The sequence below is a fragment of the Capricornis sumatraensis genome, chromosome 1 (genome assembly GCF_032405125.1).
Source record: "Capricornis sumatraensis isolate serow.1 chromosome 1, serow.2, whole genome shotgun sequence".
NCBI classification, from domain to species: domain Eukaryota; kingdom Metazoa; phylum Chordata; class Mammalia; order Artiodactyla; family Bovidae; genus Capricornis; species Capricornis sumatraensis.
The window spans coordinates 258,585,988-258,874,345 of record NC_091069.1 but is presented as its reverse complement, the minus strand read 5'-3'; the positions used below and the strand labels follow the sequence as shown (position 1 = coordinate 258,874,345).

Below are 288,358 nucleotides of genomic sequence, written 5' to 3'. Positions count from 1 at the left end.
TGTATATGGTAAAGGAATGAAAATATGAATCAAAGAGAGGGAAGAATGAGGCAACATTTAGAAGAGCTCATTCAAATATTTCTAAACAGATAATGATATCAAATCACTATGGTACATAGATTCCATTGGAAACTTTTTTAAAATTATATAACAGTCTTGCTTAGTGGCTCATTTGGTAAAGAATCTGCTTGCAATGCAAGAGACCCAAGTTCGATCCCTGAGTTGGGAAGATCCCCTGGAGAAGGGAATGGCAACCCACTACAGTATTCTTGCCTGGAAAATCCCATGGACAAAGGAGCCAGGCAGGCTACAGTCTGTGGGATCGCAAAGAGTTAGACATGACTGTGCGACTAACTTTCACTTGCTTTAAATGTCAATATTTTAAGAAAAGCTTGTTTCTGTATATTTTTAATGGATGATTACACATGGGTTTCACTGGAAACATTTTTTTATAGAGCAGTTTTTAAGTATTTGTATTTATTTATTTGGCTGCTCTGGGTCTTGGTTGCAGCATGCCGGATCTTCAATCTTCTTTGTGGAATGTGGGCTCTAGTTCCCTGACCAGGGATCGAACCTGGGACCCCTGCTTTGGGAGTATGGAGTCTTAGCCACTGGACCACAGGGGAAGTCCTGGAAACATGTTTTAAATTATATAAAGTTTATTGCAAAATATCAGTATTTATAATAGGGAACTGCCTTCTTTTTAAACTTAGGTTTTAGATGTAAACATAAAAATTATGCATTGCACATAGTTTTTTCAATTCTTTTTAAGTTTACAGAATAAACCAATGTTTGAAGGCCAAATGTCATGGCAGAACATCCTTCAGACTTTAGGAGAATATCTTTGGTATCTTCACTTTACCAACCAGTTTTTTATTTGGCTTGCTTTTTTAAATAATCGATTCCACTTAAATTATGGGCTATTCATTCATCTCTTTGGTTTTTGTTTTCTGTATTGGCAGGAGGAGGTAAGAGGGATGGGGAAGGTTGATGGAAAAGATAAAAGAGAATATTGGGTTGGTATCTCCACTGATAGTATTTCTTTGGGTTATTATACATATATAGTAGTATATATATCGCAGAAGGCAATGGCATCGCACTCCAGTACTTTTGCCTGGAAAATCCCATGGGCAGAGGAGCCTGGTGGGCTGCAGTCCATGGGATCACTAGAGTCCGACACGACTGAGCAACTTCACTTTCACTTTTCACTTTCATGCATTGGAGAAGGAAACGGCAACTCACTCCAGTGTTCTTGCCTGGAGAATCCCAGGGACGGGGGAGCCTGGTGGGCTGCCATCTATGGGGTCACACAGAGTTGAACACGACTGAAGCGACTTAGCAGCAGTAGCAGCAGTATATATATAACATATATATTATATATAGCCAACAATTCCAACCATCTTCTCATCTTTTATCTCTATTTACTTTATTGCATACTTTCAAAACAGTATAATGAAACAAATGTGTAAGGTAGTGCTACTACTAATAATATGAACCCTTATGGATTTACCACTCTGCTCATGAAAGAGAATGTTACTGTTCTGTTGGAGTCCTCTTCGCACCCCACCTTCATGCCGTTCTCCTGATCTTCCTTCTCCCAAAGTAAGCACAACTCTAAAGTCTGTGTATAGGATTCCATCATTCAGAAAAGAAAAATAGATTTCCACACATGCCTTAGAAACCTACAGTTCCATTTTGCCTGTTTCTGGACTTTCCATAAATGTTATCATATTGCATATATTCTTCTGCAATGTGAGTTTTTTCACTTGGCAATTTTTTTTGAAAGACGCATTTCTGTTGATACATATAGCTAAAGTTCATTCCTTTTCATTATGGTAAGGTATTATGTTAAGTATGGCAGAAATGGTCCATTCTTCTCTTGGTAAATTGTTTCTTATTGTTTTGTGACTACAAAGAAGATGCTATCATGAACATTTTTGTACATGTCTCATGTCTCACACATTAGAGTTATCTGGGGCTAAGTGTGTATGTGGTGTGTTTACACATCTCTGGGATTGCTAGGTAACAGAACATTTTATGTGTGTGTTCAACTTTACTAGATAATGCCAAATTATTTTCAAAATGTTTGGAATAATTTATATTCCCATCAACAGTATATAAGGATATAATTTGTGTGTATATATATCACAGTTGCCTCACCAACATGTTCTAAAATGCTTTATCAATTTGGGGGCTGTAAAATGGTATCTCTTCCAGGCTTAATTTCCACATTCCTAATTATAAATGAGATTGAGAGTGTTTTGGACTTCCGTGGTGGCTTAGACGGTAAAGCGTCTGTCTACAGTGCAGGAGACCTGGGTTCAATCCCTGGGTCGGGAAGATCCCCTGGAGAAGGAAATGGCAATCCACTCCAGTACTATTGCCTGGAAAATCCCATGGACAGAGGAGTCTGGTAGGCTACAGTCCATGGGGTCGCAACGAGTTGGACACGACTGAGCAACTTCACTTACTTTACATGCTTTCTCTTCTGTCAAATGCCTTTCCGTGCCTTTTGTTTATTTTTTCAGCTAGCTTTTGTCTTTCTGAAAATTAATTTCTAAGATATGTGTGTTATACATATGTTTGCTATCAAGTGCATATCGGAGAAGGCGATGGCACCCCACTCCAGCACTCTTGCCTGGAAAATCCTATGGACAGAGGAGCTTGGTGGGCCACAGTCCATGGGGTCGCTAAGAGTCGGACATGACTGAGTGACTTCACTTTCACTTTTCACTTTTCACTTTCAGGCATTGGAGAAGGAAATGGCAACCCACTCCAGTGTTCTTGCCTGGAGAATCCCAGGGACCGGGGAGCCTGGTGGGCTGCCGTCTATGGGGTCGCACAGAGTAGGACACAACTGAAGCGACTTAGCAGCAGCAAGTGCATATATGTGTTTTATACATACAATAAGTATATTATAAAACACATTTTTTCCTGGATAAATTCATTTGTTGGTTATATGTTCGGCATGTTTCTTTTCCCAGACCATAGCTTTCTTTCACATTCATTTTGCCCCTTTTGATAAACAGAATTTTTAAATTTTAATGGCACTGAGTTTGACAATACTTTCCTTCATGACTTGCAGTTTTTGTTCTTGTTTAGAAAATTCTTTCCTACATCGATTGATATTCTCCCATGTTTTCTGCTATAAGTTTTGAAGCTTTCCTTTGCATACCTAACTGGTTGCTCTGTGTGGTGTGAGGTACGGATCCCGTTATTTTCCTTACACCAACTACTGAATGGTCTACACTTTCTCCAACAATATGCAGTGCCAGCTCTGTTGTAGATAAAGTTTCCACTCATGCATGGGGCATCTTCTGGGCTCAGTTGTTTTCCATGGGTTTCATTTCTCAAAATCCCTCTCTTCTATAGCTTCCTTCCAACTGTGCCTCGATCAGTGTAGGGAAGTCGTGCCTTTATCTTTACCTTGTCTAACGATTCTTGGAGATATTTGCTTACTCTGTACCTGCATCACAGCATCGGTGCAAAGCAATCAAATAGGCGTACAGTTGGGATGGAGGCGTGAAAGTCATGTGCTCTTCTCCTCCCGTGAGAACACCAAAATCAACAGAATGGGAAAGACTGGAGATCTCCTCAGGAAACTCAGAGATACCAAGGGAATGTTTCATGCAAAGATGGGCACAATACATGACAGAAATGGTACCTAACAGAAGCAGAAGAGATTAAAAAGAGATGGCGAGAATACACAGAAAAATTGTACAAAAAAGGTTTTAATGACCTGGATAACCACGATGGTGTGTTCACTCACCTAGAGCCAGATATCCTGGAGGGTAAAGTCAAGTGGGCCTTAGGAAGCATTACCATGAACAAAGCTAGTGGAGGTGATGGAATTCCGGTTGAGCTGTTTCAAATCCTAAAAGATGATGCTGTGAAAGTGCTGCACCCAATATGCCAGCAAATTTGGAAAACTCAGCAGTGGCCACAGGACTGGAAAAGGTCAGTTTTTATTCCAATCTTAAACAAGGTCAATGCCAAAGAATGTTCAAACTACTGTGCAATTGTGCTCATTTCACATGCTAGCAAGGTAATGCTCAAAACCCTTCAAGCTGGGCTTCAACAGTACATGAACCAAGAACTTCCAGATGTTCAAGCTGGATTTAGAAAAGGCAGAGGAACCAGAGATCAAATTGCCAACATCCACTGGATCATAAAAAAGCAAGAGAATTCCAGAAAAACATCTGCTTCATTGACTATGCTAACGCCTTTGACTGTATGAATCACAATAAATTGTGGAAAATTCTTAAAGAGAATTTTCCAGACCACCTTATCTGCCTCCTGAGAAACCTGTATGCAGGTCAAGAAGCAACAGTTAGAGCTGGACATGGAACAACAGACTGGTTCCAAATTGGGAAAGGAGTACATAAACATTTGTATACTGTCACCCAGCTTACTTAACTTACATGCAGAGTACATCATGCAGAATGCCAGGCTGGATGAATCACAAGCTGGAATCAAGAGTTCTGGGAGAAATATCAACAACCTCAGGTATGCAGATGATACCACTTTAATGGCAGGAAGTGAAGAGGAACTAAAGACCCTTTCTATGAAGGTGAAAGAGGAAAGTGAAAATGCTGGCTAAAATGCAACATTAAAAAACTAAGATCATGATATCCAGTTCCATCACTTCATGGCAAATAGATGTGGAAAAAGTGGAAACAGTGAGAGACTCTATTTTCTTGGTCTCCAAAATCACAGAAGACAGTGACTGCAGCCATGAAATTAAAAGATGCTTGCTCCTTGGAAGAAAAGCTATGACAAACCTAGACAGTGTATTAAAAAGCAAAGATATCACTTTGCTGACAAAGATCCATCTAGTCAACCTATGATTTTTCCAGTAGTCATGTACGGATATGAGACTGTACCTTAAAGAAGGCTGAGCACCAAAGAATTAATTGATGCTTTTGAACTGTAGTGCTGGAAAGACTCTTGAGAGTCCCTTGGATGGCAAGGAGATCAAACCAGTCAATCCTAAAGGAAATCGAACCTGAATACTCATAGGAAAGACTGATGCTGAAGCTGAAGTTTCATACTTTGGCCACCTGATGGGGAGGACCAACTCATTGGAAAAAGACCCTGAGGCTCGGAGAAATTGAAGGCAGGTGGACAGGGGACAGCAAAGGATGAGATTGTTGAACGACATGACCGACTCAGCGCACATGAGTCTGAGCAAACTCCAGAAGATGGTCAGCGACAGGGAAGCCTAATGTGCTGCAGTTCACTGGGTCACACAGAGTAGGACACAAGTTGGTGACTGAACAACAACAATAATCAAATAGGATATTACACATAATGTGCTTAGTCAGATACCTGCCACAGAGGTAGCCCTTCAGTTCCGTTCAGTTCAGTTGCTCCGTTGTGTCCAACTCTTTGTGACCCCATGAATTGCAGCATGCCAGTAAACTGTAATTATCATCATCATGGTAGCTTGTAATCCTTAATTTATTTCTTTAGCATCACTGTAGCTAGATTGTCAAAAATTACTTGAACATCTTCTAAGAGGGGCCAGGCCATGTAGCATAAACTGCCTGCCTTATGCCACTCAAACAAATTAATGGAAAAGAAAAATTAAGTTATGAAAAACTATGTGCATATAGCATCAAGACCCTGATGCTGAGAAAGATTGAAGATGCGAAGAGAAGGGAATGACATAGGATTAGATGGGGTTGGATGGCATCACCAACTCAATGGGCATGATTTTGAGCAAGCACCAGGAGATGGTGAACCACAGGGAAGCCTGGTGTGTTGCAGTCCAAAGAGTTGCAAAGAGTCGGACACAACTGGGTAACTGAACAACAACATCATGACCACAGTGCCAGGCACAAAGTGTTCATTCAGTAAAAGTTTATTGTAGCTGGAAGATAGATTCTTAGCGTAGTAACACGTGGACTTTGGAGCCAAACTAACCTGAACTTGAATCTGGTCTCTCCGATTTACTAGGTATGGTACCTTGAGTAAGTTACCTCATATCTCCACACCTCAATTTCTTCATAGGTTTGCTGTAAGAGTTCAGCGCATTCCAAATGCTTAGCACAAGTTCCTGACACATGGTAAGCAACTGATAATCATTTTTCTTGTGTTGACTGTTGAAATGTCCAAGTTTAACTCTCCTTGGAGCAGCTGCCTGCTGTGCGACTTGCTGTTGGCACCTCTGCATTTCAGGGAGTCACCCAAGCACCACTGAGGTTGCCACTTATTTGGCCATGGGGCTGACCTTGTCTCCTTTCAGAATGTCTCCTGACAATACGAATTACTTATTTCTCCCAGAATTCTTAACTTGTGATAATTATTGTTTACCAAATGAAGGGAAAAAAATGATTTCCAGCTAGCATGACAGAAAACTTTTAATTGCAGAAAGGGGGAACATTGATAAATGTAATAATGTGATATTTCTAGTGAAGAAGAATGCTGAAGCAGGAGAAACCTGACCTCTAGTATCAGCCCTAGCGTGTGTGCTTGGGTATGTTAGCTAACTTCTCTGACTGTCTGCGTCTTCATTGGTAAAGTGCAAAGTTTTGCTAGATTATGAGGACGGTTTGAATGTATGTAAGTCACCTGGAACGGTTTCTTATGCATAGTAGGTCCTCAATCCATGGCAAATGAACACATTTGCTGATTCAAAGAGACTCAGACTCTAAGTTGGATAACAGAACAACCGCAAAAGGAACTTCTCCTTCTTCGGCATCATGGCTTCTGGAGCGTGGATTGCAAACTAGCAGTTTCATTTGGATCATGCAGGGCATTGAAACACTTTGAATCTGTGGTCGATATTTCTAAAACTGGCAGACATATTGACACTGTTGGGTATTTTCCACCCTCTTCAAGGTAAGTTTTCACAAGATGTCTCGGAAGAGGCAGTAGATATTGTCTTCTAGAAGTTAAACATCATTGTAATAATTCTCTAATTTATGATGAAAAACACTGACAGCTTCAGGAATCAGGACTCAAGTCTTTCATCAGCACTTTCTCTTCTAGGAGGAAATGCACATGGATGGCCAGATTGTAAACAGAGAATCTCTTGGTGAAGAGGGAATCAGAACAAGCGGGATGTTAAACAATCCCAGTGGCCAGTGACATCAGTCTAAGTGAACTCAACCACCCATACCCTCCACTCGGCAAGAGGCCATAGAGACAGGTATCTGCGTCTGTTCCTCTCTCGAGCAGACAGCCTTGGAGAATGCCATCAACTTTTATGCTCCTTGACTCTTCTTTATTTAGGCTCCATGCAGATATAGTTCAGTACAAGCCCTCTTATCTAACCAAACTGAGAAATGCTGTTGGGAAAATGTGTATTAAAAGTTCATTGAAAAAAAATGAGAAAATCATAAAAAAGAATGCACTTAGCATTTATTCTAAAACATTTAAAAGTCCCTTTCTTTGTGTGCCAGTTTTTTGATATAGGACAAATACCTTTTCTTAAAAACTGACCTCCTTTCCTTTGTGTAAAGCCTACTCCTAAGGCGTCACCTATAATCTCTAGTTTAAGTTTCTTTAAAGTAGAGCGACAACGTAAAGACAGCTACAAAGTAATTCGAGATTTTTACAGTTTTCATCAGTTTTCCCTTTATGAGTTATTCAATAGCAACTTTATATTTTTTAATTGGAGGATAGTTGCTTTACAACATTGTGTTGGTTTCTGCCATACATCAACATGTCCATCAATAGACGAATGGATACAGAAATTGTGATACATATACACAATGGAATATTACTCAGCTATAAAAAAAAAAGCTGCATTTGAATCAGTTCTAATGAGGTGGGTGAACCTAGAGCCTATTATACACAGTGCAGTAAGTCAGAAAGAGAAAGACAAATATTGTACATTAACACATATACATGGAATCTAGAAGGATGGTACTGATGAACCTACCTGCAGGGCAGAAATGGAGACACAACTTTATTTTAATAAAAACTTTCGTTAAATTCTTCCATAGCACCCAAATTAATTTTCATGACAATAACCCATTATTTTTTGTACTCATTATTTCATGGGTTAACATATATTTTAATTGAACTGCATAATTACAAAATAGCACAACTGGCACAAACAGGTTTGGAAACAAGCTCAACTAACTGACTCTAGGAAAGACTACAATATAACCAGTAGGCATATAAGAGACCAGACCACCAGCCAGAAGTACTCTTTGAGATCAGTATGTCTCACAGAGAAAACAATACATATTAAGTGAGGGTCAGTTAAAAAAACATATTTTATAAACATTTTTTTCATATTATGTCTTATGTACCTGGTTGGAGTTAAGCTCTTCTAAATATGGTCATAATCCTCTCTTGCCTGCCTCAGATAACACCCATTCTCTCTTGGCATCCAATGAATGATTATAAGTCAGGGAGATGTGGTATATATACAATGGAATAGTATTTAGCCATAAAAAAGAATGAAGTATCGCCATTTGCAGCAACATGGACGAACCTAGAGATTATCATATCAAACGAAGTCAGTCAGACAGAGGAGAAACATTATATGACATTTCTTATATGTGGAATCTATAAAAGTGATACAAATGACCTTATCTGTGAAACAGAAACAGACCCACAGACATAGAAAACATGCTTCTGGTCATCAACGGGGAGAGTGGGGAGACGCGGTAAATAAAGGGCTTGGGATTAACAGGTACCACTTCTTTCCAGGTGGCACAGTGGTAAAGAATCCACCTGCCGATGAAGGAGTTGCAAGAGATGCTGGTTCGATCCCTGAGTTAGGAAAATCCCCTGGAGAAGGAAATGGAAACTCCAGTATTCTTGCCTGAAAAATTCCGTAGACAGAGGAGCTGTAGACAGAGACAGTCTTTAGGGTGGTAAAGAGTCAGACAAGATAGCACACACACACACGTGTGTGTGTATGTATATATCTGAATCATTTTTGTGTTGAAGAAGACTCTTGAGAGTCCCTTGGACTGCAAGATCCAACCAGTCCATCCTAAAGGAGATCAGTCCTGGGTGTTCATTGGAAGGACTGAGGTTGAAGCTGAAACTCCAGTACTTTGGCCACCTGATGCGAAGACCTGACTCATTTGAAAAGACCCTGATGCTGGGAAAGATTGAAGGTGGGAGGAGAAGGGGACGACAGAGGATGAGATGGTTAGATGGCATCACCGACTCAATGGACATGGGTTTGGGTGGAATCCAGGAGTTGGTGATGGACAGGGAGGCCTGGCATGCTGCAGTTCATGGGGTCGCAAAGAGTCGGACACGACTGAGTGACTGAACTGAACTCAATCACTTTGCTGTCCACCAGAAATTAATACAGCATTATAAATCAACTATACTTCAAAAAAAAGTCAAGGAGATTTCCTTCTAGTTCATCACAAACTCACTTTGTAGCTCCAAGTTTGGAATTTGTTTGGCTATAGTCACTCCGTGCTGCTTCCAGGATCTGTTATAAGGATCAAATGAAACCGTATCTGTGAAAACACTTGGTAAGCTCAAAAGCCCTAATCTACTGGCTAAGTCATTAATTCTGTGTGTATTCATCACACCATCCTACTAGATTGTGGGTTCCTTGAGGATAGGAATAAAATCACAACTGCTCCGCATACAAAGCCAGCACAGTGTGAAGCTCACAGTGAGAACCATTGTGGGGACTGATTTGCACACATGCAGATCTTCCTTGCTGTTTTTATCTGCCAGGTACAAGCACACACTGGACACAACATCCCACCGACTCGGCCTGTCCCGTAAGTCCTGGGACCCTGGTGGCAGCTGAGAACGTAACAAATATTGCTGCATCTTGCTGGAGGAATCCGCTGGTGGCAGCTCCTGGAAGTGACTGGGACGACAATGGAGACTGACAAGGGAGTCTCCCTCATGGATGGTTTTGTCTGAAAGGAGTGGCAGTTTCACATAAAACCACAGCCCGGTTTTGGGGCCATTTTTTCTTTCCTCTCTTCCTAGTCTATAAAAATTCTCTTTTTGAAATCATTAAACACTTTTTTTTACAGGAAAAATTCCTGTTTTTTGAGGAAGGATACAACCTGCCATGACTAATTTTTTTCCCTGGTCGCTGGTAATGCCTGGTGACCAGCACTGGTGAAACAGCGCTGGTAATTCTGTTTTCTCTTCTCTTTCTTTCTTTCTTGATTGCTTGCTTGCAAAGGGGGAGGGTGAAGACAGAGAGGTATAAAGATGTGTTGATTATAGATTTAAAAGTATCTGAGTTCTTGACAATTTCAAACATACATACAAAATAGAGAAAACAGTATAATGCAACTATACAAATCCATAAGCAACTTTAACAATTAATGACTTATAGCTGGTCTTGTTTCATTTATTTTATCACCTATGTGCTCAGTCACTTCAGTTATGTCAGACTCTTTGCGACCATATGGACTGTGGCCCTCCAGGCTCCTCTGTCTGTGGAATTCTCCAGGCAAGAATACTGGAGTGGGTTGCCATGCCCTCCTCCAGGGGATCTTCCTGACCCAAGTATCAAACGGACATCTCCTTCGTCTCCTGCATTACAGGTGGATTCTTTACCACTGAGCCACCGGAGAAGCCCCATTTTACCACCTGCTACCCCGCATATTATTTTGAAATAAATCCTAGATATCAATTCATTTCATCTGTAAATATTTCAGCATGTATCTGGATATATACTGCTTTTTTAACAAAAAGCCCAAACCTGAATAATTTCATCATACTTCAAGCAATAAAAATTCCTCAATATCATAAAATATCCAATGTTCAAATTTTCAGTTGTCCCATAAATGTCATAAATAATATAATTATCTCTTTTTCCTCCTCTCCTCCTTCTTCCCTTTTTTTTTCTTTTTTTGCTAGCAACTAAAATATACGGAGTGCTTCCTAGACTCTTGATACTATTCTAAGCACTTGACATGTTTATTTTCTACAATGATCTTCGGCAAAATTGCTTAGCTTCAACAAGTGCCTGTATTATCATTTACAAAATGATGTTAATACCTCATACACAGGGAGATGATGAAATCTAAGAGATAACGGAGCTTAATTTATCTCTTTTTCTTCTTTTCCAATTTGTTTGAAAACTGTATCCAAAGAAGCCCCAGGCAAATGACTGGTGTCTTTTTTTTTGGTGGGGGTGGGGGTAGGGTTGCAGCAGGTTTTAGTTGTGACATGAGAACTCTTAGCTGTGGCACGTGGGATCTAGTTCCCTGACCAGGAATAGAACCTGGCACCCCTGCATTGGGAGCACGCAGTCTTGGCCATTGGCCCATCAGGGAAGTCCTGATTGGTGTCTTTTAAACCGTTTGAGTTTGAGAATCCAGCTCCATGTAGCACGTGCCCTTTCTCTCTCTCTCTCTTTCCCCCTCTCTCTCCTTGTTGAAATCATTCATTGAAGAAACCAGGTTGCTTGTCCCGTAGAGTTTTCTACCATATTAACCTGCGTGGGCTGCCATAACAAAGTATTCCAGACTGGGTGGCTTAAACAACAGAGATTTATTTTTCCGGTCCTGGGGACCAGAAGTCTCAGATCATGTTGCCAGCAGGGTTGGCTTCTGGCGAGAACTCTTCCAGACTTGTGGACAGCTTCCTTATTGTGGGTCACCATATGGCCTTTCCTCTGTGTGTGCACGCCGAAAGGAAGGGAGACATCACCGGTGTCTTTTCCTCTTATGAGGACACCAGTCCCAGTGGAGTAGGGCCCCACTCTTATGATCTCATTTAGCCTGAATTACCTCCTTATGGTTCTGCCTTCAAATGCAGCCACACTGGGGTTTAGGGCTTCAGTGTATGGTAACAGAGGGAGAAGGGAAGGAGGGGACTCAATTCACTCCGTTACACACACGGTCTGGACTTTGTTCACTGCATCCCCATGATGTCATTGAACATATTCTTCTGTCCTCTGTATTTTTGGTAGCTTTGTAACTAGGTCTAGATGCTTGACCAGATAAAGATTTAGTTTTTGATAAAATATAGTTTCAAAATAGAACTTTGTATCTCCATCTATAATACTACTTTATATACGTGAATCTCACATTTATTGGAAGTCTTATAGTTTAATTATCCAAACACAGAACTCAATTCCTCAAAGTAGCCAAAATACGGAGAAGGCGATGGCATCCCACTCCAGTACTCTTGCCTGGAAAATCCCATGGATGGAAAAGCCTGGTAGGCTACAGTCCATGGGGTCTCGAAGAGTCAGACACGACTGAGTGCCTTCACTTTCAATGTTCACTTTCATGCATTGGAGAAGGAAATGGCGACCCACTCCAGTGTTCTTGCCTGGAGAATCCCAGGGAAGGGAGCCTGGTGGGCTGCCGTCTATGGGGTCGCACAGAGTCGGACACGACTGAAGCGACTTAGCAGCAGCAGCCAAACTACAGAGTATATTTTCTTGTATAACCCTGTCACATTTTTCAATGGTAAAATCACAAAATACGATACTGAGCGCTCGTGTTTAATGAGCGCCATGCACCAGCAGGCCCTTTTGTTCTTCAGAACAAGCCTGTTGCGCAGGACTGTTATTTCCTAATTTTGTCAATGGAGAAAATAAGATGGTAGGAAATCTTATTAAACTGACTTTTAAAAACATCTCCTCAAATATTTCGTCAAAGGCTAAGTGAAGTCAATTCTCTTTGGGAAGAGCTTTCGATGGGAATTGGGTGGAGCGTTAAATTAGGAGACAATCTTCCTAGGAGGGAGAGAGCAGGTCATCAATAAGTATTCACCCAACTTAGTGGCATGAAGTCTCACCACAGCAGTTTGATTCCTGGTGAGACTGAAATACAAAATACGTGCAGAGAGACACATCCCCCAAACCCTTTTCTATGTTTGAGTTCCTACTGCCTGCTCATGTCTCCTTTTACTTTTAAGTATTTTCACCAATTTTTGGTAAAAATCCTTATCTGATTGGCCAGTAGCCCTTCGTGGTTATTAAGTTTAGTTTTTAGACGGTGATTACTGTATATGGGATTCTAAAATCCATTTTGTGGATTAACTCCATTAATTCTCACAACAACCCTCACAGGTGGGTACTATTATTCTCCCCATTTTGTAGATGAGAAAAATGAGGTCAGAGAAGAGGATGAACTTGCCCAAGGCCAGCCAGCCAGTGAGTGCCGGCGTCTAGATTTGGATTCAAGCCGGCTGGCTCCAGAGTGTGCTCTCCCACCCTCAGGGGCTTCACGTGCCCTTCGCACCCAGGGGCGCCCACTGCTCCTCAGGAGGCCCTGCAGCCACGAGGCCGCATCTGGCTCCCACGGCCCCCTCAGTCTGTAACCTCATGCTCCGTCACCCAGCATGGCTCCCGGCGGCCCCACACGAGAGCCACGCACATTCGGGAGGGCCTCTCAGGCATACCGGGGCCCTGCCATTCGCCAGTCTTCGTACTCCTCATAGCAGGGAAGCCTCTTTGGAAAAAGTCCTCTGGGTCGGAAAACTCAGAGCCAAGGACATGAATGACGTGGGATCGGAGAACGCAGCCCGGCTGGTGGACTGGAGGGCGGGGAGGGCGGGGCGGGAGGCCCAGCTAGTGATCCGCGCCGGTCCTTCCGTGTCCGGCCCGCCTCTCCTGCACACGCTCCCCGCCTTCCTCTGCCCGGCTCTGCGCTCAGGAGGCTGATCCCAGGGCACCGCATCAGCCTGCTCCCTGGCCAGCTGGCTTCGTAGCGGACCCAGCCATGAGGGCGCTGACGGGAGAATGAAGGGCGGGAGGAGAGCGGGAACAGCTGCTCTTCCCCTCTCTCTTCCTCCCCGCTCAGTCACACCGCAGTCCCTCCAGGCCTGTGGCTCATCAGCCCCTGCTCAGCCTCCCTTCCCCTGCCCCTTCCGAGCCTGGAAGGATGGGGACAGCTTCCCGCCGCTGCTGGTCTCTGGGTGCCTAAAGCCCTCACCTGTTCCCTTGACCCCTTTCATCCCTCGACAAGCAGTTCCTTCATTAAAGTCTTTTCGTTGTACCTTCTGGGTGAACTTGGTTTCATGCTGGAACTCTGATTTGGATACTAAAGTGATGCATGTGGGCTGAGCAAAGGGGGAGTCAAAAGACCTAGCGAGGGGCCGACTGTGGTGAGTTGGCTCGGCCGCTGGCCCTGAATCGAAGTGTCAGCTTCAGATACCCTCCAGACGTGGTGCTGGCTGGGCCCCACAGATGACTTTAACAGGCTTTATTTACCATCTACCCATTTTGGTAGCCTGGTAAATCCCTCCTCCTATTTGAGAGTGATGTTTCCAAGCCTCTAAAGGTCCTCCCGGTGGCTGCCCAGGCTGCTGTTTATTCTAGGACAGGGGTGGAGAACGCCTCAAAACTGCGTTTTGCTTCTGCTATGGCCCGAAACATTGCAATAGGTCCTTTCTCGTGTAGGAGTTAGATGCCCCAATGCCTCAGCTCTGACCCTGGTTCTTCCTCTTGCTAGCCATGTAGCCTTGAATAAATAGGTAATACCTCGAGGCCTCAGTTGTTCTCATCTGTAAAATGGGGGTAATAATGGAGTTAGAGCAAGAACTGAGTGACCTACTACATATAAGGCTTAGACCAGTGCCTGACAGCAGCGAATACTCAAAACATGTTAGTATCTCTACCCTTCTGTGGCCACAGGACCTTAACAGCTTGCTTCACCTTTCTGTGCTTCCCTCATTTCTCCATATACTGGGAAAACAATAGTGACCTCCTGGGTCAGTGATCTCCTGTGTGGAGATAAGGAAGAAAACGCCAATGAAAGTGTTCTGGAAACTGTAGCACATCATACGAATGCAAGGTCTTTTAAAAAATACATAATGATAATTATCACAACTTAAAAACTAGCAGAAGGCCCTAAGTAATGTTTCAAAAAGCTTTTGTACCAATATTCACAATGATAACAGAGGAGGAAAATTACTAATAAGGCCCATGAGAAAGTCTTAGATAAAAAACAAACCATTTTTTCAAAAAAGATCAAGAGAAGTTCTGAGAAGTGGATTCGGTTTCCTTCTGAGGCTAGCAACTTGAAAGTTGCTGCTGAAAAGTAATTTCTATCATTTTGTCTTATCCAAATTAACTGACCATTAAACCAGCCACGAGCAGTGACTAAAGGACACCGAATCGGGTGCATTGAAATGAGTAAGTCACCTCTGAAAACTGTCAGGCTCCCCTCCTCCAAGCATCCAGAGAAGGCCAGTGCCCTCTTCAGGGCAGCACACCTCCCTGCCCACTCCTGCCCACACCTGCCCACACCCAGGAGGGCGGACAGCCATAGTCCAGAGTCCACGGCCATGACTCTGGAAGACTAGACTCAAACTAGAATGCTTTTGTTTTCCTGCCATTCATTCCTTCCCTTCCCTTCATAATAATAAAGGCATGGACTTTGTGGTGAGGGTGTTAACCTCATGAAACTCAAAGGATGGGCTGTGGGCCAGCAGGATCAGCGTTACCTGCAGCCGGTTAGAAATGCAGAAACTTGGGTCCACCCCAGACACACTGAAGCAGAATCTGTATTTTAGCATACTACTAGTTGATTAATATGCCCGTTAAAATTTGAGAAACACTGTTTTCATCTTTCTGAACCTCACATTGGGTTGGCCAAAAAGTTCGTTTGGGTTTTTCCAGTAACGTCTTATGGAAAATCCAAATGAACTTTTTGGCCAATCCTTGCCTATCCCGCAAGGTTATTGTGAGGATTAAAAATGAAAAAGTGAAGTCACTCAGTCGCATCTGATTCTTTGCGACCCCATGGACTATAGCCTACCACGCTCTTCCATCCGTGGGATTTTCCAGGCAAGAGTACTGGATTGCCATTTCCTTCTCCAGGGGATCTTCCCGACCCAGGGATCGAACCCAGGTCTCCCACATTGTAGAGAGACGCTTTACCGTCTGAGCCAATGTATTCAAAGTGCTTGGCAAGTAGTAGGTGCTAACTATGTTATCATCATATTCCTTCACCTAGCGCCTGGCCCTGCCGTGCCTCTGTGCCTACTCCCTCTCCTTGGCCCAGGCTTCTGAACACTGACCTTAACTTGCTTCCTTAGACACTGGCACTTGGCTGGTGCCCCAAACTGACTTCAGCTCTTTCCTCAGAGTCCCTGGCAGGCTCACTGGGGGCTATTGCTATACTTCTCTTACTCCCCACTGACCCAGACTCTCCGCAAGTCCCACCTCTCTTGGCCTGTCCTTGCTTGTGGACACCAAACACTCTACAGCAGCATTTATTTTTAGTCATGTTGCCATTTGCTCAAAATGGCCTTGGAACTGCTCCTTGGTATTTGCCTTCACGGTGCTGGGCCCAGCATAAGCACTTAACTAAATCTGTATTAGGAGAGTGAAGGAAGAACAGGGCTTTGCTTCACACTAAGCCACAGTATTGGTTTGTATCTTTGGGTGGATTGGGTCTCTCTGCTTTTCCTTTTTCTCACTTTTCTTAATCATCCAAAAGTGTGATGCACAAGGCTGAGATTGCATGTCGACCCAGGAAGAAAGGGCCAACGAGAATGCCCGAACTATTAGGATTCTAGACCCTGAGCCTCTTTGCATGGGAGCCCCACCCTGTGGCTTCTCAGGGTCCAGCCCTGCTCACTGGGATTCCACACTGATGCTTGAGGCCAAAATACCAGATGGCGATAAAGTGCTCTGGTCCTGGCCTGGGCTTCTCTACCTAGGCCTTCACAGGCTGATGGTGTCCTGTCCAACCGTCTCCACCAGGCAGTGCTTCCTGCCTACTTCAAGTCCTATGGATAAAAGCGCCTGCCTGCGGCCTTCTCTGGATGCCCTCTTTGGACAACCGCTGTTGCATGAGGGGTCCCACCCAGACAATTTTGAGATGCATCACCCCCCATTCTCGCCCCAAGCAGCCAATGACTGATGGATGCAGGGGCGTACGGCCCCCTAGTTTCAAGGCAGAACAACTCTGCGGCGCACCTTACATGGTGGAGTGCCCATGGGTCAGGCCAAGGCTCGAAGTTTCCTGAGATCACGTCCTGCTTCCCTTACTCCCTTACGGGCTTCTTTCCAGGGAATCCCTCAATAAGCTATATGCATCTAAGACTGTTTCAGGTTCTGCTTCCAGGAAACTTGGCCGAAGACAGTGTTCTTGGGAAGCCCAATATATATAACAAATAGAAGAACTGTTTCATTTGTATCTGGGTGGAGGGCAAGGAATGGTTACCGGCTGGTTCTCCTGAATTTATGGTGACCTGCGATGAAACTCTCCAGAGAACAGTCTAAAAATCATACAACAAATTGAAAGTGAAAGTTGTTCAGTCATGTCCAGCTTTTTGTGACCCCCCATGAACTATACCGTCCATGGAATTCTCCAGGCCAGAATACTGGAATGGGTAGCCTTTTCCTTCTCCAGGGGATCTTCCCAACCGAGGGATCGAACCCAGGTCTCCTGCATTGCAGGCAGATTCTCTACCATCTGAGCCACCAGGGAAGCCCAATAATACTGGAGTGGGTAGCCTATCCCTTCTCCAGGGGATCTTCCCAACCCAGGAATCAAACAGGGGTCTCCTGCATTGCAGGCAGATTCTTTACCAACTGAGCTATCAGGGAAGCCCACAACAAATTGAGGGGAGAACACAAGATTACTGGTCCAGATACACTCCTCAGGGAAGATTTATGTCATATTTTAGATTCCACATATAAGTGATATTTTACGGTATTTGTCTTTGTCTGACTTGTCTCATTCAGTATGATAATCTCTAGGCCCATACACGTTCTTGCGAATGGCATTACTTCATTTTTTATGGCTAAATGATATATATATATATATATACACACACACACCACATCTTATTTACTCATTCATCTGTCAGTGAACATTCAGCTTGTTTCCATGTTATGGCTGTTGCAAATCGTGCCCCTATTGGCAGATCGGGTGGCATGAAACCTTTTAAATTATAGTTTTCTGAAAATATATGCCCAGAAATGAGACTGGTGGATCATACGGCAACTCCATTTTTAGTGTTTTGAGGAACCTTCAAACTGTTTTTCATAATGGCTGCACCAATTTACATTCCCATCAACAGTGTAGGAAGGTTCCATTTTCTCTATACTTTCACCAGCATTTGTTATTTGTAGACTTGTTAATGATGGCCATACTGACCAGTGTGAGGTAGGAGCTCATTGTAGTTTTGATTTGCATTTCTCTCATAATTAGCAATGTTGAATATCTTTTCATGTGCCTATTGGCCATCTGTATGCCTTCTTTGGAAAAATATCTATTTAGGTATTCTGCCCATTTTTTGACTGGCTTGTTTTTTTGTTATTGGTTGTATGAGCTGTTTGAATACTTTGTAAATTCAGCCCTTGTCAGTTGCATCATTTGCAAATATCTTCTCCCATTCTGTAAGCTGTGCTTTTTCTTTGTTACGGTTTCCTTTGCTGTAGAAAAGCATGTAACTGTGATTAGGTCCCATTTGTTCATTTTTGCTTTTATTTCTATCGCCTTGGGAGACTGGCCTAAGAAGACATTCTTGTTGCTATTCAGTTGCTAAGTCATGTCTGACTCTGCAACTCTATGGACTACAGCACACCAGGCTTCTCTGCTCTTCACTATCTCCCTGGGCTTGTTCAAACTCATGCCTATTGAGTCAGTGATGCCATCCAACCATTGCATCTTCTGTCGTCCCCTTCTCTTGTCCTCAGTCTTTCCCAGCATCAGGGTCTTTTCCAATGAATCAGCTCTTCTCATCAGGTGGCCAAAGTATTGGAGCTTCAGCTTCAGCATCAGTCCTTTCAATGAATGTTCAGGGTTGATTTCCTGTAGGATCAACTGGTTTGATCTCCTTGCAGTCAAGGAACTCTCAAGAGTCTTCTCCAACACAGCAGTTTGAAAGCATCAATTCTTTGGCACTCAGACTTCATTACGGTCCAACTCTCACATCCATGCATGACTACTGGACAAGCCATAGCTTTGACTATACTGGCCTTTGTTGGCAAACTGATGTCTCTGCTTTTTAATATGCTGTCCAGATTTGCCATAGCTTTTCTTCCAAGGAGCAAGCATCTTTTAATTTTGTGGCTACAGTCACCATCCCCATTGATTTTGGAGCCTAAGAATATGAAATCTGACAGTTTCCACTTTCCCCCATCTATTTGCTGTGAAGTGATAGGACCAGAGGCCATGATCTTTTTTTGAATGTTGAGTTTTAAGCCAGCTTTTTTTCACTCTCCTCTTTTACCTTCATTAAGAGGCTCTTTATCTCTTCTTCACATTAAAGTGGTGTCATCTGTATATCTGAGGTTGTTGATATTTCTCCTGGCAATCTGATCACAGCTTGTGAGTCATCCAACCCAGCATTTCATATGATGTACTCTGCATATAAGTTAAGTAAGCAGAATGACAATATATAGCCTTGATGTACTCCCTTCCCAAGTCTGAACCAGTCTGTTGTTCCATGTCTGGCTCTAACTGTGGCCTCTTGTCCTGCATACAAGTTTCTTAGGAGACAGGTAATGTGGTCTGGTATTCCCATCTCTTTAAGAACAGTCTACAGTTTGTTGTGAACTCCTGGGTGGCGGATCAGCTCCAGGGTGGCCAGCAGCAGCAGTGAGGCCAGGGTGCCCTCCACTCCTGGGCACCTCCAATATTGGCTTCAGCCTTCCTCGGACCCCGTTCCCAGCCACTCAGGCAGGGCCTTTGCCTCGACCCCCAGCCACAGGTCAGCCAACATCTGATGGCCAGTGATGGCTTACAGGCTCAAAGAGGATCGGCAGTGGGACAACCAGGGCTCCAGGCATGTTATCCAGCTACACTGAGTGGCTGGAGGGCATGTCTCTGCTAGTTAGGGCCTGATGAAACATGTCCCCCTGGACAAAGAATGGCAAATCCCTTCAGTATTCTTGCTTTGAAAGCCCCATGAGCAGTAAGAAAGGCAAAAAATATGACACTGAAAGATGAACCCCCCTAGACAGGTAGGTGTCCAGTATACAACTGGGGAAGAGTGGAGAAATAGCTATAGGAAGAAGGGAGAAGATGAGCCATAGTGGAAATGATGCCCAGTTTTGGTTGTATCTAGTGCTGAAAGTAAAGTTCAAGGTTATAAAGAACAATATTGTATAGGAACCTGGAATGCTAGGTCCATGAATCAAGGTAAATTGGATGCAGTCAAACAGGAAATGGCAAGAGTGAACATCTACATTTTAGGAATCAGTGAACTAAAATGGACAGGAATGGGCAAATTTAATTCAAATGACCGTTATAGCTACTACTGTGAGCAAGAATCCCTTAGAAGGAATAGAGTAGCCTTCACAGTCAACAAAAGAAAACATTGGTATGATCTGTATCAGAGAATGTTTTGCCTATGTTCTCTTCTAGGAGCTTTATGTTGTCATGTCTTATATTTAAGTCTTTAAGCCGTTCTGAGTTTCTTTTTGCGTATGGTGTGAGGGTGTGTTCTAACTTCATTGGTTTACATGTTGCTGTCCAGCTTTCCCAATACCACTTGCTGAAGAGATTGTCTTTCCTCCATTGTCTATTCTTGCCTCCTTTGTTGAAGATTAATTGCTCATAGTTGTGTGGGTTTATTTCTGGGCTTGCTGTTTTGTTCCATTGATCTATATGTCTGTGTTTGTGCCAAGACCATACTGTTTCGATTATTGTAGCTTTGCAGTATTGTCTAAAGTCTGAGAGGGTTATGCCTTCTGCTTTGTTCTTTTTTCTAAAAGATTGATTTGGCAGTTCTGGTCTTTTTAAATTGTTTTATCATATATAAACTTTAGGATTATTTATCCTAATTCTATGAAAAATGTCATGGGTAATTTGATAGGGATCACATTAAATCTATTGACTGCTTTGGGTAGTATGGTCATTTTAATGATATTAATTATTCCAATCCAAGAGCATGGGATATCTTTCCATTTCTTTGAATCATCTTCAACTTGGTTTACTAATGTTTTGTAGTTCTCAGCATGTAAATCTTTCACCTCCTTGGTGAGGTTTATTCCTAAGTATTTTATTTATTTATTTATTGCTGCAATTTTAAAAGGGATTGTTTGTTTACATTCTCTTTCTGATATTTCATTGTTAGTGTAAAGAAATGCAACTCATTTCTGTGTGTTAATCTTATATCCTGCTACCTTGATGAATTTGCTTACCAGTTCTAGTAGTTTTTGTGTGGCATCTTTAAAGTTTTATATTTACAGCGTAACGCCATCTGCATCTAATGACAATTTTACCTGTTTTTTTTTCCAATTTGGATACCTTTTATTTCCTTTTCTTGTGTGATTGCTGCCGCTAGGTCTTCCAATACTATGTTGAATAGAAGTGGTGAGAGTGAGTATCCTTAGCTTGTTCCAGATTTTAGCATGAAGGCTTTCAGCTTTTCACCATTGAATATTATATTGGCTGTGGGTTTGTCCCATATTATGCTGAGATATGGCCCCTCTATACTCACTTTGGTAAGAGACTTTTATCATGGAAGGATGCTGGATTTTACCAGATGCTCTCTCTGCGTCTATTGAGATGATCTTGTGGTTTCTGTCTTTTGTTAATGTGGTGTATCATATTGATTAATTTACATATGTTGAACCATCCTTACGATCCTGGAATGAATCCTACTTGATTGTGGTGTGTGATCTTTTTTACATGTTGTTAGATTCCGTTTGCTAATACTTTGTTGAGAACTTTCAGATCTATATTCATCAAAGACATGGGCCTGTAATTTCCTTTTTGGTAGTGTCTTTGGTTTTGGTATCAGAGTGATGGTGGCTACATAGTGTGACTTAAAAAAGCAACAACCATAAGATACAAGTTTTAGGGAATTTGACTGGCTTGCTAAAAATTCAGTCAGCTCAGGCACTCAGTTGTGTCTGACTCTTTGCAACCCCATGGACAGCAGCATGCCCACTTCCCTGTCCCTCACTCTCTCCTGGAGCTTGCTCAAACTCATGTCTATTGAGTTGGTGATGCCATCCAACCACCTCATCCTCTGTTGTCCCCTTCTCCTCCTGCCTTCAATCTTTCCCAGCATCAGGGTCTTTTCCAATGTGTTGGCTCTTCTCGTCAGGTGGCCAAAGTGTTGGAGCTTCAGCTTCAGCATCAGTATTTCCAATGAATAATCAGCATTTATTTCCTCTAGGATCTATTGGTTTGATCTCTTTGAGGGACTGTCAAAAGTCTCCTCCAACAACACAGTTTGAAAGCATCAATTCTTCAGTGCTCAGCCTTCTTTATAGTCCAATTATCACATCCATACATGACTACTAGAAAAGCCATAGCTTTCACTATACAGACCTTTGTTGGCAAAATAATGTCTCTGCTTTTTAATACACAAACCTTTTTAAAGCTCTGTAATAGCTTCTTATTTGTCTAGGTTTGCCTTAGCTTTTCTTCCAAGGAGCCAGTGTCTTTTAATTTCATGGCTGCAGTCACCATCTGCTGTGATTTTGGATCCCCCCCCCAAATAAAGTCTCTCACTGTTTCCATTGTTTCCCCATCTATTTGCCATGAAGTGATGGGACCAGATGCCATGATCTTAGTTTTTTGAATGTTGAGTTTTAAACCAACTTTTTTACTCTTTCACTTTCATCAAGAGGCTCTTTAGTTGTTCTTTGCTTTCTGTCATAAGGATGGTGTCATCTGTATACCTGAGGTTATTGGTATTTCTCCTAGAAATCTTGATTCCTGCTAGTGTTTCATCCAGCCCAGCATTTTGCACGATGTATTCACATAAGTTAAATAAGCAGGGTGACAATACACAGCCTTGACGTACTCCTTTCCCAATTTTGAACCAGTCTGTTGTTCCAAGTCTGGTTCTAACTGTTGCTTGTTGACCTGAATATAGGTTTCTCAGGAGGCAGATAAGGTGGTCTGGTATTCCCATCTCTTTAAGAATGTTCCACAATTTGTTGTGATCCACACAGTCTAAGGCTTTAGTATAGTCAATGAAGCAGAAGTAGATGTTTTTCTAAATCCAATAAAAGTTTGCTAAAATTTTATTGGATTTAGAGCTCACATTTTATGTAAAGCTTGGAGACTTTGATGCTTAATAGCTCCAATTTATTATTTCTCTAAGGTTGTAAAGTGTCATTAAACTTTATTTCACCAATGGAAACAGTTAATAGAAAACATTAGGGTATGAAGCAAAAGTATGCTGTTCATCCAGCGTTATCAGAAGAAAAATCCATAAGTATTCATCAGAGAAACAAAAAGAATTTGAGAGCTGAAGAGCTTTCCAGAAATTAGCTAATCAGAGTTGGCAAATATTTAGCACAGATACTTCCGCTTCCCCAATCTGTACCCATGGCAGACATCGTCAATCAATCACTACCTTCTTCTGCTGTGTCTGAATAGATCTTTAGAGTTCTTCTCAATTCTCAGAAACAACTCTTGATTTAGATAGTAGATTCTTCAGTTACAGGTAATGGAAACCAACTTGAGCCACCCTGGAGCCAAATAGGGAGAAATTTCGTACAAACATACAAAGATATCTCCCCAAACTCAACTGCAAGAATGCAGCTAGGCCTGAGCGACCAGGAACTTGAAAGTCCTCGATCTCTGGGTTTTTGCGTGCTTCCCTCACTATTTTCTGTCTGCAGTCAGGCTTTCTCTGCATTTCTAGCTGCTTGAGATCATGTGGTCACTCAGACTCAAGGTATTCATGTTTAGAGACTATATCTGAATCTTAGCACCAAATTCCCAATAGAGGGGGTCCGAGGGACCGTACCTGGATCAGGGGGACCACTGCCGGCCCGGTCAGCCATAGTCTAAAAGAAGTGACAGCTTTCCAAGCATCTATGCTGTGCCCAGTCGTGTGGACCAGGAAGCAGTTCTCAGAGAGAGCAAGGATGGCTCACAACCTGAGCAGATAGCCTGGGACATTTTCCATCATCATTATCCACCAACATGCAGGGGCACAAGATATGAAACATATTTTACCTTCAGGATCTAAAGCAGGGCAGACCCGTAGAATTTGCAGTGACGGTGGAAATGTTCTATATCTGCACTCTCCAATATCATGGCCGTCCAACTCATGTAATAGGATAGAAAATTAGAAAGAGAGGAGTCCTAACTTTTCTTTCCAGTTGTGCTATTAACTAGCTATGCGGTCTGGGAGCTCGGTTTTCATACCTTTAAACTAAAAGTCCCTTGGACTGCAAGGAAATCAAACCAGTCCATCCTAAAGGAAATCAGTTCTGAATATTCATTGGAAGGACTGATGCTGAAGCTGAAACTCCAATGCTTTGGCCACCTGATGCAAAAAAAAACGGACTCATTTAAAAAGACCCTGATGCTGGGAAAGATTGAAGGCAGGAGGAGAAGGGGACGACAGAGGATGAGATGGTTGGATGGCATCACCGACTTAATGGACATGAGTTTGAGCAAGCTCCAGGAGATAGTAAGGGATAGGGAAGCCTGGCGTGCTGCAGTGCATTGGGTTGCAAAGAGTCAGACACGACTGAGCTACTGAACTGAACTGAACTGAAACTGGTAAGGCCTAGATTTACACTGCCTAGTATGGTGCACTTTAATATGTCCGGGGTACTCAATTTTTCTTTAATGTTTTATTTATTTGGTTGCACTGGGTCTTAGTTGTAACCTGTGGAATCTTTAGTTGTGGCACGTGGGATCTTTCAGTTCCAGCATGCAAACTCTTAATTGTGGCATACGAACTCAGTTGTGGCATGCGGGATCTAGCTTCTTGACTAGGGATCGCACCTGGGCCCCCTGCATTGGGAGCAAAGAGTCTTCACCACTGGACCACCAGGGAAGTCCCAAGGGGAGCTGAATTTTAAATCTTATTTATTTTTAATTAACTTTAATTTAAATAATTGTATGTAGCACTATACTAGACAGTGTAAATCTAGGCCTTTCCTGTTTAAAAATATGAAAACCGGGCTCCCAGGCCACATAGCTAGTTAATAACACAACTGGAAATAAATGCTGGGACTCTTCTTTTTAATTTTCTATCCTATTAGTTGGAATTGGGAAACCTAGATTAGTGGTCTTACCAGGTAATTCAAATTTGTCATTTTAAACGTCTAGCCCTAACCATTCTTTGATGTAAGGCTTTCTGAAATGTATTAAGCACTTTCCTGCCTCGGGAGGAAAAAAAAGCCATGTGGCCATAATTGTGGACTTTTCTGAATGACACAAAGCTGTAATTGTGACACGCATGTGTCACGCTGGGTAATATAATGGGGCCCTGAGAACAGGGCCCAGTGAGGCTGCCAGGGCTGGCGTCTTCGCCACACGGCACACCTCTGCCACCGGGAGTGAGTGGCAGCTTCTTCCCTCCTTGTCACATCCTGATGTGACAGCTTCTGACAGCATCCCACCTCCCTTCACTAACTCGGCAATGAACCAAGTGTAGGCACTTAATCCGTCAGTGGGTTTAATTTCACCCACAATTCTAAACCATGAGGCCTGGGGGAGCTTCACAACTGAGTCAGGTACACAGAGTTTTGTACAAAATTTTCCACAAACACCCTTTTTTTTTTCTTAAGAGTCTATGACAGTGCAAGTCTCATAAAAGCTGATTGTGGGATAAATGGTATGATGTTTTATTTTACTTTAATTGTGCATCAGTAACGTCAAATGTTGTCATGGCTAGGGTCCCAAGGCAGAATAAGACTGTGCACAAAATAGTTTGAGAAATGAGCCTGAAATTTGGTATGGATTATTTTAGACCCCTTTCCTGAGCTGTTTCTCCATTGTGTATGCTTAAGTCGTGGGATAGGAACAGCTTCCTGAGTCTTTTGAAGATGTTCAAAAAGCCAAAGTAAATGTTAAGGACGCTAAAAGAAATAACAGTACATTCATCTCAGTATTTTGTATTTATACAAAGGCCAGATTGGCAGTCACTGTATCTATTCAAAACATACCTGAGTGTTTGGAAGCCAGAAAGGGCTCAAAACAAGGAGAATAATTGTCATAAAGCCTGTGCACTAGAGTCCCTGGCCGGCACCCAGAGGAAACGAGCCGCTCTGACGGCCTTCAGCCTGGGGTCCATGCTCCACTCCTGGGCCCCAGCATGAGACCACGTGAAAAGGGTGATTGTAGGGAAATCTGGGTTCTGCTTCCCGGACCCCCAAAAGTCAGTGAATGACTAGGCACTCTGTTGATCTCTTCTCGGGAGAGGATAATCCCTTTGAGAAAAAGTCCCCTTCCACAATTAAAAGTTCAGGTTTCTTGGCATCAAATGAGGGTAGCTTTCAGTTGTCTGGAAAAATTGTTCATAAAGGCACCACCAGCAGTTAGGAATTCTGGATTTTTCCTTGGCCTTCTGGAACAGTTTGAGGTTTTGCTCATGAGAAGCGCTTATTTTGCCTATGCACTGCTTTAGAAAATAACTTCACCAACATGTTCATCGTTCCATTATTATTTATAGGCAAGTTTTGATTATCCACCAGGCAGGCTCCTGGCACGGTTTTCAGCTCTCTGTTTGTCATTCTCACCTCCCACTGACACACGCTTGCTGCAGCTTGTAGGAACTTAGAATTTCCCCTGAGTCACGGCTCAGCCAACCCCCACTCCGAAGAGGGCTACAAACCAAAACAACCCTGGTCTACCTTTCCCCAGCAAGAGAGTGAGGAGGTCCCCAGAGAGACCTGGGGTGGGGGGAGCTGTGATTAGGGACTGTAGCCTCCAGGCAGCAGGCAGAGCCCCAAGTGCACAAGTGCCGGCGACCTGGAGGCTGGAGAGTGGGGCACTAACTTGGGCATCGTTTTGTTGTTTCAAGTATTCCGAATTCCTGAGACACGGGACACGCCCTCCCCACCTCAGATCCTAGAGATGCGCAAATTGCTAAGTCCCATCCGTCCTTCCTTCCTGTCTGCACCATCAGCCCCCAGGGAATGCAGCACTACAAGCGTATCACATTAAAGGACCTCTCGAGGATATCTGACTGCAAGTGCAAAGGATAAAACACCGGAAGCTGAGCTAAACTTAGAAAGGTTTTGGCTGAGGGGGTGTCTTCTGGGTACCCCAGCCCCTGAGCCAGAGCAGCCTCCACGCCCTCCTGGACCCATGGTTCTCACTGGCCGGGTTCCGATGCCTTGGTCTCGGCTCTGGAGATTTCTGATTTCGGCTGGTCTGAGGTTCGAGTGTGAGCACTGGGATTTCCAAACATCTCCAAGTGAGGCTCATGTGCAGCTAGTTGGAGAGTCGCTGGCTTAGAGCCTCCTCGCTTGGCTGACTGTGTTTGCGAGCGAGGCTCTTCAATGGCACAGCTGTGGCTCCGCTGATTTAGAATAAACGTTTGGCTAGGAAGGGGAGGAGTACACACACAGAGAGGACAATTCAGGAGCCACGGCTCATCCGTAGGTCAACACTTCATTCACTCATTCCCTCAGCAAACATTTACGGAAGGCTGCTGCGTATCTACGAGCTCAGTCTTGTCAACTCTCTGTGACCCTGTGGACGGTAGCCCACCAAGCTGCCCAGGCCGTGGAATTTTCCAGACCAGGCAAGAATACTGGAGCAGGCTGCTACTAGGATGCAAAAATTCATGATGACTTCACTGACCTCGAGGCCAAGCCAGCTCTCTGGAAGATGCATTTGGACACATTCTGCAAGCCCCCCAGGGCCTCCATAGGAGCCATGCTTCCCCTTCCTTGTTTGTGCCCAGTTAGTGACTCATAAGGCGCCTATACTTGCACACAGTTTGACAGAACATACATTATCCTGCTGCCTAGAGTCTCCGGTTGCTATACAGAGTGCAGTTGCTTGAATTATGACAGTTATCTCTGCTAATAAAGTTCACTTTTTTCACTGCAGAGTTATAAATACATATGCAGCTTGCATACCCAAGGAGGCCCGTGGGAGGAAACGCTGAGGCCCTTCTAGAACAGAAACCACTCCCTAGCACCTGCACATATATAACTTTCCTGATTCCTCTACCAAAAAGGTTCGTTTTCCGGGCTTACTGATGGCAAGGATTTACTGTAAAGAGCCCTGGAAAGAAAATCAGCAGTCAGCATCATTGACATGTGCGTTTTTTCCCCTCGGGCCTCTAAAGTGACTCACAGACATCCACTTTCCTTCTCTCAGAGGAAAACTGGTCCCACAGTCTCTGAGGAAACTGGGATGGCATCAACTGGGATGTTAGATAAACAGCCAAATGTTGATCAGGAAGAGGCGCACAGGAAGGGGCCTGGCCGATCTTGTAAATTTGAGCCGCACAAATAAGTTCATTAAATCAAGGATGTGCTCAGGGTGCTGGCAAGGCATATAGAGCAGCAGCAGACAAATAAATCTGGCTGGTGATCTGGAGAAGAAAAGCTAGTGGAGAAATTTTCTAAGAGGAGCTTTAACTTTTTACTGAATGCAGTAATGCTATAAATTATCAATCAGCTGGCTATAATTTTACCATTTAGCACAGGATTTGAGCAGCTTGCAAGAGAGTGTACCGCATGGGTAATAACAGCTAAGGTGGTGAATGTTACAGAGCACATTTCTTTAAAATATATAGCTAGCTACTTTGGTAATAAACATGCTTATTTGCAAAGAAAATTACGATTATGGTGCGAACAGCATGTAGCAGGCACGGCTGGTTGTCTCACCAACAGCTTTTTCCTCCCGGTTTCCTTTTTAGTCGAGCACTGGTTCGGGAGCGGGGATGGGTGTCTAGCCTCCCCCATGTGACACAGTGGAGAGTGACTTTTCCCTATTCCCGGGATGAAAGGGAAATCCTGCCTTCCTAAGCCAATCTCAGGGACGGTTCCCTCGTGCTGGGGCTGGTGCAGGGATGGGTGTGTTGGATGGTCCGCGGCCAGTGGCCGTCGTATTCCCTTCTAAGTCTAGGAAACAAGCTTCCCTGGGGTCACTGTCTCTGCCTGCTCCAGAGGATTGCTACAAAAGGAATTCGGGTCAAAAGGATGGTGTCATTCCTCTAGGGCTGGCTGGAGCTATACATGTGAGCAGGTGAGAGATTGTCAGCAGCTTCCTGGCACAGACTTGAGGAATCACACACTCAGGAGGTGTTTCAGGCTAAGATCGGTCAGGCTCAAACTCCCTGATCATCAAGGATAGTTCCTGAACTCTGCTTCCCAGGTCTCCCAGCAGTCATGTGTGCCCCTAACTCTGTATTAAGTCTTTTATATCCAGAATGCATAGAATGGCCTTAGTTGTCCACCTGAACCCTGACTGATACAACGGCCGTGTGGTCCAGTTCTGGCCAATAGGCTGGACGGCTTCTCCTTACTCCTGAGAAGGAGACACTGGAAGAGACATCCTCTCTCTGCCTCTGTGATGATGTGGCATTTGGATATGATGCCTGGGACAGCTGTCCTGACTTGCCACCAGCCTGAAACAGAGCCAACGTGCAAGTAGAAGGCAGAAATGCCCAGCAAGAGGAGCTGGAGCCCCGAGAACTTGCAGCCACTGGCCTTGTAATTAACTGGTGCAGACTCATTCCTTAGGAAGCAAATGTAAAGATGGCTTGACATGGACTGCCATGTTTTCTGGGGATGAGACATTACACAGTGATTCACGCTTGCTCTCCATCTTTTCCTTTTCGTATCCCCACCCTTTTGGCAAGGAATATCCAGATCACCTGCGTCTCAGATGCATCACACACCTTTGAAACAGCTATCTGAGGTGTAGGTTTGCACTGGCAGACGTGTCTACAATATTACTGCTTCTTTATCTTTTTTCTAACCCCCATTAGACTTTAAAACACACTTACACTGCCATAGCATTAGTACAGTTCTATGATTTTGAATTTCTTCTTGTTTTATCAACATACAGGCAGTCCTCACATTGCATGGTAGTTCAGGAGCATAAAAATAACCATGCAAGCTGAAACAGAGCAAAGTAATCTTAGTAATCAATAGGACAAATGACAATTGTTTCATTAAAATTTTTGCTAAAATATTAAACCTTCTTACTTTCCTTTGTAAATGTACAGGGATAGTTTAAAAACAGCAACACTGTGAATCAATGACGTTAGAACATACCCTCACCCCATTCATGAAAATAAACTCAAGATGGCTTAAAGACTTAAATATAAGACATGACAACATAAAACTTCTAGAAGAGAACATAGGCAAAACAGTCTCTGACATAAATCATACCAATGTTTTCCTAGGTCAGTCTCCCAAGGCAATAGGGGGGAAAAAGGCAAAAATGAATAAATGGGACCTAATTAAACTTAAAAGCTTTTGCATAGCCAAAGGAACTGTAAACAAATTAAAGACAACTTATGGACTGGGAAAATATATTGCAAATGATGCAACTGACAAGGGCTGAATTTATAAAACGTACAAACAGCTCATAAAACCAACAACAAAACAACAAACACCACCATCAAAAAATGAGCAGAATACCTAAATAGACATTTCTCCAGAGAAGACAGATGGCCAACAGGCACATGAAAAGACGCTCAACATTGCTAGTTATTAGAGAAATGCAGATCAGAGCTACTATGAGGTAACACCGCACCTCGGTCAGACGTTAAAATGTCCACAAATAACAAGCACTGGAGAGGGTGTGGAGAAAAGGAAACCCTCTTATACTTTTGATGGGAATGGTGCAGCCATTATGCAAAACAGTATGGAGCTTCCTCAAAAAACTAAAAATCGAGTTGCCATATGATCCAGCAATCCCCCATGGAGGGCAGTGGGGGAAGAGAGGTGTGGACTGGGAGTGGGCCTATATCCAAACAAAACTACAATTCAAAAACACACACACTAAAATAATAAAAAAATGTAAGAATAGGATAAAATAAAAACTTTAAATTTAATTTTTAAAATTTAAAAATAAATAAGACAAGACACATCACCTCTATGTTCATAGTAGCACTATTTACAACAGCCAAGACATTTCCTAAATGTCCATCTAGGTACAACACCTAAATGTCCATCAACAAATGAGTAGACACAATAGAATGTTACTCAATCATAAAGCAGAGTGAAATAATGCCATTTGCAGCAACATGGATGGACCTGGAGATGATCATACTAAGTGAAGTAAGTCAGAAAGAGAAGGACAAACGCCATATGATATCACTTATATGGAGAGTCTAAAATACCAAACAAACGAATATATCTTACAAAACAGATATGACTCACAGATATCGAGGGGAAGAGGGCTCGGGGAGGGATGGATTGGGAGTTTGGGATTATCAGATGCAACCTTATTGAGCTGGCCGAAACATTCATCTTATGTAACATCTCACGGAAAAACTCGAATGAACGTTTAGGCCAACCCAATATTTTATATAGAATGGACAAATAACAAGGTCCTACTGTATAATGCAAGGAAGTATTGAATATCCTGTAATAAACCATGATGGAAAAGAACATAAGAAAGAGTCTATATAAAACTGAATCACTTTGCTGTACAGCAGAAATTAACACAACATTGTAAATCAATTATACTTCAATACAATAATTGTTTTTAAATGGCAAAACTAATACTTATTTAAAAGATTGTTATTTAAAACATAAAAGTTAAAGTTAGTTAGAAAGTTAAGTTGCTCAGTCGTGTCCGACTCTTTTCGACCCCGTGGACTGTAGCCCACCAGGCTCCCCCGTCCATGGGATTTTCCAGGCAAGAATACTGGAGTGGGTTGCCATTTCCTTATTTAAAACAGAAACACTGATAAAATGTTTTATCTCTTTGTAAAAACTGTATCAGATAGTTTGAATAGTGCCCCCCTTTAGGGAATCTTTTCTATGCTTTAGCAAATGTCACACCCTTTCTAACTTTAGATCAGCTTTCAATATTTCATCCTTTGCACTTTCAGTCAAATATCCTTGAGAGTTCCTTTAATATGAAATTTTTACAGTGTACTTCTTCTGGGACACCACCTTTTGGCCACACCCTTTATTTATACTTATAAATTTGCCTTTTATCTGTGGACACTTTCTTTCTTTTTTTGGCTGCACCACATGGAATGTGGGATTTTAGTTCCCCATCCAGGGATAGAATCCATGCCCCCTGCAATGGAAGCTCCAAGTCTTAACCACTGGACCACCAGAGAAGTCCAGCGTACACTTTCTTGAATAGCAGCAATGTCAACATTCTGAATATAGAAATATGTTAGGTATATTTCAGATATATTAGATACTACATTAGATAATATCAGAATAATCCTAATACAGTAACATCTGTTACTATCTTTGCTGTAAATTCCATTCCAAAACTCCCTGGTGGGTTCTAGACCAGACACAGTAGGACTTCCCTGGTGGTCAGCGGTTAAGACTGAGCTTCCAGCGCAGAGGGCGTGGGTTTGGTCCCTGGTCAGGGAACTAGGATCCCAAATGCTGCAGTCCAAAACGTAAAAGCAGTGGCTTTATGCAGCCCAGCGTTGAAGAGGACTGTGAGGCTACTGTCTAGGTTTGACAGAAAAGAGTGCTTCAGTTGATGGGCAAGGTCTGTCAGACTGCAGGGAAAAGAGTATCCATGCTCTGCACAGGCCATTCCTGGGCGAGAGCCAGCTCTTAGTTGCCAGCACATCAAAAGATGTGTGATCTCTCAGGGGTGGACTTGTGCCAACCAACCAAATTTATAAGACATTGATTTATTGACTTTAACTAGAAATATAAGTGTGCCCCAGTTATGAAGTGGGACTCTGTGTGGCATAAAGAAGAAATTCAGTCTTTGGAGTCAGCTTGACCTAACTTTGTACCATGGCTGCACCTCTCACCAGCTGCATAGCTCCTCAGACCACTCAGTTGATAAGGACATTGACGCTATGTTTGAGACTGGAAGGAAAAAAAAAAAGTCCTGATTAATGACCGATGTCTGAAGCAGTCAAGGGGAGCAGCAGGGGTGGCCATTTTGCTATATATTGCGGTATGTTCTAGTTTTTACAAAGTGATGCATTCTCTTCCAATGGGCAGTCTATTTTCTAGAATTTAAAAACTGCTTTTGAGTATAATGGATATAAAAGGTGTTTGCTGCAGGATTTCTACGGCTGGTATCATCAAGCTATCTTCATGATACCAACACAAACGACACATGAATAAGAAACAATCACTTGTGGTTCTGGACACCCACTCTCCTGCTGGAGAAAAAATAGTCAAATTTTGTATCCTGCCCATCCTCCGTTTCATATACACCTTACATACCACCTGTGCTAAGAGGAATATTATACAAGCCACGAAGGAGAGCTACACAGACTATCTAACATTTCCTAGTAGTCATGTGGAAAAAGTGAAATGTTTCTACATGTTTTCACAAAAATTTTACCATACAATTTTATTACTTATTATCCTCTGCCCTACATACTCTCCCTCCCAGAGAATAATCTTATCTGGCATTTGGCCTCAGGACTGCTATCGCAGAGGAGGAGACTGGCAGTCTGGTCCCCTCGCGTCTCTGACCTCCCTGGTGTGCAGCTGCTCCTGGGTGGCTGACAGCGGCTGCCCAGCCCAGCACTCGGGGCTCTCTGTGTGGAACTCTGGGGACTCCACAAGCACTGCTCGACAGGCTCTCAGCCACGCTAGATTATTTTTCTATCTTGGATTGACTCAAGATTTCCCCTGTAATCATGTATTTTTAAAAACTTGGACAAAAGGACAGGCTTCTTTCTTAACTTCTTCAAGCTGCATTTATGGAAGTGAATCTATGGTTCTCAGATTCAGCAGGTCTGGGATGGGGCTCAAAGTTCCCAAGGGATGGCAACGCTGCTGGTCCAGGGACCACACTTTGAGGATGACTCATACATACTGGGTTGACCAAAAAGTTCATTTGGATCCTGAACAGATCTTTTGGCCAACCAACATCATTTGTTTAATTGGAGGAAGGAGAGGAGGACACTTTGGTATTTGAAAGTAAAAGAATTTTGTAAAGTGGAAAGCTTCAGGTTACATCTTGCCTCCAAAAGAAGCTAATTCCAATTCTTAGTTATTCTTCTCCAGTGAAGCGAAGTGAAAGTCACTCAGTCGTGTCCGACTCTCTGTGACCCCATGGACTATACGGTCCATGGAATTCTCCAGGCCAGAATACTGGAGTGGGTAGCCTTTCCCTTCTCCAGGGGATCTTCCCAGCCCACGGATTGAACCCAGGTGTCCTTCATTGCAGGCAGATTCTTTACCAGTGGAGCCACAAGGGAAGCCCATTCTTTTCCAGAACCATGCCCCAGACACCGCCTCTTCTGAACCTTCTTCCCACTCCTACTAGAGCACCCAGGCTCTTCCTCTGTGCTCGCGCGGACCGTCACAGCCCTCTCCTGTCCCACCGTGCAGTAAGCAGTGGGCTCACGTGCTGACAGCCTTTTGGGTGGCTGCACCCTGTCCCCAACCCCAGAACCTCTCACACAATCCCTCGACCAAGGAGTGCTGAATAACTGAGTGAATGAAAGACATGTGTTTGGAAGAGAAGAAGGGGACTATTTACATGTTATTTAAACCTTCTCCTAAGTGTAAGAAATAACACGACACAGGAAATTCTCTTTTTAATTAAATTAAAATTGTTTACTGTAGTTGATTTAAAATGTCATGCCAGTTTCAGGTGTACCGCAAAGTTATTCATACATGTGAATATGTGCATACATTTTTTTCAGATTCTTTTCCCTTATATGTTATTACAAGATATTGAATATAGTTCCCTGTCCTATATACTAGGTCCCTGTTGCACAGGAAATTCTTAAAAAAAAACGAACATACCTGGACCGCCTGAGAACTCACTCTAATTTTAAAATTACTGACATGGTGTCAATCACCCACAGTTCCAAATACCCATCATGGTTCACAGACATGATTTCCATTTGACGTAGATGCGGTGACTTGGGGATGATGGGCGTAAGCTGTGCTATTATGAGGAGAATGGATTCAGCACTCTTAAAACACTGGGGCTCAGGGGCCCTTCTTTTTTTTTTTTACTATTTTGGAAAATTTCAAATATAAGCAAAAGTAAAGATGACAACATAATGAACCTTCATGAACAAACTGTGCAGATTCAATAATTTTCAACTCATAGCCAATTTGGTTTAATCTATAATTTCACTCACTTAACCAATCCATGTAATTCTTTTGAAGTGACTCCCAGTGTCACAGGATTTCAACTATACAAAATAGAGATGTGTATCTCAAATACATGATGACTCTTTTAAGAAGATTACCACACTTTCATTATCACACTTGCCTAACAAACTCTTAATATTGTTGAATATTCAACCCATGCTTTCGTTTTCCCATTGTCTCATAAACTTTTAATTTAATTATTCAAATCAGAATACCAACAGGTTCATAAATTATAATTGTTTCACATGCTCTTAAGTCCCTCTTTTTAATCACCAGGTTCCCATTCCATCACCCTTTAAAAAAAATCTTTAATTATTGAAGAAACTGGGTCAGCTGTTTCATAATGTTTCCCACAGTCTAGAGTTTGTGGATTATATTCCTGTGATATCATTTACCCTATCTCCTCTCTCCCCTTACAGGCAATAATTTCTTTTGAAAATGTTATATTTAATCCTTCCATTAAAAAATAATTATAAACAGTAGCATAACACACCACACGCACGTTTCTGCACAGTAGTTCAGAGGCGGTTCAGTGTCCTTTTTCACATGCCTAGTACTCCATCGCATGGACGCTACATAGCTTATTCATCCAGTCCCCTACTGATAGATATTTGAAGTGTCTGAAGTCTGATGCTATTGCAAATAGTGCTGAAATTAATAGCCAATATATCTCTCTGTATTTTTGCCAGGATACCTTTGGAACTGATTCCTAGAAGGGACACAGCTGAGACAAGAGATGACTGCATCTGTAGTTTTGCTAGAAATTGAAGGCACTCTGCTTTTAAATACAGTGTGTTTCTAGAAGTTGTGCCATAAAATGAATCCTGGAACAGATTCTAGTTTAGCTATCTGTTGCTAAATAACAAATAACTCCCCAAAGCAGTGGCCTAAAACAGCCCCATTTATTATCTCTCATGATCGTGCGATTTGAGCGGGGTTTCTTTGTCTGCTGCCTTTGGCTGGCTGGCACAGCTTGGCTGGGCTCGAGAATCCAAGATGGCTTGATTCACGTTTCACACCTCAGCTGCAGAGGCTGGGATGGCTGGACGCTGGCTGGGCTTCTCTCTCTCCCTGTGGTTTCACATCATTTAGAATTACAAGCTTCTTAAACCTGGTGTCTAGATCCCAAGGCATTAAAACTGAAAGTTGCAAGGGCTCTTAAGTCCCGGGCCCAAAGTCATAGGATGTTATTTTAACTTCTATTGAGCATGTCTCAAGGCCACCAGATTCAAGGGGATGGGGAACAAACTCTGTCTGTTGTTGGGAGGGGCAACATATGCACAGAGATGAAAAAAAATGTTGTTTTAATGAACTGATTTGGCTGTTTGACCTTGGTTGCAGCGCGCAGGAACTTCCTTGTGTCACGCAGGACTTTTCATTGTGGCACACAGACTCTCTTGCTGTGGGTCGTGGGCTTCGTTGCTCCGCAGCATGTGGGATCTTAGTTCCCTGACCAGGGATAGAACCTGCTTCCTTTGCATTGCAAAGCAGTTTCTTAACTACTGGACTACAAGGGAAGTCCCAGCCATCTTTGCAGACAATTTACCACAGGTTGTAACAGGATTATACGCTTTATACAGACCACAGACACATGCCCTGTTCTGACCTACTTCAGCATCAGCTGACTCTGTGGAAAGGGTCCATTTAGGGTGGTGAAAAGTGAAATACCGTTTTATACTGCAGTTCAGTGTGTATACTGGTAAAATCCCAGCGGGCCCCAAGTGGAGATAACATCTGTCAGGCAAAAGGGAGAAAGCCCTCCTTTGAGGCAGGGCATTTGATTTAGGCCTAGACCCTAACCCTATCAACAGCTATGGTATTCATTCATTCTACCAGTGCTTAACCAAGAACACAGTTCCAGGCTCCAAGAGCACAGTGGTGGGGTCCAGTGGTTAGGACTCTGAGCGTCCAATGCAGGGGCTTTTGTCCTTCAACTCCTCTCTTTCTAACACCCCACATGCCATCAGTCAGCTTGCCCTGTTGTCCTGCCTTCAGAACAGATCTCAAATTCAACTTCTCCACACTCCTCCCCCGCACCAGGCCTCCATAACCTTTCAGCTTCTAACAGAGCTCCCGCTTCCCCTCACGCGTCCCTGGGTCTATTCCCTACACAACTGCCAGAGTAAACTTCTAAAATGAAAAGTAAAGTCACAGAATGTCCCTCCTTAAAACCCTCCAATGGCTTACCACAGTAGAGAAAAAAGAAGTCAAACTTTCACCCTCTGATCTGACTTACAAGGCCTGGATTATTCTAGGCCCCTGACTCGGGCTTCAGCCTCACCTTCTGTTACACTCTCCTGTCCTTGCAACATTCCAGCCACAGTAGCCTTCTTTATATGTCTTGAACATGCTGCCTCCTTGGAACATTGCTCTTTCCCCTCCATCTCTGCGTGACTGAAAATTCATTTTTGAGGTCTCACTTTCCAGACAACCCCAGCTAAAGGAGCCCATGGCTAAAATTCACTAACGAGGGCAAGAGGCTTTTATTCATCATTGTACCCTTTGGCTCTAGTTACCAGAACCTAGTAAGGCATGAACATATGCTTACAGGCTTCACAGTTTTGATCATTCCCTGAAAAATACCTTATTCATTTTCTTATTATGTCCCTCTCCCCCATTCAGTATACGCTGGCAAAGGGAGAAAGGCCCAGGCTCTTAGCTATTTTGCTCTCTACAATACTTCTCGCCCTTACAATGTGGCCTAGCATACAACTGGATCTCAATGAACATCCGTTAACTGTATAAGTGAATGTGCTGGCATCCAATAAAAAATGTAGGAGTCACATTGAAGTTATAAGGGAAGAATCTGTTCCAGAAGAAAAGCTGTTTCTATCCCCCTCACCTCGATTATATCCTTCTAAACCTTGACCTCCAATCCCACCTCGACATTATCCTGATGTCAAGGGTTATCGTACCTGTTTTCCATCAGGGAAATGCATGTCAGCCTAATCACCCTAAAGTGACATACAGTTCCTAGAGGGCAACATACCTCTTTGCTTCCTATAAAAATGTACCCCTTCAGGATTGTGTGAAATGTAGATGTTCCAGTGATGGGTTCTAATGGTATTTTCTTTGGTCTTTGACATAAGCAATCATGACCTAGCCAGAACCAAATAGACATAGTGGGAAGGAAAACACAGCTCCGTGTAAGTGGAGGGAAACAAGTGCGGATGAGGGTATCTTCTCTGCACCCCGTGTGTGTGTGTGTGTGTGTGTGTGTGTGTGTGCGTGTGCTTAGTCAGTCAGTCGTGTCTGACTCTTTGTAACCCCATGGACTCTAGCCCACCAGGCTCTTCGTCCATTGGACTTTCCAGGCAAGAATACTGGAGTGGGTTGCCACTGGTTCCGCCAAGTGATCTTCCTGACCCAGGAACTGAATCTGAGTCTTCTGTGTCTCCTGCACTGCAGGTGGATTCTGTACTCGCTGAGCCATCCAGGAAGCCCCCTGTGCACTCCGAATGGACTAACAAACGATGAACCTGATTTAGCCTGCTGCCTGGCAAATTCTTCATGCTTCTATTTCCTCTTCCTGTAACATCGAAACAATCACACTTATTCCTCTAACTTCCTTAGGATAGGTGTACTACTTTATATCACAGAATGTTAGAGCCTGAGGTCACTTGGGAATAATTTAATCCATATCCAAATGTAGAAACCAAGGCCAGGTGAGATCAAGTGATTGGCCCCAGCTCACAGCTAACTGGGCTTCCCTGGTGGCTCAGACGATAAAGAATCTGCCTGCAATGCAGGAGACCTGGGTTCGATCCCTGGATCAGGAAGATCCCCTGGAGAAGGGAATGGCTACCGACTCCAGTATTCTTGTCTGGAGAACTGTATGGACAGAGGAGACTGCCAGGCTACAGCTCATGAGGTCACAATGAGTCGAACATGACTGAGTGACAAATACTTTCACAGCTCATTATTGGCAGGGCTGGAACCAGAGCTCCAATCTCCAGAGCCTCGAGTCACTGTTCTTTCTGCTTCCACATACTGCAGTGCTTGCCCTGTTGTTTAGCTTCTTACAGGTGTACGCATTATCTTCGTGTTAGTTCATACAGTTCTTGAGAACAGTGATAATAATTAGTCTCTCCCACAACGTTAGTTAGTTGTACATAAAGAAATACTTATGAAATGAAGGAATAGTCTGCCACCAGTCCAGAGCAGCTGCCACCCTCCCTGTCGTAATCCTCAGTAACTTCCCGGTTACCCCTCCCCCGTCATTCCCTGAATAGGTTAGCGCCTGCCTGTCTCTCTCTCCACCTGACTCCAGCTTTTCCTGGTGACTCCGACAAGCTCATAAATGACCCATCCGACACTCTGGCCACTCACTTTCCTGAACACCTCTCTTCCAGTGATCTTTCACTCCCCCCTCAGCTACCCATGCCCATGTTTGCATAGCTCTAAGCCTCGACCTTAAGCACGTCATTACTTGACCGCCACCTCCGGTCTCCTCGTTCATGTCCTGCAGCACCTGCACTCGGACCACCGTCCACCCGCGTCGGCCGCTCTGGTCCTTCAGCCCCACTCATTTCTCACTGTCCTTCCTCTCCCCGCTCTCTTCATCCAGCCTCCACTCCCTGGGCCGCCACTGTCTTCTCTTGTCTGGGTGCATCTACTTTTTGTCTGTCAAGCTTGCCCAGAAAAACTACAATCCTGGTTAAAGCCAGTCCTCTGCCTACTTTGTCCTTACACCCAAGAAGTGGAACAAACCTGGTTCAAACTGTCGTAACTGTGACTTTAGTTAAACCTATGGTCATCAGTTGCAGGAGGGCCCTGGACAGGGCCCAGCAACTCTGCTTCCTTTGTCTGCCCTCTCAGTCTCCAGACGCCCTATGCCCAGTGTTCCCTCTTATCTGAAACTCTCATCTACTGAGACACTGCGAAGAAAACGAAGACACCGAAAAGAGAGCTGACAGCATCTTGTCCACTTATCTCATCTTCTCTCCTCTCCCAGCCTCCACACTGTAAGATGGATGAAGTATCTGTGCTCTTAATTATGGCTACAGTTTCTGGTTAGCCGATTCTCCATGTGTCTCACACGGCTTTTGTTTCAGGCTCTCTTATTAAGGATGTTTGGTAGAGTGGACAGCTTTGGGGACAGGAACGGTATCTTCCTTTGGAACCAACATCAGGGAAGCTTACTGAGCACTGTAACGAAGGTACTGTCCCTCTCTGGAGCAAAGGACAGGCATGTTTGTGCATGCATGCTCGGTCACTTCAGTCATGACCTACTCTTTCAGACCTTGTGGACTGTAGTCTGTCAGGGTCCTCTGTCCATGGGATCCTCCAGGAAGAAATACTGGAGTGAGCTGCCATGGCCTCCTCCAGGGGATCTTCTTGATCCAGAGAAAGAACCTGGGTCTCTTGCACTGCAGGCAGATTCTTTTAGACCCATCAAGAAAGCTCACAGGCATGTTTATTGTCCCATAAAAAAGATTCAGGTTCACTGAGTTTATACTTCCTTACTTGCAGCACATGTGCATGTGATTTTTGTCCTGTATTCTATTAATACAGTATATTACATTAATTGATTTTCAGATGTTAAACTAACTGCATTCCTGAAATAAGTCCAACTGACTCATGGTGTGTGTGTGTGTGTGTGTGTGTGTATGTATATATATATATATATATATATATATATATAGTATATTTTAATGTTAATGTTGAACTCTTTTTGATATTATCAAAATAATTTGATATTTTCAGATGTTAAACTATTTGGTAATTTGATATTTCCAGATGTTAAACTAACCTTGTATTCCTGAAATAAACCCAACTTGGCCACAGTATATATATCCCCTTCATGGACCACTGCCTTGTCGTGGTGAAGGGGCTTATGAATGAAGCTATGAGCCAGGCTCTGCAGGGCCACCCAAGATGGACGGGTCATAGCAGAGAGTTCTGACAAAACGTGATACATTGGAGGAGGGAATGGCAAACCACCCCAGTGTACTTGTGTGAGAACACCGTGAACTGTATAAGAGGTCAAAAAGACAAGACGCTGAGAGACAAGTCCCCCAGGCCTGAAGGTGTCCAGTGTGCTACTGGGGAAGAGCAGAAGAGAGTTCACGTAAGAATAAACACTGACATCATAGGAATCAGCAAACAGAGATGGACAGGAATGGGTAAATTTAATTCAGAGGACCGTTACATCTACTACTGCGGGCAAGAATATCTTAGAAGAAACAGAGTAGTCTTCGTGACTAACAGTCTGAAATACAGGACTTGGGTACAACCCCAAAAAGTACAGAATGATCTTGGTTCATTTCCAAGGCAAGCCAATTGACATTACAGTAATCCGAGTCTAGGATCCTGCCACTGATGCCGAAGAAACTGAACTCGATCAATTCTAGGAAGACCTAGAAGACCTCCTCGAACTAACACCAAAAAGAGATGTTCTATTCATCATCTGGGATTGGAATGCAAAAGTAGGAAATCAAGATATCTCTGGAGTAACAGGCAAGTCTGGCCTTGGATAACAAAATGAAGCAAGGCAAAGGATAACTGAATTCTGCCAAGAGAATGCACTAGTCATAGCAAATACTATTTTTCAACAACACAAGAGACAATTTTACACATGCATATCACCAAATGGTCAATACCAAAATCAAATCAATTACATTCTTTGTAGCTGAAGATGGAGAATTTGTACACGTTCACCAAAAACAAGACCTGGAGCTGACTGTGGCCCAGATCATCAGCTGCTTATAGCAAAATTCAGGCTTGAACTAGCCAGGTATGACTTCAATCAAATCCCGTATGAATTCACAGTAGAGGTAATGAGTAGGTTCAAGGGACTAGATCTAGATAACAGTGCGCCTGAAGAACTATGGACAGATGCCTGTAATACTGTACAGGCGGTGGTGAACAAAACCATACCAAAGAAAAAGAAAAGCAAGAAGGCAAAGTGGTTATCTGAGGAGGTTTTACTAATAGTGGAAGAACAAAGAGAAGCGAAAAGCAAGGGAGAGAGGGCATCCAATTAAACGCAGAGTTTCAAAGAATAGCTAGAAGAAACAAGAGGCCTTCTTCAATGAACAGTGTTTACTATTAGAAGGAAACAACAAAGGGGGAAAGACCTGAGATCTCTTCAGGAAAATTGGAAACGTCAAGGGAGCATTCTGCCCAAAGATGGGCACAATAAGGATAAATACGGTGGAGACCTAGTAGATGCTGAAGAGATCAAGAAGAGATGGAAAGAATACAAGGAAGAACTGGATAAAAAAGATTGTAATGAACTGGATTACTCCAATGGTGTGGTTAGTCACCCAGAGCCAAATATTCTGGAGTGAGAAGTCAAGTGGGCCTTAGAAAGCACTGTTGTTAATAAAGATAGTGGATGCGATGAAATTCCAGCAGAACTATTCAAATCCCCAAAGAATGATGCCATCAAGGTTTTGCATTCATTATGTCGGCAAATCTGGAAGAACCAGCAGTGGTCACAGGACTGGAAAAGGTCAATCCTCATCCCAGTTCCCAAGAAGGGTAGTACCAAAGAATGTGCTAACCATCGGACAGTTGCACTCATCTCCCATGCTAGAAAGGTCACGCTTAAAATCTTGCATGCTAGGCTTCAGCATTATGCAAACCAAGAACTTCCAGATGTCCAAGTTGGGTTCAGAAGAGTAAGAGGAACTAGAGAGCAAACTGCCAACATTTGCTGGATAATAGAGAAAGTTAAGGGAATCTCAGAAAGACAACTACTGTTTCATCAACTACAGTAAAGCCTTTGAATGAGATCATGACAAACTGTGGAAAGCTCTTAGAGAGATGGGAATACCAGACCATCTTACCTGTCTCCTGAGAAACCTGTTTGCGGGGCTAGAAGCAACAATTAGAACCCTGGTATGCAACAATTGATTGGTTCGAGATCAAGAAAGGGGTATGGCAGGGCTGTCTGCTGTCACCCTGTTTGTTTAATCTATATGCTGAGCACATCATGAGGAACGCCAGACTGGATGAGCTACAGGCTGGAATCAAGATAGGTGGGAGAAACATCAATAATCTCAGATGTGTAGATGATACCACTCTAATGGCAAAAAGCAGAAAGGATCTGAAGAGGCTATTGATGAGGGTTGAGGAGGAGAGTGAAAGAGCCAGCTTAAGACTAAATATTAAAAAACTAAGATCATGGCACCCAGCCCCATTACTACATGGCAAATAGAAGGGGAAAAGGTGGAAACAGTGACAGATTTACCCTTCTTGGGCTCTGAAATCACTGCAAACAGTGACTGCAGCCATGGCACCAGAAGATGATTGCTTCTCAGCAGGAAAGCAATGACAAACCTAGACAGTGTGTTGAAAAGCAGAGGCATTACTCTGCTGACAAAGGTCTGTATAGTCAAGGCTATGATCTTCCCAGTGGTCATGTATGGTTGTGAGAGCTGGGCAGTAAAGAAGGTAGAACGCCAAAGAATTGATGCCTTTGAACTGTAGTGCTAGAATTGGACAGCAAGGAGATCAAACCAGTCAATCTTAAGGGAGATCAACCCTGAATATTCACTGGAAGGACTGATGCTGAAGCAGAAGCTCAATATTTTGGTCATCTGATGTGAACAGATGACTCAATGGAAAAGTCCCTGATGTTGGGAAATACCTGCTTCTGTTACGTCCATAGCGTTTCTATCCTTTATTGTGTCCATCTTTGCATGAAATATTTCCTTGTATCTCTAATTTTCTTGAAGAGTCTCTAGTCTTCCCCATTCTATTGTTTTTCTCTATTTCTTTGCATTGATCACTGAGGAAGGCTTTCTTATCTCTCTTTGGAGATATTCTTTGGAACTCTGCATTCAAGTGGGTATAGCTTTCCTTTCCTCCTTTGCCTTTTGCTTCTCTTCTTTTCTCAGCTATTTGTAAGGCCTCCTCAGACAACCATTTTGCTTTTTTGCATTTATTTTTCTTGGGAATGGTCTTGATCACTGCCTCCTGTATAATGTCATGAACTGCTGTCTGTAGTTCTTCAGGCACTCTGTCTATCAGATCTAATCCCTTGAATCTGTTTGTCTCTTCCACTGAATAATCATAAGGGATTTGATTTAGGTCATACCTGAAAGGCCTTATGGTTTTCCCTACTTTCTTAAACTTAAGTCTGAATTTGGCAATAAGGGTTCATGATCTGAGCCACAGCCAGCTCCTGGTCTTGTTTTTGTTGACTGTATAGAGCTTCTCCATCTTTGGCTGCAAAGAATATAATCAATCTGATTTCGGTGTTGACCATCTGGTGATGTCCATGTGTACAGTCATCTCTTGTGTTGTTGGAAGAGGGTGTTTGCTATGACCAGTGTGTTCTCTTGGCAAAACTCTGTTGGCTTGTGCCCTGTTTCATTTTGTACTCCAAGACCAAATATGCCTGTTGCCCCTGGTATTTCTTAAGTTCCTGCTTTTGCATTCCAGTCCCCTATGATGAAAAGGACATCTTTTTTGAGTGTGTGTTCTAGAAGGTACTGTAGGTCTTCACAGAACTGTTCAACTTCAGCTTCTTCAGCATTACTGGTTGGGGTGTAGACTTAGATTGCTGTAATATTGAATGGTTTGCCTTGGAAACAAACAGATCATTCTGTCATTTTTGAGACTGCACCCAAGTACTACATTTTGGACTCTCTGTTGACTATGAGGGCTACTCTATTTCTTCTAAGGGATTCTTGCCCACAGTAGTAGATGTAATGGTCATCTGAATTAAATTCACCCATTCCTGTCCATTTTTGTTCACTGATTCCTAAAACATCAATGTTCACTCTTGCCAGCTCCTGTTTGACCACATCCAATTTGCCTTGATTCATGGACCTAACATTCTGGGTTCATATGCAGTATTGTTCTTTACAGGATTGGACTTTACTTCCATCACCAGTCACATCCACAACTGGGTAATGTTTCTGCTTTGGCTTAGGCTCTTCATTCCTTCTGGAGCTTTCTCTGCTCTTCTGCAGTAGCATATTGGGCACCTACGGGCCTAGGGAGTTTATATTTCAGTGTCATATCTTTTTGCCTTTTCATATTGTTTACGGGCTTCTCAAGGCAAGAATACTGAAGTGGTTTGCCATTCCCTTCTCCAGTGGACCACATTTTGTCAGAACTCTCCACCATGACCTGTCCGTCTTGGGTGGGTCATGGTCCACAGGGTTGCTAAGAGTTGGACACAAGTGGGTGAATGAACAACATTTATATATATATATATATATATATATATATATATACTGTGTTTAGTTGCTCAGTCATGTCTGACTGTTTGGGACCCTTTGGACTGTAGCCCACCAGGCTTCCCTGTCCATGGGATTTTCCAGGCAAGAATACTGGAGTGGGTTGCCATTTCCTCCTCCAGGGGATCTTCCTGACTCAGGGATCAAACCTGCATCTCCTGTGTCTCCTGAATTGCAGGTGGATTCTTTACCCACTGAGCCATCAGGGAAATCATATATATATATAGTTATATATACAATTTTTATGTATTATACATACATATGTATTTTAATGTTGAACTTGATATTTTGCTAAGGATTTTAAAATATTTGTCCATGAAGAATTGTTCTGTAGCTTTTTTTTTTTTCTTCTTGTGAGGTTTTTGCCTGGCTATGGTATTGGGGGTAACACTGGCCTCATAAATTGGAAAGTGTTCTCTTTTTCGTCTTCTGAAAGAGTTTATGAAAGGCTAGTACTATTCCTTCTTTAAACATTTGATAGAATTCATTGGTAAAGCCATTTGGGGGAGATTCTGTTTGTGAGATTTTAAATCACTAATTCAATATATTGTTGTTTTTGTTCAGTTGCTTAGTCTTGTCTGATTCTGTGACCCCAAGGACTGCAGCATGCCAGTCCTCCTTATCCTTCACTATCTCTCAAAGTTCGCTTAAACCCATGTCCACTGAGTTGCCGATGCCATCCAACCATCTCATCCTCTGTTGCCCGCTTCTCCTCCTGCCTCAGTCTTTCCCAGCACAGGGTCTTTTCCAGTGAGTCGGTTCTTCCCATCAGGTGGGCAAAATATTGGAGCTTCAGCATCAGCCCTTCCAAAGAATAGTCAGCACATGTAAGAATTAAAGATTTTAAAATTAAAAAAAAAAAAAAAAAACAAAGAATAGTCAGGTCTGATTTCCTTTAGGATTGACTGGTTTGATCTCCTTGCCATCCAAGGGACTTCAAAAGTCTTCTCCAGCACCACTTTCAAAAGCAATTAAAATTCTTTACTTGTAGGTTTAATCAAATATTCTATTTCTTCTTGAGTTGGTTTTGTGTACTTCTAGAAATTTGTTCACTTAATCCAAGTTTTTTAATTTGTTGGCGTCAAGTTGTCAATAATATTCCCTTGTTTAATTGCTCAGTCACGTCTGACTCTTTTTGACCCCATGGACTATAGCTCTCCAGGCTCTTCTGTCCATGGGACTTCCCAGGCAAGAATATAAGAATGAGTTGCCATTTTGTCCTCCAGATAATATGCCCTTAGAATACTTTTAATTTCTGTAGGGTTGCTAGCAATACCCTTTGTTTATTCCTGATGTTGATAATTAGTGCCTTTTCTCTTGTTTCCTTAGTCAGTCTAGCTAAGGATTTGCCAATTTTGTTGCTCTTTTCTAAGAACCAAATTAAAGTATTTTGTCTATTGTTTTTCTAACACTTATCATTTCACTCCTTCTTCTTGCTTTGGGTCTCTTTTGCTCGTTGATTTTTAGTTTTTTTAGGGGGAATCTTAGATTTTTTATTTAAGGCCTTTTTTCTTTTCTGATATAAGAATCTAAAGCTATATACTTCACTCTAAGGACTGTTATAGATCCATCCCGTAACTTTTGATATGTTGTGTTTATGTTTTCATTCAGTCCAACTTATTCAATTTCCCTTACAATTTCATCTCTAACTCACTGGTTATCTAGCAGGGTGTTGCTTCCAAATTTGTGGTATTTTCTCAGATTTATTTGTTATGGATCTCTAATTTCCTTGTGATCAAAGGATGTACTTTGTATAAATTCAATATTTTTTACTTTATTGGAACTTATTTTGGACTCCAGTGTATGGTCTATCCTAGAAAGTGTTCCATGTGAACACTTGAAAAAAAATGTGTATGTTGCAATTATTGAGTGGAGTGTTCTATAAATACTAGTTAATGCAAGTTGATTGACAGTGCTGTTAAAAGTCTTCTAAAGTTGTACTATCAACTATTTAAAGTTGTTGAAATTTGTTATTGTTTGTCTATTTCTCCTTTCATTTCTGCTGGGTTTTGTTTCATACATTTTGGGAGTTGGTTCTTAGATGTATATATATTTATAATTGTTACATCTCCTAGATATTTCAACCTTTTATCAAAATGTCTTCAGTAAGACCATATTGTTTATCCATTCCATAAATAATAGCTTACATAGATAGCTAAACTCAACCTCCCACTCCAGCCATCCTCCAAAACCCTCCTCCTAGCAACCATAAGTCTGTTTTCCATGTTTATGAGTCTGCTTTTGTTTTGTAAATAGGTTCATTTGTGTTATATATGAGCTTCCACATTAAGTGATATCACATGGTATTTGTCTTTTTCTGACTTATTTCACTTGGTATGATAATCTCTGCTACTGCTAAGTCGCTTCAGTCGTGTCCGACTCTGTGCGACCCCACAGATGGCAGCCCACCAGGCTCCCCTGTCCCTGGGATTCTCCAGGCAAGAACACTGGAGTGGGCTGCCATTTCCTTCTCCAATACATGAAAGTGAAAAGTGAAAGTGAAGTCGCTCAGTCGTGTCCAACTCCTAGCGACCCCATGGACTGCAGCCCACCAGGCTCCTCCATCCATGGGATTTTCCAGGCAAGAGTATTGGAGTGGGACGCCATTGCCTATCCATGTTACTGCAGATGGTATTACTCATTCTTTTTTTTTTTTATGGCTGAGCAGTATTCCATTGTATATATGCAACACATCTTCTTTATCCATTCACCTGTTGATGGACATTTAGATTGCTTCCATGTCTTGGCTGTTGTGAATAGTGCTTCTATGAACATAGGGGTGCATGTATCTTTTTGAATTACTATTTTGTCTGGATATACATCCAGGAGTGGGATTGCTGATCATACCGTAATTCTATCTTCAGTTTCTTAAGGAACCTCCTTATTGTTTTTTGTAGCGGTTGTACCCATTTACATTCTCCTGTGTCTGTTTTTTACACATTATATCTTTTCCATCCTTTACTTTCTATCTACTTTTATCCTTGAATTTCAGTGTGTCTCTTGCTGACCTGTGACAGAGAGTCAGATCTTGGTATTTTATTCAGCCTGATAAAATCTGCCTTTTCAGTAGGGTGTTCAGTCCAATCACATTTAATGTGCTTATCAATACAGTCACATTTTCTTTTTGCCATTTTCTACATCTCAAGCCTTTTTTATTCCAACGAAGTAATGAAATCATGAAGTGCCAATACATCTGTAAACTACTCAAACAATTCTCACCAAATAAAATATGCACAATACAGAAAAATAGAAAAAAGGATTCATATTTCTTCCACTCAAAACCTTATTTAATGTTGCAGTCTATTTTCTTGTATGGTCTTCCCTGGTGGCTCAGTGGTAAAGAAACCCCCTGACAATGCAGGAAATGCAGGCTTGATCCCTGGGTCAGGAAGATACCCTGGAGAAGAAATGGCAACACACTCCAGTATTCTTGCCTGGGGAAATCTAATGGACAGAAGAGCCTGGTGGGCTACAGTTCATGGGGTCACACAAAGTCAGATATGACTAGGTGACTAAACAACAGATATTTCCTTTCAGAGTTAAAACAATTTTTCTTTTTGGTTCAGATATTTGCTTGCTTGGTTTTTAAGAGTTTATATCAAACTCTGTATACAACTGTATATTTTTACCTCAGGCAGTCTATTATATGCATTTTCCATGTATTTCAACCACAGTGGAGCAATTACCAGCAGAGATAATTAAAGCAGTTAAGCAGAGACCCCCTCAGAAGAGCTTTTGACTCAGTGAAATGGTTCCAAGGGCCCTGTCGTTGAAATAATTGCTCTTGTCAAAGAACTGGACAGGTCCAGGGTTGGTTTGGAAGAAAGATGACTGACCAGCACTTGGTCATCACCAGTCTTGGTTTTACTTGGTTTTCAGTTTCTTTCTTTGTGAAACATAACAAACAAAAGGCCTTTTTTCCTGTACGTTGGTAAAGTCTACATGTAAAATGGCTGTCTTTAGTGTCTGGAGAAGCAGCACGAACTATTTTTTTCCTGTAGATGATGGTGTCTCACACAGTATGAAGCTTATTGATTTCATGATATTTTAATGTTTTGTCTGCTTGTCTACTAGTTTTTAAATGGTACATCTGCCAATTTCTCTATGGAGTCCCATTAAATTTTGCTTTATGTGGTTAAGTGCATGCAAGTTTATGAATATATCATAGGGGATAGTTCCTTTTATGATTCCTACAAATCATCTCTTTATCTCAATTAATCCTTCTTGCTTAAATTACATCTGGTATTAATGTTACTAGAGGAACAATTTTTTGGTTAGTATTTTCTCAGTATATAGTTTTCTTTAGTCACCTTTCCTCACACTTCTTCTATGTTCTACCCATGTATCTTGCAAACAGCATATAGTTGGGTTTCTTTAAAAATCCAGTCTGAATGATTCATTGTGTTATTGTTGCTTTTGGGGATCCAGTTGGCACAGATGGTAAAAAAAAACTGCCTGCAATGCAGAAGACCTGGGTTTGATCCCTGGGTCAGGAAGATCCCCTGCAGAAGGGAATGGCAATCCACTTCAGTATTCCTGTCTGGAAAATCCCATGGACAGAGAAGCCTGGTGAGTTATAGTCCACGGGGTTGCAAAGAGTTGGACACAACTGAGCAACTTTTTCTTTCTGGTGTTGTTACTTTTTAAAAGACAGGCCTAAACCATATATATTTTTTGTGATTAATAATATCACCGACTCGATGGACACGAGTTTGGGTGAACTCCGGGAGTTGGTGATGGACAGGGAGGCCTGGCCTGCTGCAATTCATGGGGTCGCGAAGAGTTGGACACGACTGAGTGACTGAATTGAACTGAATATACTTGGACTTCTTTCTACAATCTAATTGGAGTTTCCTATTTATCATAACTTTAGTTTGCTTTTTTTTCTTTCTTGTCTGCTAACCTGGACTTTTCTCTAGGTCATTTTATTTTTCTCTCTCTATAGGTTTAGAAGGTACACATTCTATTTCTCTTATTTTGGTGAATCTCCTTCTAGGTTTAGTAAGTATATCACTAGCGAATCCTGTCATATTCAAGGCTGCCATAACCTTTTAAAAAGCCTTTTATATTTGGGATGATTCCCTGGTTATAGATACCTATTCCCCACTATAACATTGAGAACTCCAATTCCCTGCCTCCCTTGCAGCTAGGATGTAGGCCTATACCACTGGCCCTGCTAACCAGAAGCACAAGTGGAAATGTGAGGGTGTTAGGATATAAGCTCTGCATGTGGCTCCCACTGTCCTTGTGTAGGAAGAGCCCAACATCCAGTTTGTGGAGGTGGCCGTGACTGCAAGACTAAGTTTCTGACACAGAACTGGCATTGATGCTGATGGTGGGAGCAGAAGGAGAGGTTGAGCTCCTAGCATTTGGTGCTTGTTGGGAACAGCAGCAGTATCTTTATCACACCAGCTCTATCACACAGTTTAGAGCACTTTTTCTAGAAGCTCAGCCCAAGCTTGTTTTTTTCAGCTCTCCCAGTGAGTCTGGGAGCTGCAGAAGGTCAATTTAAGAAACTCTTGCTTGGATTTTTTTGTTTGAAACAAAAAACTTTTACTAATGTAGTAGCTTGTCAAAGTCTAAAATTTAAAACTACCTCACTCCTTCTGAATAAAAAAAAGTCATGTTTAACTCAGAAGTCCTTTCTGCCATCATCTACCGCATTTTGGCTTCCCTAGTGGTTCAGTTGGGAAAGAATCTGCTTGCAACACAGGAAACCCAGGTTCGATCCCTGGGTTGGGAAGATCTCCTGGAGAAGGGAATGGCAACCCACTCCAGTGTTCTTGCTTGGAGAATTCCATGGACAAAGGAGCCAAGCTGGTTACAGTACATAGGATCACAAAGAGTCAGACAGTCGCACAGTGAGACTTTTTTTCACCACATTTTGAAGGGCTAATAGCTTAATTTCACAGGGTTTTAAAATCCCCAAATACTAGTCTTTTAAAAAAATTACTGCTGATTTGGATTAACCAAGATATCCAGTGATTTATTTGTTTATTCTTCCTTCTCCCACTCACTTACTCATTCCTTTGGGGTTCAGCTTTTTTCATGTTGGAGTGTATTCTTTTGTATTTTTTTCAGTGACCATCTGTAAGTCCTAAATTTAAAAATGTGTTTATTCTGTTCTTCCTCTTGAGAAAAATGATTTAGCTAGGAATAGAGTTCTAGCTTCTCAGTTATGGACTCTCAATACACTGCAGATATTTTCAATGTCTTCTGTAGCCAATTGTTGCTAATAAATTTGCTAATGGGACAGCTGTCATTCCTTTTAAATAAGTTCACTTTTCTCAGTGGTATCTTTGAACATTTCTTACTTGGTAAGAAACACCAAGTCTTTGGTATTCTCTAATTTCACTATTATGTATGGGTCTCAATTTAAAAAAAAATTTGCCACTTGAGCCTAAGCATCTTCCTTTGATCTGATAACTCATTTCTCATTAAGTCTGACAAATTCTCACACATTATTGCTATGGAGACTGCTTCTCCTTCATACTTTATTTCCTCATCTCCAGAAACGCTTTCATATGTATATGAGGTCTTCCAATTCTATGCTCTAGGTCCCTGAACATACCTTTGCTGCTTTGGCAATTTCTTTTATGCATTTTCCATATATTTCAGGTTCATCTTAAAAATCATTTTATAATATAAGGATTATCTGCTCAAAAGTTATCAGTAGTTGTCTATCTCCTACAACATAAACTAGGAAGCTTTTGGCTTTCCAGGTCCTTGTATATTCAGGCCCTACTAAGGGCACATCTATCTTTGGGCCCCAGTTTCCCAACCCTAAAAGGTTACTGAAAAATTTAAAGGACATAACCCATGTAAAGTGCTGGTAAATACCCACCACACTGTAGCACAGCAAGTAACTTGAGTGTGGTTGCCTAGCTCACAGTTATTACCCAGGTGGTCACATCTACATGATATCTTTCCTTCCATCATTTTAGACATGAATTCTGGATGTGATCCACTGGAGAAGGGAATGGCAAACCACTTCAGTATTCTTGCCTTGAGAAGCCCATAAACAATATGAAAACTCAAAAAGATATGACACTGAAAGATAAAATCCTTAAGCCGGTAGGTGCCCAATGTGCTACTGCAGAAGAGTGGAGAAATAGCTCCAGAAGGAATGAAGAGGCTAAGTCAAAGCAGAAACAACACCCAGTTGTGGATGTGACTGGTGATGGAAGTAAAGTCCGATGCTGCAAAGAACAATACTGCATATGAATCCAGAATATTAGGTCCATGAATCAAGGCAAATTGGAAGTGGCCAAATAGGTGACCAACAGTGAACATTGACATATTAGGAATCAGTGAATAAAAATGGACAGGAATGGGTGAATTTAACTCAGATGACCATTATATCTACTACTGTGTGGGAAAGAAATGTGGGAAAGAAATGGATAAGCCCTCACAGTCAACAAAGTCTGAAATGCAGTACTTGGATGCAGTCTCAAAAATGACAGAATGATTTGTTTGTTTCTAAGGCAAACCATTCAATATTACAGCAATCCAAGTCTATACCCTAATCAGCAATGCTGAAGAAGCTGAAGTTGAACAGTTCTATGAAGACCTACAAGACCTTCTAGAACTAACACTCAAAAAAGATGTCCTTTTCATCATAGGGGACTGGAATGCAAAAGTAGGAAGTCAAGAGATACCTGGAGTAACAGGCAAGTTTGGCCCTGGAGTACAAAATGAAGCACAGCACAGGCTAACAGAGTTTTGCCAGAAGAATGCACTGGTCATCGCAAACACCCTCCTCAAAGAACAAAAGAGACAACTCTACACATGGTCACTGGATGGTCAATACTGAAATCAGATTGATTATATTCTTTGCAGCCAAAGATGGAGAAGCTCTATACAGTCAACAAAAATAAGACTAGGAGCTGACTGTGGCACAGATCATGAACTCCTTATTGCCAAATTCAGACTTAAATTTAAGAAAGTAGGGAAAATCACAAGGCCTTTCAGGTATGACCTATCAAATCCCTTAATGATTATTCAGTGGAAGAGACAAATAGATTCAAGGGATTAGATATAATAGACAGAGCGTCTGAAGAACTATGGGTGGAGGTTTGTAGCATTGTAAAAGAGGCAGTGATCAAGAGCATCACCAAGAAAAAGAAATGCAAAAAGGCAAAATGGCTGTCTGAGGAGGCCTCACAAATAGCTGAGAAAAGAAAAGAAGCTAAAGGCAAAGGAGAAAAGGTAAGGTATACCCATATGAATGCAGAGTTCCAAAGAAGAGCAAGGAGAGATAAGAAAGCCTTCCTCAGTGATCAATGCAAAGAAATAGAGGAAAAAAACAGAATGGGAAAGACTAGAGATCTCTTCAAGAAAATATAGGTACAAGGAAATATTTCATGCAAAGATGGGCACAATAAAGGACAGAAACGGTATGGACCTAACAGAAGCAGAAGATACTACGAAAAGGTGGCAAGAATACACAAAAGAACTATACAAAGAAGATCTTAATGAGCCAGATAACCATGATGGTGTGATCACTCACCTAGAGCCAGACATCCTGGAATGTGAAGTCAAGTGGGCCTTAGGAGGCAACACTACGAACAAAGGTAGTACAGGTGATGGCATTCCAGTTGAGCTGTTTCAAATCCTAAAAGATGATGTTGTGAAAGTGCTGTACTCAATATGCCAGCAAATTTGGAAATTTCAGCAGTGGCCACAGGACTGGAAAAGGTCAGTTTTCATTCCAATCCCGAAGAAAGGCAAAGCCAAAGAATGCTCAAACTACCACTCAATTATACTCATCTTACATGGTGGCAAAGTAATGCTCAAGATTCTCCAAGCCAGGCTTCAACAGTACGTGAACTGTGAACTTCCAGATGTACTAGCTGGTTTTAGAAAAGGCAGAGGAACCAGAGATCAAATTGCCAACATCCACTGGATCATCAAAAAAGCAAGAGAGTTCCAGAAAAACAACTACCTCTACTTCATTGACTATACCAAAGCCTTTCACTGTGCGGATCACAACAAACTGTGGGAAATCCTTAAAGAGATGGGAATACCAGACTATCTTACATGCCTCCTGCAAAATCTGCATGTAGGTCAAGAAGCAACAGTTAGAACTGGACATGAACAACGGACTGGTTCCAAATTGGGAAAGGAGTCCATCAAGGCTGTATATTGTTACCTTGCTTATTTAACTTATATGGAGAGTACATCATGCAAAACGCTGGGCTGGATGAAACACAACCTGGAATCAAGATTTCCTAGAGAAATATTAATAACCTCACATATGCAGATGATACCACAGAAAGCAAAGAGGAACTAAAGAGCCTCTAGATGAAAGTGAAAGAGGAGAGTGAAAAAACTGGCTTAAAACTCAGCATTCAAAAACCTAAAATCATGGCATCGGGTCCCATCACTTCATGACAAATAGATGGGGAAACATTGGAAACAGTGACAGACTTGATTTTCTTGGGCTCCAAACCATGACTGCAGCCATGAAATTAGGAGACACTCGCTTCTTGGAAGAAAAGCTATGACAAATCTAGACAGCATATTAAAAAACAGAGAAGTTACTTTGCTAACAAAGGTCCGTACAGTCAAAGCTGTGGTTTTTCCAGTAGTCATGTATGGATGTGAAAGTTGGACCATAAACAAGGCTGAGCACCAAAGAAATGATGCTTTGAACTGTGGTGTTGGAGAAAACTCTTGAGTCCGTTGGACTGGAAGGAGATCCAACCAGTTAATCCTAAAGGAAATCAATCCTGAATATTCATTGGAAGGATTGATGCTGAAGCTGAAGCTCCAATAGTTTGGCCACCTGACAGGAAGAGCCAATTCACTGGAAAAGATCCTTATGGTGGGAAAGATTGAAGGCAGGAGGAGAAGGGGATGACAGAGGATGAAATGGTTGGGTGGCATTACTGACTCAGTGAACATGAATTTGAGCAAACTCTGGGAGATGGTGAAGGACAGGGAGGCCTGGTGTGCTGCAATCCATGGGGTTGCAAAGAGTTGGTCACAACTGAGCAACTGAACAACTGTATGGAAGCTATCATCAATTCTCAGATCCTGCTATTGTCAATTCTCAGATCCTGCTTGTTGTAGTAATTGGCTGAAGCATGGGCACAGGAGTCTAGCCTAACTTATTAGTTATTTCCTGATACTTTTAAAATTTGAGGTTTCCTTTTGAAAAGGAAACAGACTGCAGAGTACTTAAGATGTGAGTTCAGAGGCTGGGTGCAGTAAAGGAGAATGAAAGTGACAGAAAAGGATGGGGTGACAAGAGCTGGAGAGAGGTTACTAACACCATTCTAGCTCTTGGCCTCATCAGCTTTAATTACAGAAGATTTTTCAATACTATAGATTTAATATTCAAATATTTTATATATATATAGCCTGGAATAATCTTATAATAAAGATATAAAAATTATTGTCAGAATTTGAATATAACCCTTATTTAATCCTATTGCTAAATTACATAGATTTCTTATTCCTATTTTTCAGAATGACTGTTACCCTCTGTCCTGATAATGGAAATGTAGTTGCTACAATAATAACATTATACTTGAATGGTTCTGTAGAGTTCCTATAGCCTTTCATATCATTATCTTATTTGGTTGTATGAGATGTGTAGGCCAGATAATGTTATGCTTAGTTTTTACAAATGGTGAAATTAAGACATAAATTAAATGGTGGTTAGGGTGGAGGAGGGTTAGATCTGACCTGGATATTAAACATTATCTATTAGGAGAGTTTGGAGCCTTCTATTTGCAAGGTTGTCGGGGATGGTGACTTATAAAATACTTTCATCAACTATTATTAATTAGAAAACTTCAGAAGAGCCCTGAAAAGTTTCACTAGCTCAAGCCTAAAATCTATTAAAATGCATCTTTGGCCCATGATATTTGTTCACATTCTCAAAGGCATTTGTTTTCCCAAAAGTGAATCTTTGCCTTGTTCCTAATCAAGTTCCTGTTGTGCTTTTCAATTCTAGAACTTAAACTTAGAAGAGGTTATTGGGAGTGGGTTGCTGGGATAGGGTGATGTATTAATTCCTGGCTAGACATCCAGAGGGCTTAATAGGCTTGAGTATGAATGAGAGTAAATTCTTACATTCCTGGACTAGGAACTCTGCAGTGGACACAGCACATGGGTAACTGTTTATACCGGCAACTTGAGATCAGAAGTACTCCAGTAATATTACCACGGCATCTCTGTTTTGAACTCAAGTGTTTTCACAGTGTTAACTCCTTTACCTTCACTGAACTGAAAGGAGAGACTGGGTGGCAAACAGTATCCCTATTTAACGTGCAGGAGTTGATGAAGGGGCGAGAGGTACTGAGGATGCAAAGCAAGAGCTGTTTGGTTTCATCGTGAGTGTTACCTCGCAGTTGCGCAAATCTCTTCATTTTACCTAGGAAATATAATTTATGATGAGAAATGTCATTAGGCAAGAAACTGTTTGTACAGAATCGAACCTTTGGTATGTCAAAGAATACTGGAAGGATCAGGCTATCAATCAGCGGTGCTTTTCGTTTTGCACTCTGATACTTTCCTTTTTTATGGGGCTAAAAGCTTTTTTGTAATAAGCGTAGAACTACAAGACACTGACATTCTTGGCATAGGTTCCCTTTTCTCCTGCTTGCCATTAGACCAAAATCGATCCTCTAAATAAGTCTGTCCCAAGAGACACAAATGATGCAGGGAACAGAGAACTTTCTAAAACCAAGCCTGACGTCACACATTTGTGTTCTAACCATCTGTACCTTTCATTAACCGAGGGCTGGAGTCGCCCGGGCGGACAGACACAGGCGCACAGCAGTCTTCTCCCACACAAGCCTGGAATGGCAACAGAGTGCGGCTGCCGAAGAAAGAAAAGCCGTTTCAGAGCTGTGGGGTGGCGTGGGGGCGTGTGTAGCAGGGTGAGGGAGTCATTCCTCTCCTCCTCCATCCAAGGATGCATCCAGCACATCTTTTTTTTTTTTTTTTAATTGATTTCTCTCGAGTGGGAGGCAAAACCCTTCAGATGAGAAAGAAGAAAGAGGGCGGAAAAAAAAAACGCAAGCCAGGCAGGAGGCTTTGGGGGGAGAGAACCATCATCGCCTTGCTTCGGATTGGAACTGTGGGGCAGAGAGAAAGACTCGGGCGTCCACAGCCAGTTTGGCTGCAGAGATGCTGCCGTTCCGCCCAGAAGGCCGGCGTCGTCGTCCCCTCCCCCGCCCACGGGTGCTGCGCCCCCCCGGGGGAGGGCAGCCATCCCCGGACGCCCCCCTTTTCTAACCTCCTCAGGTGCGGAGGGCCGAGGGTCGGAGAGAAGAGAGCTCCTTCTCCTTCGACGTGTCAGACTCGGCCACTTGGCTCGGCCCCTTCCCTCCGGCCTCTGCCCTCCCGCGCGGCCACCCGAGGCGGGACAGCCGCCTCCCGGGGACCACGTCTCAGTCCGCTCCCTCGGGTTGTGTGCATCCCGAGGAAGCCCAGACGTGAGAGTCGGCTTGGCCCCCGTGCCCTCGCCGCTCCCGGGAAGGCGGCAGGGCCCGAGCGCCCCCCACCCCTCACGCCCTTCGCAGCCCCTCACCCGGTCCCCGCAGCCTCCTCAGGCTTTGTGAGGGGGCGGGCGTCTGCCCGGCTCCCCTCACGCGCGAGCCCGGGGGCAGTCACTGACGGAGCCGGGCCCCGCACCCCCGGCCGGACTCCGCCCCCCGCGCCCCGGGCGCGCGCCCCGGCACCTGGCCGCCCCTCCCCCGGCTCCGCGCGGCTCTCTCTCACACCCGCCCCCCGCCCGGCGCTCGCGGCTCCGCGCCCACCCTCGCCGCTTCCTGCCCGGCCCCGCCCCGTCCGGGAGGCGGGGCCCCGGGCGAGCGCGGCGGCGTGGCCAATGGGCGCCCGGCTTACTCTGGCCTCTCCCCCGCGCGGCCGCCAATCGCGGCGGGCGGTGGTGGTAATATTGTGGAGTGGAGTTTGGATGCCGCGGCGGCCGCGGGCTGGAGCGGCGGGGCCGCGGGGGCCGCTCGGCTGTGTCGGGGAAAGGGGGCGTGAGGCGGCGGCGGCTGAGGAGGCGGCGGACGGGGTAGAGGAAGAAAGGAAGCAAGAGGGCGGGGATCCTCGCCGAGGAGGCGGGACCCTCCGGTTCCTCACCTCGCGGCGGCGGCGGCTGGAGGCGGGGAGGCGGCGCCGCCCCCCTGCCCGCGGACTCCTCAGCGCACGGCCGCCGACCTGCCGGCTCCGGGCGCTGGAGAGGCTCCTGAGGCGGCAGCGCCGGCCGGGCGGCGGCGACCGCCATGGCGTTCCTCAAACTCCGCGACCAGGTAGGCGAGGGGCGGCGGGCTCCGGGCGTGTGAGGGAAAGGCTGCGGGGCGGGCCGCGGGGCGCCCGCTGGGCTGGGCGGCGCGAGGCCGGCGGGGGCGCCCCGGGGGTCGCGGGGTCCGCCTGTCAGAGCCGCCCGGCCCGGGGGAGCCCACGTGCCGCCGCCTCCGGCCGCCGCCGCCGCCGGAGGGGCGGGTCCGCGCTCGCGCCGGGCGCCCGCGTCCGGGTCCGCGCCTTCGCTCCTCCAGGTGAGTGAGGCCCGGGCCTAACAGGTGGCTTCCCGCCGCCCCGGCCGGGCGCCGCCCGCGGCCGGGACCGCGGGTCACGACCTTGTCCGCCTGTTGGCGTCGCCGGGTAAGTTGGAGGCCGCTTCTCCGGGTCAAAGGAGGTTGGTTTTTTTTTTTTTTTTTCGCTCAAGGACTAAGTTATTCACCGTGCAAGTTCCCAGACTCGTTTTCTTCTGACGTTTTGTGCACCATTTTGATTACTTTTCTTGACTCAGGAAGAGCGGGTTCACGAACACCTGAAGTGCGGGAAAGAATCGTGACCCTCTTTGATGGAGGAGATACTTTTGTGTGTAGGGACGAAATCGCCACTATGTCGGAATGATTTGTCAACTTAAAACATTGAATGATGGGTAGCAAGACTAGGCAGTGCAAACATTTGAAATCTCCTCTGAAGGAAAAAGGAAATGAACGTGTGAAATACACCGAGTCGCAGTAGGCTTATTCTTCCTGAGAATTTGTTTTTTTGCCATTTGTTTTTCTGAACAGAAGGTATTGAGCAGATTTAAAGGGAAGGTAGTTGGATGCATTGGGAAACTGTTTCAGAAGTGAAATCCCCTTTTGAAAAACGGTGGGGGAAATCTTGAGATGTATTTTTCAATGTTGTCTCTTAGCAAATATTGTACCTTAAAGTTTGAATCTAAGTAGTGTCATGTCATTAGTGACTTTTTTGTGGAGGCTGATGGTTGAACTTGTGTATGTATCATTTGACATCAGGAAGGTTTTAGTTGGTGTTAAGGTCATCAAGACTTGATACTTTGAAAAACTATAGCATTTAGTCAAGTTTATACATTGTATTTCAAATCGTTGAACCGCATTGTCCAACATGAAAGCCAGTAGCCACATGTGGCAACTTAAATTAACTTTAATTTTAAATAAAATAAATTCAGTTCTTCATTCCTGCTAGCCACATTTCAACTGTCCCATACGCTGTGCGGCTCTTGACTGTGGTATTGCACAGCACAGGTGATATCAAAAAGTTCTATGGGGCAGCACTATTAAAGAATAACAGGTAAAGCATAAACCAATTCATGCTAATTACTGTACAGTTCATTCACGTTGTGCTTTTAATGGTGTGAAACTCTGATCTAGGTACTCCACCAATCTTTACTGATCCAGTGGCGCGTTGTGTTTCCATAACTTATAGTTGAGGTAACAGTTTTTGTTTTTAGTCCTACACTTTTGAAGAAAGTTCTTTGGATCATTGTGTGCATTAGAAACTTGGTTAACTTTTAGTAAAGAGAGCATCTCGTTTTACAGAAACAGGGTTGTAGTTTCAGTTGCACATAAAACCTAGTGGCACCTTTGTGTATTTAGGAACTGCAGTGATGAAGCAATTGTGATGCTACTCCAGTTTTAGATATAATGTCCATGGTTAAGGATGATAAAGATTTTGCATTTGAATAGAGCCTGATACTGGGAAAGATTGAAGGCGGAAGGAGAAGAGGATAACAGAGGATGAGATGGTTGGATGGTATCACCGACTCAATGGACATGAGTTTGAGTAAGCTCCGGGAGTTGGTGATGGAGAGAGGCCTGGCGTGCTGCAGTCCATGGGGTCACAAAGACTTGGATATGACTGAGTGACTGAACTGAACTAAGGATGATATGTAAAATGTCACCTGTAAACTTGAAGATACTTGGGCGAGTTAATGAAGTGGCATGGCTCAGATGGGGGAAAGAGTGTTAGGGTTTACCTCTAAACTACTAACAGTTGGCTCATTTGGTCTGTCTTTTGGAAGACTTCTAAAAGTGAGTTTGTTTTTGCCTGGTTAAAAGGGAATAGCCACTTTTAGAAGTCATCTTATATGTTGATATTTAATTAGCTATTGAAAGTAATGGTAAAAATGAAATGGAATGCAAATATATTAAAAAAAATAATTTTATTCATTTTTGGTGGTGCTGGGTGTCTTCGTTGCTGCACGGGCTTTAAGTGAGCGGGTGCGTGCTTAGTCCTGTCCAACTCTTTGCAGCCCCCATGTACTGTAGCCCACCAGGTTCCTCTGTCCATGGAATTTTTCAGGCAGGAATACCTGAGTGAGTTGCCATTTCCTTCTCTGGAGGATCTTTCCCACCCAGGAGTGGAACCTCATCTCTTGAGTCCCCTGCATTGGCTTGCAAATTCTTGACCACTGAGCCCCGACAGAGAGTGCACAGGCTTTTCATTGCAGTGGTTTCTCTTGCTGTGGAGCACAGACTCTAGAGCACAGGCTTCAGTGACTGCAGCTCCCAAACTCTAGAGTACAGGCTCAATAATTGTGGCCCACGGGCCTAGTTGATCCTAGGCATTTTGGATCTTCCCGGATCAGAGATTGAACGCCTGTCTCCTGCTTTGGCAGGTAAATTCTTTACAACTGAGCCCCCAGGGAAGCCGGCAAATACCATTTTAACCTTTTCCGTCTACGAACAGGCCATTCAGCTAAATGAATTATTTTACTTGGAGGAAAGGAGGAGATCTGTTTAAATACACAGAATTGTAAGGCTGGAAGGTGCTTGACAGCATTTTACTCAGTCCTCATTTTCACTTGAGCTTTTCTCTGTTATTTCCATATTTACACTGTATTTTGCTTTTTTCCATTGTTACAGTCTGTTACATAGAAACTAAACATAGGTAGGGGTTGTTTTTCTTCGTGCACAGAAGTGTCAGGGGGGTTATAATTGGTTTAAACGTAGAATCAGTGAGTAAACACAGTAGTTTGTTTTCCTATCCAATCAGTGAATGAGACAGCTCTCCCTCATTTTGTGCCAACCCCAATATGGGGGTAAAGAGTTATTACTGTACTATTTTTTATTTGTAGGTGAAAATAACTGTAAATGAAATAAAAGGAATGTCTGCTGTTTGTAGTAGTGGAAACATGAATTTTTCCCTAGACTTTTTTCCCACTTTGATGTGTTTATACAGCATGAATCTGTAACAATTGCAGGGTTTTATTCAGCAGGTGTCACTGTCAAGATTTTTTCTCCTTGCATGGTTGCATTTAAAATTTATTTATTTTCCAACTTTTCAGTTCAGTTTAGTTGCTCTGATGAACCGCAGTATACCAGGCCTCCCTGTCCATCACCAACTCCCGGAGTCCACCCAAACCCATGTCCATTGAGTCGGTGATGCCATCCAACCATCTCGTCCTCTGTTGTCCCCTTTTCCTCCTGCCCTCAATCCCTCCCAGCATCAGGGTCTTTTCAAATGAGTTGGCTCTTTCCATCAGGTGGCCAAAGTACTGGAGTTTCAGCTTCAGCATCAGTCCAATGAACACCCTGGACTGATCTCCTTTAGGATGGACTGGTTGGATCTCCTTGCAGTCCAAGGGACTCTCAAGAGTCTTCTCCAACAACACAGTTCAAAAGCATCAATTCTTTGGCGCTCAGCTTTCTTTATAGTCCAACTCTCACATCCATACATGACTACTGGAAAAACTATAGCTTTGACTAGATGGACCTTTGTTGGCAAAGTAATACCTCTGCTTTTGAATATGCTGTCTAGACTGGTCATAACTTTCCTTTCAAGGAGTAAGCGTCTTTTAGTTTCATGGCTGCAGTCATCACTGCAGTGATTTGGGAGCCGAAGAAAATAAAGTCTCTCATTGTTTCCATTGTTTCCCCATCTATTTCCCATGAAGCGATGGGACTGGATGCCATCATCTTCGTTTTCTGAATATGGAGTTTTAAGCCAGGTTTTTCACTCTCCTTTCACTTTCATCAAGAGGGTCTTTAGTTCCTCTTTGCTTTCTGCCATAAGGGTGGTGTCATCGCCATATCTGAGGTTATTGATATTTCTCCCGGCAGCTTGTTTGCAAGCTGTGCTTGCAGCTATTGATTGCAGCTTGTGCTTCATCCAGCACAGCATATTGCATGATGTACTCTGCATATAAGTTAAATAAGCAGAGTGACAATATACAGCCTTGACAGACTCTTTTCCCACATTGGAACCATTCCATTGTTCCATGTCCAGTTCTAACTGTTGCTTCCTGACCTGCATACAGGTTTCAGGAGGCAGGTCAGGTGGTGTGCTATTCCCGTCTCTTTCAGAATTTTCCACAGTTTGTTGTGATCCACACAGTCAAAGGCTTTGGCATAAAGCAGAAATAGATGTTTTTCTGGAACATGTTTCTCTTGCTTTTTTGATGATCTAACAGATGATCTCTGTTTCCTCTGCCTTTTCCAAAACCAGCTTGAACATCTGGAAGTTCACGGTTCACATATTATTCATGGTTCATTTATTGCTGAACCCTGGCTTGGAGAATTTTGAGTATTACTTTATTAGTGTGTGAGATGAGAGCAATTATGCGCTTGTTTGAGCATTCTTTGGCATTGCCTTTCTTTGGGATTGGAATGAAAACTGACCTTTTCCAGTCCTGTGGCCACTGCTGAGTTTTCCAAATTTACTGACTTATTGAGTGCAGCACTTTCACAGCGTCATCTTTTAGAATTTGAAACAGCTCAACTGGAATTCCATCACCTCCACTAACTTTGTTCGTAATGATGCTTCCTAAGGCCCACTTGACTTCACATTCCAGGAGGTCTGACTCTAGGTGAGTGTGAGTAGTCACACCATTGTGATTATCTGAGTCGTGAAGATCTTTTTTGTACATTTTCCAACTTTGTGGAGGTATTATTCATACATAACATATGTGAGTTTGAAATGTACGATACTGCTCTGATACATGAATGTGCTGTGAAATGGGTTACTGCAGTAAGTTAGTCAACACTTCCATGTTGTTGTTCAGTTACTAAGTTGTGTCTCACTCTTTGCAACCCCATGGACTGCAGTATGACAGGCTCCTTTGTCCTTCACTATCTTCCGGAGCTTGGTCAGATTTACGTCTGCTGAGTCGGTGATGCTATCTAACCATCTCATCCTCTGCCACCCGTTTCTCTTTTTGCCTTCAATCTTTCCCAGCATCAGGGTCTTTTCCAGTGAGTCAGCTCTTTGCATCTGGTGGCCAAAGTATCGAAGCTTTACCTTTAGCATTAATCCTTTCAATGAATATTCAGGGTTGATTTCCTTAAGGACTGACTGGTTGTATCTCCTTGCAGTCCAAGGGACTCTCAAGAGTCTTTTTCAGCACCATAATTAGAAAGCATTAATTCTTCAACACGCAGCTTTCTTTATAGTCCAACTCTCACATCCATACATGACTGCTGGGAAAACCATACCTTTGCCTATCTGGACCTTTGTTGGCAAAGTGATGTCTCTGCTTTTTAATACGCTAAGTTTGTCATGGTTTTCCTCCCAAGGAGCAAGCATCTTTTAATTTTGTGTCTACAGTCACATCTGTCCCTTCATGTAATTAATTATCATTTTGTGTGTAAATGATCTATAAGATCTATGTCTTGTAACAACTTTCAGTATTTGAGGTCTATGTCTTATAGCAGCTTTCAATTATGTATATACAATAGAGCATTGTAAATTATACTCACTGCGCTATTCACTAGACCTCCAGAACTTTCTCATCTTATAGCTGGACATTTGTACCCTTAGACCAATTACAGGGTTATATTTTATTGGCAGTGATTCATAGTATACGTTAATAAGAAAGGTAGATGGTCTTTGTTTGGATAAAGGATAAAAACTCACAAACAGGGAGCTGAATAGCAGCTGATACTTGGCTTCAGTATCTAGGAGACAATTGGGAATGATGGAGATCATGGCAGATAACAGGTATGTTAGCTGCTAATCAGCTCCAGTCTGTTGTCGCTGGGAAGGTGTGCCTAGTATTCTGAGAACTCCAGTTTTTTTTGTAGGGAGCCAGAAATACAGATTCTTATGAAAAATTTCTATTTATAACTGTTGGCAAGTTGGTGGTTATCATTGAGGAAATCTTAAAGCTGTGGTTTTAAAAGGGGGTTACTAGGAAATGCAGAGTTCCAAAAAATAGCAAGGAGAGATAAGAATGCCTTCTCTGTGATCAGTGCAAAGAAACAGAGGAAAACAATAGAATGGGAAAGACTAGAGATCTCTTCAAGAAAATTAGAGATACCAAGGGAACATTTCATGCAAAAATGAGCACAATAAAGGACAGAAAAGGTATGGATCTAAAAGAAGCAGAGGATATTAAGAAAAGGTGGCAAGAATAGGCAGAAGAACTATACAAAAAAGATCTTGTCCCAGATAAGCACAATGGTATGATCACTCACCTAGAGCCAGACATCCTGCAATTCAAAGTTAAGTGGGCCTTAGGAAGCATCACCACAAACAAAGTTAGTGGAGGTGATGGAATTCCAACTGAGCTATTTCAAGTCCTAAAAGATGATGCTGTGAAAGTGCTGCACTCAATATGACAGCAAATTTGGAAAACTCAGCAGTGGCCACAGGACTGGAAAAGGTCAGTTTTCATTCCAATCCCAAAGAAAGGCAATGCCAAAGAATGTTCAAACTACTGTACAATTGTACTGATTTCACATGCTAACAAAGTAATGCTCAAAGTTCTCCAAGCTAAGCTTCAACAGTATGTGAACCCAGAACTTGCAGATGTTCAAGCTGTTCAAAGGCAGATAAACCAGAGATAAGATTGCCAACATTGGTCAGATCATCGAAAAAGCAAGAGAGTTCCAGAAAAACGTCTCCTTTATTGAGTACACCAAAGCCTTCAACTGTGTGGATCACAACAGACTGTGGAAAATTCTTAAAGAGATGGGAATACCACACAACCTGACCTGCCTCCTGAGCCATCTATGCAGGTCAGGAAGCAACATTTAGAACTGGACATGGAACAATGGAATGGTTCCAATGTGGGAAAGGAGTCTGTCAAGGCTGTATATTGTCACTCTGCTTATTTAACTTATATGCAGAGTACATCATGCAATATGCTGTGCTGGATGAAGCACAAGCTGTGAAAAAGATTGTCGGGAGAAATATCAATGACCTCAGATATGGCGATGACACCACCCTTATGGCAGAAAGCAAAGAGGAACTAAAGACCCTCTTGATGAAAGTGAAAGGAGAGTGAAAAACCTGGCTTAAAACTCAATATTCAGAAAATGAAGATGATGGCATCCAGTCCCATCGCTTCATGGGAAATAGATGGGGAAACAATGGAAACAATGAGAGACTTTATTTTCTTCGGCTCCCAAATCACTGCAGTGATGACTGCAGCCATGAAACTAAAAGATGATTGCTCCTTGGAAGAAAAGCTATGACCGATCTAGACAGCATATTCAAAGCAGAGACATTACTTTGCAACAGAGGTTCATCCAGTCAAAGCTATAGTTTTTCCAGTAGTCATGTATGGATGTGAGAGTTGGATCATAAAGAAAACTGAGCACTGAAGAAGTGCTGTTTTTGAACTGTGTTGTTGGAGAAGACTATTGAGAGTCCCTTGGACTGCAAGATCAAACCTGTCAATCCTAAAGGAAATCAGTCCTGAATACTAATTGGAAGGACTGATGCTGAAGTTTCAGTACTTTGGCCACCTGATGGAAAGAGCCAACTCATTTGAAAAGACGCTGATGCTGGGAAAGATTGAAAGCAGGAGGAGAAGGGGATGACAGAGGATGAGATGGTTAGATGGCATCACCAACTCATGGACGTGCATTTCAGCAAGCTCCTAGAGTTGGTGAAGCACAAGGAAGCCTGGTGTGCTGCAGTCCATGGGGTCGCAAAGAGTCGGACATGACTCAGTAATGAAGTGAACTAAGAGGACCAGTTTATAACCTCTAGTATAGATCAGCTTGAAGAATCAAACTATTATATGATAAGATTTGTATTAAGAAACAATTTTCTTTCAGATAAAATAGCCAAAGTGGTTATAAAAATTAAAAAATTGAGATATGATTTGCATACCGTGAAATTCACCCTTTCAAAATGTTCAGTAGTTTTTATTATATGCACAGAATTGTACAGCCATTACCTAATTCTAGAACATTTCATTACTCTAAAAATCCATTAGCAGTCACTTTTTGTTTTCCCCTCCTCCTAACCCCCAGTAGTCACTAACTACTTTCTGTCTCTATAAATTTGTCTATATTTCATATAAATTGAACCATACATAATATTTTTATGGTTCATCCATGTAGTAGCATGAATCAGTTGGTCATAAATTTTTATATCATGTTTAAGAATTTTTTAAAAAGTTTACATACTTTTATACTGGAGAAGGAAATGGCATCCCACTCCAGTGTTCTTGCTTGGAGAATCCCAGGGATGGGGGACCCTGGTGGGCTTCTGTCTATGGGGTTGCACAGAGTCGGACATGACTGAAGTGACTTAGTAGTAGCAGTAGCATGCTGTTTTACTGCCTCTTTGCATATTTATAATCTGGATGTTTTCTGTTTCCATTTTTTGAGTTTGTTTCATATTGAGTTAAATTTTGTTTGCAGTAATACTAAAGGATAATAACTTTCACTTTGGGATTTGTGTGTGTGTAGTAGCCATCTTTGTCAGCCTCCTTGGTTAAAGTTCATTAGATAAGAATTCTTGATATATTATTTAAGTTATATGCAGAGTACATCATGAGAAACACTGGGCTGGAGGAAGCACAAGCTGGAATCAAGATTGCCAGGAAAAATATCAGTAACTTCAGATATGCAGATGACACCACAATTACGGCAGAAATGAAGAACTAAAGAGCCTCTTGATGAAAGTGAAAGAGGAGAGTGAAAAAGTTGGCTTAAAGCTCAACATTCAGAAAACTAAGATCATGGCATCTGGTCCCATCACTTCATGGCAAATAGATGGGGCAACAGTGGAAACAGTGGCTGACTATTTTTTTGGGCTCCAAAATCAGTGCAGATGGTGATTGCAGCCATGAAATTAAAAGATGCTTACTCCTTGGAAGGAAAGTCATGACCAACCTAGATAGCATGTTCAAAAGCAGAGACATTACTTTGCCAACAAAGGTCCGTCTAGTCAAGGCTATGGTTTTTCCAATAGTCATGTATGGATGACTGAGCTGAGCACCGAAGACTTGATGCTTTTGAACTGTGGTGTTGGAGAAGACCCTTGAGAGTCCCTTGGACTGCAAGGAGATCCAACCAGTCCATCCTAAAGGAGATCAGTCCAGGGTGTTCATTGGAAGGACTGATGCTGAAGCTGAAACTCCAATACTTTGGCCACTTGACTCGAAGAGCTGACTCATTTGAAAAGCCCCTGATGCTGGGAAAGATTGAAGGCAGGAGGAGAAGGGGACAACAGAGGATGAGATGGTTGGATGGCATCACCGACTCAATGGACATGAGTTTGGGTAAACTCCGGGCATTGGTGATGGACAGGGAGGCCTGGCGTGCTGTGGTTCATGGGGTCGCAAAGAGTTGGACACAACTGAGCGACTGAACTGAACTGAACTTGATATATTGAAAAGTCTTTTTTTTGGAGCAGAGTTGACATATCAATGAGTACATGTTGGATGGATTTAAATCACTATTTTGGATAGTTAGTAACTTCTTACTTGTTAAGTATTTCACTTATCTTGTCAAGGGTAGAACATTATTTGACTTTTCAGTAGGAAAAAAAAATGGTTCTGAAAAACCTTGTAATTGGGGATGCAGGATGTGTGATGTGCTCAAAAGACACTGGTGCCCAGATGTTCAGGTGTTCCGTATCAAGTGTCTCCTTACTTTGTGTTGGATACTGTGGGGGACACAGAGGTGCAGTCGCTGCCGTCTCTGCACTGAAGAGTCTTACTGGCTAGAAACTGAGTGAAAGTATTAGTCACTCATTCATGTCCAACTCTTTGTGACCCCATGGACTATGCGTGGAATTCTTCAGGCAAGAATACTGGAGTGGTTGCCATTTCCTTTTCTGGGAATCATCCTGACCCAGGGGTTGAACCTGCGTCTCCTTCATTGCAGGCATTTTTAAAAAATTTTACCTTTTGAGCCACTAGCTGAAGACACACATAAATCAATGCACAGAGTTGGAGACGCTTCACGTGAAAAGCTTTAGAGAGGCTGAAGGAAAACATGGGGCATATTCTCTGAAAATGTAAATATAGTAAAATATAGTAAATATAGTTTAAAAATAAGTTTTTTAAGTCCAAATGTTTCTTAATTTTTTTTTTAATACCTTGTATGATACAGTGTGGAACATGCAGTGCTTTGTAAGAGTTGCAGATAACATGATTCCAAATTCAGAAAGAATCAGATGATTTGATTTTAGGAAGACGGAAACCCTCATGGCTAGGGAGGTGTTTGAGGTTCACAGAAAGACTTTGTTGAAAGCAGACATCGGTGCAGGAAAGCAACAAGGGAAATCCGTGAAGGCAAGCCAGAAATAAAGGATGGTGTTTGGCTCAGACAGTAAAGAATCCGCCTGCAATGTCAGAGACCTGGGTTCGATCCCTGGATCGGGAAGATCCCCTGAAGGAGGGCATGGCAACCCACTCCAGTATTCTTGTCTGGAGAATCTCATGGACAGAGGAGCCTGGTGAGCTACAGTCCATGGGTTTGCAAAGAGTCAGACATAACTGAGGATACACACACACAGTGAGGAGGTAGACCTGATTGGTGGTTGTAGTTGAATAGGACTGGAGATAGATTAGTTAAATTAACAGTGACTACATTATGAGGTACTCAGAGTACAAGGTTAAGAAGCTTTGACTGATGGGCAGGTGATGGGAAGTCTGATGTAGGCTCTGTGAAGGGCTTCAGAGGGAATGTGTATATGTGTACTTTTTTCAAGACAGTTCATAGTTTCATTAGGTCCTTTGAGAGGTACATGAAACCCTAAAGTTAAATAACTGCTAAATTGCAGGTTTTAGAAGGGTAGATTATGAAAGACAAACAGGGACACCCAAGATTCATTAGGTGGCTACTGCTGTAATTCAGAACATAGGTAAAACCTTTTCATTTAGTGTAAACTGCATATATTAATTACTAAGCTGAAGTTTGAATAGAAATGAGTACGTCTTTAAATGATCCTTGTATATATAATGATGACTTATTTATGTATAGAATTGTGTCTTACAGTCATATAACAGTTGGTAACTTTGTGTGTGCATAGTCCCACCGTGCTGTGCTTTAGTTGCTCAGTGGTGTCCGACTCTTTGTGACCCTGAGAGAGCCCACCAGGTTCCTCAGTCCATGGGGATTCTCCAGTCAAGAAGACTGGAGTGGGTTGCCATGCCCTTCTCCAGGGGAACCTCCCAACCCAGGGATGGAAGCCAAATCTCCCGCATTGCACTGTCAGAACCACCAGGGAAGCCCAGTAGTCCCACCAGGGTCAATTATACATGAATGCAAGTGAACACTGATTGTGGTAGTGGGGGAAAAAGGAGCAGATAATCCAAGTAGTTAGGTTTGGGGTGTGTTAGGTTTCTCAGCATTTTATTTCCTTTTTGTCTCTCTAGCCTAATATAAAATTCAGTGAATGCACCCTCTCTGGGCTAGAATAAGATGCACCTGAAAATGTTCTGTGCCTGGACAAAACAGGGTTAAGCCTTTTTGTTTTGGATAATGTCTCCTATGGACAAGTCACATCAAACTAATCATTGAGTAATACGTCTAATTTAAAGTAAAAGCTAATGAAATCTTCAGTTACTTAAACCAATCATGGTTTGTTTTTTTTTTAGTGTGTTACAGTATATGGTACACAGTGATTACAGTTCTCAAGTACTTTAGGTTTGATTCCCACTCATATCCATAAACCCAGTTCTTAGTTATACTGTTAATTGATTCATCCATCTACTTTCCTTGTGTGATGCTGATTTTAAGAAAAATTGCCAGGATTCTTTAAAGCAAAGTCTAGATGGAGTTACTGCTCCCACAACTAAAGTTCACTTTTACCTAGTAAATTTAAGTTCAAATTCTTAATTGGTGATGGTTTCATAATTTGTTTGTTATAAAGTTAAAGGTCTGTCTTTTCTACTGTTAAGGATTTAAGGCCACAGATAATATTGAAACATGCAGCACAGGACAGTTAAAATATTTTGAAAGGGAAATCAGGAAGCAGTTGTTTCTAACACAAAGGCTTGTTCTAAAAGCCTAGGATGAAAGTAATTACTGTCGAGCATGATATTTTTTATATCCTTTTACCTAAAAAGTACTCAAAAGTCTCCATAAACTTTGTCATATAGATTAATCTGGAGAGGCAACCTTTTCTCTTGCTTCAATTTCTGGATTAAAAGTTTGATAGCTTTTTCTTTTTTAAAAAAATATATGTTTATTTTGGTAACATTGGTTTATCACATTCTATAAGTTTCATGTGTACAACATTGTATTTCTATCTCTGTATATAGTACAGCATGTTTACCACTTCTGTCTCCTATCCCCACCCCCTCTGCTAATCATTACTTTGTTCTCTGTTTTTGTTTGGTTTATTCATTTATTTTGGTTTTTACTTTTTATATTCCATCCATGAGTGAAGGCATACAGTATTTGTCTTTCTCTGTCTGAGTTACTTTGCATAATGCCCTCAAAGTTCACCCATGTTTTCACAAGGGCAGAATTTCACCTTTTTTTTTAATGGATAAGTCAGTCAGTCAGTTCAGTCACTCAGTCGTGGCTGACTCTTTGTGACCCCATGGACTGCAGCACACCAGGCTTCTATCCCCAACATCCGAAGCTTCTTGCTCAAACTCACGTCCCCTGTCCTCTGTCATCCCCTTCTCCTCCTGCCTTCAGTCTTTCCCAGCATCAGGGTTTTTCTCCATTGAGTCAGTTCTTCTCGTCAGGTGGCCAAAGTATTGGAGTTTCAGCTTCAGCATCAGTCCTTCATGAATATTCAGAACTGATTTCCTTTAGGATGGACTGGTTGGATCTCCTTGCAGTCCAAGGGACTCTCAAGACTCTTCTCCAACACCACAGTTCAAAAGCATCAATTCTTCAGTGCTCAGCTTTCTTTATGGTTCAACTCTCACATCCATACACGACTACTGGAAAAAACATAGTTTTGATTAGACAGACCTTTGTTGGCAAAGTAATGTTTCTGCTTTTTAATATGCTCTCTATGTTGGTCATAACTTTCCTTCCAAGAAGTAAGCGTCTTTTAATTTCATGGCTGCAGTCACCATATGCAGTGATTTTGGAGCCCTCCAAAACTGAAGTCTTTAACTGTTTCCATTGTTTCCCCATCTATTTGCCATGAAGTGATGGGACTGGATGCCATGATCTTAGTTTCTTGATTGTTGAGTTTCAAGCCAACTTTTTTCACTCTCGTCTTTCACTTTAATCAGAAGGGTCTTTAGTTCCTCTTTGCTTTTTGCCATAAGGGTGGTGTCATTTGCATATCTGAGATTACTGAAATTTCTCCCAGCAATCTTGATTCCAGCTTGTGCTTCATCCAGCCCAGCATTTTGCATGAGATACTCTGCATATAAGTTAAATAGTAATGTATAAGTAGTATCCATTATATACCTCATCTTTATCCTTTCACCTATTCATGGACATTTACATTGCTTCCATATCTTGGCTATTGTAAATAATGCTGTGATAAACATAGGTGTGCATGTATCTTTTCTAATTAGTGTTTTGTATTCTTTGGATAAATACCCAGAAGGGGGATAGCTGGATTATATGGTAGTTCTGTTTTTAATTTTTTGAGGAATTTCCATATTGTTTTCCATGCTGGCTGCACCAATTTACATTACCACCAACAGTGTATGAGGGTTCCCTTTCTCCGAGTTATTGCCAACACTTGTTTTTTCTTGGTTTCTTAATAATAGCCATTCTTAACAGGTGTAAAGTGATACCTTATTTTAAAATTTTTTCTAATTTAAAAATCACTAGTAACTAGTGATGTTGAACATCTTTCATGTGCTTGTTTGGCCATCTGCATGTTTTTTGGAAAAATGTCAATTCAGTTTCTCTGCCCATTTTTTAATGAGGTGTTTTTTTGTTGTTGAATTACAGCTTTTCCTTTTTGAAACACCTTTACTGATAAGATTCACAAACCAATTTAAATTATACAGTTCAGTGGTTTTTAGTATATTCACAGAGCTGTGTATCTTCACAAGTTTAGAACATTATATCTTGCCTGAAAGATGCCTCTAACTCCTAAATCTGTTATTCCTCCAAGCTCCTGTCATCACCAACCTCGACAACTACTAATCTACTTTTTGTCTCTAAAATTTGCCTTAGTGTGTTTTCTGAGCTCATTCATGTTGTGAAAGTGAAGTTGCTCAGCCATGTCCTATTCTTTTTGATCCCATGGGTAGCCCACCAGGCTCCTCCATCCATGGGGTTTTCCAGGCAAGAATACTGGAGTGGGTTGCCATTTCCTTCTCCAGGGAATCTTCTCGACGCAGGGTATCCCGCATTGCAGGCAGACGCTTTACCCTTTGAGCCACCAGCGAAGGCATTCATGTTGTAGCTTGTATCAATATTTTTATTGCTGAGTAATAATGATTTCATTGTATCGAATGCCACATTTTCACTTTTTGGCTAAGTATGAATAATGCTGCTGTGAACATTTGTGTGAACATCAGTTTTTATTTCTCTTGGATGTATACTTAGGAGTGTAACTAGCTAGGTCATATTGTTACTCTGTATTTAGCCTTTTAAGAAACTTCCAGTCCAGTTTCCAGAGTAGCTGTGTCACTTTGCATTTCCACCAGCAGTGTATGAGGGTTCTGGTTTCCCCACATCCTCAGAAACACTTACTGTCTGTCATCCTGTGTGTGTGAAATGGCATCACTTTTGGTTCTGATCTGCATTTCCGTGATGGTTAATGATGCTGAGCATCTTTTCATCAGCTCCTTGTCCCTTTTTTAATTGGGCTATTTGTCTTTTTACTATTGAGTTGTAAGTGTTCTTTATACTACAAGTCTGTTAACAGAAATATGATTTGCAAAAAGTTTCTCCTAATCTGTAGGTCATCTCTCTATCCCTTGGTAATATTCTTTGAGGCATAAAAGCTTTTAATTATAAAGTCCAATTTATCCTTGATTCCTAGGGTTTTGACTCAAGGGCCTAGGCGAATAGGGCATGAGGAAGAGGAGCTGGTTTGAGGGCAGATGAATTCAGTTCTGGATGTACTGCTTTCCTAGTGGGACATTTAATGTAGAAGTGTTATTAGATAGGGAGAGGGTGGGCTCAGAGAAAAGCGTTATCTGTGGTAGTGAAGTGAATGAGAAGAGTCCCTGGCCGAGGAGAGTGTGAGGGGGGTATGGAAGGCGTGGAGGCAGGGAAGCCAGAGAAGCGTCCCCAGCGCGGGGCAGAGGGCCACGGGAAGGCCGCTCCAGGAGCGGGGAGAGAAGGTCCCGGTGGCTCCTCAGGCCCAGAGACTCAGTTCTCTCCTCATCTTTTAGGGCTTTTTATCCACACATTGTTTAAAACTTTTCCGTGGAAGTTTCTGTTTGCCTCAAGTTCTTCTTCCTAAGTCAGCCATTCCTAACGCGGACACAAACTAGAATCGCTCAGCCGTCTGAAGTGCAGGCTTTGGGGATCCCATTAGATCTGAGTGAGGATCAGCTGGTGCGGTGCCCCCGCCTCTGTACTTTAAAACCTCTTAGGTGAAGACTGGCTTGCTCTTCACCAGTATTGTTTCTTTTCCTCTTGGATCCCAGCTCCCTTATAATGACCAGCCCCTCTTGCACTTGATTGAGAACTGGCTGTAGAAAATTAAGCTACTAAAAAATACATAATTGAGTGTTTCTTCAACTCTGGCAAACACAAGCCTCCTTTGAACAGCCCTCTGTTTTCTTCACGTGCTGACTGGGTGTTGGCTGCCAGAGCAACTTTGGAAAAGAGGGTTCCCAGAGAGCTGGATATTTGTCATCTGGGTCATCTCCAGCTTTTTCATGCCCCAAGCTGATCATTAACGTGTCGTTTTGGATTTCATACAGGCTAAGTCCTAAGTTGCTTCAGTCATGTCTGACTCTTCACAACCGTGTTGACTGTAGCCTAGCAGACTTCTCTGTCCATGGGATTCTCCAGGCAAGAATACTGGAGTGGGCTGCCATTTCTTCCCCCAGGGGCTCTTTTCCCTCCCAGGGATCGAAACCATGTCTCTTAGGTCTCCTGCATTAGCAGGTGGGTTCTTTACCTATTAGAGGGAACCTAATAGGAGTATTTCCCAATGTAGAAACTAGTTAAGAGTTCTAAGTTAAATACTGTATAGGTGTACTATAGAAATGTTCTGGAAGATTGTGTATATGGTTAATCTACTTATTGAACATTGCCACCTGGTAAACCCTAAAGACATGAAATAAAAATTAACTATTACGTTAGGCCATCTGGATCAGACGGTAAAGAAACCATCTGCAGTGCGGGAGACCTGGGTTCAGTCCTTGGGTTGGGAAGATCCCTGGAGGAGGGCATGGCAGCCCACTCCAGTACTCTTGCCTGGAGAATTCCCATGGACAGAGGCGCCTGGCGGGCTGCAGTCCATGGGGTTTCAGAGAGTCGGACGCAACTGAACGTAAGCACATGTGTTATGCCACAGTCGGGGGGGTTTATTTATTAAAACACACTCTAACTTTAATTGATATAACTCCTTAGATTATTATCCAAATTATAATTTAGAAGCAGTTGCCCTTGGTTTGTATTATTTGTATTTTTAAAATCATGCGTTTGGTAGGTTGGGCTTTCCTGGTGGCTCAGTGGTAAAGAATCCTCCTGCCAATGCAGGAGATGCGGGCTCTTTCCCTGGGTCAGGAAGATCACCTGGAGAAAGAAATGGCAGCCCACTCCAGTATTCTTGCCTGGGAAATTCCATGGACAGAGGAGCCTGGCAGGCTGCAGTCCATGGGGTCGCAAAAGAATCAGATACAACTTAGCAATTAAAATAACAAACAGCAACAATAATTTGATAGGTTAGTCTTCAGTTGTTGACTTCCAGACCATATGTGTGTGTGTGTGTGTGTGTGTGTGCGTGTGCGTGTGTGTGTGCTGTTTTCCTTGGAATTATTTTCGTGGAAATCGTTATAATTAACATCCTGGTTATATAATTAGATAACAAACATTTGTACGCCTGCTACCTGCTGGTCCTTGAAAATGAAGCTTTATCTATGCATAAAACAGGGGCTCTGTTTCCTAGCATGGGATAATCTGCAGTTAGATAAGAACAGTTATGCTACTTGTGCTTTGAGAGCATCAAAGGGGCAAATGGCTGATTGAACCCAGTCGTGGAGTTGGGGGTCCTTAAAGTATATTTTAAAGAGATTTTATTTACCCATGTTCCTCTTGTAATATTTTTTTCTCTCATTCTTGGTGGACAAGAGCCATACATAGCCTGAGTAAAATATCCTTTTCAGTTCAGTCACTCAGTCACGTCCGACTCTTTGCGACCCCATGAACCGCAGCACGCCAGGCCTCCCTGTCTATCACCAACTCCCAGAGTCTACCCAAACCCATGTCCATTGAGTTGGTGATGCCATCCAGCCATCTCATCCTTTGTCGTCCCCTTCTCCTCCTGCCCTCAATCTTCCCAGCATCAAGGTCTTTTCAAATGAGTCACCTCTTCGCATCAGGTGGCCAAAGTACTGGACTTTCAGCTTCAACATCAGTCCTTCCAGTGAACACCCAGGACTGATCTCCTTTAGGATGGACTCATTGGACCTCCTTGCAGTCCAAGGGACTCTCAAGAGTCTTCTCCAACACCACAGTTCAAAAGCATCAATTCTTTGGTGCTCAGCTTTCTTCACAGTCCAACTCTCACTTCCATACATGACCACTGGAAAAACCATAGCCTTGACTAGACGGACCTTTGTTGGCAATGTCTCTGCTTTTTAATATGCTATCTAGGTTGGTCATAACTTTCCTTCCAAGAAGTAAGCATCTTTTAATTTCATGGCTGCAGTCACCATCTGTGGTGATTTTTGGAGCCCAGAAAAATAAAGTCAGCCACTGTTTCCACTGTTTCCCCATCTATTTGCCATGAAGTGATGGGACTGGATGCCGTGATCTTCGTTTTCTGAATGTTGAGCTTTAAGCCAACTTTTTCACTCTCCTCTTTCACTTTCATCAAGAGGCTCTTTAATTCTTCTTCACTTTCTGCCATAAGGGTGGTGTCATCTGCATATCTGAGGTTATTGATATTTCTCCTGGCAATCTTGATTCCAGCTTGTGCTTCCTCCAGCCCAGCGTTTCTCATGATGTACTCTGCATGTAAGTTAAATAAGCAGGGTGACAGTATACAGCCTTGACGTACTCCCTTTCCTATTTGGAACCAGTCTGTTGTTCCATGTCCAGTTCTAACTGTTGGTTCCTGACCTGCATACAGGTTTCTCAAGAGGCAGGTCAGGTGGTCTTTTATCCTTTTAATATGCTTTAATATTCTTTTAGAGGAGCCAAAACTACAAGTATATTTTTGGCTATTTGGTGTTATGTGGGGCTGTTTCATTTGAATATGTTTTTCGTTGCCTCCAAAATAGGATCAAATATTTTATTTAGGAGAACTGCAAATCTTAGTGTTGATGCAGATTAAATCGTGAAACTTTCCCTGCAGTCAACTAAAGGGTTTTTTGTTTGTTTGTTTGTTTTTTAAGAAATAGCTTATTGATTGCATTTCCTCTTTTCGGTTTGAGGAAACTCTCAGATTAAAAAGGATGAAAGAAAGGACCTACTTCGCTATCTTTAGTATTATGTTTCTATTAGTGTAAATTAATTAGGGTAAAATCAGATAATTCAAACAGCATTTGAAGATTTTATATATGTGTTTGGTGTGTATGTACGTAGATGGTAAACAAGAGCTTCTCTGTTGGGTAGTTCTCTAAGTGGTGGCGGTTTCCCCCATTTTTGGAAGCTTCTGTGCTAGGTGATGTGTAGTTCCAGTGTGTCAGACTGGGTCATGCCAGGAGTGAGGACTTTGAACAGCAAGGGAAGGGACAGTCACGTCCTGGAGAAATGGAGTTAGTTGGACTTCAAAGTTAGCAATAGCTGGCTTTAAAGGGATGTAAAAGCAAACTGCTGCATGAAGGGTGGGCAGTGGAGTTGAAGCCAGCTGAACAAATTGGAATAGCAACTGTAGAATTACTCATGTAGAGCCAGTAAGTAGCCTAATCCAAGGTATGGGCAGGTAAGTTAAAAACCAGCGTGTCTGTTGGTTAAATGATTCGAACAGAGATGCCTGGAATCCAGAGACCTCAGTCGAGGAGACTAGGGGACTGCAGTCTGCAGACATTCTTAGCTGATATTGTCTTGTGTCAGAGAGGGAACCTAATAGAAGTATTTCCTAACTCAGAAACTGGTTAAGAGTTCTAAATGAAACACTGTATAGGTGTACTATAGAAATGCTCTGGAAATTTGTGTATATGGTTAAACCACTTATTTAACAGTGAGTGACCTTGCTATTTTAAAGAAACTTATTTTAAATAGTCCCTTAATGAAACAAATTGTCCTTCACTTTATCTTTTATCATAAAGCTTGATTTCTGTATATCATCTTCACTTAAATGTAGATGTACTCACTGGATTGCCTGAGTGTTAGAGATGATCAGTAGTACCTGGACTGTTTTGTGTGTCCTGGTGCATCACTGGTTTAGAACCTCCTGTGTTTTGGCTGTTGAATTATTGCTTTTGAGATGCTGCTTAGTTAACTTCGGTCTATTTTCTTTGCTTACTAGTGGTGTTCCACCGACTAAGATTCCAGGTTCTATTTATAAAGTCAAAAGAACTCCCTACCCTTCACCTAGTTTCCTCAGCACCTAGAAGCCACACTTTTGAGCTTGGGATTCCTTTTCTCTGAACTTAATGTCTTTCATCATCGGTTATCCTGTTTCTTCACCCACACCTGTGCTCTGCTCTGTTAGAACCTACTTCACCTAGTTGGCTAGGTTCAGTTTGGCCATAAACAGACCTCTGGAGAAACTTGACCTGCTGCCTCTAGCAGTCCTGGCTAGGGTAGTGTTTTCTGAATCACAGGACAGCTTTTCCTATGGCCTCTTTAGGGGTCTCCCAGCTCTTCCATTGCACCCTTTTGTATTAGTCATACCTACTCAGCTTTCGTCTCTGTTTTTCCACCTGAGTCTCCTTTCTCGAGTCCTTTGGCACCTCTTGGGCCTCAACTCCTACCTTGCATCTCGGTCTCATCCCTTCCATCTTGGTCTGCCTCCTGCAATCTGTCTGTCAGGCTGTGCCCCCTTCTCAGCAGGCCTTGTCTCTCAGTGGGCACTGTATGTGCAGTTCCTCCCCTGGGTGCCATTATGTCAGTCTTAAGTTCCCACCTGCCACGTTTTCTACTCCTGTCTGTGGCCCCGATTTTACCCTCTCAGGTTACAGTGTCATTCTTTTCTGTGGCTTTCTCAGGCAAGAGGAGCAAATGACTTAAATGTTAAGTAAATAATAATAGATGTCATCCATGGATATGGAAAACAAGTATGATAGTCTTAATTGAGGAGAAGGCAATGGCACCCCACTTCAGTACTCTTGCCTGGAAAATCCCATGGACGGAGGAGCCTGGTGGGCTGCTGTCCATGGGGTCGCTAGGAGTTGGACACGACTGAGCGACTTCACTTTCACTTTTCACTTTCATGCATTGGAGAAGGAAATGGCAGCCCACTCCAGTGTTCTTGCCTGGAGAATCCCAGGGACCGGGGGAGCCTGGTGGGCTGCCATCTGTGGGGTCGCACAGATTCGGACACGACTGAAGTGACTTAGCAGCAGCAGCAGCAGCAGTCTTAATTGAATGTCTGGAATGCTGGAACATATACTTTTAATTGTAGCTCATTAATTTATCTGCTCTGTGACTTTGGGCAAGTTATTTCACTTAAGTTTGTGTTTACTCACCTAGAAGTGCAAGGTAGTTGTGTTTTGTTCCCAGAATTGTTGAATTAAATGAGAGTGTGTAAAACCCCTGGCATATAGTTGGTACTTGATAAATGGCAACTACTACTGTATTAAAAGACTTGGGTTTGGAACTTAGCTCTGCCGCTCTCTGACTGTGTGATCTTGGGCCAACAAACTAAATCTAAGCTGGAGTTTGTTTTTAATATCTTTTTGAGATATAATTCAGAAAATCTACCTATTAAATAATTTATAATTCAGTGTGTTTTGTTTGTTTGTTAGTAAATTCACAGGGTTTTGCAACTATCAGCCACAGTCTAATTTTGGAACATTTTTGTCACCCCGGAAAGAAACCTTGTGCCAATAAGCAGTTACTTTTGTTTCTCCTAACCTCCTCTCCTTTCTCTTAGCCTTTGCCTTGTGTGTGCGTGCTCAGTCATGTCTGAGTCTTTGTGACCCCCATGGACTTATTAGCCTGCTAGGCTCTTCTGTCCATGGAATTTTTCAGGCAAGAATACTGTAGTGGATTGCCATTTCCTTCTCCAGGGGATCTTTCTGACCCAGGGATCAGACTCCCGTCTCTGTCTCCTGCATTGACAGGTAGTACTTCAGCCCTGAGCCATGTGGGAAGCCCGCTCAGCCTTAGGCACTCACTATCATTTGCAAGTATGCGGCTTCCTTGGTGACTCAGTGGTGAAGAACCTGCCTGCCAGTACAGGAGATGTGGGTTCAACCCCTGGCTCAGGAAGATCCCCTGGAGAGGGAAACGGCAACCCATTACAGTATCCTTGCCTGGGAAATCCCATGGACAGAGGAGCCTGGTGGGCTACAGTCTATAGAGGGTCGCAGAAGAGTTGGACATGACCTGATGACTAAACAAAGAACAACAAAAACAAGGTATATCTTGGAGATATTGCAGGTTTGACTCCAGACCGCTGCAGTAAAGCTAGTATTTCAGTAAAACAAGTCACTCACTCAAATGGTTGGTTTCCCAGTGCATGTATGAAAGTGAAAGTGAAAGTGAAGTCACTCAGTCGTGTCTGACTCTTTGCAACCCCATGGACTGTAGCCTACCAGGCTCCTCCGTCCGTGGGATTTTCCAGGCAAGAGTACTGGAGTGGGTTGCTGTTTTCTTCTCCAGGAGATCTTCCCAACCCAGGGATCGAACCCAGGTCTCCCGCATTGCAGGCAGACGCTTTACCATCTGAGCCACCAGGGATGTTTATGCCGTGCTGCAGTGTATTAAGTGTGCAACAGCATTATGCCTGAAAAAACAATATACATACCTTAATTTAAAAATACTTCATTGCTCAAAAATGTGAACCATCATTTTACAGTGTAGGGTTGCCGCACACCTTCAGTTTGTGTGGATGTGTGTTTTAATTTCTCTTGGGAAGATTCATATGAGTCAAGTTGCTGAATTGCACGATTGTTGTTTGGTTGCTAAGTGGTGTCTGCCTCTTTACAACCCCATGGACTGCAGTACACCAGTCTCCCCTGTCCTTGACTGTCTCCCTGAATTTGCTCAGATTCACGTCTGCTGAGTCGGTGATGCCATCCAACCATCTTATCCTCTGCCTCCCTCTTCTTTTGCCTTCAGTCTTTCCCGGCATTATCAGTCCTTCAATCAATTCAGGGTTGATTTCCTTTAGGATTGGCTGGTTTTATTTCTTTGCTCTCCAAGGGACTCTCAAGAGTCTACTCGAGATCACAATTTGAAAGCATCAATTCTTCAGCGCTCAGCCTTCTTTATAGTCCAGTTCTCACATCCATACATGACTACTGGAAAATCCATAGCTATGACTATCGGAGCTTTGTCAGCAAAGTGATGGCTCTGCTTTTTAATACACTGTATTTATGATAATGTTATGTTTAATGTTTTAAGAACAGCCAGACACATATAATCCCTTTTGTGTGTTGCTGGGTTTAGCTTGCTCATGTTTTGTTTCTCTTTCTTGTGATATCTTTTTCTTTGGTATAAGGGTGATGCTGGCCTCATAGAATGAACTGTGAAGTGTTCTCTGCTCTCTTCTAGAAGAGTTGGTGAAGGATTAAGTGCTTGGTAGAATTCACCAGTAAAGCTGTACTGGCCGGACCTTCTCTTTGTGGTAGTCTTTTAAGTTGCTAATTTTGTTTCTTCACTTAGGTCTGATTAGACTTTCTGTTTCCTCTTGAGTCAGTTCTGTTGGTTTGTGTCTTTCAGGTAATTTTTTTCATTTTATCTGTAATGTCTAATTTGTTGGCTTAACATTGTAAAATTATTCCCTCATAATCCTTTTAATTTCTCTTAAGTCAGTGGTATACACCTTTCATTCCTGGTTATTTTTTCTTGGTCAGTTTAGCTAAAGATTTGTTCATTTTTCTTTTCAGAGAACAAACTTTTGATTTTATTGATTTTTTTCTACTTTTTCTCTTTTCCATGATACTGATTTTCCCTCTAACATTTATAATTTCTTTTCTTCTGCTTGCTCTGGGTTTAGTTGGTTTCCATCTTAAGCAATCAGAAAAAAAATACTTTTTTCCTTTTCTCATATTGGTGTGTACAGCTGTAAAGTTCCCTTTAAATACTTCTGTTTATTGTCCTATATGTTTTGAATTTGTTTCCAGTTAGTTCAAAATACATTCTGACTAAAGTCCCTCATGATTTTGTGTTTGACCCAACTGTTCTTTAGAAGTGTCTTGTTTAGTATCCAAACATTTGTGGATTTCCCCAATTTTTTGTTTGTTTTCTAATTTAATTGCATTGTGATTGGGGAATATTATTTATATTCTTTGTCTTATTTCAGTTCTTCTAAGTTTGAAACTTGTTTTATTGTCTGGTCTTCCCCGGTGGCTTAGACAGTAAAGAATCTGCCTGCAGTGCAGGAGACCTGGGTTCCATCCCTGGGACTGAAAGATCCCCTGGAGAAGAAAATGGCAGCTCACTCCAGTACTCTTGCCTGGGAAATTCCCACGGACAGAGGAGCCTGAGGCTGCAGTCCCTGGGGCTGCAGAGTCAGACGCAGCTGAGTACCTAACACTTTCACTTTCTTGTCTGTCATGCAGTCTGTCCTGGAGATTCGGGAGATTATTCCACAGATGCTTCAGAAGAGTGTGAATTCTGTTGCTGGGTGGAGTCTTGAATATGTGTCACCTAGATCACATTAGTTAGCAGTGTTGTTCGGGTTCTTCTTACTGATTTCCTGTTCGCTTGTTCTATACGTTTAAGAGGGTAGGGTGTTGAAGTCTGTTGCTGTTACTGATTGCCTATTTTTCCCTTCATTTCTGTCGTTTTCTTGCCTCCCCTATTTTGGGCCTGCTTTTTAGGTGCATATGCTTATATTCATTAATATCTTCTATTGAATTTGTACTTTTAATATTATAAAATGTCTTTTTATCTCAACTTTTTTTTATATAGTCATATTTTGTCAGATATTAATACAGCTGCTTCGGTTCTCTGATAGTTTTTGTTTGCATGTTATATCTTTTTTCCATCCTTCCAACCTGTTTGTAAGTTTCTCTTGTAGAAGGCATATAGGTGGACATTGGTTTTTTAAGTCTAGTCTAGCCATCTGCCTTTTTAATGGAGTGTTTTATAATCCTTTCCTATTTAATGCTATTTTTGAAATGGTTGGATTTGCGTCTCCCATTTACTTTCCATTTTCTATATATGTCATGTCAGTTTTGTTCTTCTGTTCCTCTTTTATTACCTTTTGTATTTTCTTTTTGCCATTTAAAATGTTTGATTTTTAAGAACTCTATTTTTCTTAGTGTTTACTCTAAGGATTACAGTGTGCATCTGAGTTTATCAGAGCCTACTTCCGATTTAGTGCTGGTAAGACTCCAGCATTATTATTGTAGCTCTGTTTCCTCCTGTGTTCTTTGTGCTGTCATTATCATGGTATGTAAGGGCCAATTCCTGGATTAGCTCGTGTTCTAAACTGGGGTTTGAAACTGGGGAGCAGCCATTGGAAGATTTTATAGAGTTCTTGCATCACATTAGAGTTTTGAGGAAAGAACAAAGCTTGTTCTGAATGCTTGGTTTAGAGATGGCAGGAACAAACCTCAGGCTTTTAAGAGGAAGATGAATCTGCCTTTTTCTCTGCAATTCCTTCTTTGTTTCTTTGAGTAATTAAAAGCTATTAAATGTAGCTCCTTCCTTGCAGGCATGGAATACTTACAAATTCGTGAGTTAGACACTTGTGGAATAGGATCCACGGGAGCTGTCTTGGAAGTTTGTGAAACATCCATTTTAGAATCACTCTTAGAAGATGAACAGGTTGCTGCTGTTTGTGTGTATGGAATGGAGTATATATTGAAACATTAGATAAACATTTTCTGGCATCTGACCTTTTTTCTGATTCCTAAAGGCTGGGTGTATTTAAGTGGTACCTTTAAGTAGTTTTGATATGACAGAGAAGTGTTTGATCTTTTTATTTGATACTCACAACTTTTGTTTATTTTTGACATGTAGTTGATTTACAGTGTGTTACTTTCTGGTATATAGCAAAGTGATACATATTTGTGCATGTATGTACACACACACACATATACTCTTTTGCATATTTTTTCCATTATAGTTTATTATCGGATATTGAGTGTAGCTCCCTGTGCTGTGCAGTAGGACCTTATTGTTTATTTTATCAATAATGTGTGTGCATTAATCCCAAACTCAATATATCCTTCCGCCATCTTCTTTCTCCTTTGGTAGCCATAGATTTGTTTTCTTTTTATAAAAATTTATTTTATTGAAGTAGACTTGATTTACAGTGTTAGTTTCTGCTGTACAGCAAATTGATTAAGTTATGCCTAAATGTACTTTCATTTTCATATTCTTTTCCATTGTGTTTTATTACAGGATATTTTTCCCTGTCGTTTATCCATTCTATATATATATATAAATAAAACAGCTGGCATCCATAAGTTTGTTTTCTGTGTCTCTGAATCTGTTTCTGTTTTGGTGTTGTCGTTGCTTAGCCACTAAGTTGTGTCTGACTCTTTGCGACCCCGTGGACTGTATCCCGCCAGACCCCTCTGTCCATGGGATTTCCCAGGCAAGAGTACTGGAGTGGGCTGCCATTTCTTTCTCTAGGGGATCTTCCCAACTCAGGCATAGAACTCGCATTTCCTGCTTGGCAAGCAGATTTGTTACCACCAAGCCACCTGGGAGGCCCTTCTGTTGCATAGATAAGTTCATTTGTGTTGTATTTTAGATTCTACATGTACTTGTGAGTAATATCATATGGTGTTTGTTTTTCTGACTTACTTTGCTTAGTACGATAATATCTGGATCCATCCAGGTTGCTATAGATGGCATTATTTCATTCATTTTTATGGCTGAGTAATATTTCACATCTGTATCTGTTCATCTGTTGATGAACGTTTGAGCTGCTTCCATGTCTTGGCTATTTCAGTGCTGCTGTGAACTTAGGGGTGCATGTATCTTTTTGAGTTCTAGTTTCCTCCAGATATATGCCCAGGAGAGGGATTGCTGGATCGTATGGCAGCACTCATTTTATTAGTTTTTTAAGGACCTTCCATAATGTTCTCCATAGTGGCTGTACCAATTTACATTTTCATCAACAGTGTAGGAGGGCTCCCTTTTCTCCACACTCACAACGGTTTTTTAACCATAGAAAAGATATGTAAGAGTCTTTTTATTGTTTTTTTGTTTTGGCGGGTGGGGGAGGGGTGTGTGTGATTTGTTTTGGTTCTTAGGAAAAATTGAAGAGCAGAAAACTTACTTATTTAAGGTTTTTGGTACCAGTTTTTCACAGAAGTATAAAATGAAAGAGAAAAAAGTCCTCTTCCTCAGTCTTGCCAGATTTGTTGCGAACAGTCCTTGACTGTCAGCTTGTCAGCAGATGTTATTTTCCTTTGAATAACTTCTTCAGGAGACAGCCTTGTTCCTGGACTACTCTCTCTTACAGCCTACAGTTGCCCTCAGAAGTGCAGGAACTCCCCCCTCCCCCATTTATAAAATCATTAAACTTTACCATTTTTAAGGGTTTAATGTAGTGTTTTCATTGAACTCATGGAAGTTAGAATTGGAACTGTGAGAGAATGTAACTATTTAATGTCTTGAGCTTATAATTTCCCAGAGAGTAAAGGCCACGGTTTTGCCCAGTACCAAACTCTTAACAAGAAATTCATTCAGTACTTTGATACTATCTACTGAATATTATTGGTGAGAATGCAGAAAATGGTCCTATTAAACTTTTATGTCTCCATAGTTGTATCTGAAATAATACTCTTTATCTGACTCTGTATTTATGGTCTCTCTCTCTCTATTGGAATGTGATTTCTAAGAGGGCCAGGACCATGTCTGTTATTACTGCTGTATCCCCATCACCTGCAGTGATATTTTGCATAGAGTGGACATTCAGATATTTGCTGGATGAGTATGAGTAAAGGTGTGTCTGAGACAGGACCCTGGTGTGTGTGTGTGTGTGTGTGTGTCTGTGTGTATATATATATATATATTTTTTTTTTTTTTTTTTTTTTAAAGGTTATTTTGATATGCACTCCCAAGGTTGAGAAACACTGACCTGTCATTTCCTTAGGCAGTAATGTGCTTACGATACAGAAGATACACAAACACGTGTGTGTGTACTCACAATGGACAGTTGCTTTCCACCATCAAATAATTTAGGAGTGGTGAGAAGAAAGAGCTAAAATAGAATTTATTGCCCCGTCCTCTTTCTTAAGCAACAATAACAACAAAAGGTGAAGTCAGGCTTCCTAGATGACTTTTCTCCAAAATAGCGATTCTCATTGGTGGGGGTGGGATTTCTCCAGTGACGGTTTTGTTTGTTTGTTGCCACTTTATTTTTTTAACTGAAAGAAAATTGCTTTACAGAGTTTTGTGGTTTTCTGTCAAACATCAACAAGAATCAGCCACAGGTACACCCATGTCCCCTCCCTTTTGAACCTCCTTCCTGTCTCCCTCCCATCCCACTCTTCTAGATGGTCATGGAGCCCCTGTTTGAGTTCGCTGAGTCAAATTCCCGTTGGCTATCTGTTTACATACGGTAATGGAAGTTTCCCTGTTACTCTCTCCAGGCCTCTCCCCCTCCCCCCTCCCCCCTCCCCCAGTGTCCATAGGTCTGTTCTCTACGTCTGCTTCTCCACTGCTGCCCAGAAAATGAATCCATCAGTGCCATCTTTCTAGATTCCATATATGTATGCATCAGTATAGAGTATTTATCTTTCTCTTTCTGACTTACTTCATTCTGTATAATAGGCTCTAGGTTCATCCACCTCATTAGAACTGACTCAAACGCATTCCTTTTTATGGCTGAGTAATATTCCATTGCATATATGTACCACAGCGTCTTTATCCATTCACCTGTTGATGGACATCTAGGTTGCTTCTGTGTTGTAGCTATTGTAAATAGTGCTGTGATAAACATTGGGGTACGTGTGTCTTTTTTCAGTTCTGGTTTCCTCAGGGTATATGCTTAGTAGTGGGATTGCTGAGTCGTATGGTGGTTTTATTCCTAGTGTTTTAAGGACTCTCCATATGGTCCTCCATAGTGGCTGTATCAATGTACATTCCCACCAGCAGTTCAAGAGGGTTCCTTTTTCTCCACACCTTCTCTAGCATTGTTCGTTTGATGATGGCCGTTCTGACTGGTGTGAGGTGGTATCTCTTCAATGACATTTTTGATTGTCATAACTGAGGAAGGGGAAGGATGCTACTGGCATCTGTTGGATAGAGTCCAGGAGTGAAGCTGAAACGTTCTGCAATGAACAGGACATCTACCCTCAGCAAAGAATCACCTGGTCTACAGTGTCATTACTGCAGAAGTTGAGAAACTCTGCTTTAAACAAATCACTTGGAGAAAGCATTAGTAGTTACTATGAGTTTGGCAATTATGAATCCATGGAGCATATGTGTGTGTGTGTGTGTGTGTGTGTGTGTGTGTGTGTGTGTGTGTGTGTTGGTGATCTGTCATCAGTGGTCTTTGATGTTATTATTGTAGTTGTTTTTGGGCACTATGAACTATGCCCCATATCAGGTGGCAGACTTAATCCTAATCCATAAACGTGTGTTCCGGCAGCTCTCTCTCTCCTTGGGCCCCCTTATTCCCTGAGGCACAGCACTGTCGAAATTAGGCCAGTTCATAAATAGCCCTACTCATGGTCTCTAAGTACCTGTTGAAATTGAGAGTTACACATCTCTCACTTTAAGTCAAAAGTTAAAAATGATGAAGCCTAGTGAGGAAGGCATGTTAACAGCCCACACAGGCCAAAAACTAAACCCTTTGAACCAAACAATTAGCCAAGTTATGAACGAATGCAAAGGAGAAGTTCTTAAAGGAAATTAAAGTACTGCTCCAGTGAACACACAAAAGATAAGAAGGTGAAACAGCCTTATTGCTGATAGGGAGAAAAAAGTTGTTTTAATTGTGGTGTAGCTGATAATATTATGTAAGTTTCAGGTGTACAGGTTCTCGGGCACATGGGCTTCAGTAGTGATTCACAGTTTTTCAGGGTTCTACTCCAAGCACAGCTCATAGTTGTTATAAAGTATTGGTTATAGTCTCTGTTGTACAGTATATCCTTGTAGCCTATTTACTTTTAGTAGTTTGTTCGTCTTGATACAGAGAATGTTTTAGTTATCTGGATAGATCCAACTAGCCACCACATTCCCTTAAACCTGGATAGATCCAACTAGCCACCACATTCCCTTAAACCAAAGCCTAATCAAGAGCAAGACCCTAATTCTCTCCAATTCGGTTAAGGCTGAGAGAGGTGAGGAAGCTGCAGAAGAAAAGTTTGAAGCTCGCAGAGTTCATCAGGTGTAAGGCGAGAAGCCATCTCTAAAACCTAAAACTGCAAGATGAAGCCGTGAGTGCTCATATAGAAGCTGCAACAAATTATCCAGAAGATTTAGCTAAGATCGTGAAAGTGGCTACACTGAACAGTAGATTTTTGATGTAGATGAGCAGCATTCTTTTGGAAGATGCCATCTCGGACTTTCGTAACTGGAAATGGAAAGTTGGTGCCTGGCTTCAGAGCTTCAAAGGACAGGCTGACTGTTGCTCCAGGCCAATGCAGCTGGTGACTAAGTTGAAACCAGCGCTCTGATCCTGAAAATCCTGGGACCTTAAGAATTACACTACGTCTATGCTGCCTGTCCTCCATAAATGGAGCAGCAAAGGCTGGATTTTAAAACATGGCTTACTGAATATTTTAAGCCTGCTGTTGAGACCTTTTACTCAGAAGAAAAGATTCCTTTCAAGATGACTGCTCAGTAACAGTGCACCTGGTCATCCAAGAGCTGAGGGCAGTGTACACACAGATTCACGTATGGTTGTTTCCATGCTTGTTAACACAGCTTCCATTCTATAGTTCAAGGAATAATTTTGACTTCAGGTTGCATGTTTATTTTTTTGCTGCTCTGGGTCTTCATTGCTCTGCGGGCTTTTCCTTGGTTGCGGTGAGCGGGGGCTGCTGTCTGTCTGCGGCACGGGCTCCTTGTGGTGGCTTTCCTTGAGGGGCTCGGGCTCTCGGCACATGGGCGTCAGCAGTTGTGGCTCCCCGGCTTTAGCACACGGGGTCAGCAGTCGTGGGGCACAGGCTTAGTTGCTCCATGGCGTGTAGGATCTTCCCGGATCAGGGATCGAACCTGTATCTCCTGCATTGGCAGGTGGATTCTTTATCACCGAGCTGCCAGGGAAACCCTCAAGTTTTATTTTTCAAGAAATACATTTTGTAAAGCTATAGCTGGCATAGATAAGGATTCCTCTGATGCCTTTGGGCAAAGTAAATTGAAAATCTTCTGGAAAGGATTCACTGTTCTAGATGACATTAAGAATATTCATGGTTCATGGAAAGAGGTCAAAATATTAACATGAATAATAGTTTGGAAGAAGTTAATTCCAGCCCTCCTGGAGACTTCGAGGGGGTTCAAGGTTCAGTGGAGGAAACAACTGCAGATGTGGAAACAGCAAGAGAACTGGAACTAGAAGTGGAGCCTGAAGACGTGACAGCACTGCTGCACTCCGACGGCAGAACTTTACCAGATGAGGAGTTTTTATAGGGGAGCAGAGAAAGTGGTTTTTTGAGAGGAAATCTGCTGGTGAAGAAGCCGTGAAGCTTAAAATTTTGAAATTACATAAACAGTTTTTCATTTTGAATAATTAGATATCACTATAAATAACCTCTCCCATATAAATAAAACTCTTTGGAGTCTTCAATAATTTAAGGTGTGAAGGGGTCTTGAGGCCAAAATTTTTCTGAACAGATGATATCCTGATATTGGTCCCTCAGATCCTGTTAGACCTATATTTCTGTCTCTGGTTGGGTTAGGCTTACATAGACAAGAAGATTTAAATTCCTTGAGCTTTGATGTAAAGTTTTGGCTTTTTATCTTGATTTGAGTGTGTTTTTAATGTATAAAATATATAGCGAAATTTTTGAAGATTAAATTTTTTACTTTCATAGGACTACAAAAGCATTATTTGTAGATTAGGTAAGTGGAGAATTATATCCGGAAGAATGACAATAAGAATCACAGAAAATGGTAAATTATTTTGTAACAATGTTTGTTACAATTTTATAATTTGTTACAATATTTGTAAATTTACAATAGTTTGTTACAATTTTACAATTTGTTGCAATATTTGTAAATTTACAACAAATGATTGAGGAAAAAATGTTATGAGAATCTTAGAGAAAAATTATGAATAGGTTTAGCAAACACCTTCATTATAAGAGACTGCATACCCATAAAAAAAGAAGTATGGTAGAGCATTTAAATTACTGATCAGAGCTTTATCTAATCATAAAGTATGATAGTTTGAGCATTCTTTGGCATTGCCTTTCTTTGGAATTGGAATGAAAACTGACCTTTTCCAGTCCTGAGGCCACTGCTGAGTTTTCCAAATTTGCTGGCATATTGAGTGCACCACTTTCACTGCATCATCTTTCAGGATTTGAAACAGCTCCACTGGAATTCCATCACCTCCACTAGCTTTGTTCATAGTGATGCTTTCTAAGGCCCACTTGACTTCACATTCCAAGATATCTGGCTCTAGTTTAGTGATCACATCATCATGATTATCTGGGTCTTGAAGATCTTTTTTGTACAGTTCTTCCATGTATTCTTGCCACCTCTTCTTAATATCTTCTGCTTCTGTTAGGTCCAGACCATTTCTGTCCTTTATCGAGCCCATCTTTGCATGAAATGTTCCCTTGGTATCTCTAATTTTCTTGAAGAGATCTCTAGTCTTTCCCATTCTGTTGTTTTCCTCTATTTCTTTGCATTGATCATTGAAGAAGTCTTTCTTATTTCTTCTTGCTATTCTTTGGAACTCTGCATTCAGATGCTTATATCTTTCCTTTTCTCCTTTGCTTTTCGCTTCTCTTCTTTTCACAGCTATTTGTAAGGCCTCCCCAGACAGCCATTTTGCTTCTTTGCGTTTCTTTTCCATGGGGATGGTCTTGATCCCTGTCTCCTGTACAATGTCACGAACCTCATTCCATAGTTCATCAGGCACTCTATCTATCAGATCTAGGCCCTTAAATCTATTTCTCACTTCCACTGTATAATCATAAGGGATTTGATTTAGGTCATACCTGATTTAGGTCATTCCAACATCCGCAGGATCATGGAAAAAGCAAGAGAGTTCCAGAAAAACATCTATTTCTACTTTATTGACTATGCCAAAGCCTTTGACTGTATGGATCATAATAAACTGTGGAAAATTCTGAAAGAGATGGGAATACCAGACCACCTGACCTGCCTCTTGAGAAATCTGTATGCAGGTCAGGAACCAACAGTTAGAACTGGACATGGAACAACAGACTGGTTCCAAATAGGAAAAGGAGTCTGTCAAGGCTGTATATTGTCACCCTGCTTATTTAACTTCTATGCAGAGTACATCATGATAAATGCTAGACTGGAAGAAACACAAGCTGGAATCAAGATTGCCAGGAGAAATATAAATAACCTCAGATATGCAGATGACACCACCCTTATGGCAGAAAGTGAAGAGGAGCTAAAAAGCCTCTTGATGAAAGTGAAAGAGGAGAGCGAAAAAGTTGGCTTAAAGCTCAACATTCAGAAAACGAAGATCATGGCATCTGGTCCCAGCACTTCATGGGAAATAGATGGGAAACAGTAGAAACAGTGTCAGACTTTATTTTTGGGGGCTCCAAGATCACTGCAGATGGTGACTGCAGCCATGAAATTAAAAGACACTTACTCCTTGGAAGAAAAGTCATGACCAACCTAGATAGTATATTCAAAAGCAGAGACATTACTTTGCTGACTAATGTCCGTCTAGTCAAGGCTATGGTTTTTCCTGTGGTCATGTATGGATGTGAGAGTTGGACTGTGAAGAAGCCTGAGCGATGAAGAATTGATGCTTTTGAACGGTGGTGTTGGAGAAGACTCTTGAGAGTCCCTTGGACTGCGACGAGATCCAACTAGTCCATTCTAAAGGAGATCAGCCCTGGGATTTCTTTGGAAGGAATGATAATAAAGCTGAAACTCCAGTACTTTGGCCACCTCAGGCGAGGAGTTGACTGATTGGAAAAGACTCTGATGCTGGGAGGGATTGGGGGGCAGGAGGAGAAGGGGACGACAGAGGATGAGATGGCTGGATGGCATCATGGACTTGATGGGCTTGAGTTTGAGTGAACTCCAGGAGTTGGTGATGGACATGGAGGCCTGGCGTGCTGCGATTCATGGGGTCGCAAAGAGTCGGACACGATTGAGCAAGTGAACTGAACTGAACTGAAAGTATGGTAGAGCATTTAAGTGATTGGTTAGAGCTTTATCTAATCATAGAGAAAGGATAGGCTTCCTATTTCCTCAAACAGTGAAAATAAACTCTAGGTTTGAATGAATTGTTACACGTTACTATGTTTAAGGCAGCATTTAGGAGAACCATAGTGAAAGTGATTTAGAGGTAAAGAGACTTTCCGCAGGTGTTTTCTTATCTGTATAAGATTCATTAGCATTACCATGATTGGAGCTCTGGTCTTGATCAAGCCTTTGTAAAGGTTGTTTGGTGTGTGACCTAAACACAGTGTCTGTGGGTCAATAAGTAAGTGTTGTGTGCTGTGCAAAGCTGTGGAAGAGCCAGATGAAATCAGGGAGGAAAACCTGTCAAGAGTTGACTTAAAAACTTAAAGGCATTGATTTTTCCCCCTAGATATTGTATCTTGGGTAAGCGGATTTTGTAAATGTAGTTTTTATGTGTACCATTTTAATCCCTAGGACCCTTGTAACCTTTTGAAGTAACCCACAGTCATTTCATAGTGGGGGTTAGGAACTGGATTATTAAAAAAGACCACAATTTGTTTTTTCTCAAGTTCGAATACAAATAATATTTAGCATTGATACTTGTATCCTTGGATGTTTTTCACTAGTTTAATGTGAGGAACTTGTCTTTAAAAACTTGCCTTGAAAAGATTTTTTTCCTGATCACCAACTTTTTTTTGGAAATATTTAAGTAGATACAGTTATCTTTTTAAATTTCATGTTTTTTTCTCATTATATTCTGTTTTCCTTTTTTTTTTTTTTTTTTCATTGTACAACGTGACTTGTGGGATCTTAGTTCCCTGATCAGGGATCAAACCCATGTACTCCGCAGTGGAAATGGAGAGTTCTAATAACTGGACTGCTAAGGAAGTCCCTATTTTCCTTTTTATTTAGATCAAATGATTTGAACGTATCCCTCTGTTATCTGAACAATGACAGGAGATATTTAGGGGTATTGGTCATAATAAATATTTCTTGTGTGTGTGATAGGATTCATGAGAATATTATTTTACCTCTGATGTTAAAAAAATTCTCATTCTAAAATTAAACAAAAACACAAATTATTCATTTATGTAAAAGCAAAAAATTATTTTTCTATTTGTTTTTCATTGTTGTGAAATGAACATACAAAACATTTATCACTTTAATCATCTTGATATGCAATTAAGTGACATTAAATACATTGACATTGTTGTGCAACCATCACCACCAACCATCTCCATAACTTTTTTTATCTTCACAGTGAAACTCTGTATCCATTAACCATTAACTTCCTGTACCCTTCACCCTCCAACCTCTAACAAACACCATTCTGCTTTGTTTAAGTGTATCATACAATATTTATCCTTTTGTGATTGAGTTATTTCATTTGGCATAACGTCTTCAAGGGTCATCCATGTTGAAGCATATGTCAAAATATCTTTTTTAAAGTTGACTAACATTCCATTGTATGTATCTGCCCCATTAAAAAAATTTTGTTAATCCATCCATGGACAGTTAGATTGCTTTCCAAGTGTCCTTTAGGCTCTTGTGAGTAATGATGTTATGGACGTTGGTGTATACATACCCGTTTGAGTCACTACATTCAGTCTTCTGGGTGTATCACCAGAAGTGAAATTGTTGGATCATATGGTAATTCTGTGTTTAATTTTTTGAGGAATTGGCATATTGTAATTGTGTTGTACCATTGGCTGTACTATTTTACATTCTCACCAGCAGTGCTTAAGAGTTTTAATTTCTCTGTACTGCACCTACATTTGTTATTTTCTGTTTTCTTTCTAATAGCCATTGTGATATTTGTTAAGTGGTATTTTGTGGTTTTGATTTGTATTTTCCCAGTGATTAATGATATTGAGTATCTTTTCATGTGTTTATTACCATTTGTATATCTTTGGAGAAATATTCATCTTTTAATTGGGTCGTTTTCATTTGTTACTGTTTTGTAGTCGTTTATATATTCTGGATATTAATCCCTCATCAGAAACGTGATTTGGAAGTACTTTCTCCCATTCTGTAGGTTGCCTTTTCATTGCATCCTTTCGGTGGCTCAGATGGTAAAGCCTCTGCCTGGAATGAGGGAGACCCAGGTTCGATCCCTGGGTTCGGAAGGTCTCCTGGAGAAGGAAATGGCAACCCACTCCGGTAGTCTTGCCTGAAAAATTCCATGGACAGAGGAGCCTGGTGGGCTATATGGTCCATGGAGTCACAAAGAGTCGGAAATGGCTGAGTGACTGTGCACTCAAGAGTGAAAGCACTTTCATGCACAAAAGCTTTTAATTTTGATTAAGTTCACTTTGTCTTTTTTTTGTTGTTGTCGTTGCTGGTGATTTGGTCATGTCCAAGAAATCCTTGCCCAATTCAGTGCCATGAAGCTTTCCCCATTTTCTTCTGAGAGTTTTATAAATTTCAGCTCTTGCATTTAGGTCTTTAATCCATTTTGAGCTGATTTTTGTATATGGTATATGGTAAGGGTCCAACTTCATTTTTTGTACAGGGATATCCAGTTTTTCCAACACCATTTGTTGAAAAGACTGTCCTTTCTCCCATTGAATGATCTTGGCACCCTTGTTGAAGTCTGTGAACCATATGTATGCAAGGCTTTATTTCTATGCTTTGTTCTTTTGCACTGGTCTATATGTCTGTCTTTATGCCAGTTCCACACAGTTTTGATTTCTGTAGCTTTGTAGTTTGAAATCAAGAAATGTGAAATCTCCCAAGTTTTTTTTCCCCAAAGATTATTTTGGTTATTCAGAATTCCTTAAGATTCCATATGAATTTTAGGATGAATTTTTAATCTGTAAAAAACTATTGGAATTTTGATAGGGGTTATATTGAATCTCTAGATTACCCTGTGTAGTATGAATGTTTTAATATTATTAAGTCTTCCACATCTTTCCATTTGTTTGTCTTTTTTCATTTCTTTTGGCAGTGTTTTATAGTTTTCAGTGTAGAAGTCTTTTGCCTCCTTGGTTGAGTTTATTCCCAGGTATTTGATTCTTTATGCTACTGTAAATGGAATTGTCTTCTTAAATTTCTTTTCTGTTTCTTGTTAGTATATTAAAAAAGACACACACACCTGATTTTTGTGTGTTGATTTTGTATCCTACAACCTTGAATTCATTTGTTCTAATATTCTTTTTTGTTTGTGGACTTTTTAGAGTTTTCTACATAGAAGATTATGTTGTCTGTGGATAAGGATATTTTTACTTCTTCTTTTCCAGTTTGGATGTCTTTTCTTTTTCTTGTCTATTAGTTTTAATATTAATAGATGGAGAAATGGTATTAGATGATTTAGAAATTTGTTTTTCTGAAGCTTCACTGTGGAAAGCATATTTTAAAAGTTTTTCATGGTATTCCATGAATTGGGGAATTTAAGTGATAGAGACAGTCTGCATTACACAGAAAATTTAACTCGCAGTTTCTAGATTTATAATAGGTGGGTTTTTGGTGGTGTTTTTTTTTTTCTCCCTTTCTGAGAAAGTCTAATCACAGATACAATTTTCTTCTAGTTCTTGACATTGTGCATGCTTTTTGTTTTTTTCTGCTTGCTTTTGAAGGCAATTGTTAACATTCAGTTATGCTTTAGAGTTTTTGGGGTTTTGCTGCAGATATTTGTATAAGAGATGCCTGTAACTGACATTATAGATATATTAACTGTAAAAGTTGTAAAAACAGGTGAAAGTGTTAGTCACTTAGTTGTGTCTGACTCGTTGTGACCCTATGGACTGTAGCCACCAGGCTCCTCTGTCCACGGAATTCTCTAGGCAAGAATACTGGAGTGGGTTGCCATGCCCTTTTCCAGGAGATCTTCCTGACCCAGGGATCAAACCTGGGTCTCCACATTGCAGGCAGACTCTTTACCATCTGAGCCACCAGGGAAGTTTTTACAGGGAAGTAAAAACAGGTAGTACTCTGGAAATAGACTTTGATCATATAGGTCAGATCTAATGATGAGAGAACTGAAGCCTTGTGCAAGATTATATAGTTATTATCAGAGCCAAGACTAAATGATAGTCTTGGCTGATGATAGTTATTATCAGCCAAAAGTCTTTGCTGATTTTTCTCTAATTCTTTCTGTCTAACTGCACTGTCGATTACTGCAGCAGCCTTTTAACCTGATTAAAATCCCATGGACATAGCATGGCAGGCTGCAGTCCATGGGGTTGCAGAGTCAGACATGACAGCATGGATTCACACACCTCACCTGGACTTTAGAACTACTCTTCAGCCTATTCTTGCTACTGGGTCCAAAGCATAATACTTCTAAAATATGATTATGATTAGTCATATCAGTGTGTCAGTTTTTTCAATTATTAACCATTTAGTTCAATTCAGTTGCTCAGTTGTGTCCGACTTTTTGTGACCCCATGGACTGCAGCTCGCCAGGCCTCCCCGTCCATCACCAACTCCTGGAGTTTACCCAAACTCATGTCCATCGAGTCAGTGATCCCATCCAACCATCTGATCCTCTGTCGTCCCATTCTCCTCCCACCTTCAATCTTTCCCAAAATCAGGGTCTTTTCAAATGAGTCAGCTCTTCGCATCAGGTAGCCAAAATATTGGAGTTTCAGCTTCAACATCAGTCCTTCCAATGAATATTCAGGACTGATTTCCTTTAGGATGGGCTCGTTGGATCTCCTTGCTGTTCAAGGGATCTCAAGAGTTTTCTCCAACACCACAGTTCAAAAGCATCAATTCTTCGGCTTCCAACACTCACATCCATACATGACTACTGGAAAAACCATAGCCTTGACTAGATGGACCTTTGTTGGCAAAGTAATGTCTCTGCTTTTTAATATGCCGTCTAGATTGGTCATAACTTTCTTCCAAGGAGCAAGTGTCTTTTAATTTCATGGCTGCAGTCAAAATCTGCAGTGATTTTGGAGCCCCCATAAATAAAGTCTCTCACTGTTTCCATTGTTTCCCCATGTATTTGCCATAAAGTGATGGGACTGGATGCCATGATCTTAGTTTTCTGAATGTTGAGTTTTAAGTCAGCTTTTTCACTCTTTTCTTTCACTTTCATCAAGAGGCTCTTCAGTTCCTGTTTGCTTTTTGCCATAAGGGTGGTATCATCTGCATATCTGAGGTTATTGATATTTCTCCCGGCAATCTTAATTCCAGTTTGTGTTTCATCCAGCCCGGCATTTCTCGTGATATACTCTGCATATAAGTTAAATAAGCAGGGTGACAATATACAGCCTTGACGGACTCCTTTCCTGATTGGGACACAGTCTGTTTTTTCATGTCCCGTTCTAACTATTTCTTGACCTGCATGCAGATTTCTCAGGAGGCAGGTCAGATGGTCTGGCATTCCCATCTCTTGAAGAATTTTCCAGTTTGTTGTAATCCACACAGTTAAAGACTTTGACGTAGTCAATAAAGCAGAAGTGGATGTTTTTCTAGAACTCTCTTGCTTTTTCAATGATCCAACGGATGTTGGCAATTTGATCTCTGGTTCCTCTGCCTTTTCTAAATCCAATTTGAACATCTGGAAGTTCTTGGTTCACATACTGTTGAAACCTGGCTTGGAGAATTTTGAGCATTACTTTGCTAGTGTGTAAGGTGAATGCAGTTGTGCGGTAGGTATTTTGAGCATTCTTTGGCATTGCCTTTCTTTGGGATTGGAATGGAAACTGACCTTTTCCAGTCCTGTGGCCACTGCTGAGTTTCCCAAAATGCTGGCGTATTGGGTACAGCACTTTCACAGCATCATCTTTTAGGATTTGAAATAGCTCAACTGGGAATTCCATCACCTCCACTAGCTTTGTTCATAGTGATGCTTCTTAAGGCCCACTTGACTTTGCATTCCAGGATGTCTAGCTCTAGGTGAGTGATCACACCATCGTGATTATCTGGGTCATAAGATCTTCTTTGTGCAGTTCTTCTGTGTATTCTTGCCACCTCTTCTTAATATCTTCTGCTTCTGTTAGGTCCATACCTTTCCTGTCCTTTATTGTGCCCATCTTTGCATGAGATGTTCCCTTGGTATCTCTAATTTTCTTGAAGAGATCTCTAGACTTTCTCATCCTATTGTTTTCCTCTATTTCTTTGCATTGATCCCTGAGGAAGGCTTTCTTATATCTCCTTGCTATTCTTTGGAACTCTACATTCAGATGGGTATTTCTTTCTTTTTTTCCTTAGCCTTTTGCTTCAGGGTAACATTAGCATTAAATATAGCTAAGCCCCTTTCTTGTGTTGTCTGATTTAATTCTTCAAACAGTTCTTTGCTTTAATTATCACTGTCTTACAGGTGAGGAAATTGAGACCAGGACTGTCTGCTTTCAAAGTTTATGTTCCTAGGCACTATATTACACTACCTAAGTAGGGCATTCAAGATTCCTTGTGTTGTTGCTCTTACCCACTCTTGTTGTGTTCAGTTGACATTTTTAACTATAAATTCCTTGAAGACAGTTATGTCCCAGACCAAGCTGTTGCCTAATACATAGTAGATATTTGGTAAATGTTGAATACATTTTAAGTAATGAACTTATGAATGGTACAGGATAGTGAGACTAGCCGAATGTGGGAAGACATTACACCTCAAAGAAAAGATTCCTCTGACTGGCCATGCTCAGAAAAGGTCAGTCTTTGCATTAAAGCAGAGTTCCGAGAGGTTAACGAATGAGGGAAATGAAGTCCAGAGAGATGATTAAAGATAGCGACTATTTGTTCTTGACTTAAATTAATTGTATCTTTGGATTGTAAGAACTTGAAAATGAATTTTCTAAATAACTTTTTTTGTTTTCAGGTCTGGAGGGTTCAGGAGAGAGGCACCTGATGATTTCAGACAGAAAAAGTTTGCCTACTTTTTAGAAAGGGAAAGAAGCAAGATTACAGAGTTTGATGTGGCCCTCAGGTGAGATTCTAGAGTAGATTAAAAGAATTACTTGTTTCCAGGGGAAGTGAAGTACTTAACAGTAAGAATTAGCTTTAATTCATTAAGCACAAACTAAAACAGTCTAACTTCTCTTTTTGTGGGGGCAGCCTCCTGTCTTCAGTGAGTTGCATGAGGTATACAGATCACTCATCACATTTGCAGCTGGCACAGATACAGTAGGGGTAGTGTGATAGCTGGTATGGGTTAGGTTTTGCTGTAGCAATAATTTTCAAATCTCAGTGACTGACAAGGAGTAGAGATTTATTTATTGCTTATATTGCATGTCTGTTCTCAGGTCAGCAGGGTTCTCTGCTTTGTGTTGTCCTCACAGAGGAACCTCTGGAGTTTCTGCCTTCTAGAATATTGATTTTACTTGTGGTACAAGAGACAGCACATGATGGATGGCACATCAACTTTCAGAGGCTCCATCCATCATTTCAGCTCACAGTTAACTGATCAAGCAGGTTCTGTGACCACACCTAGCTGGGGTGTTTGTGGGATAGGAAAGCATAATACTTCCATAATTTGGAAGGAGAAGACCCAGAAATGTTACTGCACATCAGTGTTGACTCTGAGATAGTGAGGACTTTGGATGACAGATTAAAGGACCCAAGAGGATTGAGCTTGATAGACTGATGTGATCTGCTGAATTTGACAAAGGGAAAATGAACAGAGAGGAGTGGAAGATCCTGTCCTTTGTTCCCAAAACTAATCCTTGATGATAAAGACTGAGGGAGGCAGCTTGCTAGCTTCGTCAGCACGTGTGACGCAAAGAAGTGTCTGGTTGGTGCACGGAGACGACACAGGGGCCTCGACCCTGGCTTACTCCAGGTCTGAGATTACCACCTTTGTGGCTATAGGTGCAGTCTCAGGTGGGAGGTGCCCTTGAAATTGTGTGATGTTGGTGACCGAGGCAAATAGGAGTGTGTAGCTGGGAAACTAACCTGGGCAGGGGGATGGGAGGCATCATGGCTGCCTCATATTTGGAGGCCTGCCATCGGGAAGCAGGAGTGGGCTTTCACCGTAATGTCACACTAGTGGCTGGTGGATGAAAGCTACAGGAAGTGACTTAAGCTCAGTGAAAGCAAGCTGCCGGTTTTAGAGGTAGTATAGTATACTCTTTCCTGGAAGTATCAAGCATTGGGTTGATTCCTGTGAAAGTCTATGACTTTGAATGACAGAAGAAGGCCTGTTACATGTTAACTTTCAGAAACAATCAAGTATGTAAACATTTATGTGATGATTTCTAACTTCACTGGTGAAAAAAGTGAGATGTAATGAATTAGTGGTTTAATAAAACATTTCTGTCTTATGCCTATTAGGTACTAGAATTATGCTAGTAACTTATGATTTTTCTTTTCTAAATCTTAATTTAATCTCATTTTATACATGAAGAGATTAATTCAGAGATGGTATATGGCTTACCCAAAGTTTATTCTGATTACCTGAAATAAGCAGGTTTTAACCAAGGTCTCTTCAAGTCCAGAAACTGCTCCTTCTGCTTTCTCACTGTAGTAGCGAGCTGTGTTGCCTGCCTGCCGTGTTTTGCCTCCTGGGGACAGCACCCTCTTATTTTGGGGTTCTGTCTGTCCATCTTGGTCCCTTACCACATGGTTCTGTTGGGACTTCCCAGAGTCCTCACTGCTTGGTCTATTGCCTGCCTTGCTTTACGTGGGACAATCAGAATTCCCTGGATGTTTTAAGGTGAAATCAGGAAGGAGACTCATCCCTCTGTGGATATGGGTGTGGTCGGATGCAGAATGTAAGAGCTGTCTGTGTTTGCCACTCCTTGAAGGAAGCGGTCTGCTTTGACAGGAGTGACGCTGATTGTAAGTGCCTGGTTCCGGTGGCTCCTGGCACTCAGCTGCACGCCTACCATTGCTGCGATTCCGTTATTCTACCCTTCTCCTATGTGAGGCTGCCGCCCCCATCCTGCTCCAGTATTTCCCTTAATTCCCTTTCTTTTGGCAGAAGCTTGAAGTGATGGGCTTTGAATGGTACCGGTCATTTTTGAGAGAGGAGATATGGGCTGGGCAAACCCCCTGACAGGGAAGAAATGAATCTCTAAAGAAGACAGTCACCTCACTGGCTGGGAAAGGCACAGTTTTTGTGTGTATGTGTTTGTACTGAGGAAAGATGGGACGTCAACTCTGGTGACTTTTCAGAATGCATTTTTTAAAAACCGTTGGATCCATTGTACTGAATTGGCCTATGGTGTGTACCAGTATCTTAGGACGAGGCAGAGTAGTGTTTGGAGCTCTGGCCCCTTCTTCCTGCCCCCTTTCTGTCTCCTTTTAGTTACTGTCTGAGGCGCCCTCATGTGATACAGACTTTTCCCCCCTCCTCTCCTATATGAGGGCTTCCCTGAGGCTCAGCTGGTGAAGAATCTGCCTGCAATGCGGGAGACGTGGGTTCGATCCCTGGGTTGGGAAGGTCCCCTGGAGAAGGGCAAGGCTACCCACTCCAGTATTCTGGCCTAGAGAATTCCATGTACAGTATAGTCTATGGGGTGGGAAAGAGCTGGACACAACAGAGTGACTTTCACTTCACATTGTCTCCTGAATGGGTCTGTAAAGACGAGAGACAGGACAGCTGCTCTGGGGGTAGTTCGAGGAGAGGACGAGGAAAATGGGCGCGTGACTTACGTTCATTGAGTCACTGCAGGGCACAGAGTACTTTTTATGAGTTTTAAGGTAAGCAGCATTAATCTTATTAAAGTTAGGGAGGTTCAGACCCAGAGAAGTTAAGTGACTTTATTCAAGGTAGCAGGTCTAACTCTAAACATCATTTCATGTAACTGCTAGAGAGTGGGCAATAGTTCATGTGTGTCAAAGATCAGAGTTAGTTGCATCTGACTTCATCTAATAAAAGAGGCAGGACAAAGGTTCAGAGAAGAAACCAAAGAAGAAAGTGATTCAATAAATGACTAAAAGGATACGAAACACAAAAACGATGATAGGTCAGTAGTGATAGCCAAGTGAACTGTATCGTAGCCCCAGTGCCCAGAAGTGCACCGGTCACACTGAATAGAGCTGCGTCAGGCAGCCCAACTTATAGCACTTCCATCTCCGCCTTTAACAATGAGTCTCAAAAGACAAGGGCATTTTGGTTACTTCGGAGTTAACAGAAACAAATTATTTTTCCTTTTTGCAAGAGAAATAAGAGTACACGTGTGGAGCACCCTAAGGGTGATATGACCTCGGCGCTATAAGCTGAGAAACAGCCGTGTGTAAGGGAAAGAGTGCGTGTCCCATCCCCTCTCTCCTAAGCAGTTCGTGCTGATAAGCAGACAGCCACGAAAGGACTAGCGTTCAGTTCTAAAAGCGCATCACCTCAGTATTTAAACAAGAAAAACAACACACAGTGGTTTCCGGGGCTTAGCATGTATTTTGGGGGAGTTGTCTGCTAACAGTACTTTTCATAAGGGTCCTAGGGTCCTGCTGCAGTGGTTTGTGATAGGAGTGGTGACCTGGGGGACCTCTGGGCCTGCATTCTTCTTCACTAGAGCTGGGCCGTTTGGATCACCGTGTCATTCTCGTGAATGTGTGAACGTGCGTACACACTTTGAGGAGGTTATCTGAAATAGTAGTGTTGATCAAAGCATGCTGTTAGCTTCAAACTGTACTTTTGAATCATCATATATATACTTGATTCAAAAGTGGGGGCTGACTCATTATCTAGGTGTTCTTACGTGTCTTCTTGGAATTTTCAGTGTCTTTGCCAATAATTCTGTTGGGATCTGATGTTAATGACTCTTGAGGCCTATGTCTGTAGAATTATTTGGAGGTGATGATTACAGATGATGAATTTTAGATTTTCTTCAGAAGCTGCCATCTTTTATGTGATATACAAATAGTGAAAGTGACAAGTTTTGGTGCAGATTGACAAGGATGTGTCTTTGACATTGTGCTAGTGATACAGATGTGATGATAATACTGTGAATCAGATTTAATAATAGCAGTGTAGAGTTTATGGCTCCTCAAGCTTTGATTTTTTTACTAAGTGGTTCTGTGGAAAGGCGGCCGAAGTTCACTGTCTAGAAGCTGATATAACTGAATTTGAATTTTATGACAGCCCCCAAATCAAGCTGACATTGAAGGACCTTTGGTTTTTTGAATTATCATATGTACAAACGCCTCATCAATACAGGAGATCCTAAAAGGGAATAGCTGACAGGCATCCAAGGCTCTCGTGAGTGTGTGGAGGGCTCTGTAGCCCGGCCAGAGAGTGGAAGCAGCAGGTCTCTTCCTGCCCGCTTGATGCTGCTCTGCCTCCTGCTGGGGTCAGTGCAGCCTCGCCCCAGTCTGCCCTCCCCAGGCTTGCCCATTGCAGTTTGTCTTCTGTGCTGAAGTGAAGCAGAATGATCTATCTTCAAAAATACTTTTAAATCAGATTGAGATTTTCAGACACACAGGATAAAACAAAATTCAGTAGAAACCTACTCACCTGTTACCAGGAATAAACAGATATTAATACTTTGCCGTATTTGTGTTGTCTCTCAAAAAGGAATAAAATAGTTACATATACAACTAGAGCCCCATTCCTGTCCTTTCCAGCCTTGAAAGTTGACTCGCATCATCCAGGTTTCTGCGCTTACCCTGTGTTTATATACCCGTCAGTAGCACTGTAAACAATATGTACCATCATTTTTGTGTTTTCTAAACTTGGAAATGATATGTCTTTTGCAACATTGTTTTTAAACTTTATTCATTGTGAGACTTTTGTTATAATTGCTCTGTATCTTATACAGGTAAATGCAGTTTATTCCCCTAACACACTGCGCTTAGGTAGTTTCTAGAGTTGAGCGATTACAAATAGTGCTGCAGTTGATATCCTGGCGTGTCTCTGTGTACATGCACACGTCTCCTGAGGTTGACATGTGGAAGCAGTCTCTCTGGGTCATTCACTTTTATGATGTGATTTTACTTTTCTCCAAAGTAGCTGTGCCAGCTGTATTTCCTCTACTCTCAAACTTGTTGGCAATTGTTTTCATTTGATTTCAGTGTTTACAATCTGATAGGTATGAAGTAGTGTCTTGTTTTAATTTGTATTTCCCAGATTATACTGAGATAGAATATATTTTCATGTGTTTTGACCAATTGGCGCTTTTCGGGTGAGTTGCCTGTTTGTTTTTCTTCTCCTTACAGTGCAGTTTTGAGACAGTGTGTGTGTGTGTGTGTGTGTGTGTGTGTATACATGCTATGTTTTTTGTTGGTGGTGGTTTTGTTGTATACATCTCAGTATGTTACAAGTCTTTTCACTTTATTTATGAACATTTTAAATTGTAGTGTAATCAGACTTCCCAATTTTTTGCGGTTTTTTTCCTTTCTTGTGTGAGAAGCAGTCAAGCTCTTAAAAATATCGTGTTCTAAAAAATTTCAGTTTCTTTACCTACTTAGTTTTTTGACCCATCTGGAATTTTATTTTTGTATATGCTGAGAAGTTCACATTTTTCTTCAAAATGGATTCTTCCTTACCCTTTGATTTCTCTTTTTTCCGTGTACATTATAAATTTCAAATTGCTGTGGAAACTCGAATTTAACGGTTATTCTGTTGAAGTTATGGGTTTAATTTAGAAAATTGACATTGTACAATATTGAGTCTGGAAAAAACCAGATGATTGTTGTGCAGTGGCCCTTTCGGATCTCATGCTTGTTGCCTGCCCATGCATTTACTCACAGTTGCCATCACACAATAACAAAATCCTCTAATCTCCCTCACTGGCAGAGAAACGCTATCTTTGAATCATTTGAGGGAAAGGGATTCTGGGAAATGTAGTTCCAGACTTCCGCCTGTGAGGCAGAGGAAACTATAGAAGTGGGTATCAGTGATGCAGATTTTACAGTGGACAAGCCACGTCAATGCATATCTGTTCTTATTTTCCTCCTCCTTTTAATGCATAAGGTGGGTTACTAGATTGTTGTGTACATTTTTCTCCCAGCTGATATAGTTTGGAAGTTTTTTCCAGTGGGATGTACATATATAATTTTGCTACGTATTGTCAGTTGCCCTCCACAGAGGATATATTAATTTATATTTCTACCTGTAGTATGTTGCTTTCTATTTTTCCACCCTGCCCTCTTTATTATAAATGACTTTTTACCTTTATTTGGTCATCTTGTTTAAAGTCCGAGTCATTCTGGCAGAAGTGATACCTGACACGTGCATGCACACACACTCGGTTCTCCTGCTTCTCAAGATTGGATGAGTCGCGCTCTCGGTATGACTGTATAATGTATTTCATTAATTTAGTACTTACGCATTTCCTGCCCCCTTTTAGGCCTGGGCTTTCTTGGTTTTCCGTGTGTATCTTTCTGTCATCAGTACATTGTGTGTGTGCTTATCTCCTTTACTAAACTGTGACTCCTTCAGAACAATACTATGCTCTTTGTTACCAGTGCTTAGCACATAGTAACAGCTCAGTAACTGTTGCAATGAGTGAGTGATGCATAATTTTAAACAGAGGGAATATGCAGCTTTATAACCTTTTCATTTAAATAAATACATTGCGCTACATGCTATATATATCATGGCAGCTCTGTTTATTTCATGAAAATGTTTTGTCAAGAATACATTAATTATGAGACTTTTATATTTAATTTGGGTTGACACTCAGCTTCATCTCATTTTAGTGTAACACTTCACCTAGTTGCTATGTAATCTTCCTAATTATGATTTTTAATGGTTGCATCATATAACATCAAGTTGATTTATCCTTCTGCCCTTTAGATATTTAAGTAATCTGAATTATTCTTCAGAGGATAGATTGCATTTCCAGTATTGAACAAAATATTGTTCTAAATAATTTTTACCATTGGTATGCATCTGATTCATCTGTGAAGCTTTTAAAATTTAATTTTATCAGGCAGTTGTATGGTTCATCATTTTAAAGGAATAGAAAGAATATAATGTAACTGGATATGGAATAACAGACTGGTTCCAAATAGAAGGAGTACGTCAAGGCTGTATATTGTCATCCTGCTTATTTAACTTCTATGCAGAGTACATCATGAGAAACGCTGGGCTGGAAGAAGCACAAGCTAGAATCAAGATTGCTGGGAGAAATATCAATAACCTCAGATATGCAGATGACACCACCCTTATGGCAGAAAGTGAAGAACTAAAAAGCCTCTTGATGAAAGTGAAAGAGGAGAGTGAAAAAGTTGGCTTAAAGCTCAACAGTCAGAAAATGAAGATCATGGCATCTGGTCCCATCACTTCATGGGAAATAGATGGGGAAACAATGGAAACAGTGTCAGACCTTATTTTTTGGGCTCCAAAATCACTGCATATGGTGACTGCAGCCATAAAATGAAAAGATGCTTACTCCTTGGAAGGAAAGTTATGACCAACCTAGATATTATATTCAAAAGCAGAGACATTACTTTGCAACAAAGGTCCGTCTAGTCAAGGCTATGGTTTTTCCTGTGGTCATGTATGGATGTGAGAGTTGGACTGTGAAGAAGGCTGAGCACCGAAGAATTGATGCTTTTGAAGTGTGGTGTTAGAGAAGACTTGAGAGTCCCTTGGACTGCAGGGAGATCCAACCAGTCCATTCTGAAGGAGATCATCCCTGGGATTTCTTTGGAGGGAATGATGCTAAAGCTGAAGCTCCAGTACTTTGGCCACCTCATGTGAAGAGTTGACTCATTGGAAAAGACTCTGATGCTGGGAGGGATTGAGGGCAGGAGGAGAAGGGGACGACAGAGGATGAGATGGGTGGATGGCATCACTGACTCGATAGACGTGAGTTTGAGTGAACTCCGGGAGATGGTGATGGACAGGGAGGCCTGGCGTGCTGCGATTCATGGGGTTGCAAAAAGTCAGACACGACTGAGCGACTGAGCTGAACTGAATGTAAAAATATTTTCTTGTTCAGTCTTCTCACCCCAGGTTGTCTAGTTCCTCTTACTATAGCCAACCAATATTACTTTCCTGTTTATTCCTAGAGACTTTATTGTATAGACAAACACCTGTGACTACTGCCTTTTCCATGGTAGATAGTGTATCACACACTGTGGTGCATCCTATCTCCTCTCTCCGCCTCCAGGATCTTGAGTTCATTCCCTATCAATACTTAAAGAGTTCTGTTGTTATTATTAATACTCATGGCTGCGTAGTGTTTTCTTGTTGCATGCATGCATGCTAACTCGCTTCAGTAGTGTCCGACTGTTTGCGGCTCTATGGACTGTAGCCTGCCAAGCTCCTCTGTTTGTGGGATTCTCCAGTCCAGAATACTGGAGTGGGTAATGATTGCCTTCTCCCAGGGATCTTCCCAACCCAGTGATCAAACTCAGGTCTCCAGCATTGCAGGTGGATTCTTTACTGTCTGGGCCACCAGGGAAGCCCAATTTTCTTATTACATATACCCAGTTCCCTGTTGATATCTAGGTTGTTCTTTTGCTAATGCAAACAAGGCTGCAGTGAATACCCGCCTGCCACAGTGCCGTTCTGAAGATGTTACTGGTTAAGAGTTTGGTCAGAGCGAGACTGCCCTCGGGCTTCCCAGGTGGTGCAGTGGTAGATAATCCACCTGCCACTGCAGGAGACAAGGAGATGTGAGTTCAGTCCCTGGGTTGTGAAGATCTCCTAGAGAAGGAAATGGCAATCACCTTCAGTATTTTTGTCTGGGGAAGGCCCATGGACAGAAGAGTCCATAGGGCTGCAAAGAGCCAGACATGACCTACAAGACCTTCTGAGCTAACACCAAAAAAGATGTCCCTTTCATCATAGGGGTGTTTGTGCTAAGTCGCTTCAGTTGTGTCCAACTCTGGAGTGGGCTGCCTTGCCCTCCAGGGGATCTTCCCGACCCAGGGATAGAACCCTCGTCTCTTACGTCTCCTGCATTGGCAGTCAGGTTTACCACTAGCGCCACTTGGGAAGCCCCATCATAGGGGACTGGAATGCAAAAGTAGGAAGTCAAGACATACCTAGAATAACAGGCAAGTTTGGCCTTGGAGTAAAAAATGAAGCAAAGCAAAGGCTAACAGAGTTTTGTCAAGAGAACACACTGATCATAGCAAACATGCTCTTCCGACAACACAAGAGATAACTCTACACGTGGACATCAGCAGATGGTCAATAGCAAAATCAGATTGATTGTATTCTTTGCAGCCAAAGATGGAAAAGCTCTATACCATCAGTAGAAACAAGACCTGCAGCTGACTGGCTCAGATCATGAGCTCCTTATTGCAAAATTCAGAATTAAATTGAATAAAGTAGGGAAAAACCACTAGGCCATTCAGGTATGACCTAAATCAAATCCCTTGTGATTGATTATACAGTGGAAGTGGCATATAGATTCAAGGGATTAGATTTGGTAGACACAGAACCTGAAGAACTATGGATGGAAGCTTATAATATTGTACAGGAAGCAGTGACCAAAATCATCCACAAGAAAAAGAAATGCAAGAAGGCAGTGTGGTTCTCTGAGGAGGCCATACAAATGGCTGAGGAAAGAAGGGAAGCGAAAGGCAAGGAAGAGAGGGAAAGATTATACCCAACTGAATGCCGAGTTCCAGAGAGTAGCGAGGAGAGATAAGACCGTCAATGAACAATGCTAAAAAATAGAAGAAAACAAAATGGGAAAGAGTAGAGATGTTTTCAAGAAAATTGGAGCTATCAAGGGAACGTTTCATGCAAGGATGGGCACAATAAAGGACAGAAGAGTCAAGATCTAACAGAAGCAGACGATACTAAGACGAGGTGGCAAGGATACACGGAAGAGCTGTACAAGAAAGACCTTCATGAGCTGAGCCACCCACGATGGATGGCCACTCACCTGAAGCCAGACAGCCCGGAGTGTGAGGTCAAGGGGGCCTTAGGAGGCATCACTACCAACAGAGCTAGTGGAGGTGATGGAATTCCAGCCGAGCCATTTCCAGTCCTAAAAGATGATGCTGTGAAAGTGATGCATTCAATATGCCAGCAAATTTGGAAAACTCAGCAGTGGCCACAGGACTGGAAAAGGTCAGTTTCCATTCCAGTCTCAAAGAAAGGCAATGCCAAAGAATGTTCAGCACAATTGTACTCATCTCACCTGCTAGCAAAGTAATGCTCAAAATCCTTGCAAGCTAGGCTTCAGCAATATGTGAATCAAGAACTTCCAGATGTTCAAGGTGGATTTAGAAAAGGCAGAGGAACCAGATATCAAATTGCCAACATTCGTTGGATCATGCAGAAAGCAAGGGAATTCCAGAAAAACATCTACTTCTGCTTCATTGATTACCCTAAAGCCTTTGGCTGTTGGATCACAGCAAACTGTGGAAAATCCTTAAAGAGACAGGAGTACCAGACCAGCTTACATGTCCCCTGGGAAACCTGTATACAGGTTAAGAAGCAACAGTTTCCAGCAGACATGGAACAGCTGACTGGTTCACAATTGGGAAAGGAGTATGACAAGACTGTATATTGTTACTCTGCTTATTTAATGTCTGTGCAGAGCACATCATGTGAAATGTCGGACTGGATGAATCACAAGATGGAATCAAGATGGCTGGGAGATATATCAACAAGCTCAGTTGCTCAGATGGTAACAAGTTTGCCTGCAATGCAGGAGACACAGGTTCAATCCCAACTCACTCCAGTATTCTTACCTGGGAAATCCCATGGACAGAGGAGCCTGGCAAGCTACAGTCCATGGGTTGCAGAGAGTCAAACATGATTGAAGCAGCTGACACTTTTCACTTTTCAGATATGCAGATGGTACCACCCTAATGGCAGAAAGTGAAGAAGAGCCTCTTGACGAGGGTGAAAAAGGAGAGTGAAAAGTCTGGCTTAAACTCAGCATTCAAAAAACTAAGATCATGGCATCTAGTCCCATCACTTCCTGGCAAAATAGAAGGGGAAAAAGTGGAAACAGTAACAGACTTTATTTTCCTGGGCTCCAAAATCACTGGGGATAGTGACTGTAGCCATGAAATTCAAAGATGCTTGCTCCTTGGAAGGAAAGCTATGACAAACCTAGACAGCTTACCAAAAAGCAGAGACATCGCTTTGCCGACCAAAGCTGTGGTTTTTCCAGTAATCATGTACAGATATGAGAGTTGGACCATGAAGAGGGCTGAGCGCCAAAAAATTGATGCTTTTGAATGGTGGTGCTGGAGAAGACTCTTTGGGAGTCCTTTGGACTGCAAAGGGGATCAAACCAGTGAATCCTAAACAGAAATCAACCTTGAGCATTCATTGGCAGGACTAATGAAGCTGAAGCCACTTGATGGGAAGATCCAACTCATTGGAAAAGAGCCTGATCCTGGAAAAGATTGAAGGTAAAAGGAGAAGCGTGCAGCAGAGGATGAGATGATTAGATAGTAACACTGATGCAATGGACGTGAATTTGAGCAAACTCTGGGAGATAGTGGAGGCCAGAGGAGTCTGGCATGCTGAGGCCCACGAGGGCACAGAGTTGGACAGGGCTTAGCGACTGAACAAAAGCAGTAGGGGCAGGTTGGTAGGTAGGGACAGAGAAGTGATGAAGGCGGCCTGCCCGCCCCATTGGTGGCGCCATGCACAGGCTTCACACATGGGGCCCTGCTTTTTTGCTCTGAATACCTCTGCAGTGGCAGTTGGATTTTTTGGTCTCTCTGTTCATAATTTGCCCCAGCTGCATGCATGCAGTTATTTTAGTCCCTTATAATTTTCTTCGTATTCTGTTGCCCGAGGAGATGTTTGTCCAAGTGTAAGCATTGCAGCAAAGGGTCCTGGGTCCCAGCCTGTCTCAGACCGATCACCCTTCTAGCATATTGGTAGCTCAGCGTCAAGATTACTCAGTTTATAGGGATGATGGGCTGAGTCATTGGCCACATGATTGAATTCAGTCTCTAGCCTCATCCTCTTCGTGGAGTTCGGGAGGTCAAACTAATATCGTGTGACTCACAGCCTCAGTGCTTTTATCACACAGTGGTTCCTTCAGCTTGATCAACCCCAGTCTGGAACAATCTAGGGACCTGCCTAGAATCACTTCATCAGCATAAACTAGTGCATGGGCCTTGGAGCTTCCTATGAATAACGAAGACACTCACATCACTTGGGAAATTCCAAGGGTACCCATGGTCTCAGGTGCCCAGGATAAAGAAAGACCAAATTATTTTTTATTTTCAGTGTAACACCTACGTGTATCACTTTGCTCATGTGCAAATATGTCAACTGTGGAGTAAATTCCTCTTTCTCCTCTTTTTTCCTACCTTCATGTGATATAATAATCAAAATCAGGTAAAGCTGTACTTGAGGTGTCTCTCCCATTTTGTCTCATGTGTTAAACTTGTACACCTCATTTTAAATGAATAGCCATGTTTGCTTCTTGTGTATCTTTAGTGTTTCTGTATGCAGAGAAAAGCAAATACAGATACATCTTTTTCTCATCGAGTTAAAAACTCACAGTGCAGAAACTGTGAGTCAGGTTTATTCAGACTGGGAAACTCCTTCCCAGAGAGCTCTGAGAAACTGTTCCAAGGAGGTGAGGGGAGAGGTCAGCGTATTTGTGACTTTGGCCAAGTGGGTGTGTGCAGCCAGGCATGCATCTTGGTAGGAGGCACCGCTGGTCGTGAGGAGTGGGTGTCTTAGTTAATGGATTTAGTGCTTTTCTGTGTATGGAAAGATGCAAGAGCTTGGGGTTCAGGGAGTTTTCTCTTAAAAAGACCTAACCATCTGAAGGCCTGTTCTGCCAGTTTTTCCCAGAGCACAGTGTCTGTCTCCCCAACCCCACCGATCTCTGCCCTGAGCTCCTTGCTGACTGTGTTAAAGGTCGACGACTGCCGTGACTCGGTCCTTAAAAACGGTCTTCAGTTGGCACTCTCTTTCTTACACACCAGGTATCACACTTTATAGACCCAGTGTAACTTGTTCTTTTCACTTAAAAACGTCCTAGAAATGTATTTCCATATCAGCTTAGAATGTGTTCAAAGTTTTGCTAGCTATTAATAAATCACTTTCCCACTGAGATTATATTAATACTTCATTCACTATAGGACCTCAGTAGTTTTAGTCTTCTTGATCTTTGCCAGTTTGAGATATAAACAATGATACATCCATATAATTTAATTTGATTTTCTTTTATGAGGTCGAGCATCTCTTTGTATGTTTGAGACATTTATGTTTCCTTTCCTATGAATTGTTCCTATTCTTTGCCTATTTTAATAGTGGTTCCCCTACCCCACCCCCCGCCAATGTTTGTCATTTATCTTACCTCTTGGTTACATTTTAAAATGAAGAAATGTAATAATTTTAACTGTTTAAATTTATGAATTATGTCTTCTAAATTTTTGTGTCTTCTATTACGAGATTATTTTTTTAAACTGTTCTGTGGCTTCTAGTATTTTTATAGTTTTTTCTATTTTTTACTAAGGTTTAATTTATAGTAAAATTTACCCTTTCTAGTATACAATTTTGTGAGTTTTTACAAATGCATAGTCATGTAATGACCACTGCAGTCAAGATATAGAACAAGTCTATCACCGCTAAAAATTCCTTTTTGCCTCTTTGTGTTTGTCCCTTCCCCAGGTCCCCAGCTCCTAGCAACTTTGTTGTTTACTTGCTAAGTCATGTCTGACTCTCTTGCAACCCATGGACTGTAGCCTATCAGGCTCCTCTGTCCATGCGATTTCCCAGACCAGAGTACTTGACTACCAGAAGAGTTTCCCAGGCAAGAAGGAAATTGCCATTTCCTACTCTAGGGTATCTTCCTGACCCAGGGATCGAACGCATATCTCCTGCATTGACAGGCATATTCTTTACCACTGAGCCAGCTGGGAAGTCTTTCTGTCCTTAAGGTTTTAAGCTTTTGCAGAAGGTCCTAAGAAATAGAATCATTCAGTATATAGCCTTTCACTTAGCATAATGCATTTGGTATTGTCAGTTTTATACACACAGAGAAAAGTCATTTTAGTAGGTGTGTAATAGGATTTCATGTTTTTATTTTGCAGTTTTCTAATTATTAATGTTTATATATCTTCTTTGGTGAAGTATCAAAATGTTTACATTTAAAAAATTGAGTTATAGAAGTTCTTCATTTATTTTGGATATAATTTATCATATATCTAATTTACAAGTCTGTGGCCTGTGTTTTTATTCTTTTAATGATGTCATTCAAGGAACAGAGATTCTTTGTTTTGATGAATTTTAATCATTTTTATTTATGGGCTGTATTTTTGATATCATCTCTAAAAATCTTTGCTTTCATCATCACAAAGAGTTCCTCCTCTGTTTTCTTTTAAAAACTTTATAATTTCAGACTGTACATTTAGTTCTATGACGCACTGTAAGTTAATTATAGTGCTCTTGCCTGGAAAATCCCATGGACAGAGGAGCCTGGTGGGCTGCAGTCCATGAGGTCGCTAAGAGTCGGGCACAACTGAGTGACTTTTCACTTTCATGCACTAGAGAAGGAAATGGCAACCACTCCAGTGTTCTTGCCAGGAAAATCCCAGGGACAGGGGAGCCTGGTGGCTTGCCGTCTATGGGGTCTCAGAGTTGGACACGACTGAAGTGACTTAGCAGTAGCAGCAGCAGTATTAGATAGAGGTCTAAGGTTTTGCTGTTGTTGTTTTGGCAAATGAATTATCTGGTTATTCAAGACCATTTGTTGGAAAGACTGTTTTTTTTCCTGTTGAACTGCATTTTTCACCTTTGTCAAAAATCAGTTGACCATGTATGTATGGATATATTTCTGGATTTGTCCATTCCATTCCATTAGATCTATATGACTGCAATTTCTTTCTTCTTAAAAATAGTTTTGGCTCTTCTAGATCCATTGTCTTTACATATAAATTTTTGACTCTGCTTATTCATTTCTACAAATACTACTGGGACTTTGGTTGGGATTGGATTAAATTATAGATTACATAAGGAAAAACTGACACCTTAACAATAATGAGTCTTCCGGTACACAGATGTAGTATCTTCACTTATTTGGTTTCCTCTATCCCTTGTGGCTCAGCTGCTAAAGAATCCGCCTGCAATGCAGGAGACCTGGGTTTGATCCCTAGGTTGGGAAGATCCCCTGGAGAAGGGCAAGGCTACCCACTCCAGTATTCTATCCTGGAGAATCCCATGAACTGTATAGTCCATGAGGTCCAAAGAGTCAGATATGACTGAGTGACTTTCACTTTCATCAGTATTTTATAGTTTTAGCATTTAGATTTTGTACATATCTTGTTAAATTATACCGTAGTACTTTAAGTTTGAGGTGCTGTTATAAATGGTACTGCTTAAAGTTTATTTTAAATTTCTAGTTCATTGGTAGTATGCAGAAATATAATTGTATTCTATGACTTTACTACACTTAATCCTTAGTTCTGGAAACTTTTTTAATATGTTCATGGATTTTCTATGTAGACAGTCAAGTTTATCTGCTAATACAGACAGTTTTATTCCTTTCTTTCCGATCTGTTTGCCCTTTATTTCTTCTTATAGTCCTGTCATAGTGGCTAGGAGTTCTTTTTGATAAATCGAATAGGAGTGGTGAGGGCAGGCATCCCTGAACTTGCTTCCCCTCTCAGAGATAAATCAGTCAGTAGTTCCCCGGTACTTTTATATTTCTATAAATGGGTACAGTTCAGTATAGTGATCACTTAGCAACGGAGCCCTATTTTATTTTTCGGTTGGTTTCCACTTTTCCTGATACCTTTCATTGACTAGTATCTCGTGATTCCTAATGCATTATATGTATGTACGTCTCTCTCTCTCTCTCACACACACTCACAGAGAAGTTTGAACTATCAAAATACTTGCTGCACTGCTGGGTAGTTTACTTCTTACTTATCTCTTGCCCTTACTAGAAGATGAACATTTTGAGGGGCTTAAGAAATGGTGCCTCCCCTCAAGGAACTTAAGTTGTGAATAATTAGCCCATATGAAATTGCCAATATTCATTTTTAACCTGTAAAATCTTGCATCTGCTTGGGACAAAAACAGAAAAAAAAAACAAGGGAATTTCTCTTCTGCTGACAAGATTCAGTTATCAGTATGAGAAATAAACGTCCATACACAGCAAATTGCTCATGGCTGTGGTATGCAGAGCCAAAGAGCTGGGTAGACTCATGTGAGTGGGGTGCAGCCCCGCCCTAGAGGAGCTGCTGTGCTGTGAGGGTCGGGGAGTGAAACTGTGGTTCCTGGGTCCTTATGAGGCCTCTGTGTGAGTCCACTCATGATTCCAGCATCAGGCTTCTGTGTCTTGGATCATAAGACACTTCGGCAGTGATTTCTCCAAATCAGTTAATGCAAAATGTGATATACTCTGCTGTGTGAGAATTTTATGTGAAAAGATGCTCTCCATACATTTTTCAGTTTGTTATAACTTAATTATTCCAGTCACTTAGCATCTTGTGAGTTGAGTCCATAGAGTAGTGAATTAAGAGTGCTGCACATTTGCTGTTTGGACAGAACTTGATATTTTGGAGGAAGAGGAGGCCGTTAAGGGAATTGTAATATGAAAAATAAAACTATGTTGCATTTCCTTGCTCCAATTTTTTTGTGTGTGTTAAAATAAATGTAGAGGGAGACAATATTTTCTTACTTTATGTATATTTGTGGGTTTCACAGGTAGCTCTCGTGGTAAAGAACCTGCTTGCCAATGCAGGAGACAGACGTAAGAGACATGGGTTCGATCCCTGGGTTGGGAAGAGCCCGTGGAAGAAGAAATGGCAACCCACTCCAGTATTCTTTCCTAGAGAATCCCATGGACACAGGAGCCTGACGTGCTGTGCTCCATAGGGTTGCAAAGAGTCGGACACGACTGAGGCGACTTAACACAGAACACACATGTGTATTTGTATACAGTTTAGACTCTCAAGCTGGCCTTTTGCTGCCTCCATTCACAAGTGTAAATTTCATGAAGCCAGAAACAATTTCTCCTTTTACTTAGTACATGTGAAGTTATTAAGTGATTATTTAGATGAGTATGATGATAGGAAATTAGCTGGATTTAGTTAGAGTAAAAAAATGTAATTTTTACATGAGATATATAAATATTAGTACAAATAAAAGTTATTGCAATTACTTGTTGCTTGATAAGCATCAAAAGATTCCCATAGTTTTTGAGGAAATTAAATTGTATTTGTAAATGCTATAGTAACAAGGTTATTAATGTTAATCACAGATTCACTTATAATACTGTTTTGAGCTTGACTGTCAACACAAAAGGACTAAAACATAACTATTAAAACCTGTAAAGCACCATCTTTCATTTGAAATTCTTGTTCAAAATTTGAGATTCGTGGAAGACTACCTTTGAATTGGTAATAATACAATAGATAGTAGTACTCAGGAAACGTACTTCCTTTTGTGTTTGCTGCCACCAAATGGCAAGTTAATAATATTACTGTCTGTTGCATTAATATAATAGGGTTGTTTGGTTGCTAAGTCGTGTCCTACTCTTTGCAACCCCATGGACTGCAGCATGCCAGCGTTCCCTGTCCTTCACTGTCTCCCAGAGTTTGCTCAAATTCATGTCCACTGAGTTGATAATACTATCTAAACATCTCATTCTCTGCCACCCTCTTCTCCTTTTGCCTTCAGTCTTTCCCAGCATCAGGGTCTGTTCCAGTGAGTCATCTGTTTACATCAGGTGACCAAAATACTGGAGCTTCAGCTTCAGCACCAGTACTTCTAATGAATTTACAGGATTGATTTCCTTTAGGGTTGATTGGTTTGATCTCCTTGCAGTCCAGGGGACTCTCAAGAGTCTTTTCTAGCACAGTAGTAAAAGTACTGCTCCTTGAATATTTTTTGACAGTTAATTTGTTCATAAAGATTTTTGGTAAGAGGAGACATAACAAATTTTGATATCTTTAGAACTGTAGCTAAAACATTTTTCTGCCAGGTGGATGGTTTCTGTCTCCTTCTAACATAACATACTGGAAAGGCATATTAGAACATTAGCAATAATCACTATGACAACAATGATAAACTCAGATGATTCAGACTAATAATAAATATGGTTGACAGAATACTTATATACAGAGAATTTAATTCCAACATTTGGTCTTTCTAAGTTATTGCATCTGAGAATTACGGGTCCAGAACATTTTAGGCCTAATTTTATTTATTTGAAAACAAACTATTTCACTGTAAATAAATGTTGAGATATGAGCCTGGAAAAATTACTATATATGAGTAAAAGAAGAAGAGTAACCCAAATGTTCAATCTTAGGAAATTAAATACAATGAGGTATTACTTTTGAATGTAATATTATACAGTTTTTTGAGGTGTTGTAGACAAATATTCAAGAACATGAGTAGTGTTCACATTGTTAAGTGGAAGAAGATGGAGTCCCTAGACTGTACATTATCACAGATTTTTTAGTACATATAGATATAGAAAATAATTATCAGTGTTTATCCTTGTTAATATTATTGTTATTTCTTGTTTGTATATATCTAAAATGAACATTTTTAATATTCAGACAATATGTAGTTTGAATACTTTATACCTTATAGACAGTTTCTTAGATTAAGATATCCCCATGAAATTATTTGAGAAATGTTAAGTACATTGGATAGATTTTAATTTTTTAATTAATGAGACTGTCCTGTTGCTAGGATCCTTATAATCTAACCCCACATTTTGAGTCTCTTCAGAGAATCCAGCAAGAAATGATTCATATGTAAAGAACACCTTTAAAAAACTCTCTCATTACACTAATTAATAATTTTCTTGCACTTTTATTAAAAATAATTTTCTTTCTTGATAGAAGGGTAAAACTAAGTTCTGAACTACTAAGATTTTTGAATATTATCTAACAGTTCAAAGTATTAGTTACTTTATAATGTAGCCCTTCATTTCTAGAGTCAGCGTATCCTTGCTTTTGATATTTGTTTTCTGCTACAGGCCTGATATCGGAATTGAAACAATACCACTACTGCTTCCACCAGAGGAAACAGTGTGGGAATTCCTGTTATGGTAGGTGCTCTCCCCTAGTCTCTCTGCAGTAATGGAGGCAGCTCTTGTTATTTTGTTGCTGAAATCTCAGTCACCTCAGATATGCAGATGACACCACCCTTAAGGCAGAAAGTGAAGAGGAGCTAAAGAGCCTCCTGATGAAAGTGAAAGAGGAGAGCGAAAAAGTTGGCTTAAAGCTCAACATTCAGAAAACGAAGATCATGGCATCCGGTCCCATCACTTCATGGGAAATAGATGGGGAAACAGTGGAAACAGTGGCTGACTTTATTTTTTTGGGCTCCAAAATCACCGCAGATGGTGACTGCAGCCATGAAATTAAAAGACGCTTACTCCTTGGAAGAACAGTTATGACCAACCTAGATAGCATATTCAAAAGCAGAGACATTACTTTGCCGACTAAGGTCCGTCTAGTCAAGGCTATGGTTTTTCCAGTGGTCATGTATGGATGTGAGAGTTGGACTGTGAAGAAGGCTGAGCGCCGAAGAATTGATGCTTTTGAACTGTGGTGTTGGAGAAGACTCTTGAGAGTCCCTTGGACTGCAGGGAGATCCAATCAGTCCATTCTGAAGGAGATCAACCCTGGGATTTCTTTGGAGGGAATGATGCTAAAGCTGAAACTCCAGTACTTTGGCCAGCTCATGCGAACAGTTGACTCATTGGAAAAGACTCTGATGCTGGGAGGGATTGGGGGCAGGAGGAGAAGGGGACGACCGAGGGTGAGATGGCTGGATGGCATCACGGACTCGATGGACATGAGTCTGAGTGAAGATCAGAGATGGTGATGAACAGGGAGGCCTGGCGTGCTGCGATTCATGGGGTCGCAAAGAGTTGGACACGACTGAGCGACTGAACTGAACTGATGCCTCCTAACTTAAATATTTTTTTATATGTAGGAGTGTATGTGAATGAATACTTAGTGCCATCCTGTGTTGTAGGCATTTTGTTTATAAGTGTGGTGGTCCTTGTATTTGTGGAAAACTTTAGGAGAGCAAATAGATTTTCAGTGCTTAGGAATCTAACAAGCTCTTGCTGTTGGAGTTTGGGGAAGAGAATATTAACTATGGTGACGCTGCAGTTGGTTTTATTTTATCCTGAAACACTTAGTGTTGTATGGGAGTGTCCTCCTTCTTTGTCTGCCTGGCGTGTCCCCCTGCTCCGAGCTCTTTCTCCTCTGTGGTCCATGTTTGTGATGTGCACTGCAGATGTGTCAGCCACTCAGCCATCCCTGGGGAGCCTCACATGCGAGGGTTGCCCTTGTTAGTGAAGAGTTTAAAGGTCTCCAGGCGTCAGACGGAAGGCACTAGCGCACGCAGCATAAGCCAGCTGGACACCAGTGGTGTGGGACACTTCTTATGTGAGATTCAAGCATATTTCTGAAAGACTGTGGAAAGGAAGGAGCTGAAGCCCAGTCACTAGCTTCTTTGCCTTACCAAGCTGCAGCCTGCCGTACTTTTTGATAGTTTATGATCCAAATGGCAATACCATTTGATATTAAGTAGGCTTAATGCAACATTGTTTCAAAAACAAATCACCCTTAATAGCTTTGGGGTTTTTTTTTGTTGTTGTTGTTATTAATTCTTTGTTAAACTTTATTTTTTAGAAGAGGGTGGTCCAGAGGCCTTAATGGAAGCTGAAAAATTGTATCCATCTGTACTCTGGTAGATGGGGAGCAGATTGTTGGCAAGCATTATTATGTTGTATTCGTCAACTTGAAATAATTTTGATGACATTAATTATTCATATTCTCTTTAGGAATTCTGAATTCTGAAGGAATTAACCAATTGTGAATCTTTAACCTGGCTTTTTAGGATTATCTACCAACTTATCACTTAAAAGTGAAACATAGGATGCCTCTCATTTGTTCCGAGAATGGCCCTTGCTGAGTAAAATTTCATTGGAAATTCACCCCTCACATACCTTATTTCTGTTATTTGTAACTTTTTCTAACCTTTAGCTCAATAAAGGCTCTGAGAAGTCTTGAAATACCCCTTCTTAATTTAGTCAAGCTTTTGGGTAATGGGCGGGCAAGTCAGAAAAAGGAAAAATGTCAAATTTAAGATAGTAAGAATAAGGTTTGACTAGGAAAATGGTAACGAACAGCAGACACCATCAACATCCTTTAGCCCATTTATCTTTTTGTCTCCTGGTAATGTGTGTTAGCGACATTGTAGAGTCTCAAAAATGTGATCCCCGTATAAGTTGCAATTTTCACCTTCTACCACTGGATGGTGCTTTTGCATTGGTTTCTGCAAATTTTCTGAATTTACATGAGGAACCATTTTAAAATTCCTCATAAAGAGCAATGAAATTAAGATAGTGGTATGGCTGCTCATGGCTTCCCAGGTGGTGCAGATGGTAAAGAATCTGCCTGCCAATGCAGGAGCCACGGGTTTGACCCCTGAGTTGGGACGATCCCTTGGAGAAGGGAATGGCAACCCGTTCCCAGTATTCTTGCCTGAGTCCCCTGGGCAGAGGAGCCTGGCGGGCTGCAGTCCATGGGGTCGCAGAGTTGGACGCAGCTGAGCACAGCACATAGCTGCTCACGTGGACAGGGAAGTTAAAGCCAGTGCAACAAAGCCATCATTGTGATCTAATAGGCGGATTAATCTTTTTAAAAAACAGATATAAGTGTATGAACAGGTTAAGCACTCTACTGACTAGACTTTTTAATATAATCTTCAGTCTACCGTCTTAGATGTTGATTTTGTAGGTGGTACCTTAATTTAAATGGCATCTAAATAAAACACGGTTCTTGATTTGTAATGTTAAAAAAATTCAGATAGCTCAGACTTTGAAAATTGTCCTTGATCATTTTGTCTTTTTCTCCTATCCAGTAGCCATCCAAACATCTTTCGTTGAAGCCTTTTATTTCACAAATATTACATTCAGGTTCTCTTTTTGAGAATCAAAGGTTATCAAAGGACTTTTTGATAATTATTTTACTTGAATACATTGAATACTTGGGGTCTGTAGAGTTTATTTGGGATTGTAGTAAGGTTGTGGAAGTCTCACTTGAAGGAAATAATAGTCCCATGTTAAAAGCATTCCTGTGTTTTAAAAAGCAAAGTAAGTACAGACAATAAAACATCAATGTCTCCAAACACTTTTCCTTGATGGTGTCTTTCTCCAGTCTAGTTTGTCATTACTGTTTCCTTTACTGTTCTTCGAAAGATGTTTTTATATATAAAAAGTTATAAAAACAAGTATTTAACCCTTCTTATAGTCTCCTTTTCGCTAGTGGTTTGATGCCGGATTTAGAGGCGAGTGTCAAGCCTCAGCAGCCTTGGTCTGTGCTCAGTGGTCAGCTTTTGCAGGTTCTCTGGAGGTGCACATAAGCGGCTCTGCCTTCATGACTCTGCTGCTTAACAGAGCGCCTTCTAACCATGTTCAGTATTGGTCTTAACTCTTACTAATGTGAATTTTTGTCATTTAACCCCTCTAGGACTTATTTTTCTTTAAAATAGTCACTGACTTTAGCAAATCATGACTAAGGAATAATGTTCAGTTCAGTCAATTGAGTTCAGTCGCTCAGTCGTGTCCGACTCTTTGCGACCCCATGAACCGCAGCACGCCAGGCCTCCCTGTCCATCACCATCTCCTGGAGTTCACTCAGACTCACATCCATCGAGTTGGTGATGCCATCCAGCCATCTCATCCTCTGTCATCCCCTTCTCCTCCTGCCCCCAATCACTCCCACCATTAGAGTCTTTTCCAGTGAGTCAACTCTTCGCATAGGTGGCCAAAGTACTGGAGTTTCAGCTTTAGTATCATTCCTTCCAAAGAACACCCAGGGCTGATCTCCTTTAGGATGGACTGGTTGGATCTCCTTGCAGTCCAAGGGACTCTCAAGAGTCTTCTCCAACAGGAAAAATTAAGTATACGAATATTTGAAGGAAGGAGCAAATTATCGATAATCCTACCACTCAACAATGAAAACAGTGACAGACTTTATTTTCTTGGATTCCAAAGTCACTGCGGATGGTGACTGCAGCCATGAATTTAAAAGACGCTTGCTCCTTGGAAGAAAAGCTATGAACAACCTAGACAGCATATTGAAAAGCAGAGACATTACTTTGCTTACAAAGGTCCATTTAGTCAAAGCAGTGGTTTTTCCTGTAGTCATGTATGAATGTGAGAGTCGGACAATAAAGAAAGCTGAGCGCCAAAGAATTGGTGCTTTCAGACTGTGATGTTGGAGGACTCTTGAGAGTCCCTTGGACTGCAAGGAGATCCAACCAGTCCATCCTAAAGGAAATCAGTCCTGAATATTCATTGGAAGGACTGATGCTGAAGCTGAAACTCCAATACTTTGCCCACCTGATGCGAAGAACTAACTCACTGGAATAGACCCTGATGGCAGGGAAAGATTGAAGGCAGGAAGAGAAGGGGACGACCAAAGATGAGATGACTGGATGGCATCACTGACTTGATGCACTTGAGTTTGAGCAAGCTCTGGGAGTTGGTGATGGGCAGGGAAGCCTGGTTGCTGCAGGTTTGCCCATGGGGTTGCAAAGAGTCAGACATGACTGAATGACTGAACTGAACTGATTGTCCCTTTTCAAAAAATTAAAAAAATTTTTTAAAAACCAAATCAGAAGTTCTTCTGATCTTCATTAACATAATTAGACTCATATTGTGTGTTGTGATGTGTTGCACATTTTTATGAGTATTGTCTCATGCTTTAAAGAATTCAGTTTCTAAGACATTTCTCCAGAAAACACATAGAGATGACTGATAAACATATGAAAAGATGCTCAACATCGCTCATTATTAGAGACATGCAAATCAAAACTACAATGAGATATCACCTCACACCAGTCAGAATGGCCCTCAAAAAAAAAAAAAATCTATGAACAATAAATGCCATATAGGGTGTGTAGAAAAGGAAACCTTTTTGCACTGTTAAGTGAAGTTGCTCAGTCGTGTCTGACTCTTTGTGACCCCACCGACTGTAGCCCACCAGGCTTCTCTGTCCATGGGATTCTCCAGGCAAGAATGCTGGAGTGGGTTGCCATTTCCTTCTCCACTGTTGGTGGGAATGTAAATTGATAGAGCCACTATGGAGATCCCTTAAAAAACTAGGAATACAACCGTCATATGACCCAGCAACTCCACTACTAGGCATACCCTGAAGAAACCAAAACTGAAAAGCCACACGTGCCCCAGTGTCATTGCAGCACTGTTTACAGTAGCTGAGACCCAGGCAACCAAGAGGCCCATCAACAGATGCATGGATAAAGAAGCTGTGGTACATATGTACAGTGGAATACTACTCAGCCATGAAAAGGAACACATTTGAGTCCGTTCTGATTAGGTGGATGAGCCGATAGCCTATACAGAGTGAAGGAAGGGGAGAGTGGGATGTATGGAGAGAGGAACATCGAAACAAACATTACCATATGTAAAATAGATAGACAGTGGGATTTGCTCTGTGACTCAGGGAACTCAAACAGGGCTGTGTAACAACCTAGAGTGGTAGGATAGGGCAGGAGGTGGGAGGGAGGTTCAAGAAGCGGGGGCACGGTACACCTACGGCTGATTCATGTTGATGTTGGCGGAAACCAACACAATGCTGTAAAGCCATTATTCTTCAATTAAAAATAAATTTAATTACAGAAGAAAAATTCAATTTGTAAATATCATTCAGGTTCACTGTATGATATAGTCTAAATTTTAAATTGCTTTTATTTAACACTTAGGTTGTTGTTAATAGTTTGTTATCAATGATCCTTCAGTAAATTCCTGATATGTACATTTTTATAGGCTTCACATTACTCCCTTATGTCTGTGCTGTGTCCCATGCTAAGTCACTTCAGCTGTGTCCAGCTCTGCGCTGCCCCTTGGACTGTACCCACCCCAGGCTCCTCTGTCCATGGGATTCTCCAGACAAGAATACTGGAGTGGGTTGCATGCCCTCCTCCAGGAGATCTTCCCAATGTCTACATTTCTTGCAAATAGAAATGCTGGTTTAAAGACTTTGAAAGATTTAGCAATGCTATTTGAAAGTTGGCAAAATTTATTTCCCCAGAGATGTCCTAATTTATTCCTCTTTCCATTCCTGTGGCCCCTGGCTTAGACTATTGCAGTGGCCTACTGTTGTTTTCTTGTCTTTAGTATCACTTCATTTTTAAATCGTCCTTCATGCTACATCCACAGTGAGGGTTCTAACATGCAAATCTGATTATGTCATTTTTTGGACTTAAAATTTTTTAGTAGTCTCCCCGACCTTTCTGCAGTTAAAATGTATATATGTCAATGTGGCATATAAGGCCCTTTCCTGGTTTGGTTCCTGCCTAATTTTCCAGCTTTATTTTATGCAACCTTATTGTATATTTTGTGGCTAGTTAGGTAAAAAGGGCACATTCTAGGCAGAGGGAACATGGTATATGGTGGCCCAGCCACATGAAATGATGTGATATATTGAAATTGTAACAAGTTACAGTAGTGGTGGGTATCTTCAGTGTTGTGTTTTGTAAAATTTATTTCACTAAATAAAAGCAGGCAAATAACATTGTAATTAAGAGAAATGACTAGTGGTATAGAAAATTGTTAATCAGAACTGTTGGTTACAAATGGCAGAAATCCTAACTGAAAGTGGCTTAAATGCAAAAGAAAACTGATTAGCCAGACAGTAGGCATGGTCAGACAGAGCTGGTTCCGGGACTTGGCAACAGTGTGGAGTTCCCTCATCCCTTACCCTTTCAAAGCTCTGTCCTCTTCTCTCCTGTAAGGCAGTTTAGCTTACATTTCATTACAGTCCCAAAAGAAAAAGGGTGTTTTCCCTCATATCTTTGGCAGGAAACTAAAATCTTGAGGAAATTCCTGTCTGGCTTTGATTTTATGTTCATCCTTGAATTAAACTAAGGAATAGGTGGTACTCTCACCAGCCCTGGGTCTTTTGTTTATCTTTGGACCAGATGCACTCCCTAAAGCAAGAGATTCTTGTGAAAGAACCTGTCTGCTATGAGGATGGATAGAACTGGAGAATGGAGAGCCAAGCGCTGAGAGACTAGTTCGGAGGTGGGTTTTGAGAGGACTGAAGTGGGTCTGAGCTAGGTCCCTGTGGGGGAAGAGTTCAGGAAGATTTTGTGTAGAATGCTCGGAACTTGGCAACTGAGAGTGAGAGGTCAAGCACGGGAAGTCTTCTAGGCCATCCTTTCTGTGCTCTGGCCCACTGTGTGTATGGCCATGTCAGTGCTGCTAGCCCACCTGGGGATTTCAGAAAAGAGCCCTTTGAGGGAGTGGGCTAGAGGTGGTAAGTTGAATTTTGCCGTGCTAAGTATGAAATAATACAGAATATGCAGGTAAAAAGGCCCATCAAGCATTTGGAAGTTGTACTTGGAGATTAGGACTAGAAATAAAGTCTTGGAAGTATCACATAACTGATGACTCATAGAAATAGATGAGATTGTCCAAGAAGAGATTGAAGACCAAGAGGAAGCAAAGTGGGCTGAAAGGAAAGCCAGTATTTAAGTTTAGAGGGTGGAAGGAAAGCCAAATAAAAGGCACTTAAAAGGCTTAAAAAATAGATGAAAATCTTACAAAAGTAGCCAGAAGAGAGTTTAATAAATATTATTGATGTCCAGTATTGTATAGTAAGTTGAGAAAAATGAAGATTTAATAGGTGATTATCACTGGTGACCTTGGAGCAGTATCACTTGACTAGATTGAGAATGGAGTCTGCTGCAGCAGGGAAAAACGAGAGAGATGTGGTAGCTGGTTAGGGACCCAGAGTTTTCTGGAGGCTAAGAGAAAGGAGCAGAGACTGCAGGGAGGAGTAAAGCAAAGTGATATAAGAAAGGATTGGAATTGGTAAAGGAAAATCTGTTAAGGAGATGGAAATATTTTAAAAAAAAATGGACTCTTTCCCCCTTTGTGCCTACAGGTTCTTCCTGTCAGATCGCAAAGCCATTGAGATTCAGTATCTGGCGTGTAAGAGGTGTTTAGTGAATGACTACTAGGTAAATGAAACGTAAGAGGGGAAAAATGGAAAATAGGTATTTTAGGGGTAAACCAGAAGGACGTCGAAGGAATCTAACTTTGTTGTCTTCTTCTCTGAGTAGAATGCCAAGAGAGAAAGCTTCCCCAGCTTCCTTACCCTGTGAGAGCAGATGTGAAGAGCTGGTGTGAGTGGAAGGGAGGAATTCTTGTCATTTCTGGCATCTCAGTTCTAAAAGGGACTTTAGTCAGATGACACTCAGTTCTCACCAACAGAGAAATCCCATTTGCTTCCTTAGCTGCTGATTTAACTTTTCTTAGGTGTGTGATGTGTGGGAAGAGCCAGGCCTTGGAGACAGATGGGCCTGGATAAGAATCCAGTGTTCTCCACTTCCTAGCTGTATGATTTCCAGTTTTAACTTGTCTAGCTCAGAATTCATCTGTGAAATGGAGTGTATTTTGCAGGCATGTTGTTAAAAATTAAGTACAGATTCAGTGCCTAGAACCATCATAAGCAGGCATTCGGGTGACCTGGGATGCTAATCCCTGCCCCATGCGAGCAGCCAGCCTCTTCGTTTTCAAATGAAATGCTAGATTAAAAGCAAAAAGCGCAGTCTTCTATTGAACCAGGGTTTATCTTCCTGCTTGTGACTATTCATGGATGCTGGTTCTTCTTTCAAGGCCTGTGCAGGCCGGCGTCTCTTGGCAGTGGCAGCACTTCACGCAGTTTAGAGCTGCCCCACTGTCCGTGCCTCCTTTTCAGATGGAGCCCTCAGCTTCACTGACCCTGAGGACATGGGTCCACCATCTTCCTGGCTGCCCTTTTTGAATGTTTTCTGGTCTTATTACTCTCGGTGCAGTTTGACCTGTGTCTAGTAGTTAGACTTACTTTTCCTAGAGGAGAAAAGTAAGGTTAACAGGAAACATTTTTGATATAAAACTTTCATTTTAATTGGTCAGAAGTAAAGTGTAATTTTACAGCTCTATATTCTAAAGTATACTATTCTCTTTTCTCAATAGCATTCATAAAATGATCACCTTTAATCTTTCTCAAGATAGATTATTTATAACTAATATTTTCCCCCTTTAAAAATCTACAGAACTCTCAAAGTATCTCATAAAGGGAAGAAAACTAAACTACTGAAATAAAATGCCCAACTTTAATTTTCTATGTTGTAAATAGCATGCTATTAGTTGCCTACTCACCGACTGTTGCCCACTTCTTTCCCTACAGGCCCCCAGTGTTGTGTGTTTGCCCACCTGTACCCCACACGACTTGGAGAATCCCCTAATTGTGTGAGCTAATCATGGCAGTCCTGTTCTGCCTGCTAGTGAGCCAGGTCTGGTCCCATATCAGGGAATATCTTTGTACCTAAAAAAGGAGACAGAGAAGAAAACTCCCCCTCCTGCTGGGCAACAGTGTATTATTATTTTGTGGCTGTGAAGGGAGTTATTCCAAGGTCCATGCTGAGTCTGGCATAAAAGCTGGGAGGAGCCGAGGTGTTCTATGTGATAACACTGAGGAACCAAGTGACTCACCCTGGAGCCCCCTTCTTTCACTTTGCTTTGTTTGTGGTGATAAGACTCTATAGTTTAGTTTGGTGTAAGACACTGTTTTAGTTTAGAATAGCCCTAATATTAAACAACAAGCATATTTAATAGTCTCTTGTGCAGAAAACTAGATACTTTGTGGAATGCCCATTAAGATGTAATGGGCTGCATAATTTTAAGATAACATTACAACTGTATGGGGGGTCACAGTTTCATAAATATTCTTGCATTAATGAGTGTTCTAATTGTGAACAAGATAGACAAAAAGCTTCTATAAATATAATAACTGACAGTACATTTCACTCCTAGTTATTCAAGAATGAGCTAGCTAGTCATTAATTCTGACAGGAACCCCTTCTTCTCACTTAAGTTAAAAATTGACTACATCTAAAGGAATTGACACTTACTCTAAATTAATACTAAGTTATAAGCATGACTTTTTACAGGTTTATCAAGAGCACGAAGATCTGTTCATGAAGAGAAAAAAAAAAACTTCATGACTGAAACACATTAGAAACGCCCTTTCCTTCTTTCAACAATTGAAGCTGCTTTATACAATTTTAGATAGCACTCTTTACTAAAGGAAACGAAGGAGTATGAAAAATGTCGAAAACTATCTGAGTCATCACTTGGATTTTCAAATAGTTACTCTTAGTGTTTTTGTCTCCACCCTTCTATGGTTTAGAAAGATGTGAATCATCTTTAGCATTTCCCAATGATAGCTACTTTGAAATGGAAGTGGCGTATGCAGCCCCAATTTGTGTGTGAAATGACTAGTGTATACTTCAGCTACTGATTCTCCTGCACTAGTGGGAACTCCCTGAATGGCTCACGTAATTATTGCTTCTAAAGGCAAACATTGAGTAACCATAGCAACTTCTTTTTAAACCAGCATTTTTCTTCCTTCAGACTGTAAAGCACAGTAGCTTAGCACTGCGCTCACCCCAGCGTCACCACATCGTAGAAACCGAAGTGAAGTGCAGGCAACTTTTCTTCAGTCTTTCCTTGAGAAAGGCAGAAATTCAGACTATTTCATGTAAAAATGTTATACTCTACTTCTTTGAAATATTGGGCCTCAGTTGTCTTTAGGCCCAGTATTTCTGCTCCATCTTCTCGACAGAGGATGAGATAATATCACTGACTCAATGGACATGAGTTTGAGCAAACTCTGGGAGATGGTGAAAGACAGTGAAACCAGGCTTGCTATAGTCCATGGGGTCACAAAGAGTTGGACGTGACTGAGCAACTGAAAACAACAAAGTTGTCTTTGAAACAGTTGCTGAAAGATTATTAATTATGCAAACAATGTTAATTATATTTTAGAGGGCGTGTTTATCATGAATCTGGTAAACATAAGCGGTATGCCAGACATGCTGCTAGTTAACATAAATTCCAGCCAAATCTTATACAAATAAGAGATCAAATAGGATATTTTTCCAAATAATACAATGTAAAAAACTTTAATTCAGTCTGGCCTTCAATCCACTCTGAATGATAAGACTCTTGCTTAATTTTAAACTACTGGTTGAGGTAATCAAAATTATGAAAGAAATAATCCAACATTATTATTTTTAAAAAATGCTACTTAAATACAGTAATATTTCTACTATCTCCCTTCAGTTCAGTTCAGTTGCTCAGTTATGTCCAACTCTTTGAAACCCCATGGACACCAGGCCTCCCTGTCCATCACCAACTCCCGGAGTGTACTCAAACTCATGTCCATTGAGTCGGGGATGCCATCCAACCATCTCATCCTCTGTCGTCCCCTTCTCCTCCTGCCTTCAGTCTTTCCCAGCATCAGGGTCTTTTCCAGTAAGTCAGTTCTTCCCATCAGGTGGGCAAAGTATTGGAGTTTCAGCTTCAGCATCAGTCCTTCTAATGAATATTCAGGACTTATAACCTTTAGGATTGACTGGTTTGATCTCCTTGCAGTCCATGGGGCTCTCAAGAGTCTTCTCCAACACCACAGTTCAAAAGCATCAATTCTTCGGTACTCAGCGTTTTTATGGCCCAACTCTCACATCCATACGTGACCACAGGAAAAACCATAGCTTTGACTAGATGGACCTTTGTTGGCAAAGTAATGTCTCTGCTTTTGAATATGCTGTCTAGGTTGGTCATAACTTTCCTTCCAAGGAGCAAGTGTCTTTTAATTTCATGGCTACAGTCACTATCTGCAGTGATTTTAGAGCCCAAAAAATTAAAATCTGACACTCTTTCCACTGTTTCCTCATCTATTTGCCATGAAGTGATGGGACCAGATGCCATGATCTTCGTTTTCTGAATGTTCAGCTTTAAGCCAACTTTTTCGCTCTCCTCTTTCACTTTCATCAAGAGGCTTTTTAGGTCCTCTTCACTTTCTGCCATAAGGGTGGTGTCATCTCCATATCTGAGGTGATTGATATTCTCCCGGCAATCTTGATTCCAGCTTGTGCTTCTTCCAGCCCAGCGTTTCTCATGATGTACTCCACACATAAGTTAAATAAGCAGGGTGACAATATGCAGCCTTGACGGACTCCTTTTCCTGTTTGGAACCAGTCTGTTGTTCCATGTCCAGTTTAACTGTTGCTTCCTGACCTGCATACAGATTTCTCAAGAGGCAGGTCAGGTGGTCTGGTATTCCCATCTCTTTCAGAATTTTCCACAGTTTATTGTGATCCACACAGTCAGAGGCTTCGGCATAGTCAATAAAGCAGAAATAGATGTTTTTCTGGAACTCTCTTGCTTTTTCCATGATCCAGCAGATGTTGGCAATTTGATCTCCGGTTCCTCTGCCTTTTCTAAAACCAGCTTGAACATCTGGACGTTTACGGTTCACGTATTGCTGAAGCCTGGCTTGGAGAATTTTGAGCATGACTTTACTAGCATGTGAGATGAGTGCAATTGTGCTTTAGTTTAAGCATTCTTTGGCATTGCCTTTCTTTGGGATTGGAATGAAAACTAACCTTTTTCAGTCTTGTGGCCATTGCTGAGTTTTCCAAATTTGCTGGCATATTGAGTGCAGCACTTTCACAGCATCATCTTTCAGGATTTGAAATAGCTCAACTGGAATTCTATCACTGCCACTAGCTATGTTCGTAGTGATGCTTCCTAAGGCCCACTTGACTTTGCATTCCAGGATATCTGACTCTAGGTGAGTGATCATGCCCTCTTGATTATCTGGGTCATGAAGATCTTTTTTGTATAGTTCTTCTGTGTATTCTTGCTGCCTCTTAATATCTTCTGCTTCTGTTAGGTCCATACCATTTCTTTCGTTTATTGTGCCCATCTTTGCATGAAATACTCCCTTGGTATCTCTTATATTCTTGAAGAGATCTCTAGTCTTTCCCATTCTATTATTTTCCTCTATTTCTTTGCACTGATCACTGAAGAAGCCTTTCTTATTTCTCTTTGCTCTTCTTTGGACCCTGCATTCAGATGGATGTATCTTTCCTTTTCTCCTTTGCCTTTTGCTTCTCTTCTTTTCTCAGCTATTTGTAAGGCCTCCTCAGACAGCTGTTTTGCCTTTTTTTTACGTGGGGATGGTCTTGATCCCTGCCGTCTGTACAATGTCAGGAAGCTCCGTACATAGTTCTTCAGGCACTCTGTTTATCAGATCTAGTGCCTTGAATCTATTTGGCACTTCCACTGAATAATCATAAGGGATTTGATTTAGGTAATACCTGAATGGTGTAGTGTTTTTCCTACTTTTTTCAATTTAAGTCTAAATCTGGCAATAAGAAGTTCATGATAAGCCACAGTCAGCTCTTGGTCTTGTTTTTGCTGATTCTGTAGAGCTTCTCCATTTTCAGCTGCAAAGAATTTAATTAGTCTGGTTTTGGTATTGACCATCTGGTGATGTTCATGTGTAGAGTCGTCTCTTGTGTTTGCTATGACCAGTGCGTTCTCTTGGCAATATTCTGTTAGCCTTTTATCTGCTTCATTTTGTACTCCAAGGCCAAACTTGCCTGTTATTCCAGGTATTTCTTGACTTTCTACTTTTGCATTTCAGTCCCCTATGATGAAAAGGACGTTGTTTTTTTTTGAGCGTTAGTTCTAGAAGATCTTGTAGGTCTTCATAGAACTGTTCAACTTTAGCTTTTTGGCATTAGTGGTTGGGGCACAGACTTGGATTACTGTGATGTTGAATGGTTTGCCTTGGAAATGAACAGAGACCATTCTGTCGTTTTTGGAATTGCACCCAATTACTGCATTTCGAACCCCTTTGTTGCATATGAGGGCTACACTATTTCTTCTAAGGGATTCTTGCCCACAGTAGTATATGTAATGGTCATCTGAATAAAATTTGCCCATTCTGATCCATTTTAGTTCACTGATTCCTAAGATGTGAATGTTCACTCTGGCCATCTCCTGTTTGACCACTTCCGATTTACCTAACATTCCATGGACCTAACTTTCATGGACCTAACATTCCTGGTTCCTATGCAGTATTGTTCTTTACACAATCGAACTTTAGTTCCATCAGCAGTCGCATCCACAGTTGGGCGTTGGTTTCACTTTGGTTCCACCTCCTCATTCTTTCTGAGCGCTTTCTCCACTCTCTGCAGTAGCGTATTGGGCACCTACCGGCCTGGGGAGCTCATGTTTCAGTGTCGTATCTTTTGTGTTTTCATGCTCTCATGGGATTCTCAAGGCAAAAATATTGAAGCGATTTACTGTTCCCTTCTCCAGTGGACAACATTTTGCCAGAGCGAAAGTACCTGAAGAAATACTGTGCCGACTGATGACTAGCCAATTTTTGTTAAGTTATGCTTATGAACTCTATGTGGAATACTAATATATGTGAAGAGGCCTCTGAATAAAGAAAACAGCACCTATAAAGTTCATGTAGTTTGTTTCATAAGAAAGTATGTTATTGCCTTCAAGCCAAGATTTATACCGTGATAAAATTAGATGTTTTTATGTTTTGAGATAAGAGACAAAGAAAGAACTGGTGAGCCATTCAAATTAAGACAGAAATATTTAGGAAATATCAGCTAAGGTAGTTATCTGCTGAAGTGTTTATTTTACTGTAGAACAGTGCATATTAGTACTAGTGACTCTGAGCTGCCATAAAGCTGTGTTCTTTTTCTTTAGACAGGAATGTAGATAGCATATTGAAGTTGGTTCTTACAGGTTTAAGTCAGTGTTGTGTAACCTGATCGTCACCAGCCAAATGGCTGGCTACTGTAACTGAGGAACTAAATTCTTAATTGTATTTAATTGTCTTAGTTATTGGAAAACTTTTAAGTATGCTTGGAACAACTTGAGTGCATGTATTGTAAACTTACGCGATCTGAATAGAGAGCAGTTATTTCCAATGACAGTTTGCTGTTTTCATTGAGATAGGCTTTAACTCTAAACTCCACAGGAAATTTTGAAGACAGTTTTAATAGTAAAGCATCTGATAACTATATTGACTACAAGTTAATGCAATATTTTGGATATATTTGATAACAGAGTATTATTATAATTAATTTTACCTGCCTCACCATTTTAGAATGTGTTTACTTGAAAATTTTAATTTACCTGTGTGGCTTACTTTATATTTCTAGTAGATGGTACTTATCTACATGTTGGGTAACTGACTGCTGTTCTTGCATTATAAATAGTTTTACCCTGAAATAGTTTTAGTGTTTCAACATGTTTTTCTCTGAAATATGATGAAGAATGAGTTTTGATATTAAATGTTCTAGCTAGAAGACTGTTGGTTTCTTTGAGAAGGCACCTTTCTGGTATATTCAAGGAGGAAAAGTTATCAACACTGAAATTTATTTAGGTTGGTAAAAAAGTAATTGCCATTTCAGACTGAATTTAAATCATCATAACCAGGCTCAAATACATCTTTATTAATCAAAATAAGAACCACTACAATCAACACATTTTTGTCAATTTTTTTTTTTCCCTTTAGCATAAAAATCAGTGCCTCAGGATTCAACGAACTCTTGGAAAGAATTATATGTCTCTCTCCTGGCTGTGGAAGCATTTTCCCTGCAAAAAGTTGTTGAGATGCAGAAAGAAGTGGTAGTTAGTTGGCGAGAGGTCAGGTGAATATGGCAGATGAGGCAAACTTCGTAGCCCAAATTCGTTCCACTTTTGAAGTATTGGTATGCGACGTGCATCCATCCGGCCATTGTTGTGGAGAATAATTGAGCTGTTTCTGTTGATCAGTGCTGGCTGCAGCTGTTGCAGTTTTTGGTGCATCTCATTAATTTGCTGAGCATGCTTTTCAGATGTCATGGTTTTGCTGGGATTCAGAAAGCTGTAGTGGATCAGACGGGCAGCAGACCACCAAACAGTGACCGTGACCTCTTTTTGGTGCAGATTTGTCTTTGCACTGAGCTGGTCATCACTGGTTGTCATATAAAATGTACTTCTGGTCGCATGTCACAATCCGATCAAGAAATGGTTTACTGTTGTTGTGTAGAATAAGAGGAGATGACATTTCAAAACGACGATTTTTTTTGCCCGAGGCACGAATCCCAAGAGGAGCCTGGTGGGCTAGTGTCTTTTGGATCTCAAAGAGTCGGACATGACTGAAGTGACTTAGCACACAGCATGTGCGGCATTCACTTTTTGAGCTTTTTCAGCTTTCCAGTTTGCCTCAAATGCCGAACGACCATAGGGTGATGGGCGTTGAGGTTCTTCTGCAGCGTCTCCTGTAGCTACCAGAGGATCAGCTTTGATGGTCCTCTCAGTCGGTTGTTGCCAGCTTCTGATGGCTGGCCCCTGCACTCCTCATCTTCAAGGCTCGCGTCTCCTTTGCAAAGCTTCTTGAACCACAGCTTCACTGTGCATCCGTTAGCAGTTCCTGGGCCAGATGTATTGATGCGAGTTGTCTCTGCTGCTTTCCGACCCGTTTTGAACTCCAGTAAGAAAATTGCTCAAATTTGCTTTTTGTGCAACATCATTTCCGTAGTCTAAAATGAATATAAAATAAACAGCAAGTAATAAATCATGAGCAAAAAAACATAAAGCAAGAAATGTGCATTAAAATGACATGTAACATGACCACCTTTATTTATTTAAGAATGTGTTCTGGTATCAAACGGCAAAGTTCAGCGGTGGAAACCCAGTCGCTTTTGCACTAACCTAATAGATAGCTTTATAAAGGACATCAGTTTTTTAAGAAAGTGGGCAGTTAGAATGTATCTTTACATACCAATTACAGTTCATAAGTTCATATACTGTACTCTTACCAGTGACTGCATTAGTGACGGCTATAGTCTATACCTCTTACTTAAGTCTTCTGTATATATTGCTTTTTACTATCTTGGGTTCTTACCTTGTACATGTTAATTTTTTTCATGTGTGAAAAAAATCCTCTGATTTTTTTTCCCTGATCCTCTGGTAACTACCTCATTTAGTACCTCATTTAGGCCGCATGAGGTCTTTTTTCCTCCAACTTTATTTCGGTATAATTGACAAGTAAAGATTGTGTTTGTTTCAGGTTTATGACATGACAATAAAATATGCATATACATTATGAAATGGCTACTACAATCAAGCTGAACATGTTCACTAGAAAGTCTCTCATCACACAGTTACCTTTTTTTTTTGCTTTTGTGATAACACAAGACCTACTCTCAGCAAATTCAAAGCTTTCATATAGTAGTCAACTGTCGTCACCGGGCTGTATGTTAGGTCCCCAGAATTTATTCACCTTCTATCTGAAGGTTTGTACCCTTCGACTACCAACCTCATTTCCTCCATTCTGCCCTCTGCTTCTCAGCTTTTTAAGATTTCACATATAAATGGAATCACAGTATTTTTCTGTGTCTGGCTTATTTCATTTATCGTAACATCCTTCAGATTCATCCATGTTGTTGGAAATGGCGCCGTTTCCTCCATTTTTACAGCTGAATTGCGTGCACATATACTGCATTTTATTCATGCATTCGTCTGTCAGTAGACACTTAGGTTGCTCCCATTTCTTGGCTTTGTGAATAATGGAGCATTGTGTACAGGAGTATGGTGTACTCTGCGTTGTATCTGCATCGAGTAGAGCTAACTCTTTGAGATACTGGCTTAATTTCCCTTTAATGTGTACCTAGAAGTGAGATCATGGGATCTTGTGGTAGTTTTATATTTAATTTTTTCAGAAACCTCCCTCTGGTTTTCATACTAGCTGTTCCAGTCTACATTTCCACCAACAGTGTACAAAGGGTTTCCTTTTCCCCATGTTCTGGCCAACACTTGTCTCATCTTTATGGTACTAGCTGTCCTAACGGGTGAAATGAAATCTCACTTTGGTTTTGCTTTGAATAATGCTAGTTATTAATGATGTTGAGCACCGTATGTCGTGTACATGAGAACATCATGTACCCATTGGTCATTTGTATGTTTTCTTTAGAAAAATATGTTCTTTGCAAAAAGAGAGAGAAAAATACCTACATGGGTTTTTTGCCAATTTAAAAAATCAAGTTATTTGTTTTTTTTGTATGTGTGTGTGTGTGGCTTGTTTGTTTTGCTGTTGAGTTACATGAGTTCCTTGTATATCTTGCATATTAACCCCTTAACAGATATATGGATTGCAAATATTTTTTCCCATTACATAGGATGTCTTTTCAATTTGTTGGTGGTTTCCTTTGCTGTCTCGAAGCGTCTTAGTTTGATGCAGTCCCACTTGTTTATATTTGCTTTTGTTGTCTGTGTTTTCGGTGTCATATCTAAAAAATCACTAGGTTGTTTGAGGTCTTTGAAGGTGATGATGATATATGACATTTTGTGATCCTTTGGTGTGGTATACAGAATGGGGTGGAAATATTAATATTTAGGTATTTGTTGAATTATTTGGTATTGTTATTTCAGTGAATGCTTTAGGAATAAAGCATTCTTGCCAAAAGGTTTTTAGATTATTTCAATGTACTGGACTTTGAGAAGGATTGAACCAAATCTTAGCATTCTTTAGGAATGTTTTTATACCCACCTAGAATTAGGCAGCTTTGGGATTGTTAACCCTTCGTTTTCAAATCATGAAAGTATATACTAAGAGACTTTGGGTTAACATTTGAAACCAACTGAGAGCTTAAAGGAACTATAGATAAGATAAAACAAATCATAGTCTCCATTTTATAAATTCAGAAACTGAAGAAGACCCAAACTGATTGACCTCTAGTTAGCACTAGTCTCCTGAGCCAGAAACCACCTGATTCCTCCCTCCTGCATCCAGCTTGTTAGCATGGCCAGTAACTCCCACTTGTAAAATGTGTCTGTTGCTCCATTTACATTCCCAGCACCCTAGATCAGATCACTCATCTTCTGCATCGCTGCAGGGGTCTCCTAACTGGGCCTTTGGCTTCCTTTCTTCTACTCCAGTCCTCTCTACACTGAAGCCACTTAATCTTTTTAAAGCAAACCATGGTGATCTTTGTAAAGCAAACCTTGCTGTAAAAGTTCTAATAACTTTTCAGTCACTTAATCAAAACCACAAACTTCAGTTGTAAAGTTTGATAGAGTCCACCTGCTAAGTTTGGTAAAGAATCCACCTGCTCGGTGATAAAGAATCCACTTGCTAATGCAGGAGACATGGCTTGATCCCGATCTGGGAAGATCCCACGTGCCTCTGAGCCACTCAGCCTGTGTGCCACAGCTGTTAAGCCTGTACCCTGGAACCTGGGAGCCACACTTGCTGAGCCTTTGTGCCTCAGCTCCTGAGGCCCGAGCTCCCTGGAGTCCGTCCTCTGCAACAGGAGGAGTCACTGCAGTGAGAAGCCCACACGCCGCCAGAGCGTAGCCCGCACTCACTGCAGCTGGAGAAAAGCCTGAGCACAGAAATGAAATCATTTTTTAAAAAGCACAGACTTTATAACTGGGTTTACAAAGCCCTGGGTAAGCTGAGTTTGCGGTTTCTCCAGCTGCGCCTGCCCTTGTCCCTCATGATGGCTGCGCCAACCACATGGGCCTCCTTTAGCTCTTTCCCTTCCAGAATTGTTTTCCTTCTACAGTTTGTCACAGTTTCTAGATCTGTAGTACTTATTTGTGGGTAAGCTTCATTAGAACACAGATTGACTTTTTATTCACAATTTTGTTTTCTTGACCTAGCAGAAGCCCAACACATAGTAGATGAGGAATAAATGCAGATGAATGGATGAGTCATTGACTGACTGGATGTTATTGAGCCTCCGTTTACAATGTATAAATCGTACATACAGTTGTATATTCGATATATAAATTGTAAAATAGTACCCACCAATGGTGGTGGAGGGTTCAGCAAGAATATGTGTGATAAGTATTTGTTTCATTTTCCCTCTGTTGATTTTCCTTTGCTTATACAGAGTAATACAGTGGGTTGTTCTTCAAGCTGTTTTCTGGTCACTTATTTCCGTTAAATTTTTTGTGGCTTGTGTTTATAAGTTTCTGTATATAAGTGATTGTTTCTATTAAATTTGTTGTGGCTAATGTTTATAATACATTTCATTTACTGAAAATATAAGTGGCTATAACGTGTACTGGTGTATGAATGGTAGAAGAACAGGGCTGGACGGGTATAACTGATGATTAAAGAAAGAATAAGAGTCTCATTTGGAGTTAGGTTCAGCTCCATGTGAAAAGAGACTGAAAATCACAGTGACTTAAAACAAGGCAGAAGTATTTCTCTCTACTGTCAAAGTCAGGAAGTAAGTGGACTTCCCTGGTGGCTCAGACAGTAAAGAATCTGTCTGCAGTGCAGAGCACCTAGGTTTGATCCCGGATCAGGAAGATTCCCTGGAGAAGAATTGGATACCCACCCCAGTGTTCTTGCCTGGAGAATTCCGTGGAAAGAGGAGCCTGGTGGACTACAGTCCATGGGGTTGCAAAGAGTGGGATATGACCGAGCGACTAACATTTCCACTCTTCAGAAGGTAGGCAGTCCAGGACTTTGATGGCAGTTCTGTCCCACAGAGTCCTCAGGGATCCAGATCCCCTGCAGCCTGCTTTTCCACTATGCTAGACTCTGGTCCTTATTTGGTTGAAGATGGTGGCCAATCTTTCATGTTCCAGGAAGCAGGATGGATATGCCATTTGTTCTTCTAGAAAGTTTTCTGGAAGCCACATGACACCTCTACATAAAATACTGGTTAGAAGTTTGTCCTGTGGCTCCTCGCTAACGGGAAACTGGGAGGTATTGTCTTTGTCGTCTGAGTATACTTAACTGAAAACTTTGTATGTTATACTTGAATGGAAAATGGCAAAAACGGGTGCAAAATGAGTTCTGTGCAAAGAACGCATTGGAAAAGACCCTGATTCTGGGAAAGATTGAAGGTAGGAAAAGAAGGGAATGAGAGAAGATGAGATGGTTGGATGGCATCACCGACTTGATGAATATGAGCTTCAGCAAGCTCCAGGAGTTGGTGATGGACAGGGAAGTCTGTTGGGCTACAGTCCATGGGGTCACAAAGAGTTGGACACAACTGAGCAACGGAACTGAATCTGTTAGCACTATGAAGTATATAGTAATATTAAAGATGAAAAGGTTAATAGTTTATTATTTATCATTATACAGTACTGGTAGGTTGCAACCACTTGAGGTCTTCAGACAACATTGGCTATTTTAGAAGTATGATTGGGTAAACATTTAGAAAATTGGTTCAGTTCGGTCGCTCAGTCGTGTCCAACTCTTTTGTGACCCCATGAACTGCAACATGCCAGGCCCCCCTTTCCATCACCAACTCCCAGAGTTTACCCAAACTCTTGTCCATCAAGTCGATGATGCCATCCAACCATCTCATCCTCTGTCGTCCCCTTCTCCTCCTGCCCTCAATGTTTCCCAGCCTCAGGATCTTTTCAAATGAGTCAGCTCCTCGCATCAGGTGGCCAGAATATTGGAGTCTCAGCTTCAACGTCAGTCCTTCCAATGAACACCCAGCACTGATCTCCTTTAGGATGGACTGGTTGGATCTCCTTGCAGTCCAAGGGACTCTCAAGAGTCTTCTCCAACACCACAGTTCAAAAGCATCAATTCTTCATCACTCAGCTTTCTTTATAGTCCAACTCTCACATCCGTACATGACCACTGGAACAACATAGCCTTGACTTAACGGACCTTTGTTGACAATGTCTCTGGTTTTTAATATGCTGTCTAGGTTGGTCATAACTTTTCTTCCAAGGAGTAAGCGTCTTTTAATTTCATGGCTGCAATCTGCAGTGATTTTGGAGCCCCCCAAAAATAAAGTCAGCCACTGTTTCCACTGTTTCCCCATCTATTTGCCATGAAGTGATGGGACCAGATGCCATGATCTTCGTTTTCTGAATGTTGAGTTTTAAGCCAACTTTTTCACTCTCCTCTTTCACTTTCATCAAGAGGCTCTTTAGTTCTTCTTCACTTTGTGCCATAAGGGCAGTGTCATCTGCATATCTGAGGTTATTGATATTTTTCCCAGCAGTCTTGATTCCAGCTTGTGCTTCTTCCAGCCCAGCATTTCTCATGATGTACTCCGCACATAAGTTAAATAAGCAGGGTGACAGTATACAGCCTTGACTTACTCCTTTCCCAATTTGGAACCAGTCTGTTGTTCTATGTCCAGTTCTAACTGTTGCTTCCTGACCTGCATACACGTTTCTCAAGAGGCAGGTCAAGTGATCTGATATTCCCATCTCTTTCAGAATTTTCCACAGTTTATTGTGATCCACACAGTCAAAGGCTTTGGCATAGTTAATAAAGCAGAAATAGATGTTTTTCTGGAACTCTTGCTTTTTCAATGATCCAGCAGATGTTGGCAATTTGATCTCTGGTTCCTCTGCCTTTTCTAAAATCAGCTTGAACATCTGGAAGTTCCCAGTTCACGTATTGCTGAAGCCTGGCTTGGAGAATTTTGAGCATTACTTTACTAGTGTATGAGATGAGTGCAATTGTGCAATAGTTTGAGCATTCTTTGGCATTGCCTTTCTTTGGGATTGGAATGAAAACTGACCTTTTCCTAGCTGAGCAATACATTACAGATGGAGAATTTAATCTGATCTCTTTCAGGAATTTTGAATTCATCATTTAAAACATATATAGTGCCAGTTTTGCAGTGGCTGTGCTAATCACACGGAAATCTCACCGGAAGCCTAGAGAGCAGCTGTTTCTTGATTCTCTGCACCTCACCTCCAACCCTGCTTCCTCGCACCCTACTTGCTTTTAAATCTGTTCACAAGACTTTTTCCAAAGTATATGGACTGGAGAGGCATATAACTCAAGAGGCATATAACTCAAGAGATTGTGAGAAGTGTTTCTGAAGCATAATTTGAACCCACCATTTTTTACCACAAGCTTTTATTTTTTAATACTCAGACTAATTTGGTGCAGAGTAATCATTTAGCATACCCTCAATAAAATATTTTATTCTGTAATAATCAGTCTGGAGTTTATGAATTTTTAAGAGATAAGATGAGCTTTGAGTTGACTGTTTAGAAAGGAAAAATCATTTATGTCAAGAAAAGAAATTCTGTTGTAACAAAATGGGGAACCTAAAAATAATCTTCCAGGATGTTAAACTTTTTATCAGTAAAATGAGAATTTTGAGCCAGCTTTTCCATGAATTGACTCTGTGTGAAAAGTAGGAGTAAACTTTTGAGAGGATACATTTTAATCTAAAGAATGGAAGGATTATGAAGTTGTCATTGAAATTGTTGACCTATTAAATTAATCTGATATGGCCTAAAAATTAAATGCCTCAAGAGAAAAAAAAAAAGCATTTTCTTGCATTGTTCAACTGAAAACGGCAAAAACCCATTGTTGCATTAAATTTGCACAATTACTGTCAATTTTTCATCCTAGTCATTTTCTCCATTCCTGATTTCTTCAGTGGCTTCCCTTGATGGCTCAGCGATAAAGACTCCTCATGCCAGTGCAGCGCACTTGGGCTCCATCCCTGGGTCAGGAAGATGCTCTGGAAAAAGAAACGGCAGCTCCCTCCAGTATTCCTGTCCAGTATGGACAGAGCCTAGTTGGGCTACAGTCCATGGGGTCGCTCAATGTCGGGACAGGACTTGGTGACTAAACCACAGCAGTTTTTTCAGTTCTCACTTACCTGTGTCCTTTTCCTTTAAGATGTGAATTCCTTGAAATTAGGGGGCCTGTCATATTCAATAGGAAATGTAAAACAGTGCTGTATGGCACTGTTAACATGCAATATTTCAGTATTTTTTTAATAACTTAATGTATTATGGGCCAATACTTTTTATTCTTGCTCTTTCCCTGGACTGTGAAATACAATGAATGTGGAGGAATACAAAAACCTCTTGCCTAAGTTTATTGCTCTCTTCCCCAGTAACACTTGGTAAGCACTAGTCTGGTTACACAAGTGTGAGGACAAGTTTCTAGCAGGCTCTCTAGAGGGCTGAAAAGGGTGGAGACTTAGTAACAGGATGGAATCTCCGGACCCCCAAACGGAATCACCTCCCCAGTAGGGGGAGGTTGTCAGTATCCAGGGTTTCACAAGGAATATCTTTTAACTATCCTAAGTATCTGTAATAATACTATTATCTTTATTTTAAACTTTACTCTTAATAACACCACAAAGTAGATTCTGTTCAGCTCTTTAATAGATAAAATGATTCACGGAAATGTTAAGTAACTTACTTGCTCAAGGTCACACAGTTATGTTTCTTAGTAGGAAGCCGGATTAGATTAGTTTGGTTACAGAGCCTATCCTCTCAGTCACTGTTCTGTTACAGTGTGTCTCCAAGATGAACATCTCTGGAGATTATTATTCTCAGACGTCTAAGTCTTAGACTCAAGGACTAAAGCAGCTTGCTCAAAGACACAGCTTTGTCTTGGAATCTGAACTCCAGGTAGGCTGACTGCTGAGCCCACAGCTTTACCTGTCATTCAGTATCATTGTTTTCTATGCTGTCAACTTACAGGTTTAAGCTGCTCTCCCACTAGAGACGCAGCATTCATTTTGCTGCACTTTAATACCACCACGTTTACTGGTTAGAATACATGAATCCCACCCCCACTGTCTTTCATATTTTTGCCACTCTATTCCACAGTCTTGTGACATAATAGAATTTATTTCAGTGAAACTATTTACAGATGGAAGATATTGGAGGAAACAATATGTATGTAACATAGCCCCTGCGTTCAAGGAGCCTGCTTTCTGTTTGGGAAAAACCAAAGTATGGAATTTGACCTAGAGCAAGAAAACAGGATGTACTTGCCTAGGTCTAAGTAGGTGAACTTACATAGTGGAGACTTTAGAACAAGCTAAAATTGTCTGTATTAAAAAAAAAGATTTTGTTTGAGGGGTGAGGCCCCCTGACAGTGACAGTAGATTGTTACTATAGTGGTTTCATGCATGTCAGAATACTTGCATGTCTTTAATTTGACTGAAAACGATTTATATTTTTTAAAATAACTAAGTGATTTTTTAGCACATTTTAGTATTTTAGTACAGTTACGTTAGGGTTATAGGTTTTTACATAAATTAATAAATTCTGGCTTTCTTGTTTATATTATGCTGGATTTTTTTTTTTTTTTTTTTAGTGTTCTGATAAATCAACTGACTTAAGTGTGTGAGGTAACATTAGCCCTGAAGAACCTATTTAAAAATAACTTGTTTGGGAATATTATTACAGTAGATAGTATGTTACTTTGTTACCTAAACTTTTCACAGTCATTTAGATTGTTTGTCTCCTAAGATCACTTTTGCAGTCTGGTGTTATAGATTGCAGAACTCTTTGATGAGAGTGTATGCGTATAGTCAGTGGAAGCAGAGTAGATTAGAAAGAGCATGTGTTTACAATTAGGTACAGCTTTACTAATTTGCCAACTATGGATATAATAATTTCTAAGTCTGTTTTTTCTCTCTACATATGGGAATGTGGCAAGGCCATTGTGAATATTAAATGAGAATGTAACATTTAGCACAGGAATAGCTATTATGTTTATTAATAAAAATGCTGGTTGACAGATGAAAACAAAGATTGAGGCGGAATCATAGTATTTTCTTTGTCATTTTTCTGTGGGAAAATAACCCCATCCTTGAGTAAAACCAAGAAATGGGGAGGAAATGGAGAAAGCCAATTATAAATTGGCTGTTTTTGACACTTACTTGTAGCTTCAGGATAATTACTTTTATAGGGAGGGAGAAGATTCTTTGCTTTGTGTTAACCCTTTACCTTTTTGGCATATAGATAATTCACTACCAAGGACTTGAAACAATAGATTTATGAAGCTATTCAACAGATTTTAAGGCTTTGTTCCACATCCAGATGGGAAGACAGTATTATTTCTTTTGTGAAATTCAAGTGATTAGTAGAATTTTACAATTAGAATTTCTCCAATATGGGATTTTCATTTTTCTCTTTCAAAATATGATTTGGTTGACTGAATTTAACAACTCAAGGTGTTAGTAAATCTTAAATTTCTTTTGCTTAAACTTCTTTACAGTCTTGAGAATAACATACATCTAGTAGATTAAAAATGGTCTAGAGGAAATAGGCAGAAACCCTTGGGCTTATGGTATTTATGTCCTCATGAAATGCTCCTCCATCTCTAGTTCTTTCATGGGTTCACTGCAGACATTCTCACTGCAGCTGTCTCTGTAGGGTTAAACATTTGCCATATTGTAACATACGAAAGCAGTTAAACTGTTTGGAATTGTTTACTTGCTAAAACCACTGTTAGTCAGCAGAGGCAGTACACCAGATTTCCTTGTGGCTTTTAGTGGAAAATGTTAAAAGCGCACTCATTTTTCAGTTATAGAATTTTTTAGTTTGATCTGGATTAGTCACAGAACTGGCATGAACCTTCTAATTGTGAAGGCTGTCCAAACGCACCGTTTTTTTCTCCTGCTAGAGGAAGTCACATCCGGAGCAGTAGCTCAGCTCTCTGGTAAGTGAAACATGTGAGCATTACTAGGCATTTCACCCTGCGGTTCTGCAGTCCTTGCTCTTCAGAGTGTTGCTCAGTTGGAATGCTTCAGTGGGGCCGATCCTGAGGTTCTCTGTTTTTTAAGGACCTACTACTCATTTGGAGGTGTCAGTGGCGGTTTGTAAGATCATATGAGGAACAGGAAAGCATCTGAAATCGACTGAAAAGGAAAACTGTAGCGGTTTTCACAGTGGAAGGAAACTATATTGGCACAGAGGCAGATGACTGAATAAAGTAGTTGGCTCAGAGAAGATGCACAGTCTGCTGTTTTTTCCTCTGAATGAAGACTCTTTGATGGAAGCTGCATTCATGTGGAGATCAAAGAAAACACTGGAATGATAAACTACTGGAGTTTTCTCCCTCTCTTTTTTAAAAATGAAAAGCCTGAAGCCGTAATTTGAGCTCAGACGCCTTCTAATTCCTTCACAGCCTGCCTGTTCCGTTAGGATTCTCCACTAACACCGCGTCTGCTTGGTGCCTGTGCCCTTTCGCTGGAGCAGCCACAGACCACTGCCTGATGGAGGAGGAGTGAACACTCTGCTTTTCCTGTGCTGTCGATGGGAATAAAGCTAACTGTTTTCCTCTCTTCTATGGAATATCTGGACTAATCAAGCCATATTCTAGTACCGAGTCCTATTGTCTCTTGCGGTCTGACTCATTGCATGTAAATGCACTGCAGCTTCGCTATTAATGCAGAGTGTTGTTCTTTTTCTTTCTCAAACACAGAAAGAATTGTCAACCTCTGAGCAACGTTTTGAGAGCTCTAGCTGTATTTTTTTTTTCTTCCTCTGGATAGTATCTGTATTAAACCAGTGAAGCTGAAGAAGTGAAGACAAATTAGAAGTGGAAACCGAATAGTGAGATTTTAAATTTTATTTTCAATGATAAGCAAGCCAGCTGCTGGTAACTATGACCTTGCAGGCAGGAGTGGGCATCGCTGTGACCGTCTGTCTCAGCACTTGCTTCTCGTCTTATTCTGTTGTGTGTGGTGCTATCACCCAAACAGTGATCTTTTTATGCAAGTGAATTTCTGTAAAACAGAGTAGTAATATGACTATTTTGGTAGCGGAAAAATAGTTTTAAATGAGCTGATTCCGGACTCAGTTTTAGTTCTTGACATGTTGATGTGAAATTTCTTTTAAGTTTTACAGTAACCGACAGAAAATAATAGAATTTGGGTTTTTTTTTTCTTTTTTTTAGGGAGTTATGTAGTTATGATTTTAAGCTTTAGTTTTTCTGATAGTACTTATTAACTTTAAAAACACCAGCTGTGCTTTTTAAAGGATGATTCTAAGTGCTGTACAGAAGAGGAGGAAAAGCTACTTGTGCTCTTCCAACTGTGACTTTTACCACGTAGCTTAGAATTCAGCTTTTTAAAAGAACGAATGAGTCGAGTGTGTATTGTTGTTTTGGAGGAGGTAGAAGATGAGTCTCCTGCATTCATTTCTAAATTGCCACAGGAAAATAAATCCCTACATTCTCCACCTTCGGGAAATGTATTGGTAAGATACGAGAGTTTATATGTTTACTACTATCTTTTACTGAACTAGCAGGGTAAATTTTATTTTTTAAGAATAAATACAAATTAATTTCCACTAGTTTCATTAAAAACTCAAGTGAAAGCAATATAGATGTGTGAGTATGATGTAATATTACTTGTGTATAAATGCACACATTTCCTATTTTCACTTTTTCAGGTGTTTAGATAACATTTCAGACTTTATCTCTTAATCTCTTAAAATGAGTTTAAAAAATAATTTGAGGATAGTAGGCTACAGCACCCATGTTTCAGTTTTTATTTTGTGGTTTTAGAAACTAATGTAGCAAGTGTGAGGAACTGTATGTTTTAGGAAAGTTGACTGTTGCCAGCAACACCGAGACACAGCCTTCTCTGTCGTGAATTTTATATATTTACATGCACTTCATGCACTTCATTTATATTTACAGACTTCATTTTTAATTTTATTTTTAAACCTTTTCAATTAACTTTTTGTTTGAGAGTATAATGTGATACCTTATCAGAGAGGCTATATCATTGATTAAGAACTTGTTACATTTAGACATGCATGTGTCTGCTTCTTCATGTTACTCAGATTTATAGTAATTTCTGGTCTTTGAATAATGATTTTCATCAGCTGTCAGGTTATCTTTGGATTTTTATCTTTACACATGGAATGCTAACTCATGCAAATTATTCGGGTGCCCGGAACAGAGCTGCTCAAGGAGGCTTCCTCTGCGGGCTCCTTGTCAAATACCTGTTTGACGAGCTGTGTCCTGCAAGTATGTGTTGAGATGTTTCACTCGTATTTATTTGGAAGATACTTTCTTTTTACCATCTGTATAAAAAAAGGTTTCCATTCATATAAAATCTAATTATGGTTATTATACTACCTAATTTTGGTCATGTGCAATTGATTTTTTTTTTAATTAGGCCTACTCTTTTTTCCAGGGATTTCAGAGGAATCTTGTACTTTCATATGATTTGACTTCATGAAACTTGGTTCGTGTCAAAAGCCAAGTGATTTTTGTTGTGATAGGGAAGAAGAATTTTAGTTTTAAAAGTTATGTGGAAATAGCTTTAGAATCATCCCTGTGGTGTGATTAATGTTTTTATTACTCTCTTGTATTTTAGCCCTCACTGGTGCAAGCTATATTTAATGGAGATCCTGATGAAGTTCGAGCACTAATATTTAAGAAAGAAGATGTTAACTTTCAGGTAAAACAGTTTCACTGATACCAGCCTTGAAGCGTACTTTGCTAGAGTTGATGATTTTTGTTAAAAGACCTAACATAATTCTGTAAGTTTCTCTAAGCAAAGGTAGAAAGGTCTTGAGGCAAAAAGGAAAGGACTGGATGTGTATATTCAGGGTAATTACTAAAACCTAGGACAAGTAGGAGTCAGTGAAGGATTTTTGTTCCCCCAACCTTTTACTTTGAAATTTTTCACAGAAAAGTTGAAAAACTTCTTTGAGTAGCCATATAACCTCCAGCATTGATAACATTTGCCGTATTTGCTTTCTCTCCAATATTTACACGTTATATTTATACTACACATATATTTATTCTTTTTCTGAATCCCATTTGAAAGTAAGTTATAGATATCATGACACTTCACTGTTAAATATTCAGGTGAGGATTCTTTATTGTGAACTTAGAATAAGAGACATGTCTTAAATTTATAATATATCTAACTTGGTTCTGAGGTCAAATTTGCTTTCTGTAAGTAATCATGGTAAACATTATACACAAAGATGCATCTATTTGGGTATCACAGTAAATAAAAACATTGTTTGAAAGTTCTTCAGACTTTTAAAGATACAGTGGATTTAACATTCAGGACTGATGTGAGGGACAGTTTTGGAGAGTGGCTATGTAGCTAATTCTGTGTATGTTTCTCCAGTGGCAAAACTTTTTAATTTACTAAGCTGAGGTGGGTGAAAATATATAATTAACTGTAATAACATCAAATTTTTTACTGTATATATTTTTACTGGAAGTTAATACTTTCAGTATCTTTTTCATACATGATTCAGTTCTCTAAATGATGGAGAGTAGGGAGAAGTCGTGATTCATAAGGTCCCTATAGCAACAGCAAAACAGATGACCTGGAATTGATTGGCTAGTTCTAAGAAAGCTGTGTTCTGCCACCTCATCTCCAGCACTCATCTTTCCCCTGTTCTTTTGGACAGTGTATCAGGACCACTTGATGTTAAGTAGATATAAGAAGTATCTTATTTTTTAAGGTTGAATTAATTGAGTAAATTTGAATCGTTAGCTAAAATGATTCATCCTCACATTCTAAAATGTAACCAAAATGCTGTTATTACATGTTTCCCTTAAACATTGTGTTTAAGTTTATATTTACTGGAAACATTTACCTCATTCAGGATTTATTTTAAATGAAGTGCTGGTTACTTTATATAATTGGGGTATCCTGGAGAGTATACTCAAGACAAAATAATTGTAGGGGTATACACTTAGGAGAAGGAGAAAAAGGCATTTTGTTCTATTTATGTGTTTTTTGTTGTTTTAAACAGAACTCAAATCTCATCTTATTGAGGAAGTTTGGTCTATAATCCTACTAACCATGGTTAATATTTCTATCATTATAAAGCCTCATTATAGCCAACTGCTTTTCTGCTATAATAATCAAATTATCTTAAATTTTAAAAGTTTTATCCTCAAAAGATTGTTTTTGAGAATCAGTTTATTCCACTGTGATATCCTTAGAAACCGTTCTGTGTCTGTAACTAGTGTGTGACCTCTTAACTTTTATGACTTTTAGTCTTTTCTTTTCTCCTTATAGATTCCTTCCTTTGCTTACTTTTAAAATATTGTTTCTTAACATCTGCTAGCTTGATCTCTTGTCTGAAACATAGAACCAAGCTTAGAACTAAAAGCTTGGTCAGTGTTTCAAATCAGTAGACCCTTCTTGAGGGCGACTTTGTCTTTCATGATTCATGGGGTTTTGACAGTTTTTTCATGGTTCCTCTTCTCTTGTAACTCTTGAGAGCTGACAGTATTGTCATCATCATACTTGTTAAGTCTTTGGCCATCCTTCTAATTTAGGGTGGCAATTTTTTCCCCTTATTTTTATCCTCCATGATAAGGAATTGCATAGGATTTTAAGAGGCAAGTGTGTATGTTTGTAATAAAACTTACACTGTTCTATGATATAAAACCTACTCATTCTAGATAGGTAATAAAATATTTTTAAGCTTTATGTCAGTGCAACAGTGGTGTTTTCTAAAATAATTTATTCAAATGAGTATTTGAGAATGACATCTTTTTGAAACTTACATTTTTTAAAGTTAGTTTTGTTCTTAGAGTGGGTATAAGAGTTCAGATTTGTCTCTATGCTGTTAAATAAACATTATTAATTTAGGTTAGCTTCTTGAGTCATATCCTGAAGTATTGAATACTATGGACCACTAAATAGCATCTTTCTTAGTAACGTATCTAATTGATTTTTAAAAAACTGATAAAAAATATTATGCATTCATATAATTTGGTCTGAGAAGGAAGTCTTTTATTGTAGAAGCTACCTGAGATGATTTCACTAGAAGATATGGGAGTTTTCTTTTTGGAGACTTTGGCCCACAAGTGGTTGATTATCTGAGTAAATACAGGAATTTGTTGCTTATACAGGAATTTAGTCCAGAACAGGGCATTTGGGGGTTGGTTAAGACAGTAGTATTGTGGCCCTAGGTGGGCTTCTCTGGGCGACTCTCTGCTTCTCCTCCTGGTGAAGGGATACCTGCTGCATCCTGCACTCAAACAGCCAGAGAAACTGGAAAGGAAGCTCTCTGTAAATTTCCTTTTTTTCTTCTTTAATCAATCAAAAGATCTTTTTCAGAATCCCTACAAAACTCCCTGAGATTCCTTGGTTACCAGCCCACTGTAAGCCAGTCCACCAGCAGAGGTAGAATGGGATTAGCCTTTTGTTTAGATAAGTCATTGTTCATCACCAGGCTCATCCTGTGGCATGAGAGCAGCAGCTTATCCTCAGTGATTATATTGAACTCTATCTGGAGAAAATCAGCATTTTCAGGAAGGAATAAAGGGAATAGTTGTTTGGCTAGGTAACCTAGTGGAAGATTTTTGATTGCCTGAAAACAGTTGAAATAGCAAACTTTTAGAAAAATAGGTCACTCAGATGTGGAAGAAGCACTGTATGCCAAATAGGTAAAACAGTTAAAAACAAAAATTCAAAGGAAGCTTGATAGTCATAGTTTAAAGAATTTAAGGAGGCTTTCCCATCTCTCCTTGCGGTCCTTTGGAGCTCTGCATCCAGGTGGGCGTGTCTCTCCTTTCCTCTGTTGCCTTTTGCGGCTCTTCTCGAGTGAGCGTTCTGCAGTGACCAGTGCAAAGAAAGAGAGGAAAGCAACAGAATGGGAGAGACTAGAGAACTCCCTAAGAAAATTAGAGATACCAAGGGAACATTTCATGCAAAGATGGGTACACTAAAGGACAGAAGCAGTATGGACCTAACAGAGGCAGAAAATATTAAGAAGAGGTGGCAAGAATACACAGAAGAACTGTACAAAACAGATCTTAATGACCCAGATAACCAACATGGTGTGATCACTCGCCTAGAGCCAAACATCTTAGAGTGTGAAGTCTAGTGGGCCTTAGGAATCTCATCTACGAACAAAGCTAGTGGAGGTGATGGAATTCCAGCTGAGCCATTTCCAATCCTAAAAGATGATGCTGTGAAAGTGTTTCACTCAATATGCCAGCAAATTTGGAAAACTCAGCCGTGGCCACAGAACTGGAAAAGGTCAGTTTTCATTCCAATCCCAAAGAAAGGCAATGCCAAGGAATGCTCAAACTACCGCACAGTTGCACTCATCTCACAGGCTAGTAAAGTAATGCTCAAAATCCTTTAGCTAGGTTTCAACAGTATATGAACAAAAAACTTCCAGATGTACCAGCTGGATTTAGAAAAGGCAGGGGAACCAGAGATTAAATTGCCAGCATCCACTGGATCATAGAAAAAGCAAGAGGATTCCAGAAAAAATCTGTTTCATTGACTGTGCTAAAGCCTTTGACTGTGTGGATCACAACAAACTGTGGAAAATTTTCTTAAAAGGTGGAAATACCAGACCACCATACCTGCCTCCTGTGAAATCTGTATGCAGGTCAAGAAACTACAGTTAGAATTGGTCATGGAACAATGAACTGGTTCAGAATTCGGAAAGGAGTACATGAAGGCTGTATATTGTCACCCTGCTCATTATATGCCAAGTGTGGGGCTGGATGAAACACAAGCTGGAATCAGGATCACCAGGAAAAATACCGGTAACCTCAGATATGCAGATGACACTACCCTAATGGCAGAAAGTGAAGAGAAAGTAAAGAGCCTCTTGATGAAAGTGAAAGAGGAGAGTGAAAAGCTGGCTTAAAACTCAAAAAAAATGAAGATCATTGTATCTGGTCCCTTCCCTTCACGGCAAATAGATGGGGAAACAGTGGAAATAGTGAGAGACTTTATTTTCTTGGGCTCTAAAATCACTGCAGATGGTGACTGCAGCCATGAAATTAAAAGACGCTTGTTCTTTGAAAGAAAAGCTATGGCAAACCTGGACAGCATATTTGGAGAAGGCAATGGCACCCCACACCAGCACTCTTGCCTGGTAAATCCCATGGACAGAGGAGCCTGGTAGGCTGCCGTCCATGGAGTCTGCAAAGAGTCAGACACAACTGAGCGACTTCACTTTCACTTTTCACTTTCATGCATTGGAGAAGGAAATAGCAACCCACTCCAGTGTTCTCGCCTGGAGAATCCCAGGGATGGCGGAGCCTGGTGGGCTCTCGTCTATGGGGTCACACAGAGTCGGACACGACTGAAGCGACTTAGTAGCAGCAGCAGCAGCAGACAGCATATTAAAAAGCAGAGTCATCACTTTGCTGACAAAGGTCAGTATAGTCAAGCTATGGTTCTTCCATTAGTGATGTACATATGTGAAAGTTGGACCATAAAAAGGCTGAGCACTGAAGAATTGATGCTTTTGAACTGTGGTGCTGGAGAAGACTCTTGACAGTCCCTAGGATAGCAAGGAGATCCAACCAGTCCATCCTAAAGGAAATCAACCCTGAATATTCACTGGAAGGACTGATGCTGAAGCTGAAGCTTCAGTATTCTGTCCAGGCCAGCTGATGCAAAGAGCTGATGCATTGGAAAATACCTTAATGCTGGAAAGATTGAGGGTAGAAGGAGAAAGGGGTGACAGAGGATGAGATGGTTGGTTGGCATATTGACTCAATGGCTATAAGTTTGAGCAAACTGGGAGACAAGAAGGACAGGGAAACCTGGTGTGCTGCTGTCCATGGGGTCGCAAAGAGTTGAATATGACTGAGCAACTGAACAGCAACAATGTAAAGAACAGTTTACAAGATTATTATTTGAACAGGAATATAATTTGAAAGGTCTAAGTGCTTCTGTCTTCTTACCCTTATTGTGAAGGTGAAAGTTGCTCAGTTGTGTCCGACCCTTTGTGACCCAGTCCATGGAACTCTCCAGGCCAGAATATTGGAGTGGGTGGTCGTTCCTCTTCTCCAGGGGATCATCCCAACCCAGGAATCAAACCCAGGTCTCCCGCATTGCAGGCAGATTCTTTACCAGCTGAGCCACAGATCCATTTGACTCTTTAGGACTCACTTTTCTTTTGTTGTAAAATGTGTAGGTTTACATTAATGGCCCTCATGGTTTTTTTCACACCCTAAACTTAAACTTGTGAGGCTCTAAAAATGTCAGACGAATGATCTCCTGCTTTTGTCCAGAAGTTTTCATTTGTGTTTTCAGATTTATATGGCAATAATAATAATACCTTTCCCTAGTATTATCAGAATTTAATGCCATATTATGGAGCCCAAATAATTTGAAATATTAATTACACATTTCAGAGAAAAGGTATGACTTTATTGGAAAATTTTCTACAAGCAAGAATTGTTTTTTTCTATCCAGAGTGATATAATTTGGTGTTAATTATTGAGTTTGTATTTCAGGGCAGCAGTGTGCCTAAACCTTTTTACGGTTACTTGCTATAACTCACACAACAATCTTGTAAAGTTGGTAGGTTGACATTTCCATCCCAGCAATAGGTGACAAAACTAAAACTCAGGAAGTATTTAGCAGAACAGGAATTTGAACCTATGTAGTACTCTTGCCTGGAAAATCCCATGGGAGGAGCCTGGTAGGCTGCGGTCCATGGAGTCGCGAAGAGTCGGACACGACTGAGCGACTTGACTTTCACTTTTCACTTTCATGCATTGGAGAAGGAAATGGCAACCCACTCCAGTGTCCTTGCCTGGAGAATCCCAGGGATGGCAGAGCCTGGTGGGCTGCTCTCTGTGGGGTTGTACAGAGTTGGACACGACTGAAGCGACTTAGCAGCAGCAGTGGCAGCAGATTTGACAGAACCTGGGGAAATTAAAAAGTAAATTTGAGATACTTGTTTCTTTTGCCAAATAGTGCCATAAAACAGTAATAGTTTAAAAAAATGGATTTTCTTTCCCCTAAAAGTTATGTCCACATTCTGTATACAGATGTAATCCTAAATTTCATAATCAAATACTGGTAAATTTTAGCATTGCAAATAAGTGAATAAACAAGCCTCCTTTAGTGCCATAGTTTTTGGCTGGATAAAAATGTGATTCAAAGTAGTATCAAACCAGGGGTAATTATAATCCAGCCAACAGTGCTTTTAGTGTTTAAATCAGAGGAAGTCTTAGATTATGAATTCTGTGACTGTGACCCTTTTTAAACTCAGAAGAGTTGATGTAAGAACTAGTCAGTAGATCTTGCCTGTATCATATAAGCTTGATAATTTTGAAAATGCTACGTTGTATATTTTGCATATTGGTTTCTAAATTTAGATGTACTTTTTTATTGAAAAATTTTTAGGATTGATTTTGCCAAAGTAGTCTTAAAAATATTGACGTCTGTTAAGCTTTCAAAAAATACTTTCTGGGATCATGGAAATGAGGTTGCTTTACTCTGTCAGATGAAGTTGTTTGGCAAATACATACATGTGCATATATGTGTATGTACATCACACAAGCAGATCATTTGTTTTCAGTATTATTGTAATAAGATTGTTGGCAGTTCACACAAAGTAGTAAACCATAAGTTTACACAAGTTGCCTGAATTCCACCCACCCTCATTCTTCAGTGTTCTCTAGCCTTTTCTAGAAATTACCAAGAAGTGCCCTAATCTTTAATAAATCTTTCTGGTGACCACACATTGCCTCTGCTGGCTGTCAGTACACCAAGCTGTTCATGTTTGGAAGAGGTTTTTAACAACCTCCTCTCTCAGTTACTTAAGGTTATTACATGTACTCTCTGTCCCCAAAACGTATTGGTGTGCCTAGTCTTTTGCAGCTCTTCTCAGTAATTAGTATTGGAGCCCACAAACCCCCATCTCACGTGTACCCACACGGTTCCCAGCTGGCTTCCACTGAGCATGAGGTAAAACAGGGAAGGACCGGAGAGAGAAGAGCCAGCTTCGCTCCCACCCTTGAGAGGGCCACCTGTAGTTTCTCCATCCCTAAATACTGCGCCTCTCCTCTGTTCTTGCTAGTGCTTCTAGGTTTCAGCCTCAGACTTTCAAAGTTTCTTTACCAGTGTTCAGCTTTCCTCCAGAATCCGTAAATGAGCATATGTTCCATGTCATTGTCTGTGAATGTCTTATTATGATAGGCCTGAAACAAAGGAAGTTTTGTCCAGTGAAACCAGCAGTTTTTGTAGCTAGAAACTGATGGTGACTTATCTCTGATGGTGACTTATCTCTGTATTCCACTAACTGCTTTTTATTTAACATATATGTTTCCCCATTTTTCCCTTTTTTTAAATTCCCAATGTATTTGGAGAATTAGTCCATACTAGTTAGCCTAGAGAGAGCTTCCTTATTCCTTATATTCACATAGTTCTGCCCTTATGTGTTTATAAGTATTTAATCAGTCCCCCTCTTAGAGGACATTTGAGTTATTTTTAGTCTTGCTGATTGGTAATAAATGAGAAATTCACCAAGTAAAGAAAAATTCTAATGAGCAAGCAGAATTTTTATTTAATTATTTTTTTTTTTAAGTGAAAGGTTTATTTAGGGAGATACATACTCCATAGATGGGGCTTCCCTGGTGACTTAGTGGCAAAGAATCTGCCTGCAGTGTGGGAGACGTGGGTTCAGTCCCTGGGTCAGGAAGATCACCTGGAGGAGGAAATGACAACCCACTCCAATATTCTTGCCTAGAAAGTCCCATGGGCAGAGAAGCCTTGTGGGCTACAGTCCATGGGCTGCAAAGTCAGACACAGCTGAGCATATATGCACACACACTTCATAGACAGTGTAGGCTGACCCAAGGTGAGCACATGCTAGCAAAACTTTCATAATATTGGAATTTATTATGAGTTACTATAGATATATTATCAGCTTCCCAAATAGACTAAATGTTCTGTAAGTTCTTTATTTGAAGCAATTTTAATGGACATGTTTATGTAAATTGGCGGTAGATAAATAATGATAATTATATAACAAAAATGTCATAGATTGTGTCCTGAATTTCAGACTGAGCTGAACTTGCTAATTGCTCTGATAAGTCTCAATTAGTGCCTCAGTCTATTTTTAAATTTTATTGAGATATAATTGACATGCAGTAAGTTACATATATTTGAAGTGCACAATTTTATAAGTTTTGATATGGGTGTACGCCTGTGAAACCATCAGCACAGTCAAGATAGTTAACATTCCTCTTATTCTCAGAAGATTCTATTTGCCCCTGACCTCTAATCTACTTTGTGTCACTATAGATTAACTTGAATGCTTTATACGATAGGTCCTTCTTCTGTCTAGCTCCTTTAACTCCGCATAACTATTGTGAAATTCATCCATCTTGAGGCATATGCTAATAGTTCATTCCTTTCTGTTGCTGAATAGTATTCATTTGTACTGATATACACAATTTGTTTATCCACTCACCTGTTTATGAGGGATTTATTTTTATTTGTTACAAATAGAGCTGCTTTGAAGGTATGTCTACAAGTCTTTGTATGAACATATGCTTTCCTTTCTCTTGGGTGAATATCTAGTGGCAGAATGGTTGGACCATATGGTAGGTGTATGTTTCACTTTTTAAGAAACTGCCAACTGTTTCCAAACTGGATCAACCGTTATACATTCCCACCAACAGGACCTGTGAATTCCAATTTTTTCCACATCCTACCAGTGTTTGGTATGATTAGTGTTTTCTAATCTTAAACATTCTAATAGATGAGTATCTCACTGTAGCTTTGATTTACATTTCTAAGATAACTCATGATGTTGAGCATCTTTTCATTGCTCCTAGGGAGTCTTTATATCCTTTGGGAAATGTCTTTTCAAATGTTTTTGGTAATATTTTGTCTTACTAGATAGACTCTTGAGTTTTGAGAGCTCTTTATATATTCTGACCACAAATCCTCAATCTGTGGCTTTATTTTCAGTCTTATGAGTGTGTTTGGAGAGCAGAGGTTTAAGAATTTGATGATATCCAGTTTCTCAATTTATTCTTTTATGGATTTTGGTTTTGGTATGTCAAAAAAAAAAAATCTCTATCTCAGCATCACATAGATTTTCTCCTATCGTCTAAAAGTTTAATTGTTGTTCATTCACCAAGTCATGTCTGACTCTGTGAACTGTAGCACGCCAGGCTCCTCTGTCCTTCACTGTCTCCCGGAGTTTGCTCAAACTCATGTCCATTACATTTTTTTTTTTTTTTCAGATTTGTCCATATCTTACACATTTTGTTCCTACTATAAATGTTGTTTAATTTCAAAGTAGGATAATTTTTCCCCACTCCTGAGGTAATTTTTCCTGAGTACGTTGCCCAAGGCTCTGGGAGTGGTAAGTTTCTCAAGCCTGGCTGGTAGAAACAGTACACGGTTCCCTGTGTGAGGACTGAGTACTGTCTCCTCTGATGCGTGCATTCCCGTTGACGATGATATGCGGTGCTGTGCTAAGTCACTTCGTCGTGTCCAACTCTGAACCCATGGACTGTAGCCCGCCAGGCCCCACTGTCCATGGGGTTCTCTAAGCAAGAATACTGGAGTGGGTTGCCATTTCCTTATCACCTCCAAATTGTTTTTTTTTTTGTTGGGATGCATGAGTGTGTGTGAAAAAGTCTTTGATATTACAATAATTCGTGGCCCTCCCAAGGGCCAAAGAATATAAATTAGGTACACAGTCATTAAAATTTCCTCAAGGCAATTAAGAAAGAGTCATCTAAAAAGTCTCTTGGGTTCAAGTGATAAAGAAAAAAAGATTGAAAAGCACTGCTTTAGTCATTTTGGGTGGTTCTTTTCACAAGTCTCCACTCGTTAAAAGTCCCTTGCACATGTGCTGCTCAGTTCTTAGCACAAAGGATATTCTGCAGGTCTTTAGGATTCTCTTTCTATATCATCTCTCCACTCTAATACTCTGCCCTGAGAACTCTTATCCCAGTTTTCTCCCCAGACTGCCAGCTCTGTCTCTTCAGCTCAGGGAAATATGCCTATTAAAAATATACTTAGCTCTGTAAAAAGCCATTGAGAAGCATTTTACTGATTGAAACAGCTGACATTCCAGTGAGTGTTTTCACACTTGCACCTTACATATTTTGTGGATTGGCAATTTTCTATGATAGTCCAGCAGTCTTTTTGAAAAAAAATTTCTCTACATTAGTTTTTGAAACAATTGTGTTGTATCTGATAATTAAAATTGCCCATTCATAGATGGCATTACCTTTGCCCCCTCTTACTCTTATTGATACGGAATCTTGGTGTTTTTTTCTTTTTCTTTTTTTTAATGAAAAGCAAGTAAGCCTTAGCCTAGGAATATCTGATTGCTGCTAAATGCGTACACCAGAGAGTAAATTCAATGTTTAGGATGCTCTGTGGACTTGTCGTTTTAATATTACTACTGATAGAGCAATATCTAGATTACAACATGAATTAAAACTAGATTCAAAACTTCTTAAATAGAATTTGCTCCAGGGCAAGAATCAAGCCTTCCATTGTGTAAGATAGATAGGACTGGAAAGGGGTTTTGGAGGTGCAGTAGTTATGTCTTTCAGCTAAGACCCCTGGAGTTTGATGTGGTCACTTGGCATTTAGCAGAGATAGCGTAAGAGCCTCATGTTCTTAATGTCCAGTTCCGTTTTCTGTCCATGTTGTCCCCACTGGCTTCTCACCCCTGTTTCTGCCCAGTGACTTAGGATTAGAACAGATCTCTTAGCTTTTCTCATGTAGCTGTAAGTATGTAGAAGTGAAGTCGCTCAGTCGTGTCCGACTCTTTGCGACCCCATGGACTGTAACCTACCAAGCTCCTTTGTCCGTGGGATTTTCCAGGCAATAGTACTGGAGTGGATTGCCGTTTCCTTCTCCAGGGGATCTTTCTGACCCAGGGATTGAACCCGGGTCTCCGGCATTGTAGACAGACGCTTTACCATCTGAGCCAACAGTAAATATTTGGTAGTCTAACTTGATATAATTTGGTATGCTGGTTCACTCCCTTAACAACAATGTGCTGTCAGCTGTGCTGGGTCCTGGGGAGACCGTCATACATGCCTTTCCCCATGTTGCTGACGCTCTGTCCCGACTCTGGGGGTCAGCTGTGCCCACATTGCTCCCAGCTCTCTCTATCTCGCCTTCCATTTCTATTCATCCTACAAGTCGCAGCTCGTGGCAGTCAGGGTGCTTCCAGTGGTCCACAAAGCCCTCATTTCCTGGTACACATATCCTGTAGAATCCCCGGTACTGTAAGTATGATAGGATGGCACTCGTGTGAGTTTATGACATCTGGCACAGTTGACTTTCTGCAGGTGAGATTAGCTGGGTGGGCCTGACCTAATGACATGAACTGTTTAAATCTGGGTCTAGAGTCAGAGACAAAGGGAGTAAGGAATGTGATATGAGACAGATTCTCTGTTGTTGGTTTTAAAGATGGAGGGGCCACAGGTCAACGATTGTCTGTGGGAGCAGAAGGAAGGAACCTTCTGGTTGATAGTCAGGAAGGAAGATTGGAACTTCAGTCTCACAACCACAGGAACCAGATTTTGCCTGAATGAGCCTTGGAAGTGAATTCTTCCTTAGTCAGGCCTCCTTTTGTGAGCACAGCCCATTGACACCTTGGTTCCAACTGTACCAGCTACCCTCAGCAAAGAACCCAGCCAACACCATACCTGGACTTCTACCCTACAGAACTCTAACCAGTAGATGATTATTGCTTTAAGCTGCTGTACTTAACGGTCGTTTCTTATGCCGTAATACAGAATTAACATGAGGTTTAAGTATCTCTTTTTATGGAGCACCTTTCCTGGCCCCCTGGTGGTATCACGTCACCCTGATTAGATGGCTGTAGTACTTTGAACTGCTTTGTAGCGTCTTACTTTAGTTGTGTCGTGTTCAGTAACTCTCTGGAGATACACAGCTTGTTTGAATTCTCTGTATTTAGACCCAGTATAGTCATCCCTCATTGGTAAAGTATTGGGGTGGTAAAGTATCCCCACTGTTACCCTATCTCATCTGCCAGGTAGCCAAAATCTGTGGATGATCAAGATCCTTGCATGAAATAGTAGTATATGCCATTTGTATAACCCATATCCATCCTCCCATTTTCCCATATACTTTAAATCATCTCTAGATGACTCATAATATCTAATACAGAATAAGTACTATGTAAATAGTTGTAAATACAATGTAAATGCTATATATAGCTGCTGGCCTGGGAACTTTCTGGAATTTTTTTTCTCAAGTATATATGATCCAGGTATACAAAGGACTAACTATATGTTCAGTTCTGTTCAGTTGCTCAGTTGTGTCTGACTCTGTGACCCCATGTACTGCAGCACGCCAGGCTTCCCTGTCCATCACCAACTCCTGGAGCTTGCTCAGACTCATGCCCATCCAGTCAGTGATGCCAACCATCTCGTCCTCTGTCGTCCCCTTCTCCTGCCTTCAATCTTTCCCAGCATCAGGGTCTTTTCACATGAGTTGGTTCTTTGCATCAGGTAGCCAGAGTATTGGGGCTTCAGCTTCAGCATCAGTCCTTCCAATGAATATTAAGGACTGATTTCCTTCAGGATGGACTGGTTTGAAATCCTTGTAGTCCAAGGAACTCTCAAGAGTCTTCTCCAACACCACAGTTCAGAAGCGTCAGTTCTTCGACGCTCAGCTTTCTTTATGGTCCAACTCTCACGTTCATACATGACTACTGGAAAAACCATAGCTTTGACTAGATGGACCTTTGTTGTCGAAGTGATGTCTCTGCTTTTTAATATGCTGTCTAGGCTGGTCTTAGCCAAGGAGTAAGCGTCTTTTAATTTCATGGCTGCAGTCACTATCTGCAGTGATTTTGGAGCCCAAGAAAATAAAATCTGTCACTGTTTCCATTTTTTCGCCTTCTATTTATCATGAAGTGATGGGACAGGATGGATGCCATGATCTTCGTTTTTTGAGTGTTGAGTTTTAAGCCAGCTTTTTCACTCTACTCTTTCACTCTCATCAAGAGACTCTTTAGATCTTCGCTTTCTGCCATAAGGGTGGTGTCATCTGCATATCTGAGGTTACTGGTATTTCTCCTGGCAGTTTTGATTCCAACTTGTGCTTCCTCCAGCCCAGCATTTTGCATGATGTATTCTGCATATAAGTTAAATAATCAAGGTGACAATATACAGCCTTGATATACTCCTTTCCCAATTTGGAAGCAGTCTGTTGTTCCATATCTGGTTCTAACTGTTGCTTCTTTACCTGCATACAGATTTCTCAGGAGGCAAGTAAGGTGATCTGGTATTCCCATCCCTTATTAAAGAATTTTCCACAGTTTGTTGTGATCCATACAGTCAAAGGCTTTGGCGTAGTGAATAAAGCAGAAGTAGATGTTTTTCTGGAACTCTCTTGCTTTTTCTGTCATCTGATGACTGTTGGCAATTTGATCTCGGTTTCCTCTGCCTTTTCTAAATCCAGCTTGAACATCTGGAAGTTCTTGGGTCACGTACTGTTGAAGCCTTGCTCGGAGAATTTTGAGCATTACTTTGCTAGTGTGTGAGAGGCGTGCAGTTGTGTGGTAGTTTGAACATTCTTTGGCATTTCCTTTCTTTGGGATTGGAATGAAAACTGACCTCTTCCAGTCCTGTGTAGCCATTTGTATAGTGTTAGAAATGAATGAATAATAAGACATAATCTTTGACTTCAGCAGGTTTATAGTCTTGAGTTTGGCTGTGTTGTTTGTAGGTGTTCTTTCTTTGTGTCAGGCATGTATTGGTTTTGGTTTTAGTGGATAGGAGCAATCTTCTGTCAGTTGTTGTTTAATCTCTTAAGTTGTGTTCGACTCTGTGACTCCATGAACTCTAGGCCACTAGGCTTCTCTGTCCGTGGGATTTCCTGGGCAAGAATGCTGGAGCGGGTTGCCATTTCCTTCTTCAGGGATCAAACCCTCATCTCCTGCATTGGCAGGCAGATTCTTTACCACTGAGCCACCAGGGAAGCCCCCTACTACTCAGTTGCCCAAGTCCTACTAAGGTAAACTGGCTTCCTTTCTTGTATTCCCATCAGTACTTGCTTAGACAGTTCAAATAACTGTAACAGAGGAAGGGTGAATTCTTTAAAAAAAAAACAAGAGGGGACCAAAACCAAAAAATACATGCACTTGACATGCAGGCAAGCAAAGGCTCTTATGAAGAATAATCTTATTGTATGCCCCATTCTGCTAGAGGTCTGTCAAGAGTACTGACCTTAAAGGAGACGGCAGGAGGTGGGCTCGCTCTGCTTTGTTCTCTGCCAAAGGCTTCCTGAATGCTGAGGGATGGACGCTGGTTCTTAAGGAAGGCATTTAATTAAGTTTTTAGCATTGCATTTCCCTGTCAACCCTCAAAAGCCAAACTTTAGTGTTTAATGACAAGTCTCACTCATAATCAGTAAATAAAAGTAAAGTTTGCAGGATTACTGAGCAAAGCTCAAAAGCAGCACAGCAAACAATAGAAAGGTCACAGGTGAAGAGGGGATTCAGGGACGTTACTCTGTGTTAAGAACTGCCTAATAAAGCCAAGAACTGTGTAATAAAACCATTTTTTGATGATATGGGCTTCAGTTTTCATTCAGGTCATGCTGCCAGAACAGCACACAAAAACAAGTCTAGCTACCTAATACCCTGATAATTTTGTATAACCCGAAGAACCTGTACTAGCCAGAGTCAGATTTGGGAAAGGAAACTTCTGATGTCCCATTCCAAATCATGTATTCACAAATAAAATATTTTAGATGATAATTTTAGAATATCTACTGTGAAAGTGAATGATTTGAGTCAATTAAACAAATACACATTTTTATTATATTATAATGATAAAACCTTGAGATATTTTTTCATATCTTAGTATAATTACTTTTTGAGGAAAACATGTAAATTACACAAATATTTTATTAATGTATCATTTTTTTCCCTTAGTAATTTTTCTAGAGACTCAGTGATTTGAATATTTCTTTCCCAAGTGATAATGAAGCATATTCCTTTGTACAAGCTCAAAAAATAATTATCTATTCATTTTAAAATATATTTATCTTTGTATATAACAAAACAGTTACAAAATGCTATATGTCAAGCTTTTATCATTAGTTTGGAAGATAGATATGTACAGTGAGGATTTGGGGATTTTGTTTACATAGAAACTGTATTACATTAATTCTTTTATTTGAATTTTTTCAGATTGCCTTGCGCAAATTTCTGGTAATAAAATTTCTATTTTTATTCTTAATTCCCTTGTAGATCCAAATGATAGTTGGGGGAAAGGCATGGGTGTAAGGGTGAGTAGCTTTCTTTTCCAATACTCAGGTGACTTTCATTTTCATTTCAAACATTAGTTCAGAAGAGCGAAACTTGACAAACCAACAAAAGAAGCTACTTTTCTGAAGCTGAAATATCATTTCAGAGTCTGTGTCTTCTGCCAATTTTTTGATGTACGTTTCCTCTTAGTTCAAATGTGTTTTAATTGATATTTTGAAAGAATGTTGAAGCACTTATATCTGAATTTTTCTCCTTTTAATCTCTTTAAAATTATGAAATATAGCTCACTTAAAACGTGTAAACAAGTAGAGAGTATAATGAATTATTTAAATGTAACCTCTTCCCAGATCAAGAAACAGAACATGCTGGTGCCTCACAAGGGCCCTTGGTGCCCCTTAGTGATTAGAACTGCCTCCTCCCACACCACAGTGTGACCAGTAGCCTGACTTTATTATAGTCTCTTTCTTAGTGTTCTTTTATAATTTTGCCACCTAATTATTCTTTCCTAAGCAATATAATTTAATTTTTCATGTTTAATTAAATGAGTCATACCACATGTATTCTTCTGGATCTGGGTCTTTTGCAGAAACTATCTCATTTTAAAAATTTGCCTGTGTTATGTTTTGCTAAAGATTGTTCATAATACTCCACTGAATGCTTGCACCATGGTTTATCTGTATTATTCTGTTGGTGGATAGTTGGGTTGTTTCCAGTTTTTGCCTTTTGTAAACAATGCAGCTGTTCATAAGCTTGTCTTCTGTTGCCCATAACCATGCATTTCTATAAGGTATAGATGTAGGCATAGAATTCCTGATATTTAAGACTATGCATATATTCAACTCAGTAGAGAATGTCATATTCTTAAACAGTCTACACTCCTATTAGCACTGTGTGAGAATTCTTGTTGGTCTGCATAGTTGAACCATGTTCTTGGTTTTTGTCATACTTGGTTATTTAGCCATTCTGTGGTATGTGGTAGTATCTTATTATTTATGAAGTTGGAGAGGTTTGTTTGTTTGTTTTTTCTAATAGTGTCAGGCACCTTTTTAGATGTTCATTGGACATTTGTATAGTCTCTTGGGGCTTCCCAGGTGGCTCAATGGTAAAGAACCCACCTGCCTATGCAGGGGATGCAGATTCTATCCCTGGCTCAGGAAGATGCCCTGGAGAAGGAAATGGCAAGCCACTGCAGCATTCCTGCCTGGGACATCCCATGGACAGAGGAGCCTGGTGGGCTACAGTCCATGGGGTCGCAAAGAGACAGAGACACGACTGAGCGCACTCACACAGATGAAGTGCCTGTAAAGCACTTGCCTGTTCTTTTTCCTTCTCTCTCCTTACTGATTTGTGGCAGCCCTTGATGTGTTCTGGATATGAACCCTTTGTGAACCGTGTGTTTTACAGATACCGTCTCCCATTCCAGTTTGGCTTTTCATTGTTTATTGCGTCATTGAACATGAGGTCTTAATTTTAATGTAGTCAAGGTTTTCAGCATTTTCCGTTATTGTTAATGATTTTGAGTTTTTGTTACCTCAAGAAGTCTTTCCTTAAGTCACAAAGGTAATGTATTTGTTTCTGATAGCTTTATCATTATACTCTTTAAATTTAGCTTTATGATACACTTGTAGTTAAGTTAGGCACGTAACATAAGTTAGTGGATTTTCTTCTTTTACTTTTCCAAATGGATACTGCATTGTCCCAACGCAATTCAGTTACCCCCATTTTGTTGGACTCTTTTCTTATTTTTGCATTTTGAAAGTACTTTATATATTGCAAATGCAAATTCTCTGTCAGATGTGTGATTTACAGATGTTTTCTGCCAGTGTATGTCTTGTCTTTATCCTCTTAACTGATATCTTCCTTTAAACAAAAGTTTTTCATTTTGATCAAGTTTAATATATCAGTGTCATGGACTATGCTTTTGGTTTCATATCCAAGAACTCTTTGCCTAACCTGCATGTTTTCTCATGTCTTTTTTTCTAGATGTTTTAAAATGTTGGATATGGCAGTTAGGTCTATGATGTTTTTGAGTTAATATCTGTGTTAGGTATTAAGTATAGATTAATGCTAATGTTTTTGGCGTGCAGATATCCAGAACCATTTGTTGAAAAGATTATATATCCATTCAATTGATTTTGTACTTTTGCCAAAAATCAGTTGATTATATTTGTGTGAGTTGATTTCTGAACTCTTTATTCTGCTTACGGCTCTCCCTTTTGATACCATACTGCCTTGATTATTGCAGCTTTGTAGTAATCCTTGAAATCACGCTGTGTGAGACTCCCAGCTATGTTCTGTTCTATCAAAATTGCTTTCACTATTTTAAAGTCTTTGCCTTTCCTCATAAATTTGAGGTGGTTATATCTACTATAAGTCCTGCTGGGATTTTGATTAGGCTTGCATTGGATCTATATAGATCAATAGATCAAATTATTATGTCAGTAATAATGAGTCTTCCAATCTGTGAACATGGTTTCTCTCTCTATTTAGGTTGTCTTTATTTCTTTCATGTTTTGTGGTTTTCAGCATACAAATCTTGCAAAATTTTTGTCAGATTCATATCTAAGCATTTCTGTTTTCTTTTTCTTTCATTCTTTCATATTGTAAATGTACAGTTTTTAAAAAATATTTTTTACTTGTAGTTGTTAATTGCTAGTATTTGGAAATACAGTCGCTTTTTGTATGTTAATGTTGCATTCAGCAATTTTTCTAAACTCGTTCTAGGATTTTTTTTAATAGATTCCTTGGGATTTTTTCTATAGATAATACTCCATCTGTGAATAGAGACAGTTTTATTTCTTCTTTCCTAATCTATATGCCTTTTATTTCTTTTTCTTGACTTACATTGCCAGCTAGAACTTCTCCAGTATGAGAATGAATAGAAGTGACAAAAGTATAGACAAACTTGCCTTGTTCCTGATCTTAGGACATTAGCTGTAGTTTTTGTAAATACTCTTTATCAAGTTACAGAAGTTCCTTTTTATTCCTAGTGTGCTGAGTTTTTTTAAATCATGAAAAAATACTTTTTAAAGAATGTGATAATCATGATTTTTTTTTCTTATTTAGTCTAAATATGTTGAATTATGTTGGTTCTGTTTGAATGAGACTTGTGATCCCAAAATAAACCCCACTTGTCTGTGATGCAGTATTCCTCTAGCGCGTTCCATGATTCAGTCTGCTATATACATGTTTATTTGAGGGTGCTTGTGTCTATGTTGATGAAGTGGCGTTAATCTATGGTTTTCTTGTAATATCTTTGCCGTTTGAGTATCAGGATAATAACATACTGGCTTCATAAATTGGAAAGCCTTCCCTCCTTTTCTGCTTACTAGATGATGTTCAAATTTGTATCATTTCTTCCTTAAATGTTTAATAGAATTTGCCATTGAAACTGTCTGGGTTTCAAGTTTTCTTTCTTAGAATGTGTTTTTACCTATGAATTCAACTTTTTAAAATAAATGTAGGACTATTTGGGTTACTGTTTTTTGTTTGTTTTCCTTTGAGTAGTTTGTATGTCTCTTAGGAAGTGCTTGTTTCATCCAGATTATGGAATTAAAAGAAAGTTTACTTAAGTTATTGGCTGCATTGGGTGTCTGTCACTGTGCGGGCTTCTCTCTCCTTGGGGAGCCCGTGGCTTCTCCTTGCTGTGGCTTCTCTCATTGCGGGGCACGGGCTCTGGGCGCGTGGCTTCGGCGTCTTGGCTTTCAGGCTCTGGAGGTCAGCAGCTGTGGCACACAAGTTTCCTTGCTCCATGACATGTGGGACCGTCCCATTCAGGGAACGCGCCCTTGTCTCCTGCGTTGGCAGGTGAGTGCTTCATGACTGAGCCGCCAAGGAAGCTGCCAAATTGTGGGATTTTTGTGTTAAAATTTTTCATAGTATTCCTTTAATCTTTTTGATGTCTTAAGGTATTGATAATCCCCTCTTTGAATCCTGATGCAAGCTTGTGTCTTCTTTTGTAATTCTTGTTAGAGGATTGATTATCAGTTTTATGATTTTTTTCAAAGAAGTAGCTTTGGGATTCATTAATTTTCTCTCTTTTTCTGTTTGCACCTTCTTTAATGTCTATTCTTTATCAATACTGTTCTTCAGCTTGCTTTGTGGTTCTTCTGTTCTTTATCTAGTTTAACTGTAACAGGTTATTACAAAATCTTGAGTATAGTATTCTGTACTATATAGCAGGTCCTTGTTCAGTTCAGTCGCTCAGTCGTGTCCGACTCTTTGCGACCCCATGAATTGCAGCACACCAGGCCTCCCTGTCCATCACCAACTCCTGGAGTTCACTCAGACTCACGTCCATCGAGTCCGTGATGCCATCCAGCCATCTCATCCTCGGTCGTCCTCTTCTCCTCCTGCCCCCAATCCCTCCCAGCATCAGAGTCTTTTCCAATGAGTCAACTCTTCACATGAGGTGGCCAAAGTCCTGGAGTTTCAGCTTTAGCATCATTCCTTCCAAAGAAATCCCAGGGTTGATCTTCAGAATGGACTGGTTGGATCTCCTTGCAGTCCAAGGGACTCTCAAGACTTCTCCAACACCACAGTTCAAAAGCATCAATTCTTCAGTGCTCAGCTTTCTTTATAGTCCAACTCTCACATCCATATAGGGACTACTGGAAAAACCATAGCCTTGACTAGATGGACCTTAGTCGGCAAAGTAATGTCTCTGCTTTTGAATATAATATCTAGGTTGGTCATAACTTTTCTTCCAAGGAGTAAGTGTCTTTTAATCTCATGGGTGCAGTCACCATATGCAGTGATTCTAGAGCCCAAAAAATAAAGTCTGACACTGTTTCCACTGTTTCCCCATCTATTTGCCATGAAATGATGGGACCAGGTGCCATGATCTTCGTTTTCTGAATGTTGAGCTTTAAGCCAACTTTTTCACTCTCCTCTTTCACTTTCATCAAGAGGCTTTTTAGTTCCTCTTCACTTTCTGCCATAAGGGTGATGTCATCTGAGTATCTGAGGTTATTGATATTTCTCCCAGCAATCTTGATTCCAGCTTGTGCTTCTTCCAGTCCAGCGTTTCTCATGATATACTCTGCATAGAAGTTAAATAACCAGGGTGACAATATACAGCCTTGACGGACTCCTTTTCCTATTTGGAACCAGTCTGTTGTTCCATGTGCAGTTTAACTGTTGCTTCCTAACCTGCATACAGATTTCTCAAGAGGCAGGTTAGGTGGTCTGGTATTCCCATCTCTTTCAGAATTTTCCACAGTTTATTGTGATCCACACAGTAAAAGGCTTTGGCATAGTCAATAAAGCAGAAATAGATGTTTTTCTGGAACTCTCTTGGTTTCTCCATGATCCAGGGGATGTTGGCGATTTGATCTCTGGTTCCTCTGCCTTTTCTAAAACCAGCTTGAACATCTGGAAGTTCGCAGTTCACGTATTGCTGAAGCCTGGCTTGGAGAATTTTGAGCATTACTTTACTAGCGTGTGAGATGAGTGCAGTTGTTCAGTAGTTTGAGCATTCTTTGGCATTGCCTTTCTTTGGGATTGAAACGAAAACTGACCTTTTACAGTCCCGTGGCCACTGCTGAGTCTTCCAAATTTGTTGGCATATTGAGTGCAGCACTTTCACAGCATCATCTTTCAGGATTTGAAATCACTCTACTGGAATGCCATCACCTCCACTAGCTTTGTTCATAGTGATGCTTTCTAAGGCCCACTTGACTTCACATTCCAAGATGTCTGGTTCTAGATGAATGATCACACCATCGTGATTATCCGGGTCGTGAAGATCTTTTTTTGTATAGTTCTTCCGTGTATTCTTGCCACCTCTTCTTAATATCTTCTGCTTCTGTTAGGTCCATACCATTTCTGTCCTTTATCGAGCCCATCTGCATGAAATGTTCCCTTGGTATCTCTCATTTTCTTGAAGAGATCTCTAGTCTTTCCCATTCTGTTCTTTTCCTCTGTTTCTTTGCATTGATTGCTGAAGAAGGCTTTCTTATCTCTTCTTGCTATTCTTTGGAACTCTGCCTTCAGATGCTTATATCTTTTCTCCTTGGCTTTTCACTTGTCTTCTTTTCACAGCTATTTGTACGGCTTCCCCAGACAGCCATTTTGCTTTTTTGCGTTTCTTTTCCATGGGGATGGTCTTGATCCCTGTCTCCTGTACAGTGTCATGAACCTCATTCCATAGTTCATCAGGCACTCTATCTATCAGATCTAGGCCCTTAAATCTATTTCTCACTTCCACTGTGTAATCATAAGGGATTTGATTTAGGTCATACCTGAATGGTCTAGCGGTTTTCCCTACTTTCTTCAATTTAAGTCTGAATTTGGTAATAAGGAGTTTGTGATCTGAGCCACAGTCAGCTCCTGGTTTTGTTTTTGTTGACTGTATAGAGCTTCTCCATCTTTTGCTGCAGAGAATATAATCAGTCTGATTTCGGTGTTGACCATCTGGTGATGTCCATGTGTAGAGTCTTCTCTTGTGTTGTTGGAAGAGGGTGTTTGCTATGACCAGTGCATTCTCTTGGCAAAACTCTATTAGTCTTTGCCCTGCTTCATTCCGCATTCCAAGGCAAATTTCCCTGTTACTCCAGGTGTTTCTTGACTTCCTACTTTTGGGAGAACTTCTTTTGTGCTGCTGCTGGTAAGTCACCTCAGTCGTGTCCAACTCTGTATGACCCCAGAGATGGCAGCGCACCAGGCTCCCCCATCCCTGGAATTCTCCAGGCAAGAACGCTGGAGTGGATTGCCGTTTCCTTCTCCAATGCTTGAAAGTGAAAAGTGAAAGTGAAGTCACTCAGTCCTGTCTGACTCCTAGCGACCCCATGGACTGCAGCCTACCAGGCTCCTCCATCCATGGGATTTTCCAGGCAAGAGTACTGGAGTGGGTTGCCATTGCCTTCTCTTTTGTGCTAGAAACATTTAATATGTAAATTGTCCTCTGAATACTGCTTTAATTTCCATATCACAATTTTGATATATTTTCATTTTCATTCAGTTCAAAATGCTTTCTAATTTCCTATTAGATTTCCTCTTTACATGGGATGTTTAGAATTAGTTTTCCCCTTTTATTCAATATGCTTTACTATTAAAGAATATACTTTGAATTTCTAATACTTGGGAATTTCCCAGTGTCTTTCTCTTTCTGACTTCTGGTCTAGTTCTCTCATGGCCAGAGCACATCCTTTGTATGCTTTCATTTTATTTCATTGTGTTAAGGTATGGGTTTTGGCCCAGAATATGGACTGCATTGCTGAATGTGTTAAGTGCAGTTAAGAATAATGTATATTCTTTTGTTCTTACGTGGAATGTTCTGTAGCATTCTGTAAACACTGGCTTAATTGATTAATAGCGTTGTTTAGGTCATCTGTATCTCTGCTAATTTTTCTATTTACTTGTTCTTTTTGGTGCTTCTTTTTTGATACTGGGAGAGACATGCTGAAGTGTTTTATAATTGTAGATTATCTGTCTTTCCCTTCCTGAATAAAATCATTTTTCACTTCCATGTACTTTGAAGCTGTCATTAGGTATAAATACATTAATGTTGTTGATGGGTTTTTGTTTTTGTTTTGTTTTTTCATGAATTGACCCTGTTGTGTTCAGATCATTACATTTAATGTATTTATTGATATGGCTGGATTCTGTTAATTTTGTCTGTCCCTTTTAATTTTTGCTCCTTTGTTCCCTCTTCCCTTCTTTTGGATTATTTGGATATACTATTTTTGCATACCTAATGGCATTTTGACCATATCTTTACTATTTTCATAGTAGTTGTTCTAGGGATTGTAACATAAATATATATCTTTTCAGTCAATTTTACCACCTCAAATTTAAAGAAATCCAAAAATCCTTACTCTCCACTCTGTGTTAGATTTGCCATGTAATATATGTAGTACACTGAATTCCTTCCCAGATAATGTTAAAATTTTTTGCTTTCAATAAATCCTGCTTCCTTCATATTTGAAGATCTGTTTCCCTCTGGTAGCATTTCCCTTCAGCCTGAAAAAAACTTCCTTTAGCATTTCTTATAGACCAAGTCAGCTGGGAATTAATTTCCTTTAGTTCTCTTTTATCTGAGAATATTTTTATTTTGCCTTCATTCCTAAAGGATCCTTTCATGTCATACAGAATTCTTGTTTGACAGGTTTTTATTTTTTTATTTTTTTTCAGTCTTCTGGCCTTCCTGGTTTCTGATAAGAAATCCACAGTATTTGAGTATTTATTTTATATGTAACTTTTCTTTAAAAGTAGCTTGAGAGAAAGAAAAACACCAATACAGCATACTAACACATATATATGGAATTTAGAAAGATGGCAATGACGACCCTGTATGCAAGACAGGAAAAAAGACACAGCTGTGTATAACGGACTTTTGGACTCAGAGGGAGAGGGAGAGGGTGGGATGATTTGGGAGAATGGCATTCTATCATGTATACTATCATGTAAGAATTGAATCGCCAGTCTATGTCTGACGCAGGATACAGCATGCTTGGGGCTGGTGCATGGGGATGACCCACAGAGATGTTATGGGGAGGGAGGTGGGAGGGGGGTTCATGTTTGGGAACACACGTAAGAATTAAGGATTTTAAAATTTAAAAAAAATTTTAAAAAAAAGTAGCCTGAGAAAAACAATTTTTCTTTACCATTGGGTTTAACAGTTTGATAATGGTGTGTCTCAGCATGGTTTTCTTTCCATTTATCCTATTTGTTGTTCACTAAATGTATTGAATGTATAAGTTTATATCTTTATCAAAAATTGTGAAATTTCCAACTGTTATTTCTTCAGAATTTTTTTCTTTTCTTAGTTTCTTTCTCCTCTCCTTCTAGGACTCCAGTGACACAAATGTTAATTTTTGTATATTTTCCCAAATTGATATTGTATTAAAACAGATAGCTATGCTGAAAATCTTACTGAATACAAGGATCATTTCTTTAAAGGTATTGACAACTCTTGTTATGTAACTGGGGAAAGTCTTCCTTTTGGTTCAGCTGCTGAATGGAAAAAAATATTAATTATATAAATCACTTAAAGAATAACATAAAATCACTTAAAAAGTAAAATGCTACCGCATAGACTTGACTTTCATACATTTTCATAAACCCATTTAATAAAGTCGGTCATTTTGGTTCCCACCCAGAAGAGGCTTCTGTGTGTCATGCAGTTACAGAGCCACGTTGGTTCCCACCCACCACAAAGCCATGTTTGTATTTACTCGCCGTGGTAGAGTTCAAGCATAGGCTTTTCGAGATAAGATCAGATCTTTCTAGTGTATCTAATGATTTTAACTGGTATATTTCAAATCAGGATGAAGACCACCCCCTTAATAGTAGCTGTGAAATCTGATTCTTACTTGATTTTTTTAGCCCTATTCTAAATTAATGTTTAAGGTTATATATAATACATGTAATTTGCTGGTGGAACATATTTAGATTATCTATTAATTGAGAATGTGTGTTTGATTTAATAGTTAAATATCATGACCTTAGGACATATGCATATATTTGTGACTAGATTTCTTTTTCTCAAGCTGCTGATAATATAAAATGTTATCTTGTGCTGAAGATTAATATTTATAGTTGAGTGAGGGCATGTTTGAGTTAGCCTTATTTAAAATATTTGTTTATAAACGGAGACTGTTCAAAATAAGCTTTACCAACAAATACGATGAATTGTTGTGTGTATCTTCCTTATTTGAAAGTGAAAGTGAAAGTCGCTCAGTCATGTCCGACTCTTTCCCACGTCATGGACTATACAGTCCATGAACTTCTCCAGGCCAGGATGCTGGAGTGGGTAGCCGTTCCCTTCTCCAGAGGATCTTCCCAACTGAGGGGTCGAATCCAGGTCTCCCACATTGCAGTCGGATCTTTTACCAGCTGAGCCACCAGGAAAGCCCATTTCTTGTTTACTAACCATAAAAAACTGTTAATAATTTTAATAAATGTTTTAATAAGCATTAATTTAATAAATTTTAATGTTAACTTTCAGTTACATGTATTTTCTAGTAAGCAATGTGATATTTAGTGTTTAAATTATCTAATGATTGAGTCTCATGTTTTATGTGATTCTTTTCTAAGAACTGAAAATGTGTCTTATTCTTGGACTTTGTACTGTGAGTTTCACTTCATAATTGTAATTACCACAGATAGAGGGCTATAAAAAAGAACATTAAGGTTGTCATGCTATATGGAAATTTTTTCTAAAGTGGGACCACATTTCTACAGTTATGGGATAGTAATGAGTCCTTTGTTACTGCTTTAAAAGCTGTGCATCTATCTGCTTTTGGCTCGCTGGCTCTCGTTGCCGTCTGGGCTTGCTCTGCTTGGGTGAGCAGGGGCTGCTCTTGGTCGTGGCACACGGGCTTCTCAGTGCGGTGGCTTCTCTGGATGCAGAGCACCGGCTCTTGAGCCTTAGCGCTTCAGTACTTGTGGCCCATGGGCTTACACTGCTCCACGTTGTGTGGAGTCTTCCTGGGCCAGGGGTCAAGCCCATGTACCCTGCGTTGGCAGACAGATCCTTACCTACCATACCACCAGGGAAGCCCACTGCTACGATTTTTAAAATACATTATTTTCCAAAATCCAAATATGTGCAGATATTTACAGCTAAACGCATGAATATAAAGAATGCTAGCTACCACATTGGTGCGATTAACTTATTAAACTGTAAGATGGTAAAGAGATTCAGAATGTAATAGCAAGAGAACCTTGGCTCCTAAGTCAGGCAAACCAGATGCTAGCCTGTGTGCCCTTCCAAAGCTCAGCCTCTCTGACCCTGTTTTTCTCATTTGTAAAATAAAGCACTTGAACTAGATGATCTCTGAGGTTGCTTTTTCTGCAGTGCTGACAGCTCTGTGAATTATAATATTTCACTGAAGCCTGGGTTATTTCACAGTGATTTTAGGGGTGACAACGGGATGCTTGGTCACATTTTAGCTTATGATACAGCTAATGATTCTTTTTTCTTTCATTACATTTTTCTTTTCAGTGGGTTGTAACAAAATTGCTTTGACTTTCTTCTCTAATCAGTGTCTTGCTTCTTCTGATATTTTCCTCATACCACATTGTCTAGCAAATTCAAAGTAGCAGAAACTTTGGCTTCTTACTTAGTGTTCATTAATTTTGCCCCTCCTTCTGATGGGCAGAGGTCTGACTTTGTGTGGGTGACAGTGATAATAAGGGTCAGGCTGAGGAATCAGGGTTACTTTGTTTCTAACAGAACTGAAAGTACCTATGAAAGTAGATAAGATTGGCTGGAAATGTGTACAGTAATCTCTAGTCCAACCATTAAAATTATTTTAAAGTGCAACTGGTAGGCTAAGAATGTAGAGAAAATGGATTTTTATTAAATTCATGCTCAAGTAAAACCACAAAAGGCAGGGAAAGAGTTGAAGATAAAAATAGAAATAAAGAATGAGGGAAAAAGTGTAATAAATATAGTAAATATTAATCCAAGTGTATCAGTAGTCAGTGCTCTAAATGAGTCAGTTGAAAGTTGCTTTCAAACTCTGGTACTGGAGACGACTCTTGAGAGTTCCTTGGATAGCAAAGAGATCAAACCATTCAATCCTAAAGGAAATCAACCCTGAATATTCATTGAAAGGACTGATGCTGTAGATGAAGCTCCAATACTTTGGCCACTTGATGCGAAGATCCAACTCATTCGAAAAGACCCTGATGCTGGGAAGGATTGAAGGCAGGAGGAGAAGGGGGCTACAGAGGATGAGATGGTTGGATGCCCTCACCAGTTCATCAGACATGAGTTTGAGCAAGCTCTGGGAGATAGTGAAAGACAGGGAAGCCTGGCATGCTGCAGTCCATGGGGCTGCAAGTGGAAGTGAGAAATAGATTTAAGGGCCTAGATCTGATAGATAGAGTGTCTGATGAACTATGGAACGAGGTTCGTGACATTGTACAGGAGACAGGGATCAAGACCATCCCCATGGAAAAGAAATGCACAAGAGCAAAATGGCTGTCTGGGGAAGCCTTACAAATAGCTGTGAAAAGAGAAGCAAAAAGCCAAAGAGAAAAGGAAAGATACAAGCATCTGAATGCAGAGTTCCAAAAAATAGCAAGAAGAGATAAGAAAGCTGATGCTTTTGAGCTGTGGTGTTGGAAAAGACTCTTGAGAGTCCCTTGGACTGCAAGGAGATCCAACCAGTCCATTCTGAAGGAGATCAACCCTGGGATTTCTTTGGAAGGAATGATGCTAAAGCTGAAACTCCAGTACTTTGGCCACCTCATGCGAAGAGTTGACTCGTCGGAAAAGACTCTGATGCTGGGAGGGATTGGGAACAGGAGGAGAAGGGGACGACCGAGGATGAGATGGCTGGATGGCATCACGGACTCGATGGACATGAGTCTGAGTGAACTCCGGAAGTTGGTGATGGACAGGGAGGCCTGGCATGCTGCGATTCATGGGGTCGCAAAGAGTCGGACACGACTGAGCGACTGAACTGAACTGAACTGAAGGATTGAAGAACAGCAATATGTTGTGTATAGGAAACCCACTTTAAACAGAAAGACACAAATAAAAGTAAATGGATGAAGAAAAAAAAATACCATGCTAACACTAATCAAAAGAAAGCAGAAGTATGAGAATGTAACTTGGTATAGCCACTGTGGAAATATTATGCCAGTACCTCAAAAAATTAAAAACAGTTACCCCATATGATCCAGCAATCCCACTTCTGGGCATATACCCAGACAAAACTACAGTTCATAAAGATATATGCACCCCTGTGTTCGTAACTATTCACAGTAACCAAGACATGGACACAACCTTGTTGTTCATCAACAGATAATGAATAAAGAAAATGTGGCTCAAATATGCAATTGAATACCACTCAGCCATAAAAAAAGAATGAAATAATGCTGTTTACAGCAACATGGTTGGATCTAGATATGATCATACTGAGTGAAGTAAGTCAGACAAATACATATGATACCACTTATATATGCAGTCTAAAACCTGACATAAATGAACATATCCACAAAACATAAACAGACTCACAGGCATAGAGAGACAGACCTTTGGCTGTCAAGGAGGAGAGTGGATGGAGGAGGGATAGACTGGAAGTTTGGGATTAACAGATGCAAACTATCATATATAGAATGGATAAACAACAAGGTCCTACTCAGTGTCCTGAGATTAAACCATAATGGAAAATAGCACTAAAAAGAGTGTGTGTGTGTGTATAGTATATATACATTATAGCTCAGACAGTAAAGAATCTGCCTGCAACGCAGGAAACCATAAACAACAAGGTCCTACTGTATAGCATAGGGAACTATACTCAGTGTCCTGAGATAAACCATAATGGAAAATAGCACTAAAAAGAGTGTGTGTGTGTGTGTAATATATATACATTATAGCTCAGACAGTAAAGAATCTGCCTGCAACCCAGGAAACCTGGGTTCGATTCCTAAATTGGGAAGATCCCTTGGAAAGGGAAATGGCAACCCACTCCAGTATTCTTGCCTGAAGAATCCCAAGGACAGAGGAGCCTGGTGGGCTATAGTCCATGGGGTCACAAAGAGTTGGACACAACTGAGTGACTAACACTTCACTTCATATATATATATTTATATATAACTTTGATTTTATATTTATATATTACTTTGATGTGCAGCAGAAATTAACAGAACATTATAAATCACTATATTTCAATTTAAAAAAAAGGACAAAGCAGAAATAGCCATATAAATTTCAGATAAGTATACTTCAAAGCAGGGAAAGTTATCAGGGATAAAGAAGGGCCTTATATAGGGATAAAAGGGTCCATTCTTTGGGAAGACATAACAATCCTTAATATGTATGCGCCTAAGAACAGAGTATCAAAGTATGTGAGAGAAAAACTGATTGAACTGCAGGGGGAAAATAGATGAATCAACTATTAGAGATGGAGACTCCAGCACTCCTCTATCAGAAACAGATCAAGTAGTAAAAAACGAGTAAGGGCGTAATCAGCAGCGCTGTCAGACAGCTGGATATAGTTGACATCTGTAGACTGCTTCATCCAACAGCTTCAGAGTATACATCCTTCTAAGTGCACATGAAATATTTACCATGATAGAACACATTCTAGGCCATAAAACACACTTTCTTTAACAAATCCAAAAGAACAGAAATTATGCAATGTCTGCTCTCAGAACAAAATGGAATTAAACTAGAAGTCACTAACAGAAAGTTAACTGGAAAATCCCAAATACATGCAGATTAAAGCAACAAACTTCTAAATAACAATGGGCCATGGAGGAAATCTCAAGTGAAATACAAAAGATTTTGTGTTGAGAGTGAAAGCGCAACTTAGCAAAATTTGGAGGATGCAATGAAAGCATTGCTTTTTCTGGAAACTTACACCATTGAGTGTACATATTAGAAGAGAAGATTAGTAATCTAAGCTTTTAGGAAACTAGGAAAGGAAGAGCAAGTTAAATCCAAAAAAAGCATAAGAAATAGAATTAGAGCAAAAGTCAACTAAATTGATTTTTCTCTATTGATTTTCTGTTTTCAGTGAAAAGAAAACCTAGTTCTTTAAAAAAGATTGACAAAATAGATAAGCCTCCACCAGCGAAGAAAAAAAGGAGACGGGCACAGATTACTAATATCAGAAATGAAAGAAGGGCTGTCACTGTGGGGCCTGTGGACCTGAGAAGGATTATAAAGGAGTAGAGCAAGCAGCTCCGTGCCCAGAAATTGGACAGCCTAGATGAGAGAGACAGTTCCTTTAAAAGACTCTTTTGCTGAGACTCTCTCAAGAAACAAACAGTACAAATAGGCTATATCTATTAAGAAATTGAGTCAACAATTAATAACCTTCTAAAACAGCACCAGGCCCAGACAGATTCACTGATGAATTCTACTGAACACTTAAGAGATTATACCAGTTCTCTACAGTCTCTCTCAAAGGCAAGAAGCAGAGGGAATATTTTCTAACTCATTCTTTGAGGCCAGCATTACCCTAATATGAAAACGAGACAAAAACAGTATAAGAAAAGAAAAATACAGACCAGTATCTCTCATGAACATAAGATGTGAAAGTTTCTCAACAAAATGTTAATGAACCAAATACAACAGTATGGAAGAAGAATTCTACAACGTGGTCAATTGGGATTTATGCCAACTATGCAAGTCTGGTTTAACCTTTGAAAGTTAATTCATGTAAACTCTTACATCAACAGGCTAAAAAAGAAAATCACAAAATCATATCTGTAGTGCAGAAAAAGTGTTTGACAAAATCCAACACCTTCGTGATAAAGTCTCTCCTTAAGCTTAGGAATAATGGGGGAACTACCTCAACTTGATAAAGAATGTCGACAAAAAAATCTACAGCTAATGGTGAGAAACTCAAACCTTTCCCACTAAGATTGGGTGTAAGACAAGAGTGTTCCCTTTTATAGCTTCTTTTCAACATCATCCTGAAAGTTCTAGCTAATGTGGAAATAACAAGGGAAAGGAAATAAATGGTATACAAATTGTGAAGAAAGATGTAAAACTTGGAAGCAACCAAGTGGGCTGGATGAAGCACAGACTGGAATCAAATTGCCGGAGAAATATCAATAACCTCAGCTATGCAGATGACATTAACCTTTTGGCAGAAAGTGAAGGGAACTAAAGAGGCTCTTGATGAGAGTGAGAGGAGAGTGAGAAGGCTGGCTTAAAACTCAACATTCAGAAATCAAGATGAAAGCATCCAGTCAGTCCCATCACTTCATGGCAAATAGACGGAGAAATAATGGAAACAGTGATAGACTTTATTTTCTTGGGCACCGAAATCACTGCCGACAGTGACTGCAGCCATGAAATTAAAAGACGCCTGCTCCTTGGAAAAAAGCGGTGACACACTTAGCGTGTTAGAAAGCAGAGGCACCTTTTTGCCGACAAAGGCCGTCTCATCACAGCTGTGGTTTCTCCAGTGGTCATGAACAGACGTGAGAGCTGGACCATAAAGAAGGCTGAAGGCTGAAGAATTGATGCTTTTAAACTGTGCTGTTGGAGAGGACTCTTCAGAGTCCCTTGGACAGCAAGAAGATCAAACCAGTCAATCCTAAAGGAAATCAGTCCTGAACATTGATTGGAAGGACTGGTGCTTAAGCTGAAACTCCAATACTTTGGCCACCTGATGTGAAGAGCCAACTCATTGTACAAGACCCTGATGCTGGGAAAGATTGAGGGCAGGAGGAGAAGGGGCAACAGAGGACAAGATGGTTAGATGGCATCACCAACCCAATGGACATGAGTTTGAGCAAACTCTAGGAGGTGATAAAGGACAGGGAACCCTGGTATGCTGCAGTCCACGGAATCGCAGTCGGACACAACTGAGTGACTGAACAACAATGACAACAAAGATGTCCTTCAGTAGGTAAATGGATAAATAATAGATTATTATTCAGCACTAAAAACAAGTGAGCTGTCAAGCCATGAAAAGACATGAAGAAACCTTAAATGCATACTATACTTAGTGGAAGAAACCAGTTGTAAAGGCTACATACTGTATGATTCCAACTCTATGACTTTCTGGAAAAGTTAAAACTGTGGAGACAGTATAAACATGAGGGGTTGCTAGGGGGTGGGAAGAATAGGCAGGGCACATGGGATTTCTAGGGCAGTGAAAATGCTCTGATACCGTCATGATAGATACATAAGTACCATTAAACATCTGTCCAAACCCATAGAACTTAGAGCATCAAGAGTGAACCCTAAGGTTATGAGTGATTGTCGTATATTGATGTGTTTAAAACCTGAAACTGCTTTTGAAATTAAGTGATTACAGTAGACACACAGGGAGTAGATGACCTCTGCTACTGGATAGTTGCTGGATGTGGTCTGAGGTGAACCAGCTTGAGATGGGCCTTTACACTGTGGTTGGAACATATAGTTGTGGTTGGCAGCAAAGTGGACAGGTAGGATTTCTGAGAGAGACCTCACTGATGTCATTGAGCTACTGAGACAACCAGTGTTGTCCCTGCCCTTCTGAGAGGAGATCTTTTTATTTTAAAACCATTTTTAATTGATGTTTTTCCATACTTGAAAAATAAGAGGATACAATTAAAGAACTGTAAACATTTTCTGTCCTAAAAGATGGTGCTATTTTCAAAATCTCATTAATAACATACTAAACCAAGGGAATAACTTTCGCCCTCTTTTTTGCCTTCTTTTCCCCCTTCCCCAACTTCCCTAGGATATTTTTATAACTGTGACCTTTTACAAGGATGATTGAAGGTCAGGTAAAATCTCCTTGTCTCTGTTATCCAGAATGATTGTGACTGTCAAAAGCTAAACATTTCAAGTTCCTTTCGGTTTTGAATTATGCTACTCATTGACTTTAATTTTTATCTATCTTATGAGATTTGCCTGTGAGTTTGATAAAAGCCAGCAGATATTTATTAAGCATCCATTTTACTGCTCTGAAGTTTTTAAAGTTTGGCTTGCATTTGTTGTACTGAGATTAGGGTTTGTAAAGCATCTGTTGCTGTGTTAATATAGCTGACTTACTATGTATTCATTGGTGAACTGTTGGGTATATATTTTCTTAAGTGTTTTCAGAAGTGTGGGAGTACAGACATTCATGCCTAGGTACTATCCCTGGTACTTAAATGCAGTTGATCCTTGAACAGCATGGGAATAAAGGGCACCCACCTCTACCCAGAGATCAAATCGCTAACATCCGCTGGATCATCAAAAAAGCAAGAGAGTTCCAGAAAAACATCTATTTCTCCTTTATTGACTATGCCAAAGCCTTTTACTGTGTGGATCACAACAAACTGTGGAAAATTCTGAGAGAGATGGGAATACCAGACCACCTGACCTGCCTCTTGAGAAACCTGTATGCAGGTCAGGAAGCAACAATTAGAACTGGACATGGAACAACAGACTGGTTCCAAATAGGAAAAGGAGTACGTCAAGGCTGTATATTGTCACCCTGCTTATTTAACTTCTATGCAGAGTACATCATGAGAAACGCTGGGCTGGAAGAAGCACAAGCTGGAATCAAGATTGCTGGGAGAAATATCAATAACCTCAGATATGCAGATGACACCACCCTTATGGCAGAAAGTGAAGAGGAACAAAAAAGCCTGTTGATGAAAGTGAAAGAGGAGAGAGAAAAAGTTGGCTTAAAGCTCAACATTCAGAAAACGAAGATCATGGCATCCGGTCCCATCACTTCATGGGAAATAGATGGGGACACAATGGAAACAGTGTCAGACTTTATTTTGTGGGGCTCCAAGATCACTGCAGATGGTGATTGCAGCCATGAAATTAAAAGACACTTACTCCTTGGAAGGAAAGTTATGACCAACCTAGATAGTATATTCAAAAGCAGAGACATTACTTTGCCGACTAAGGTCCGTCTAGTCAAGGCTATGGTTTTTCCAGTAGTCCCTATATGGATGTGAGAGTTGGACTGTGAAGAAGGCTGAGCGCTGAAGAATTGATGCTTTTGAAGTGTGGTGTTGGAGAAGACTCTTGAGAGTCCCTTGGACTGCAAGGAGATCCAACCAGTCCATTCTGAAGGAGATCAGTCCTGGGTGTTCTTTGGAAGGAATGATGCTAAAGCTGAAACTCCAGTACTTTGGCCACCTCATGTGAAGAGTTGACTCATTGGAAAAGACTCTGATGCTGGGAGGGATTAGGGGCAGGAGGAGAAGGGGACGACCGAGGATGAGATGGCTGGATGGCATCACTGACTCGATGGATGTGAGTTTGAGTGAACTCCAGGAGTTGGTGATGGACAGGGAGGCCTGGCGTGCTGCAATTCATGGGGTCACAAACAGTTGGACATGACTGAGTGACTGAACTGAACTGAACCTCTACCCTGCACCCAGCAGGTGCAGCTGAAAATTCATGTATGATTTTTGACTTACCTAAAACTTAATACTAATAGCTTACTGGATGCCTTACCAATAACATAAGCAGTTGATTAACACAGATAAGGTGTGTTATTCGTATTGTATGGGCTTCCCAGGTGGCTCAGTGATAAAGAATCCACCTATTAATGCAAGAGACTCAAGAGATGTGGGTTTGATCCCTGGGTCAGGAAGATCCCCTGGAGAAGGAAGTGGCAGCCCATTCTACTATTCTTGCCTGGAAAATCCCATGGACAGAGGAGCCGGGTGGGCTACTGAGAGTAGGGGTCGCGAAGAGTCAGACATGACTGACCATGCATGCACTATATTCTTAAACTAGAAAAAAGGAATGTTATTAAGAAAATTATAGGAAGAGAAAATACATTTACAGTACTTGACTGCATTTATCAGTACTGTAAGTTTGCATCATCTTTTTATAAGATGAATCATCTCTCTCACCACCCCCATCAATATTGTCTTATAATAAAACAAATCACTAGATGTTATATGTATTGCTAACCCTAGACATCAAGAAAGAAAATATGAAAAAGAAACTCATGTTTATTTACAAGTACAACAATTCATGCAGTGATATTGAAGCAACAACAGTATGATTGCTCTGTGGTAGCCTGGTGTAATCAATTGTTGCTCAGAAGCCTAGCCTGTACAAAAACCACTTACTTGTGTCATTGATAGGCTGGTAACGCAGTTTCTCCAGTTACAAGATGGGGGAGGAGGAGAAGGAGGGAATACCATATAGTAATATAATTCTTTGAAAGCAAAGTTATAAAACAGTAAGAAAACTAACATAAACATATTAAATATCACTCACTTTATGCCTAAGTAAGGATAGACTAGTATCTACATGTATATTATGCCTTCATGATACCTAACTTTTTCTTAGTTTTTTCAGTATATGTAGACTACATAGTTCACTTGTAAGTTTTCCAAATTGTCATAGATCTCCAGAATTTTTCCAAATGTATTTATTGAAAAAAACTGGCTTATGTATGGATCCACACCGTTCAAACTCATGCTGTCCAAGGGTCAAATGTATATGCAATCCTGGATTTCTGGCTAGCACACTTTTCTAAAGAAATGGAAGGAGAAATATCCTGCCCAATTATTCCTTAGCCATTCCTTTTCCTTCCTGTGTGAATATAGAAAGAGAATATTAGAGGGACATCGTTTATAGGCTAGTGATAGTTCTCTGTGCGTAGAAGGAATAACCGAGATTTCACTGTCCCCAAGTGTGGGGAAGGTCAGCCTCCGATCCAAAGAGCTGAGCAGCGTCCTTGTCGCAGTGTTGCTTTTTTCACAGTTCCCATGAGAAGCCCCAGCTTGCCAAATTTGATAAATACTTTTAATTGGTCTGTTGTTAACAGTGTTTTGGTGAAGAGCCTGGGTTTAAAAGTAGGCATATTCTTAAGAATAATGCAAGCTAAACCATACAGTCATTTTGCAAAGTAAAGCAGATATGTGAAATGCCTTATGCAGTGCCTGCCACAAAATAAAGATCCGTGGGTTGCACTCCTGTTCTGAGAAGCTTGTCATCCCACATGGTTACTGCACTCTGTTGGTATACAGGTAAGCAACCTACCAAAGTGGAGTCTATCAGAATACTGTTCTCAGGTTTAAAATTAAAGACTTCTCTTGGGGCTGCTGAATTTTTAAAAGTAAACCCCAGGATCTCTATTGGTTTTGTTTCCTAATGTGAGGGGAAGTGTTGTTGGTAAAGGCAAAGAAAAGAAACTGATGCTGAAAAAAACAGAAAAAGACAAGAGTCCTGAATGTTTCATGTTCCCTTGTGGCCTTGCCACGTGCCTTCCTTACCAAAACTGTAGTTGTTTGGTGCTCAGCTCCATGAAGTATTCCGGCATCCTTCTGATAGATTCATTTTACCTGAACAGATTCTATTATAGATTTCTTTCCCTTGCACCCAGTAATGCCATCTAAGGTATGTGTTCAATAAACAGTAGCTCTTAGGAATAGTGAGAGAAACATAGACCATCTACTGGTTGAAAATACTTTTTACTTAAAGTTGCATCGCTCTGCTAAATGCAGATGATTTTTCATGTTGTAATCTGAAACGTAAAGGTTCCACAGAGGTTCTCAAAGTATTCCTTGGAAAAGAATCATAACAAGCATCCTAGTGGTTCTGGCTCTTTCTGTGGTGGTGTGTGCCCAGAGGTCTGGGCAGTTGGCTGCCAGAGGCTCTTCTAGCGTGCACTGTGTTCTGGGACCCAGAAATTGACACACGTGTCTCTCACGAGCTGCATTACATTAGTGCATCATTGATTGATGGTGAATTTCCTTCATTAATGTTTTAATTTGTTTAAACCTCTCTAGTGCCTGTGGGGTATGTAACTTTGAGCCACGTGCTGTGTGGGTATAAAATTAGATAGTTTGCTTCCTCCAGATACTTATTACCTAATTATGAAACCATGACATAAACCAGAGTTGAGCAATAACAAGACTGCCACCTGAATAGTACAGATGATAATGTCGTAATAGAAGCATGGGGTAGAAGGATCCCAGTGAATTGACATGGTCCTGAAGACTGTGACGGAGATGAAATTTGAACTGGGCCATAAAGAGTAGGAAGGATTTGGGCAGGGAAAATGCATTCTTGGTTAAGGAAACAAAGGTGAAAGATGAAAATGTGCCACTATTCTATTAGTAGAGATTAACTAGTCTCAATAGACAGCATATTAAAAAGCAGAGACATTACTTTGCTGACAAAGGTCCATATAGTCAAAGCAGTGGTTTTTCCAGTAGTCACATCTGGATGTGAAAGTTGGACCATGAAGAAGGCTGAATGCTAAAGAATTGATGCTTTTGAACTGTGGTGCTAGAGAAAACTCTTGAGAGTCCCTTGGACTGCAAAGACATCAAACCAGTCCATCCTGAAGGAAATCAACCCTGAATATTGATTGGAAAGACTGATGCTGAAGTTGAAGCTCCAATACTTCGGCCACCTGATGCGAAGAGCCGACTCATTGGACAAGACCCTGACTCTGGGAAAGACTGAAGGCGGGAGGAGAAGGAGACGACAGATGAGATGGTTGGATGGCATCGCTGACTCAATGGACGTGAGTTTGAGCCAACTCCAGGAGAAGGTGAAGGATGAAAACCTGGCATGCTGTAGTCCATGGAGTCACAAAGAGTTGGAGATGACTGAGCAACTGAACCACAGCTGGTTTCAGCGATAGGTTAATGCTTTCAAACATCAGGTTAATGAGGGAGAGTGGAGACGATTGGTGCCACAAAAGGTGATTGAGCTTACGATTTAGTAAATGTGAAATTGCCTTCCAGCTTTGATCTGCTGCCACGTAAAAACTAAAAATGCAGTCTGAGGATTTTTCCAGATGGTTCTTAAGTGTACAGAGCGTCACTTCCATACTGAAGAAAACTAGGGTTCTCTTATATGAAGTATCTTAGACACCCACCAGCACCCTGTAGAACTATATCCCCAAGGCAGAGGTTAGCCGCAGGGCTTCTCTGAGTGCAGGGTCTTGAGGACAGTCAGCCGTCATAACTTATTTTATGAAAAGGTGAAGACAAAGAGTAGATTTGACTCGTTCCTGGGTAATTCCAGCTGAGTTATGTGGACCAGAAGCTGAGCCTTGAAAGATGATACCCAGATTTTCAACAAGAAGGTTTCAGTCTGATATTAGTAGAAATAAAAGTAAAAATGATCAGTGGCAGCCAAGAAAGTAACCATTAGAGGAAAGTAAATGGAAAACAGAGAAAAAACTACTTAGAAAATTATAAGAAGTTGATAAGAAAAAGTGAAGTCAGGCCACAGGTTTTGAGGGAGAGTGATTAGTTTTAAACAAACAATGGTTCAGTATTCAGCGGAGCCTGATAGAGTCTGTATAGTAAAACTGAGATTCCCAGGGGGCGCTAGTGGTAAAGAACCTGCCTGTCAGTGCAGGAGAGGTAAGAGATGCAGGTTCGGTCCCGGGGTCGGGAAGATCCCCTGAGAACGGCAAGGCGTGGCAGACCCACTCCAGTATTCTTGCCTGGGAAATGCTGTGGGCAGAGGAGCCTGGCGGGCTAGGGTCCACTGGGTCAAATAAGTTCAGCATGCACCCTGAAGCCCAACTGCCTGTGCTTCTGTCCTGATTCTGCCAATTCCAGATGAGTAAATTCCTTAAACTTTTTTCTGTGACTTGATTTCCTATTCTGTATTCATTTTCTTAACCTGTTGAGGTAAAGTGTTTAGAGCGGTCCTAGCATATAAAGCAAGCTGTGTGATGCTAGTGTTACTGTTCTTCCTGGTTTCGGCTAATACACATGAAAGCTTCAGCACCTGGAGCAGGGCAGCATTACAGATTTGAGTCATTGCTGTGGAGGATGTGGTTGAATCCGTATCAATAGGTGAATTCTTAGACTCTCTATTTCTCCTTATACAGATGTTCTGTCTCTCAGTTTATCATTTCTATCTTTCACTTACCTATTTTTATATAGTTCGTGGGGTCTCCAAGAGTTGGATACCACTGAGTACTCACATAAACATTTCCTTCTATTCCAGCCAGGTCCCCAAATCTGCTTTAAGTTAAAACTTCCACAGAAAATGTTGAGAACATAGAGGTGAAGTTTGAGTTCCCAGGTTTGACATAAGGCACTTCCTAGTGAATCTCACCCTTTTCCTGGCCTGTGCTTAGGTAGGACTTCCCTGGTGGCTCAGATGGTGAATCGTCTGTCTACAATGTGGGAGGACCTGGGTTTGATCCCTGGGTTGGGAAGATTCCCTGGAGAAGGAAATGGCAACCCACTCCAGTACTCTTGTCTAGAAAATCCCATGGACAGAGGAGCCTGGTGCAGGCTACTGCCCATGGGGTCGCAAAGAGTCAGACACGACTGAGCAACTTCACTTTCACTTTCTTTCACTTTGTGCTTAGATACACCATGGATTTCCTTCTTTCTCACAAGTTGTTAACCTTGCTTGTCTGTATTTTGGTGAGCATTTCAGAGTTCACCATAAAAGAGCATAAAAACTAAAAGTATAATTCAGGATGTTTGTGAACACTTTTTAAAAGCCTTATTTTGGAGAAATTATTTATGGACACTCCAGAATTTTTAAAAATAGTAGAGAGAGGGTTTTGTGTTTCTATCTATCAGATTCCTCCTCTGATGACCTGTTACTTACAGAGCATTATCAGAAGCAGGAAGTTTAGTTTTTTTGGCTGCACTACAGCATGTGGGATCTCAGTGCCCCAACCAAGGATCGAACCCTTGCCCCCTCCATTGGAAGCATGGAGTCTTAACCATGGACCGCCAGGGAAACCCCCAAAGCAGGAAGTTGATACTGGCACAATACAACTCAGTTAGACAACACACCTTTCTTGGGTTTCACCAGTTTTTGCATGCACTCATTTGGGGGAGGAGGAGCAGAGTAGCAGTAATGTCTTCGTACATAATTCTAGAACATTTTGCCACATGTGTAGATTTGTATAACCATCCACAGGTTCAAGACGGAGAACTGTTGTACCACCACAAAGGAACGTCCTCATTGTCCAATCACTGGTGTGTACTGCACCAGCACAGCATTTGCCTATGGGGCTTGCCTGGTGGCTGAGACGCTAAAGACTCTGCCTGCAGTGTGGGAGACCTGGGTTCGATCCCTGGGTTGGAAAGATCCCCTGGAGAAGGGAATGGCAACTTACTCCAGTACTCTAGCCTGGGAAATCCCGTGGATGGAGGAGCCTGGTGGGTTACAGTCCATGGGGCTGCAAAGAGTCACACAGCTGAGCAACTGACAGTAACACTATCAGCTCAAAGTGGTTAGCAGTCACTAGTTTCCATTAATATGTGTCCTTTTTTCATCTTTGGGATAATCACTTATAAGAACTATAGCTATTTTTTGTTTCGCTTTTAATGGGGGAGGGTAAATAATTTTTATAGTCCTGATCATATGCACAAAGTATCTTTTCAGGGCACCACATGAGAACTACAAGAAAAATGTGTTTACTTCCGTGGATATAATCAAAAAGCTTTGCGAACAAATGAGTTAAATTTTTAATTTGTATCTGTTTTGTGTATTTAATAATTCTAGTCAAGTTTGTTTGAAATACAACATGGAGGTAATAATTTCTTTAAAAACTGATTATCTAAGAAACATTTTTTTTAATGGGCACTTGGACTTGTAAAAATGTCTGGTATGGCAAGTTACTGAAATGCTTTTCAGCTGATTGAAACGTTATTTTTAATTTTTAATTTTACTTTTTGAAAGAGGTACATGGTAGTAACTCCAGGCAGTACCAAAGGCCACAGGTGGTGAGGAGTAACTCTCTCGCCTTCAGACTCTGGTGTGTCAGTGTTCTTCACCTAGAGGCTGTCACTGTATCTTAAATATACAGGATGTCCTTGAGTATCCTTGAAAGATGTTTTATGCATATTCAAGTCTAGGAGAGTCTAGGAGTGTATAGAACCTTTAACCCAATTGTTGCTAGGCTGCATTTTTCATTTAACACTTCGCTTTAGAGATGTTCCATTGATAAGGAGCATTGGGGTCTGCTTGTTATTTTAAATTGAAAGCATAGTGTAATATTATGGTTTATAATAGGAAATATATATATTTAGTCTTAGTCTCTATTTCTAGCACAGAAAAAACTTTGACATTTCCTAGGAGGAAAACCCTGGTGCCTTATGTTAATGAGATGACTTTTGGAAAGGCTCTAAATGTGGGGTCCTTGCCTATGTAGCCAACCACGTGGCAAGAACTTGATTGGAACTTTTAGTCTCACCCTCTGATCTTTGAGGAGAGAAGGGCTGGAAATTGAGTTCAGTTGCCTGCAGACAGTAGGAACTCATAAAAACCCACAAGGTGAGGTGTTCAGAGAGTTTCCAGGCTGTTGAACCAGAAATGCTTAAACGTGCCACTGGGCTAGGCTCCAAACTCTGAGGACGGAAGCTCCTTTGTTTAGGATTTTGTCCTGTGTTCCTCTTCATCTGACTGTTTTAATTCATGTCCTCCAGTATCTTGTGTAATAAACTGGTAATCTAGGTAGTAAACTGCTTTTCTAAGTCCTGTCAGCTGCTCTAGCAATTAGTCACACCCAAGGAGGTCAGCGGAACCTGGATTTGTACCCAGTCAGAGGTCTGATAACAACCTGAACTTGCTGTTGACCTCTGTGGTGGGGCGGGGAGCCCCTCTTGCAGGACTGAGTCCTTAACCTGTGGCATCTGATGCTGTCTCCTGGCGGGTAGTGTCAGAACTGTGTTAAGTTGTAGGACAGCTAGCTGGCTTTGGAGCGTTGTGTGGATGTGTGGGGAAAACCCACACACTTTGGAATTGGACATAATGTTTCATTCCATGGATATACAGCTCCAAGACTCTCATCTAAAAATGTTCATAACTGGTAGTTGATAAGCTAATCAAAGTCTGACAAAAGGAAGTATTTTAAATGATCTTTAATCATTTTACTGTAATAATGTGTAATATTCCAGCCGGTTTTTTAAAAATTGGGGTAAGGCTTTTGGTTGACAATGTGGAGTCCACTAACAGGAGTTCAGTGTTACTTTCCTTGCATAGACCATTGCCCAGGGTGTTAGTTCTAATTCCTCTTCAGGGTTTCTTAAAGTGATGTAAGAATTTAGATACCCAAGACAAGCTCTGCATATGTTAACTGCCTTAGTGTATCAATTGTCTTGGCTGCACCCAGTTCAACAGTACTTTTTTTGGTAGCTTGCCTGTATTGAGTCTTTATATAGTATTTAACCTAGTGATCATACAGACAATTTGCTTTTTCCTCACTCCTGTTTCATCAGTTTAAATAATATTTAAATCGCATGTATGATTGCAGGCACAGTTGGCACAAGCAGTTGTGTTAGCACGCCTCTCGTCCGCTTGGTGCACACACACCGAGTGATATGGGTGCACGCGCAGGGCCTTGGTTGCAGCGGTCTAATACTCAAAACACATGCTGTGCCGAAGTCACCTTTACTCGGGAAACAGAATGTTGATTAACGTGAGTTAGTTAACCAGAAGGTTGGTTAGGAACTGCTTGTGTTGCATAATTTTTAATAACTGTTTGCTTGTTGATGGGCATTTACATTGTTTTCAGCATTTTGCTTCTAACTATGGTCAATAAATACACTTTCTCACACATAGCAGTATCTTTATCTAAAAAAAAAAATCCTTGAAGTGAAATTCAGTGTCTGTAAGAGGATAGTCATTTTTTCATTCTAATAAATTTTGTTAAAAGGAATGTGTTTTATTGTATCATTTTCAGTATTTAATTGCAGCTAAATATGATAGGTAAAATTTTTTCTTTCAAAATTAATTTGTTCCTTAGTTTTTCCTCTCTACAGATCAAAGGGAAAAAACATTTATAGTCATAAAATACATTAATAGCATTCAAGGCATTGAGTCATAGAATTCCAGACATCTCTCACACATAAATATGAGTGTGTGTGTGTGTTCTGTGAGTGCTGTGTATGTGGTTTATACTGCAGAGGATATGTTTTCCTCAGTTTGAGTGGGTTTAAAGAAAGAAAGTGAAGTTGCTCAGTCGTGTCTGACTCTTTGCAACTCCATGGACTATAGCCTACCAGGCTTCTCCATCCGTGGGATTTTCTAAGCAAGAGTACTGGAGTAGGTTGCTATTTCCTTCTCCAGGGGATCTTCCTGACCCAGGGATACCATAGAGTAGAGAAGAAAATGGCAGATCACTCCAGTATTCTTGCCTGGAGAATCCCCATGGACAGAGGAGCCTGGCAGATTACAGTCCATGGGGTCACAGGAGTTGGACACGACTTAGCGACTAAACCACTGGCCACCAAATACCATAGGGAAGTCTGACGTGTTAGTGATTAACACTGGAAAGCCTTCAGCCAAGGATCCTTTTATTAAAGTGATTAAGTTTAGGACTCAGCTTTGAATAAAGCCTTATATTTTAGTGGTTCTGTGTTAGCTTTTTCAATGACTGTCAGGAGCTGCATTAGGCATTACTGACAAAATGGAGGCACGGCCCCAACCCCACTCCTCATCCCGCAGGCACGGTCCCAGGATGAAGGAGTTAGGCCTTGTGATTCTGACTTGTTCTTTCCTTTCTTCGGTTGCTGCTGCTGCTGCTAAGTCGCTTCAGTCCTGTCTGACTCTGTGCGACCCCATGGACGGCAGCCCACCAGGCTCCCCTGTCCCTGGGATTCTCCAGGCAAGAACACTGGAGTGAGTTGCCATTTCCTTCTCCAATGCATGAAAGTGAAAAGTGAAAGTGAAGTCGCTCAGTCGTGCCCTGACTCTTAGCGACCCCATGGACTGCAGCCCACCAGGCTCCTCCATCCATGGGATTTTCCAGGCAAGAGTACTGGAGTGGGGTGCCATTGCCTTCTCCGTTCTTCGGTTGAGTTGGCTGGAAAGAATGTTAAGGTGCTTATTGTTCTTGAGAGAAGCATGAGAAAGCACAAAGCCTTCTGCAGTTGTGCCCAGAAAATAATCTATAAAGAAACCGTTGACATTTGTTCAAGGATCTTTACAAAGAATGTCCCAGGATGAACATATAGGCTGCAGCTTGAGGCCATGGGAAAGATTGTTATCTGAGACCTGTTTGTGAGGGGAATGCTTATGGCAAAGGAAGTTTGCTGAGCTTAGGGTTTAGGAATAATTAAAAATAGCTGGAAGCCTTTTTAGGAGATAGTGAGCTTAGGATACTAGGGGCAAGCAGGATTTAAAAAGATAAGAAATAAACTGAGGGATGTGGTATGCAGCCAAACATAAGCATGAGTTACAGTGTAACTCTGGTTGAAGGACAACAGTGATTTATGGAGACAAAGTCTGGGTGAGGGGGAGCTGAAGTGTAAAACCTCTGATCTGATGCTTCTGTCAAAGTATAAAAGAAGACCTGACGCTTGGAATAAACATGCAGTCCCGCACCTTGAGTCAGAGGCTGCATCATTCTCCGCCGACACCGCTCATCTCTTCAGGCTGATTCCCTGGCTGCTGGAGCTGGACTCCGGCAAATGACTATTTGTCCAATAATTTCTATGCAAACCATTTGTTTAATGGGGTATGTATTGGAATAAAAAATACAATCTTGTAGAAATTAACTGGGCTTTAGAGAGACAAGAACTCTTAGCTTATAAAAAAACAGTAACAACCATTATATCAACCTCTTTTTTCTTTCTCACCTGTTACTATTTTAAGGACACAAATATATTAACATTATATGAAGAAATTTTTATGGACCCAGTTATAATTATGTATTATACACATTTTCTAATAATTTTATAGAAATACATCTGAACCTTTTTAGAATTGCCTGTGAATATTTTTAACCCCTGTTTTGATTAGCAGTTTTTTTCCCTAATTTATTCCCATTCGCCTAACAATCTTTTCTTAGTATAACTGGAGTATTGCCAAACTGGAAAATTATTGTAATGTGAAATTTTTCATTTTTTTAGTCTTGAAAGTTAACAATATTATCGTAATGCAAGAGACCCCCCCCCCCAAAATACCCGTTCTGCAATTATTTGCTCACTTGCTCGTGTGTGGCCACACTGGGTCTGTGTTCATGTGTGGCCACACTGGGTCTGTGTTGCCGCCACGTGGATTTTCTCTAGTTGCAGTGCATGGCGGCTACACTCTTAACTGCGGTGCTGGGGCTTCTGTGTTGCTGTGACTTCTCTTATTTTGGAGCACGGGCTCAGGAATTGTGGTACACAGGCTTAGGTGCCCGGTGGCATGTGGAATCTTCCCGGACCAGGGATCAAACCCATGTCCCCTGCACTGGCAGGTGGACTGCCAACCGCTGGACTTCCAGGGATGTCCATGATACCTATTTAAGAATTTTATTTCTCTTAATAGTCTAGACGTCAGTGGTTCAACTGTGTGTTGTTGGCACAGCTTTGCTCTGCAAGATCATTCAGTATGTTTTGCTTAAGTCTTCTGGAATATTAGCCTACCTCTGCCTGGTCAAAGCTGGCACAGTTTCACACGTGCTGTCCAGGGTGAGGGAGGTGGGAAATGTTAGTCTTGGCTCTGGAGTAGTTTCTTTTAGGCTGAAGGTGTCAAAGTTGTGCCGTTCCTTCCTCCCACACATGATCTGTCCACACTAAGTAGCAACGCTTCAAGGCATGCTAGGCATCTGTTCTCTTGCTGGGTGGGTCAATAACCAGGTAAAACTTTATTCCTCTGGACAAAGAGGGAAACGGGCAAGGAAAAAAACTAATAATCTGGCTCAAAAACCAGTATCTAAAAATTTGGTTGTAAATTTCAAAATAAATATTTGTAAATGAATAGCTTTCTCAGATGCAGTGACTTCAGCAACACTGTTGAAACTTTAGATGAGGTATACTTTGAACTGAATCTCTAAATGTGACATTACTCTAAGATCCTGCTTCTCAAACTGGAGGATCTTATTGTTTGAGGCAAGAAGTATACACAGCTGTGCATTTAGATGTAGCTTCCATTTCTAGAGGAAGGTTGGAAGACTATGTATAGGATAGGAGTATATTTTAGAGCCAAAACCAAAATTGGCAGGAACTTTAAGAAAAACCTTAAGGTTATTTTAAGAGATAATTTCAGATCCCCAGAGATATTTTCTACTTTTGCCACTGTAGTTCTATGGAAACATGTTGATAGGGGCTTTCCTGGTGGGGAACATTTTGATAAGCAACCTTTTGGTTTGTTAGGGTTTGTTCTATAAACTGTGAAATTGTGGAAATATATTTGGGGGAGGTGGGCAAGCAGTATGAAGTAAAGGAGATTTCCTGTGTCTCTTAGCAATATAGTCATCTTTATTCAAAGAAGGTCTAAGAAGCTATTGCTTTGTCATCTTGGATTTATCTTTTATTCTTTGCGATATTTTATACTATTCTTTTAAAGCCAAAATATATTTTTTAGGCTTTTCTTCTCCTAGCAAAGAAATACTCTGTTAATGGGACTTGCATACTAGAGTTGTGGAAGTAGTAAGCTATAGTTTATAGTGGGTTTTCTTCATTTAAAGTATATTAAAGTTAACTTTATATTGAAATTTATGTTCCACCTTTCCTTCTTATCACAGGACAATGAAAAGAGAACTCCACTGCATGCTGCTGCCTATCTTGGAGATGCAGAAATCATTGAATTGCTTATTTTATCTGGTATGGCCAGCTCTGTGTAAGAGCACATCATGTATATTTTTGTCATTAATATTTATTAAACCTCACTATTTCTTCATATTTGTTAGACAACCTGAAACTTATTTGTTTATTCTAGAAGTAATGGTCTCATAACATGTTCCAGGTAGTCTTCTGGCACTGAGAGTACATTGGAAAACAAGTCACCTCCTTTGTGGAGCATATAACTCTGAAGGAAAACAGGCTACAGATACAAGTAAACTTTACAGTATGTAAAATGAAATAAATGCTTTGGAAAAATGAAAAAATAGATCAGAATGCAGGCAGCCCTCTGTATTCACGGGTTGTGTATTCATGGATTGAACCAACCACAGGTGAAAAATAGACTGAAAATATGCCAGTGTTCCAGGGGGAAAATTTGAATTTACCATTCAGTGGCAGCTATTTACAGAGCATTATATTCTATTTACTGCTATTTGTATAGTGTATTAGGTATTATAAGTAATCTAGAGAGAATTTAAAATATTCAGAAGCATATGTATAGGTTATATGCAGATACTATGACATTTTATATAAGAATTCTGAGCATCTGTGAGTTTTGATATCCACAGGGAGTCTTCCAACCAGTTTCCCTGTGAATGATGAGGGACAGCTGTGATGGAGTGGGATAAGCATTATATAGCGTTAGGTGTTACACAAAGTAGTCATACAAGGCCTCATTGACCACAGAGTTACTGGAAGATGATTACAGTTCTTCAAGGAGGAGGTGATGGTAGCTTGGCACTAGTCTAGCATTGGAGGGATAAGAAATTATATGATAGTAGGTATATTTTGAAAATGATGGCAGCAAGATTTATGTCTTTAAATAGCATATATCTAATTCTTTTTGAGGGCCTGTAAAATTTATTTTAGGAGATTGTACTTTATTTTTAACTTCTGAACTGTTCAAAACCTTATATATGAAGAAATTATATAACAGTCTCCTATAGAATAGCTCCTATGGTGGTCAGACTTCTTGCAAACCTAAAATAGGTGATCAAAGAGAGCTTAGAAATATTTTTGTGGTACCAAGATTATTTTACAATAATCTGATATTTATTGAGAAAGGATGCTTATGTTCAAATTCAGCTTGTGTTGTCAGATTGCGCAGAGATATGCATAAGGCAGCTGGAGAGATAGTATCATTCCTTTGATATTTGGGAGAAGGAGCACTGAGGAGACATTCTGAGTGAAAATCCTACTAAATAGCAGCCAGAACAGAATTTTTGCCATAATAAATTTTTAAAGTTTTTTTACTGTGGTTTTTATAACAAGTTGCATGAGTGTATAGAGTTATATTAGGGTGGTGCAAACATAATTGTACTTTCAGACCATGAATTTTAAATCATTATAACTAGGCTCAAACACATCTTTATTAATCAAAATGTGAACCATTATAATCAGCACATTTTTGCCAATGAGAAATAAGTTTGTGTATTCGTATAGCATAAAAATCTGTGCTTCAGGGTTTGACAAACTCTTGGAAAGCATTTTCTGCCTCCAGCTGGTCGTGGAAGCATTTTCCCTGCAAAAGGTTATTGAGATGCTTCAGGAAATGGTAGTTGGTTGGCAGGAGGTGTCATGTGAATATGGCAGATGTGGCAGGACTTTTTAGCCCAGTTCAACTTGTGAAGTGTTGGTTGTGCAACAGGCGGTCAGGCATTGTCGTGGAAAAGAATTGGGCCCTTTCCGTTGACCGGTATCTACTGCAGGCGTTTCAGTTTTTAGTGCATCTCACTGATTTGCTGAGCATACTTTGCAGATGTAATGGTTTTGTCAGGATTCAGAAAGCTGTAGTGAATGGGCAACAGGCAGCCAAACAGTGACCACGACCTTTCTTGGTGCGAATTTGGCTTTGGGAAGTGCTTTGGAGCTTCTCGGTCCAACTATGAACACTGGTTTTCATTGTTTAGAATCCACTTTTTGTCGTACATCATAATCTGATCGAGAGATGGCTCATTGTTGTTGCATAGAGTAAGAGAAGATGACACTTCAGAATGACGATTTTTTAAATTTTTGGTCAGCTCATGAGGCACCCGTTTATTGAGCTTTCTCACCTTTCCAGTTTGCTTCACATGTCAAATAACCATAGACCTGTCAACACTGAGTTCTTTCGTAATGCCTTGTGTAGTTGTAAAAGGATCAGAGCTGCAGTAAGCAAAACAGCATAGTGTTGATGTAAAAGCAGGCACATTGGTCAGTGAAACAAAAAGAGAGCCCCAAAATAAACTCATGCATATCATGGTCAATTAATTTATGACAAAGGAAGCAAGGATATATAATGAGGAAAGGACCATCTCTTCAGTAAATGATTTTGGGAAAACTGGACAACTGTCTTACACTATACACAAAAATCAACTTAAAATGGGTTAAAGACTTGAGCATAAGAATCATACTCGTAAAAATCATACTCACAGATGAATGCATAGACGGTAAGACTGATCCTTGGCATCAGTCTTGGTGATGACATTTTAGATTTGACACCAAAAACAAAGGAAACAAAAGCAGATGTTACAAGTGAGACTACGTCAAACTACAGAGTTTCTGCATAGCAAAGGAAACCAACAAGATGAACAGGCATCCTACAAAATAGGTGAAAGTAATTTGCCAATCACAACTCACTCCAGTATTCCTGTCAGGAAAATCCCATGGACAGTCCATGGGGTCACAAAGAGTTGGACACCACTGAGCAGCTGCAGAGATGGGCTCAATAAAGCCCATTCATGCAAAGATGAGCTCAATAAAGGACAGAAATGGTATGGACCTAACAGAAGCAGAAGATATTAAGAAGAGGTGGCAAGAATACACAGAAGAGCTGTACAAAAAAGATCTTCACGACCCAGATAATCACGAGGGTGTGATCACTCCCACTCACCTAGAGCTGGACATCCTGGAATGTGAGGTCAGGTGGGCCTTAGGAAGCATCACTACGAACAAAGCTAGTGGAGGTGATGGAATTCCAGTTGAGCTATTTCAGATTCTAAAAGATGATGCTGTGAAAGTGCTGTACTCAATATGTCAGCAAATTTAGAAAACTCAGCAGTGGTTGAGAAAAACTCAACCACTAAACCAGTGGTTTAGAAAACTCAGGACTGGAAAAGGTCAGTTTTCATTCCAATCCCAAAGGTTTTATGTTTTAATGGGGACATAATTGCCAGTTAATATATATAGTTTGTCATGTGATGATAATTGCTATGGATAAGGTAAAGGAATAGTATGTTGGGTGGGGATCAGTTGCTATTTGTGTTGGATTATGAGGAAAGAATTCAGGGACATACGAGGAGATAACTGAAGCAAATAAGGAAGAGAGCCTTGCGTATGGTGCAGTAACCTGGTGGAAATGAAGAGATTAACAAGAATGAGTATCACAAAGTGTACCATGTATGAAGGCAAGTGAAAAAAGCAGTAGGGAATAAAGCAGAGGTAGGAGCATTCCAATTAAGGGCTTGCTTTGGCCCCTAAAGTGATGTGGAAAACCAGTGGAGGGACAGAGCCTGACCTGGGTTTTTAAAGGTTCGTTCTAGCTGTGGCTTCAGATTCTTGACTATGTTTTAAGGCATATCTATTTTGCTTTTTGTTGTTTCTAGGCTTTCATCTTTAACTGCTTTTTTCCTTTTCTCAATCCTGGTCTGCCAGCTCTCATCTCCTTGCGTTGTCTTTTGTCTTTCTTGGAGCTCTTTGAGGTCTCTGCTCAGAATTTAATTTCTCTGCAGTTGTGTATAACACGTGCGTGCTCAGCCACTTCAGTGCTGTCTGGCTCTCTGCAGCCCTATGGGCTGTAGCCCACCAGGCTCCTCTGTCCATGGGATTCTCCAGGCATTAATACTGGAGTGGGTTGCCATGCTCTCCTACAGGGGATCTTCCCAACCCAGGGATTGAACGTGTGTCTCTAGTGTCTCCTGCATTGGGAGGCAGGTTCTTTACCACTGGCACCACCTGGGAAGCCCCTGTGTATAATAGGTAGTTCACAAATTCTTCCTCTCCTTTCCTGGGATTACTTTCAAATATATTTACCTATTAACTATCTTGCTCAGTTTTCTCTGCCTTTGTATATATTTGCTCTAGTCCCGTGCTGAATCCTTTAAGATTGTTGGTTGGTGGGATGTGACCTGACCAGGGATTGAACCTGAGCCCTCGACAGTGAAAGCACAGGGCCCTAACCACTGGACCTCTGTTATATATCACTGAGGAATATGTTTTCCCAGAGCATCTATCAGTAAAGAATAGAATAAGGAGGGGCAAAAGTGAGCATCCCTTGTGTTCATTTCTTTACCTCGCTCTCAGACTGAATGTGTTTTCTGTCAGTCCTGGTAGCTTAGCTTCGCTTATTCTTGATGGACTACAGACAGTTGGGTGACTGGCAGCAACGTGGATCATAGATTCTTACTTCGGTTGTGATCGATGGTGATTGATTCTTACCCTTAATTTCCAGCAGCTCTATCAAAAATAATGAAGGTGCTTGCTTGGTCTCTCACGCAGCGTCCTTAGCTTGTTCTTCTGTGGTATGAAGGGAGATTCTCCTGTGGATGACCTCTCGATCATCTGAAACGGTGATAGGGATTCTGGGACGCAGACAGAGGAGAGAATGGGTCAGAAGGACATGCACATCAGTGTGGCTTAGAAGACTTCGTAGCTTTCCCAAGAATTGAAGAAGCTTCACCTGACACCCTTCATTTGGTACAGATTTCACTGTATTTGGTAGAAATTCTTCATACTTTTGTCTGTGAGTGTAACTGTTTGCTTCTTCTATTGAAGGTGGTGTTTCCTCCCCTTCTCTTTTGTATTTTGGCAAGTTAGGTTTGTTTTGCCTTTTCTGAGGAAAACTACTTATTCCCTTTAACCTGCAGTCCAGAATAAATTCACTAGAAATCAGATATTTGTACATGATGCATCTTCAAGATTTGTGAATGAGGGGTATAACTTGACATGTTACATGTAATCAAACAAGTGTATTCATCTGTAGAATCTATATTAACACTAGAGGTTAGTAGAATTAATTTTATGACCGTTATTGAATGGGATGGAGTAATAGGAAGCAGTGAGTGCCTCTCAAGGACTATGTTAAGCGTGGCTTTTCATGTACAATCGCATTACACTGCTTTATCTCTAAAGGTATTATTATCAGTGAAGGAAACTAACGCGTTTAGCAACAGTTAGAACCAGACACGGAACAAAAGACTGGTTCCAAATTGGGAAAGGAGTATGTCAAGGCTGTATATTGTCACCCTGATTATTTAACTTATATGCAGAGTACGTCATGAGAAATGCTGGGGTGGACAAGCTCAAGCTGGAATCAAGATTTCCGGGAGAAATATCAGTAACTTCAGATATGGGGATGACACCACCCTTATGGCAGAAAAGGAACAGGAACTAAAGAGCCTTTTGATGACAGTGAAAGAGGAGAGTGAAAAAGTTGGCTTAAAACTCAACATTCAAAAAATTAAGATCATGGCATTTAGTCCCATCACTTCATGGCAAATAGATGGGGAGACAGTGGAAACAGTAACAGACTTGAATATTTCCTTGGGCTCCAAAATCACTGCAGATGGTGACTGCAGCCATGAAATTGAAAGATGCTTGCTCCTTGTAATAAAAGCTATGACCAACCTAGACAGCATATTCAAAGGCAAAGACATTACTTTGCCAACAACATCTGTCTAGTCAAAGCTATGGTTTTTCCAGTAGTCATGTATGGATGTAAGAGTTGGACTGTAAATAGAGCTGAATGTTGAAGAATTGATGCTTTTGAACTGTGGTGTTGGAGAAGACTCTTGAGAGTCCCTTGGACTGCAAGGAGATCCAACCAGTCCATCTTAAAGGAAATCAGTCCTGAATGTTCATTGGAAGGATTGATGCTGAAGCTGAAACTCCAATACTTTGACCACCTGATGCAAAGAACTGACTCATTTGAAAAGACCCTGATGCTGGGAAGGATTGAAGGCAGCAGGAGAAGGGGACGACAGAGGATGAGATGGTTGGATGGCATCACCAACTCGATGAACGTGAGTGTGACCAAGCTCCAGGAGTTGGTGATGGACAGGGAAGCCTGGCGTGCTGCAGTACATGGGGTCGCAAAGAATTGGACATGACTGAGTGACTGAACTGAACTGCACTGAAAGCATTTAGAGATGCAATAACTGCCTGAAAATAATATTGCTAATAATAGCTAGAGCCAGCTTTCAGACCCAGGCTGTGTGACTGTGAGGTTTATGTTCTTAATTCTGCTACATTCTGAACCACTCTTCCTCTCCTCTACACTCTACCCACCGCCCCCATCTACTTAGCATGTAGTAGAATTTGTGTAGGCAGTGACTTGTTGAAGAACTTCTGTTTTAAGAACTTAATTTTCTGATCTCCTACTATAGATATTTTCTTGGGAGCTATTCATTTAATGCTTGTATTTTTGAAACCATCCCCAAGAAAAAGAAATGCAAATGGTTGTCTGAAGAGGCCTTCCAAATAGCTGAGAAAAGAAGAGAAGTGAAAGGCAACGGAGAAAAGGAAAGATATACCCATCTGAATGTAGAGTTCCAGAGAATAGCAAAGAGAGATAAGAAAGCCTTCCTAAGAAAACAATGTGAAGAAATTGAGGAAAACAATAGAATGGGGAAAACTAGAGATCTCTTCAAGAAAACTAGATATACCTAGGGAACATCTCATGCAAAGATGGACACAATTAAGGACAGAAATGGTAGGGACCTAACAGAAGCAGAGGATATTAAGAAGAAGTGTCAAGAATACACAGAGGAACCATACAAAAATGATCTTCATGACTCAGATAGCCACCATGGTGTGATCACTCAGCTAGAGCCAGACATCCTAGAAAGTGGGCCTTAGGAAGCATGCTATGAACAGAGCTAGTGGAGGTGATGGAATTCCAGCTGAGCTATTTCAATTCCTGAAAGATGACGCTGTGAAAGTGCTGCACTCAATATGCCAGCTAATTTGGAAAACTCAGCAGTGCCCACAGGACTGGAAAAGGTCACTTTTCATTCCAGTCTCAAAGAAAGGCAATGCCAAAGAATTTTCAAACTACCACACAATTGCACTCATTTCACATGCTAGCGAAGTAATGCTCAAAATCCTCCAAACTAGATTTCAACAGTACGTGAACTGAGAACTCCCATATGTTCAAGCTGTATTTAGAAAAGGCAGAAGAAACCAGAGATCAAATTGCCAACATCTGCTGGATCATCAAAAAAGCAAGAGAATTCCAGAAAAACATCTACTTCTACTTTATTGACTATGCTAAAGCCTTTGACTTTGTGGATCACAACAAACTGAAAAATTCTTGAAAGATGGGAATAACAGACCACTTTACCTGCCTTCTGAGAAACATGTATGCAGGTAAAGAAGCAATAGTTAGAACTGGATATGGAACAAAGGACTGGTTCAAAATTGGAAAAGGAGTCCATCAGTGCTGTATATTTTCACCCTGTTTGTTTAACTTCTGTGCAGAGTACATTGTGCGAAATGCCACGCTGGATGAAGCTCAAGCTGGAATCAAGAATGCGGGGAGAAATATCAGTAACCTCAGATGTGCAGATGACACCACCCTAATGGCAGAAAGCAAAGAGGAGTTAAACAGCCTCTTGATGAAGGTGAAAGAGGAGAGTGAAAAAGCTGGCTTAAAACTCAACTTTCAGAAAAGGAAGATCATGGCGTCTGGTCCCATCACTTCACGGCAAATAGATGGGGAAACAATGGAAACAGTGACACTTTATTTTCTTGAAAGTCATTCAGTTATGTCCGACCCCTTGGACTATACAGTCCATGGAATTCTCCAGGCCAGAATACCGGAGTGGGTAGCTATTCCCTTCTCCAGGGGATCTTTCCAACTCAGGGATTGAACCCAGAACTCCTGCATTGCAGGCGGAGTCTTTACCAGCTGAGCCACAAGAGAAGCCTAAGAATACTGGAGTGGGTAGCCTATCCCTTCTCCAGCGGGCTTCCTGACCCAGGAATCAGGGTCTTCTGCTTTGTAGGCTAATTCTTTACCAACTGAGCTATCAGGGAAGCCCCTTAGTGTCCATAACGCCATCGTAAATGGTATAGTGCACCAGCTTGGGCGGTGGGGTGGGGATGATCCAGCATCACAAGTGGAAAAGCGAAAGTGTACTTGCCTTTTGCTCATTCTACTCCCAACCTCAAAACAGAATCTGAAGCTTTGACCCTGGCTTTGGTAGTCAGCCAAAGGAAAGCATTATTTCCAGTTTGGGAAGAGTGCTAAAATACTTGGCTGCTGGCCCAGCTCACTGGATATGGACTGTCTCCTCTGTGGCTTAGGAGCAAAGAAGAAAGCTATGCTCTGTAAGTAGGAGTTTTAGAAAATTATTAGTGAGACTGTGATTATTACAGCACACAGGAAAAGAGAAATAACTTCAATAGTGTCAACTATCAAGCTCTTTGCCCAGATCAGAAGTTGATAACTTTATGTGAGGGGTCATCCAGGCAGTGGCAGCTACTCATCTTGACTCCTTTAAGGTGGTAAAACTACAAAATAGGTGACTGGAAACCTGTGGGCTGAATTTGAAGAACCCTGACATTGATTATAGTGATACTGCCTTATTAAAGTAGGGTAGGGTATTTAATAAGCATGAAATAATTTATTCTGAATATTTCAAAATAAAATAGAATATCATCACTGGAAATGGATCGTAAGATCATCTGCCATAGCCCTTATTTTACCCATTCCAGTATTCTTACGTGGAAAATTCCATGGACAGAGGAACCTGGCAGGCTATAGTCCATATGATCGCAAGGAGTCAGACAAGACTGAGCAATTAATACTTTCACTTGTTTTACTGGTAACAGGTTCAGAAATCAAAGAATTGGCAGATCTTGGTGAGCAAACAGATCAGGGAGAGAGCAGATGAATTAGTCTTCTTGCAGAGAAGACCCGAGAGACCTAGAGTCAGTTGGGACACTGGTGATTTGAATGCCTGAGTTCAGAGAACTCACTTTGCAGAAACAGGTGCTCCCTATGGTGTTTTAACCTGGGGCCTCGCCAGTCCATCCTCAGGGACATCAGTCCTGGGTGTTCATTGGTAGGCCTGATGTTGAATCTGAAACTCCAATACTTTGGCCACCTGATGCAAAGAGCTGACTCATTTGAAAAGACCCTGATGCTGGGAAAGATTGAGGGCAGGAGGAGAAGGGGACGACAGAGGATGAGATGGTTGGATGGCATCACCGACTCGATGGACATGGGTTTGGGTGGACTCCGGGAGTTGGTGATGGACAGGGAGGCCTGGCGTGCTGCAGTCCATGGGGTCACAAAGAGTCGGACAGGACTGAGTGATTGAACTGAACTGACTAGCCTCCCTAGAGAGACAGAGACGTGTACGTGCATGATGTGGTCATGTACACACATGCACAAGGAGATTGCATTTCATAAAATGAAGCGCAGCTGCGGGTCACAGCCTGCTGATTACAGAGCCATTATTAGATCACAGGTCTTCCTCCTGGGCCCCTCCGTCCACAACCCGCCTGTCTCCTCACTTGTGCAGACCTCTCGGGCTGCACTGCTGGCAAGAGCCCATGATAGACTGATGTAGGTGAACCAGATTTTTTATTTTTAGAAATTAATTTGTTTTATCTCCAAATGAAGTAGACTTTTATGTAATTCTGAAAGGACTCTTACGTTAAGTATCTTTAAAAAGCTGTTGTTTCTGAGTGTATTCTATGTGTATGAAGTAGTAAAAGGAAAGATTGGTGAAAGGAAGATGATGTGGGTTTTTCCGTCTAATATAACTGTGCTACCAAGTCTAATCACATCTCTACTCTAAAAAGGTAAATCCTGATTCAGATATTTTATGTGGCGTAGGTTCTGGCCGCTTATTTTTCTTAAGGGAAAGCGCAGCTGATCTACTAGGAAAGGGGGGATTCTAGTAAAGACCGTGTGTGATTTGCGCAGTTGAGCATAGCCAGGGTTTAGGGAGGTATGCTCCTGGTGCTCAGGAGGCTTTCTGTGGGTGTTGGTTTGCAGTGGTCGTTGGTGATGCCTCCTCAGATTGCTGTCTGGTCTTGCTTCCAAGCCGTGCCTCTCCTACCGCACGGCCTCCCAGTAGCCCGATTTCAGCAGTTGAGACGGTGCTGCTATGTTCTGTTCTGTTCTATTTTAGTGATTGGGAAATAGTAAAGAATCTTTTCTTAGTGACTTACGGTCTTCCTTTTACATCACAGATACTATGTACTCTGCCAGGTAGAGAGCCTGTGACGGAGCCCTCAGAGCTGTTACCTTTGGTTTCATTTCTCTGTAGGAAGACTGTTCTGTGTTATAAGTGGATAGGATTTCCTTCTCTTTCCCTCCCTCCCCCCTCCCTGCTCCCCCTCCTCCCTCTACTTCTCCCCTCCCCCCCTACTCCCCCCTTCTCCCCTCCCCCTCCTCCCTCCCCCCTTCACCCCTCCTCCCTTCCTTCTCCTGGTCCCTCTCCCTCCTCTCTCCTTCTCTTTGCCTGTCTTCATCATCTTTGTGGCTAGTCTTCAGCTGTTGGATTAGTTGCTTTATTTTGGAAATGTCTTTTCCATTACTGGAATTACTTTGTAATTTGTTATATGAATATGTAACTAATTTTGGCGCTCTCTGTGTGGATCGGACGTCTGGTTACCTTCGGAGAGCTCACAGGAGATGAGTTCTGGTAGCCTGGACGTCTGATTTGCCCTGCCATGTCTATTACTCTTAAGCCATTTTTCATTGTGCACCCAACTGCTGCTCTTATAATGCACATTGCCATGTTTGTTAATAGATAAAGCACGTGCTAATTAACCCATGTGGGCAGGGGAATTTGTTGTATTATGCCCTTAGAGGTAGCCCAACCATTTCTCACATGACCTTTAATTTCCAAGGGATTAAAATATCTAATTAGTGTTATTAAAAGAAATATGATTTAATGGAATATAAGTGTCTTCTGAGAAAGGATATGATCAGATGTCTAAAATTCCATTGTGTTGATCTTCCTGAAGTATCTTTAGAATCTTCAAAGAGAGCAAGCCGAATTTTTTATCAGGTTGTCTACTAGTTGCTAATGGCAGCATGATGTATCCTCATTAAGCCACTAGTGAATTATTTGTTACAACCGCTCATGTTTTTGATAAAATTAACTTTGACTTTGTTATTAAAAGAGAAAGATGATTTAATTAATTATTGTAACTTAAAATGGAAGAATGAAGCCAGCAGGACTTTTTACTTTGGGCTGCCAAGTGCACCATAAAAACTAGATTTTCTTCATTCACTCGTCTATCTGATAACCCATTTCCAAAAGAAAGACTATTTTTACCTTCTTCCTACTTTGCAACTTTTTTCTTTGTACTTAAAGCCAAATCTTGGAGTGCTTTTTATTTCCTCATCAGTAAATTTCACTTACTAAATATATAGTATTTCTGTTTCATTTCCAAATGAAAGTGGACACACCTTTAAAGCCGCACAGCTCCGCGCAGCTGCTTTTGCACCCTAGTTCCCCTCACATCATCCAGGTCCCAGCGTCCCCACTGCCAATACAGACAGACGGGCAGCCACCATTTTTGATGGCTTAGCTTTCCTCCAGGGTTTCCTTATGTAAATATAGATGTTTAAATCTTCCTTTTTCTATGTAAAAGCAAAGAACATTATTTATTACAGTTCTTATTGCTGTTTCCACTTTTCGTTTCTCGGATCTTTATCAGCACACATCCTCATTGTTTGTGACAGCTACTCTCTGTTTCCTTGTCAGTTAATACCTAGGGTCAGACTAATGACCCTTCCCATTTGTGAAGACTCAAAAACATCTTCTGGCCTCTAGAAATTCTCTGCCTCTATCTTTCCAGGGTATTTGTGTCTTCTGAGTGTCTATGTCACTACCCTTCAGGCATAAAATGCCAGGACCTGCCCTTCTCCTGTGCACATAAATACAAAATCATAGAAAGAGGTGCGGGGATTATAGAGAACCAAGGGGTGAATAGGGAGAAGGAAGGCGCCCCTCACAGTCTAGGGCTCCGCCTTCAGGGGCTTGTGTTCTTACCCAGAACAAACACTGGCTTTATTGTGGTCAGGAAGGTCTGTTTTCACCATTTTGGCCTCCAGAGAACTTGGCTGGTAGTTGTTCGGATGTTTATTACATGGATGTACACACTGTCTCTGGCTGTTTTATTTTGCTGACTCCCCTTCTTTCTCCCACAGCCTTAAGCAGTCTTGAAAGCTCTCCTGCTGGTTCAGGATTCTTTCGAGTGTTCTGCTGGTTGGCCCTGCCCACACAGAGTTCAGCTTCAGCTGCTGCATTTGTGGATGGCTTCCCACACCTGCCTTTCATTCATTTCCTTTCGCGTTCAGGCTTGTAAAATCTGCCTCTACTGGGTTTGTGCCCTGTGTGTTCTATATACAGTGGTTATGTGTCAGTTTATTTATGTTTTTGCTGCACTGCACGGCATGTGAAATCTTAGTTCCCCAACCAGACATGGAACCATGCCCTCTGTAGTGGAAGCACAGAGTGCTAACCACTGGGCCGCCAGGGAACTCCCCTCGTTAACCTCTGTAACAGGGTATTAAGATATCTGTCTTATATATGAGAATGTAGGTCCAGAGGGATCACAGAACTCGTTGGGGCTGTAATTTGGAGTCACTGCCCTTGATTATTCCTAGAAGCTCACAGTCAGTTAGTTAGGGACCTATAGCTAGAGGTTATTCAGGCTGTAACTTGGAGTCACTGCACTTGATTGTTACCTAGAATCTCACACTCAAAACATAGAATGTAAACATTAGGACCTTAGGATGTCTGAGTTCTGTCCTTGGTTCTGCCGCAGTTGATGGCGTTGAGCCGCTTCCTTGTAGCAGCGTTTCACCATCTGGAAAGTTTGGGGGCTGGACTAGGTCCCTAAAGCCTCTTTTCCTGAGCTGGTTGTGACTCTTGCTCGTTGTGCTGGGCCTGTCGCTAGACCCTCTGCACTCCTGGGAGCCAAGGCTGTTTCTGCTTGGAGCGATCCCACGGGGCGCCGCTTCTGATGTGTAGGGATTTGAGCGCCAAGTCAGCAGATTTTACGTAGGTGATAAATCCTACCCACCCCCCCATTATGTAATACGCTTACTGTCTCACTAAATGGTATTTCCATTCCTTTAAAGAAAATTTGTGTCTGTTGACTTAATTTTTAAGCAAAAAATACATAGTTGATTTGTTTTAATGATTACTTCTTCAGAACTTCAGGTATAACCTGGAAAGACATGTGAGTTAGTTGATTTATTTCTTAATTTTTTTCCCCTAAGTTTAAAGCCATTGTATCCATTTATAAAATGACTATAGTATTAGAGCATTTTAAATAATCACTGGAGAACTATTTTGATATTACTGTATTGCATTATAACATGATACATTCATTAGTAAAGAAATGAAGACTTTGTAATGAATGGTCTTATGTTTTATATTTCTATTAGTAAAGAATATAATGAATATTTTATGTTTATATTTTACATATTATAAAATTATATAAATTTATATGTTTGTAAATATATTTATATAATTGTATAAATTATGTTTATATAATTATATATTTATAAATGTATATTTATATTAGTAAAGAAGACTTTGTCGTGATCTATACTTTATGTCTGAATATTCTTATTTATTTATTTAAGTATCAGGTTTTTAATACATACTCTGCAGTGGGGTCTGATTTTCACTTTGGATATGCTCTGTATAAAGGTGGCTTTTTTAGCCTACATAGAAAATGATATTTCTTTGATTTTTAATAAAAAGAGCTAATACCTTACTGGATATCAATTAAAAAGAATAGTTTTGTTTTATAATTTAAGGATAATTTATTAGCAAAAAGTAAAAAATGAAGTACTACATTTTTAATTGTTGTTTATCCAATTTGGACTGTATATAACTAGTTATTTATTTTAAGCAAAATATTTCACTTAATTTTTTTCTTCTTGTTGCAGGAGCTAGAGTTAATGCCAAAGACAGCAAATGGTTGACACCTTTACACAGAGCAGTTGCATCTTGTAGTGAGGTATGAGATTTCTCTTGGTAAATACATTGTATGTGAAATCTGTACGCAAGCCTGCCTGTGAGCCCATGTGCAGATCCTGTCTTTTCAAAAAAGGAACAAGCAACTGAAACTACCTAGACTGGTCACTTTACTTTGAGGTTTGTACAAACCAAGTTAATTGTTCCATGTTCCTTTTGTGGCTAAGACCTCTTGGAGAGTCTGAAGTGGCAGAGAATAGAAAACTCCCCTGTTGTACTTCCTACAGGACAGCAGTTATCTTTCTATCTTAGAAATCCCTCATCAAGTCTTGTCTCTGCTGACTGGTTCACAGTAGCCTGATAGACTTATTTCAGAGGTGCTGCTGTTGTGACCAGGAAATAATGTAATGATTAAATGAAATATTGTTTAGGAAACCTGCAAAATTCGTTTTGGAAGCATTACTAGTTCTCCTGTGTCGCCAGTTCTAAATATAATCTTAAAATATGTTAAGTGTCTCATGAAGCACAACAATTCCTTCTTATTTATAATCCTGTGCTGTGTTTGATCTTCAAGATCACTGACATTTTGTGAGAATTCATTTTTATATTTGTCATTATCTTCTAACCCTCATAAAATCCTTGAAGAATAAAAATATTTTGAAGAAACTGTGTAGTTAACAATTTGCTAGAAACCAGTCAGCTCTTGGGTAGCAAAGGTGATAACGAATATCTGGACCCTCTTTTTTTCCATCATTTTACTGCCTTTCTGAAATGGATTGTGCATGTGTGACAAATGCATTGTGCCCAGAGCACACCTTTTACCCATTTGTATTTGATTTTTGCTGAAAACATTTTTTAAAATAATTTAAAGTATAAAAGGGTGTGATGGTTTGAAGTAGTATTTTCTTCAGTTACTGAGACTGTGAGAGATGGAGAGGGTCACTCCTGCTCCTTCTCCCCATCACGGGACCAGGTCCTTCTTAAGTCTGCCCATTCTCTGTACTAATCGCAAACTACATCTTGAACACAAAGCAAGAGCTGGGCAGGTGAAGAGGAGTGGAGGACAAAGTGCCTGGAAAGGACTGTGAATGCTGGGGTGTGACAGAGGCGGTCTGTTGGCCATAAGCCTTCAGGTTGGGAGAAAGAGGGAGGGAACAGGGGTCTTCATGGCTACAACTGATGAACTGTGAGGCCTGGACTAGGGGAAACTGGCTTCAGGTATCACCTGCCACGTTCTAGCTGGGTGATCTTAGGCAAATCTGGAAATTCTGGAAACTTAAGACATATTAACCAAAATACTTTGAACTCTGAAATTCATGGTCATATTATTGAGATTGTGGCTGCTGCTGCTGCTGCTAAGTCGCTTCAGTCGTGTCCGACTCTGTGCGACCCCATAGACAGCAGCCTACCAGGCTCCCCCATCCCTGGGATTCTCCAGGCAAGAACACTGGAGTGGGTTGCCACTTTGAGATTGTGGCTAGCCCTCTTGTAAAGAAGTTTCTTTAGATAAAGGCAGTTAAGGAAGATAAGCGTTACCATCATTGTAACTTTTTGGTAAGTTTATCATATTTGCCTATTTTGTTGGCATGACTCTTGGGAATGTGACTTCAATTTAGTGGAGTTTTACCAGATTAAATTATCAGGAAGAACACTTTGTATATTTGTAGAGATAACAGGCCAAAAATTCTTAAAATGTAATGTTAGAGGCAGATTGCAGGTTCCACCCAGAGACCTAACTGCTGATTTTTAAAAATTATGTATGTAGCTTGAACTTAAGGGCAAGCTGTGGGTTAGAAAGCTAATCCTAATAAGTTTAAGCTTTTCAACCTAAAACTAAGTTTAGTCTTCTACAGAAGTTAACTCTTTATGGACAGTGGATGTCTTAAGGGTTAGTTTCCTCCCTGAGCTTGGGTTGAGAAAGACTGCTTCCAGTGAAGCACCCCCCATTCCAGCTCTCCTTCCGTGACCCACCTGCTGACATTGCCTGGCTGCCTCATCTTTCCTCCAGCACTGGTTTGTGACTGTCATTCTTCAAGTGCCGCACACAGTTCAGCTCTCTGTAAATGCATTCTGTATTCTGAATAGATCGATTTCTGAATGTTGGGGGGGGGGTGTATTTATTTATTTATTTTTAAAAAGCCACATCACACTGGGTCCTCTGAAGGATATGCATTTATTGTCTTTTAACATAACCCCAAGAATTATCATTTTAGTTCTGTCAAGATAACTGAGTTTAAAGTAGATCACCATGTGAAGTATTAGTGGTTCACCCGAACATTGCATTTATTTGCAAATGGGTTAGCCCTTCTTTTCGCTGTGCCTGACCCCAAGCTATGAATAAATACTCTTCAGGTATTATTTAAACTTTTGTTTATCCCCCCATCCCCATATTTCATAATCATATGTAAATCATTGTCCTAGGGTATAACTTGTGTGTTTGAAGTCAAGGCCACCTGCAGCATTTCTTACACATATGTACACATGTGTACCTCTGGTGGTAGTTTAGTTGCTAAGTCGTGTCTGATTCTTGCGACCCCATGGACTGTAGCCCGCCAGGCTCCTCTGTCCATGGGATTCTCCAGGCAAGAATACTGGAGTGGGTTGCCATTTGCTTCTCCAGAGGATCTTCCCAACTCAGGAATCGAACCCAGGTCTCCTGTATTGCAGACAGATTCTTTACCAACTAAGCTATGAGGGAAATGCATATTATGTACCTTCTAATAATGGGGAAATTAAGAGCCCTGGTGGCTCAGAGGATAAAGCATCTGTCACTCCAGCCGGTGCCTTCATGTCCCTTTTCAGTCAGTCCTGCCTGTCCCCAGAGGCAAGCACTGTTCTGATTTCTCTCACCACAGAGTGATTTTGCCTGTTCTAAAATTTTGTAAGAATGGAATCATACAGTGTGTGCTCTTACATCTTGACTTCTTTTGCAGTTTGTCCTTTTTGCTGTGTACATTGGTGGTTCATTCGTTTGTATTGCGAAGTAGTGTTTCCCTGTATGTATATGCAACAGTTGTATCTGTTTTCCTATAGGTGGACATTTGCATCTCTTTTTTGACTCTTATGAGTAAATAAAAGATTGCTATGACATTTTCAGATGCATCTTTTAAATTTTCTCTTGGGCAAAATAGTTGGAATAGAGTTGTGAGGTCACAGGGCAAGCCTCTGTATGTCCTTGATTAACTACTTAGAAGATTGATAGGTTGATGGGCATCTCTCCAGCCTTTTGCCGTTTCCCAGATTTCATACAGTCCCGATTACTTTTTATTTCAAAGGCTATAAGTGAATCATGAATAATAGTATTTTGTTTGATGTTTCTTGCTATGTTGCATAGTTAAAGTTATTTTAATTTTTTGAACACTGTGTACATTAGCTTTTTTTGCTTGATAACAGTCTTGAAAGAAGTGGTGGGCAGGTGCTAGTTCCCCCCTTTACTGATAAGAAGACCAGGGGCTCAGTTTTACTAGACTTGAATAGTTATACCTTGTAAATGACAGAACTGAGGTAATTTGGTTCTGGCCTTTTTCATTTCGTGTATAGTTTGTCACTCATCTGCCAAGAATAGGATTGTCCCTGCAAGGAGATTTTTCCTATGTTTAGTTCTGATTATACTACTTAATATTGATGGCTTACTGGATTCCTTTTGATTTTGCCATAAGTCCAGTTTATGGATGTGTTGTGACATTTTCCTTGTGTTCTGGGAGACCAATCACTTTGAATAGTAAACTGTTAGCTTGCCTTGTTAACACCAACTCTCCCACAAGGTGGAATCACAGCAAAAACTTCCTTTCTTCCCTCCCCCTTCGCTCTCTCTCTCTCTCTCTAATGAACTAGATCCTAGTGATTTTTTCATTTTGTAAAATACAACATGTGTAAAACCTTCGGAAATAGTATGTTTTAAATTTTTTTGTATTTAATGGCAAAGTGATAAATCTAATTTTAAAAGCTTTGAAATTATAAATTAATTGTATCTCACCATCTAGAAAAGCAAGAGTAGTGATGAATGCTTTTGAAGAATGTTTGTCAGTATTTCTTCGTGTGCATTTTGACGGAGATTGATGGCTATGCCTCAGTTGGAGGATGAACAAAGGGAATATTTTATCTTGCTGCGTCTTGCAGGGCTCTGAGTACTGCCTTTAGTTCAAGGTATTTTGTTTTCTGGCTTGTTTATAGCAGGGTCTATCAAACTTTTTATTTCCTCAAGAAATTGGTTTTCCATCTTGCATGTCAATTTCTAAAGCTGTTAAGTCATTTGTCTTATGTAATTTATATCTTCATGTGTTTCAGGAAGCAGTTCAGGTGCTCTTGAAGCATTCTGCAGATGTTAACGCTCGAGACAAAAACTGGCAAACCCCTTTGCACACAGCGGCCGCTAACAAAGCCGTCAAGTGCGCGGAGGCCTTAGTGCCTCTTCTGAGCAATGTGAACGTGTCCGATCGGGCTGGGAGGACTGCACTGCACCATGCGGCTCTCAGTGGCCATGGGGAGGTAGGCGGTGCCCCTCCCCCAGTGACTCTCTGCACCCCCCCATCCCCATTAGTAATGAACTCGCCTGTCCTGCTCCTTTTTGTTTATGTTTGCCTTCTTCAAACCCTCAGACTTCTTTTCATCATAATTCATGATCTAACTTTCTCACATTTAGAAGTTTATCAGATACAGCCCTGACCAACACTGCTGCTGCTGCTGCTGCTGCGGTGTCGCTTCAGTCGTGTCCGACTCTGTGCGGCCCCATAGACAGCAGCCCACTAGGGTCCTCTGTCCCTGGGATTCTCCAGGCAAGAACACTGGAGTGGGTTGCCATTTCCCTCTCCAGTGCATGAAAGTGAAAAGTGAAAGTGAAGTCGCTCAGTCGTGCCCTACTCTTAGCGACCCCATGGACTGCAGCCCACCAGGCTCCTCAGTCCATGGGATTTGCCAGGCAAGAGTACTGGCACTACTAACTGGAAAACAATCTGAAAAGTTTATTCTGTCATTGAACGAAAAAATATCTAGGAAGTTAGAGCAATTTCATTGTTGTCCCAGAAAGATGGTAGCAGAGAAAGGTATAGAAAACATTTTTCTTACAGTTTATTTTGAACATTTAGTCAAGATTTCATTGATGACAGGCCATCAAAAGAAAACAGTTTTAAAAAATAGTAGTTATCTTATACAGCAAGCATTGGGTAATGTTGGGTGTGTTGTGGCAAAGAGTGGGGCTTATGTACGTGCACGGAAGATGTAGGAAAACATGAGACTCGGTTAGAAGGGCCTTTGAGGCCAGCTTGTCCAGCCCTTCATTCTTTTTGCAGACACAGAAAGGGGTAAATATGAATGGTCCTGCTGTACAGCAGAGGGAGCTACATTTAATATCTCATGATAACCTATAATGGAGAAGAATTTGAAATATATATATAGATGTATATTTGACTGAATCACTTTGCTGTCTACCTGAAGCATTGTAAATCGACTATATTTTGATTTAAAAAAGAAGTAAAGTGACATTCCCCGGATTCGCTGGCTGAGCGCTCGCTGCTGCAGCTTCTTCCCGGTTTTTGCAACATAAAGAGTTCTTGCCTCCACTGCAGTTCCAGTCACTAGATGAGTCCCTTTTTGACATCTGTAGTGCCCTTCCCAACAGGGAAACTACTGTAATTATGTTTAGACATAATGAAAATAACCACTCTTGGTACATTTTGAGCTAAGTAGACTGCAGTGGCCTTCAGGTCTAATCATATTATGGACACTTCATTTGTGTTTGAATTAAATTTAAGACATTTCTGGAATCAGAAAGCACTTTGAATTTTAATAATACTTTGACCTATAAAAAAAGGAATAAAACATGTTGTTAAATACTCTCCCTTTATACCTCCCAGATTTGTGCTCAGCTGTTCATAAAAAACCAGGACACAAAGTGGCATCTTTAAAAGATATTGATGCCTGACTTCAATAACAACTGCAAGAAAACCTTTTGTTGTATTTTGTCCTGTTGTTTATCAAATTATGTTAAAGCATTCAGTATATAATCCAGTGTTTCTGCAAGTGCAGAAATTCAGTGCCAGAGAGATCTGAGATGAGTCTTGATGATGGATATTCATGAACAGTTCTCAATTTTGATGAAACTATGTTTATTTTTATTCTAGATGGTCAAATTACTCTTGTCTAGAGGTGCCAATATTAACGCTTTTGACAAGAAAGATAGACGTGCTATCCACTGGGCAGCATATATGGGTACGTATTTTTCAAAATTTTTTTACGTTAAGTATTAAGGAAAAGTTGGATGTTGTCATTGTTGGATTTGTATAGCACGTCTTTTAGGATAGTGAGAAGTTATATTTCAGTTTGCTACCCAGAGGAAACCAGCTTTGCCATGGGGGAGGCTAGGAAGGACAGGAGTACCTTGGGTCCACTTCTCTTGCTGCTGCTGCTGCTGCTGAGTCACGTCAGTCGTGTCCGACTCCGTGCAGCCACATAGACGGCAGCCCACCAGGCTCCCCCGTCCCTGGGATTCTCTAGGCAAGAACAGTAGAGTGGGTTGCCATTTCCTTCTGCAATGCGTGAAAGTGAAGTCGCTCAGTCGTGCTGACTCTTAAGCGACCCCATGGACGACAGCCCACCAGGCTCCCCCGTCCCTGGGATTCTCCAGGCAAGAGTACTGGAGTGGGTCGCCAGTGCCTTCTCCCCATTTCTCTTGGAAGCTGTTTAAAATTAATTCTGTGTACCTTTAAAGGGAGAGACTTCCTAGACAGAAGCCTGGGATACAGTTTAGATTGGTGTTTACTAAAAGCTCATTCTTAAACCCATCCTGAACACGTCTTTGTTTGTATGGGGATATTAAGGTAGAAGTTGTGAAGATGTATTAGAAAGCCTGTTACCGGACTTCCCTGGTGGTGCAGTGGATAAGAACCTGCCTGCCTGCCAGTGCAGGGGACGTAGCTTCCAGCCCCAGTCCAGGAGGATCCCACGTGCTGCAGGGCAACTAAGGCCATGCAGCACAGCTCCCGAGCTCATGCAGCACAGCTCCCGAGCCCACGGGCTGTAACTCCTGCAGCCCATGCGCAGCAGCGAGAGAAGCTTCCACAATGGGAACCCCATGCACCGCAGCTGGAGAGTCGTCCCTGCTCACCGCAGCTAGAAAAATGCCTGAGCAAGCAGTGAAGACCTAGTGCAGCCAAAAATAAACAATTTTTTTTGAAAACCCATTGGGCCAAGCACTGGACTAAATAGGCATATCATGTTTGGTTTCTACCACAGTAATTTCACAGAAAGAAGCAGGTGTAGATATCAACTTTTCTGCTTCTAACATTCTTGAGGAAATTCCCTGGTGGTCCAGTGGTTCGGACTGCGTTTTCACTGCCAAGAGCATATGTTCAGTCCCAGGTCAGGTAACTAAGATCCCACAAACTGCGCCACACAGCCAGAAAGGAGCTGGAATTCTTGAAAAGTCTTAGGATCTCCAGAATCTGCTGTCTGAAACAGTCCATGGGGAAATGGTACTGGGGCAGACCGCTTAAGACCTGTGTCAGTCCATGAGCAGAGCACTACCAAAGCATTCACGGGTTCTCGAGGTGACTTGGACAGCGAGGGAGAAGCGTCAGCCTTCCTCAGGATACTTATGAAAGAACAGAAAAGATGCTGGATTGTGGGTGCTGAAACCATGCAGGCTGAAGTGAATCTCAGCCTGCCCCTCACTTTGCACGTCCTGCAGGGCTCGGCTGTGCCTCAGGAAGGAGCCGTGGATGGAGGCATCTTAAAGTGGAGAGGAGCTCCTCTCTCTGCAGCCATGGAGCTCAGGACTTTTTCTCTTCCTCCTAGAAGTCCATTCTGCTTCTGCTGTGCTGTCTCTTCTTGCTTAGAAAAAGTCACACGGACTGATGGCGCTGTTGTGTCATGCCGCTCTCTTCCCTCTCATACTGGAGTACCTCTCGTGCTGACCACAAAGGCAGTCTAGCCCCTCTGCACACAGGCATGGGCTATTCCCATTACTTCCTGCATTCACCTTTGTTTTTTCCTAGCTCTCTCTTAAAACTAGAAGACTGATGGAAGATTATTGATTTAAAATTACTGTATAAAATTGTAAAATAGAAAAATGTAAGAAACCAAATGAACTCAAAGCAATTTGTCAATAACGCCATGTCCAGGAAGATCCTTTACCTCTCATGGAAGTGACTCTGGGGCTGTTGGTGTTTCTCTCACTCCTGAGGTTTGTGCCTCTAGTTAGTTATGGGCAGTTCTCTTCTGTTGATTGAAGGTAAAACATCTAGAAGCAAGTCTCCTGCAATGTCCTCCTGCCGTCTCCTCACAGCCTGTAGATTTTCTGTATTAAAGTCTTGGGGATTTTCCTGAATACTCTAGAGTAGCTTGTCCTTGAAGACAGTTTAGGAACAATGAGTCTTGAGTAAAAGTTTCACACATTAAGCAGAGAGCATTAGGCTTTTTATCTTCAAAGAGTTAGGCTTGGCTAAACAGCAGTTTTCATAAAATTAAAGGCCACAGAATTTTGTGGGCTGCCTCTAATTGGGTGTGTGTGTATCTCAGGGTCCTTGTATGGCTTTGTTTTTCTTGATCTGCTAAATGTCATTTTTTTAGGCTAATTATGGATTGTAGAAAATATTTTGTACTTTTTGTGCCTCACAGTCCATTTAATTTTTGAGTGTAAACATTCAGAGGTTAATATTTTTTCTTTGTCTCTTCCTTTCTTTAAGCTTGGAGAAAGAAGAGTATTTATACCCAATTTCAAAAGCTGTTCAGTTGTTTTAGGCATTCAGAATTAAAAGGAGCTAAATATAAAAGTAGGGAGCTATTTATTACCTGGTCTATTAGATAGGCCTGAAGTCCAGATCACTGTCACCTCTAGAGACTGTCAGTATTAGCCCAGGAAACGTTGGAATCACACGTGTTCTGGTAATTTATTTCTCCCAGGCTTCCTCCTTTGCCTGCTGTCTCCTGGCTGAGACTACTTTTCTCTTTAGGCTCTACCTCTTACCCTTGAGCTATGACTAAATACTCTGAATTCTCAGCTCCATCCTCACCCCAAATGAATTGATCATTTTCCCCTCCTTCCCCTGTATTTGCTCCTACTATGAACCTTCATTAAGAGCCCATTTATTCACTCATCTTTTCTGTTGCACAGTGCTTTTAACAAAATGCACTGAGTGATGACTCTAAGATAGAGGATACTAAATAAAGGTTAATTACCTTAGCAATTCATTACATTATTTCTTCTAAAAGCAGTTCATAATTTATGAAATGATTTGGTTTTGGGTTTTTTTTTTTCCTGCACCTTTTCTTTCCATAAAAATAAGCAGACCTACTGTATAGCACAGGGAACTCTACTCAGTAATCTGTAATGACTTGTGTGGGGAAAGGATCTAAAACAGAGTGGATATATGTATATGTGTAACTAATTCACTTTGCTCTGTAGTAGAAACTAACACATTTTAAGCCAACTATACTCCTATAAAAATTGAAAAAAAAAAAGAAACAAACATAGCTTGTTTTATTTATACATTCATGAACAAAAGAAAAATACAGAGAATTTTCCAAATTCATGAAGGATAATGATTATACTTACCAAACTTACATTGCTTGGATATAATTATTTTTGAAGAATGTTGTTACTGCTTACAGAATTAAGTATGCCATGCTTATCTACTGAATGCTATCCTCTGAAAATAAACTCAGATAAATTGAATGAAATCTAATCCCCTTGGGTACCATCATTTTATATATTGATAAGGAAGACACATACATATTCTGGCTAGGGTCTGCCTAGCTAGAACCGTATATTTATTTCACTCTAGAACTCTCTTGCCTTTTTTCTTTAAAATAAGTCACACCAAACTGACTATGGAAAGACCTCTTATTCATGTTTTCAGTGGTCCATTAAAGCAGTTTATGCATATTTCAGAAACGTGCTTAAATATTTGTCAGTTTTAAGACAGTAAATTTGCTTACATGTGGCACCTTTTAAAAATAGGTTTTTATCGACGTCAGGAAAAGTTCACACTTCCTGGAATCTACATAGTTAATACGATCTGTGTCATTTACTTAGAGTGGTATATTGATTTTGTACAGTTTTTCCAGTATGTTTGTGTTATGGGCCTTCTAGACTTAAAAATCAGAAGAATTTGTTTCTTTTTGGCCTATTAGTGAATAATGTGCATTTGCCTGGTTTAAATAAGCTCCATTTATGTGTGACCCTCCTGGGTATTATAGGTCCTGCTTTGTAACACATCACAACAAACCCAAGCAGTTGTCTTTTCTAGAGCCACAGGTCAGAAGTTTCATGTCTGTCTTGAGAGGCTTTTGGACCAGCTGCTGCTCTTATATGATGGTCGCAGTCACTTTGGCATCTAATGATTTAATAGATATTCTTTTGATTTTTCCTCTCCTAAAAATGTAGTAGATATTTTTCATATAAAGATGGGGGGAAATGTCTGAAAGTGTCTGCTTTCATTGATAATTTCTATATATAAACAACCAAAGATACTTGATTCTTTATGCATCTTATAGTATCCTTTTTTCAGGAGAGTGGGGTCCTGTGTTTGAAAATCTCATATTTATAGTTATTAACTTTATATGCTCCTTTCCTATAAAGGCATATTAAAAAGGACATCATGAACAACTTGTTTAATGCAGCAAATATTTATTGGGTGTCTGTTTTGTTTAAAGTATACCACGAAGGAGAACATAAGAACCTGTGACATTTTCCTTTAAAGATCCATATTTGGGAACCTAATACATAAAAGTAATTAAAGTGTTAGTTAAATAATGATTCAAGTATAAGAAACATCACAAGGTATTAGGTGCTTATTAGATAGTATTTGTAGGTAGAGGGTGTTTTTGGCCATGTAATTCTAGGGAACTGGAAACCTTATAGAAAGGCTTATTTATAAGACTTGTAGGGAAGATAGGAACTGACATGGCCTTCTTCATGGATTAATAGCAATGATTACAAACATCCCAGCAGAACATTCTGTACAATGAAGAAATCGGTTTCATGAACAAAGGCACAGTGGTGGGAAAGCTTTGGGGAGGAGGACAAAGCACTGTATGGCCTAATCTAGTAAGATGTGAGGAGACAGGAAGGGAGACCAGGGGTTCTCTCACCTTTCAGATACAGGCCCCCCTTCTGGGCCTCCTTGTGTGGTTGGGTGAGCCTGAGGCTAGCTCTGACTAACGAAAGCAGCATAGTCTCTGGACCAGAGCATTTGATCAATGGTATGAAGCTCTGAAGTCCCCTTTCTTGGCACAGTGACCAGTTGCCTTCAAGATTGTCAGCTCCATGAGTCTGGATCCTTGAGGGACTGAGCAGAGCCCTCTTGACAAGCTGTCATAATGCTGCTGCTGCTGCTGCTGCTAAGTCGCTCCAGTTGTGTCCGACTCCGTGCGACCCCATAGATGGCAGCCCACCAGGCTCCGCCGTCCCTGGGAGTCTCCAGGCAAGAACACTGGAGTGGGCTGCCATTGCCTTCTCCAATGCAGGAAAGTGAAGTTGCTCAGTCGTGTCCGACTCTTAGTGACCCCGTGGACTGCAGCCTACCAGGCTCCTCTGTCCATGGGATTTTCCAGGCAAGAACACTCAAGTGGGGTGCCATTGCCTTCTCTGGTAATGCTAATGAGAAAACACTAGTTATTTAGACCACTGAGATTTGGGAGTTAGCATGGGTGAGTAACAAACTAAGATTGTTAAGGACAGCTGGTGGAAATAGTGAGAGAGAAGTTTTTAGCTTAATGTTCCAAAGACCTGACATTTTTAATAAATATGCCCAATTCACTCCCAGATTTCTGAATAGAAGAAGCTTCCACTAAAGCTTGCAAACATAAACTAATGTCTTATATTAGACATAAAAAGCTAGCTTAGTAACTTGAGAGTGTATTAAAAACAACCTTGGAAACATGATCTAGCGGAAAGGAACGTTGCAGGGTCATCATTGGATAAGATAATTAAATGTATTATTTTCAGCTATTTGTTGCTCCTGTCAACATTTATCAAAATTATCCTGAATTCTTATTTTTCCCTTGTGTCCACTCTCTGGTTATACCACGATTAATTGGTGACTTGTCGAGCATTGTCTAGTTAAGTTGTATTTTTACCTGTCTTTAAAGATATTCAGGACCGTATTGTATTTCATATTTTCCATATGCTCTCTGCTTGTTTTTTTCTTTATAAACACATTTTTAGGTCACATTGAAGTAGTGAAATTACTTGTGGCACACGGAGCTGAGGTGACATGCAAGGACAAGAAGTCTTACACGCCTCTCCACGCAGCAGCCTCCAGCGGGATGATCAGCGTAGTCAAGTACCTTCTCGATCTTGGGGTTGATGTAGGTGTACAGACTAAGCAGGATGAAGAATGGAGCGTTCTGTGTGTTTGTGATTTCATTGTCGGTGGACGTTTTTTCAAATTTAAAAGATGTTTTCTTACAGTAACGTTTTTGTCTTTTAATAGTGTTATGTTTATACTCCTTTACATAATATGCAGTCTGCTGATGTCTGACTAAGACATGAAGTTAGTCAAATGTGTTAAGAGGTAGAATATTTTCCAAAGATGAATGATTGATTGACAGAGGTTTTCCTTTTCCGTCACATTCTAGCCCCCTGTAGCTTCATTTCAACTGTGGAAACCAGCAGATCAGACATACTTGAATTATTTTCCTAAGTGGCTTGGTTATTGTTAGTAGTATTTGCCCAGTTTGTCTAATATTTCCTTTAAATGATTGTAGCTGTTCAGATTACAGTGTATTGGCCAGAAGTAGGCAGGGAAACTAGAGGCTTCTGGCCTCTAGTTAGCTGCAAGTGTTCCTTACTATATGAATCTGTTTGGCTAGGGAGGGGTTGCTTGCTTCATCTGAATATCTCTGATAGTAGAACCAGGACAGCTAAGAATGCCTGGAGCCCCCACAGTCCATGCTTTACACACATGTGTGTCCCACCCCACCCTGAGCAGACTCAGGGCTTCCCTGACGGCTCAGCTGGTAAAGAGCCTGTCTGCAGTGCAGGAGACTTGGGTTCAGTCCCTATGTTGGGAAGATCCCCTGGAGAAGGGAATGGTTACCCACTCTAGTATTGTGGCCTGAAGAATTCCATGGACTGTATAGTCCACGGGGTTGCAGAGTTGGACACAACTGAGCAACTTTGACTTAGTAGATCTACTCTTATTTTAGGTACAGGTCTGACAAGCTCATCTCGTTCTTTAAAACACAGATCATTTGTTGTTGTTTAGTTGCTAAGTCATGTCCGACTCTTCCACGACCCCATAGACTGTAGACCACCAGGTTCCTCTGTCCGTGGGATTTCTCAGGAATAAGTGGGTTGCCATTTCCTTCTCCAGGGGATCGTCCCAATCCAGGGATTGAACCCGTGTCTCCTGCATGGGCAGGCAGATTCTTTACCACTAAGCCACTGATTTAAAACAACCAGGAGAGAGGGAGGTAGTTCAGATCAGCTGCAAAGACAGAAAGATAGTTGATGAGGTGATCTGGTTGAACTATTTATTAATTTAAAGACTGTGTGAAGCTCTTAATTTTTGAAAGCTAGGGATCAGGAAGCCAAACACAGTTAGGTAGAATCTTGTAGAGTGCAGACAGATGAAAGGTTTTTTTTTTTTCAACTCAGCACTTCCTGTAGCTCTGTTTCAGCACAGAGATTATAATGCCCAAGAGACCCTGAATCTAGATAAATGAGACAGCCTACTTCTGGTCGCTGTTTCAAGTCTGTTCTGGGACAATTTTTAAAGCCTATTTTATTGGCAACAAAATAAACTCTGGTGAGAGTGTTTTTCAAAAAAAAGTGGTCAGCCTTTGAGCCGCTTAGTGACCCATGGCCTCTGATTGCATGACTCCGCTTCTAAGGGCTGCCATAACAAATGGCCGTGAAGTGGGTGCCTGAAGGCAGTAAATGTAATCTCTCAAAGTTCTGGGAGCTCCAAGGGAGAATCTGTTTTAGGTCGCCCGCTTTTGGTGATGAAATCTAGATGATTTGACTAAAGTTACGTGTGACTTTTTCAGTTCCTCTAATTTCTGTTACTGGAGATCTGAGAAAGGAAAATGTTAAAGCTGTGATAAATTGGGCCCAACCACAAGGATAGAGGGCACAAAACTACCTTCAGCTCTGATGATTCACTAGAAGGACTCCAGAAACTTACTGAGCACTATTATACTCACAGATATGATTTATTACATAGAAAAAATACAAATTAAGATCAGCCAAAGGAAGAGACACACAAGTATTCGAAACACAAAGCTCCCGTTGGCCTCTCCCTGCAGAGTTAGGACTCTAATCTCCCAGCATCAGAGTGGACATAGGCACACAGTGCTGCCAACCAGAGCAGCTCACCTGAGCTTTGTTGTCAGAGTTTTGTTGAGATCCCACTACACAGGCAGGGTTGGCCAGAATTGCTCATGTGGCTGATTTCAGTCCACTGAGACCAAGAGATCCAAAGCCCTTCCCCCAGATCACATCGCTGCTTATGTGGCCCTGCCCCCTGATCACATGGCTGTTTGTGTGGCCCTGCCCCCTGAAGACTATCCGCTCTGCTGACCCTCCCTCAGGTGCAGGGTAGCCAGCTCCCACCCTAGACAGAGACATGTCTATCAGGTGTGCTGTGGGTTACCTCCCAGAGGATGGGCAAAGGTAAAATTCTTCATTACAGGAAAGCTGTGTAAACTTGAAAATATTAATCCAATATATTTTTTAAGGAATAGAAAGATAAACTTGAGTTACATGAATTATTTCTCAGTATTGATTACATTGTTTAGAGCATACTCATTTTGGTAACATATCAGTGTATCAGTATGTAGGCTGGAAAATATCTAGAGCCTAAGTTTGTTGCAAAAATGAGTTAAATAAATAGGAAAGGATGTCACTCATTTTTTAAAAATCTTGCCGTCTACTAAAAACCAACTTTCGTCTTTGGTCACTGTAAATGAACCAGGAGAAAATATGTGTGTTTTTCAATATATGTCAATTTTCAGTTTGTATTCATTTTTCATGATTCTTAGAGTTAATGCTATAATTATCTCTTATCGAGAATGCTTTTTAAAATATTTGTTTTCATTTTCCTAAAATATCTCTTGGAATCATTCAATTTTGTCTTGAAATAGACATTGTCTATATGAATTATATTCCCTGATGATACAAAATTCATTTGACACCAAATGCTGTAGTTATATTATTCATTTTTTAAAAATAAGTTTAAAATTATAAGCCTTATCTGTATTATTTATCCCTGTTTCTCACTTTAATAATTGGATTTCAACCACAATGTTGTTAAGGTAGCTCACAACACTAATAATTAGGGAGACTGCATTAACATTGACATTTTTGTCTTCCAATAGATGAATGAACCGAACGCCTATGGAAATACACCTCTTCACGTAGCCTGCTACAACGGACAGGATGTTGTCGTGAATGAACTGATAGACTCTGGTGCTAATGTGAATCAGAAGAATGAGAAAGGGTTCACTCCTCTGCACTTCGCCGCTGCGTCTACACACGGAGCGTTGTGTTTAGAGCTTCTAGTGGGCAATGGGGCCGATGTCAATATGAAGGTAGGGAGCCAAATCAAAGTCCCTACCTAGTGTTTCGGGTTGTGCCATATTAATACACTATTCAGCAATAAAAAGGAATGAGTTTCTGGTACATACACAGATAAGTGTTAAAAGTACTATGCTGAGTAAAAGTGTTACACAAGAATTTGTTCACTGTTCCCACTTACATAAAGTTTTAGAACAGACGAATAGTAATGGGGTGCCAGACTATCTATAGTTGGGGGTAGAAAACCGGACAGTTATTGTCTGGAGGAGGGATTGATAAAAAGGCATGGGGGAACCTGGTATGGTGGTAATGTCCTATATTTTGAGAGCTTGGGTTATATGAATAAGAATTAGTCAAAACTCATCAAGTGGTACATTTAAGATTTCATAGGCCTCATTGCATGTGTATGTTCCCTTAGAAGGTTACAAACCAAGCTACTATTGAACCTTAGTTAATGATACACATACCAAACTGTTTTAGAGGCAATAAGTAGCGTTATCTGTAGCTAATTTTGAAAAGTATCATTTAGGGACTTCCCTGGCAGTCCAGTGGTTAACATTCTGAGCTTGCACTATGGAGCAGGCATGGGTTTCATCCCTTGTTCTGCATACCACACAGCTTGGTCAAAAAAAAAAAAAAAATCACTTAATAGCGTGGGTGGAGAGAGACTGATGTATGATAATGTTCATATAGTAGAATGTTAGCAGTAGACTCTAGGTGGCATGCACACGGGTGTTCACAGTAATATTCTTTCAACGTTCCTGTTTTGAAATTTTTCACATTAGAAAAGTTAAAAGACGAATATCAGTGTTTTACATACAAGGAATAGTTGATTTTTGGTCAGTCGCTTTCAAGAGTGAGCATTTGAGTTTTAGAAATACATAAAAGTTCTGGAGCTAAAATAAACGTACTTTTACTGCATAAGTCTTTGGAAATGCACATGTAACCACAATTTTGAATATAACTACTTTATAATGTGTACTTGTCCTTTATATTTTCCAAGTTGCTTTCACTGATTGTGTCTGTATTAATTTATTAATTCATTCTTTGAGCACTTGCCAAACCATGGCTTGTGGTATGAAAAAAAGAAACCATTAAAAAAAATAGAACCATTTAGGATTAGTAAAAACATTTAAGCTTCGAATTCGAATGTTTTCAGAGCTTAATTACATAACATTTCAGCTCCTTTTGTAGGTGTGATGAGCTGGTGTCTTTCAGAGGATAGGAAAGGGAGTCCATTTTCTCACCTCTAACTTGAGAACATCCTTTAACAATGCCACTGACCCACTCTGACAGCTGTAACAGCAGCAAGCCCATCTATATTTAGGTCATTGCTCTAAATTGCCCTCTGCCAGCTAAAGGACAGAATTTATACATATCAAACCATGGAAGGAAAGGGCATAATATATTTAAAAAAAAATTCCTCTCTGGTACAAGTGTTTCTTTTAAGAAAACATGTTTAAAGCTTTCGGTTCTCAGTCAGATCACCTACTGAAGTTTTATTTTTAATAATTTAAATAACTTCTAAAAATGTCCTAATAATAAATTTTAACTTATTTTGAATTTATTTGAATTTATCTTGATTTGAAGAATTCCTGCTGTTTGGATAATCAGTGCTCAGAAAAAAAAATTCTTACAGGAGTGGAAAGTTTGTTCCTTGTTTCCTCAAAAGCCTAGTAATATTTTTTAGTAAAGAGTATTTCAAAATAAAAAAATTTGAAATTATCTTAACAGTTTTCAAATGAAAAGATCTCATCAGATATTTTTAGTCTAGATAGATCTAGATCTGTTTATGATAAAGTGGCTATAGTTAATATTATCTTTGTTAAATATTAAGTGTCTTGGAGTAAGAGAGACTTAAGTCTCTCAGTCATGTTCGACTCTTTGCAACCCCATGGGCTGTAGCCTACCAGGCTCCTCCATCCATGGGATTCTCCAGGCAAGAATACTGGAGTGGGTTGCTATTTCCTTCTCCAGGGAATCTTCCCGACCCAGGGATAGAACCCAGGCCTCCCGTATTAGAGGCAGACGCTTTAACCTCTGAGCCACCTATATCATTAACTGTTATGCATTTTTTAGTGTTATCAATTGCTCAGTAAAAATTAAGCTGTTTATTTTATACAGTGCTGTTTAGACAGACAGTTACTATAGTTGGAAGATAATTTAATTACTTGGTTCATGTGTCATTGCCTGTGTAGCTGACCAGTACCTGTGGTTATTTTTAAGTCTGTGTTTTCTTTTGAAATGTAGAGATGAGAATCGTTTCTACAAGAGGGTTACTTGCTCATATCAGTGGTCCTATTTGACATTACTTCCTTAATGATTTAGAAAATTCAGTGGTGGATTTTACACATGACAAGGGAATATTTTGCAAAGCAGTTAAGATGTCGTGGTGAAGTAGATTTGAAGACAACAGGCCATGACACTGATTTAAGACTAGATTTCATAAAAGTTGCTTTGATCTTGACCTAGGATGTGTGGCTTCCTGCTGATGTGCAGCTGTCCAGTTACCTTAGCACCAAGCTCGTTGAAACACACTCTCCGGGTTGTTGACGATTTCTGGGTACCGTCCAACCCTGACATAATGTAAAAACTGTAGATAGTAGTGAGTTTTCAAGTAATAAGAATGTGTTTTCATTCAAGAATATATCTTCGTTCCTGACACCAACGTTTCCTATATTTGTCAAATGGTTATTTGAATAAGGCACTATGGCTTTAATATTTGCCTTATAAGAAAGAAAATCATACTTGCTGACCTCAGGTCCTCCTTATCAAGTCATCTTTCTCCTTCATCTTTTCCTCCCATTTCATTCTCTATTTTGAAGTTTCTGACCTGATCAGGTTGTGGATGACTTACATTTGGAATGTAAATTAGGTTCATAAATATTCAGTTTGTAAGTTTTTTAATTGATTGTCCTACAAAATACTATTTAGATGTAAAGTGAATGTTCTTTTTAAAAGAGCAATATAGGTCTGGTTTTTCATAACCTTGCTTATCATGAACCCTGTTACATTGATGATGTCACTTACTGCCTTTTTTCCTTCCATTCTTCAAGTATTTATTCTATAATCGGTTACTATAGAGGATAGAAACTGTGTATAGTATGTATGTTGAAAGCAAAAAAAAAAAAAAAACACAATTTCATGCAGTATATCCAGTTGTCAAACCAGATAGCTATTATACCTTTTCCCACCCCCATCCTATACTTTAAATTTTGGTGAGATAACCAGAGTACCCCAAATACTTCTTTCCTTTGTGATAATCACATGCATGTTTTGATTAACAAAATAATTTAGGAAAGAAAGGACTTTACCTAACTCACAGTAAAAGATACCACTAATTCAGGCATTGTTTTTCTTCGTATTTGGAATTCTTCTGAAATTTCAGAATTTCTACATTGAATACACATGCACAACCAGTGTAGTTTATTATCTTAAGTAATTTGAGAAAATAGCTAACAATATTGATTACAAGTAATTATAAACTAAATAATGTATGAAGTTTTTATTTTATTTTATTTTTTTGGTATAAAGTTTTTAAAGTGAATTATAGTGGTTGAAGTTAATTCTGACATTCACTTTTCCTTGGTCAGGGAGGGATTCAGCATTTCTTTTAGGACAAAAGAATTATAGCGATGTGAAATTTTTGAACCTTGGGCAGCAAATCCTGGCTGTACCACTTCCAAAGACGTGACCTTGGTCAAATCGTTAGTATCCTTGTTCTTCAGTTCCCCCATCTGTGAAATAGGAGTGATATTAAGATTATAAGACAGCTACCACTCGGGACCTTCTATAAACTGTAGGCATTGTGTATTTGTGCTTTATGGTACACATACTAAAACGTTAGTTCATAATTTCAGATAACTGTTTTACACTGCCATAGGCATCTATTAGACCTAATGCTTGGGTGATAGTTACACAAAATAAAGTTGCAAGAGGACATTCAAAATAAAAGGAAGAATTATGTGTTATGAATAGAACCAGAATTTTAAATCTTTTTTGTGTCTATTTCAGAGCAAAGATGGAAAAACTCCACTGCACATGACTGCCCTCCATGGTAGATTCTCCAGATCACAAACCATTATCCAGAGTGGTAAAAAGTATTTCTGTTTGTTTTTTTTCTAAAGTGTAGTAAAAGCATCCACATAATGAATGGTATTGAGGAATTGTCGTAGCAGTATACATATTTTTGACATTTGATATCATATCTCATGAAAATCAGATAATGAAGAATTTTAAATGCCACATACATGTATCTTTTATAGTCGTTTTTTATTTATTTCTGTATTGTTTCGCTTAGATTATTTATATAATATCACTAACAGTTAGTACTGGCTTTTAAAAAACATGCTAAATAGAAAAGTAACTCTGCCTTTCCACTGCAGTTTATTATATATTGACAAAACTCAGTTGCATTTCTGTTTCCCTTTTTGAATATTTTGAACTGTTTTTAGCATTTTCATTTCTTTTCTAAACTTGTATTCTTCTGTATTTGAGTTAGTACTAGACAAGCTAAACTTTTAAATAAAAAGGACTTTCGGGTACATTACTTTAAGGCAGTGTTTCACAAGCCATGTTCCAAGGAACTGTTTGTAAGTAGTATTGATACTTAAGACAACAGCTGTTCTCATTTGGCAAGGAAAGGGTAGGAGTAAACTCCTGATCAGATAATTCATGAGGCGTTGCAGACTGTCTTCTGATTTTTAAATCTATTAAAATCTTATGCTCAGTTCACAAAATTGCTTCAAGTACAAAATCTGTAATCCCAGTGCCTGCCCCAGTAACTGTGCTGTGGATGAAATCTACGGATTTTATTCCTCCTTTGTTGCAGGAGCTATAATCGACTGTGAAGATAAGAATGGCAACACTCCTTTGCACATAGCAGCGAGGTATGGCCACGAGCTGCTCATCAACACCCTCATTACAAGTGGGGCCGACACCGCCAAGTAAGTGCTTGCCAGGTGTTGATGGGTTGGCAGGGAAGCGCGTGACTTTTGTCCTTAACGTGGTACTATTGCTTGAGCTTTTTCCTCTTTGTGTTGATGATGTAATAGAATGTTTAATACGACCTCATTGGGTCCTTTTATGTTTTTTATCCCAGTTCTTTCTAGATTATGAGTAATATGTTAAAGTTTCCATGTAAATTTTGTTTGAAAGATGGATTCTCTTGCATGCTCTACAGAAATACACACCCTACTTAAATTGATGCTTATTATTCCTATGTGTAGTTTTAAATTTTTATTATACTTTTATATGTTCGTAAATATGTTTTAAATATTCTTTTAAGCTTTCTAAAAATGGTATGCTACTGTATGCTTCATGAAGCTTTTTTTCTACATGCGGTTGTTGATTTAGCCATGTGAATATAAATTTGGGCTTTTTTTCCTTTCCTGATCTCTGTAAGTAACTCTAATTCATTCGTTTTATAAAATTTAATTCCTGTGTAAAGATTTCACAGTTTATTCATTCTCCTCATTTACAAACACAACTTCTGATTTTTTTATTGCTAGGAAAAATTACTGCAGTGAACAGTCTTAAGCAAAACATTTTGCCTTGTGGTAATGATTCTTGATGGCAAAGCAGGTGGGATGATTTTTGCTCTGAGACAAATGTCTAGAGTCATTTTTGGTTGTCCTGATCTGGGGAGAGTGCCACTGCCATCCCATGTAGGTCGAGCCCAGGGACACTGGTGATGTGCTGCCCTCTCCCCAGCACATACACCCAGACCCACAGAAAGTCCACAGTGACAGTAGTCTGAGCTCGAAAAACCCTACTCCAAGAGGAAAGTTGCTGGAGAAGTTAAGTAGTTTCTTTTTACTTTATTTAAGTGATTGCATTTTTCTCACATTGTGATAAAGATACTGTCCTCTTTGCTTTAGACGTGGCATACATGGAATGTTCCCCCTCCATTTGGCAGCCTTAAGTGGCTTTTCAGATTGCTGTAGGAAACTTCTTTCTTCCGGTGAGTGGAACCTTCACAGACAAATTATCCTCTTTTATGCTTCCCCCAAACTCCCTTCCGTCCTGCTTTTGCAAAATTATATACAAATATGTCCAAATATGGATCATTTATTAACCCCTCTTAGAAGATGTTGGACCCTATATGATTTGGTTTTCTCTTCAACTCTGGGAAAGGTTTTATTTTTCTAGTGATTTCTTCTTTTCTCTTAGTTGGGGAATGGCATGTGGAATATTTCTAAAGTAGTCCCTTTATGTCTGGAAGCAAAATATCTTCATTTGCATGGTTCCTTTTTAAGAGCCAGTGACCAGTTTACAGTATCTTCTAGGTCTGAAATTTATACCATATTTAATTACTATTTTAAAATACCACAGTCATAGTGTGAAACAAAACAGTATCAGTAGCTTTCCGTTAATGTAAATATTACTATAAAGATATTTATGAAAATGCATAGAAGTACTAAATATATGAGATTTTACTTTAAATAGTATTCTATTAGCATGTTACTAAAGTTGAACAAATTTTATATATTATTTAATACTTATGATTGCTGAAAGAATCATGGGAGTTTCTGGGAAAAATCAGCATATTGTGAGGCAGACCCTTCTGAGTTTTTCTTAATGATACCTTTTTTTCCGCCTTGGCTTTGCTGGGTCTTCGTTGCTGAGAGGGCTCCTTCTTGGTTGGGGAGGGCAGGGGCTGCCCCGTAGCTGTGGTGACAGCTTCGTGTTGCGCTGGCCTCTCTTGGTGCAGAGCGCCGGCTCTAGGCGTGCCGGCTTCAGAGTCACGGCTCCCGGGCTCCAGAGGGCAGGCTCAGTAGCCGTGGTGCTCGAGCTCAGCTGCCCTGCAGCATGTGGGATCCTCCCAGATCAGGGATTGAACCTGCATCTCTGCTTCTGCAGGTGCATTCTTTACCACTGAGCCACCAGGAAATCCCTTAGTGATATCTTTTAAGCGATGTAATTGTGTTTTGAGTGTTTTTAAGTGTATGCCTGCCACAAGCAATCACATACTCATTTATCTATGAAAGAGAATTATAAAACTCTCTTCTCAGCGTTAGTAGTAATCCACGGGTAGCAAAGGAAAAAGTTTACTAAGAAATCATTCATGGGGCTTCCCTGGCAGTCCAGTGGGTTACTCTGTGCTTCTCAAGGCAGGGGGTGCAGTTTCTATGCCGGTCTGGGAACTGAGATCCCACATGCCGTGCAGCGTGGCACACCCGTCCCCCCCCCCCCCCCCAGATGTTCACGTATCTTACAGTTGAGTATATTCACAGAGATGCGTGACCATGACTAAGTGGGTTTTAGAACATTTTTGCTACCGCCCACACCCAGAGAAACTTCATTTTGCATCAGTTCCCCATTTCTTCCCTCCCCCAGCCCTTAGTAATCAATAATATACTTTCCATCCCTAAATTTACCTGTTCTAGGTAGGTTGTAAAGGTAGAATCACCTAACGTGGTTTTGTGACTGGTTTTTCACTTAGAAATGTTCTGAAGGGTCATCCAGTGTTCTAAGTATATATCAGTACTTTATTTCTTTTTACTGCTGAATAATACTCCATTGTATCCTATGACTTTTAAACAAGTACTCTAGCATTTGTTTTGAAAAACCCCCAGTCTTTTAGTGGTAATTAAAAAAAAATACATTATTAATCTGTTTTCAATTAATTTGTACCTATTTGTAAGTCATAGTTTTGTGTATGATGGGGTGTGATTTTTTTACATTGTTAATGTAATGCTTTAACATAAAGTAACATGCATATAGTATTATGTAAGACGTATTCATTCTTGTAGGATTTGATATAGATACCCCAGATGATTTTGGCAGGACCTGTCTACATGCAGCTGCAGCTGGAGGGTATGTTACCAAAATTTTTACTTTTTTTAAGAAAAATGTAGCTGATCATGGCAGGTTTTTTTGTTGTTGTTTCGTAAAATATAAGTCATAGTATTTTATTCACTCTGACCTCATTTGAAAACATACTTTTATACTTACTTAAACCTCCCAATTTCATCATAAAGTTATTGACAGTTGCATCTTGCCATTGTATTTTTCCTGGGTAGTAATTTGGAGTGCCTAAACCTTCTGCTGAATACTGGTGCAGACTTCAACAAAAAAGACAAGTTTGGAAGGTGAGCTGTGGTACAGTTCCTCTGTGGCTCCTGCTTGATGTTATTTGCTTAATGACTTTCTTAAATTATAATTTGGCATCTGTGTGTTAGTCACTCAGTCATGTCCAACTCTTTGCAGCCCCATGGACTGTAGGCCACCAGGCTGCTCTGTCCATGGGATTTCCCAGACAAGAATACTGGTGAGGATTGCCATTCCCTTTTCCAGGGAATCTTCCTGACCCGAGGCTCGAACCCATGTCTCCTGCATTGCAGGCGGGTTTTTTACTGTCTACGCCATGAGGGAAGTCCTTAATGACTTCCTTAATGAGTTTCTTAATCTTGTTATTTGGCTTCTGTGAGTTAACTAAAAAAATTCATATCTTTTACATTGTGATCATGATTTGTTGAAAGATTCCAATAAGTAGATAACTTCTAGAATATTCACTCTTACCCACAACCTTCTTCCAACTGGGCCCCTGCCATAGCCCCAGCCTACCAGCCACAGTTTTACTTTATAAGCACTATGCACCTTTTATGATGACATTTCTCCTCTTCCTTTATACAGTATTTATAATTGGGTGGATCAACTGTGCTCTTACTTCCTGGGGTGTGTCCCTGACCGTGTTTTTCTTTTTTTTTAATTTGGGCAAAAAGATCTCCACTGCATTATGCTGCTGCCAACTGCAACTACCAGTGCCTGTTTGCTCTTGTGGGCTCAGGGGCAAGTGTGAATGACCTTGACGAGAGAGGATGCACACCCCTGCACTATGCGGCGACCTCAGACACAGATGGCAAGTGAGTGTCATGTGGTGAGAAGGAAGGGTCATTGTTTCCATAGACCAGCACCTTCCAGACGGGTGGTGACTTTCATAGCAAATTTGTATTTCCTTTTTGTGCTCTTTATTATTTCTTTCCCTGGGTGTTTAGTGTGGAAAATAAGTTGTTTTTATAGTTATTCTTAATCATAGTTATTACTACCTGCTTCTACCAGCAACCTGCCCTCTGAACTAATGAGGTGGTAGAAGAAGTATAAAGGTCCCTTCTTGTCCTCCCTTCCAGAAGCACATCTTAGTATCTATCACCTCCAAGCTTTTTCCACCTGACTTCTCAGAGGTAGCAGTGCTGAGTGTATAATAGGGAAAAGGAGAGGCAAGAGGTAGACAGATAGTGCCGTCAGAAGATGGGGCAGAGACTGGACTACCAGTGTCCTCCAGAGGTAGAGCGTTCATATTCCCAAGGGATCCCTGTAAATTTGTGCTTAAATGGGAAGTAATTGAACTGGCAGAATTAAACACATAGTTAGTGCTAAATATTACTTAAGTAAATTATGTAGGTAGCGAGTGAATAAATGTTGCCCAAGGATGACTTAATAAAAACAAATGAGAGATTTATAAATTCTTTCATAATTAATATTCACCTGAAGTTGGTCAGATGTCCGTACCTTAATGTATATTACCTTCTTGGAAGAAAATGAGCTCATTAGTCAGAGAAGGTATCTTCAGGATCTGTGGTATTCCCCATGAGTGTGAGTCAGTGAAGGGTAGAAAATAAAAATAATGGTTTTGAGGGAAAGATTTTATAAAATATACTTCAGGGAAGTTGCATTTAATAGAGATCTATTTCCTTATAAAAAGCATAATTTAACGATATTATTCACAAATATTAATATATTATAAATTCTGTGACTGTAGTTGCAAATCCCTTTTGTTAGGTTGGATTTGTGGTTAAAATTCTAATCTTGAAAGCTCTAGTAAATATGCTATCAACGCTTTGTGTCTGCTGGTTTTGCATCTGCAGATTTGGGGAGCTGACTATAGTCATTGTAGGGTTACGTTCATTTTTTTATAAGGGACTTGAGGGTTCATGGTCTTTGATATCCACAAGCACTCTTGCAACCAATCCCCCTTGGATACTGAAGAATGACTATATTTTCTTTTTGGAGAAATATATAATTTATATAGTTTCATATATATCAGAATAGTTAAATATAGATAGTTTTTTAGAGAAGCTATAAATTATTTGAATTATGTTTTTGGGTAGTAGAGCCTTAAAGAAATCTGTGATAAACACTTTGTAAATCAGAAAGTGTTTGGGTAAACTTAGGTAAGTAGATTATTCTCTATTTTATAAATTTTGTAATTTCAAGATTTAATTTATAGGTTTTCCTAAAATAGATGATAGCTAAAATGACTATATCACATCAATAGTCCTTTACCACTGTTCCCATAAACTGCTTATTTGATGTTACCCAATGATGTACATAAATTCCACTGAGGTCAGATAGACACAGAGATTACCCCGTGGTCCTCCTGCCGTTAGACAGTTAAACCTGAATTCCTACACAAAAACATAAAAATGACAATGCTCAACCTATACTGTTTGAGATTTGTGGTTTTATTTTAAGCTAGTCTACTTTTTCTTTAGAACTGTACTTAGTACTGAAGTGAATTAAACTGTTAGTTTTCTTAACTAATATAAGCTGTTTTGAGCAGTAGGCCAGAGATATTTATTACTTAGACACTTAATTCTCAGTATCAATACAAGCAGCCTGATGTACTAGAAAGAACATGAGCTTTATCCAGAAGACCCAGTTTAAGTGTTGAGGTCTTCATATTATCCTCTTTGAGCCTGAGCAAGTAATTGTTAGGCAAAAACTTACTTATCTATAAAATTAGAATGAATCATCCTGAAAAAGTGAAAGTCTTAGTCACTCAGTCGTGTCCAACTCTTTGCGACCCCATGGACTGTAGACCTCCAGCCTCTTCTGTCCGTGGAATTCTCCAGGCAAGAATACTGGAGTGGGTTGCCATTCCCTTCTCCAGGGGATCTTCACAACCCAGGGATCAAATGCAGGTCTCCTGCATCGCAGGCAGATTCTTTACCGTCTGAGCCACCAGAGAAGCTAGATTCTTTAACACACATGACCTCAGTTTTCCCCACAATTCTAAGAAGTAGGCTTCATTCTCAGAATTGTGGGGAAAACTGAAGTCATGTGTGTTAAAGAATCTAGCGCTGTTTTTGGAGCCTCTCTCTTATTTTTAAACTATCACAATCCCTGAGGTCTTGTCTAACACCATCATTTATTAACTCTGATTTGTTCCCTGGGAACTTCTGGAAGCTCTACGCCACAGTAACCACAGAGTACCAGAGGCATTCTCTCAGCAAGTTTTGGAGGCTTACATAATAGAATTAAAGCGTTGGTTTATTTTTTCGGATTCCAAGGCTATAACTCCCAGGAATAGGTTAGGTAATAATAAGAGAATCTGGAATAATTCATTCTGCTGCCAAAGCCAGAGTGAAATGTTTTCTAAAAGGAGAAACAAATTCCCAATGGCTTCAAATACTGTTACTAGCAATGTGTGTCTGTTGGTTTCCTTCTTTAATGGTTGATAATGTCCTATTTCCCTCCCGAGGGAATGTTGTATACACTGTGGGATTTTTGACATGCTGCCATTGGTTCTCTGTTTTCAAAGTGACAAATACTAACTTATTATAATTAATGTACAGTTAGTAGCACAATTCTACTCTCTGTGTGTCCCTCTATCTTCAATTTCCATCAGTGTTGGAAAAATACATGACATCGTTTCTACTCACCCTGCTAGTTGTGCCCATCATCCTGATGCCTGCAATCACTATAGGCAGTCATGACTCAGCAAACAAAAGCATTAAATGTATTCAGTACTTATAAACAAAACTCTCTTTGCCATTTGAACAGAAATAGGGCTGGCTATGAGCACGAGGGTGAGGACGTGGGGCTGAGGGTGCTTATTCTGATTACGTATAAGGAAGAAGTCCTCATGCCTTTTCTTCTATGATAACCACCAGTAACACAGGTATTTCCATAAATTTATGTAGATCGTTTCATGTCCCTCATAGTGTCATCGGGAGAAGGCAATGGCAACCCACTCCAGTACTCTTGCCTGGAAAATGCTATGGACAGAGGAGCCTGGTAGGCCACAGTCCATGGGGTTGCTAAGAGTTGGACACGACTAAGCGACTTCATTTTCACTTTTCACTTTCATGCATTGGAGAAGGAAGTGGCAACCCACTCCAGTATTCTTGCCTGGATAATCCCAGGGACGGAGGAGCCTGGTGGGCTGCCGTCTGTGGGGTCGCACAGAGTCGGACACGACTGAAGCTACTTAACAGCAGCAGCAGCAGCAGCACAGTGTCATCCGAGTTACAGACCTACTATATAGTCTTTTCTGTGTTCACGTGGTTATAGATACATGTATTTACGAATACATAGATATATTTCACTAAGATACACTTTAGTGGAGATGATTTTCACAAAAATGAAATCATATTTTGACTTCTAATAGCATTGGGTATTTTCGCCTGTTTTGAACCTTATATAAGTGGAATCATACATTCTTCTTGGAACTTTTATAGTCCTTAGGTTTATTTCTAAGTATTTCATATTTTTACTGCCAAAATAAATCTTATCTTTAAATTTCCTTTTGCTATGAAATAGAGAAATACATTTGACTATTGTATATAACTTTGCATTCAGCAGCCTTTTTAACTGTTCTGGTTATGCATGTAGGACAGCATTAGGTTTGATACCTGTACTATCGTTGCTGTGAGACCTTGGGTAGGTTACTTAAACTCTGCATTTCATCTGTGAAGTGGGAGTAATAGTCTGACCAACTATTTGTGTCCCCCATGAATCGCAGCACACCAGGCCTCCCTGTCCATCACCAACTCCCAGAGTTCACTCAAACTCACATCCATCAAGTCAGTGATGCCATCCAGCCATCTCATCCTCTGTCGTCCCCTTTTCCTCCTGGCCCCAATCCCTCCCAGCATCAGAGTCTTTTCCAATGAGTCAACTCTTCGCATGAGGTGGCCAAAGTACTGGAGTTTCAGCTTTAGCATCATTCCTTCCAAAGAAATCCCAGGGCTGATCTCCTTTAGGATGGACTGGTTGGATTTCCTTTCAGTCCAAGGGACTCTCAAGAGTCTTCTCCAACACCACAGTTCAGAAGCATCAATTCTTTGGTGCTCAGCTTTCTTCACAGTCCAACTCTCACATCCATACATGACCACTGAAAAAACCATAGCCTTGACTAGACGGACCTTTGTTAGCAAAGTAATGTCTCTGCTTTTCAATATGCTATCTAGGATGGTCATAACTTTCCGTCCAAGAAGTAAGGATCTTTTAATTTCATGTCTGCAGTCACCATCTGCAGTGATTTTGGAGCCCCCCAAAATAAAGTCTGTCACTGTTTTCACTGTTTCCACTGTTTCCCCATCTATTTGCCATGAAATGATGGAACCAGATACCATGACCATAGTTTTCTGAATGTTGAGTTTTAAGCCAACTTTTTTACTCTTCTCTTTCACTTTCATCAAGAGGCTTTTTAGTTCTTCACTTTCTGCCATAAGGGTGGTGTCATCTGCAAATCTGAGGATATTGATCTTTCTCACAGCAATCTTGATTCCAGTCTGTGCTTCATCCAGCCCAGTGTTTCTCATGATGTACTCTGCATATAAGTTAAATAAGCAGGATGACAATATAAAGCCTTGACGGACTCTTTTTCCCTATTGGAACCAGTCTGTTGTTCCATGTCCAGTTCTAATTATTGCTTCCTGACCTGCATACAGATTTCTCAAGAGGGAGATCAGGTGGTCTGGTATTCCAGTCTCTTTCAGAATTTTCCACAGTTTCTTGTGATCCACACAGTCAAAGGCTTTGGCTTACTCAATAAAGCAGAAGTAGATGTTTTTCTGAAGCTCCCTTGCTTTTTCGATGATCCAACGGATGTTGGCAATTTGATCTCTGGTTCCTCTGCCTTTTCTAAATCCAACTTGACCATCTGGAAGTTCACAGTTCACATACTGTTGAAGCCTGGCTTGGAGAATTTTGAGCATTACTTTGCTAGCGTGTGAGATAAATGCAATTGTGTGGTAGTTTGAGCATTCTTTGGCATTGCCTTTCTTTGGGATTGGAATGAAAACTGACCTTTTCCAATCCTGTGACCACTGCTGAGTTTTCCAAATTTGCTGGCATTTTGAGTGTAGCACTTTCACAGTATCATCTTTTAGGATTTGAATTAGCTCAACTGGAATTCCATCACCTCCATGACTGTTGTTTGTAGTGTTACTTTCTAAGGCCCACTTGAGTTTGCACTCCAAGATGTCTGGCTCTATGTGAATGATCATACCATCATGATTATCTGGGTCATGAAGATCTTTTTTGTACAGTTCTTCTGTGTATTCTTGCCACCTCTTCTTAATATCTTCTGCTTCTTTTAGATCCATACCATTTCTGTCTTCTATTGTGCCCATCTTTGCATGAAATGTTCCATTGGTATCTGTAATTTTCTTGAAGAGAGCTCTAGTCTTTCCCATTCTATTGTTTTCCTCTATTTCTTTGCATTGATCACTGAAGAAGGCTTTCTTATCTCTCCTTGCTGTTCTTTGGAACTCTGTATTCAGATGGGCATATCTTTCCTTTCCTCCTTTGCTTTTCACGTCCCTTCTTTTCACAGCTATTTGTAAGGCCTCCTCAGACAACCATTTTGCCGTTTTGCATTTCTTTTTCTTGGGGATGGTCTTGATCCCTGCCTCCTGTACAGTGTGACGATCCTCTGTCCATAGTTCTTCAGGCACTCTTTTTATCTGATCTGATCCCTTGAATCTGTTTGTCACTCCACTGTATATCATAAGCGATTTGATTAAGGTCATACCTGAATGGTCTAGCAGTTTTCCCTACTTTCTTCAATTTAAGTCTGAATTTGGCAGTAAGGAGTTCATGATCTGAGCCACAGTCATCTCTTGGTCTTGTTTTTTGCTGACTTTATAGAGCTTCTTCATCTTTGGCTGCAAAGAATATAATCAATCTGATTTCGGTGTTGACCATCTGGTGATGTCCATGTGTAGAGTCTTCTCTTGTGTTGTTGGAAGAGAGTGTTTGCTATGACCAGTGCATTCTCTTGGCAAAACGCTGTTAGCCTTTGCCCTGCTTCATTCCATATTCCAAGGCCAAATTTGCCTGTTTGTCCAGGTGTCTCTTGACACCCTACTTTTGCATTCCAGTCCCCTATAATGAAAAGGACATCTTTTTGGGTGTTAGTTTTAAAAGTTCTTGTAGGTCTTCATAGAACCGTTCCACTTCAGCTTCTTCAGCATTACTGGTAGAGGCATAGACTTGCATTACTGTGATATTGAATGGTTTGCGTTGGAAACAAACAGATATCATTCTGTTGTTTTTGAGATTGCATCCAAGTACTGCCTTTTGGACTCTATTGACTATGATGACTACTCCATTTCTTCTAAGGGATTCTTGCCCACAGTAGTAGGTATAATGGTCATTTGAGTTAAATTCGCCCATTCCAGTCCCTTTTAGTTTACTGATTCCTAAAATGTTGACATTCACTTTTGCCATCTCCTGTTTAACCACTTCCATTTACCTTGCTTCATGGACCTAACTTTCCAGGTTCCTATGCAATATTGCTCTTTACAGCTTCAGACTTTACTTCCATCACGAGTCACATCCACACCTGGGTGTTGTTTTTGCTTTGGCTCCATCCCTTTATTCCTTCTGGAGTTATTTCTCCACTGATCTCTCCTAGCATATTGAGGTAGAGTGTCATATGAGATAGAGTACCAAAATTGCTTAAACAATACCTGATACGTTACCATCTTCCTATACGGATGAGCCATAGTTTTTAAACTCTGGTTAATGCCTGTCTTATGTAAGCACTGGCTGTTGTGTGTGCCCTGTGGTCAGGGAGAGTCGGAGGCCCCTGCTGACAGGGCCGCAGTCCCCGCCCATGGGCGCACGCTCCTCTGCCAGGGCTCTGAGCAGCCGTGGAGCACGTATGTTGCATTCAGTCCCGAAAAAGTGGTAGGAGTCCTGGTGGTGGAGGGAGAGCAGGAGGGGTCTTAGTGGCTTGAGCATCTCCCCGGGCTAAATTAGAGGCTCATTTGGGATCAAGATGTTTAATTTGTCTAACAGATGAAGAAAACAAAGTATTTACCAGTGAGTGTGGTTTATTACTTAGGTATTTAGCCACAAATATTCCTCCAGATTTTGCCTAGTTAATTTTAGGGGAAGGAGGAGATATTTAGCCACAAATATTCCTCCAGATTTTGCATACATATAGTTAATTTTAGGGGAACGAGAGTTTCATAGAAAATTTCCCTGTCTTACTTTTCTGAGTTTTAAAAAATGAACATGTGTTAACTTACAGTGAGAAAGTGAGGGTCGACTCTCTGCCTTCTCAATTGCAAGTCAGAAGTGAGGTCTAGATTTTCAAGATTAAGCAGTTTTGTGGTTTGGTATTTTATAAACACCCAGGTTAAAGTGTCACTAACTCATTAACCCATGTGCTGAAGCATTTGTAGCAAGGAAAGAACACCTGAAGAAAAGACACAAGGTCTAGTCCTTGCTTCTAAGCAAAAGATTGGGAGCAAGTGATTTACTTTTCCAAATGTCAGTAATTTTTTCATTTGCTAAAGATAATGCTTGCAAAGTAGTTATGAAAATCCATACTGCTTTAGCAAAATTTGAAAGGCATGGCAATAAAAGTAATTTTATAGTTGTAAATCAACTTTTAGTCTTTGTTTTGCTATAGGAGACAAGTCATCTAATAATGTGAAGGTAAACTATTATAGGAACTTCTGCATGTATTATGGTTGAATTATTTCAGACCATTTAATGCTGTACACTTGCAATTAGTCACAGTAAGTAGTGCTTTGAGACTTGCCCTCCTACTTCAGAAAGTAAGAATGAACTAACCTACTTGTTTTTCTTTCCTTAAATAAATCTTTTTTTTTCCCCTGTACTCATGTATCAGCAAGTTATCTTAAAATAGCTTGTTCCACTGATAGAATCTGCCTTGTATTCAAGTCTTGGTAAGGAGAACTATTTCTGCTTTATCATTCACATCTAGAAAACTTGATTAAAGATAGAAAGATATGCCCTTGAGTGAAATGTTTGTGCTTTTAAAGCAAACTTAATAAAAAACATGAATGGTGTTTAGATTATTTAGTTGAATTTGTACCTCCATCTGTAAGATGAATAAACAGAAACCATTTCACCATAAAGGTGAAAAACTATTTGTCCAAGATGGATGGTATCAAACTAACTCTAGAGATAAATCTTCTAATTTCTAATTCAGTCCTCTTTTTTTGACTATAGAAACAATAACAGTTATCAAAATTATAACAAATTGTGAATCTTAAAGTCCTTTTAAAATTACTTTCTTCATAGTGTAATAGCACAGGAATAAAGTGTATTTCCTGTGAGAAGATCTTTCTTGTTACCTGTATACCAGTTGTGCATTTTTCCCACACTTTCCAGTTCTCTAAAGCAAGATCTTTGAATTCTGATCTTGGTTTTGGGAGGTATTTCTACATCCTTTCTTGAGCTTCCTAATGAGATATCATACTTATTCTGTGGTCCAGATAGATTGGAGGCTCCCACCACTGGGAGTCTAATCAGTCAAACACTGAGTAGGCTGACAGGTGCCGTAGATGGACATGCTGTGGATAAAGAAGATTCTCTTATGAACATTTCATTTGTAGTTTTATGATACTTGCAATCAGTGTCATTTAAATGTTAAATTTATGTAGTGTAGGTATATTTATCATTTTTACATTATTCAAGTGTAAGAAAAATTGCCAGTTTTGAGTTTGTTTTTATCATTGGTTAAAATGCAGGATTTAGAATTTTGAAATATCTTACTGTAATAGGTGCCTGGAATACTTATTAAGAAATGATGCAAATCCAGGGATCCGGGACAAGCAAGGATACAATGCCGTTCATTATTCAGCTGCATATGGTCACCGTCTGTGTCTTCAGCTGGTAAGAATCCTGAGTTCTTGTGGAAGGACCAGTGTGAGTTTATGATCTAATTATGTAACGACAATGAGAGTAGATGAATCAAGAAATAATTGTCTTGTAATATCTTTAGAGTCCGTTTCCATCTTAAATTCACACTTGCCTCATTAAGCCTTCTTTCATTCCCTCTCCCTTTCACAGAGAAGGGGGACAGAAAGAAATTAGATCTCTGGAGAGGTCTCCTTGCGTCCTTCCCTTAGAAACCCCTATGCCCACCTAACATTCACTGCCCCTGCCTCGTGAAACGTTTTCCAGAAGGCATTAAAGAACTGTAACCTTGTCATATGTGAGAAATCATGTCCCTGTGAGAAGATTCCCCTGCATATTTAGGAGTTCTGAAAGGCCCAGTCTAATAGCAGTCTGTCCTGAAAAGGGAGACTCGTCGGCTGCAATGGAACTTTTTATTTCCAATGTGGTCTCATTCCTGAATGTATACACCATTCACCCAACTCAGCCAAACCAAAAGGCAAGTTAAATGATTCTCAGGTGTGTGGTACATGCCTCACGTTACAGGTTTCTTCATTTAAGTTTACTTATAAATTAACATTGCTTTCCTTAAAGGGGGAGTAAAATTCAAGAAGGGTGGGTAAAAAAAAGAAAACGGAGGTTGTCATACTCAATATAGCATTTAGAACCCTGCTACAGAAATACTGTTTGCTTAGGTTAGTATGGTATTTCTGGACTAGAATCTGAGAGCCTTGCATATAGATTTTTGGTCTATTGTACAGTTGTTTACTTAAAAGACTATAAATTTTTGGAGGCAAAGCACAAGTTCAGAAGGGAATTTAACAAAGCCATAGGTAAATAAAGACATGTAGTTTGCATTTATCTCTTTACTATATATGACTGCTTCTTCAACTCAATATTTTTATTTTAAATTTTATTTCAGATTGCAAGTGAAACTCCTTTAGATGTTGTAAGTATTACTTAGTTTTCCCCCTACTATTCAGAGTATTTAAGTATTTGCTCTCACTTGAACTGGAGCCTGTCTGACACATTCCTGGGAACAAAGATGGTGAAATCATGTTTGTGAGGGAGGGGGAGAGAGGTGGTTCTTACTTGGTGGCAGTTAAATAGCATTTCTGTCAAAGTCGGAGTTTGTAGCCATTCCCTCAGAACTGTTAGTGTGTGGTCCAGATTTTCAGGATAATCCATTCTGTAAGGTTTCTGAGTTTAGTTTTCATAATATAATGTTTTGGGATTTTTAAATTCATGTTCAAGAATCCACTTGTACTCTAAAAATGGATTTGAACTTGGGGGAGGGGGACCAGGAATAACTGCTATGATATGTCTAAAAGTGCCATTTCTGACATTTAAAATTCTTTTCTTTCTCAGTTAATGGAAACATCGGGAACAGACATGCTGAGTGATTCAGACAATAGAGCAACAATAAGCCCTTTACACTTGGCTGTAAGTACTGCCTTCACAGCCAGCTTGATGGCTGGTCTACTGAAACTATCTCGTACCTGTCTGTGTTGGCTCAAACTAGGCCCGGGGACTTTGGGTCCTGATGCTGATGATCGTAGAATTAGAGCTGTGAGAACTTGCTTGATGCAGAGAATCCTTTAATGTGCTTTTGTTTGTTTGTCTTTAAAAAAAAGGAAGGGGGGATGAGTTTAATTTCCCCCAGACCTGCTCTAAGGAGAGAACATGCCTGAGATGTGAACTTTAAAATGACCCGCCCTAGTGGAATGGCTTTGCATTCTTAAGCAGATAATACAAGAACAGTAATTTCTGTGGCATTTCTACAATGTTTTGCTTAGTTTGTGATTTGGGGGGTGGTAAGAGTGTGTTCACTGGTCCTTCGGTTGCTCATGCTATAGGATTTAGTTTCATGATTTTCTAGCTTCACTAATGTCCATCAGTAAGAGGAGAAGGTAGGAGAGAGTGTGACAGTTAAGTCATATATAGGAATGAATTATCTTAAGGATTTCAAGCAGGGCTCAGTCTCATTCCTTCTGTGCTGAAAGAAGAATTACCTTTGAAACAGCGTGTTGTGGGAGGTGGGGGAACTTCGAGAGTTAGGAGAACTGGGCACTGTCACTGCTTGTGAGACCTCTGGTTTCAAGTGCAGTAAACTGTTTTAAGGGTCTACACTTACTGTGTGTCACTAAAAGCTCAGTGACCCATTTGTTTCCTCTCACAAATACTTTCATTTTTTGTCTTAATATGCTTCTGGCGTATTTTCTGACACTGACACGTGTACACTGAATTTTCTGCCTTATCTTTCTGCCCCTTTCTCCCCAGCAGTACTTCCCACCATGGTCTAAATAACTAAGAAGACGTGCTGAAGCTCCTTGCTTCCTTGCCCTTTGGGTCTTTGGAAATACTATCTACCCTTCTAGACCTGCATAGTAAATAAGTCATCTGGAAGTGCAAAGCCAGCATGGAGAAAATAGCCATTTTACTATGGGTGGCAAGAAATGATGTCTGAGCGGATGACTAGGCAGTTCTTCCCGCGTTGTTATCCTCACTCTCACAATAATAGCACCTCATCTCTTAAACACTTTCTAGGTGCCAGACTAAGCACTCTGTCAAGTTTTTGAATACATTCTCTCCAAAAGTTTAGTTCTTTAACTAGTTGTTTTACTCCATGGCTATTGCGAAGAGTGCTGTTATGAACAGGGGTGTGCCAAATAGTATTTTTAAGCTGAAATGGAAACAGTTTTGTGATTTTTATAATCAGGTTCAGTGAAATGTGGTTAGACCACCACTTTGGCATTTTGTATCTGTCCCTAGGTGGTTTTCAGAAATTACTTAAGTGATTTTTTTCCTTCCAAACTCCCAATCCGGGACAGCTTGCTGCAGTGAAGACACACCGGCCTGAGGGCTGAGGAAACTGGCCTTGGTTCTGCCTTCACACACGCTAGACACCCGAGCCCCTGTCCTAGCCCAGTCAGAGGCGCCGTGAGGACAGGAGCCCTGTGCACACCATCCTGGCCTCTGGCTGTCCTTCTTTCAGTCGTGTCATTTTATTGACCTGATATTGAAGAACAAGCCTAGAGGTGATCCTCAGACAGTAGAGCTCAGTGATCTCCAGTCATTTCACCTTGAAGGAGTCAGAAACATCAAGAGCAGTAAGGCCCAGAGCACCTTTATCTCCTGGTGGTCCTTTGTGACATTTTCCATAAGAAGTAGCTTAACAGCCCTTTGATACAGTGTGGGGCCCTCTTTCTAGCTAAATACCTCTTTTTAGAAGCAAGTGATATTTAGCACAAACATGGTAGGATTTTATATTTTTCAATTCTAAATGAAAAGTTCACACGGGATTATTTACAGTTTTGCTTGTATGTGCTAAGCTGCAGGTCTGAACAGTATCAGAAAATTACTTGTTCCTTGTCTAAAAGGGGTGACATGAGTGAACAGAGAAGACATTCCTTCCCCACCAGAACCGTCTTTGTTGCCTTCATGTCCTGCTCAGTGTCCAGTCCAATAAGCGTGATAGATGTTCAGTTGACATGTTGGTTTTGAAGTGAATTCTCTGGAGAGCCCCTTTTTCAGATTGTGTAAAGAGGGAGTTTCAGACAAATCTTAAAATCTTCCTGCTCTGCTGTACTCTAGGACAGTGCCTAGCACCTAGCAGTTATTCCAGCAGGGCTCAGTTTAAATATTTTTGAAAAGAAAGTGTTTGTTTGAAATATGGCACCTTGTAGGGTAGGGTCATCATTTGACTTTGAGAAATCACAGGGCGCAAGTGCTGGCTGAGCTTCAGTTGCTGCTCTCTCATGACTGAGGTGTAGTAGCTTTCTGCCAGGGTGAAGTGGGGCCCTGAGCTGTGATGAGGAGCTTGGGCTTTGGAATCAGAGACTCAGAGCGAAGTCTTCCTTAGAACCCACGTCACACATCACAGAGTGTCTGCCGTAAACCAGATGTTGTATACTCGTGAAAAGATCACCTGTCATTTGAACTTGTATTATTTGTGGAATAATCATCCCTAACACTGCAGCCTACTAATTGATTATTAGAAAAATTTTAGTTAACTTTCTTAATTATCAATACAGAAGTTTTGGATCATCTTAAATACAATGACATGAAGACAAGTTTGCTTACTCCTTTATGTTCTAGGGTTTCTAAGAACTTAGTCAGTCTAAATACATGTATTATTTTAATTTATATTTTTGTTTGTTCCTAGGCCTATCATGGTCACCATCAAGCCCTGGAAGTGTTAGTACAGTCTTTGTTAGATCTTGACGTGAGAAATAGTAGTGGAAGAACGCCCTTGGACCTTGCGGCATTTAAGGGCCATGTAGAATGTGTGGACGTTCTCATTAATCAGGGAGCCTCAATCTTAGTCAAAGACTATATTTTGAAGAGAACACCTATACATGCAGCAGGTATGTCAAAGACTCTGAACGATTTTATTTACTACTTTCCATCTAATACGCTCTTCTTTTTCACTTTCTTGTATATTATACTCCTGGTAATTGTTTTAAACATTTTGATTGTAAAAATTATAATGATTCTACTCTCAGGGAAAAGATAACAGCAAGATTATATCACTTAAAAAAAAATATTTTCTACTTTAGAAATTGGATAATACTCTAACTTTTGAAGTACTTTTATCAGCAACACCAAAAAAGCACAATACATTTTTATTTCATTTTGATGGAAATTATCTTGGATTGGTGTGTGCTTTCATTTAACAACTGATAAATATTTTACTTACTGTACCAGGGTACTGCATTAAACATTTAATCAGACAGGAGTTACAAAGTGTCTGCCATGTGAGAACTACTTCACAGAGTGTTTTGTGATGTTGTGGACTTGTGAAAATGGAAAGCCACATAACCCTGCCACTGTGATGACTCGGTACTCTCTGTGTATCACTACAGATAAAGAGTCACCACTCTTTACAGCAATTGCTACAAGGCAGTGTTCATTTTAAATAACGAATTCAAGACTGATGTAGGTAAAGAAGTCCTAGTCGAGTATGTTTCTCATCCCCAATACACTGTACACTCATCAGTAGCTAGCTGCTGTGTACTGAGTATCAGTGAATCAGTTTAAAAACAAGAAAAAAATGATGGGACTAAACCGAATTGCCTTGAAGAATCCACAAGATTCACATCTAAAATCAGGAAAGAAGGAGAACTTTCACTATCAGGGATAAAAATATTTCCCAGATGCCCTTCAGACTTCTGAACGTCTCAGTGGGCAGAGCTTGAAACCAGCCATTGGCAAAGGAGACTGTGACTGACCTGTCCGATCGTGGTGTCACCCCGTGTCTGGGGGTAGGCTGCCCTTCCGAAGTACATTGCCACCACCAGAGCCCGAAATCACATGAGCATTTTCTTTCTTGCTTAATTCAATGAGTAGTCTAAAATTATATCAAGAAAATGTGGTTTAAGATGGACATTTTCTACTTTATCATTATATATGTATATATAATTACTGAAATTTATAAATATCCCTTACAGCAACAAATGGTCATTCGGAATGCTTACGGCTACTAATAGGAAATGCCGAACCACAGAATGCAGTAGATATTCAAGATGGAAATGGACAGTAAGTTTTCATCATTTTTAAATCAGTTTAAGGATCTAAGATAGATTTTCAGTCTTCATACTTTTGCCCCTATTTTGGTAACTCTGGCACAGTGTGTAACTAAGCAACGTCCAGTACAGCTTTTTAAGTGTATTTTAAAGGTAAGTTACAGAAAGACTTGTTTAGAAAGCAGGCCAGCTCAGTGTGCTCTCACGGGCGAGGTCTCAGTGGTGACGGAGCTGCTCCTGTTGTTGCCCAGGACTCCTCTGATGCTGTCTGTGCTCAACGGGCACACAGACTGTGTGTACTCACTGCTCAACAAAGGCGCAAACGTCGATGCCAAAGACAGGTGGGGAAGGACGGCCTTGCACAGAGGGGTAAGCAGAAGCATTCTTTCCTGAAAGTTTTTATGACCTCATTTTACCTAAAACTGAACAAGGCTGTGTTTCTGTTTCTCTTCATTAAGTTTTTACCAAATAATCTTTACTGTTTCTTTCACTGTCTCAGGTTTTGAACTCTGATTTTAAGCAACCACAAAGCACAACTTAATCCAGAGAAAGATAATATTGAAACAAAATTTAAAAACCGTAAAATCTTGAATAGTCTTATACATTTTTTTCTTTTCTTTCTTACACATTTTTAATCTTAACTTTTTCACCTTTGAAATATTTTCATTCAATTAAAAGGCCCTTTTTCCTAGTTTTCATATTACTCTTATTTTGAAAAAATCACCGCTGTAACTAAATTCTCAAGCCACTTTCAAAAAAAAGTACTCAAAATATGGTAAATGCCTTGCCTGGTGAGAGGACATGGGGAATACGGACTTCAAAATCCCTAGTTCGCTGTCATTGGCATGTAGTGCCCAACATAGTGCATTCAGTGGCATGCAAAAATTTTCTTTTCAGGCAGTCACAGGCCATGAAGAGTGTGTGGATGCATTACTTCAACATGGTGCTAACTGCTTATTTCGAGATAGCAGGGGCCGGACACCAATACACTTGTCAGCTGCCTGTGGACACATCGGTGTTCTTGGAGCCCTTCTGCAGTCAGCAGCGTCTGCGGATGCAAACCCAGCCCTGGTGGACAGTCACGGATACACAGCACTCCACTGGGCCTGCTACAATGGTTAAGTACACAGACAGCCGCATCCCCTGCCCGCTGTGTCGTGTGCCACAGAGAGACAGCTGCCGTACCACATTCTCACTGCCATGAGAATGTGTCAGATGCTAGACTGGCATCTGCGTATGTTTTCTGAGCACTCTGCAAGTTAAGATCCTTATATCAACAGTAACATGTATGTTCAACATTTTAAGAGAGTGAAGTCCTAGTAGAATAGATCATAGAACTGGAGACTAGAAACTTTTGGATACTTCCACAGTTAAGTGACTTGGCTGCATGGTTATGACAGACTTAGCTTCTGGGAGAATAATTGTCACCATTAGTCCTTTTACAGGTAATCTCACCAAAGGTCAGTGAGAGAAGTATAAAGCTATTTTTAACGCACAGATGTTAAAAACAGGATTTGGCTTTTGAAATGTCACTAAAATAATTTAACTAACAGCCTGTTGAGAGATTTGCTCATCTTAGATAACAGTTGACTCTATTATGTATAGTGTAAAACATCAATTCTGTCGAAGTGTGTGCTTAGGGTATTATCAAGGATATGAAGGATTTTTTATTTGTTGTTTTGAATTTCAATGTAGCATTCAGGTTATTGTTAGTCATAAGAATATATCTATAAAACTAGCTGACAATTCTAACAACTTTCCCTCAAAATGTACAGAAAATAGAAATTAACCTCTTTATATAATATCCACTTGCTTAAAAAAATAAATATAGTGGCTGTTCTAAACTTCAGCTAACTGCCTCGCCACAGAGGAGGCGTCTATCTTTTTGTAATACACTGTTTCATGTGATTCTCTTACTGGGAACCATTTTGAGAAATAATTGTTGAGTTGCAGTAAAAGAGGAGAAATATGAATCTTGGAAAGTTACATTAATAATTTAAACATTTTCATGAGCATTTTCTAGATACACTATTTTAATTTTCATATTAATCCTTGTATCAGAATTGAGAGCTCTATTCTTTTGTTCTGAGAAAGCATTGCTGTCTTCTTGAGGATTGGCCACATTTGGTCATTTTGCAACTCTGAATATTGATTGTTGTTGTTTAGCAGCTCAGTCGTGTGTGACTCTCTGCCACCCCATGGACTGCAGCACGCCAGGCCTCCCTGTCCATCACCATCTCCCGGAGCTGGCTCAAACTCATGTCCATCGAGTCAGTGATGCCATCCAACCATCTCATCCTCTGTCTTCCCCTTCTCCTCCCGCCTTCAGTCTTTCCCAGCATCAGGGTCTTTTCTAATGAGTCAGCTCTTCACATCAGGTGGCCAAAGTATTTGAGCTTCAACTTCAGCATCAGTCCTTCCAGTGAATATTCAGGATTGATTTCCTTAAGGATTAACTGGTTTGATCTCTTTGCAGTGCAAGGGAATCTCAAGAGTCTTCTTCAATACCACAGTTCAAAAGTTCTTTGATGCTCAGCCTTCTTTATGGTCCAACTCTCACATCCATACATGACTGCTGGAAAAACCATAGCTCTGACTAGACAGACCTTTGTCAGCAAAGTAGTATTTCTGCTTTTTAATATACCGTCTAGGTTGGTCATAGCTTTTCTTCCGAAAAGCAAGCGTCTTTTAATTTCATGGCTGCAGTCACCATCAGCAGTGATTTTGGAGCCCAAAAAAATGAAGTCTGACACTGTTTCCACTGTTTTCCCATCTATTTGCCATGAAGTGATGGGACCAGATGCCATGATCTTCCTTTTTTGAATGTAGAGTTTTAAGCCAGTTTTTTCACTCTCCTCTTTCACCTTCATCAAGAGGCTCTTTACTTCCTCTTTGCTTTCTGTGATAAGGGTGGTGTCATCTGCATATCTGAGGTTATTGATATTTCTCCCAGCAATCTTGATTCCAGCGTAAGCTTCATCCCGGCAATTCATGTGATATACTCTGCACAGAAGTTAAATAAGCAGGGTGACAGTATATAGCCTTGACGGACTCTTTTCCCAATTTTGAACCAGGCCTTTGTTCCATGTGTGGTTCTAACTGTTGCCTTTTGACCTGCATACAGGTTTCTCAGGAGGGAGGTAAGGTAGTCTGGTGTTCCTGTCTCTTTAAGAATTTTCCACAGTTTGTTGTAATACACACAGTCAGAGGTTTTAAGCATAGTCAGTGAAGCAGAAGTAGATGTTTTTCTGGAATTCTCTTGCTTTTTCTGTGATCCAGCAGATGTTGGCAATATGATCTCTGGTTCCTCTGCCTTTTCTAAATCCATTTTGAACATCTGGAATTTCTTGGTTCAAGTACTGTTGAAGCCTAGCTTAGAGAATTTTGAGCATTATTTTGCTAGCATGTGAGATGAGCACAATTGTGCGGTAGTTTGAGCATTGTTTGGCATTGCCTTTCTTTGGGATTGGAATGAAAACTGACCTTTTCCAGTCCTATGGCCACTGCTGAGTTTTCCAAATTTGCTGGCATATTGATTGCAGCACTTTCACAGCATCATCTTTTAGGATTTGAAATAGCTCAGCTGCAAATCCATCATCTCCTCTAGCTTTGTTCATAGTGATGTTTCCTAAGGCCCACTTGACTTCACATTCCAGGATGTCTGGCTCTAGGTGAGTGATCACACCATCTCTATATTGATGGTACCATGGAAAACTTGGATAGTTAAATATATTGCTAATTCAAAAGCTTAGTCAGTTTCTTTTCTTTTTTTTTTTTTTTTTTTACTATACCAGATCTTTAGCCAGAGCAGGTTTGAAACTATAAAAACCTTTGGATTTCAACTCTTCCTTTGCATTACAGTGTAATTTGACATCTTACAAGTATAGGGAAAATCAAATAGGAGTAAGACATCTAGAGACGGGAAATTTATTTAAGAAATCAGTGAGATAAAACTATTTTGAAGCAGACTTTTATTGCTTTTTTTTTTTTTTTTTTTTGTTCAGTGAGAATTAGCTCTTGGAAACATCATACAGTAAGGTATTTTTCCTCAGGTAGAGCATTTAGTTGTAAAAATACTGTTGAAACTGTCCTTTGGAGAGTTGGTATTTATTATTATAACATTCTTACCAGGTCCTTCTGGAGAACATGATTTTCTTTAAGTGAGTTCCCTACTCCATCACTGCTGAATTTAGCCTCTCTGAGCACATTGTGTGCAAGACAAAATTTTGCCCAAACTACATGCTCGGTTGCCATTTAAAGATTATAACAGATGTGTCTAATTTCCAGGCTCTAGTAGAATTGGTAATGATTCTGAATTGAGCTGGAAGGAATTAGATGTGTGTTGCCTCTATGTACAGAGAATGTAAAGGCAGTGTAAAATTAATACCATATTTACAGCCAAAAGGCTATTTTATAATTTTGGCATTCTGAGAGTAGAATATGTAAATAGTTTTACTTTGACTAGTAATTGTACAGTGGAAAAGAAAATTGGAAGCACTCCAACAGAACAGAAAACAGTCTCTCAAAATGGAATGATGACAGCACTTTAGAAGAGAACCGGTTATACATGCTCAGCTTTTAACATTCAGATTTTTGGTTTGTGGAGTCATTTAGTTGCAGAACTAAGAATATTTACATGATCTCATGTGTTCTTTCAAAAATTTATCAATTTTTTCTGATGCTTGTAAGCATCTTCAAAATATCCCTCTAAAACATGAGGAGACCAGTTTTCTCCTTCTTTGATAAACCAGGACACAAAGTGAAGTTTTTCAACTTAACATGATCCAGCGATGACTGCTGGCCCTAGGACTCCCCTTTAGCTGTCCACAGTCTGCTCAGGCGGTGACTCTCATATCTTTCCATTTCAGGACCTGTGGCTTATAGCTATTAATATTTACTGTATGGAACATTAGGACTGAAAAATTTAAGGATGTTTATTTTAAAATAATAATAAATCTATTACATGTTAATATAAATAGCATTTTTATGAAAAAATAACTATTTTTTTAAAAATACAGTAGCAAATTTCTTTGATGGCTTGTTTTAAGAAAATAGTTTATGGTCCCACCCTGGAGCTCCGAGACCACACCTTGAGAACTGCTATCCCAGGAAAATAGGAAACCCGCAAATCAGTACTGGACCATTGTCCTTCGCTACTTCTTGGCCATGAGCTAGCCTTTGGAGAGGGCGAGTTAAAGCAGGGTTTCTCAGCACTGTTGACACTGGGGGCCAGATAATGTTTACTCCTTTGTTGTAGCTGTCCTTTGCTTGCAAGAGGTTTAGCAGCAGCCCTGCCTTTCACCCACTAGATGCCACAGCACTTCGCTACCCCATCTCCAGTGTCATAAGCAGAAATGTCTCTAGATGTGACCAAGGTCCTCTGAGGGCTCAAATTGCTCCAGTTGAGAACCTCTAAATGAAAGAACTCACAGGTGATGGAACATAACCACAGGTTTCCTAAAACATACTTTCTTTTCCTGGTAGAAATGATTATAGTGTAACAATTAAATTGAACTGTTGTTTGAGAATGCTAGAGTAATTAGAAAAGAAATATAGCATCACTTTGTTAACCAAATATTAAGCCATGGAAGTAAATTAAGAGGCTCTTTAAGAATCTACTTTATTCCTAATGTGGATCCCAAATGACTGACAAGGTAGAAGCAACATTTAATTTTCCATCATTAATACAGCAGTGGGGGTACTTTTACTAAAACCCTGGCTTTGAAAATTGGGTTTAAGAAAATCTGAGGTTTGGGTTTTCCTGTTTTTAAAGTTGCTATTGAAAACTGTGGGCCTGGGGGCTTCCCTGGTGGCTCAGTGGTAAAGAACCCACTGCCAGTGCTGGAGACACGGGTCAGTCCCGGATGGAGAATGCTGCGGAGCCTGGGCTCTAGAGCCTGGAGCCGCCTGAAGCCCATGCTCTGCAGCAAGGGAAGCCACCACAGTGAGAAGCCTTAGCACCGCGACTGCAGAGTAGCCCCTGGTCTCTGCAACTAGAGAAGAGCCTGCACAGCAGTGAAGACCCAGCACAGCTGAGAATAAATGAAATTGTTGAAAAAAGTGTGGACCTGATACTTACTAGTAATCAGTAATTGCCCTTTAACCCAGCAGTATCATTTCCAGAAAATTGTTCTTGGAAATACAAAAGAAATGAATACTTTTCTCTTTAAGATCTGAACTATTTCATTTATAACATTGGTGATAATATCACAAAGAAAAACTAGCAGTCACCTTGAAATCCATAATTAGAGATTAAATCATTTATATACGTTCTGATACTGTGACGTTCTCCCAAACATTCAGCAATAGAATGTCTACATATGAAAAGACATATAGTGTTTTAAGTAAAAAACACGTTGTAGAATCTCCCAATTGCATAAAAATGAAAAAGTGTGCGTTTATGTGCATGCAGTTGCATGTGCCCGAACACGTTCTGGAGCTGTAAGGCAGTAGGTCTGGAGAGTAGAGCTGGGAGCGGGGACAGGGACACGTTCTTTTTTTTCCTCTAAGCACTTCTGTAAAATAATACCATTAGCTCATTCCTATAACCAGAAAATATTTCAATTCTGAAGTTAATTATGCTGCATAAATAGTTGTTCCCTGGTTGCTTACTAGTAAAGAACCTGCCTGCCAATGCAGAAGCGCAGGTTCAACCCCTGGATCGGTAAGATCCCCTGAGAAGGAAAGGGCAACCCATGCCAGTATTGTTGTTGCTTGGAAAATCCCATGACAGAGAAGCCTGGTGGGCTACAATCCATGGGCTCGCAGAGAGTCAGACGTGACTTAGCTACTAAAACAACAATGTGACATAAATATATATTATTTTGAAAGTTACACTATTATATGTAAATAGGTCATTTCAAGAAATAATGCCCAAATAACTCTTAATTGGTCACCATGGAAAAAGTGAGACTAATTTTTGTCTCCCACAAAGTAAATATTTGTCATGTCAATAATTAACTGCTGAAGTTGTACTTTGGATTTCAAAGTGCCGAAAACTGTGATGTTTAATGGGTTCAGTGAACTGAACTGACTACTTGTAATCCATGTAAAGCCTTTTTTTAATCTGTTGGGATATGTGGATACGTATGGACACCTCAGTATCTTCTTGGGATTTTAATATCTGATTCCCATTTACTTACCTAGGTCATGAGACATGTGTAGAACTCCTTTTAGAACAAGACGTTTTCCAGAAAACGGAAGGAAATGCTTTCAGTCCGTTGCATTGTGCTGTGTAAGTAACGGCAGAACGATTCAGGTTTTATTTGAATATTTAAGAAATAAAGCATAGCTTTGAGTGACCACCTTGTTACCTTCACAGAATAAATGACAACGAAGGTGCTGCTGAGATGTTAATTGATACGTTAGGCTCCAGCATTGTGAACGCCACAGATTCAAAAGGAAGGTAGGAATTCAACCATGTAGAAAATTTCATTCGTTATTAGATTAATTTGGGAGAATTTAAAGAAACCCCATTATTACCTAAAGGTTGGTTTTATATTTACAAGTATAAATTGTTACAAAATCTTAATTATATTCTTACTATAAAAGGCTTTTCTACCTTGACCAGGAAAACTGGCTAAAGATTTCCCTTTGTTAAAAACATACGTTCTTGTTGGGCTTCCCAGGTGGCATGCATGATAAAGAACCCGCCTGCCAATGCAGGAGATGGAAGAGACTCTTGTCAGGGTCAGGAAGATCCCCTGGAGGAGGAAACGGCAGCCCACTCCAGTATTCTTGCCTGGAGACTCCCGTAGACAGAGGAGCCTGGTGGGCCGCAGTCCATAGAGTTGCAAAAAGTCAAACATGACTGAAGCAACTTAGCATGTGCTCGTTACCCAAAGACTCTCTGTTGTTGTTGTTTATTTTTTGTTTGGCTCTGTTGAGCCCTAATTGTGACACTCCAGGTTTTTTGTTTTGACTGAAGGACTCTAGTTGTAGTACACAGCCTCGGGAGTGTGTGAACTCAGTAATTGTGGCACACAGGCTCAGTGGGATCTTAGCTCCTCCACCAGGGGTCGAACTCATCCCCTGCATTGCAAGGCAGATTCTTTCTTTTTTTTAATGTGTTTGGTTGTGTTGGGTCTCAGCACACAGGCCCCGTGGCATGTGGGATCTTAGTTTGTGAACCAGGAATCGAACCTGTGTTGCCTGCATTGCAACATGGATTCTTAACCACTGGACCACCAGGGAGTCCCCATAAAGACTTTTTAAATAGTTAACAGATTTCTAATTACAAAAAGTCTAACAGTTGTAATAGATGACAGTATTTGGGGCCGGATTTGTTTCTTTCAAAGTTTCCTTTAATAATGTAATTTTTTTGGCAGTTTCATAATTTACCCTTATTTATATTAGTTTACCTAAACAATAGTTATCAAAAATACAAATTTTTGTGGCAGGAATTAGTAAGCCTATTTGTATCTGGACAATGGTTTTATAGCCTGGTATGAAAATCCTTGAAAGTTGCTTGTCATAAATTGAGAATATACATGTACAGATTTAGCCCAGTCTTTACATTTCTTTGTGGGCAGAACCCCTCTCCATGCAGCCGCCTTCACAGACCATGTGGAGTGTCTGCAGCTTCTGCTCAGCCATAATGCTCATGTGAACTCTGTGGACTCCTCTGGGAAAACACCTCTCATGATGGCTGCAGAAAACGGACAGACAAACACAGTTGGTAAAGAAACCGCTTGAGGCTTTTATTGTTCTAAGTGTGAATATTGCTTACGTACAATATAGCTTCCATCTGACTCTGGTTCATTGAATTTTCCATTCATTACCTCACCATTCCTGAGATTTGAAACCTTTTACCTGCCTACACTCGTGTTTTCTTTTAGGCCCACAGAATTTTCACTTGCCCTCATGTTAGCAGGCAGTGTTAGGATGGTCAAGAAACCTGACTCTGGAGTCAGACTGAATGTGAGTCCTGGATCTGCCAACTGAGTGGCCTCATGCCTCAGTGTTTCCATCCGTACAGTGACAAAAATAACAGTACCTACTTCATAGGGTTGTTTTGAGAGGTAAATGAGTTACTGTAAATCTAGAGTGCTTAAAACAGTCTGAAATGTAGTAAGCACTCACAGAATGAATGTCAGCTGCTGCTGTTCTTGTCTGTTCCTTATACAACACACACATATGAGAATATAATATAGGCCTTTATATCGCAATGTGTTTTTGCACTTACATTTTTGCCAGAGGGATATTTTTCCTTTCTGTCTTCATTTCTCTACAGTGAGTTATTAGTAATCTGAAGTGTATGTTCATATACAAAAGAGTTGATACAATTTTTCCTCCCAGAGATGCTGGTTAGCAGTGCTAGTGCAGATCTGACTTTACAAGATAACAGTAAAAACACCGCCCTCCATTTGGCTTGCAGTAAGGTAAGTACACATCTTAACAATATTTTTTGATTGTTAATATCAACAGTGGCATTTAAGGTTTTTCCACTTAACTAAAATGAACAGAGCTAGGGACCAAACCTAATAATCACTGGCATCAGATTTCTTGGGAAAAAAATTACTTACGTGTGAAGCACCATGGTATATGAAATTTCTGGTAAGCCAAGTAAGTTTTGGACCACAGGCTTAAATGTAATTATTGTCTTTCTCTAATCTCTCTAATCTTAAATATTCTTGTCCTCTTCTATAACCCCATTACACCAATTCATGTTTGGATGTATATTTAAGACATTAGCTAAGAAAATGCATAGCATATTAATGGTGGTATGTACACACACACACACACACACATATATATATATATATAATATGGACAACAACTGGGGTGTATTGAATGTATAAAGTTATCTTTGATGGTGCCGAAGTATTTAAGAGTTATTTGTCATAATTTTAGGGTCATGAAACTAGTGCCTTGTTAATACTGGAAAAGATAACAGATAGAAACCTCATCAATGCAACCAATGCAGCTTTGCAAACGTGAGTACTTCCAGGGTCTAGCATGAACCTTGTGGCCTTTCATTATAAAAGTGATTAATGGAATTCTTTTCTAATATGATTGGAATCAGTCTGTCACAGAAGCAATTAAAAAATAAAAAACAGTTCTTATAATTGACAGAACTCATTTCTAAAACCATCATAATTAAAAGATACTATTTTAAAAGTTTTTGAATTGAAACCCTTATTCTTGAAAATAATAGGTCGTTTGTCAGTCCAGTTTTATGGTGGAAAGTAATACTATTCTTTTTGTTTTATGGCAACCAACTGGAATAATACACTTAACAAATGAGGCAAAAAGTTTTATACGTGTCTGTAGCTAGAGAGATTTCAGAAGTAATCAGGGTCTTAATGTGAGCCGCCAGTCCTGGGTGACTGCCTAAATCCTGGCCCAGCGTCTCCCGTTGTTGCTCACGATTTTCATTTGCTGTTCTGCTTTGAGACTTAGTAAAGAGAAGACTGTTACAACAGTGTTCCCACTCAGGTCTCAGTCGGATCCCTTCAGGGTCCAGAGTGAGCCATGGAGCCTGTAAACCGCTTTCAAAGCCTGCTGGCACTTGGGCTGTTGCAGGGTACACTTTTTGTTGTTTAATACGTGTGTTTGCCAACCACATTTCTTAAAACGACTTAAGAATGCGGTTTAGTTAGTAAACCTTTCTGAACGTTGGTCTTGAAGGAAGGTGGCACGAGGGTCTGGAAGAAGTGGGAGCTGCTGATGGCCGGTGCTGGGTGCAGCGCTGACAGGCGCTCTGGGTCCTGGCTCTCCTGGCCTCGCTCCCCTCGTCACTGCCGTTGGGACCAAGGGCCTCTGGTCATCTGTGGGTCTCCATAGCCTAGCATAAATGGCCTTCAGCAACCAGGGTAGAGAGTGAGCACACACATGCGTGGGCCTGCACACATGGATGTGTACGCGTATTTTTTCTCTCCAGACCTCTGCATGTTGCTGCCCGAAACGGGCTGACAATGGTGGTTCAGGAACTCCTGGGGAAAGGGGCAAGTGTGCTTGCGGTCGATGAGAACGGTGAGTAGCGTCTGCTTCCTCTTTCCCTGACCTGTTAGAGGCGTTGGCCTTTCAGTGATCCATACTTGAAGGAAAGGAGACTTGGGGATTTTTTATTGGTCAGAGAGGAGAGCTGGAGTTAATACTGACTAGGGCTTACCTTGGACTTCCCTGGTGGCTCAGAAGGTAAAGCGTCTGTCTACAATGTGAGAGACCTGGATTCAATCCCTGGGTTAGGGAGATTCCCTGGAGAAGGAAATGGCAACCCACTCCAGTACTCTTGCCTTGAAAATCCTGTGGATGGAGGAGCTTGGTGCAGGCTACTGTCCATGGGGTCGCAAAGAGTTGGGCACGACTGAGCGACTTCACTTTCTTTCTAGGGCTTACCTTGTGCAAAGGGAACAAGGGCAGGAGAAACAGGGAAAGCCCATCTAACAGGTAAACTCCTGAGTTTCATGTATCTGTTAAATCAGAGTTGTGTTTGCCTGCTCAGTCACTCAGTCGAGTCCAACTCTTTGCGACCCCATGGACTATAGCCCACCAGGCTCCTCTGTCCATGGGATTTTCCAGGGGTTGCCATTTCCTCCTCCAGGGGATCTTCCTGACCCAGGGATCGAACCTGGGTCTCCTGCATTGGCAGGCAGATTCTCTTTACCAGCTGTACCAGCTGGGAACCCCAAATCAGAGTTAGGGTTTATTAACTTTGGTTTGGTGATACCACCTTTGTTATATTAGTGTTCAAAGAATTTGTTCTTTCGGCAAACATTTATCAAGGCCCTTACTCGAATGCCAGGCTTTATCAGAATCTAGTCTTCCCACCCATGTGCTGGGTGCTGTCCTCTTTGCCTGCCTGAGGCAGTCACTGTGGCATCTCTTTTCTTTGTGTCCTATAATAATGGCTTTTATAGGATCTCTCTCGTCATAGCACACCTTTCATTACTCCCTCTGCTCCTGCTGCGGCTGTATTTCCCTGTCCCCCTTTGCAGCTCAGTTACTCAGGAGCCATTTCTCCCTCTGTCTCCAGTTCTTCTCCTTTTTCTTTCTCCCTTAAGTCCCCTCTGGTCAGACCTTCACCCCCACCACACTACAGCACTGTGTTCAGCAAGACCACCAGTGACCTCCACAGTGTTAGGAATCAACTCTGCTTTGACTTGACATACAGAATTCGACACAACCGATTCTTCCTTCCTTAGGAATAGGCTTTTAATGTGGAATTTAAAGTGTATGTGAAATACCAGATGTGAAGGTTGCAGTCTGCCTTAGCTAGTGTCTGATGCTCCCCCAGGTAGTCTCCACACTTGCATTTGCAGCACGCTGTTCCCTTGACCAGCAGATGCAGATCCCTTACGGCAGGATAAGGCGGAGGGTCAGACAGGATGCATATGATGATGTTTATTACAGTGTCCTTCTTAGGGATGTTCTTCTTTCACAGATATCTGGTTCCTTGAATTAGTGACTGGATGAGGGTTTCTAACCTCTTATTTTGTTGTTAAATAACTATATTTACTGGAACTGAAATATCAATAACCTCAGATATGCAGATGACACCACCCTTATGGCAGAAAGTGAAGAGGAACTAAAGAGCCTCTTGAAGAGGGCAAAAGAAGAGAGTGAAAAAGCTGGCTTAAAACTCAACATTCAAAAAACTTAAGATCATGGCATCCAGTCCCATCACTTCATGGCAAATAGATGGGGGGAAAGTGGGAACAGTGACAGGCTTTATTTTCTTGGGCTCCAAAATCACTACAGATGGTGACTGCAGCCATGAAGTTAAAAGACACTTGCTCCTTGAACGGAAAGCTATGACAAACCTGGAGAACATATTAGAAAGCAGAGACATCACTTTGCCAACAAAGATCTATATAGTTACAGCTATGGTTTTTTTCTAGCGATCATGTACAGATGTGAGAGTCAAACCATGAAGAAGGCTGAGCACCCAAGAACTGACACTTTCAAACTGTGGTGCTGAAAAAGATTGTTGAGAGTCCCTTGGACAGCAGGGAGATCAAACCAGTCAATCCTAAAGAAAATCAACCCTGAATATTCACTGGAAGGACTGATGCTGAAGCTGAAGCTCCAATACTTTGCCCTCCTGATACAAAGTGCCAACTCACTGGAAAAGACCCTGATTGGGAAAGACTGAGGGCAAAAGGAGAAGGGGGTGACAGAGGATGAGTTGGTTGGATGGCATCACTGAATGGACATGAGTTTGAGCAAACTCAGGCAGACAGTGAAGGAGTGGGAAGCCTGGTGTGCTGCAGTTCATGGGGTTGCAGAGAGCTGGCCACAGCCTCGGGACTGAACAACAACACTACCTACATTCACTCTCTGGGCGACTTCCTCCAGTTCCGGGGTTCCAAACACTGCATCTGTGCTGAGAATGTGTAACTTTATGTCTCCAGCTGCCTGGCTGACAGCGTATCCTGTGAATGTGTAATGCACAGGTCCAGAACTGGACTGCTGGCCCTCTCTGCCCACTGCCAAGCCTGCTCTCTGCACAGCCATACTTGGCTCAGCTGATGACCATTCCCATCCTTGCGATTGCTCCTTGACCCCCCTCATACCCAGGGCACAATTCACCAGCATCTACTATTGATCTACCTCCAAAGTATATTCAAGTATATCCACTTTCCCCGTCTACTAGCACCCTTGGCCAGGATCCTTTTAAAATGCGTGGGAAGGGGCTTCCCTGGTGGCTCAGTGATAAAGAAACTGCCTGCCAGTGCAGGAGACATGGGTTCGGTCCCTGGTCCGAGAAGATCCAACATGCCATGGAGCAACTAAGTCCATGTGCCCACAACCACTGAGCCCATGCTGTAGAGCCCGCAAGCCGCAACTGCTGACGCCTGGGTGCTGTAGGCCTGCGCTGCACAGTGAGAGCAGCCACCACGGGGAGAAGCCCAGCACTGAAGCCAGAGAAGCGTGTGGGGAGCTGCCGCTCCTCCGCACCTCAGTTTACTGATAGTCCTTGGACGAGCTCTCGGGGCCGACCGGGTCAGCTCGCTCTGTGACCACTCCCGCTTGTCTCCCGGTCCTCCCCCCTTGTCCAGTTCTGCCACGCCGGCTCCTCACACCATGTACGTGATGCTGGACGTGCATCATCATCTTTCTTCCGGCCTCCACACTCTGCCCCCAGTGATCTTTGACTAAACCCTTCACCTGTTTCCAGTCTTAGCTAAGTGTCATCTATTCAGTGAATCCTGTCCCGACTGCCCTTCTTATACCACAGCCTGCTGATCACCCCCATCGCATTCTCAGTTCTTATTACGCTGCTCTATTCCTTCCTTTTCCTTCTTTCCACAGAGCGTATCTTCTAACCTACGAGGCAGGAGTCTGTGCACACAGATCTGTTCTGAGTGGTTAGAAGAGCCCCTGGCCACATCGAGCTCCGCGGGTGTGTGTAGGTGATGGTGTGCTGAGCAGTGTGCTGAGTCCTTCAGACTCTGTAGCGTCCAGGACAGCCTACTGCCTTGAACAACAATGAGAACAAATAGGCTGTCAGAAGGCCCTTGAAGCAGTTCAGTTAGAATAAACCTAGAATGCCGTGAGAGATATCAGGGAAGGTATCCCCCCCAAAGTGCCTTCTGAGCCAGAATCCAAAGGACAAGTAAAACTATGGGAGAAAACTTTCAAAGCTGAGAGAGTGGCATATTTAATAGAGACACAGCGCAGGGCAGCGTAGTACTGAGTTACACCACACCAGAGTCTCTTAGGTCAAGTGGCAAAGGATCTTTGTGTCAGGGAGACCAAAGCTAGTCTGAAAGGGAGCCAGTCTAGACTAGGTAACAGGTTCCCAGTCAGGGCGGGAGGAGGGCGTGGGCAGAATTACAGCAGAGATGTTGCAGATGAAAGTGCATTGATGTTTCTTCCCTCCCCAGGCTCCAGTGAATCCCATCAAAAGGGCATTCGTTGGAGCCTGGGGAGGGAAGACGTGGCCTGCAGTCTGGCATGGAGTGATGTGGGCAGGGGAGGGGAGGCCATTGTTTAAGATGAGAATGTAGGAGGAAGAGCTGGGTTCACTTGGGAACATGAGAAAAGCTCACTGGCAGCTCCAGGTGAGTAACTGGATATAGACAGATGGACATGGAGCCCAGAGTCAGCAAGATCCAGGTTGGACACAGAGATTTGGGAGTCGTTAGTTTAATATAGTCAAGAAATCCATAGAAGTGAGTGGTACCACCCACTAAGATAAGTTCAGTCTCACCTAATTTAAAAGAAACTTTCACTGTCAGCAAATTACATTTCTGGAAATAAGCAATATAGATTAAAATGAAGAGCCTAATTGCTAACCTATAGAAGATTTTTGGTCACATTATGAGGCTGTACATCAAATAGCCAATAGACGGTCTTTGTTGGTCATTTTCAAGGTTTTATATTGCTTTTCCATATGGAAAGGATAATAAACAGATGACCGTGGAGGTCGCCTGTGACCTGATGTCTTCTTGCATACTTTCTAATTCTGCCCACGCCCTCCTCCCGCCCTGACTGGGAACCTGTTACCTAGTCTAGACTGGCTCCCTTTCAGACTAGCTTTGGTCTCCCTGACACAAAGATCCTTTGCCACTTGACCTAAGAGACTCTGGTGTGGTGTAACTCACACCAGAGTTATGAGATAGTCATCAGGGTCCAAAGGTGGCAAGTCATAGTAAGTACTCATCTTATTTTGTAATCAGTTCTAACCTTCAGATTAATGATCCAGTTATAAATTGCTCCAGTAACAAGAGAGGGTGGTGATTGAATTAGACTCTGTGTTCACTGTCTTCTCTCCTGCCCCAGCCAAAGTGGCTCCAGTTTGTTGCCAGATACTTTGTGGTGGTGGTGGTGGTGGTGTTCAGTCGCTAGGACTCTCTGCGACCTCATGGACTGCAGCACAGTAGATGCCTCTGCCCACCACTGTCTCCCAGAGTTTGCTCAAATTCATGTCCGCCCTCTGCCACCCCTTCTACTCTTGCCTTCAGTCTTCTCAGCATCAGGGTCTTTTCTAGCAAGTCAGCTCTTCACATCAGGTGGCCAAAGTACTGGGGCTTCAGCTTTAGCATCAGTCCGTCCAATGAATATTTGGGGTTGGTTTTCCTTTAGGACTGACTGGTTTGATGTCCTTGCTGTCCAAGGGGCTCTCAAGAGTCTTGTCCAGCACCACAGTTTGAGAGCATCAATTCTTCAGCAGTCAACCTTCTTTATTGCTCAGCTCTCTTTATGGTACATGACTACTGTAAGAACCATAGCTTTGACTGGACGGACCCTGTGATGTCTCTGCTTTTCAACACACTGTCTAGGTTTGTCATAGCTTTCCTCCCAAGGCACAAGCGTCTTTGACTTTCATGGCTGCAGTGACCATTCTCAGGGATTTTGAAGCCCAAGAAACTAGTCTGTCACTGTTCTACTTTCCCCCATCTGTTTGCCATGATGGGACTGGATGCCATGATCTTCGTTTTCTGAATGTTGAGTTTTAAGCCAGGTTTTCCTCTTTCACTCTCATCAAGAGGCTCTTTAGTTTCTCTTCACTTTCTGCCATTTGGTTGGTGTCATCTGCATATCTGAGGTTGTTGATATTTCTCATGTCAGTCTTGATTCCAGCTTTTGATTCATCCAGCCCAGCATTTAAAGTCAGTCTTCTGCTGAAGAAGGGAACATATACAGAGGAAACATTTGTTTGATTTAGGAGCTTTAAACCTGTTTATGGTTTTCTCAGTGGACTATGACCCCAAAAGAAGTTAAATGGTGGCCATGTGTTTTCACTGAACTGCATATTTTGAGCACCAGCTCAGAGCCTCGTTCACAAATCTGTGCACATTTAGGTTTCTCAGCATGTAAGCCCTTCCTTACAGAACTACAAATTAATGGTAAAACTCCCCCACCATTCTGAATGAAGTTTTACCAGACTTTCCCCCCTTAGTCTAGCCTGATAGCATCTGGATGGACGCAGGTAAGTTATGAGATAGTGGCGGAATCATCCATCTGGGACCTCAGATTCCTCTGTAGTCTGTTAGGTCTCCTCCCACCCTAGGTTTCTGTGACTTTCTTCTTTTACTCTTTATTACAAAGTTCTGAGTCATTCTAATTAAGGCAGCTTATTATATAAGCCAAGTAATTTAAAATATGTCTGAGGTTGAAGACCAGGGTAGGTTTACTGCCTTTCTTTAGTGAAATGAGTCTCAGGATGAGTGATTTTTAAATTTGTTTTTAATTCCAGGCTATACCCCAGCTTTGGCCTGTGCTCCCAACAAGGATGTGGCAGACTGCCTCGCTCTCATTCTGGCCACCATGATGCCTATCTCGTCAAGTAGCCCTTTATCATCCCTGACATTCAATGCCATTAACCGTTACACCAACACCTCGAAAACTGTCAGCTTTGAAGCCTTGCCCATCATGAGAAATGAACCTAGCTCCTACTGTAGCTTCAACAACATCGGCGGGGAGCAGGAGTACCTATACACGGATGTGGACGAGCTCAACGACTCTGATTCAGAGACCTACTGACAGGCTGAGCCAGAGACCCGGGGAGGCTTCACATCACACTGTGCTTTTCAGGAAAGAGGCACTTTCTTACTCACATACAAGTGCAACCTAAGAGAGAGCAGAGTGCGCAAACAGAAGAAATACAAGCTCATTAGGAAGGAGAGTTGTGAAGGCACGTCTTACGAGAGGACCTTCTAGGGTCTTGAAGCAGACGTGAGCAGAGGACCCTTGATGGCACAGAGCCTTGTGAAGCTGTGGACTTCGGGTTTGCAGTGCCGGGGATTATGTGGGACACTGCACCCTAATCTGCTCACACAGGCAACACTATCGTGAAAGAAGAGATAAGGACACCAGATTTCAATTTAATCAATAAAACTGCAACTAAATTTAAGGGCAATAAAAGTTTGGTACAATAGGCATGATGTGCACAGCAAATTGCCAAAGGACCAAATAACTCGGGTTTTAGTAGAGCACCACTTTGCGGAGACTGGAGCGGGTGAAACCAGACATTATCTAAACCAAACTTCAATATTTCGGAAAATGAAGCTGAGATTTGGTTTTCAATGTTGATTTTTTTTTTAAAAGAAACATCTGAAAGCCTTCTAATATGTATTAAACCATGAGAGAAAGCAGATGTATTTTTACATTTTTTTTCCTTTTACATAAAAATTTTAAAATTCCAACTTTTATAATATTAGAATTGAAAACCAGCTGACTGGGTGCAGTCAGGGTGCAAATATTTGTGATGTAGACACATGATAGATTGGGGTCAGGCTGTTGGTTGCCAGGTTTTGAATGGTTTAGGTTTAAAACTGAACTATTTTTGTTCGAAAATGTAAAGGATTTCCTCAAAGAAGGAAATTTCATAAAATCAGGAAGTGAATGATTTTCACCCTGTTGCAGCCAAGTGGTCCTGGGGAGTGGCGTTTTCAGCCTCACTACTTTGGATGGTACACTTTCGTCACCTTTGTGTCACCCCCGTGCCTCCCAGTGGGTTAGGGTATTTTTGTTGTCATTGTTTAGTGAAGAATCAAAAAGAAAACTCCCTTGCTACTCATAAGTTAACATTGTCAGGTCTCTTGGAAGGCATTTCTGTACTGGGCAAGGTTTAAAATACTAAAGCCTTTAGGTCTTATTCACATTTAAAGTAGCATGTTTATAACATGCTACTGTTTAGGGAAAGAAGCAACTGCCAACCAGATTGGAAGACTGCCTTTCAGATAACAAAAAGGGGGGTGGAAGGCTGATGTTAGGCTTTAAACGGCAGTTTATATGGGCCTGCTTTTACTGTAAGCCCTTCCCAGTGAAAATGATTTCGCTTACGTAGGGGGTCTTCCAGCTCGGGGTAGAGTTCCATAAATTTTCACAAAGTGATTCCCAATTTCATTTTATTCTTTTTGTATCGTGAAACTGGAAACTTTATGACATTGTAAATTATCAGCTGGTTTTTCTGAATATAAAGTGTGAAAACACAGAACAGTATTTTGATCTATTTGATAATTTTGTGGGTTTTTGAAGAAATTAATGAGCATGTAAATAGAAATAGTGACTGCTTGAATATTGTATTTACTTGCACTCTTTCAGTACATCAAGATTCCTGTATATTTTAGAGTATAATAAAACACAGATGTGAGTTGTATTTAATGCATAATGTATTTGTATCTGTGCATATTACTTAAAGATCTATAAAGTTTCTAGGGCATTGACTACTAGATTTTAAGCATTTTTTCTAAAATATTTACAGAAATTATAAATGTAATTGTCCATCTTTTCTTTATAGTATAAAGAAGTCATAATGGACCCTTCCTAATTATTAGTGGCAGGAAGGTGTTATATGCATTTTAAAGACAGCAGACTTCGTTTTCTTTTGTACCTTTTGAAAAAAAAGAAAAAAACTCAAGAGGATTCTAAAAGTATACATATGTGTACTTTCTCTTTCCTTTTAGGAATTCTCTTCTGAATTCCCTGAGGGAATTTCCTAGAGTCTCAGAATTGAAAGAGACCTGAGGTTCATCCAGTCTAGCCTCTTAACAAATGCAGGAGCCCCTTCTACCAGGGTGATCCTTCCACCTTGAACACTTCCAGTGACTCTACCTCACCAGGCAGTCCACTCAGTTGCTGAGCAGCTCCAGCTGTTAGAAAGGTCTTCCTTAGGTGGAGCTGAAGCCTCCCCCCCTCCCGGGAACTTAGGTCCTTGGGCCCCGGGTCCGTCCTCCAAGAGAACGCGGAGAACCTCGGCAGGATGACACACGCCCTCTTCTCTTCTGCAGGCTGCTGGACTCATCTGCTGAAGCAGTTTCCAGAAGGGCTCGTTAGACACACTGTTAGATTTACTGCCTCTGATGAAACTCAAGGTGTAGCTATAAAGTAACAAGCTGTTCTTAATTTATCCTCACACGCACCAGAATTCAGAGCTTGCATCGTTTTACGTACATGATGCCGTGACTAGGAGTACTTGTGAAGTGGGTCTTCCGATCACTTGCCCACTAGGGAAGCTACTCCATTGCTTTATGATCTCATTTTGTGATAGGCTGTCCCCTTGCTTGATCAGCTGCTTCCTTTGGTTAGCAAATCCCAAAGCATCGTCCTGAGCAGCGTTGGAAGAGCACTGGTATTGGAGGGAACCAGCGGACTGCTTGAATGAAAGTACACAGCACCCACGAGTTCCTTTATAGTTAAACCTTGTGCATCAAAGGCGTCCAGGCCCTATTCTGTAATGGTTTTTATACTCACACAGAATAGAAAAGCCTGTTTGCTTTTTTAACTTCTGCATGGAAGATGACATCTGAAGTATCTGATGTGTATTATAATACCAGCTTCTGCTCTGGAACTACTTTTAGGGCAGTGGTGATAATAGCAAATAACCTCCTTTAACAAGACACACAACTCAAACAGTACCGTTTAGTTCAGGAGCTGTCTACGTATAGCTGTCAATTTGGGGTTTAATTTGGCTTATGTCGGACCTTTTAAATAAAGTTTTTTAATGCAGTAAGTCAAGTGTCTTTCTTTTTCACATGCAACCTTCTTTTTCCCTTAAAATATCTGACTAGTGTTGAATTATAACTGGTTTTCACCTTTCTTTACTAACTTACTGAATTTTCAATAAAGCTGTTTTAGAATTTAGATGAACCTTTCTAAACACGCATTTTAAATACAGTTATTCAACAAATACTTACTGCTTGCCTGTTACATGCTTGAGAAAAAAGTGAGCCTCAAAATTGGGGTCTGGTCCTCTTGGAGCTTATAGTTTCATCATGGGAAGGCACGTACCTAAGAGTGGAAAGTGGAAGTGTAACTGATGAACTGCTAACTGAAGCAAGTCAAGACTGCAGCAAGATCCCTGTGGGAAGGGTGATCAGAACAGACTTGGAAGAGGTGCTGTTTAGGCAGAACGTTGAGGAACAAATCTGATTTGAGCAGGTGGAGAAGGGGCAAATGATAGCCTGAGAGAGAACAGAATCAGCAGTTCTTAAAATGCTTGGTGGAGGGGAGGTGGATGGAATGGATATCAGCACTTAGAATATGAACCTACAGAAGTGTTTATTATGCACAGAGATTAGATGGAAGTGAGAGCAAGTAGATATAAATAAGTGATGGGAGGAGCAGGCCAAGAAGACTTGAATAACTTTGCCAAATCGTCTTAATGCTGATAATAGTAACAGAAAGTGCATATACTGTGTTTGTCATGCACCAGGCAAGGTTGTAAGTACTTGAAATCCCTCTCTTAATCCACACAACTGTCCTATGAGGTAGCTCCTATTCATAGCACCATTTAACACAGGAGGAATGAGGCAGAAAGGTGAGCCTGAGCTTGTTTGGCCCATAATTCATTAGGTCCACATCCAGGCAGTTGTTCCACCCTTGCTGTTCGGTCACCTGATGACCTCTGATAACGCTTTCTAGTCCTTGTTGAAATAGGCCATTTTGAAACTGGACCATATGCTTGACAACTAAATGAGGTAAGTTCCTTTCAGCTTTATTATCCCAGGTCATGAGTTTGAAAAAAACACAGGTACCGCAACAGATGTTTGCTGAGCACCTGCTGTGTCCCAAGCAAGAACTGTGCTAGGCTCTGGGTATAGTGTGGAGAAGGCAGAGCGTTGCCAGAGTGTGTCCTCCCGGTGGAGCCTCAGAGAAGGACAGCTGCTTATGTTGCTGTTGCTATTGCTGCTTCAAGTCTTGTCAAGCTAACATCCTCACTTGTGCCTCTGCAGGTAGCCAGTGGGCTTGGCTGGATGATGCTCAAGCTGGAGCCTGGCTGGACTTGGCCGCGTTGTGAACTGGGCTCCATCTGTCCCGCTCCGTGTTCCTGTGACCCGAGCACAAGAAGGCAAACCTGCCGTCCGCACACACAGGTCACGCCTCTGCGTCACAGTGGCTGATAGGCCACTGCTGAGCCCAGCCTCAGCGAGATGGGGCAGTTGGCGCTGCTTGTCGGAGAAGAATTTGAGTTCAGTTCACAATGAACTTAGCCCTGAAGTGATGAGCCACACCATTTTTTCATTGTTTTAGGTTTATCCGTGGACATGCCTCGCAGTCTTTGCTCTCTGCCTGCTCCTTCCCTTCTTGTGGTTCCCCTGCTGGTGTAGGAGGTTCAGATATTAAAAAGGGGGTTGTAGAAATGAATTTGGAGTTGGAAAGTTCTTCCCTGGTAGTGCTGAACTGATAGGGTAGGTGCTGGATTTCAATGTCGTGCCGTTCCCCTCCAGTGTCTGATTGTGACCATTCGCTCCAGCTCTGCACTAGCTAGGTCGCCTCAGCTCGTCCCCAGCACTCGTATAAGTTCCCGTTTCTCTGCCTTCCTCCGTCTGTGTTATTTCTCATTTCCTTGAGAGTGTTGTACCCCTCTTCCCTTCCTTTGATTCTTACCTGCCGCCTTTCTTGATTAGGTTTGAAATACAGGCTGCAGTGTGGCATTTCCTTAATTTGAAAAGCCATGATTTTGATTTGATCTTAAAAAACTTCTTTCTCTGTGCCCATCTCTCAACCTAAAGAAAAGTTGCATTTTCTATTTTAAGGCCTTTAGCATTAAACATTTTTTGAGTCCATACTGTGCAGCACGCACTGTTTTAAAGCCCGGAGCTATGGCAGGGATAAACTTCCTGCCGTCAAGAAGCATACATTTTAGTCGGGGAAGTGATATTTGGTAGTTGGGGGGAATCCTTGATTTAAAGACCCCCATTTATGCACTCAAGAATCATACAATTTTTGATGTGAGATGCCATAAGATTTTGCCGACAAAGTGGAAGAATGTTGAAGTAAGAAATTAATAAAAGCAGGGAAAGGATAGACAAAGATGGCAACCTAATCCCCAAAAGCAAACCTGAGGTTTAACCCCAAAGCATGTGAAAGTATTAGTCGCTCAGTCATGTCTGATTCTTCATGACCCCATGGACTGTAGCCCGCCAGGCTCCTCTGTCCACGGAATTCTCCAGGCAAGAATACTGGAGTGGGTAGCCATTCCCTTCTCCAGGTGATCCTCCTAACCCAGGGGTTGAACCGCAGTCTCCTGCATTGCAGGCAGATTTCATGCCATCCGAGCCACCAGGGAAGCCCAAAGCATGTCATAGCTTAACCCAAGCATCAGTTGGCATTTAAAGAGGGGGGATCTGGTTTAATCGAAAGTGTTTCTCAGATGCCCGTAGGCTCCACCACCCCTAGTCCGTGACATGTAACTCGCTTAAATCTTTAGCTTGAAATGAACATGGCCCAGTGACTGAGGTTAGGTGAGCACTAAGCTCTAAAACAGGCTTTCCAGTAAAGTTGACCACCCCCCGCCCAAACATGGAGAGGTGGTTCACTTCTGGTAATAGCGGAGTACTGTGAGTTACATTGCCTCAGACCTAGTGGAAACAATGCATTTTCACGTCCACGGGAAGTTTTGCACTCAACATGGTCTTGTGTAGCCTGGTTTGAACCCTCGTTGTGCCTGCCATGGAGATGGTAGGATCCAGTATACTAGAGAGCAGTTTCCTGTGGTTCTGATATTCCTGGTATGAAATGACAGAATGTGAACGAAGAGAATTCAAGGAAAGGGGGTGTCTGGAGAAGGACTTTGTCTCTCTCCTCACATTCTAGGTGCTTGTAAGTGTAGGGACATGGGGAGAAGTGCCACTGGTTGCCTACAGTTAGGTGAGGAATAGGAGTAGGACCTAGGACATTGCTAATGGTCCAAAAGCGTTTGCCAAGTGACGTCCGTGAAAACAGCAAAGACCGCTGAGTCTCGAGGAGATCGGTGACCTCCACGGTGTTACAACTTGCTCTAGCTGCATTTCTCATTCCACCTCTGGGGGGCCTTGACAACCAAGCCCGCGTTCCCGGTGCAGCCAGGCAGCCATGGGAAGGAGCACAGCAAAACGAGAGCCCTCTCGACGCCTCACTCCCGAGAACGGGCATCATTTTAATGGCGCCCCACTCCAGTACTCCTGCCTGGAAAATTCATGGACAGAGGAGCCTGCTAGGCTGCAGTCCACGGGGTTGCTAAGAGTTGGGCACGACTGAGCGACTTCACTTTCGTGCATTGGAGAAGGACATGGCAACCCACTCCAGTGTTCTTGCCTGGAGAATCCCAGGGGCAGGGAAGTCTGGTGGGCTGCCGTCTATGGGGTCGCACGGAGTTGGACACGAGTGAAGCGACTTAGCAGCAGCAGCAGCAGTGGTTCCCTGGAAGATCCCACTTACCATGTTGTCAGTTGAGCAAACTCAAAGTTGACCCACTGTGAAAGTTATTTTCCCTGAAGAGAGATTTGTTGAAAACAATTACAGGGAAGAATTTTGGGGGGATTTTTTTAATTGAAATACATTTGATTTACAATATTGTGTTAGTCTCAGGCATACAGCAAATTGATCAGTTACACATACACACATATATAGATATCCTTTTCCAGATTCTTTTCTCTTACAGGTTATTAGAAAATATTGAGTATAGCTCCCGGTGCTATACAGTAGCTCCTTGTTGGTAATCTACCTATGTATACTAGTGTCTATATGTTCATCTCAAGCTCCTAATTTATCCCTCCCCTCCCCTCTCCCTTTTGGTAACTATAAGCTTATTTTCTATGTCTGTCTCTTTCTGTTTGTAAGTTCATTTGTATCTTTTTTTTTTTTTTTTTTTAGTTTCCATAAGATAAATGATATCATATAATAATTTGTCTTTCTTTGTCTGGCTTACTTCACTTACTATGATAATCTCTAGGTCCATCCGTTGATGTTGCTGCACGTGGCATTATTTCATTATTCTTACGGCTGAGTAAATACTCCACTGTCTGTATGTCTGTGTATGTACACATACCCCCCACGTCCTTATGCATTCATCCGTCAATGGATAGTTTGCTTCCATGTCTTGATTCCGTGTCCTGGTTGCATAGGTTGCTTCCATGTCTTGGCAATTGTAAAAAGTGCTGCAATGAACACTGGAGTTCATGCATCTTTTCAAATTAAGGTTTTCTCTAGATATATGCCCAGGAGTGGGCTTGCAGGATCATACGGTAGCTCTATTTTTTAGTCTTTTAAGGAACCTCTATATTGTTCTCCATAGTGGCCACATCAATTTACATTCCCACCGACACTGCAGGACGGTTCTTTTTCCTCCACACCCCCTCCAGCATTTATTATCTGTAGACTTTTTCATGATGACCATTCTGGCTGGCAAACCTCATTATAGTTTTGATTTGCATTTCTCTAATAATTAGTGATGCTGAGCATCTTTTCATGTGCCCGTGGGTCATCTGTATGTCTTCTTTGCAAAAATGTCTATTTAGATCTTGTGGACATTTTTATCAGGTTGGTTTGTTTTTGACATTGAGCTCCATGAGCTGTACGCTGTAGAAGGTAAGCCCTTGTTGGTTGCATTGTTTGCAGATATTTTCTCCCCATCCATAGACTGTCTTTTCATTTTGTTTACAGTTTCCTTTGCTGTGTAAAAACGTTTTCATTTGGTCCCATTTGTTTATTTTCCTTTGTATCCCATTGCTGCAGATGACAGATCCTAAAAGAGCTTGCTGTGATTTATGTCAGAGTGTCCTGCCTGCTTTCCTCTAGGAGTTTCATAGTATCCGCTCTTACCTTTAGGTCTTTAATTCATTTTGAGCTTATTTTTGTGTATGGAGTTAGAGAATGTTCTAGTTTCATTCTTTTACATGTAGCTCTCCTGTTTCCCCAGCGCCAGGCAAGAGTTGTAATGTTGCCCTTACCTTCGGAGGTGGATAAGAGCTGAGGCAAGCAACAGATAACCAAAAGCTTAAAAAGAAAAGCTAGGGGAAGAGATGTCCCTAAGAGTTTTGAAAAGAAATCTAGAATGCCACACACACACACATGAATCTGTGTGGCTTCTTGTATAAGACCGAGGCTACCCTAAATTCTTACGTGTGCCTAATTTTGAGGCTCTGCACAAACAGGAAGTGAAAGCCAATTTTCAACGGCCAAGCTGCATTTTGAAGATGTGCCCTTATATACACAGCCCTTTGGCAAAAACCAGGGAGTTCTTTTGGTCTCAGATGTTTAAGGAAACCTCTGTCCAATTATTAGCTAACTGCTAAGCTAAATGAGTAGAGACTTCACTGCAAAAAAAGACAGACTTTACAGAACATGTTCAGAAAAGTCACTAAACAACTGTAACAAGCAGCAGTAACAGCAAACTCTGGGGAGGGGAATGAATCTGATTTCCAGAACTGCCATGTTATATTATTTTAAAAGCCCAATTTTCAACAAAAGATGGAGATATGCCAAGAAACAACATAATACCCCTACACAGGAAAAACAATCAATAGAAACGACCCTTGAAGAAGCTGAAACATTGGGTTTACTAGACAAAGAAGCTAAATCATTTATTTTAAACATGTTCAAGGAGCTAAAGAAAACCATGTCTAAAGAATTAAAAGAAAGTTTTTTAAAAAATACCTCACTAAAGAGAGAATAGAGATAATATTTTTAAAAGCAGATGGAAGTTCTGTATTTGGAAATTACAGTAACTTGAATAGAGGGACTCAATGTTAGATTTCAGTAGACAGAAGAATCAGTGAGTGTGAAGATAGGTCAATTCCTAGTCTTGAGGAGAAAATGGGGGAAAATGAAAAGTGATCATAGCCTCAGAGACCTGTGAGATCCCAATAAACATAGCACCATGCACACAAGGGAAGTCCCAGAAAGAAAAGGAGGCAGAATATTTGAAGAAATAATGGCTGAAACTTAATTTCAAAAGTGCTAATCTACAAACTCAAAATGCTCAAAGAACCCCAAGAAGAATATAAACTCAAAGAGAGCCAGCCTACACACATTATAATCAAACTGTCTAAAGACAAAACAAGAATCTTGAAAGCAGAAAGAGAGAAGCAATCCGTCATGTACAAGAAATCCTGACTAATAACATTAACAGCTGGTTTCCCATCAGAGCTGATGGAGTCAGAAGGCAGGAATGTGGTGGTCAAGGTGCTGAGAGAAAAATACTGTCCATCAGGAGCATTATATCCAGCACAACTGTCTTTCAGAAATGAAGGGCAGGTTAAGAGGTTCTATCTATTATTATCTATTTGTTATTAAGAAAAACAAAAATATAAAGAGCAACAGTAATGATAACAGCAAACGAAACTTTAAAAACAGTACAAGTCTATTTTTTGTGAATTTTTAGTTCTCATTTAAAAGTCAGCTATATAAAGCTATAATTATAAATCTCTGTTGATGGCCACATAATGTATGAAAATGTGAATTTGTGACAATAACACAAAGGAGTAGGGGGAAAAGAGCTCACAGGAGAAAAGATTTTGTATAATACAGGCAGACCTTGTTTTATTGGGATCTGCTTTACTGCACTTCACAGATACTGCCATGTTTTACAAATTGAAGGTTTGTGGCAACCCTGAATTGGGTAAGTCTATAGGCAGCATATTTCTCACAACATATCCTCACTTTGTGTCTGTCACATTTTGGTAACTGTTGCAAAAATTTCAAATTTTATTCTTACTATATTTGTTATGGTGATCAGTGATCATTGATGTCACTATTGTAATTATTTGGGTGTGGCACAAACCACACCTATTTAAAGTGCAAATTTAATATGTGTGTGTTCTGCCTGTCCACCACTTATTTCCTCATCTTTTTTTCCTTGGGCCTCCCTCTTCCTGGAAACACAACAATATTGAAATTAGACCAGTTACTAGCCCTTAAGTTGTTCAAGTGAAAGGAAGAGTCACACACCTCTTACTTTAAATCAAAAGCTAGAAATGATTCCTCTCAGTGAGGAGGGCATAACAGTAGCCCAGAGCAGGCCCACAGCTAGGTCCGTTGACCAAACAGCCAAGCTGTAAATGAATGGAAAAGGAAGGTTTTCAAAGGAAATGAAAAGTGCTGTCCCAGTGAACACATGGATGGTAAGAAAGCAAAAGAGCCTTACTGCTGATACAGACAAAGTCTGAGTGGTCCAGATAGAAGATGAAACCAGCCACCACATTCCCTTACGGCAAAGCCTGATCCAGAGCAATCCCTAGCCCTCTTCACTTCTATGAAGGCTGAAAGAAACGAGAAAGCTGCAGAAGAAAAGCTGAAGCCAGCAGAGGTTGCTGCTGCTGCTGCTGCTGCTAAGTCACATCAGTCGTGTCCAACTCTGTGCGACCCCATAGACAGCAGCCCACCAGGCTGCTCTGTCCCGGGGATTCTCCAGGCAAGAACACTGGAGTGGGTTGCCATTGCCTTCTCCACAGAGGTTGCTACCTAAGGTTTAAGGAAAGAAGCTGTCTCTATGACTCCAACTGTGAGGCGAAACAGCATGTGCAGATGTAGAAACTGCAGCAGGTTATCGAGACAATCTAGCTAAATGCAGTCAGTTCAGTTCAGTTCAGTTCAGTTCAGTCGCTCAGTCGTGTCCGACTCTTTGTGACCCCATGAATCGCAGCATGCCAGGCCTCCCTGTCCATCACCAACTCCCGGAGTTCACTCAGACTCACGTCCATCGAGTCCGTGATGCCATCCAGCCATCTCATCCTCGGTCGTCCTCTTCTCCCCCTGCCCCCAATCCCTCCCAGCATCAGAGTCTTTTCCAATGAGTCAACTCTTCGTGTGAGGTGGCCAAAGTACTGGAGTTTCAGCTTTAGCATCATCCCTTCCAAAGAAATCCCAGGGCTGATCTCCTTCAGAATGGACTGGTTGAATCTCCTTGCAGTCCAGGGGACTCTCAAGAGTCTTCTCCAACACCACAGTTCAAAAGCATCAATTCTTCGGCACTCAGCCTTCTTCACAGTCCAACTCTCACATCCATACATGACTACTGGAAAAACTATAGCCTTGACTAGACGGACCTTAGTTGGCAAAGTAATGTTTCTGTTTTTGAATATACTATCTAGGTTGGTCATAACTTTTCTTCCAAGGAGTAAGCGTCTTTTAATTTCATGTCTGCAGTCACCATCTGCAGTGATTTTGGAGCCCAAAAAAATAAAGTCTGACACTGTTTCTACTGTTTCCCCATCTATTTTCCATGAAGTGATGGGACCAGATGCCATGATCTTCATTGGCTGAATGTTGAGCTTTAAGCCAACTTTTTCACTCTCCTCTTTCACTTTCATCAAGAGGCTGTTTAGCTCCTCTTCACTTTCTGCCATAAGGGTGGTGTCATCTGCATATCTGAGGTGTTTGATATTTCTCCCAGCAATCTTGATTCCAGCTTGTGTTTCTTCCAGTCTAGCGTTTCTCATGATCTACTCTGCATAGAAGTTAAATAAGCAGGGTGACAATATACAGCCTTGACGGACTCCTTTTCCTATTTGGAACCAGTCTGTTGTTCCATGTCCAGTTCTAACTGTTGCTTCCTGACCTGCATACAGATTTCTCAAGAGGCAGGTTAGGTGGTCTGGTATTCCCATCTCTTTCAGAATTGTCCACAGTTTATTGTGATCCACACAGTCAAAGGCTTTGGCATAGTCAATAAAGCAGAATTAGATGCTTTTCTGGAACTCTCTGGCTTTTTCCATGATCCAGCAGATGTTGGCAATTAGATCTCTGGTTCCTCTGCCTTTTCTAAAACCAGCTTGAACATCAGGGAGTTCACGGTTCACGTATTGCTGAAGTCTGGCTTGGAGAATTTTGAGCATTACTTTACTAGCATGTGAGATGAGTGCAATTGTGCAGTAGTTTGAGCATTCTTTGGCATTGCCTTTCTTTGGAATTGGAATGAAAACTGACATTTTCCTGTGGCCACTGCTGTGTTTTCCAAATTTGCTGGCATATTGAGTGCAGCACTTTCACAGCATCATCTTTCAGGATTTGAAATCGCTCAACTGGAATTCCATCACCTCCACTAGCTTTGTTCGTAGTGATGCTTTCTAAGCCCCACTTGACTTCACATTCCAAGATGTCTGGCTCTAGCTGAGTGATCACATCATCATGATTACCTGGGTCGTGAAGATCTTTTTTGTACAGTTCTTCTGTGTATTCTTGCCACCTCTTCTTAATATCTTCTGCTTCTGTTAGGTCCATACCATTTCTGTCCTTTATCGAGCCCATCTTTGCATGAAATGTTCCCTCGGTATCTCTAATTTTCTTGAAGAGATCTCTAGTCTATCCCATTCTGTTCTTTTCCTCTATTTCTTTGCATTGATTGCTGAAGAAGGCTTTCTTATCTCTTCTTGCTGTTCTCTGGAACTCTGCATTCAAATGCTTATATCTTTGCTTTTCTCCTCTCTTCTTTTCACAGCTATTTGTAAGGCCTCCCCAGACAGCCATTTTGCTTTTTTGCATTTCTTTTCCATGGGGATGGTCTTGATCCCTGTCTCCTGTACAATGTCACGAACCTCATTCCATAGTTCATCAGGCACTCTATCTATCAGATCTAGGCCCTTAAATCTATTTCTCACTTCCACTGTATAATCATAGGGGATTCGATTTAGGTCATACCTGAATGGTCTAGTGGTTTTCCCTACTTTCTTCAATTTGAGTCTGAATTTGGTAATAAGGAGTTCATGATCTGAGCCACAGTCAGCTCCCAGTCTTGTTTTTGTTGTCTGTATAGAGCTTCTCCGTCTTTGGCTGCAAAGAATATAATCAATCTGATTTCGGTGTTGACCATCTGGTGATGTCCATGTGTAGAGTCTTCTCTTGTGTTGTTGGAAGAGGGTGTTTGCTACGACCAGTGCATTTTCTTGGCAAAACTCTATTAGTCTTTGCCCTGCTTCATTCCACATTCCAAGGCCAAATTTGCCTGTTACTCCAAGTGTTTCTTGACTTCCTACTTTTGCATTCCAGTTCCCTATAATGAAAAGGACATCTTTTGGGGGTGTTAGCTCTAAAAGGTCTTGTAGGTCTTCGTAAAACCATTCAACTTCAGTTTCTTCAGCGTTACTGGTTGGGGCATAGACTTGGATAACTGTGATACTGAATGGTTTGCCTTGGAGACGAACAGAGATCATTCTGTCGTTTTTGAGATTGCATCCAAGTACTGCATTTCGGACTCTTTTGTTGACCATGATGGCTACTCCATTTCTTCTGAGGGATTCCTGCCCACAGTAGTAGATATAATGGTCATCTGAGTTAAATTCACCCATTCCAGTCCATTTTAGTTCGCTGATTCCTAGAATGTCGATGTTCACCCTTGCCATCTCTTGTTTGACCACTTCCAATTTGCCTTGATTCATGGACCTGACATTCCAGGTTCCTATGCAATATTGCTCCTTACAGCATTGGATTTTGCTTCTATCACCAGTTACATCCACAACTGGGTATTGCTTTTGCTTTGGCTCCATGCCTTCATTCTTTCTGGAGTTATTTCTCCACTGATCTCCAGTAGCATATTGGGCACCTACTGACCTGGGGAGTTCCTCTTTCAGTATCCTATCATTTTGCCTTTTCATACTGTTCATGGGGTTCTCAAGGCAAGAATACTGAAGTGGCTTGCCATTCCCTTCTCCAGTGGACCACATTCTGTCAGACCTCTCCACCATGACCCGCCCGTCTTGGGTTGCCCCGCAGGCACAGCTTGGTTTGGCTGCAGCGAGCCGGCGCACTAAGCGCGGCTGAGAGGAGCTACCCCACGTCCGAGGCCAGGGGCAGCGGCTTAGAGTGCCAGGCTGCGACAGCGCAGGAACGGCTGAGAGGACCTACCCTGTGTCCGAGGTCAGGGGCGGCAGCCAGGAGGAGCTACCCTGCGTCTGAGGCCAGTAGCGGCCGGGAGAAGACACCCTGCGTCAGAGGTCAGGGGCGGTGACCCTGAGGAGCCACTCTGAGCCTGAGGCCAGGGGCGGCAGCTGGGAGGAGCCACCCATGCCTGAGGCCAGGGCCGGCGGCCAGGAGGAGCAACCTGAGGAGCAGTGGCTGAGCAGGCGCAGGAGGGCCTAGAGGAGCTATCCCACGTTGAAGGTCAGGAATGGCAGCGGTAAGGAGATAGCCCTCGTCCAAGGTAAGGAGCAGCAGCTGTGCTTTGCTGGAGCAGCCGTGAAGAGATACCCCACGCCCAAGGTAAGAGAAACCCAAGTAAGATGGTAGGTGTTGCAAGAGGGCATCAGAGGGCAGACACACTGAAACCATACTCACAGAAAACTAGTCAATCTAATCACACTAGGACCACAGCCTTGTATAACTCCATGAAACCAAGATGTAGTCAGTTATGCTAAATGACAGTAGCTGGGACTGCCTTCTGTTGGAAGGTGATGCCACCTAGGACTTTCATAGCTAGAGAGAAGAACTCAATGCCTGGCTTCAAAGCTTCAAAAAACAGGCTGACTCTAATGTTTGGGGCTAATGCAGCCATTAAAAAAAAAAAAAGATGCTTACTCCTTGGAAGGAAAATTATGACCAACCTAGATAGCATATTCAAAAGCAGAGACATTACTTTTTCAACAGAGGTCCATCTAGTCAAGGCTATGGTTTTTCCAGTGGTCATGTATGGATGTGAGAGTTATACTATTAAGAAACCTGAGCACAGAAGAATTGATGCTTTTGAACTGGGGTGCTGGAGAAGACTCTTGAGAGTCCCTTGGACTGCAAGGAGATCCAACCAGTCCATCCTAAAGGAAATCAGTCCTGAATATTCATTGGAAGGACTGATGCTAAAGCTGAAACTCCAATACTTTGGCCACTTGATGCGAAGAGCTGACTCATTTGAAAAGATCCTGATGCTGGAAAAGATTGAAGGCAGGAGGAAAAGGGGACGATGGAGGATGAGATGGTTGGATGGCATCACCGACTCAATGGACATGAGTTTGGGTAAACTCCGGGAGTTGGTGATGGACAGGGAGGCCTGGCGTGCTGCAATCCATGGGGTCGCAAAGAGTCAGACATGACTGAGCAACTGAACTGACTGAATACAGCTAACGTTGAGTCAATACTCAGATTCTGAAAACCCTGGGGCCTTTAAAAATATGCCATCTACTCTGCCTGTCCTACATAAATAGAACAAGTCTGGATGACCGCACACTTGTTGATAACATGGCTCACTAAATATTTTAAGCCAACTCTTGAAACCCACTGCTCAGAAGAAAAGATTCCTGTTGTGATGACTGCTCACTGCCAGTGCACATGGCTGCCCAAGAGCTCAGAGGGAAATTCACACTGAGATTCAGGCTGCTCCACACTCGCCGACACAACACCCATATTTCAGCACCTGGTTCAGTTCAGTTCAGTTCAGTCACTCAGTCGTGTTCTACTCTTTGCGACCCCATGAATCGCAGCACGCCAGGCCTCCCTGTCCATCACCAACTCCCGGATTTCACTCAGACTCACCTCCATTGAGTCAGTGGAGCCATCCAGCCATCTCATCCTCTGTCGTCCCCTTCTCCTCCTGCTCCTAATCCCTCCCAGCATCAGAGTCTTTTCCAATGAGTCAACTTTCGCATGAGGACTAAGGAGTAATTTCAACTTTTGAGATATTATTCAAGAAGTACATTTCCTATGGCTATAACTCCTATCAGGAAGCTTCCACAAGCCTCTTTATCCTTATCCATTAGAGGGCAGACAGAATGAAAACCATAATCACAGAAAATTAACCAAACTGATCACATGGATAACAGCCTTGTCTAACCCAATGAAACTATGAGCCAAGCCATGTAGGGCCACCCAAGATGGACAGGTCATGGTGGAGAGCTCTGACAAAACGTGGTCCGTTGAAGAAGAGAATGGCAAGCCACTTCAGTATTCTTGCCTTGAGAACCCCATGACCAGCATGAAAAGGCAAAAAGATAGGACACTGAAAGATGAACTCCCCAGGTTGGAAGGTGCCCAATATGCTGCAGGAAAAAAGTGAAGAAATAAATCAGAAAGAATGAAGGGATGGAGCCAAAGTGAAGCCAATGCCAGCTGTGGATGTGACTGGTGATGGGAGTACAGTCTGATGCTGTAAAGAACAATATTGCATAGGAACCTGGAATGTTAGGTCCATGAATCAAGGTAAATCAGAAGTGGTCAAAAAGCAGATGTCAAGAGTGAACATCGACATTTTAGGAATCAGTGAACTAAAATGGACTGGAATGGGTGAATGTAATTCAGATGACCATTATATCTACTTCTGTGGGCAAGGATCCATTAGAAGAAATAGAGTAGCCATCATAGTCAACAAGAGTCCAGGGTGCAGTCTCAAACACAACAGAATTATCTCTGCTTGTTTCCAAGACAACCCATTCAATATCACAGTAATCCAAGTCTAGGCCCCAACCACTAATGACAAAGAAGTTGAAGTTCAATGGTTTTATGAAGACCTGCAAGACCTTCTAGAACTAACACCAAAAAAGATGTCCTTTTCATTCTAGGGGACTGGAATGCAAAAGTAGGAAGTCAAGAAACACCTGGAGTAACAGGCAAGTTTGGCCTTGAAATACAAAATGAAGCAGGGCAAAGGCTAACAGAGTTTTGCCAAGAGAACACAATGGTCATAGCAAACACCCTCTTCCAACAACGCAAGAGACAACTCCACACATGGACATCACCAGATGGTCAACACCGAAATCAGACTGATTATATTCTTTGCAGCCAAAGATGGAGACGCTCTATACAGTCAACAAAAACAAGACCAGGAGCTGACTGTGGCTCAGATCATGAACTCCTTATTATCAAATTCAGACTTAAATTGAATAAAGTAGGGAAAACCACTAGACCATTCAGGTATGACCTAAATCAAATCTCTTATGATTATACAGTGGAAGTGAGAAATAGATTTAAGGGCCTAGATCTGATAGATAGAGTGCCTGATGAACTATGGCTAGAGGTTCAGGACATTGTACAGGAGACAGTGATCAAGACCATCCCCAAGAAAAAGCAGTGCAAAAAGGCAAAATGGCTGTCTGAGGAGGACTTACAAATAGCTGAGAAAAGAAGAGAAGTGAAAGGGAAAGGAAAAAAGGAAAGATATACCCATCTGAAGGCAGAGTTCCAAAGAACTGCAAGGAGAGATAAGAAAGCCTTCCTCAGCAATCATTGCAAAGAAATAGAGGAAAGCAACAGAATGGGAAAGACTAGAGATCTGTTCAAGAAAATTAGAGATACCAAGGGAACATTTCAAGCAAAAATGGGCACAATAAATGACAGAAACTGTATGGACCTAACAGAAGCAGAAGCTATTAAGAAGAGGTGGCAAGAATACACAGAAGAACTGTACAAAAAAGATCTTCATGACCCAGATAATCACGATGGTGTGATCACTCACCTAGAGCCAGACATCCTGGAATGTGAAGTCAAGTGGGCCTTAGGAAGCATATCTACGAACAAAGCTGTGGAGGTGATGGAATTCCAGCTGAGCTATTTCAAATCCTGAAAGATGATGCTGTGAAAGTGCTATACCCAAGATGCCAGCAAATTTAGAAAGCTCAGCAGTGACCACAGACCTGGAAAATGTCAGTTTTCATTCCAATCCTAAAAAAAGGCAATGCTGAAGAATGTTCAAACTACTGCACAATTCCACTCATCTCACATGCTAGCAAAGTGATGCTCAAAATTCTCCAAACTAGGCTCCAACAGTATGCAAACCAAGAACTTCCAGATGTTCAAGCTGGATTTAGAAAAGGCAGAGGAACCAGAGATCAAATTGCCAACATCTGTTGGATCATAGAAAAAGCAAGAGAGTTCCAGAAATACATCTACTTCTGCTTCACTGACTGTGCTAAAGCCTTTGACTGTGTGGGTCACAACAAAACTCTGGAAAATTCTGAAAGAGATGGGAATACCAGACCACCTTACCTGCCTCCTGAGAAATCTGTATGCAGGTCAGGAAGCAACAGTTAGAACCAGATATGAAACAACAGACTGGTTCCAAATTGGAAAAGGAGTACATCAAGGCTGTATATTGTCACCCTGCTATTTAACTTATATGCAGAGTACATCATGCAAAATGCCAGGCTGGATGAAGCACAAGCTGGAATCAAGATTGCCAGGAGAAATGGCAATAACCTCAGATATGCAAATGATACCACCCTTAATGGCAGAAAATGAAGAGGAGCTAAAGAGCCTCTTGATGAAAGTGAAAGAGAAGAGTGAAAAATTTGGCTTAAAACTCAGCGTTCAAAAGACTCAGATCATGGCATCTGGTCCCATCACTTCATGGCAAGTAGCAGGGGAAACAGTGGAAACAGTGACAGACTAAAATCACGGTCCCTCCAGTGCTGGGACCAGATGAATGCCATGATTTTAGTCCTTTGAATGCTGATTTTTAAGCCAGGTTTTTCACTCTCCTGTTTTACCTTCACCAAGAAGCTCTTTAGCTCCTCTTCACTTTCTGCCATTTGGGTGGTGTCATCTGCATATCTGGGGTTATTAGTATTTTTCCCACCAATCTTGATTCCAGCTTGTGCTTCATCCAGCCCGGCATTTTGCATGATGTACTCTGCATATAAGTTAGATAAGCAGGGTGACACTGTACAGCCTTGATGGACTCCTTTCCCAGTTTGGCACCACCCCACTGTCCCATGTCCAGTCTTAGCTGTTGCTTCCTGGCCTGCACACAGGTTTCTGAGGAGGCAGCTAGGGTGGTCTGCTGTTCCAGTCTCTTGAAGAATGTTCCACAGTTTGTTGTTATCCACACAGTCAAAGGCGTAGTCAACGTTTTTCTGGAACTCTCTTGCTTTTTCTATGACCCAACAGATGTTGGCAATTTGATCTCTGGTTCCTCTGCCTTTTCTAAATTCAGCTTGTACATCTGGAAATTTTTGGTTCACGTACTGTTGAAGCCTAGCTTGAAGGATTTAGAACACTACCTTGCTTGCAAGTGAAATGAGTGCAATCATGTAGTAGTTTGAACATTCTTTGGCATTGCCCTTCTTTTGGATTTGAATGAAAGCTGAGTTTTTCCAGTCCTGTGGCCACTGCTGAGTTTTCCAAATTTGATGGCGTATTCATTAATGAAAAAATATAACATTTCATTTCACTATAGTGAAAGCCATGCTTAGAAGGAAATTTAGCTGAAACCATAGTAAAAAGGGAGAAACGTCTCAAATCTATAATCCTCCAGTTTAAGATATTAGACAAAAGAAGTACAGACAGAACCCAGAGCAGGCAGAAAAAAACAATAGAAGTTAGAGCAAAAATAAATGATGTAAGCATTTAAGAAAAAAGAAAAGCCAATAAAACAGTCCCTTTATAGAAATCTGAAAAAACTGACAAACGTGTAGCTAGAACGATCCTGAAAAACAGATAGAAAATCAGGAATGAGGAAGAATTCCAATAACCTCATAGAAATAAAACAAATTTATAAGAGAGTACTATGAATAATTATACACCAACAAACCTACTAATCTAAATGAACAAATTCCTAGGAAGATAAACTATCAAAACTGTTTCAAGAAGTAGTAGTATAGAAAAGTCTGAGTAGGCCTATGCTATATAAACACATTGAATTTGTAAAAAATAAGAAAAAGTCCCCATGAAGAAAAGCTCAGGACAGGTGACTTCACTGGTGAATTGTACAAAACGTTTAAAGAAGTAACACCAGTCTTTCACAAAGTCTTTTAAAAACAGAAGAGAGGGAAACATTTCCACCTCGCTCTGTGAGGTATTAACCTCATACCAAAACCAGACAAAGGCATCTTAACACCACTACAGAACTATTATCTTTTATGAACACAGATGCTAAAGTTATCAACAAAATAGTATCAAGCCAAATCCATCACTGTCTAGAAACTCTTATATACCATGAATATCCCTTATGAATACAGGTGCAAAAAGGCATCAAAAAAAAAAATACTATCAACTCAAATATATCAATGCTGAAAAAGTATCATATAGGAACTTCCCTGGTGGTCTAATGGTAGAAAATCTGCCTGCCAATTCAGAGGACACAGGGCGATCCCTGGTCCGAGAATTAAGATCCCACAAGTTGCTGGGCAACCAAGCCCATGCACCCAGAGCCCACGCTCTGCAATAAGAGAACCCACGACAGTGAGAAGCCCGCTCACCACAACCAGAGAAAGCCCATGGGCAGTGGCAAAGACCCAGCACAGCCAACAATAAACACTACATACCGTGACTAAGTGGGGCTTATCCCGGGAATGCAAGATATTTCCAACATATAAAAATACTCTATATCAATAAAAGCAGTAAACACTTGATTGTCACTGTTAATGGAGAAAAAGAATTTTGATGATAAAAACACTTAACACTAAGGGTAGAAGGAAGCTTCAGCTATGAAAATCACACAGCTGACGTGCTTACTGATGAGCGAATGGAAGCTTTTCCCATGAGATCAGAAATGAGGCAAGGATGTTCAGTCTCACCTCATCAGCTCAACACTGTACTAGAGGTTCTAGTCAGAACAATTAGGCGGGAGGGAAAAAAAGGTATTTATACGAAAGGGAAAGGTTAATCTATTTGTAGATGACACGATCTTGTGTATTTGCTGTTGTTCAGCCGCTCAGTCGCGTCCAACTCCTTGCGACCCCATGGACCGCAGCACGCCAGGCCTCCCTGTCCATCACCAACTCCCGGAGCTGGCTCAGACTCATGTCCATCGAGTCGGTGATGCCATCCAGCCATCTCATCCTCTGTCATTCCCTTCTCCTCCTGCCTTCAATCTTTCCCAGCATCAATGTCAGTTGTCAGCAAAGCAATGTCTCTGCTTTTTAATATGCATCTAGGTTTGCCATAGCTTTTCTTCCAAGAAGCAAGTGTTTTTTAACAGAGAAAACCCTAAAAACTCCACCAGAAAACTATTCGTGCTGTGAAATTCAGCACGGCTGCTAGATTCAAGATCAATGTAAAAAATCAACCTTTTTTATATACTTGAAATTAGCTATTTAAAATGAATTTAAAAGAACAATTCCATTTATTATAGCATCCTTCAAAATACTTGGGAATATAAAATTCGTACAGTAAAAATGACTAATCCTGTGTTCATGAATTGGAAAACAATATTATTTAAATGACATCACTCCCCAAATTATAGATTTAATGTAATATCTATCAAAATTTCAGTGATTTTTTGACAAAAATTGACAAGGTGACCCCAAAAAGTTCATATGGAACTTCAAAGGATCCAAAATAGCCAAAACAGTTTTGATGAAGAACAAAGAGGACTCATGCTTCCCAATCTAAAAATTTGCTACAGCGCTAATGTAAGAAGGTCAACTGTGGTACTCACTTAAGACCAGATATACAGATCAGTGGAACTACACAGAGTCTAGAAATAATCCCATTCATTTATGGTCAATAGATTTCAATAAAGGCATCAAGATAATGCAAAGGGGAAAAATAATCTCTTTCAACAAATGGTGCTGGGACAGCTAGATGCCCACTTGCAAAAGAATGAATTTGGAGCCCTGCCTCACAACATACACAAAAATTAACTTCAATGGATCATAGATCTAAATATAAGAGCTCAAGCTATAAAACATTTAGAAGAAAACAGCTCTAAGTCTGTGCCCTTGGATTAGGTATGATACCTAAAGCACAAGCAACTAAGAAAAAAACAGATAAATTAGATTTCATCTTAAAAATTTCATCACAAAATTAAAAACTTTTGTGTACCAAAAACCAATATCAAAAAGTGAAAAGACAGCCAACAAATGGAGAAAATATTTGCAGATCACTTAAGACGCTTACTCCTTGGAAGAAAAGTTATGACCAACCTAGATAGCATATTCAAAAGCAGAGACATTACTTTGCCAACAAAGGTCCGTCTAGTCAAGGCTATGGTTTTTCCTGTGGTCATGTATGGCTGTGAGAGTTGGACTGTGAAGAAAGCTGAGTGCCAAAGAATTGATGCTTTTGAACCATGGTGTTGGAGAAGACGCTTGAGAGTCCCTTGGACCGCAAGGAGATCCAACCAGTCCATTCTGAAGGAGACCAGTCCTAGGTGTTCATTGGAAGGACTGATGCTGAGGCTGAAACTCCAGTACTTTGGCCACCTCTTGCAAAGTCCTGACTCATTGGAAAAGACTCTGATGCTGGGAGGAATTGGGGGCAGGAGGAGAAGGGGACGACCCAGGATGAGATGGCTGGATGGCATCACGGACTCGATGGATGTGAGTCTGAGTGAACTCCGGGAGATGGTGATGGACAGGGAGGCCTGGCGTGCTGCGATTCATGGGGTTGCAAAGAGTTGGACACGACTGAGCAACTGAACTGAACTATCTGGTAAGGGTCTAATATTCAAAATAGAGAACTCCTACAACTAAATAATCAAAAGAAAATTCAGTTTTTTAAAGTGGGCGTAAGATTTTCTTTTTTGCAGACTTCTTACTTTGCAGTGGGGTAGAGCCAGTTAACAGCCCTGTGTTAGTTCCAGGTGAACAGCAAAGGGATTCAGCCACACGCGCGTGAGAACGAAATGATGCCACCTGCAGCAACGGGGGTGGCCCGGAGACTGCCATACATAGCGAAGTCACTCAGACAGGGGAGAACTGCTGTAGGCCATCCCTTACATGTGGAATCTAAAAAGAAAAGATACGAATGAACGAGACTAACCAACGCAGAGAACAAACTTAGAGTTGCCAGCAAGGAGGGGCGAGAAGGGGTAGTTCGGGAGTTGGGATGGACACGCACACACTGCTGGATGCAAAACGGGTCATCACAAGGACCTACTGCACAGCACGGGGAGCTCTGCTCAGGGCTACGTGGCAGCCTGGATGGGAGGGGAGTCTGGGGGACAATGGAGGCATACGATTTTAATCATTTCTTCAAAGAAGATATGTAAGCGGCTGATAAGCACTTGGGAAGATCTTCAGGGCTTCCCCGGTGGCTCAGTGGCGACGAGCCTGCCTGCTGGGGCAGGAGACACATGTTGGATCCCTGGGCCAGGAGGATCCCACGTGCCGCAGAGCAACAGGGTCCGAGTGCCACCCGGAAACCCGGCTTCTGAGCCCACGCTCTGCAGCTCCCGAGGGCAGAGAGCTCACGGCTCTGCAGCAAGAGAAGCCGCTGCCACAGAAGCTCACGCACCGCGACGAGGAGCAGCCCCCGCTCGCCGCAGCTGGAGAAAAGCCGAGGCAGCATCGAAGACCCGGCGCACCCACGAATGTGAGTTTATTCATGAAGAAAAGAAAGGCACTATCATTGTTTGCCACAAGAGAAACAAAATCACACCCACAACGAGAAACCACAGCCATTGGGATGGCTACGATTTTAACAGACAATGACAAGCACTGGCAAGAATGTGAAAAATTGGAATACTTAAACACTGCTAGTGGGGCTGTAAAATGATGCAGTCCCTTTGGAAAACAGCCCTGCTGCTGCTGCTGCTAAGTTGCTTCAGTCGTGTCCGACTCTGTGCGACCCCATAGACGGCAGCCCACCAGGCTCCCCCGTCCCTGGGATTCTCCAGGCAAGGACACTGGAGTGGGTTGCCATGTCCTTCTCCAAAACAGTCTTGACAGTTCCTCAAACAATTAAACACTACCATATGACCCAGCAATTACTCTCCTAGGCGTATGCATAAGGAGTTGAAAACACAGGTTCACATATATAAACTTGTACATGAATGTTCATAGCAGCATTATTTAGGAATAATAGCCGAAAGTGGAAGCCACCTGAAGTCCACTTCCTTATGAATGGATAAACACATGTGGTGCATCTCTACAGTGAAATGTTATTCAACCATAATAAGGAAGACCTTGTACGTGGTACACAAGCATAAACCTTGAAAACAATACACCAGGCGGAAGAAGGCAGGAACAAAAGGCCACCTAGTGTATGATTCCGTTTATAGACTGTTCAGAATGGGCAAACCCGCAGAGACAGGGAGCGTGTCCGTGCCTGCCATGGGGGCTGGGCGTGACTGCTCGTGGGCACAGCATCTCTTTCGGGGGTGAGAGTGCTGAGCGGGCTGCCTCTGGGTCCCAGGCGGGGCTCTCTCAGCGGGGTGGAGGGTAGGCCCTCCTCTTGAGAGGCTGCGGCAGGCACTGGGACAGACATGCTGTCTGCAGGCCGTGGCTGTGCCTTCCTTCAGAACGGCACTCCAGCTCATTGCTGCCTCTCACTTCCTCTTGGAGGAAAACCGCAGACAGGCCCAGCTGCACCTTCAGGAGAAACCGCGAGGACCGGCCACTTGCCCCAAGCCCGATTCCGCAGAAAGTACACCCGGGGCGTCCCGCCTCTCGGCTGTGGTCCGGATAGCAACTCACAAAAGCACGTCACGACCATGAGTCATGAGGGCTTTTTTTTTCTTTTCTATCTTGAAAATGATTTATTCTGCTCATTTCCCCTACCCTCCGCTTTGCCCTGCCATCCGGCAACTGCTTTTTGTCGTGGAAACTCCCCCCCCAACCCCCCCCCCCCCCCCCGCCCCCCGCGCCGTTTCTGCTTTGTTTGCAGCTCGTTCTGAATCCTCAGTAGCTCGGGGAACGTTCTAGGTGCTCTGCTCACGGGAGCCGAAGGTGCCTCCAGCAGGTGCCTCAGAAACGTCTGCTGGTGAAGGGGCTGCACCAGGCCTGCTGCAGGCCTGGCCTGTCTCTCTCAG

The 288,358-nt window shown here is 41.0% G+C and overlaps 1 protein-coding gene across 3 annotated transcripts; it reads left to right on the top strand.

The window, feature by feature from the left end:
• The first annotated feature begins 138,486 nt into the window (after positions 1-138,486).
• On the top strand, positions 138,487-265,194 carry ANKRD28 (ankyrin repeat domain 28). Of its 3 annotated transcripts, none has more exons than XM_068983851.1 (28): positions 138,487-138,513; positions 146,653-146,736; positions 193,132-193,210; positions 207,138-207,208; positions 211,453-211,653; positions 213,285-213,372; positions 219,329-219,471; positions 222,484-222,696; positions 226,697-226,775; positions 227,514-227,628; positions 228,562-228,644; positions 230,437-230,500; positions 230,707-230,775; positions 231,409-231,549; positions 240,457-240,568; positions 241,494-241,520; positions 241,940-242,014; positions 244,737-244,938; positions 246,022-246,109; positions 246,348-246,465; positions 246,994-247,213; positions 253,243-253,330; positions 253,418-253,501; positions 254,628-254,773; positions 255,394-255,476; positions 255,949-256,031; positions 256,979-257,070; positions 263,243-265,194. In XM_068983851.1, the coding sequence occupies exons 1-28, from the start codon at positions 138,487-138,489 to the stop codon at positions 263,527-263,529; spliced, it is 3,162 nt and encodes a 1,053-aa protein (XP_068839952.1). In that variant the 3' UTR covers positions 263,530-265,194. The 3 variants fall into 3 exon arrangements, with proteins under 3 accessions (XP_068839952.1, XP_068839942.1, XP_068839933.1); XM_068983841.1 differs by lacking the exon at positions 138,487-138,513 and adding an exon at positions 145,406-145,522; XM_068983832.1 differs by lacking the exon at positions 138,487-138,513 and adding an exon at positions 145,406-145,543.
• Positions 265,195-288,358: the final 23,164 nt, after the last annotated feature.

Coding starts and splice junctions, on each gene's coding strand:
- ANKRD28 (XM_068983832.1), top strand. CDS start 145,406: ATGAGTCGAGTGTGTATTGTTGTTTTGGAGGAGGTAGAAGATGAGTCT. Junction 193,211..207,137: donor TGAATTGCTTATTTTATCTG/GTATGGCCAGCT, acceptor TTCTTGTTGCAG/GAGCTAGAGTTAATGCCAAA. Junction 231,550..240,456: donor ACCTCAGACACAGATGGCAA/GTGAGTGTCATG, acceptor TTACTGTAATAG/GTGCCTGGAATACTTATTAA.